This window comes from Pseudomassariella vexata (assembly GCF_002105095.1).
Source record: "Pseudomassariella vexata strain CBS 129021 chromosome Unknown BCR38scaffold_16, whole genome shotgun sequence".
NCBI lineage: Eukaryota > Fungi > Ascomycota > Sordariomycetes > Amphisphaeriales > Pseudomassariaceae > Pseudomassariella > Pseudomassariella vexata.
Window position 1 is genome coordinate 470,027 of NW_024467971.1, and position 269,950 is coordinate 739,976.

Below are 269,950 nucleotides of genomic sequence, written 5' to 3' on the forward strand. Positions count from 1 at the left end.
TATAGTGGAGTTGTTTATGGAGATCAACTTGGTTCTTGTTCTAAACCTGGTCATAGACATGCCGAAACCCAGTGTTATTCGATGTAGAGGTGTATTCGGACAAATACATTTGGCTCATCACTCTCAGCTCCACGACCATTATTTTTACACAGTCCCTTCCTGAAGGTATAGACAACGTTATTAATCCGCAATCTCTTTGGCACTCAATGGGAAGTCTCGCCAGATAAATCATTGTTAGTAGGATCTGGATGTCTTGGGAACTGGTTAGGGCCCACTGTTAACCAATGAAGTTTTGTTCATTGCCTAATTCTCTAAGCTACTACCGGGAGGCATTACATCTCTGATTTAGTGCGCTTTTTATGCGAGAAAGCTTCAAAATTGCTCAGGATCATATGTAGGAAAGGGTAGTTAAGGAGAAAAGAAGCATGTGTTTGGCCGAATGTAAGCTTCGACCCTCGCCGTTAATGATGTCAGCCAATCCGGTTCACTGAACACGACGTGGCTTAGACGTTAATGAGCATGATGTAGAGGTAGGCGCGTGTTATGCAATCTCGAGTGCATTTTGTTAAACTTGCGAGATTGTGCAGAGTAAAACACTACTTTAAGGATGTAAGGATTGGATTTGTGGTCCGGGCAGGAACTAAAATGAAGTCGATGATGCCATGACGCCATGACATCATAGGAACCTTTTCAAAGAAGTCAATGACGCGGGCTTCTTGAGCTCCTAAATTGAAGTGTGAGAGTATATAGAGAGCAGACCAAGCCTTCTCATATATTGAACAGCAATCAGTGCAAAAACATCAGTCGACGACTCTACTATAACCAATATACACGCAGGACCAAATCGTCACAGCATGTCAGGAACCACAGAGGAGAGTAGCCGGAGCAATAGCGCCTCCGAGGCTGGTAATGTCGACAGCATGGGTAACTCAACAGGAAGTAACAGCGTCAGTCCTAGAAACCCCCGATATATATATCCCTTGATTGTAAATAAATACTAAACTTCACATTCAGTTAATTGGTCCCAATTTTGACAGTTTGCACGAGCAAAAGCGATCTACAGACCCCGAATCTATTGCCAGGCGCGAAAGTCTTGCAGAGCAAAGACCTGGGGGTTTCTTTTCGAAGATATTCAAGAGGTATAATAATCATGAGAACTACGCATATGCCGTTGGTAACACTAACACTAATAGTGCTGTTGCACCTGCAAATCCTCAGCAGCCGAAGTAATTTTTGAAACACGGAAAGGATTATATTTCGAAGCGCATACTTGGTAGGAGGCTGCCGGACAACGCGAAGGAGCATGTCGATTGTTCCATGGTGGAGACAAAGCTCGCGCTGAATGTTGTCAGAAACGTTATATAACAAATGAAAATTTTAGAATTTCAGTTTGTCACAATTATTTTATATCGCACATAGATTCGTGACTCAAATTTGTGCGAAACAGTCTGCTACTAGACTCAAATACTTAACATATCATTACCATTAGGCCAATGACTTGGAGTGCGCTCCGAACACTTAGCAAACATGTAATTTTCAAAAGACTTAGGGGGACACGTTACTACCTAGTAGTCGTTAGACTACCACGTGGTAACATGAGATAATTGATGTAGTTAACAAGTCCCCAATCAACCACTTCTAGAATTTCGCCGTGGTGCGTATTAGTTCACCCTGTTGGAATAACATCTCAAATATGAGATCTGATATATTCGTTGTCTATAACATAGTAAGAATACTGACAGAAACAATGGTTCCAAATACGTATGCTATGTCTGCGCAGACCATGACTGGAGAATATAAGATATAGGCCGGATTTAGCGCATGTCTCGACCCTGCTAGACACTGACTATCGCCCGCGATGAGCAATCAATATCTTTCCTTCTTTCGAAGAAATCTGCAAGACGTTTTTCAGGTTAGGCCTCGAATTGTCCCACGTCTGTCGTTATTACTGGAAGAAAGAGGGTTGCAGAAAGCTGGGCGCGGCCCTGCTGGGGGTCTCTGCAGCTTCGCTTAAATATTCCCTAGACTCGTCGAGCTCTTTGCTTGGATTGTGGCTCTGTTACTCCCAGTCATGGCCTAGCCTCGCATATTCGAGCTCCCACCTCTATCACAACTATGATGACTATAGTAAGTCCAGTCTGGCGATTCTTTTAGTTATCAGCGATTGTTTCCGTCCTCATTAACTGACAAGTCGCCAAGAACTACGAGCTCACTACAATTCATGCAGACTTTGCAATCTCGTTCCAAGTGACTCACTCCGATATCGTTAGCCATAATAGACATAGTGACGTACAGACAAAATAGCTAATATTTGATACGTGCAGATATAGGGCAACCTTTTTATAGTAGGGGCCCGGGAACTAGGATGAGAGAGCTTGCGATTTGTTAGCGACCATGAAAATGTCTGTGATATACCATGCTATAGATACCAGAAATGAAAGCAACTATTTCCATCCGATTGAGGCAATGAAGAATACAAAGGGCACATCACCAATGATTCGTTTTGAAAAGCGGAAGATGTACATTCGCTATTAACAAAGACCTCGATCTAGGCGTAATGACTAAGTCCTGGTATTTCGGTACTTCTGTTCACTTCCGGGAAATGATATGTCCCAGACCCCCGGCAGAAAGATTGACTACAGTGAGAAGCAGCTTTCGTGAATTTCATATAGCGGCAAACGAGGCGCAGGTAATTGACTAGCCAGACTGCTTCTAATTTGCGGCATGATCAGCGACGTGTCGTCAACAACCACAGTGAATTTCCTGTCAGGCGTCCCTAATCAGTATAACGACGGTCTTTCCTCTTCATGCAAGAACGTCAACATCAAATAATCGACAAAATGACTAGCATGTTCTTCCTCATCGCAATACTCTTGTCGTTCCTCGCTAACGGGGCTACTTTTGAAGAGTCTGGTAAGAGCACCGCAGCCAGCACAAACTGCGCCGCCGAAGTTCCCGTCACCGGCATGGCCTGCTAGAAGCTAATGAACCCTGAAGACACCAAGTCGATCGTCTTCGTCAACACCAACCATTACTCGCCCACTGCACAGCTGAAAGGAGGTGTCCCTACCTCACCCCCTTTTACGATCTCGACGGACCCTCAGAATTGCGTTGGGACTCGCAGCGGATCACTCATCAAGTCAAGGATAGGTTGCCCACGGCTGATGGATGTCTCAATATTATAGGATGGGCCCACATGTACAACGGCAAATAGTACATACTGCGTGAGTTGCTGTTCTCACAGACATGAATGCCGCTTCTCAGCTCGGGATCTTGCAGCTTCGCTGTCAATGTCAAGTACAGAGCCAAGGCAGCGCGCAAGACCTATGTCGGCAAAAAGGATGCGTTAGATAAGATCAAGTCAGAATTTGGCCAGACACAGGGTTTGGATACAATATCTCAACCTCAAACTCCCATCTCCAAAACAAAATCCCGCACTTTCCCCACATAATCTACCCCTTAACAAGCTCTTTCCAATGATCCCCTCTTGTTTTAAACACCAAGTTGGGTCCCTCATGATCCGAAGCAAATATATCATACAACTGAAACTCGCCCGTCCGATGCCTCCCCTTCAGATCCCCCTCCTTACCCGCCCCCAACTCTCCCTCCGGCCCCGCCGCCCTCTCAAAATCGAAATACCACAATGTCTTCGCCACCGCAAGACTACTCTCCAAATACGCCATCGCCTTTCCTGCACACCCACGATAACCAATGGAAAAAGCCGCAAACGCATCATTTCTCCTCTTTTTCTCAGCCTCGTCCCCTTCTAGCCAGCGCTCAGGCCTGAAGATGTACGGCTCGGGGAAATACTCCGGATTGTGGTGCAGGGTGTAGATGTTAACGCCAAACTGGGTGCCCTGGGGAATGACATGGCCGTCTATTATGAAGGGCTTTTCCGGGCTGGGGTCTTCTTGGGAAAGCTCGCGCCAGAGTGTCCCGTTGACGGGCGGGGAGATGCGCAGTGATTCGTCGATGCAGGCGCGTAGGTACGTGCAGGCGGAAAGCTTGGGTCCGCCGTGGATTTCGGACCCGCTGGTGAAAGTGGTCCGGATTTCGGCGGTGAGCTTCCGGTAGACGGTGGGATTGCGGGAGAGGTAGAAGAAGAGGGCGCTGATGGCCGTCGCGGTTGTGTCGCCTCCTATTCCCCGTTGCAATGATTAGTGGCCAGTGCCTTTTGGGGTACAGTCTCAGGGGCAAAGGGACGCACCTGCTGGGAGGAAGAACAAAGCCTCCGACCAGACTTCAGCAGGGGGGATTTCGTCGGCGACCTGGGAGTACAAGTCGTGCCTCGCATCTTTACCCTCTGCCATACGAGTAGTGATGAACGTTTCAATCATGGCAAATGCTGCCTTACGGGGGGCATAATTCAACAGATGCAACGGATACGCAATCCACAATGACGCCAGTCGCGGGAACTGCATCATGACATTATTGTGGGCATTTGACGCCGCGATTCCATGCTGTAGCGGGCGGTAGGTCTCCTCGGTCTGGGTATTGAACGGGAACCCAAAGGCGAGCAGGCCGACGATGTCCGACCCGAGCCGCTTGCAGCGGGCTGATATATTGACGGGCTGGGAGGCTTGAGTGGAGGCCAGAATCCGTTCGAGGAAGGTATGGACTTGGCTGGCCATTGTGGGTTCGAAGTCACGCATGGAGCGCTCTGTTACGGCGCCGCCTATGAGCTTGCGCTTAACTCGGTGCACCCGTCTTTCAATGGCGCTGAAGACGTTGATGGTCCCGGTGAAGCCAAGCGTGACCAGATAGACGCGGGACTTGACCACTCTGTCATTGTCATAGATATCTGCTTCTGATGAGTATCCTGTGCGGTTTCAGAGGATTCGTTGAGTTACCATGTAGTGCCTTTGCCGAATTGAAGACGAGCCTGTTGGGGCCATACCGCACTACGCGGCCTGTGATTTGTTAGCTGCGATAACACATGAGAATCATTATGACGAGTGGGTCAAGTATTCCTTAGGTAGCCTACCATATTTCTGGTGGTTCTGCTGAGTGACCAAGTGGTTTCGTTTCGCCACAGCATAAAACCCGCCGTAGCCGTCTGTCAACTTAGCGATGAATGGCCCTGGGTAGTTTCTCAGAGGGTGGAGTAGGAGTCGGTAACTAAAGGCCACCAGCCACTTGCGATCGATACCGATGTCAACAATGTCGTGTCATTTAATCGGAGAAAAGATAAAAACTGCAGTTCCACTCACATAGAACGCAAACACAGCCGCCGTGTATTTCGCCGTCAGTGACACTGCATCCATAAGCGCCATTTCGGAAGGATCTGGTCTACCTAACTGAGGAGCGCACACACTCTAGTCAGTGTACAGAGAAAGAACCGGCGATGTGCGGTTTCCGGAAGAGCTTTGTTGTGTACGACCATCTCAGGCCGGGAAGCTCCTCTTTCCCTTGAGTTCAAGAATATTATAATCTGGGGAGCCAATCCGAACTACTTAGCGTGAACGGGGCCCGATTCCAATCCTCCTAATTTGATAGGGCATTGCATCTTGTTCCTTTCTTGCCAAGCTTGGCGTCAGACGATGCACCCCTGTAACCGACCACGTTCTGGCATGGTGCTGAGTTGACTGGTCACGGTGCAGTAGAGCAACGCCACAAGATTACTTGCCATAATGGGCTAATATACCAGGAGGGGAGCGGGGGACGCATAAATGAATGCCCTTACACCTCGCATTTTCGGCACCGGGGTCTTGCGTATCGGCAAAAGAGTAAAAATGATGTTGCCTTTCCTTCCTCACCGAGTACCTGCATAAGCGAAGGTGCAATCATCGCTGGGTTGAAGTCAACGACGTCTCATCAAACAATACTTAGACCTGCCATTGTGGACCCCCTGTTCCAGAGAAGGGTAATCATGATGATACCGAACCGAACTCCCAGGTCGATGGAACGGCAAACCTTCAGCTAACGCGTCGCGATTCTCACTCCGTATACACCAAAGTAAACGCCTTAGGGTGAATCAAAAGCAATTCCATCTACTCTGATACTAAAATGAACCTCGGAATATGTATTCCATTAGTTTGATACAATACAGGTAGGATCAACCGGCGACTAGAGAACAGTTTTCAAACCCCATTGAAACAAATTCCATCTTAACACTTTTGACTGTCATAAACACCACTTTGTAGAGTTTCAGAAATACTCATAGAGATTTACTTGTCGTGCCACGGATGCTGACGATGGAAATCATCATTCCCACCAACATCATCTACATGATCCTCCCTTGTGACAAACTGCGTGGTCCTCACAATAGTAGCCACAGGCCGATTTGGATACTCCCGTAGCCCCTCGGTAGACTCACTCGCCGAGCCAGACCTATCCAGCTTCGCCAGCGGCACGCCATCCTCATCGATCTTCTGGTACAGCGTGCCCGGTCCGGGTGACTTGGGCATGGATACTCTAGATGATGACTGGCCTGGATTGGTGTGTGACTTCTTAGAGGACGCGCCGCTGCCGATGCGCATGCTGGTCCATGAACGCAGTGCGGCTTTGAGCCGGGCGAGCGTGCCGGTTTCCACGAGAAGCTTTGGCGCGGTGGGCAGGCAGATGACCATGAACCCGCAGGTCATTTCGGCGAGGGCCCATAGAATCACCGAAGCGACTGAGTATATGGCGTCGTTGGCGGTGGAGTAGGAGACTGTGACGGCTAGGCGGAATGCGGCGGAAGTGCAGGCCCTTTTTACATATTAGCATGAGCAGCCTGGAATTCAAGAATTGTGACCGTCGTAACTTACAGCACACCCAACGAGAAAATAACCGAAACACCCAACCTCCTCTTTATCGGCATGTTCAGCCCCCAAATGACTCGCTGCGGCAAACAGAGAATAATAGCGTCGGAAGCGAGATGGATCGAAGCCGAAGAAATTTCCACCTTGGACTTGTCGAGGCACTTCCCCGGGATGGTGAAGTCCCATATCTTCTCGTAGGGGATGCAAGTAAAGCAAAGGGCTAAAACAGAGGCAACGAGGAGCATGAGCTGGACCACCACGACGGCATGGCATATCCACCAAAAGGCATTACGTGTACGCATGGGCACGAAAATGTGCACCCACTCTAGTAGGATGGCGGCTTTTAGCAAAGGGAGGGTGACCGAGTAGAAGACGCCGCCGATGTGGAGGATCTAGGTCTTGGTCAGTTGCTATCCTGTGAAGCTCCTTCACAATTTTTCTTGAGTTCGGGACTTCTTACATAGGAAATGCCAATCAAGTCCCCCAGGCGGATGTCCCACTGGTGGATGAAATAGCCAGACGTAGCCATGAGATCATAGCAACAGTAGATGAAACCTATGTAAGTGCCCTGGTGGTTGAGAGCATCGTCAGCACTTTGCCGCAACCCGTCGATGTTCATTGAGGTTGACGAACATATGCCACGAACACCATATCTTTGATGTTCAAGTCAGCATTACGTCGAATCCAACGTACGATCAAGGCGAGCATCCACATACAATCTTCAATCTCAGCCTTCCTCAGCCGAATGACCCGGGCATAAATACGGAGCAGCAAACTGAGAGTCGAAACCACCGTGCACAAGGCAATGACGACGTGAGCAAGGCCATCGTTGTTGGGCGGGTTATCGAAGTTGGAGACCACGCCCGGGGGTGGAGCGAGGGCGGGGCCGCTGAGGATGAGTTCCAATTGCTCTGGGGGCAGATAGGGGAGCTGATCCATTTTTGGGGCTAGAAGTCCGAATACAGTTTTGAATGCGTTCAAGCAAGACAAGAACGGGGCCTCGTTCTATTAAACAAAAGTAGTAGTCCCAGTGAGTAGATTATAGCCGTAGAGCAACTCCAGGGTCCAAAGCGTCTTAATTTTCTTCCAGAGAAAAGCCGCGAGATCGTTCGTTTGTTGGACAAGGTCGCGGAAGGCAGGTAGCGACTGGGAAAGGATCACGCATAGGCCCCCTGGCGCATTTGATCGCCAGCGTCGTAGGCCAAGTGGGCAGGGTAGCAATCCGTTGAAGAAACCACAAGGAGAAAAGAGAAAAAGGAGGTATCCCTTCACGGGTTCCAAAGGACCAGCCGTATCGCCTGCAGGTCCAGCGTTGCAGAACCATATTTGCAGCATCTGGAATTTGGGGTATGAACCATACCCTTGATAAACGAGCGAATCAGCCTGGAAGAAATGAGAGTCTTCAACGTGATCGACCATATGGAGACGTGAAGGTATCCACTGCCCACATGATGACGCATTATTAAGGACAGGACGAACTTCAGCCGCTTGCTACGCTGAGCGGCAGAACTTTGCACATGGCAAGAAAGTGGACCTTACCAAGAAAATGGGATGCACTCAAGCCGCAGTTGTAACGTAAGCGTTTCAGTCGGAGAGTTTGGGGTGGCGACGTGTCAGAAGTCTGGCATCCTCTGACCGGCCATATATAAGTGATGGGAGGGAGTATAGAAACCTGTGCATTGGTCATTCAGTAGATGATATGATAATACCCATCAGAACTTGTATCATGACATTTGCCAGAAGTTTCCTCAAATTATTCATTAATGAAGATAAGTGAAGACCCTTCAGGGACTTGTTGATTGCCATTAATGTCAGTAAGATGAACATCAAGGACTGCATCATCGTAGACTAGATGGACTACCAGCCACGGAGAGAAATGGCCAGTTGGTTCGATCGTTCGATATCATTTTATCCATTCTGGCTGAAATACGTGTGCTGCTACTGTACGTATCATAGGCTGGATGCAGCTGCTTGGATAGGCAATGCTTCCAATTGGTCAACTAAGAACATGGCCCAGAATCACATTTGATTCGCCTATAGACTTCTAAAGTCCCCGCTACACAACCGAGATTGGTGTTCTGAGGCGGGGTTTCGATGGTACGACGGCTCTATACCCCTGAAGCCCCCACCCCCTACACACCTTATAACAGCTGGTCCGGGAATAAAGGCAGTGAGGTGTCGTATTTTCCTTCGACATGTGCTTCTCTCAAACCCTGACCGAGTGCTGATCCTTGGCCTTCTTAGTCATTAGCTTAGTCCACTGCAGAGGACGGCTCAGGCGTTGCGTAAGTGCTCATAACTACGTTGAAATGCACACAGTCGACCGGTTTCCTACCTTTACCCTGGGACCAACTCCTATTTCTCGCAAATCTACAAGTGATTAAACCACTCCTGAGGACACAGCTAAGAGAGACGGCATCGAAACACGTTTGTACGAACTGAACATACTCGGGTCAATGTAACCTCAAAGTCCCCCCACAGCGGCTGAACTCGCCTGCATCTGCCTCTCAATCCGACTCGCCCTAGCGCTCTGTCTCCCCCTCGCATTCTCGATAACATGCTCAATAACCCTAACCGCACCCGCTAAATCCTTCTCTGACTTAGCCCCCGGCACATCATGTCCCAATCCATGCACGTACGTCTCCCTCCCCTCCCGCTCACACAACCCAACCAAGTGCTGCGACTTTATCGAATTCACGTCCCCCTCTCTTGACCACATGTGCGCCGTGGGGATTTTGATTATCTCCCCGTCCGTGTCCGCGTTGACCCACCGCAACTCCCCCTTCTGCAAATCGTCAGGGTCAAATGGCGGCGCGGCGCTGAAGAAGATGGCGCATTGGAAACTGGCGACGCTGTGCCGCGCGTCGGTGACTAATAGTAGAGCCGCCACAGCCCCTCCTTCGGAAAAGCCCATTAGGGCATCGAAGGGGCCTTCGCTGCGGATTAGGTCCAGTAGGTCGGCGTGCATGGAGCGGTGTTCTTGGATGGTGGAGCTGACGTAGCCGAAGTATTCGTCGGTTATAGCTTCAGCGCCTGGGTTTCGTGCATGCTTGTCAGTTAGATGTTTCTGTAAATGTTTTGAAGATGCCCGGATGCTGAATACGGACCGGCGTCGGGAGATGTCGGCAAGGTGCCGTTGGCGAAGAAGAACTCGTGGTCCCGACCGAGGACCTGGCGGATCTTCGCTGCATGACTTTTAGATGGGTTTGCAAGATGCCCTCAATCACGCGGATATACCCGTTTGTATCTCAAAGATCTTCGAGTTCTATATTAGCTCAATCCGCGTCTCGACGATGTGGTGTTGCTGGCCTACCTTTGCATTCGTCCCTCTGCCATGCAAACACAGGAACCTCATATTTGGCGACCCCGTTCCTCAACTAGAACTTCAGGTCCTTCGGAAATTTATGGCAGCGCCAAGGCAGTAGAAAAACTGGGTCCACGACGATATGATCTACCCGGTTGTCTTCTTCAGAATTTCGGCGACCATAGCTTTGGGACGAGAAGGGTCCGTTGTGTGGTTCGAGGCCCACCTATTTGAGTCCTTGTGTTGGCCTTAATGATCGTATTAAGGGACTAGACTTGATTAAAGCGTGTAATACTTCAGGTGACTATCGTGGAGACCTTCCTATCGCGTTATCTTTGCTCGGATCTTACTCTCGTGATTCAAGGTAAGGCACCGATGGATTGGTAACTATTCGCATAGTCTCCAGTGCTGTACATTCATTCATCACAATCCCGCTCTTCTGGGTCGATTGGTGATATCTTGAATTTGGGGACCAGCCTCGGATCGATGTTATGTCTGATTGGTCGTGTTGTTATGCGCGGCCTCGGTGGGTATTATTACTGTAAATAGCATTCCCATTCCCAGCCAACGGCAAGAGAGAATATTTGAAAACATCTGGGACTCTATCAAGCACAGTATATACTTGTATAAAAGAAGCCTAGGTCGTCTCTCTATGCAAGCAGCGACAGCCAAGCCAGCAGGTCGCTCGCTGTTGGGAAAAGTGCAACCCCACATTTAGTAGACACAGTGGGGATCTTTTGGATCCAACTGCGTCTTATATGCAGCATGTTGCATAGTTTGCTTACCCCTAATCCTGAACGGCAGGCCGATACTCGAAACCCCAGTCTATTGCTACTTTAATTGAGCCGGGAAGCATAAACCCGCCTTCACAGCGGTATTTGAGCAACGGGTGGATATTGGCCTGCGGCAATGCGAAGCTTAATTCCAACGTATTGTGAATGGTAGTGCTCGGCTCTTACGGCATCAGTATGGAAAACTCATTCCACTTCGTCTAAACCAAGGAAAAAGTGCGTGCTCCCCCAAGGTTTCATGACTGACGGAGGATCCGAATCCTCGAGCAACCTGCCTAAAAGTAGCCGGCATGTCACAAGCGGCGGTCCTATTTATGGCCGAATAGCGTGCCGAATCAGGACAAAGAAGCACCGCGCTGATCCGTCGCGTCCAGACGGAGAACGCTTTCCGTGCGACGGCAGCGAATTCCAACGTCCGAAGGATAGCTTGGTATTGGGCCCATAGGCCGTTTTTGGTGCACGAAGGTCTATCAATAGTCTAGATCCAGACAGGGCTGACCCTACGCATACTTGATCACATATTATCTGAGATGTGTACCCTGCGCGATGAATCAATGCATTGTGACGGCGGCATCGATTCGTTGCCGGCACTATATTTCGGTGTCATGGTAGAGCTGCAGTGACGCAATTTGGTGTTGATTCGTGGATAACCTCGTCTCCTGGTAAGATAAACCAACCGTGGTGTGACGATGCTGTTGATTCGTCAATTGGCACTTCTTTTTGTAGCGAGGCGTTTGTGATCAACAGAGTAAACCCTTGACGCAAGGGTGCTTACTGCGTTGGGTTGTTCTGTTAGCGTGTTTGCTTACACCGACGCCATGAGAGAGCTCCTTCCGATGACAACATTTACGTCTTGAATATTTGCCTCATATTAATACCAGTCTCCGTTTCCTTCGTAGTAGCTAATTTGTGGTTTGTTCATAGACTGAGAGTTCATCCAAAATACAGTCTCGACACTGAGGTGCTGAAAGCAAAAAGACGCATAAAAGCACATCAATTCTCTGTTCTAGCTAGGTCTAAGCAACAGCAATATACTAGAATACCTGTCATATAGGATACCGACCATGGACGATATTGCTGTCGTGGGTTTCTCCTTCAAGCTTCCTCAGGATGTCGAGGATGTCTCGAGTTTGTGGGAGACACTGGAAAACCGAAAGAACCTGATGACGAACTGGCCTGAATCACGTATCAAAAGTGAAGCGTTTCCACCAAACAGTCAGAATAAGGTTCGTTGTTTGACATACGCGCCAAGATTGTGTCCAAAATGACTAATATGGCCATAGCTCTACTGCCGTGGCGCACACTTCATCAATGACGACCCAGGCGCCTTCGATGCCCCCTTTTTCTCCATCACCGCTAAGGAGGCTGCGTCAATGGACCCCATGCAACGATGGACTCTCGAGACATCCTATCGTGCCTTTGAAAATGGTCAGATGGACCCAAATAACTCGAACGAGCAACTTAGAACTTTTCTGACCCTTCATCCATAGCTGGTATTCCCGTAGAGAGCCTTAAAGGTTCACGGACTGCAGTATTTGGCGCGTCCATGACGGATGATTACGCCAGAATGGTGTCACAGGATCCTGAGAACACACTACGTCAAGCTATTACGGGCACATTCGCTTCCATCTTACCAAACCGCGTGAGCTGGTTCTTCGATCTTCGTGGACCCAGTGTCCACGTTGACACTGCCTGCTCCAGCAGTTTGCTGGCCGTCGATTTAGCCTGTCAGTCTATTAGACACGATGAAGCCTCATCAGTGAGTCCATACATCCCTGAGGAAAATCTATATTCTTTCATCGTATCCCCTGAAATTCACTAATCAATACCCCAGGCCCTAGTCACTGGATCGAACTTGATTCTCGGACCCGCAGGCTTCTTCCTACTCTCCAATCTCAACTTCCTGTCTCCAGAAAGCAAATGCTATAGTTTCGATCACAGGGCCAACGGATATGCCAGAGGAGAGGGTATTATCGCCATGGTCCTCAAACCCATGTCGGCTGCTCTACGAGACGGCGACATGATTCGTGCTGTGATCCGTTCTACGGGGTCGAACCAGGACGGCCACACACCTGGGATGACGCAGCCCAGCCCTGAGGCGCAGGAAGAATTGATCAGACGTGTTTACGACAAGGCGAACTTACCATTCCACTTGACTCGTTATATTGAAGCTCATGGTCAGTTCAATTGTCAGGGGGTAAACCCAGGCTAGTTTCTTACAGACGAGCTTAGGAACGGGAACGCCGGTTGGTGATCCAATCGAGATGAAAGCCATTGGTAGAGTCTTCCGGCTTTATCGCTCGGCTGAGGCTCCACTCTATGTGTAAGTATTATTGAGGCAAAACTGTTGTGGTTCATGTGCTGACTGTATACCTCCCCCTATAGGGGGTCCGTCAAAGCCAATATTGGTCATCTTGAGGGATGTAGTGGTCTAGCTGGTGTCATCAAATCAATATGTAAGGTCTTTATTAGTTCTTACAAGCGCTAAAACTAGATGATTGTCCATGGGGATTAGATGTTAACAAAATGGTGTCGCAGTAATACTGGAGAAGGGCATCATCCCACCTAATGCCCTGTTCGAGAAAATCAACCCTGCTATTGATGTTGATTTCTATCATACGGAGGTACGTAAACCAGGCCGATGGCAATCAGATAGTCCAAAATAATAACCCCAAACTAGGTTCCGACTGAGAATATAGTCTGGCCAAATGAGGGCTTACGCCGAGTGTCGGTGAACTCGTTTGGATTTGGGGGCTCAAACACCCATATCATCCTGGACGACGCGTTCCATTATTTAGAAGATCGTGGAATCGCCGGAAACCATTGCACCATTCGTGTTGCTGATGATGCAACCAATGTGAAACTCATCTCAAATGGAATTGATCAGATCATGGGGACTATTAAGACTAACGGAACCCTTTTCGCGAATGGGACTTCCGGGGCCAATGGAAAACTGAACTTCAGTGGAACAGCAAGCGCAGATGATAATGCTCAGCTTGAGGCAAATTCCGATCTCAAAGAGGAGTGTTGTGGCAACGGAACTGCCAGCACCAGTGGAATAGCCAGCGACCAAGACGGAACCTCGTCTTCTACTTCAGGCACGAATGGTATTAACACTCCCACAACCGTCCCATCTATACACGAACCGCATCCTCACAGGCTCCTGGTCTTCAATGCCGCCGACTCCAAAGCCCTCAAGCGCACATTTCAGGGCTATGAGACATTCTTCAAAACGAAAATTGCAGACAACCCTGCCAAGCTCGACCAACTGGCTTTCACTCTAGCACAGAGACGCAGTCAGATGCTATGGCGAACGTTTTCGGTTGTGCCCAGCGGTGATAACGAAGATGCGGGAAAACTGGAAGCCCCTGGATCGATCCGGACTTCGACGGATACCGGCCTCGCGTTTGTCTTCACAGGACAAGGGGCCCAGTACGTGGGAATGGGCATGGAGCTTCTTCAGTACCCCGTGTTTGAGGCGACATTGCGATGTATAGATGAAGTGTATGCGAGTTTGGGATGCAAGTGGTCGATATTCGGTACGTAAGAAATGCTTACGATGCGCAGCGGAGTTTGCTTACAAGCTCGCAGACGAATTCAGCAATAGAGAAAACATTGACAAGCCCGAATACAGCCAGCCTCTATCTACGGCTGTTCAGATTGCTTTGGTAGAATTGCTGAAAACCTTTGGTGTCGTTCCCAAGGCCGTAGTCGGACACTCATCAGGGGAAATTGCAGCTGCGTGAGTATCATGAATCATAGCCCGTACACAGCGACTAAGAATTACCGTACTAAATCCCATGCAATAGTTACGCCATAGGCGCCTTATCCCTTCAATCAGCCTGCAAAGCCTCCTACTTCCGCGGCCAGCTTGCCGGCAAACTGCGAACTACGACTTCCTCCCCTAGAGCCATGGTATCAGTCAACCTTCCCGAGTCCCAAGTTTCTTCCTACCTGGAGAACATGAACTCGCCACAAATTATCGAGTCAATTACCATTGCATGCATCAATAGCCCTAAGAACTGCACCCTAGCCGGCTCAGAATCTTCCATCGATGCCGTCAAGTCCCAACTTGAGAAGGACGGTATATTCGCGCACAAGCTCAAAACGGGGGTGGCTTACCACTCGCCATCCATGGCGGCCATCGCGGATGAGTACCTATCACTCATGGGATCTTTGAAACCGCTCGAGAATGATGCACATAATTCCCTCAAGAAAGCAAGGAGCAAAGAACCATCATCAATCCCAATGGTCTCCTCCGTAACGGGCCAACGCATCCGTCTCGCCGATTTAGCTGTGGCTAGATATTGGGTAGACAACATGATGTGCCCCGTCCGCTTCTCCGCCGCTATAGAAACCCTCACTCAGCGTTCGTTGTGGCTCAAGATAGGAATGGTAAATATCACCGACCTTGTCGAGGTGGGACCGCACTGTACACTGAAGAGGCCGGTGCTAGATACGCTTGCTGCGGCGGGAACTTCATCTAATAATAACAAGAAATTGGCTCGGTATAGTTCGGTGCTGTACCGGCATAAACCGGCGGTGCAGACAGCGCTCGAGCTCGTGGGGACGTTGTATTGTCTTGGGCATGCTGTTTCGGTTACGGCGGCAAACCAGCATACAAGCGAGAAGGGGCCCATGCCATTCTTGGTGGATTGTCCGGAGTACCCGTTTGATCATTCAAACAAGTACTGGGCGGAATCGAGGCTGGGTAAGGATTTCAGACTTCGAGAGCCGGTGACTGGGGAGACGCTTGGTTGGAGTTTCAATGACTGGAATCCTCTGGAGCCGAGATGGAGGAATTTCTTGAGCGTTGAGACTACGCCCTGGGTGGGGGATCATGTTGTAAGTTCTCCTCAATATCACCCCCTTCCTTATTATCATCTACCAACACTACATGATGAATTATACTGATCAAGGTTGTTGCATAACAGGTCAGTGACACCGTCATCTATCCCGCAGCAGGCATGATCGTTATGGCCCTCGAAGCAGTCCAACAAATTTGCCCTCCAAGCCGCACTATCTCAGGTTTCTACGTAAAAGAAGCCGAGTTCATGAGCCCGATTGTTGTTAAAGAGGCCTGGGATGACAGGACCGAAACCATGCTGCATCTGCGACCCGTTCAGAACCCCTACGAAAAAGAAGCGACATGGTCCGATATCAAGATCTACGCACGGTCTGACGAGCGATGGACCGAGTGTTTCCGAGCCAGCGTCCAGCTTCAGTGTGAAGAGAGCACTCAAGTCGATAGGGGGCTGGAGGCAAAGTTGGAGGATGAGAATGTGCGTGAGAAGTATGCGTGAGCGGTGGAATCGTGCACGAGGCCTATTGATGCGCAGGTGTTTTATAAAGATTCCGCTGAGCATGGGATTAGATATGGTGATTGGTTCCGGCTTCTGGAGGATATTCGCTGGGATGGCAAGACGGATGCTATCTCCCGTGTTAGTGTCTCGATGGCGAAGCATCATACGTCCAGTATCGTTCACCCTGCTGTGTTGGATGCGGCTTTCCATGCGCTGAGGATTAGCACTACGAAGGGACTGTCGAACTGGTCTCCCACGAGCATCCCCGTTCGCTTACAGGATGCATGGTTCGCGCACTCGGGGTGGCTGCAGCTTTATACCTCTTCGGTCCGATATCTTGCCAACTCGAGCGGCGAGCCTGGCCAGGAGAGTACCGTAGGCACCATCTACGCCCTGGCTGACGACGGGTCGACGTTATGCACTATGAAAAAACTGACACTAGCGTCAGTTCCGAAGGAGGAAAAAGGGGAGATTGCCGCCAAAAAGCTGTTATACGGCATTGAATGGAAACCTCAACTACGTTTGCTCGATCCGGAACAGCTCCTGCTCGCGTGTGGTGCCAATACCTTCGTCAAGGACGAGAGGGACCTAATCATCCATCACCAGAAACTCGGTACATTACTTAATCTGGCTGTATTCCGGATACTGAAGCAACTATCCGAAGCAGACCGAGAGAAAGTCCCAGAGAACTTGCGAAGACAACTTGTCTGGATGGAACACCACGCCAAGCAACTCTCCGGCTCAGGGGCAGAAACCATCAACACCGAAATCACTGACACCGACCTTGAATCTCTCCTCCAACAAATCGAAACCCTCCACCCTCCCTGGAAACTCTTCACCGCTGTCGTGCGGCACTTACACCCCATCCTAACCGGCGTGATTGACCCCCTCGAAGTCATCTTCGACTCAAACCTCGCCTCGATATTCTACGTCGACATGTTCGATAGTATCTGCGATCTTCGGCTGCATAAATTTCTCGAACTCGCCTCGCATGAGAACCCTGCTCTGCGCATTCTCGAAGTAGGCGCTGGGACGGGCGGCATGACGTCGCACGTTTTGACCAGCCTGCAGAATCTCGAGAAGCAGGGCGGTGGACTGAGGTTCAAGGAGTACACGTACACCGACATCTCACTGACGTTCTTCGAGGAGGCGGGGGATAAGTGGGAGAAGCTGGGGTTAGGAGAGAGGATACGGTTCAAGACTTTGGATCTCGAACGCAGTCCCATAGATCAGGGGTTCGAAGAGGGCGGGTATGATCTAGTCATTGCGGGGAGTGTTTTGCATGCTACCGAGGACTTGATGGCTACGATTCGAAACGTGCGCAAAATGTTGAAATCTGGAGGTAAACTTGTCGTGCTCGAGGCAGTGGCGCCGGAGAACGTAGTTACCAATTTTGCGTTTGGGTTGGTGCCGGGTTGGTGGCGGTGCGTGGAGGAGTGGAGAGAGATGTCGCCGGCTGTTAAGGAGGGGAAGTGGGATGAGTGTTTGAGGGCTGGGGGGTTCTCGGGGAATGATGTGTGTTTCAGGGATTATGAGGATGACGGGTGTCATATCTTCAGTATCATGATAACGACCGCTGGTGAAGAGACCTTTGAGGCTGATTCGAGTTCAGGGGTTCTCTTGGTGGTGGACGATCTGTCGGATCTTCAAAACGAACTGGCGAAGTCGATTGCAACTCATCTTGCAGGAGCCGAGATCCTATCTCTGGACCAGTTCCGTGCGACAGATCTGACCTTAGGGACTATTGTGGTGTCGCTTCTAGAAACGGACAAGTCTTTCCTCGCCGGAATATCCGAACACAATTTCAAGGGCCTCCAAGATCTTATCAAGCGGACAGGTAAATTGCTGTGGGTCACGTCAGTCAGCATTGAGGATTCACAATATCCAAAATACAGCATCGTTCAAGGGTTGCTGCGATCCATGCGATCCGAGTCACTCGAAAAGCACATCGTCACACTTAGTATTGAATCCCAGTCAGAGACACCCGCGGAGTATGCGCACTACGTCATCAAAGCTTTTAAATCAGCTTTCGAGTCCTCATCCCAGGAACTCGAATATATCATCAGCAACGGCCAAATCAGTTCCGGGCGAGTCGTGGAAGATGTCACTCTGAACTCGACCTTACGCTCGCTTCTCCACCCGCAGTTAAGGAAAAAGCTCTGGCTTCCAGGTCCCCCACTAGCTCTCTCAGTCCACAGCCCAGGAATTCTAGACACTCTCGAATTCGTCGAAGACACCCAACACGACTCCGAGCTTGGCCCCCAAGAGGTGGAAATCGAGGCTAAAGCCTGGGCCCTCAGCTTCCGGGACGTTTTCGTCGCCCTGGGCCGCCTTGATGCAAACGAGCAGCTCGGCGCTGACTGCGCTGGCGTAGTCACCCGAGTCGGGCCCTCTTGCACGTCTGGCATTCAGCCCGGCGACAGGGTGTGCATGATTTCTCTGGGGTGCATGCGGACGTGCCCCCGCGCGCACGAAGCTATCGTGCTCAAGATCCCGGGTGCTCTGTCCCTTGAGGCGGCGGCTTCTATCATTGGACCGGGAATTACGGCTTATTACGCATTTATTGATGTTGCACGGCTGAAAAAGGGAGAGAAGATATTGATCCATTCGGCTGCCGGGAGTACAGGACAGATGGCGATGTGGATTGCCAAGCTAAGAGGGGCGGAGATATTTGCTACAGTTGGCTTCGACGAGAAGAAACAGTTTCTCGTTGATCAGTTCGGCATACCAGAGGACCACATCTTCTATAGTCGGAACACGTCGTTCGCTCAGGGGATCATGCGGGTTACCAAGGGATACGGTGTGGACGTTGTACTCAACTCACTGTCGGGCGACGGACTGCGAGCTTCGTGGGAGTGTGTGGCGCCATATGGGAGGTTCATCGAAATCGGCAAGGTGGATATCAAATCCAACTCGGCGTTACCCATGGCTAGCTTTGCCAAGAATGTTAGCTTTTCCGCTGTCGATTTGCATCATGTCTTGGAGTCGGATCGGGAGCTGACGGCTAGGCTGTTGAGGAATACTATGGCTCTACTTGCGGCAGGCGAGATAGAACATCCGAAGCCGTTGCATGTGTATCCTGCATCTCAACTTGAGCAGGCGTTTAGGTACGTGCAGAGTGGCAGGAATACGGGGCGTACAGTTATCGGTGTGGATCCTTCTGATGTGGTTCCGGTAAGCAACCCTTATCCTTTTGAAAACCCGAGGTTTTGATTCATGTAGCTAACATCTACTTAAGCAACGTCTGGTAGAACGGCGGACTTGGATGTTCGACCCAAATGCATCATACGTCGTCGCAGGAGGATTTGGCGGCTTGGGTCGAGCTATTCTGCGCTGGATGGCGGCCAGAGGAGCCAAACACCTCATCGTACCCTCCCGATCTGGTCCAGCATCCAATACAGCATCCGAAGTCGTCTCTGAGCTAACACTTCTCGGTATCAACATCACCACCCCAAAATGTGACGTATCATCGCTCGCCTCCCTCGTGAGCGTCCTCCAAGACTGCTCTTCCACCATGCCCCCTATCAAAGGCTGCATCAACGCCACCATGGACCTCCAAGACGCGATCTTCGACAGCATGACCCATGCGCAGTGGGAGCTAACCCTCAAGTCCAAAGTCCAGTCCTCGTGGAATCTGCACCATTCCCTGCCGCAGGATCTCGATTTCTTCATACTCCTCTCGTCCCTCAGCGGCGTATGTGGAACTATCGGCCAGTCCAACTACGCAGCCGGCTGCTCGTACCAAGATGCCCTAGCTCGGTATCGTGTTGCCAACGGTCAAAAGGCCGTCTCGTTCGACATCGGCTGGATGCGCAACATCGGCATCATCGCCGAGACGGAAGCATACCAGCGCAACCGCCGTAACGCAAATGACATGCAGCAGATTGATGACCAGGAATTGTTAGCGCTGCTAGATATATACTGCGATCCAAACAACCCCGAGCAACAGCAAAATGACAAAAAGACCCAACTCCTCATCGGCCTCCACCACCCCGCCAATTTCCTCCTCGAATCGCAATCCCCACCGGCCCTGTTCGACCGCCCCCTCTTCGCCTCCTTCTCTCACATCATCGCCCCCCACTCCACTTTCTCCCTTTCCAACTCCAACTCCAGCAATCCCGATCACTCAGCAGCCCTGCACTTCCGTCAATCCACCGACACCAACGAGCGGGCACAGATCGTGATACGCGCTTTGACCGCCAAGCTGGCGCGCACCATGTCCATTTCAATCGACGAGGTGGAGCTACGGAAGCCGCTGTCGAGTTATGGGGTGGACTCGCTCATGGCGGTTGAGCTGCGGAATTGGATTGGACGGGATTTCGGCGCGCAGGTTGCGGTTTTTGATATCATGGGCGGTGTACCGATTGCGGCGGTGGGAGACTTGGTTGTGGCGAAGAGTAGTTTTGTGGGGGGGAAGGGATGGGGGGTGGGAAATAGGGGGTTATATTGGAGGATTTGGGTAGCTGGCTGGGAAGTAATAAGGTTCAAGATTGAAGAAGATCAATATTGGAAATGTGATAGTCATCTGCCCTACTATGTCTCTAGTTACACATGTATTTCAAGGAATTATGAAGGGGCCAAACATATTCTCCTAAATAATGTTACTGGGATACTGACAAAGGACCTTGGAACAACAACGCCACGTAAATCGTAACTTTGTCGCATAAAATTATAATATTAGGCTTCTAGATCATAATCAAAGTCGCAAAGACCTGAAATAATATTCTGCCGCTCGATTGCCCTGTCAAATTTGCATAGCCCATCTACTCTCACGACAAGATCCGGCTCGATTTGAACAGCGCAAAGTCTACTTTTGCTGGATCTGCGCTGCGTAAATTCAGGTACAAACCAGCTCCTCTCTGAAATTTTAAGCCATCAAAATCCGACAAGATTCTTTACAAGGGTTGACTTCCGATCTGAGTGAGCCTCGGATAACGGTATGAGCTTCTGGGATCTGGCAAAGCTCATGTTCCCTTGCCTTGCCGAGCTAGAGAAACGCATAGATAACTGGCATTCCGGCTTTTCAATAATTTTCTCACGAATTAAAAATGCCTACTCATCGGAGAATCACCTCAATTACTACCTAGGACGTATTTCATAGTTCTTCGGCTCCTGGATGAAGTTCCTTAGGTCTCCGGATCTTTTCATCAGGTATACCCACGGCCTATCGCACATCATTTATTGCAGCAGTTTGCTTGATATCCCTGGATCGTTCCTTCTTTTCGTTAGCAAGCCTTTTCATTCCAGTCACGGACCTGTTTGTGTTACGGCAGAACTGAAGGGCCCGTTCTCAGGATAGTACTGACGGGTCTTTTAGCTTTGGTCTCGAGACCCTTAGGCCTGGAAAAGATCTACTCTTACCCACGATGGATGTTCTGGAGATATTTACAGTATGAGAATAATAATATCTGTCGGCTGGTGTAGTTGGTCACTTCGCTGGTAGATAAGTCCCGATTTGAGCCTCGCCCACTTGGGTTGGTGACGAGTCGCGGGTTCGAATCCCGCAGCTGACACACAAGGGGGTTTAGTCAACCCTTACGGCGCGCTGCCCACCTTGTTGACTTCGCCTACCTAGCGATAATAGGGAGATTGGTGCAGTTTAGGATTACGAGCATCCTAGCCAGTCGACCGTCAAGCACTACGTCGGCGGAATATAACTCGACAGCCGGTCCAGAATTCGAATCGTTAATCCGACCCCTTATCGGACCTCGCCTATCCGATAACGCTCGTCGGCGAACCCGTCCCCTCACGATAGAAGGCGCGCAGCACGCCCCCTCGCCGCGATTCTTGCGAGCGTCTAGACCACGTTACGGTCTATCCACTTGAGCGTATGGTTGAGATGTATACGCTCGACGAGAACCCCAATTAGCAGATACTACGACTTGTCGCGACAAAAAAATAGTCGAGCATCTTCTGCACATCAGCAGCATCCCACCCCTGAGGACGAATTTAAGTGCCACATTACCACGCTTATCGGTAGTTCAGGCAGGGGTTGTAGCACAGACTTAGGGAGGGACAGGAGGTTTAGTAGTCGTTTGGCTACAAGTTTACCTGTATAACCGCCCGACGCGGCTTAAGGGCCCGCTATATCATCTATAGCCCCTTAAGGGAGTACTTGTAGAGGTACCGAGGGTTAACACCTACGGCGTATTTAATATTATTATTTAATAATATCTATTACGAACTAAGGCTCCCCAAGAGGCAGTCCATTGCTTTTTTTCAGTTTTCCGTGCAGTTTGCGGTACACCACTACATAAAAGACTATGCGTGACACAGTGTTGATAATTTCCTGTTGTGGGAGAAGCTGTAAAGGGTGATGTACTTAGGTCTGATGAAGCTCTCCAGGCTTGCTAGCTATAAACGGGGAAGTAGGCAACCTCGGTTAGCCCTAATACCACAACATTTCCACATCTACATATATGCACCCAATAAATCCCAACGTACGGATAGGCGGACAAGATAAACCTCCTTACTAACTTTAGCACCACCACATAATAGGATTTATTGGCAGGGCCGATTGTGGTGAGCCTCAAGGTAAGTGTCCAAGTACAAGGATTAATGAGGCTGGAAGGCGCTAATGTAGCACTGCACTGCCGTACTAGATATCGGGCTGCCAGATGTGCTAATGGAGGAGTGTGGTCCAAAAGAGCATCAGGTCCTATTCCACACCCCACCAAGCTCGATTTTGGGCGAGCATGAGGAATAGCACTGGAGGCCTTTCGATGTGGCTTGGGGGTCCCATTTGGTATCCCCCCCAGTGGGGCAGGTACCTAAAATTTTACATCTTTAGGGGGGAGAGGGGGTACGGTAAGACCTCTTTCCTGTTCTCCTAGTTTCACGATCTGTAGTAGTCGGCTCCCAAAACCTCCAGTTCTGGACATCTCCATGCCAACTACCCGACATTTGTAAGCAATATTGAAAAAGCAGGGCTGATGCATATTGCTAATGTCGACAAGAACAAGACCAAGTCTCACCGCCATACGTGCGCCTATCGAGACTGTGTTGGACAAAGGGATATCTACGCTCTGAACATCTAAAGAGACATGTCACCAGGTTGGTATTTATACTATATATAAAATATTGATATGATAATAACATTATATAGCGTACATTTGCAACAAATGCACGTCTGCAAATATTGTCCCAAATCTTTCAATCGTAAGGATAACTGGCGACAACACCTTCGATTACACACGAGGCCAAACACGAGACTTAAGAGAGTAGCTTACAATCCAGAAGCTGTCAAGCAATACACAACGGAGACTGAGCGATTAATACATAGTCGTCGAGTTATTAGAAATGAAAGATAGAAAAGCGCAAACACGTGTTTGGGATCTGTTGTACAATGTCAGTAACAGCAGAGGGTTTGATTCTTTCGAACGTAAATGGAAAGATGTAGATATATACATTAATTTACTCTCGAAGGGGATGAAGACAAGAGGTCGGACCAGCTGATGTGTCCTGAAGTGCACATTCATGGGACTGCTCCTTAACAGGATCACATTATAAACCAGAAATAGTGGTTTCATGCCCTGTCCTGGGCACAGCATATCGATACAGCGGTTCTTTTCGTTTATGAAAAACCAAGAAAATGATGCTTTTTATTGTTTTGTTCATTAGAAATGTGAATTCAAGTGTGGGAAACCTGGTCCAACATGGTCTATTTCTGTCTTGGCCTCAATGGCACAGCAATCAAACTCGGTATCCGCCGCCAGAATATCATCGTGAAATTCCATCTCAATTAGGTTTGGTTATTTTAGTAGATCCCATCCTTGTTATTGTCCCCATCATGACTCTATACCTGTTTGTTTGGCACTACCTGGTTAAGCGCACGTCGTATTGGTTTGACGATGAACCGCTCGAAGTCGATTCACGACGTTGGGATAAGGTTCCGCAGGGGCAAAGATTATTGATGCAGCACTAGTGTTCTCGTAGGGGTCCCTGACCATTATAGGATTCTTCTGGGCAGCTCGGTAGCCGTGAAATCCGGACGGAAGGATGCACACCACGCCCCTTAACAGTTGATGACTTTGCCAATTCGAATCGTATATCTATCGTGGGTTGAACTGCGAAATTATGTGATTTTAAAGCTACGTTTCGTGGGGTTGAGGTTTGAAAGTCTCTACTTTCGTATCTGCGAGAAAATTCGCATAGATGACAGCTGCAGAGGCGGGGTCGCGCTAAAACAGGTATTATAACGACTATCGCGTCAACTCTGGAAGCTAGAGTCCACACACTTTACCTAGATGGTGACCAAATCATCTCTTTCTTTGCCCCTTTTTAACCAGCGAATCGATATAGCTTCAATATTGCCCATTGTATCTACTACCAGTCGGAATCCTGCTCGTAATTCTGTCATTGCCTGGCTATAAGATACAATCGATCAAGCCATGCCCCACGACGAAGGCCAAAGTCCTGGTATGAAACGTAATCACCAGTACCCGCTACAGGCCTTGCACAGCTATAATCAATAGGAATGCCGGGAGTCCGTCTATTTATAGGGATCTTGCCTCGAAGTGGACAAGCAACGCTAAGAACATGTGCTTCTCAAGAGTAGCTTCGATGCTGCATGTTGCCTACGTCGGTTAGGACTTCATACCTACAGAATATCATTTACTCCTTCAAATTAGCGTTCAGCTTCCTCGACGAATACATCTCTGCAAGGTTGTACCTCTTATCGACGAAAAGAGCTGCAAACAGATCGAATTCGCATGGTACGAACGGAAATTTGCCCAGTCGACCACATATGAGACCTCTAAGGAATTGGATACAAGAATGCCAAGAGTTTACGTGGACCGCGGGCAAGGGATCCGAGAATTGACCTAGAATCCATAAAAAGTTATAACATGTGGCAGAATATTGAGAGATAACTTGATTTAACACTATTCCGTTGGACAACAAGGGATCAAATTCGCCACAAAATTCACCCCTACGGCAAGAGCACGCCCAGCCTGGAAAACCCGAGCGATATCCAGTTTTTAACAGCTTAACCTGTGCCCGAACCCCCGTACGGCCTCGGTGAAATCCGCGACGGTATCACTTAGGTTATTGAGCATGCTAGCTAGCGCCTACCTAGGACGACCCAGAGACTCTTCTTCCAACATCTTGTCACGTCCTTAGTCGGCAGAGGCCTCGGAATAGAGGTAGGTCCGATCCGTTGCCCTTGCCCAGGCCAAAAATGTGAATGTGTTCGAACAGGCTCTAGGAGATTGGATAGGACAGCCATCTAGACGGGGCGGAAGAAAAGAAGCGAACGAGGGCGAAGGAACGATTTAAAAAAGTGGCTACAAGGCAAATGAAACTGGTTGTACGAGCCATTTCCGCCGGCAATGATTTCACGATGTACTTGTGGGACCCCGATGAGGGCACAGAACCCGTTTCTAGGCTCGCGGGAACCGTGATTGTCGTTCTGGGATCTGATCGTGGCAAGCGCAATTCGGAGGCTACTTTACGATAGTCGGGCCTTGCCGTTGTCGAATGAACCAATGGTATCGACATCCAAGGATATACTTAAGTTCTAGGCGCTTTTAGCATTATTTATTTAAGCTGGTTTGCGTGGCTAGGTCACCGACCTGCTGTCAGACCTTATAAATACCAAAAATACCTCATCCTATAGCGAGTGGGTCCCTCGTCTTTTGACGGTCAATTTGGTCCAACACCTGCCCTGCCTCGACTTGAGATTGAAGAAAGTCGAGCAGCTCGAAAGAGTCATCTGTCTCTCCTTCCAAAGCAGAGGAAGGGCCAAGACGATTATAAAATGGCCATTGGAAACAAGATGGAAAGAAGCCGGCGTATTCCCAATCAACAATAGCCTGAATTTTTAAAGTCAACGGGTCGACAACGACATTTTGCTGAGATAGATCGTTGTGGCAGAACACGTATTCATCCGAATTTGACGGTCGAAGAGCCCAAGCATCCTCATCCGTGCGTCGCATGACCCGGTACGGAGGGATCACAAGCCCTGTCGGGCCCCCGATTCGGTTGGACTTCAGGGTCTTGAGAGTGGTAAGATGGGTCTTGAGCTCTAAGCGCAGTTTTTTCTCGTCTTCCGAGAGATCTGACATGCTAGCCCCGTCGACATATTCCTCGATCAGGTAATAGGCTTCGTCATCCTCGAAATCGCAATATACAGTTGGGACTGGAATATTGGTGTGCTGACGGATAAATCTCAACGATTCCGCTTCGTTCCTAAGCCTCTCTTTATTCACCCGCGGGATGTGGAGACCGAGATGTCCAGTACGAAACTCCCGAGGCCGTAGAGTTCGCTTGATGAAGGTGCCGTGGCGGTGATAGTATTTTCGTTCATATGTTTTAGCAAAACATCCTTCCTCGCGCAGCTCCTGCGCCATGTCGATGAAGGGTGAGTCAGGTCGAAACTAAACGTAGCAGCAGTGACAGAGCTGCTGAAGTGATTGAGCCGAATCGGTGCCTGCGGCAAATCTTCGCAATTGAAACCACCGCGGTTGGGAGTTTATGAGCTTAGTTGGGACAAGTGAGTATCCTGGTCGATCTACCGCACTGGACTCATGTCACGAATGTCAAGTTCATGGAATTCGTGCCAAGTCAGCTGTGTGGTCAGATCTGTTGATTCGTGGATTGATTGATGATAAGTCTAGGTTTCTATGTAACGCGGTAACAGCGTTGGCTTTATTTCCACTTTTGTGGGGCCTAGGGCCACACTTAGATCCACACAAGCTCTCAGCGATACCGATAGAGGGAGGAGGGTTACACCGCCTGCAGGCTGGTTTCTGCAATTGTGTAGGGAGGACCTTGCTCCTGGACAGCCACCTAATCTACGGGATTTTTCATCAGATACACACATCATAGCCCGATTTTATAAGCCTGTTTGGAAGAGATGTCAACAAATGTCATGCAGATGTGCGCCTAGCTCAACCAAGAATGATCCCAATATCCCATGACGAACACTATCAAACGCGTCTCTGTCAGATGTCAGCCACGTCTCGTGTAAGGAGTGTATTAGTGCCTAATGGGGCGCCTTTCCACAACTAGGACACTCAGTCCGGGTGCTGGACACCTCAGTCCTGCAATGTTTACACTTTGAAATCGTGGAAGGCATGACGATTTTTAGACCGATGGGAAATGTAATGGTTTTGGACTGCCGGTCAGGAGTATAGAGAGGAGGGCAATGTTTTTGATGATCCACATTGGACATAGATAGGATAGCATGGTGCCTTTATAGATTCGATGCTACAAGACAACCATGGTCGGTTAGAAGCACACACACTTCGAATGTGACACAATTCACGGAGCATCTGTTGAGCAGCGAGGTACAGTGAAAATTTGCATTGTATGGGAGGGAACAGGTGATTGAACCGCTTCCACACCACCTACTCCCTGATGCAAACTCGGCTCCAGACTCCGCCCTGTCCCTGTAAGACCCTGTAAGACCAATGGTTATTAGCGTCTCGAGATACAATTATGTGTGGTATATGTCATACTTGATGCCGTGGTGTGAAGCTATGTGCAATAAAATTCAGTCCCGTCACTGGAGAGAATCTGAATTGTGTTCAGCATATAAAATGTGTTCGGCTGGGTTGCTGGTACGCTATGGTACTGAATTCGGTGGAGTGGTAGGGCCTAGAGCATATCGCCTTCCAAATCTAGCAATTATCTGCACGAGCGGTAGTTGTTCTTCGGGTGCCATGTTAAATATGGCGCGTCACTTGATGGCTGACAACTTGTTGACTACGGATGAAATTGCCAAAGAAGAGCATCCTCAATGAATAGCAGCTGAGATTTTATTGAAAACGCGCCAACCATAAACGCTCGTCTAACGTCTTGAAGCCTACCACATCCAAAGTATAGGTTACCATACTGCCTAGAGTTGTACATATCAACATTTCTTTTGATGTATATATGCCTTTAGATTCGCTCTTGGATGCCCCCGCACTAATTGAACTCATTGATAAGAGGGGTCTGTGCCTTCGTCTGAAACAAAGTAAAGTTAAAATGGTGAAGTTGAGAGGAGGCCTTGGCGAGTGAGGCAAGCAGCTTCTAGCCAAGGCAGGCAGAGGGCCGTTCAGCCAGAACAGCTAATCTTCAGTTTTAAACATCCCGGAAAGAAGGCGGTGTTGCAAGTGGAGGCCGAGGTCTATAGGAACAGGTCATATCAAAAACATCGTGCACGTAATATCGAAATGGTTTAAATATACAAGTATTGAGATTCACCATAATTGCAACGGCGTTCCTGCATGAGATTCTACGGGATCTTGCTTCTTCAAAACCGCTCTTGGACGATTATAGGACCTTTTACCTGTTAGAGCCAATCCGTTCTCATACTACGTATCTATCATCTTAGTGTCCTTTTGAGCTTTGCGAAGGACCTCTCTCATCCTCAAATACAGTCGCACATCGTCCTTCTTCCATCTCTCGCCACTCGGGAATGCCTCCTTTCTATGCCTGTTTTGCCCCTCGCTCCAGACGCGCCTTCTCGTATTTCTCTAATGGCAAGGTCCATGTCAATCAAGAAGGAGGGCCAGGAGGGGTTGGTCTCGTCCTCATTGATCATGATATTGTTAATTGAGATGTCCCTATGAAGGAGACCCGCCTGATGTAGAGATTGATGTCCTTTGATACTGCCCTCGAACGCGGCAAACAGAGCTGTCCGAGAGCGTGCTTCATAGATTGGAGTTCCGTAATCACGGAGAATAAGCCGTCGGTGAACCCGATTTTGTAAGGGATTGTAGCCTGCCTTGGTTGGGGATGCTGAACAACATCGTTTCGCAGGTGGCAAAGAAGCTCCAGTTTGACTAGATGACCTTTTGGTGCCACCGTACCCACTCCGACTTATCCGGGGAGTAGATACTGCGCTTTCGTTTGTCGGAAGTACGGATCTTTCTGGCCGATAGTTTGTTGCCTCGGTGATATTCAGTCCCCCCCGGATATTATCCCGAATGTTGTCAACTGCCCCCCGGACATAGACCGTCTCATGATGATAATATCGAGCCAAGTTGACCACATCTTTGTCTGTGGCCTCCTTCAAGAGCTCGCCTTCTTCGTCGCGCTCCGTGTACTGCCATGAATCCTTGATCACTAACGGAACTTCTGGATGACCATCACGATAAGCTTTCCAGCAAGTTGTAGCTCGGCCGGCGACACAAGGTGCCCGCTTCATAATTTTCTCAATCACTATCCGCTCTGTCTGCCCATTCCGTTGGATGTGGACATAACGCTGGCCAGCCTTTGTTATAATTGTAGGGTCAAATCCAAGCTCTTCCTCGGTCATCCACAGAAACCCAAGGATGGTGAATACAAACTGTGGTCCATCTTGGTTGATATCGAATTGTTCAGAGGCGATGCCCACGAGTCGGTCGAATTCCCATATCCTCATAAGAGATCCACAAAGAGTAAAGCCCAGGACAAAACGGCGGGTATCTTGAGCAGTGAGCACCTCTCGTGCATAGCGGCCCAGGTCAAGCCATGCTTTGGAGGCGATGTTGGCCGATGGATTGCTTTTCACCTCCCCGGGGACGAGGATCTGCCGCCAGTGGCAATGGGAGTCTTTTCTGGCCTGGGAATCATTTACGAATCCGATATTTAACTTGCGCTCTCCCGTGGAGCCCTGAATAGGCTTGTTTGGCTGTGCTAAAGGCCTTCGTTGGTTTGTCAGGGCAGAATTGTAGCTTTTTCCCAAACCTGCCAGCTTCTCACTTCTGCCAGCAAACCAACTCAAAACGTCATCCTGCTTTGCATCCTTAGGCCATCCTACCCAGCCTTCCTTGAACGGTGGATTATCTCCTTCCAAGCACTTCTCAAACACGGCTTTCGAGGCGACCTCCAGGCCAGGTACGCGCCCACAGAATTTCTCGCGGAATTGACGAAGGCCAGCATAGAGAGGACCAAGTTCCTGCTTATGGACTCTGTCCACATCTTGTCGGTATTCTGCCGAGTTTGCGGGGCTGCTTATATTATAAAGCCATGGCGTCTGTTGAAGGGAGGAGGCAGCCGGTCGGGGAGGAGGGGTGGATTCGGTAACGGCGATGTAGACTTGATCCCAGATCTCGCCGTCAGGGCATTTGGTGAGCGCTGCATTCAGTAGAGGTTAAACACGGTCGAAATCGAAGTGATTGGAATTGACGGCGGAATTGAGCCCAGTAAGATCGCTGAGAAGATTCTTGCCCCTGCCGGTGGAGGGCAGAAGTCGTGGGGTTCGAAGACCTTGCAGCGCCACGAGGAGATCTAGAGTCAAGTCTTGGAGGTCTGCGTGGGTCAGCGGAGTAGGCAGATAAAGCCGGAACAAATTACCATCATGGTCAAGTCGGTCAAGCGAGTCGGGCGAGCATGAAATGCCTCGGCTGCCACAGGTCGAGTTAAACGAAGCACGAAAGCTGTCTAGGCCTGTCCCAATAGGATTTTCCGTAATGACCTTTGAGTGATCTTGGTTTGTCATGGAGACAGGCTTCGTGTCGATACTTGTGATGCTCTTGGATTGGGAGCCATGACAGACCAGACCTGGACCAGGTGGCGAGTCGCGAGAAGCTGGGTAGCAGTTTGTTGTCTCCAGACTGTTTGCTCTCCAAGGTGCTTAGTTAGATTAAATGACTTAACGCATCGGCTACAATAGACGGCCCGCTTTAAATCTGCTGCCTGGCGGCCAAATCAACATTATGGAATTTCACATTTATATGACACCATTACGATACAGTGACCAAAGCATTTGACCATGATACTTTGCGAGACTGCAACCATTCTAACAGCGTACCACACAGTTGATGGGAGGATCGATCATGCGATGCAGTAGAGCTGCGTGCTCCCGGCCTGTTACCTAAGGTGAGAGCTACGGCGTGCGGGACGATTTCAACTGATATGCCCTATAAATTCAAAAGTTTACAATGTAACGACACTTGAGAGTTGTACGCGAACATACCTAGATAGGATAGGAGGGATTCGTGGATCTTGTGCGATCACAATCCCAGTCACATAGTGACATAGTGTCACGAGAAGGCAAAGTATAAGCACCTATATGTACTGTTGCCCGATTTTACGCACCCACATGTAAGCCTGGTGTAACGGGGTAAGGCCGGACATCAGGGAAATAGGTTACGGGGCTAAGAGAAAGTTTATTTTCTCTTCTGTAAGAGGCACAGAGGCAGAGTAGGACACGAGTTCTCCATCTTCACGCATCTTTTTTTCATCATCTTATTCAATCAACTTGACTTTTGTTTTCGATTCTAGTTAGCGAGATCTTCAATCATGCGGTTCTTTTCTATATGCATTTAGACACTACTTTCGAAACCCTATTATTCTGCCCTCATCCTAGCCTTGATAATGACAGAGGATTGTATCTTGCTCTGATCAGAGCAATCTAGTGCCAGCTAGAGCTTCAATTCGACTTCCAGAGCCAGACGTCTTGTTCTGAGAATCATTCCGACGAGAGTCTCAGGGGCACATCCGACCAACTCGCGCACCAGACGTATAAGAGCGAAGCTCTTATAACCAGTACCACGATCTTTGTCTGATAAGACCAACAGATGGGATCTTTTGGTACTGGAGCCGTCTGTTCAGTGTGTTAGGTGGTAGGTATATCCTACTGACCGCCTGACCCCGTTTCACTGGTCAGCGTAAAGAACCACCATAGATTCAACAGTGATCTGGTGAAATTCTGACCACTTCCATCATACTGCCTCATGTCGAGGCACATCGCACAGGCGCGGCTATTCATCGTTAGGAAAGGGAGACATGTATTTGATGAACGCTCACAATTATATCTTCGATTTATTAAACTTTGTCTTTGAGGTTTCGATAGTCCGTAGGATTCTTTGAATACGTTTTTGCGTGAACCCTGTAGCATTATGCTGACTGAGGTTCATGCCTAGGGTCCAAACATTTCTAGGCATCCGCTTTTCCCATTACGGAAATCCCAGTTCCGATGGGCCATCCGGTAGAACTGAGCAATAGGCGATATCGGGTCGTTTGGGGTTTGCGTGAAGACTATCTCTGGCATCTTTTCTCGGTGGTCTTTCGGAAGACTTCGCTGGACCTCGGCGATGAAAGAATCCAAAGTCTTTTGGAATGTAGCTTCGGCTGCACGCATGTATCACTCCTTCGGTTCCTATCTGATCATGTTGGAGCATGATATTGGCTACCAAATCGACTGGGGTTTCGTCAAGAATATTGCCACCAGAGGCTGAACCTGCTGCCGCTTGGAGAACAACTGCTCCGCCTGAAGCCGACAGCAGACGTGAGAAGAAATTATTGAGAGGGATGGATGCCTGAAACCCGTATAGCTCATGCGGCTGTTCAATGGCAGGACCTATGCTGGTGGGTCGAAGTATCAGAAGCGGCAAGGTCGGGAACCGGTCGTGTCATAGGCATTCCGCAAGATGCTTGGCGCGAGCATACGGCCAAGCGTATCCGGGCCACTTATTCTGACGCCCTCTGAAAATGTCTTCGAAGACCTGATCTGCATTGACGATCGGATACACTTCTTCCACAGGGCCATTTGGGAGGAACGAGCAGGCGTAAGCGCTCGAGACATAGATGAATTTGATCAGCCTTGTAAAGTTGATTGCCATCCTCGCTAGCTCCAAGGTAGGCAAGACATTGTCTTGAACAACTCTGCTCAGGTTTGCCTTTAGAAAGAGCTTAAAAATGCTGAGTGGTAGATCGAGATGTGTAAAGGAATGGTAATGGCAAAGGCGCCAGGATGTTCATGGGCGAGTGCCGTTCCCCGGACACAACAGTAGGTATGAGAGAAAATCACATATCTTATAAAGATTCACACGAATGATAATCTGGGCTGTCTGAGAGAATCAGCAATAATAGTCTACGCACCAACAAGCACCACCCTCGAGCCTCCATCCGGGCGTCAGGAAGAACTAAACGTAATTGTAACAGCCATCATCGAGCTTACTGCGAGAGTCACAGGCAAGGGTAGGATAAGGATGTTCAATTTACCATTCTATTCATTGTGCCCTAACCATCTCGGCCAGAGGCTGTGCCAAAACTCGAGGATCCTTTGGGCGTTGGTGTGGCCCCAAGTGCACGCGCTGGTTCTACTCCGGCAATGAACGGGGGCTCGGGCCGAAGGGGAGGAAAGCAAGGGTGCTATTTCCTAATCCCTGAATATTCCGAATCAAGGAAAGGGACATGTTTGTATATGTGGATACGTGGTTGGCTGTCGTGTGTAAGGCCATGCTCCCTGTCATTGGCCTAATTATAGGCCAACTCATTGGGAACTTTCCTCGACATCCTCTCCCAGCTGTCTAAGCGAGCATTCCGTCTTGGTTTATGTACATATCATTCCAGCGTGAGGCCGTTTAGGAGAAACCTGGAGAGGGCAGATGTTGCCAGCCGGGATTACATAAGAGCATATGTATCTGGAAACTCGTGCCGCTTATGCCACGATACGCCTCTTATGTGGGTGGGCTTCGGCAACGAGACGAAGGCGAATCATGTGTTAGTAGTATCAGTATTGGTTGGTTTATGCACCTGTGTAATTCGTAAAAATGGAGGTCAATTAATAACTGCAGATGCGAACGATAATGGTGGGGGTGGTTTTGAGAATTGAAGTGTCTACCTACTAAAATATCGCTTGACCTTAGGAGCTTAACAGATATCCTTATCAAGGGTCATCGCAGAAGAGACGAAATAAAGCGACCCGGCTGACCTCTTTAAGCTCACTGAACTTCGCAGATTTTTCTGCTGGCTTGCCTTCTTTTGACTCACAAGGCCAAAATTTCCCGAATAACCTTGGCATCTTCCCAACCAAGTCAAGCAGTGTGTCCTGATCCATTAGCTGCACCTTATGCCTGAGTGCGATTTCTTTATTACCAACGCTCGTCTCTAGATTTTTGTTGGACGTATTCTTCGACGGTAGCTTCGTAATCCCGGTTTCCGGTCATATTATCGAATCCAGCTGGTTCCAGCGGTGATATGTTCCTCATCCAGTCTCCTAGCCTCTGGCTCGGTATGATTCAAGTCGAGGTCTGCCGGACCTGGCTCACGGTATTCGTACTTCTAAAGGATAAATAACTATGTTAGTGTAGTCTAGCGTGTAGCTCGTGTCTAATGCCGACTTAATACTTCCTCGAATTAGCTATCGGAACGCCCTTCTAGAACGAACGACGTTTCCTTAATACCCGAGCCTTCCTCATTGCGGATTCTCTTGGCGGAGTTGGTTTCAGGTTGCATGTCATCAAGAAATTCCTGTAGTCTCTGATATGCTTCGCCGAGGTCTTCTTTTCTTCCAATCCTCGGGAGACGACTCTATGCTTTAAATTCTCTTCACTAAAGCACTGTCCGTCACTTGTTTCTGCTTCTGCTTCTGCTTCCACTGGAATAGGGAGGGACCTGACATTTAAATGGGTATATCTTAGCTTTTCGAGCATGATCATTTCGGACTGATGATGCTTGCAGACTTTGCCAGATCAAGAGGCTATTAACTGCCTCGTTTCCTAAGTACTCCTAGCGCTAACGGTATATTCCTTGCCTTATAACACAATGCAGAAGTTCTCGATTAAGAAGGATATTCCCCAGCACAGTAATACAGCACCCACGTCGTGTGAACTTTCACTGATCGACAGTATAGTTCAATGATTGAAAAGACCCTATATGACCGTACATTGCCGGCTGAAAATTGGCAGTTATATGAACAACGGTGAGTGTCTTACCAAGTCCCAATGCATCGTGTCATACTGATGTTCCTACAGAGACGAAGCACTTCATCTGCTACTACCTTGGTCATTATGCCTTCCTCCTATTAAAGACTCACTGGCCATGATAACTGCATACAAGGCACAAGTGTAACTGAAAAGTAGATACGTTGAAAGCAGGGTCGGCACGGTTGAAAGGCGTTATAGGTTTATGTGACGTCAGGCCAAAAAGAGACGGCGGAGGTCTAGGTGTCGTAGGCGCGCTATTTTCTGGATGTTTTTCTGTAGCAGTGTAAAAAGATTTGCTAGCGGTATCTGATCAAGGGGCGACATACGGCACTGAATCGTTGCTGGGTAGTCTCGGGCCCGTCTGCGTAAGTCGCTCGGTAGTCATCTCGTCGTCCGAGCCCATGGACACCGGATTTGTTATGGCCGGTGGCGACGACGTTTTTCTCTTGCGATTATTTCTCCCCTCCATTATCCAATACGGTGCCGCTGCCGCGACCAAGAGGACTTGCCCGTTACGCAATTTTTGGGATATGAAATCCAAGATTTGGGCTGTACTCCAGCGGTTTTCAGGATATCGCATAAACATCGCTTCCAGCAATGGCCAATATTGTTATTCAGCGTTCGCTATCAGATGAGGGTAAATGGTATCGGTCACCCATTCTTTCACATCGTCAAAACATGACGAGGTCAGTTCTTTTAGTCTTTCGTCCTTATAAGGACTGTACCAAGCGACGAAAGGTAATAAAAAGAAGATGTCGACTTTCGAACCGTATAACTACCTATCTATCATTTCGGGCGCATAGAAAAAAGGGGATCTGGAGACACCCTAGACCAGGTCTTCAATGAGTTTTACGTCACCAAAGTCGGTCCATTTATATGTCCATTTTTGAATCTCCTTTTGTTCTCCGCCTCTAACAGGCTCCATAAGGACGTTAGCCGGTTTCATATCCCGATATATAATATCCTAGTCGTGTAAATGTCTTAGACCACTGGAAAGTTAAATTAAGCTGGGATCCTAGGCGCGTAACCGTGTCTCCTTAGAGGACTGATTAGTCTTAATACGGGGGCGAAGATCGTATGGCGATTTCTCTGCCTGAGAAGGCTGGGTCTCTTTCACTCGGCCGCTAGCGGCGGGGGTTATTTCCTGGATCTGTCGGCATTCGACCTAATAACTAATTTCTGTACCGTATTTAAAGCCGATAATCTGGTGGCCTGCTTTTTAGGGCATTGCTTTCTCACCCCGGCGTTCGTAAGGGAGCGTTTTTCGCTATGCCATTATGAACACTTAAGCCTCGAAGGTTGCGTTTGCGATTCAGCCTGGCGAGCTTCTCAAAGCTCCCAGTTCAGCTACTACTTCAGCGCCATCAAACGCTCCTAAACCTCCACCTCTTTATCCCAGTACTCCTCGTAGGGTATATTCCACCGTATTCCATCAATATCAGTTTGAGTAAAACCGAGATCCGAGTCCAAGCCGATCGGTCGCTTACTAAATTTTGTCGAGGGAACCACAGCCTCGTGTAGATATTCACCTAGCTTCTTAAGTTTGAAGTCCATCTCCAGCTCCCAATACTTTGACGTTCTAATTGTGGACCATCGTTTCGCGTCCACGATCCTAACATCCTCGTCCTATATCTGTTCTTAAAAGCGTTGGCATTCTGCTAGAAAGAACTGAGCGGGCATCACGTAGTCCGGCCCTGGTTCTGGCGTCGTGCCATCCAACACCTCAGTCACACCATTAAAGATTTGACCGGTGTCATATGGCTCATAAAAAGATTGGTAGCCATTTGGAAACACGCCTTTGCCATAGCTTTTGGAAAGCTTGGGATCAGTCGTAGCTTGTAGGTCGTCTCAAGGGTGGAAGGAATTGGCGCGATTCGAGTCGCACGTCCTATTTTGCGGTGCGGTTGACTAAATTTGTATTATAGAGAGATATTATGTCTATAGAGAGCTTGGTAGTGGATGTGTGGGTGGCTTAATGGTCGGTTGTCCCGGCCTGTATTGGGTGAGTTGGTTGTTCAAGATGCAGAGGATTACGCCGAGACCAAATCTATTCTGGAAGGGACCCATAATCGTGTCCAAACATGCTCGGTTACAGGGTCAGGCACTAGCCTGCCACCAAATCACCCAACCCCGAGCGGATCCGCATACAGCAGCTAAGCAAGATTTCATCAGCTTCTAAAGCAAGTACCGGCCTGGGGCCATTTACAGATCATTGCACTATACTGCCAAATTAGCATAGGGTGTTGGGCTGTACGATAACTCGAATATTCTCAAATGTCGCGCGAGGATTGATTCCAACTACCTGTTCAGGTTGAACAGACCCTGACGCAGGGGAGCTTGTATAGCTACAGTGCTGTACGAACATGTATCGTTCCATCTCTCCTTAAGCCGCGATCGGTATTTAAACTGTAAAAGTGGACACTAGTTGTGCAAATCTCGAAAAGCTCATGGCTTGCATCCCTGGGAGAAGAGATGGCTCTCCGGGGCAGCACAACACGACCGCCAGCGACGCGCTATCGCCGAGGAGCCGGAGGGCCCCTCGATGCGAATGCCGAAACAGGGCAAGTACTCAGACCTAAACCGACCGGAGGCGTCTACCCTATGCCAGATCAGGACCGGAAAAATAGGACTATCAGCTTTCTTATTTAAGATAGGAGCCTTCGGTGTGTACTCGCCGCTACGCCGCTGTGGGGAGGCCCCCGAGACGGCAGAGCACGTAATCCTCTTTTGCGGCCTGCTGGAAGAATCGAGAGAGCGCCTGCGGGCCACTATCGCACCATGGCCGCTGCATACACGTAGAGACCTGGCAACGGCGACGGGGAAACCAGTAGTCAGCGGGACTATCACAAGGTGGCTACTCAGGACTGGCCGGATAGCGCTTAGGCCCGGATAATATCGATGTTCTCAGGGGGGCTTTGTTAGTAGGGTGAGAACTAACATAGTATTGTGGTGGACGTAACACGGTCGCTAATAGAGCGAACCTACGTAGCAGCGTATGTATTTAGTCCAGCCATTAGGGCACGGTTTGACATACGGGAGCACTTGTAGAGGTACCGGGGGCTTCGAGCCTACGGCGTATTTAATAATAATAATAATATTAAGATGCATTTGAAGGGTATGAGGGCTATAAGAACTCAGTGTACCTCAGCATGAGCAGCTTCAACTGATTTGATGTCCGACAAAAGGTCCGCCGCCGACTCGTACTTGCCCAGCCAGCATTTCCAGGCAATCTCTGCGCATACATGCATGTTGTCGGGAAATTGATGCGTTGTAAATCGGGCTTCAACTTTCTCACGCCATCCTTCTTCTCCATCTTGAATGTCGGGGAATACGTTATGGCCCATGATAATGAAGTAAATCGTGCACCCAAGTGCGAAGATATCTGTTTTGGTGTCTGCATCCTCAGGGTCGTACCGAGGGCGGTAATATCGAGTAGTCTCACGACTACAACCGTCAACTAATACCGTCCCGTCGTGCGCTAGTAGCATTCCTTGAAAGTATAAGTCACCCTTCACAGCACGCTCTAAATAGAGACCCATGGCTGAGGAGCCCTTGAGCTTGATGATGCGCTCGTGTTCTCCGACTGCTTCGAAGAGTTTCTTCTCCGCCTTGAGTCGACTCATATCATCATTTGGCGACAGTGGATATTTCAACACAGTGGAGTCGTCAACTTCTCCAATAAACGCACTGTTTCCTGAAGCAATAACTCTTTTCACCCCAGGAGGGCAATAACACCGGTAGATGACCACGTCCTCGTTATCTGACATGTTGAAAAAGGAAAAGAGGACATTGGACTTGGGTGCAACTTTGAAAACACGGTGGGGGGAAGGCAGTAATATCTATAGACACGGTTGGATGGTCCGTGCGGCTGGCGACCTAGGCACTCATTGAGAACATGCTAGGTTAGCTAGTTAGTGTGTACACAGCCACTGCCGGAAGCCACTGTGGCCCTAGGCCATAGGACATTAACCTTTGGCCTGATCAGGAGCACAGCAGATCCCTTCCAAGAAGAACACATTTTTTGACGAACAAGAGAGAGTTGAACCATCATTTATGCTGTATGCTGGATATTTCATACAGATTTAAACAGTCCCATGACAGTCCTATTTTCTTTTGATTGCTTTCAAACCGGTGTTGTATCCTGTAGAAATTCCTCGAACAAAACACAAAACTCCAAACTTTTGGATGTCGTTGACCGTGGCGGTGAACCTTTGACCTTCCGGGCTCTTGGGTAGATGAGAAGGACAAGAATGCGTCGGACTACGAATTGTACAAGGATTATCTCTGGGTGACTGTGAGACATAAACGGACCAGTACCAACTATAGCACGTCGACTGTAGAATTCAACAATTAGAGGCCTCGTCCTAGCTTTCGAGACAGCCCGATGTACAACTACCACTATCATCTATCAGAAACGAGAAGATTCGCTCCACGAAACGTACACAACACCGCAGTACCACACCATGAGGGAAGATAAGCGAGCCAACAATATGCATTCATTTGGTCGATCAACTGCTTCTAACCGCATCAAGCGGATGAAAGGAAACCAAGCACGCCAAACATCCCAACATCTCCAGAAATCAAGTTTGGATCGACAGGGTAATCACCAATCACCTTTCCCGTGTCACTTCCGAGGTTACTTTCTTCGATATTGCACACGCATGTCGATTTGCCATGTGCAGCAGCATCGTCATTGCATTCATCATGGGTTATTTTTCCACAGTACCTGCGCATTTTATATATCCAGTATGCAACCTTCCACATTCTTGTTCTTTCGCATCTTCACCAGACAATATTCGATATTAGTATCACGAAATAAAGTTCACATTCTTATACTCATCTATTAACATGGTTACATTGTAATAACTCCAAGATTACAGCTGCTGTTTGTCTCTATATAGCATGCCAACACCATGGCCTCGCCAAGAACGCTCCTGGGCCCCCTGACAACGACGTGGACCCCGCCGCCCGTGTGCTCGTACGCCATGGCGCTGGGCTGCGCGACATGCAGCACAGGGTGGCAGGGCCAGACGTGCAACGAGAAGAGCCTCGCGCACGACTATACTGACTGCTGGCCGCCACGCTCCAGCAAGTTTCCAGACCCGGGCGTCATGATGGGATGGGGGTTTTATTCGCCTGGGATCGCGTGTCCAGTTGGGTATACAACGGCGGCGATTGCGACGCAGGGTGGCAAGACGGGCTGGGGTTTGGAGTTTTCGATGACGGAGGGGGAGACGGCGGCGGCTTGTTGTCCTAGGTAAAAGCTGAGACTCTTCCCAGTCCAGCATCTGGCCTAGTATAAATACTGATATAATGCCAGTGGATTCTCCCCCTCCAGCATCGAAACGTTAAACACCTATGCTGCGACTTGCATAGTAGTCGCCACACAATCATCCTTCTCGACCGTCGTGTGCGATTCGGGTTCATTCACCGACTTCTCCGTTATTACGATCCCCAACAATGACCTATCGAGCTTCACCGTCTACGCGCCCCTGTTCCAGCTCAACTTCCAGGCATCAGATATTCCTGCGCCTTCTACCACGACGCCTAGCGAGGAACCCACGTCCACTTCACAGACTGTCCCGACCTCGACGACGGCGTCAGCAGCGTCATCAACTTCAGACCCCGTGGCCTCGCTGATCACTGTGACGGCATCAAGATCTTCCTCGGGCTCATCAGGGGCTGCGACAGCTTCTCCGAATACAGATGATGAAGGAGGACTCAGCACAAGCGCCAAAATTGGAATAGGGGTCAGCGTAGCCGTCGGCGCCATAATTGGCTTTGCAGTCTTCTTTCTCTGGGTGCGCTCTCGGCGGCGGAGCGCCGAGACCGAGCCCGCCGGCAAACTGTCCAAAAAGAAAAAGAAGCCGGACGTATCTGGAAGCGGTGGCGATGAAGAAGAACCCTCTATTCAGGAGCTCGACGGACATAAAGTTCATGAACTGGGCGCAGCGAGTCTATCGGTTGGGGCACTTAGACAGCCCGTGGCATTATTTGAGTTGGAGGGGACGACTCCGGTTAGTCCTATTACTCCTAACACACCGATGCGGGATAGGTGGCAAGATCAGTTTCCGATAGGGATGGGACCGGGAAGAACGAAATGAGATCACAACATGGATTTCGGTTATGCTATATGATGAGGGTTGATTTTAATTATAAGTATACCCGCTGCGTCTACAGCATTGACAGGAATGGAGTTAGGTAGGTTCCCCAGACCATGTTGTTAGCCAAATTTCTCGTCTTATACAAATCTTAGGCTGCAGGTTTCACAAAGGACCCGTATATTTATTGACCTCATTCGGATGTTCCGGGCCTGGAAAGGGGGTGTCAGATCCGACTGCCGAAAATTTCGCATATATCACGTATCACAGATCAAGTGAGGGAATATACTTGAGTCTCCGTGGCTTCGGCACAATCACAGATCATACTTCCACTCGGCCCTTGATAGCACGCATCAAATGAACTCCCACGGCAGTTCAACTCAAACAGTGCAGCCTGAGCCTACATCCATTGTCACCAGCTTTCTAGTTTACTATTCGATGCGTCGCCAACCATGCTCCAACATGCGTACTTTATGTTCGACTGCATAACGAAACAGGCTCGAATTTGCGAAAGATATTGTGAAATACGCGGAATGAATATGTCAGCGGATCATGAAGAAGCAACACGTCAGAAATAGCCTACGGCAAATGAGTTTCATGCGTGGAGCGGCACGGCTATGAGAAATAAGCCAAGCTCAGCTCTTGCAGATTCTGGTAGAGGGATAATAGAGTGGATTGTTCCCGGAGATAGCTGTTCACTTACCTGTTATAGATACTGGTTCTGACATGGAGCCGGACGTTCGCGTTGTCAGGATTCACAGATTTTAAGGAGAGGAGGAGCAGATAGAGGCCATGCGGACTTTAAGCATTCATTGCCTGAAAGCTAATAACACGAGATACGTGGGCTCAAATATTAATTAAATCCTAATAGAAACAAAAATTAGACACCCCTATTACCAGGTTGTCACATCATCAATGAAGCTGGCACTACTATACTATTACACCAAAATAACCATCGAAACGCACCGCGCACATCTGAAGTTAAGTGGACCCAGCCCTATCGCATCCCGTAGATCCATCTCATCCCTAACATCCGTGAGCCCCAAACTATGGATCTTACCAATGGCCCTAATGCAGGTACATCGGGAAAGAGGTTGAAGTGTGGCGCTCTTAGTCTCCCAACGGCGGTCACGCTACTGCAAAACATCAGCAACGGCTCCCCCCATCATCTCGAGCCATTGACTGACGCATGTCTATCAATCAAACGCGCTGTTTTAGCCTCTGCTGATCTATTATCCTGGACACTTATCCGTTTTTCACATGTGAAATGGATAGTGACGGCCGAGTTGGGTATATATCATTCCTTGCATGGCAAGAATTGTGTAGGTGATGCTGTTCTTTGCTACTTTGCTCAACGCATTGTGTTTCTTATCTCTCTTTTTCTCATTCGTCTCTTTGAACAGTCAGTCGCTCCTTCTTTTACCACTCATTCCTCTTTACCAACCAACTGAGCGCTAGCCGTTCCTGTCGTTATCTCCGTTTCATTCGTGCACATGTTCAGTGTTTCCATTTATCCCAAACCGAATTCCTGCGAACTCCGTGCCAGATGCTCGTCATCACCTTATTTCTCTGCGTTGCCTTCGCTCTGGCTTGCTCCCAAGATGCCACGAACACTCTCCTACCGACTCCTAACCCAGCCCCAACCCATGACGCCCCTATCCAGCAACCAAGCCTCACCGAACAGGAACCCCAAACCACCGGCGCCCCTATCCTCACGCCAACTCCTCTCGCAGGCCCAACCGCAACCATTGACAAGCCCACGCTCCTACCTCCCGCAAATTCGAGTAACGCCCCCACCTCGAACTTGAAGGTCGCCTCATCACAGGGACTCAGCCAGTTCACCCAGCTCGTAGTCTTCGGCGATAATCTCTCCGACAACGGCAATGGCTCCTCCGCTCACGGCGTTGCGGGCAATCCAAGTTTCATCTACGGCTTCAACACTTGGACCAATGGTCCCATCGCCGCGTCGTACCTCTCCACCCTTCTCAGCCTCCCCTTAAACCAAAATTTCGCCTTCGGCCACGCGGCGGGAGGTTCCAAGTTTGGCGTTACCGTAGACAACTCCTTCACTCAATCCGATGCGGAAGCCCCTGATGCAGCGGAACAGATCTTGAATTACACTACCTCGCCTGGGTTCAACAAGGAGAACGCAGAAAAGTCGCTGCATTTCTTTTGGTTCGGGAACAATGACGTCCTGCCGTGGCTGATGAATCCCCGACCACACATCTTCTTCGGCGCGGGCGCCGATGAGGGGAATCGCGTGTTCGCTACTGACCTCGCGACTCGGATTGCGGATAACGTCGGAAGTCTGCTTGATGCTGGAGCTAGAAAGGTAATCGTGCCTAACATCTACCCGCGGCACGTGGCGCCCGTGGTAGCTGCTTACTTTGGGCTAGATGCGGCGGCGGTAGAGCAGTATGGGGGTGTGATTCGGTCTGTGAACTCGCAGTTGAAGACACGTCTAGAAGCTTTTGGAGAGAGGGTTATTTATTATGATGCGTTTAGATTCATGATCAACATGCATGAACAGGCGAAAAATGGCGGGGTTGATGGGATTCATTTCATGACGCCGGGCGCAGACATCTGTGATGGAGCTTCGAAGCAGGCCGTGCCCGGGACGGATAACTGGGAACTTTGCCAGGTGCAGGGGAGGGCGGACGAGTTTTATTGGATGCAGTTTCTGGATCCGACTACGCATGTACATCGATTGGTTGCGGAGGATATGGCCAAGGTGGTTAGGGTGGCTTTGGGGTGACGCCAAGTTCTTTTCGTTCTGGCTTTGACTGGGTCCAGTATATCATGTAGGGATGGTGTTCTGATGTTACTTTAGCTTTCGGTTTATATGATTCTCCTGCCCCTTTCCTTCGGTTTCTCTCTTTTGGATACGGAGTGGTAAAATGCTATCTTGTTCAATCCGTAACTAATATTACCGCCCTTCCTTCCACACAATTACGACCTCTTCCCCCGAATCTCCCTCTGTATCGCCTCTCCAACATCCCAAATAACCTCTCTATCCCCCCCGCTCCATCCTCCTTTCACTAACTGGTAGCACAACCAAAACCTCGCCAACACCCCCCACTGCCGTAAACCCTCTCAAAATCGCCCTAAACTCCTCCTCCCTCACATCACTTACGGGCGCCATCCACCGTCTCATAGTCGCCATCTCCCCAAAAGCCGTTGTGCTTGTTTCCCCATCTCTGAGATTAAGTCTCATATCGGGGGCGCTGACTGTGATGTTATGTCGTCGGAACACGGCCCCCGAGATGGATGTAATGAGGGTAGATAGAGGGGCGGGGAAGGAGGCTGAGGTGTTGAGGTAGAGGGTATCGATGATCGTTATGTGTGGGAAGAGGCAGTTGGAGTAGGGGCGGTAATAGCGAGGAAGGTCTTCTGTTTGGGTAGGCTTCAAACAGTCAGTAATGGGCTGTTCTTGTGTTAACTCGATATCCCGGTCGGATGGATTTGGCCGTGGAGAAGAGGCCGTGCAGATATACGCCAGGATGCGCGCTGGACCGTCTGGGTCACGCAGCAACCTGTTGGGGTAGGAAGTGGTGGACTCCATGGTAAATTCTGCAGCGCCGCTTGGATGCCAGGGAATGCCTATGGAGAGAACAGGTCTTGTGAACATGAATAGTCTCCGATACTGATGGCCTCGATAGGCTATTTCGACAAGTCTGATGCTATTGTGTCAAGTCCATGAATAATGGGCCGGTGGCAGAATAGGATTGTCCATAGGAGAAATACGGTTAAAATACTTACATAGGTTTGGGCTGGCACGGAGAATGCGTGAGGCCGCTGACTGGCACATGTTGAACAATAGTTGGCAATACCCTACGTTCTTGATGAAAAGGCATATCTGACGAGACAAATGCTGCCTATGTGGCTGATTAACTACCACTCAAGTCATGTGTTCTACGTCAAAGCCGCTGCTACATCCGATGGGTCTGAGTGCACCACGCTTGTAGCCAAATCACCCAGTGCCGCAGAACTATTCAATTTTACTCACTCATACTTGGACGGACTTGTCAAGCAAACTCGTCATCACAGATAAACCCATCTGGTAATCAAGTCAAGTCTTTTTGATTCCCCGCCCCATCTCTCTCGCCATGCCTGACTAGAGTTGCTATGTAAATAATGACAGATACAAGACCTGTTCGCTGTCTTGCGTCTTAGTTCAGGTAAAATATCGTACATAGAGTCACTGCGCCTCTCTAATTCCGAGAGACACAACGTCCCAACATTACTAGAACCATCACCCTCCATCTTTACACGCCGGCTTGGGGATAAAGCAATACTGGTTATTTCCATGCGCAATTCGAGCATTGTATCGTCAAAAAGATGAAATGTTCGAGGCCTCGTCCGTTCCAAATCGCGATTCCTGACAATGTACAAACGCCTAGATATCCGGCCCAATGGTGGAATGATATCGAGTGTCGAGCCGGGTAACAGTAAATGAAAAAGAGTAAGCCAAATATAAAGTCCATATCCAGATTAACAATCCATCTCCATCAGCGCAGGCTGGAGGTCGTCTGAAGCGGGTCGAGCAGAGGTTAGATCCTTCACACTATGTCCTAGAGCATCGCTATTTCGCTAGTGCGTGATGAGATATAATGCACGTCATTGACGGCAATTTTAGTTGGGGTTAATGATGTTCCTGGAGAGTCCAGTCTTCATTGCAGCTTCGTCTGCAAGTTGCGACGCCGGGTTGGGGTGGAAACTCCGTCCACACCCACCACAGTCCTTTCAACCGCATGCACCCAAAGTGTTCGTCGCCTCATACTCCCTAGAAAGTCGGCAGCTGTAGCAAGGGCAGCGACGGTAGGCTCGTTCGTGTTTTCGCGGACGATGGCTGGCCCTCATAAACCGCATAATATGAGCGAGGTGCCTACTAAGCAGGGTTACCCTTTTGGCGCTTCTGCATCCTTGGCGTTGGCGGTTTCGTCTTGCCCATGTTGGCGACACCATTAACCTGCGCTCCACTCATACTCGCAGGCGTGGGTGCACTGCTGTCGTCCTCAGCCTTAACGCCAGACGGACGTCGGCGCTTGTTGCTTGCCGGGCTCGTGTTTGCGCTGGGCCCACTAGAACTTGTGCCCTGATGGCTTTGTTGCAGAGCCATCCCAGGAGCCTGCATGTGGGCTTGGGCCGGGCTGCCGATATGTGGTGAGCCTGGTAGCTGGAGGTGTGCAGCCGCCGGAGAGGTGCCCATTGGGAACTGCCCGAAGCTCGGTGTCCGCGGGTTAGCTGGGGCATTGCCTGCTTGCTGGCCATTCATCACGGGTTGCGGCCCAGAACCGTCAATGACGCTCGTCACGTACTGGTTTAGCGCGCCATACGCTGAAATCCCGGAGTTGTTTTGCTGGTTTACTTGCCAATAGTTGACAAGTGGCGCCATTGTGCTCATGACCTCGACAATCTCCAGGAACTGAAACACCTGTCCGGTAACACCCATGGAAGCCTTGATGGACGATTCAGGAAGGTCGTAATCCGGTGGCGCAGTATTGGGCGACTTCATCTGTTTAGTCTTGCCCTTCTTTTGCATCTCCGGCGACCCTTTCGGGTCTGGGAAATTTAGCTTGTGCCACTCCTTCACCCAGTTATGGAATGGTTTGGCTGCCTGGACGGCCATACCCCTTTCGATATACTCAGTGTGGTTCGTCGTGACAAACTCAAGCAGCTCGAGTCTTTGCTCATTGTCAAAGAGGGCCTTCAAGCGTCCCTCTTGCACCACATGAGAGCCAGGGTACCAATATACCATGCTGGATTTGTTGTTTTCAATGAAGTGGCCACTGGGTAGATGCTTGTCCATATTGTGGTCCGCGACCAGCTGCAACCGTTCGCACCCACTCAAGAATACGGAATGAAGAAATCTCGGCAACGCAGCGTACGGCATCTCGTACTGCTTGTCTGTCTGTTCGCCATTGCTATCTTTGATGAGCAAAGAGTAGCGGAATACTCCTACTGGGGCGAAGAACATTTGTACAAATTCCTGCCAGTATGGAAAGTCATCCCTCGTGTTATGTGCCTAAGATATTTTGTCAGATGCGTTCTGTCACTACTATGGGAAGTCCCCACAAACCGGGAAAGAACTCAGGTGAGCCTTGAACTGATCGAGTTTCAGTATGCATTGACCCTTGATATCCTCAGCATTCTGCTGCATTTGCCGTTGCTGTTGTTGCATTTGTTGGATGCTGTTCGCCATGTGCTGCTGCGATACTGCCTGCAAGAGCTGTGGATTCGGCTGTTGAGATTGGGCCTGCTGCGCATGCTGCTGCTGCTGGCCAGCCTGTCCTTGTCCTTGCTGTCCAGGTTGGACTGGCTGCGCGGGGTTTTGAGGCTGGTTTGGTGGTTGGTTGGGTTGAGTGCCAGCGGGCGTAGGCGCTCGTTGAGGAGCTTGTGTGGTCGGCTGGGCCTGTTGAGAGCCTTGTTGGGGTTGAGGCTGGGGTTGACCTGGTTGCGCCTGGTTTTGTTGTTGTTGTTGCTGTTGTTGCTGTTGCTGGGCCTGCTGCTGAGCCTGCTGCTGAGCCTGCTGCTGAGCCTGCTGTTGAGCCTGCTGCTGAGCCTGTTGCTGAGCCTGTTGCTGAGCCTGCTGCTGCTGTTGCGGTTGCTGCTGCTGTTGTTGCTGCTGAGCTTGTTGATTATGGGCTTGTGCTGCCTGGGCGTGCTGAGCCTGGGCTTGTGCCTGCTGCGCTTGCGCTTGCATAGACGCAGCCATATGGGCCTGTTGCGCATGTTGCATTTGTTGCATCTGCTGTGGCGTGAGTTGTGGATGCCCAGACTGGTTACCATGTTGGTTGTTCGCAGCCTGCTGTTGAGCCATGAGTTGCATGATCTGTTATGTCAGCCAGAAGAACGAGCCCTTTTCGGAAAACCGAGCTTACCTGAGCCTGCTGCGGCGTTATGGATTGCTGTCCTTGATGAGCAAGATGCCCCTGCTGGAGATGCTGGGGTAGACCGACTTGTCTCATCATTTGGGGGTTACTTCTCATAGCCGCGAACTGCGCTGCATTCATCCCACCCATACCCCCAGCGCCCATTGGCATACCATTTGGAACATACATGCCCTGCTGTGCCATCAGCGCCTGTCTCTGCTGATGCTGCTGCTGCTGCTGTTGCTGCTGGAGCTGTTGTTGTCGTATTTGCGCCATCATCGCGGGGTTGGCACTCACTACACGAAATTCAGTGTTAGCTTATCCAACGTCGTCATCCACCACCATCACCACCATCGACACTATTCGCCCGCTGGGCAACTCACTGGCCATCTGTTGTTGTGGTGTCATAGAAAATTGTTGGGGGTTGAGATGCTGCATCGCGTGCGCTTGAGGATTACCGCCCTGCATAGCCATAACGGCTGGATTGAATTGTCCTCCAGGTCCAGACACCATGTGGCCCATTTGGGGTGGCATGCCCGGCTGAGCTCCTGGCTGACTTGGATTGTGAGCCATACCCGGGGCCATTGGGTGCCCGGGATGGACGTGTTGTTGCATTCCTGGATGGAATTGCCCGGGTTGCATACTGCCCATCATCTCTGGTCGGTTCGTCGATTACCCACCCACGTGGATATCGACGCTCAATCGTTCGCGCTATCTCATACGTTGCTCAAATTATGGTGTCAAGGGCGGTGCTGGAGGGGATTGTCGCGGCGGCCCTGCACTCGCGAGTCGCAACAATTGGGTCTCGCGATGTCGTTCGACTCGAGCGGACGGCGTGATGCGCGGTTGTTATCGCAGATGTCCACAGAGTGACAATCGAGACAATCAGATGCATAAATTGCGTAACGTTAGGTCCATCGGTCAAGATGAACGAAGGAAGCTGTCGCAGTGCGCGCGACAAGTGGTATCGTGTCGTCTTTGGTAAAAAAATCGGGGTGGCAGTGCCTGTCGCGCGTGGTCGTGGTCGTGATATCGAGCGGCAGTCGTGAGCAAGCGGCGGCGATCGCAAAAGACGTGCGTGGGCGTGTTTACCGGATGGCGGGTAACAGGCTAAAAAAAAAGGGAAAGGTCCAGAAGTGGTCTCGGGCCCCAGAGTAATAATTGTCTCCGGGCGCCGTCAGAAAAAACAGTGGGCAAGGTGCAAGGTCCGATGCCAGCTGGTCCAGATGTTAGATGGGGACGATAGGAAGATCAATGCCGAGTCCAAATGTTGGACTCCCAAACTGGATGCTTCCGACCGACTGGCGCTGTGGTGGTAAGAGCGAGATTGGTTATGTTGACTATTCAGTCCTCTCTCGTGGGCCAAATTTAACCAGACGTCTGAAAATAATTTCTCTGCGTCGTTCAACTCAGTTGACCGTCCGTATTTCTCATAGATTGATGTGGGCGCGGGATGAGGGAGAATCAGAGCGCAAATCAGATAGACTTCTCAAGGTTGAGAGATGCCAGATGGTTTCGATGTTGCACAGTTGTCCAAATGCAGACAGAAAAGGGTAGAAGAAAATCCGAAAAGGACTAGAAAGCAGGGGGTGACGATGTTGCACCAAAGATGCGAATATGAGGCGTCGACAAGTCGCGGATCCTGGCAACAGATCCCCCAAATACTCCCGTGGACTGGACAATTTGATATGCCGTTGCACCAGAACGTCGGACTGCCCAAGAAGTTGCAGGGAAAAAACAATATAAATGTGGTTTTCTTGGGACGGGGGACGGGAAACCAGCCAACACACAGCTTGATTGACGTGTGGAGGAGGCGGGAGTTGGCGCAACTTGACTCCAGTTCTGCCAGCTGCAAATGCGGGAGAGTTGCGGAAGATTGGCAGGACCAGGTCTGGATTCGCAAGATCCTGGCCAAATGAATATTCGTGTGTCTAGACGCCTCTCTAATGCGGTAGTGCGATGGGAGCTCCTGCAAAGAACGAATGAATAACGTGGGAATGTCAATTCATATGCAGAATAGATTGGTCTAGTTCCAAGAACAAGAGATGGGTTCTATGTCCACCGGACTTCTGAAACGTTCAGATAAGTGGCTGCGTGACTCAAGAAATACCTCTTGAAAATGGGCTGTAAGGCACAGCTTTGTAGAACGGCAATATGCAAAATGCAAGTTCTGAGTACCCCGAGGGGAAAACCTCGCCAAGTTGAATTAAAAGAAAGGCAGATATTGGGAATTGACACGGTAGAAACCAGGTACGCAGCTAACAACCTGTACAGTATTGATATAGGCGCAAACAGTGTTCTCCCTTTCTCATAAAGTCTATTTTTGGTTCACCGAGGGATTCAATCATGAGACCAATGCCGGAAGAACCAAGGGCCGACCTCATCTGAAGCACCCCATTGTGGAGCCATCGGTTTAATCTACGCGCAAAGCCCCGGCTCCTCCAAGTCGGCAATACGAAGGGCCGCTTTCCTGATTTTTCTGAGAAAGCCTGCTCCACCTCAGAGGACCCACTATATTTTATTTTTGCCTACAAATTTGAAGCCTTAAAATTGGCCTCTCTACCTTCACTATCACTTTTTCACCACTGAACACCTTCACCCTCGGGCCGGAGAGCACAACTGCATCATGGCTTGCTTGACTAATGGCTATCATGCTTGCGAACACTAAACAGCTTCCAGCAGCCACCGTTGCCGAGGATCTATGACATATCTGGTAAGTTAGAAGCTCGTCGATTTCCTCTTATCCAGCACGCGCAAAATCTTTCCCCTTCACAGGATGACATCTTAACAACATTGTCTTCTTTTCCCAACGGAATCGACCATGAAGAAACTCCGTCTGTTCGGGTCGACCACTACGGTGGCGCCTGTTACTTGCCAGTATACCTTGTCTGATCTGCCATTATTTGCATCCTTTTCTCTTCTGAGATGGTGCACTGGGCAATGGGGAGAATTTGTACCTGGACCAGTTCTACATTATTTGGAACTGTTGTGCTAACCAAACTATCTCTATCAAGGCTCGAAAATCATTTTCTTCACGCACCCAAATGGATCACACTTTCGCCGTTATGCCCCGACGGCTTTGCTCAACTTCTCTTGCTACTGCACTAATCTCACAGCATATCCGACTTAGTTTGTTTTGGGACTACAGTGATATTTCATACAAGTTACTATTCTCCGTTCAAGGTTAGTCCAACTTTTTCTTTCTACAGCACAATGGCTGGTCGATATGATGAAACATTCCTACATTCGCAGTTTCCACTCGAGCTCCCGCCAAAAGAGCCTTTTACAGGGATGCAGATGAGGGTAGCAATACTTCCTTGGATGTCTGATTTAGACCGCTGCCATTGTCCACTTATTTGATGCTTGTTTCTACACAGGTGGCTAACAAGTGGGTTTCACAGGTTCATTTCTAGAAATACTAGAATTTACAGGTACAGGACACCTTTTGCATGTAGCGCCAACTTCTTTGCTTCGCTTCGAGTTCGTCTTGTTAAGCGGAGCTCTACAAATGATAGCATCAATATATGTGATCTCCTAAGTCCTCTTATCATCTGTGAACGCACATCCTCGGTAATCATCACATATAGTAGATCGCGAACTTCATTACAGCCTTGGTAGAATTGATCCTGTTGGATTCATTACCCATCTATAAACTTGATTTTCAGTACTACGCCATTTTCTGTGCGATACCATTCGCAGAAACAACATCATTCAATCTCAATCCATCGCGTCGCATTTTCATAGTCTACTCCATAGCGCCTATCCTGTCCTGTCCAATTTCTCGGGACATCCCATCAAATCATCTAATCATGCGCCCCCTACCCCACCCCCTGTGTTGTATCGTATGCCCCCCAGTCTCCTTACTCCCACAAGAAGTTCCTAGCACACTTGGATCGCAAAGGAGATAATGGATAAGGGTATCTAGCCTGGACTAACAAAACTCCGGCGTTTGTACTCAAAACAACCAGCTCTACTTTTCGCTTCCCTGTCCCTCTGGCTGCTCAGATCATCGTATTACTGAAGGGACTGGCAGTTTACCGTCCCTACCCAGCAGCCCCAACCCCCTCTCTCAAAACCGTATTGCCCATGCCAGCAATCCCAAGACCGGTCTGTCCGCTATCCTCCCTCCTAACACGCCCTCCCACAATTCCGCGTCGATTCCGGCCCGTGCGTCCTCGACCTAGCCAGTTCAACTTTAGGAGTCTGCCCAGCTCGCTCACCATCCTAGCCCCTTCGTCTGCCGATGAATTGCCAGTTGAGACAGTGCTGAGACTCCCACCCCCACCAGTACTAGACAAAGCCGAGGTTGACGGGTCGAGACCCGAGGATCCGACGGAGGCCAGGACAGACATGCATTGCAGCATGCGGCCGACCATGTCGGTGACTTGTTTGCTGTCCTCTACGTTCTGCTCACGGACGCTGCCTAGTATGTCCCTCCCACTGCTGAACCCTCCTTCCCGTGCGGTTTGAGGCGTAAATGGACGGAGTAGGCCGCTGGAGTGGTCCGAGGTGGCACTGCCGTACGACACGTTGCTAATTGCGCGGGAACGGCTGGGGTTCGAGCCTTCGTTGAGAAGCGTCGAGGACGAGGAATTGTAGGACGCGACGGAGGGGTCGAGGGACATGGCTGTGCCCGGGCGGTTGACAGAACTAGGGATGTTTGTTGCTGAGGTGTACGGATCACTGTCGCGCGGGCTGGTGCTGATGACGCCGTCGTTTATTGGGGGCGGGGAGGCCAGAGCTAGGGTTGCGAGACTACTGGGTAGATGCTCGAGGGACAGTCGGCTGAATATCGTCTTCAGCTTGTCGTACCGGGGGAGGATCATGGCATCGCGGTATGCAAGAAGTACGAGGCGGCGAATGTCGAGGATTGTGCCTGCTGGGGAAACTGTGGGTTCGAAGGAGTGGCCGTTGAGGTATGCGCCAGACGCTGGGGAGTTGGCCAAGACACCTCCCCAGAATTCGCGGGCTTGCTCGGGACTCAGTGTCCCATTGCCAGCGAACTCCAGGTCGAGTGGCAAAAACACGGCCTGCATGTAGGGCAAGATGCTTGTAAAAGTAAAAATCCACAACTCCACCAACGCTGGAATTAACCTGTCCTCGGGCGTTTTCCTCAGTGTATGATCCAGTGACGCAAAACCCGTACCGAGTAGCTCTCGTAGATCCTCGATTATGATGTGTGCCGACCGTCGCTGTACACAATACTGAATGTGCATGGCAACCACGCGGTTGAAGTCTTCGACGGGTAGCCGTAAATCTTCGCCCTCGAAAATGACGAGAAGCTTCGCCTTCAGGTACGGCCAGGCATCGTCTAGTGTCATGTTGTTCAACCCGTACTTCGTGCCATCGAGGGGTTCCCACGGGCCGAAGAAGGTTGGATTCGATGTGGTCTGCGTAAGCGAGTTTGGACCAGGCCATTCCGAGTTGTTGACGGTGAATACAGATTCGTTATCATGCGTCATGCCCAGCTTGTCCTCCTTGCGCTTTTCACGGAGCGCGCGCCCTCCATGTCGCAAGTCAAGCCCGGACACCGACTTCCCAAAGGCCGTGCTGTTGGGACCAGGACTGGGTGGTAGGTTGAAGTTGTAGAGACTCGAGGGTGCATATGGATCGACGGGGCGTGAATTACTTGCTGCGGAGGAAAGTGGGAGGTGGTAGTCGTCTTTGCTGCTGAGCTTATGTTTTTGCCGCGACAGGAAGTGATGCTTCTTCTCCTTTTCCTTGACTTCTTTCTCTGCGGGCGTATCGGTCGGTCGGATGGTCGCGGATGACGAGTTAGCCAGGCTGTACATAGACTGGTTATCAACCAGACTCGCGGTGCTGTAGTTCCCTCGTTGCAGTGATGCCAATGCTGAACCAATCTTCCCTGGACTTGGCAAGGGCTTCTCCTTGGTCTCTCCCTTTATGTCGATCTTCTTCGGCCGCGAGAACAGCTTCACTTTGGACTTCTCAGCCTTGGCGGGCTTCTCAGGAACGGAGAGGGAGGGCGGATATGGGCTCTGTTGTTCCTGGCTTGGCAAGCCAGGTGAGGATTGCGGTGATCTGGGAAACGCAACATTCGCTGCCGCTGCCGCTGCCGCTGCCGCTGAGTGGTTCCCCGACAACCCATTGTGGTATCCCTGGTACCCGAAACCGCCCTCTCGGGGGACACTCGCTTCGGTGAGACTGAGCATTGGTGGACTCAGTGCGGAATGACCTGGCCGAGAACCCGGACGAGATCCCAACCGCTTCGTGGGATCCTGACTTTCACTGCCGGGGAAGGGAACTGTCTGCGATCGGTGCCGGTTGTGTTGCTGATGATGCATTCCATGCATGGCAGCTTGGGCGGCTATCTGGCTGGCAGACAGACCAGAGGGACTTCGATCTCCCATGCTCAGCTGGGTGAGGTTCGAGGTACTAGTGCTCGGTAGGGTGGGCTCGAACAAGCCCTGGGTCTGCGAGTGTTTGCGCGAGTGGTGGCCGCCACCGGGGCGATTGGGCGGCACCGTCAAGGGCGAGGCGGTCCGTTCATTGTTCGATCGAGTTGGTCTGGAGAAGTTGAGGCTGCTACTGGACGTATTTGGGTGCGCGGTGAAGCTGCCACCGTATGGGGGGCTAACGAGGTTAACCGGGGTCCGTGGGCTACGAGTCTTGGACACAGATAGCTGCGATGTGTGGGTCGTGTCGTCGCTCGATGATGTGTCTATCCTACGGATCTGTGGTCGGCCTGTGTTCAAGCCTAGCGTGGGTGTTGGTGCGCGCTCGCGGTCTCGTCGATCTAATCTTTCTGCGAAGCCCGAGGCCGCAGCTGCCGCAGCCTGTGAGGAAATGCTGTTAGCGGCACTGCCCGGTAGGGGCGAGAAGCTGCCCGGCGCACGCTGCTGGGATCGTGCCGGCTGCATTGTCGTGAATTTGTGTCGGAAACATCAACCTGTTACGTCTGGGTCCCTGCCCAGTCGACAACATCAGCCGTGGAGTGCTTTTTGTGCTTGTGCTGAAACAAGGTTTGGAGGCGGCGCCAGGCACGCTGGTTGAAATCGATCGGAAATCGCCGTCGGGATATAAATACTGGGCACCTAGGTAGTGGCGAAGGCGAAGAAGAAGTCTGTCTGTAAGAGACGAAGAAGGTGGAAGCTGAAACTTGGAGGCAGAGGTACAAGGAATGCCAAGATGCGGCAACATCAAAGCAAGCTCCTGGTTGCCGCCTGGCTTGTTGAGGGGCTAGCGCTGATCTTGGTGGCTAACCCCCTTGACCCTGTGCCCCGCTGCAAGGATTTAAGACTGAGAGCAACAAATACTGGTGCACAGTTCCATCCACTGTAAACCTGCGACGGCAGCCTTCAACTGGTTTTCAACCAATCTGGGAAGGCCTGGTCTCAATCGAGATGAGACATGGATGACGATCAATGCTGTCAGTTTATTGTTCATTCTACCATCAATCGCAAACGCAATGCAGCGATATTGACGTGTCATTCGATAGCTGTCTGTATAATTATTTGTTTGGTAATTTGCATTCTGACCTCGTTCATACATCAGGATACCTGATCATATTTCACAACGTTATCAACTGGGTGGCTCTGTCCTGCGCCTCAACATAACCCGCCCCGAAAAAATCATCTCATGGGACGGCAGAAGCTAGATCTGTTTGCCAACCGTCTCTACTAAAAGATCGTCTTGACATTCCAGCTAACAGCCAGAACCCTCGCACCTACGAAGCAACTGGCCGCAATCCCATACGACAGCGCCGAAAACACAATAACGCTCTGCCAGCCCTGTTCCTCGGTACCCACCGCCCTCAGCGCACCTCCAATAGGTAGACTGGTCAGCGTGCCCACACTGGCCGTTACTAGCGCGGTCGAGTAGAACCGACCATAGTCCTTAGAATCGCACAGCTGGCCCAGACACACGGGGTACAAACACAAATTACTGCCGCTGACAAAGCCAAAGACCACGGCAAAGACGTACAGCAGCGGTTGGGAACTGCCTGCAGGGAGCCAGAGGCCGAGGATTGAGACCATGCAAAGGGTTATGGTCGAAATGATGACGTTGAACCGGCCGATCTTGTCTGCTACCAGACCGGGGAGGAATCGCCCGAAGAACGAGCCGGCATTAAGGGCGGCGAGGAGGGTATAGGACGAATTTTCGTCTTGGCCTTGATCGACAGCGTATGAGACGATGAAGGTCAATGGGATAAAGATGCCCCTATTCACACACACACACCATATTAGCACTGGCTTGTGCAGTTCTGGATCTTGTTCAAAACTCACCACTCCATAAACCAGATCCCAGCACAGCAAAGAGTGAATTTTAGGTCTTGGAACGCTGATAAATCTGGCAATACGGAAACGATCTTCTCGCTCGGCGGTAGACGCGACCTAATGAGCAGGTTGGCCGGGACTGCGAGTCCCAGCAGAATGAACCCGATAATTCGTGTAGTCCAAGCGAAGCCCACTTTGGGAATCAAGGCCTGGAACAGCAGCGGGAAGACGATGCCGCCGACCGAGCCGGCTGTGGCCGCCATCCCGGTAGCGAAGCCGCGGCGTCTTTTGAAGTAGTGCGCGATGGCGCCGTACGCGGGCACGTTGAGCAGCGCACCACCTATGCCGGCGAGGACGGCGTATGTGAGTATGATTTGGTAGTATCCTGTCATCGCGATCCATTAGTCTCGAAGTCCGTTTTCAGCACCTCCTCCCAGGCTATTGGCCCACCTTCACACAATCCAAGGAGGAACTGGCTCGCAACTGTGAGCACACTACCTACAGCTACCAGTGCTCTCGGTCCATATCGGTCAAACACAGGTCCCACCTGAACCCCAGCGAAGAACACAATAAACAGGTACAAGCCAAAGATCCAGCCAATGTCCGAGGGACTGTAACTGGCTAGCTGGCTGGCCGAAAAGTACGACTCGAAGACAGCAGCGCTGTTTATGAGCCCGTACACGGACAGCATGGCGCAGAAGCACCCGAAGACTACGAGCCAGGCTTGGAGCCCACCCTCGGGGAAGTCGGTCTCGGTCTCTTCCCTCGAGATGGCGGTATCGTCTCCGTCTGTCGGGTGAGGGCTCACATACTCGGGGTCGATATTGATATCGATATCCGCACCAACGCTGGCGTGGGCGGGACAATGCGAGGCATCTTGCTGGTTTCGGTGATGTTGGACCTGCTGCCCATCGTTGTGACGGAGACTGGGTGACTGCTTTGCGTTCAGGTTTGGTGGAAGAGCCGACGGGGAGTCCATGAGGTATGGAACTCCCATCGATCCGACAGTTTGATTTACGTGGCAGCTGTCACCTGCATTTCGGGGGCCGACGGTCATTACAGGTTGGGTCACGACCTTCACGCCCCTGACAAGAATCATGAAATCAAGATCAAATCAAATTTCGAGCTTTTTCCTCCCGTTGCTCTGTCTTTTATAGATTCTTTAGAACATATCGGAGGTACATTGTTCAGGTGTCTGACCCCTAAGTGGACAGTAACTTTGGTGTTACTTTTGGGAAAAGGGGTTCCTTTCGCCTTCTGAACTTTAAGTGACAATAGTCTTCTCTAGTGCCATATTATTTCTGAACGTAGGAACCAGGTGCCCTATCTGACACACCCCTTCAGCATTGTCCGCAGGTCCATGCTGACATACTGCCTTCCAGATCTCTAGGTCATTCTTCCTGTTCCAAACAATCCTATTATCAGTCAAGATGGAAGTCAACCTCTCCTCCCACAAGGTTATCTTCCATTCTGCTGAAGTCCTTAACTGTTAGTTCCCGCATCCGCCGCTGCTGAATTTTCATAGCCACATCGGTGAGGCCTATCTGTCAGACGAAGGCCTGCGGTAGTATAGGGGTGATCAGTCCCTCCAGCGTGCTCAGTTATTTCGGACCCTCCCTGAGCAGGCATCCCTGCCCAGGTCGTCACCTCCTGAGCTGGCTCATGAGTCTGCTCAGCGGCTTCATCGGTTGCTATCCTTGTGTCCTCGTCCTCATCACCCTGCTCGAACGCAAGTATTGAATCTTGGTCTTAAACTTCGTAAATACACTCGTCTTCAGCATGTCTAGCAGCTGTTGATTCATGTTGTTTGGCATCCCTGAGCCTAACTTGGTTAAGCAGTGCCTCCATTTCCTCTGTTGATATACCGAGGAGCTCATCCTTGAGTGTCTCTAGCGAACCACTAAAGGTCTCTTCCTCATTGAAGATAACATCTCGTGTGCTGATCACCTTATTCGTATGAGGATTCCAAATTCGGTAGATGTTTGTAGAGCTGTAGCCGACAAGGTATCCAATCCATGCCCTCGGGCTCAGCTTTTTCATGCGGTTTGACTTCCGAAGTGTATCTGTCGTAAGTGCGTAACACTTACAACCATATACTTTCAGATGTCGTTGGTCAGGCTTCTTTGCTGTGACTGTGGTCCTGTCCCTGTTGGCCACGTAGGTGTAGAAACGCTCATATGGTGACTTCCAATTGTACAAGTACTTAGGAGTCCTGTTGTACAGGTATACACTTGCCTGGTAAACTTCTTTCCAGAGGAAGCTTGGAAGTTTTGAGCTTGCTCTCATAGCTCGCGATTTCTCCTTGACCACACCCCCTAAGCGCTCGGCACCACCGTTCTGGGCTTGTGTATGTGGAGCAGAGGGCTTGACTTTGAGATATCATGCCTGGAGCCACCCCTTCACTTTGAAGGATTGTGTGATCTCGTTGTCGCACTCGATTGACTGTGGTTTGATGTCGAATTGTCGCTCGAGGATACCGAAAACATCATCCAGTGCTTCAATAATTGACTCTGCTGTCTTGTCTCTCATGTAATAGTCCCATGAGTATCCGGAGTATCTGTCGGTGAACAGACACAGTCTTGAGAAGCCCTCGTCGTCTTCTTCGAGATCGTGGAAATCCACCGCAATGCAGCTTCCTGGTTCTGTTTCCGGTTCCTTTGGAATCCGGGATACTTGTCGCTTAGTCTTGGCGGTGCCACAGCCATCACACTCAGTAGTCTTTGGGCCAAAGAGACCCTTGACCTTGACTCCTTCTGAATGGCTAACCACGTGCTTCAGTGCCTCTGGGCCTGGGTGGCCCATACGAAGATGCCAGCGTTCTGCTGTGGTCAGTTTTGGCTTACCTTTTGTAGCAGAAATGTTTGATTGCGACGTGTAAAGAAGGTTTGTGGGGTTATTTCCAGTGGCAAGTATTCTATTACGAATTGGTCAAACATCTCTGTGATCTGATACACCAGAGAATTGTCCTTCCGTCGTAATGAGTTGTTCGGATACTTGTTATCCCACCAGTACCCCTTGCGTCGAAGCAGTCGAAGAGATACGAGGTTACAGGCGAACCCTCTACACCAGGCCACATCATGATGCCTCAGTATATTTGGTCCTTGGTCGCCCTGTACCTCAATATCAACGTCTCCGTATCCTTCAATTTTCATTATGTCCTTGCCTGCGTAGATCACGTCTCTTGTGGCTGGCGTTCGGAAATTCTGGAACCTGCTGATCTCGTTGAAGACATGGAGAGTTGTTCCGGAATCAAGGATTGTCGAGTTCTTCAGGGGATAGGTGCTCCCTTTCCTTATCAGGAAGCTCGCTGGCACCTTGCCCACCTTGAGCTCGAACTGAGCTAGTCAACTGTTGACTGCTTCCTTCTTGATCTTCTCTATTTCCTCCTTCAGACCCTTTTCTGTCCTGATCCTGTGGGCAACAAGTCTTGCAACAGTCTTGTTTTCTTTGCCTTCTTCGTAGTAGGGGTTTTTTTCCTTGAACACGTACCAACATGATTGTAGTGGGTGCTCGCCTAGACACGCTTGGCACCAACTTGCCGATTTGTCCTCGACTGTTGTCGATTCTGCCCTTTTTCGTTTTGCTTTTCCTCCACTCCTTCTGCCATTGGTAGTCTTGCGAGGCACTGTAGGAGTGAGAGGAGTCTCTTCTGCTTCGTCACATGCGTCCTGGTTGAACGTCACAAACGAGCCTCTCACAGCACGTTTTGCTGGTAGCACGACGTTCTTCATGAGTGCAGCTCGTCGCATCTCTGCAGCAATGTCCCCGACGTCGAGTCTGTCTGCTACCATATCTGATTGGCGTGTCATGCTGAAGGTTGTCGTCCATGTAGGCCATATCCCGGACAGGGCCTTCAGAAGGTCTCTTCCCCAGGAGTCAGAGTTGATCGTCTCTCCAATCTTCTTCTTCTTTCCAGTGAGGACTACCTTTTCCCAGGTATCAATCCAGTCGTTCATGTCCTTTGGTGGGCTAGTTAACGGTTTGAGGCGACTCAAGTAGGCGTGAAGGCTATCCCGAATGCCTTTGTTGTTCCACTATGGCGCACCTCGCTCTTTTGAGGGTTTGTCTTTTTCACATCTTGTCTTTCGTCGTCTCGATAGATTCAAGATGAGATGAGAATCGAATGATGGAAAGAACAATGGATTCCAGGATTTTCTTTTTTCTTCTTCACCGCGTCATTCAAACATTTTCGGACCCCACTGCGAGAAGAGTACTGCGGCGCCACTTCCCCAGGAAAAGCGGCTCTGTTACCGGCCGTTAGTAGCGGGGATCGGAGCCTACCGAGAAAGCTCGGAGTTAAAGCAATTATTAACTCGTGTACTTGCTTTTCTTTTGCTTCTTTTTCTCCGATGCAGTTGTGGATTCATTTTTGAGAATAACTACGGATAGATGTAGGCTCGTTACTGAGACTCGCTAGATTCAGGGGAGGTTTATATGTACAACCGTGGCAGCAAACCATCGAAGAGCACCATCCCTGATGAGCCAACCAACTGCGGGCCCGTGTTGGTGAGCCAGGATGCGGTTCTAAAAGTTATCAAAACATCAAAGTGTTGTAAAACATGTTTGTCTTACGCACGAACAGTATTTTGGAGATGCGCCATAGGATTTTATCTCAAAAGAAGCGCCGAGAACTCGTTTCACTGCATTCCAGAGGACGCTCGCTAGCTGTGGAGCTGATCGTTCAGGGGCAAGGCATGCCAGCTGCGGGATGGGACTGCACAGCTGACATTTACAGCCACTATCAGCAGGGATCCATCCTCGCAGTGCTAAAGTCGTACAGGAACTCGAGGTTCGCCCTCAAGGTAATGCTAAGCTATAACAGCGCTTAAAAATGAGGACCCTTCAGGATACTACTATTCGAGGAGCTGCCATTGTATAAGTTGTTAATCTTCCATGCGTTTCGAAATGGCAAACAATTTTATCACTCTACAAATCCAATTAGCATTCGCCACAACATGGGGCGAGTGAATCCATCAAGAGGACTGCCGCCCGCGGCATTCCGCCGAGATGCACGCGCAAAGAGGGCGAAAGCCACTATCAACGAAGACATACCCGCCCTTCTCAAATCTCACGCTCGGGCACGAAAAGGCGTCGAAACGGCACAGTTGATTCCTGATCCGCCTATGTGGCGATCATCAGTCCCAGCAGCTGAAAATGCATCTACAAATGCCAGCAAGCCCCCCGATGACGCAGTCTCGGATTCGGGCTCGCATTCGTCCCAGACCCCCAACATTGCGCAACAGCATCAACACCCCCAAGTCACACTCCAAATGTGCGACACCCTACAAGCCGCCCACAGGCTCGTATCCCTCAACCGTGGCCTCCGGGGCAAGAAGTCCAAAGTAGCAGTCCTGAACCTCGCCTCCCCCCTCCGTCCCGGAGGCGGCTTCCTAACCGGAGCCACAGCGCAAGAAGAATCGCTCTGCATGCGCACGACTCTCTATCCCTCGCTACGGGAGTCATTCTACCGCCTTCCCGAAGTAGGGTGCGTGTACACGTCTGACGTACTCGTGTTCCGGGGCTGGGGAGATGGGTATCCCGACCTACCGCGTGAGGAGCGCTTCTTCATCGATGTAGTTACAGCGGGGATGATCAGGTTACCTGATGTTGAAGGCGGAGGGGACGCAGGGGACGAGAAGAGGTATGCGGAACCTAAGGATCGGGAGATGGCGGAAAGGAAGATGAGGGGGGTACTGAGGGTTTTGATGATGAAGGGGGTTAGGAGTGTGGTTTTAGGGGCGTGGGGTTGTGGTGCGTATGGAAATCCGGTAGGGGAGATTGCCAGGTTGTGGAGGAAGGTTTTGCTTGGTGGTACAGGTGGTGCTGGTGGGGGACGGGCACAGCAGGGTGGGGGAAGAAAGGAAAGAAGGCTGGGGGTTCCGTGAAGGATGAGTGTTGGGGGCCTATGAATGTTGTTTTTGCTATCAGTGATGCGAGTATGGCGAGGCATTTTGCGCGGGCATTTGGGCCGGAGCTTGTGGTGGATGATGCTGTGAAGGAGGATGAAGTGGACGACGAGGGAGATGAAGGATTGGGTGAGATTCGTGAGAAGATAACTGAGTTGGAGATCCAAGTCAATCAGACTAGAAACCTGGGTCTCAAGACAAGACTGGAGGCGGTTCTTGCAGACTTGAAGAGGAGTCGGGATATGGAGGGAGATATGGGTGATGGCGATGAAGCTTCAGACGAGGAAGTATAATCTTTGCCGTTTTCAATTAAACACAAAACTTATGCTTTTGGTGCAAGTCATGACTCCTCACTTGTCATTCCGTGGTGGTTCTTTTCTAATAATAACTGTATGGAGGTCGGACATCTATAAGCTTGTGTCCCCAAGCTAGAATTTTAAGTAGTATAACGCGCAAGCACATACGCGGTAGCTAGGTCTAAGCCGCTATCTGAAAGGTCGATGAGGTAGTTCAAACCACCTCTCTCAAGCCCACTCTTTGGACCAGTATACTGTACAGATTCAAATCCTTGCACATCATCCATGACTATACTATGCCCAGTCTTTTTAATTTGTTTTCGTTTTACTTCACCGTGTTCCCTTTCATGCAACTCTTAAAATAAACCTCCCCAACCAGAATCAAAGCGTCTCTATGTCGCATCCGTCCTCTCAAGCCATGGATTTCTCGCTCCAGCTTATCCTTCTCTGCCCTCTTCAGCTTGTGAACAATATTCTGCGCCTTCCGCTCAAGTGCTTCATTAATATGTCCAAATACATACAGAACAAATCGCCTCTTAACCAGCATCACCACATTCCCCTGCTGCATGAACCCAGGATCGAACCCCATAAGCCCATCATCGGTAAGGAAGACTTTTCGTCAGTTGACCATGAGCATGTTGGCATGCCAGTTGCTTTACGTTCTCACTTGCCTTCTTCCCGGGAACAGCCCACGGCATTTTCGGAAATTTGTCCTTGAGGACTTGGTAGGATTCCCGAATTGAGGCCAGGCGCTCCTGGAGTATTACTAGGATGGATGTAGTCTCCGTGCCATTGGGTCATCCCACCCTTGGCCTGTATAAGACAGGACTCGTTATCGACTCAACCTTAGAGACTGTAACATAATTCTGCTAGCAATTCGTGTTGTGTGGGGGAGGATATTGACCCTCACACAGCCCACATATGAGGACATTGGCTAGAGCTCGGAGACAGGTTTGGCCTGTATATCCGTACTCGAGCGGAAGTCACGCGAAAAGACAGAAAGGCATGCCAGTTTCCTTGATCAGCTGTGGCGTCTTGCGGCGCATGTTTTCAATTGGACTGAGTTTTGCTGCACAGAGGAAGATAATAGTCCCGTCGGACGAGATCTTAGGATTGGTTTTTGAGATTTGTGCATGCCGTGAAAACGGAGCAGCCGAGGAATAGAGGGTCTCGATGACTCGGGAGGCCCAGGGCACGGGGTTGGGAATCCAGGAGGGTAGATTAGTGAACGTTAGATCGGCTGATGCCTCCATGGTTGTGTTGGACTTGTCTTTGGGTCTTGGGAGCGGGTGATGACGGATAGGAGCTCCATATTCTTGGGCTAGGATGAAATTCAGGTTGCCAGGTTGATTAACAGGTCCTGCGTTGTACAAGGCTGGGCCACATCTGCATTAAATTTCGTACATAAGTTCCTGTAACATTAGACATTTGAGGGCTGACCGTAAATCCTTTTTGAGCAACCAGAGTCCCTACCGCTGAGGCAATGCAGGTGTTGGCCCTTGATTGGAGAAATCCGTCGATTGCCTGAGACTCGGGCTGAAGGAGGGGAGTCCAGCGAAGGCTAAGTCTTTAGGATCGGTACACTGAATACTCTGAACGCCGTTACCATAGTTGCTTCATCCACATACGGTTCCAATGCTTCCTTGATGTCCTTTTTGTCTGACTTGAAACCCTTCAGTCCCGAAGTTCCGCGAGACGCTTGAGTCGGCTAATGCCTCGAGGTAGAATGGTAGGGCAAGTACCAAGCCAGACTAGAACCGACTCTGCAGAATGGTATATGTTGCTGATCATCTGGACCTGAGCACTGTGTCCCACAGCATCGAACCAGTAAGCACCCGGGCGCATCTGTCTTAAATGAAGAAGAGCATCATAAAAGTTCGGGCAGACCTGCATCCTCTTCCCGTCGCAGAAAATCGTCCTTGAACTTTCCGGGCTTTTCTGCTGATCATAGGTCCGCTGTCGACGCTCATTCCCAGCTGGCTCTTGCAGATGTTCCACGAGTTCTTCGTACTCGTCTTCAGGACATCGCCCAGCGCGCCCGCCACTCTACCTGTCCCACTCGCGTCTTACCTCCATGAGTACGATAAGGCCGTATAAGTTGCATCTTGATCCAAGTCCGCCATTAGAACAGAATATTGGATCAGGTCGGTCGATCTGCTGGGCTCGATCTTGAGTAGGTGGATGTATGACGGACGGGGTAGCGTGGCAATTAGTGCCATAAAAAGATTGACACCTCAATACGGAGATCCTCGCTCAGGACGTCGAATAATACCAAATGTATGCACGTACCGCAACGAGCCCCTAGGGCTTGCGAAATATCGACCCCGCTTCTAAGCTTTACTTCTGCATGGCCGTTTCTACCTAGCAGGGGCAGAAGAATAGTCAAACTTATATCGGCATTAGGTGTATTATTTATAGGCATCCCGAGACCAGCTATGATCAGTACAGCGAAACTGCTCCGGCGATTCAAGTGCATCCCTTGCTGTGTACTGCAATAACGCCGTGCCGGTGCAAGTGCTATATCGTAACGTGCTCATATGTCATCAATTTCATTAATCCATAGTATATTGCAAAGTATCTATGGCACGTAAAGAGATATTAGCAAACATTGGAAGAGGTTACTTAACAGTTATGGAATACTTTCTCGACATATATACGAGTTAAGCGTGTCTTGTCGATTCCGAGTCGAATCCTCGCAATCTAATCACCAGACCACCGTTATATAAAAGTTGCAGGCATTGTTAGACACCGTAGTGACCACGCGTATCGCGACCTTACCTGTCTCTGTTTTGCGGGCTTCGATGATCTTGTTTCAACGATGGGAAAGCGTTTCCTCAAGTAAGTTGGAATCTGAGATACCGGTAAGGTTCTGTGAACAGGAGTTCCAGCTTCTGATACAGTGATCCAGGGCTGGTAATCTTTTGATAACAGCTTTGGCTCACAATTGGTAGCATGAAAGATATTTAAATTATGCAGAGATACGAAGATGAGCAATGCTATTTTTCTACTATTCTTTGAGACTTTTGCGGATCCATCTAGGTAAGATTACTTCCGCAAAGCCTAAACCCGTCGAGAAACGGCGGCCCCGTGGTTTTCAGTCCCGTTAACCAAGAACGACTATTTACCAACAAATCCCCAAAAGAGGCGATCACACTCTCGAATGCGACAGTTGTTCCATTTATGGACTGTCCGGCATTGGACACCTCCGTCCATTTATGTTCGCAGCCGCCCGCGCTACTCTGATGTTCAGATAAGCGGCTTGGCAATAGGCTGAACCCGGCATTGGAGGTGCGACTTGCAGTGCCCGGAAAGCTTGGCTTCGGGCGTTGTGCTTTGCTGGGCAGTTCATTAGCATGCGCTATACTCCTTTAAGAAGGACGACTTTGCGATGTTGTATAGCTACAATACTGGGCCCTTGGCACTTGCATGCCTGATGCAGAAGGCGGGAAGGATTGATATTCTAAAATGAGTATTCTTCGTGAAGTTCAAATAGCATTCCTGGCCTTGAGGTTTACAGAACTGATGTAGCGATCGACATCTGTGCATCCCGAACAAGTCATTCATGATGGTTCAAACTCTCAAGCTTGCCCTACTCGGCAGCGTTATACTCAATGCCTCGGTTGCATTAGGTGCAGTGGCTTCTTACAATGTCCCGACTCGCCAGGCTGAGGGCCTACGACTGATTAAGACGTCTGATGATGACGCGGGAACTTGGGTGACGGAAGAGGAGAAGTTTGAGAAGTTCATATCGCAACATGTCGGCTTCGTGGATATCACCGATACCATGGTAAGTTCATCCCGAACGACATTGGCTCTCTTCCTTCTTAACACTCAGCAGGCACTCGAGACCTTGCGTGTCGATAGACTCACCAGTGACGTAAAACGCCAAACGGTCCAGGCCTTCCCTAGCACTGCTTCCCATCAGACAGAAGCAAATGCTCTCATCGCCAAGTTGGTACAGAGCAACTTATCGACCTGGCTCAACGCAATGGCAAACATCTATAATCGCTACTACAGGGGCTCCTACGCGGCCACAAGCGCTACTTGGATGTATGACACGGTTGTCAGCGTCGCCTCGACCAACTCTAAGATCACAGTGAAGAAATTCACGCACTCGTACAACCAGCCCAGTGTCATTGCGGCCATTCCTGGCACCTCTGATGACGTTGTTATTGTGTCTGCTCACTATGACAGCATTGGCTCTACGACGTCGGGCAAGGCACCGGGTGCTGATGACAACGCTTCTGTGAGTGAACACGCCTTCGACATGGAAACCTGCATTTCCTAACCATTACACAACAGGGCATCGTCGTCATCCTCGAAGCCTTGCGCGTCCTTGCCGCAGCCAAATACGCACCCACCAACACGCTTGAGTTCCACTTCTACTCCGGTAAGCCCACTCATTTATCTCCCCCCCTGAACTCAACCGCTGACGTCTCCCAACACAGGCGAGGAAGGAGGCTGCCTCGGATCCCGCGATATCATGCAATCATACGCTAAAAACGGTGTCAACGTCCTCGCGGTCATGAACCAAGACATGACTGGCTACTCTCCCAACAACGTCATCGCTGTCTACACTGACTACGTCGACTCGAGCCTGACGGCCTTCATCCAGAAGCTGGTGCCCATTTACACCTCGCTGCCCCTGTCGACGGACAAGTGTGGTTATGGTTGCTCGGATCAGTATGTATTCTTCCCCTCAGACTACTTGCAACTCAGTGGGAGAGTTTAGCTGACTTCTGTACGTAGTGCATCGGCTCGCGATGCCGGGTTTCCAGCTGCGTATGTCTGTGATGAGAATATGAAGGACTCGAGCCCGTACATCCACTCTGCGTCGGATACGGTGTCGACTGTCAGTTTTCCTCATGTGTTGCAGCATGCCAAGGTAAGATACAGTTGCTCATGTACACTGGGTGGAACAGATGCACTAACAAGTTGCAGCTCACTGTTGGGTTCCTCGTGGAAGCTTCCTACTTCTAGACTGCCTAACCACTTCGCCGAATTAGCCACTCGCAATGAAATGCTGTGTCTTGTCGGATTGGACGTCATCTGATGATTTCACATTGGCAGTAGCGGCTTACTTGGCATATGCAATGATGTAAATACTTTCATTCCATCAATACCAAAGTTTGATTTCATTGCATACAATGTCGTTTCATATGAATGATTTCCTTCTGATTCTCTCTTCCTTGCGCCCATTTACATCATCGAGTGACATCACCCGCATGCCGACGCGTGATGACCTCAGGTACATAACCCAACATTTTGGAAAGGAGAGAGAGGTCCGAGAACAAAGTAACCCAACCCCTAATCATGTCATCATTCCGACTTCAGCGAAATTGGCTTCGGGACCCTGCATCCAAGGAAATGCCACGTGGAATTCGGTGCGGCAGGTGGGAGAGTCGGCCGCAAGGCATTGACCGCTCTGTGACAATATATCGAAGAAAAAAATGCGGTGTAATGTCGCCAAGGCCGAAATGACAGTTTCGCGCGGAAAAGGAAAAGGAGCGGTGAGCGGTGAAGGGTGAAGATGATGAAGTGTTTTTCCCAAAAGGCCAGCTCGTCACGGACCTGGTGTTGGTGGTTGCGAAAGATTAAAACAGTTGGCAAGGTTGGTGGTGCGTTGTCCAATGTGTTGTTGGTACGACTTGCGACTAGTCCGTGCCTCCAGGATGGCAAGTGGGTAGATCAGCATCAGACATGATCCCGAGTGTCATAGCATCCCAGGCTGCCATGTTCGTTCTGGAAAATTCTTTCCAGGGGTCGGGGAAGGTGGAAGCAAATAAGAACCAGACTTGCAGGGATAACTTTGACAGAGGCGTTGTTTTGGTAACGAATCATACGTCAGTAAGGGCGCGGAGTTGACGCAATGGGAACGGTGAGATGTGATGCAGGGACTTGTGCCAAGACAACGTTTTAAATGCAATGCATTTCACCGGTGAGGATAATTCGATATGTAGGATGGACTTTTCATTCTATTCGTAATAGCCCCTTAGCTGGAGACATTGTCTCGATGCTGGGAGTTGAACAACCTTTATGTTCTTCACGTTTGTTTCACAGGCCAGAAACCTCGTATTGGATAGCAAACAAAGCAGACTCGTTTAACGAACGGTCCTAGTGAGATACAATGTATTGCTCATCAACATACGTCGTCCAGGACAGAGTCATTTGTACATACATATCCTTTCCCCCTCGATATTGTCTTACCCACCCGATCCTCCATTGGTATGAAGTGCAGATACAATCAGGCCCCATTAGACCCAATCAGAAATCAACACACATTGTTCGGGTATTGAAACACGCCAACCCAACAGCATGGGCAAGGACACCGAACGAAAGGGATCGTAGAAGCCTAAGCCCGGCCCTCCACCGACGCCCAAGCCAGTCTCAGCATCCTGCAAAGGTGAGCCGGACTAGGATCCTGAGTCGGAGTTGTCCACGGTTCGTAAGAATCCCTTGTACCATCAGTGCTACTGAAGCAAAACGCCGACTATAGACCTAATCAAGAGTTCACTTGGGGAAGTAGACAAGATTGTGCAATTGAGACGGAATAGCACAGCGAATTGATCTGGAAAGTTGGAAGTCAAGTCAAACTACGTTTCTAATTTTATTAATCCAATAGGAACCAGATGCAGATTGCAGGAAACCCGCCAAGTGCATAGGATCCAAAAAGCTCTTCCCCTTTGAGAAGTTCGGCGATCTCGATCCCACCCTGGTTTGGCAACCCCTGTAAGTCGGTATATTCGGCCCCAATTAACCCCAGATATTCGGAACAAAGAAATAAAATAGTGACAGCGGATTGCCAGCCCAAATTAACAGGCCATGCCAAACATACATACAAACACGTGGTGTTTTATTGAGGCTCTGGGCCTCAGTCAAAAATCGTTGTGCAAAGATCATCCAGCCCACAGTGTGGTGATCTTCAAGGGGCCAGGGTAACGATAGCACGGACGAGCGATATGGCACAAACAAGACAAGAGGAAAAATTTATTTTTCGATTCTTCTTTTCTTCTTCCATTCTTCTCTTGTTCGAATGTTCCACACGTTCTAGAAGCCTCACATATTGTGACTATGTGACCCGAGTCAAACTGTTTTGAGTGTTCAGTTTTTCTGTTTTGTCCCGAGTATAGAAGAAGGTATGTCGCATCAACCCAACTTCGACTGTGCCAAATGACCAACAACAATGCCTAGTTTCTACCTGCCACCAAGTCTACAGCTTCATTAAATTTCATCGTCAACCAACCCCAAGGCCGGTGTGTCGGTTCCGACCTTGTATAGAAGCAGCTGCCCAAGAGAATCATTCTTCACCAGTTGCTGGTTTCGATCATTGAACACAACACCTCCGGTGAGATCTCGCCAGATGCGTCCAGTCTCCACCCACAGCTGCTGACAAGGCCCCCAAGAACATCGTCAGATCCATCAGACGAGAATGGCTCGCGGCTCATACGACACCACAGGGGCGCCCAAGCCCAAGCCCCCAAAGCCCAAATAATGGGATTCCCAATTTTTTCTTCCGGGCTCGGACTGGTTCATTGAGCACCCACGTCGCAAGCATGGACCACGTCGCGTGCATCACTAACGAGGGCAGTGCCCAACGTGTTCGGAAACGTTTCAACGCGACAACGGCGGTTGATTGACTTTTGCATGCGGCGCCAAACAGAGGTGTGTAGACGGATGTTAGAGTTGTTGGTTCTTCCTCTCACGAGGGCGGTTTGCTTGGATTTAGGTGTTCTGGAGGGTTTCGGGATTGACGGGTTTCGTCAGGATTATTAGTGGAACATGGGATAGATCGTCATCGATCGACTCGACTCTCTCGCGAGGGCAGTTAATGTAATCACATGTCAGAGCACATAAAGGGATCGGGGGAACATGGGAATAGACGGGCCGGTGTTCAGTGTCTATTCTAAATTTGCAGGACCACAAGTTCATGCTACCAGATAAAACTCCTCCCCAGAATGAAATAGCTATCACTTGCTGATGGTTTTAATTAAACTCAAAAAACTGAAAAGGCGCGACTGTGAACTTCGTTGCAGCCGAAACGATCACCTTTCGAAAAGTCGAGTCTTATACCCTCGTCACATCTCCCTAAGCAGCGCCAAAATCAAGTCCTCGTAATCCCCCTTCAAAAACGCCTTGATATCACTTTTCAAACTGACCTTATACTTTAGCTTATACGCCGCCTTCGCCCTCTCCAACCTGAGCGGCCTCGGAACCCCATCCCTGGGATCGACCTCGAGAGGCGCGTAAAACAGCCTCAGCACCCGATTGATCAACAAGCTATCCTTGCGAATCGTCTTGCGCAGCGGCTCGCCAAGTCTACTCGCATCAGCCCGCCCCTGGTCCTCGCCCACCTCCAGCATGTAAAGCAGCGCATCCTCCATATCACCCCTGAACTCTTTCTCGATAACATCGCGCAGTGATCGATGATACTTTCTCTGGTATGCGTAGGAGATATCTCGGATCTGGGCCGAATTGCTGCTCGTGAAGATCTGGGCAACCATGACGGCATTTGCCCCTATCACGCCTTCAGTCGCGCGGTGTAGCTCTGTCACCTTCAGGTCCGTATCGGGCGGGCTGGGCGGCACCGAGTCCTCAGCCTTCGTAGCGGAAAGCACCATGCTGTACAATCTGAACAGCGTGTCATCGACGTCGTCCTTGATTTCGGTGAGGAGGTCCCGCCCCTTGATGCGCTTGTACTCCGCAATAATGGCGGCGATGTCGGCATTAGACCGGCATAGCAGCACATTCATCAACGCATCCTCATCAGTGCCGGCGCGGTCAAGAGCCTTGGAGAGGAGATGCACGTCGGCGGCGAGGGGGCCGCGGACTAGAGCCATCAGTGCCGTCTCAAGGTCGCCCCGCGTCTCGCTTTCGATGTCTTTGACTAGGTCCCGCACGAAGCGCTCGTTGTAGTTGGCGATGAGCTGCTGCATCACCCACGGGTTGCTGTACTTGGGCTGCGTGAGGACTTTGACTAGGACTGCTTCGTCGCAGCCCATGCCTTTCATGGCTTTGCGGATGGCCACAGCGTCGGACTCTACGTTCACGGGGTATCCGTAAGTTTCTTTTTGTCTTACGTCATAGCCTAGTGATGCTGGGGTTGGCGGAGCGCCGTATCCAGGCATCGGTTGTTGATGCTGCTGCTGCCAGTTTGGGGGCTGCGATTCTTTGTTAGTGGCACCTTGTTTAGAAATAAGAGAAGTACTGACACGAGCTCCATATTGCTGGTACGGCGGCTGCCCTGGAGGTGGAGGCGAGCCTATCGACGGTTGTTGGCTATAAGCAGCCGTATGTTGTTGTTGCCAGTATGCAGGTCCACCTTGTTGAGGTGGTGGAGGAGCATGGAGTTGGCTCTGGTTCTGGTATGGAGTCTGTTGTCCCTGAGGTGGTGGGGAACCGTACAGGGCTTGACCAGGAGCCGGTAGCCCACTAGAATACTGGGGAACCTGTGCAGGAAGCTCAGCAAGTTGCTGCTGGTTCTGATATTGGCCCTGTGGTGGAGGCGGCCCTCCTGAATACTGGCTGTGATACTGGCCCTCGGACGTGCCAGAGTAGCCGTAAGGCTGTTGCTGGTATGGTGGCTGCCCTGGAGGTCCGGGCGAGCCTATCGACGGTTGTTGGCTATAAGCAGCCGTGTTGTGTTGCTGCCAGTATGCAGGCCCACCTTGTTGAGGTGGTGGATAACCCGGCTGCCCCGGAGGAGGGTGGGGTGATGAACCACTGGGGGGTCCATAAGATTGATACGGCGTCCCTCCACCTTGTTGTAGCGGCGGCTGGCCGTAATACTGCTGACCTGGCTGACTCATGTTTTCCACAATCAATGAATCAACAGTTTGAAAATCGGAATTAGTTGTAGTAAAGTGTAGAAAAGGGAAGATCTTAGATGATGAGGAGAGACAGAATCGGATTGCATCACGCGATTCCCAAGTTCTCGCGCCCGTTGAAATAAGAGTCTGACTCCTTCGAGGCCTCCCGGCCATAAGCGCCAAAAAATATCACCAATACTGTGCCGTTACATCGCGTATGAGCCAATAAGCGAAGTGTAGACATAATCCAACGCCAAGAGCCACTATCGGAGGGAAGTTTAGCCCAGATTATGGGGTCGGAGTGGATGCTCAGCCTCTGGCTTAGCGGGCGCTTGCATCCTAAAACCACGTTTTCTAACAAAGATTTCATTTGATTCGTTCACTGAATCTCTCATAATGACAGTCGCATCTAGATTAAATCCTACGGCCTATTTTTTACCGTCCAAGTGGAGCCTTTTGAAGTGTATCGAATGTGCAACTGTCCCCCTGATAAGAATAGAACGGCACAGAAATCCAACGAGGACAATGATACCAGAGTTGCAATCATACGTAGCGGCTTATTGGTACTTCCGGGACACAAACGGTTAAAGAAATGGCCTTGGTTAGAGTCAAATTCCAAGTATGATGGAATACTTGAATAACGTATATAAGTAGGCGTTCGAAGCTATCAAACCCTTGTAGTGTTCATTTCACGGGTATTTTACCCACTGACTTGTAATACGAACGCAAGACCTGAAGGAATGAATCCCGTCTTTCCTCCAATCTTACTCCTGAGAATGCTATTTCCTGCCTATTTGATGAAGGAGCAGGAAGTTTTTCAACTGCTACGGACTCCTTATTTTGGGGCAAAGCTGAAATAAACCCATCATACCTTGTCCAAAATTCAGCTTCAAAGCCAACCCCCAATATACACAGCTTGTGGGTTGTAAACATCATATGTGAACTGGGTACGGCAACCATAGAGCGGAACGTCCGTCATTTTTATTTATGCTACCCCTGCGACAACACATGTGCATGCTGACCAGTAACAGGTGATCATTTCATTAGTATTATCTAAAGCACGGAGCCCAGTAAAATTTACAGTGCAACCAGTCGAGGAGCTGCTGAACAAGTACTCCTAACCACCAGGCAGAAGCGATAGGTATCGGGTCTACAATGGAATTTCAAATTATAACAACGGCTAACGTAGTGTATGTCTCCTTCACTCTAGTACCTGCATCTTCATGTCGTGACACGATAAGCACGCTCTATTCTTCAATATTTATTTATCAAACAGGATTCATAAGCCCAAAGTTGTGAAAAAGGATGGCCATTGATCTTTGCTGATTAAAACCTTTGTTCTTTACATACGCTTGACCATGTTATCATGTGTCTGTATCGCTCCTGATATCGATGTCGCTATTAGATTCGGTTTGGAGATTGGTGGCAATTCAACGGTTGGGTGCGTTACAGTAACTAGCCGAGCGAGGGCACAAGGATGCAGTGATATTGCATATATGAGTTTATCATCAGTCAGGCTGCTATGTGGAGAGAAATTGTTGAAATACCAAAACTAAATAATGTTAAGGACACTGATGTGTTGATCAGAGGGTAATTTGCATCGCGCCCTGTAGTCGTCCCAACGGATTATATGGCTCCAAATACGCTTCTCATACACTAAGTTACTCTGAAGATTCACGAGCTTAAGCCCTAGTTCTCAAAACTTCCAATGATATATCCGGTTAACGTACCCCACAAGCAAGTTGGCCACTTTTTCTTGGCACCGTACGAACAACCTTTTAATTAACATCTTTACACATACCAAGATGGGATCGAATTGGAAAGAAAGCAACATGATTCTAGCGTGTCAGGCGCTTCAATCGAAACCCGAATTAAGCATCCGACGCCCTGCCCAACTCTACAATGTCCCTCGTACAACTCTAGCTAACCGAAAACGCGGACTACTATCTCGACGCGATACTCGACAATCTAGTCATAAGCTTACGGAATCAGAAGAGTTAGCGGTCATACAATATATACTTGACCTAGATTCGCGATCATTTCCTCCCCGGCTCCATGGTGTTGAAGCTATGGCTAACCGACTGCTCCGTGACCGTGGCGCTGGACGCGTCCGCGTCAACTGGGCCTCGAACTTCCTACGACGACAACCAGGCCTTCGGACGCGTTTTAATCGAAGAATCGACTACCAACGAGCCTATTGCGAAGATCCTGACGCGTATAGCGCGTGGTTTACGCTCGTACGAAATACAATTGCGAAATATGGTATCCAAGAGACGGATATCTATAACTTTGACGAGACAGGGTTCGCGATGGGCTTAATCATCCGAGATGGTAGTTACAAGTGCTGAACGACGCGGAAGGCCTCGTACAGTCCAACAAGGCAATCGAGAATGGGCTACAGTAATCCAGGGTATTAATTCGTCCGGCTGGGCTATCCCGCCGTATATTATTGTCGCGGGTCAAAACCACCTCTTATCCTGGTACGAGAATAGCCCATTCCCGTCCGATTGGGTAATCGCTGTAACCAAAAACGGTTGGACAACAAATGAGCGAGGCGTAGACTGGATTCAGCACTTTGATCGCTATACGAAGGATCGTACGAAGGGTGTTTATCGTCTTCTTATCCTCGACGGGCATGAGAGCCACCACTAGACTGACTTCGAGCTATATTGCAAAGAGCATACTATTATTACACTTAGTATGCCTGCTCATTCGTCACATAAGCTCCAGCCTCTCGATGTAGGCTGTTTTAGGGCTTTGAAAAGGTCTTACGGCAAAGAAATTGAAGACCTAATACGGGCGTATATAACCCATATCTCGAAGGAGGATTTCTTTTTGGCATTCTATAGGGCGTATCGTACGACTATAACTAAGTCGAATATCCAGGCAGGTTTCAGGGGGACAGGACTTATTCCGTGCGACCCGGAATATGTGATTTCACAGCTGGATATTAATGTTACACGCAAAGGTGGTCAAAGATTTGTGAGGTTGTAAAAGCACGACATTCTATCTAGTCCTATGGAGCATGAAGGTTGGACTTAGTCCCGAAGGGCTAAGTCACGTGGTAACCTTGGTGGTCTTGGCAAAGCCCACCAAGGTTGCCTAACAATTAAGCTACATACGCCTACACCTCCTGGGAGCTCGTCTGGCGCCCCCTTAATCTGGGAATCAAAGACTCCAAATAACCCAACCGAGGCGCAATCCCAGTCTGAATACGTTAAAAACAGAATCGTACAGCATCAGAATAGCTCCCCGACGACAATACTTACGGCTATTGACCAATTTTCACGTGGTGCGACGGCTGTTATACATCGGTTGTGACGACTGACACATGGACGATAAGCAGGGACATCCTGACATGGCCTGCCCTGATCTGGACGAGCGCGTTCCCCTTATAATAGGAGAACGGCCAGACATACTTGTAACCCTTTCCTTCTCTTTCTTCCCTAGTTTAGTATTCAACAATAGAGATGCACTGATATGCAACCTTGATTCGTACCTATGTGCCTCTGCCTCGTTACATCGGTTAGTTTTACTTGAGGATGAGGTTACTACACTTCGGAAGGTCAATCAAGAGCTAAGCCGTCGTCGAAGGACTAAAAATCGACAGCTACAAGATAGAGGATCTCTTAGTTTACGAGACGCTCAGGACTTACAGTCTCAACGGGATATTGAACAGCAGCTACAGGATGATATACGTGTAAGTCGTCGTCGTACGAGACCGGCCGAACCACGCCGACGGCGCTGTAGGATCTGCGGAGAGCCCGGACATAATGCTCGTACTTGTGAGAATGATAAAGATACGTACGAGGAAGAGGATTCCGGTTAGTTTGAATTATTATTTTTTAGTTTAGTTAAGTTATTGAAGTTGTTCATACGGTGCCAAGAAAAAGTGGCCAACTTGCTTGTGGGGTACGTTATGCGTTTCTTAGAGAGTTGATTAAGGACTGTGGTTAGAGTTAGACTTCACACTACTAAAGAGGCTAATCGAGTCGATCCCCGATAGATTACGCGATTTTCGTAGAGCAAAGGGTTCTTATACGCATTATAATTAGATTTACACTCGTCTCCTAGTAGATAGCATACATATTAATTAAGTTATGCCCATTTAGCGTCTTAATGAATATGTTAATGGGTATTCAAAATGGGGCTGGAGCCAGAAAAAATGTCACTGACTGTAGCAGCATACTTCGCAAGTTATTGGATAACCAGCACGTATAAGCTACATTTAATTATTTTGAAAATATATGTTTCAATTTTCATTTGCTCTTTTTTCCCTTGGAGGGTTTTCCGAACTCACAATTTCGATTTACGGAACTAACGTCTGGTCCTCCTCGCGGAATCTCGTTTACCTGCAAGCCGCGTCTACAACTCATCAAGCGCACGTAGTTTCTTCATCTTCTCGTCGCTTGTCATCATCCCCTCCGTGAAATTTCCCATCAGGTCCTGCGCATAGGTCGTTTTTACCATCCAAGGGATGACAAGACGGAAGAAGGCGCCAACAAAAGTAGTCCATAGCAGATCGGCGCCTTCTATGAACGTGGTGCGTCGCGATGCAGGGACGATGACAAATGCAACGAGCGATGCTAAGGGAGAAATAGAGAACATCATGCCAATCCAATAGAGAAACAGTCTGAACTGAGAGAATTATGTTAGCATCGAGGGTTTCCTGCAAATAGCCTACTTGTACGAGACAAGCACAGACTTACTGGCGCGAATATCGCAAATATGCTAGAGGGCGATTCCAGTTTCGACAGCCCGATTGCGATGTGGTAGACGGCGCCGTACCAGAGATGGGCAATGATGACATGGAGGATCCACTTTACGAACGTGTTCCACCAGCTAAGGGAAGATCGTCGCACTTTTCCTTGTGCGATCCATTTCTTGACCACTCTCTCTTCCCTGTCATCGATAACGTCAACTTCACTCCTCTCCCTCTCATTCACAATTTCAACCCCTTTTGGCCGGCTGGGGAACGAGCGCTCCAACCAGATATGCCAGTAGTACTGCAGTGGACACAGCAATGCTACCACGAGCATCTTTCGAGGGAGCCGTACCATGTAGAATGACGGCTCGTCCTTGGAAACTTCGAAAGCTGCACTGAATGTGCCATTGACGGAGGAAGTGCTATTTAACTGGGAGGTATCACTGGTGACGCTGGTGCCGTTGAAAGACGATGTCGACTTGGTCATGTTCTTGTCAACCAGTGCTAAGGTTTGGGTGAAATTCTTGAAAACCTCATCCTCCCACACACCATCGTACGCATGCTGGTGGATATGATGGGAGATGATCATGGTGAGGGCTGCCAAGATGGTAGTCTGGACTACGGCAGTCCGCATTGTCGAGTACGACATGGCTCTAGCCTACAAGGGTCGAGTGCAGATATAACAGAGGATCCCGGTTCACACGATGAGCGATATTTCCAGCTTTAAGGTGTATGCATGACAGTAGAAATGGGTGATTCGATCCTAGCGCATGTGATTGATAATTTATTGAATTTGGTTCACTTTGCAAAACGAAGACAAAAGTCGTGGATGTTGTTGTCTGCCTAACCGGAGGTTAAATGCCAGCACTGCCACGCAGGAATGATCTATCGCAATGGTTTGACTCAATGTGCCACACCATACGAGTAACCCGCCGAATCAAATCATTGCGACTGTCATGAGTAGATTGCGGTCGGTGGTAGGATTGGATGAGGAATGCCATGCAGCACTGCCATTTATGACCAATCAATTTGCGCCCCTTTATCGGGTGCTGATCATCATGTGTTTGTAGTATTCATAAGTTCAGCTTCGCATCTTGTGGCACTAGGTTATCGTCAGAGCACTTTGAGCCACTCAAGATCACCATCTTGCATCGTCTTTTGTCACAGTCAGGCTCAAGAAAATTTCAACATCGATGCAGTTGCGGTTTCATGTGTGAATAAGTACTTGGAGCTTGGAAGGAAATCGAATATTGTGATTTTCTGCAATACCTAACTATCCAGCATTTGCCATTGGAGAGCTCGGGAAAAACGGTGTCATCGCAATGACTTCTATGAGGATGCCAACTCGTCTTCAAATGAACCACGCACCACTACCGATGTCGACCCTCATCTAGTCTTGCTCACGATAGCCCATCAATGTGGGGGCTTGCGGCAATGGTTCTTGGGAGCTGACTTTGGTTACCAGGCCCCGCGAAAAGCATGTTGCGATTCTGAGATCTAGATTCTGAGTCGATCCGACTATTATCGCTGACCAAAGTATCACCCGGACTTAGCATGAGCCTGTGCAACGGAATGAATGATAAACCCTGATGTTCCTCTGTAGTCACGAAACAAGCTAGTCTGTCTCTCATCGCGGGTCGTCAACATCGTCTTTCCGGCCGCGGCGCCACGCACGATAGGGCCGCCAGATAGGAGAGAGCGGTACGGCTATCACGCTTATTCCACATTCGATAATAGACCACATAATTCTACAGCTGAATGAATACAATGCAAATCATGAAACTCTGTCGGCCTGTATACATTCAATGTATCGGCTGGCTTCTTAAGTCATGCTTAAAGCTTGCGTGGGCCCTGTTTATTCGCCATAGTCTTATGAATCCCGCTGATTATTGAACTTGTGCGGCAACCGAACCAACTTTCAAATCGAAGCACTATGCACAATCCGTCAGTCAAGATGCTTCGTATAATGTGCGTTGATACTGACGCAGAGCCGAGCCCCATAACAACGCTAGCCGGTAGTTTTGCTCAGAAATCCATAAACGTCCTTCATAGCATGTGCAGAGAAGATAGTGCCAATCTAGTCTTTCAAATGAAATACACTGTCGAGGTAGCTCTAACCGCGACAAGGGTATCTTCGAAGCGCATTTCGCTCTTCCAGAAAGCATCGTCTTCCTCCCACTTATCCTGGACAGGGGAACGCTGGCACCTGTTCGGGATCTCAACGACCCGGAAGCTGGCAGTGATGACGCCCGTGTTGACATAAATGACGATACGATATCGTTGCTTCGTACCGGCGGGCTCAATAACAGGATAAAAATTGAGTTCTTGACCAAGACCAGCACGGCTGAGTACAAGATATCGATATTAAACATGACCATGCGACATAGCACTTTGCACATACCATACTCCGAAAGTGTTTTATCCAAACCCGACGAATGTACCGTATGTATTGATGCTGGCAAAACCCAGGCAGATAATTTTGGGCTACGTGAGTATGGTCGTCGCAAGACGCTGGAGCTTCGGTGTTATGCTCACCAAACCGGCTTTTAATAGCACCTCATCCCAGCCGATCGTCCTAGCCCAGGCGCGGATAGAAGTCCACAATGACACCGCCAAGGTTGCAATGACGGGGTATACGATGCAGCAAATCAAGAGGGAGAGATGCCGATCTTCTGGTGCGAGGACGTCTTCCACGACTGTGATTCTTTCCTTTGTATTTTCCTGAAACGGCGAGAAAGGGGCGGTGAGACCATATACTGGGGATGGGCAAACAAAAATTGAGAGAATCTGAGTTCAATCGTCAGTAATGTAAGGAGTAAGGGTGGAAATGAATCAAATAGCTGCTACCCGATGTCGACGCAACTTGCAAGGGGCACTCTGCAGGTTTGCTATCTCGCAAACACGCATAACGTCGGTGCCATCGGTGGCGCTTTTTTGTAAACACTAAGTAGAACATATTTGACACAATGTCCATCCCCAAAAGAATATGCCAGTGGTTTATTGCGTATTAACTGTTCAACTGAACTTGAGGAGAGTAAGGAGGGCAGCCTGAAATTTGCAGCCACCACTGTTTAAGACCCCGTCATTCCGACTACACGGTAGAATAAAGCCAAAAAGGGGAGAAAGGCTGTCAAGTTCATGCAAGTCTCCGTAATGCGACCTTACTTCAATTTGTAACTGTTTTTCTCTGATGTAGTTATCTCGTAATTATCAAGCATGAACTTACATTCAAGTGGTGGACTAGTAGAAGCCAGTTCGTATTCCCAGAAAGCCGAGAGAGTGGGCGTAGTCATCACCACAAGGCCAGGATATCAAACATCAATCTGCCCTATCTTTCCAAAGTAATTGATATCCGCCACTTATGAACAGCAAAACACAATCCGGAAACCGTCTCCTCCCCCCAAAATCTAAGCATCATACTCCAGCGTAAGCGAAGTAGGAATAGGTGATTCCTTCGAACCGGAATCCAAATAATGCCTCATCTTAATCCCCGCAAGATCATGCTCCACAACTGTGAACCTACCCAGCTTCCCCTTCGCCCTACGCAAGTTCTTCAACTTAAACACCTCCCTCAATGTAGCAGCAAGCGAACACCCTACCAGTCTCGCTCCAAAACAGAAATGCAACCCATGGCCCAGAAGAGTGTAGTCTTTAATCGGACGATGAGGGTCCAACTTCTCTGGCTCGGAGAACGCGACGGGATCCATAGCTGCCTTCGAAGTAGCGATCAGAACCGTGCGTCCGGCTTTGATGTGCACCGGTCCCCTCACACCATCGACGACCGTCACGTCTTTGGAAGCGACGCGGGGCAATCCAGGTACAACGCCAGCATGCCGCATACCCTCATACACAAAACCTTGTAGTTCACGCTCCGAGGTGGCTTCATCCATTTGCGCCAACTCGACAATCCGATCCTTATACACCTCATACCCAGGACTAAGGAACAAATCAATCAGCAGGGAAGCCTGCTGCGTCAAGTTCCCCGCCACAGGGGCACCCATCCCGATACAATCCCCCACCAAGTCACCAATAGGCAGCTTGGTGTCGTTGAGGGCGTGGTATATACGATCCGCATGCGGGCCGACCTCGAATGAGCTCCCCTTGGCCAACCAGTCGACGACGCTCTCCTTGATGCCCCGCTGCGTCTTGAGGTGGGCTTCAAAGACGGGGCGGAGGGCATCGGCCGCTTTCATGGCGGACTCGCGAAGCTTCCATTCGGACTTGGGGGATATGTTGAAGCTTTGGTACATGAACATAACCAGATAGGCAGTAAACGTCTCAAAGATGGACACTAATCCCTTGGGGGTCTCTGGTGTTTTGAGCGGGATGGCGAAGCGGTCCGCTAGCCACAGGATAGGAGTGATGTTGGTCACGTCACGGACGATATCAATGGACTTCCTACTCTGGGAGAAAGAAAGCGAGTTTTTCTCAATGAGCTTCTTCACGTTTGAGCGGAAGAAATCAGTCACATTCTTCTCGAACCCGTCCTCGAAAAACACCTTATGCAGAATATTCGACCGTTCATCATGCCTCTTAGCGTCGTCCCAGCCAATCATGAAATCGTGGCCAGCGGTGCAGTTGCGAATCGCGGCCTGGTACATGACGCGGAAGTTGTCGCGGTCGGAAAAGACCTTCTTGCAGCCATCTTGCGTCTGGATGCTGATGATTTCCATGCCGCTGGCCGGGCGCTGTAGGTCGTACTTTGGAAGAATGCCATTGCCTTTGAGGATGCCTTTCACCGCTTCGGGTGTGTAGAAGGGGAAGAGGGCGTAGGTAGATGTGCCGGTAAATGCAGCGGGCAGGCCGTTGAATAGAAGTTTGGGTAGCACACCGCCGTACGACCCGGCTGCGGGTTCTTGGAGGAATGCCGCGCCCCAGTGCGTGAGGGTGTTGCTATTGAAGTCGTAGCTTAGGAATCGATCGCCCCGGACTAGTGCGACGGCGTCATCTAGGATGCCTCTTCCGGTTGTTTGGCCAGGGCAGACTCCGCTTCCCGGGATGGCGGGCTTAGTGCACTCAGCCATCAGGCCCGGGTATAGCTCCAGATTTTCAATGTGCCCGTAGAGGAGCTCCGCCGCCCGCGCCGTCTCCTTGTCTTCATTCCATTCCTCGAAGTTTCTGTATGGCTTCAGGTTCAGATATCGACGGAACCTGCTTCACAGTTAATTATCCGTTGAAATCGATCGCCAACGTACCAGTAAAATTGAGAACTTACTCGTTCAACGTGCACACATTGAACACGTTCCTAGCCTGCAGCTGACCCATGATATCCACCACCTTCAGACTAAGCGGCGTACCATGGGCACCAAACTCATGTGCAGGCTCCTCAATTGCATTCTTGATAAGCTCGGCAAGATCAGTATCCTTGAATCTCCCGTTAGCCTGTCTCTCAAACCCCCCAAACGTCCAATCTTTGGCCGGGGTAGCCTTCAGCTTGTGGCCATACACCATCATGACCTTTTCGAACATGTTAGGAGTCACATCCTCTAGAGACTTCAATTCAGGGTGCTGCTGTCGGATTATTTCTTCCATCCACTTGTCGTCGGCAGCACTCAGGGCGGCGTGCCAGTGGTAGAGGACGGCAAACTCGACCGAGACGACATTTCCGCTGCCACGCTCAACTCGCTGGCCAGACTGCTTGATCTCTTTGCCTAGGTTTAGAGACCATTCCGAGTTGGCACGCGGGGTGTTGAGGATGGAGGCTACATAGTCCTTTAGCACCACTGAGGCGAAGAAGCCGACGTTGATGTTGCGAGTGATTTGGAAGATGTCCTCATCTTGCCTGCAGTCTACATGTAAGCCATTAAATACTCGATCGTCGGATATGATAACACTACTTCCCATTTCTTCTTTTCGTCGTCCAACCTGTCCCATGGCTCATACTTGCCGTCCTCATTGATTGAGAACAAGCTCTCGGCAATGCTGTTGTGGTTCCGCGAAAACATGAGCAAGACAGCGACCACACCCGGTGGCATCATCATGATCCTCTCCGAAGCAATCGAGTCAGGGTAGATGGTGCCATTCTGATACGTACGCACACGCTTCTGCTCTTTCTCGGTGTTGCCGTACAGGGTGCTGAGATCGACATAGCTCGATGTTTCATTGATGAAGGGATCCGTCCTGGACGTCTGAAAGCACTCGTGGATGACGACAGTCGCGAACGAGAAGAACAGCCGGTTCAAGCCAGACGGATGCTCGCGGAAGGGGCCCCGACGCTTCAACAGAGCGTCGTAGACGGACTCGACATCCGGCAAGTTGGGACCCTTGGGTTTCATGGGCGGGACATTCCTCGCGTATGGAGCGCCGGCTTTGCCCATCTCAGGATGCCAGGGGTTATTCCCGCCACCGTCGTGGCGGCGGTACCTGGCGCTTGGCCCGGCCATAGTGGGAGCTGGGTGAGGTAAGTCCGACCAGAGCATGGAGATGAAGCCATCAGATATCTTTTCGCTGAGGCCGCTGTTGGGTGGGAGTCCCTGAAGCATGGAAACACCCTCTTCGAGCAGCTTGTCCTTGTCATTCATCGGCTCTCCAGACGCCAAGGTCGTGAGGGCATGAGCGACGGTGTGTCTCTCTTTGAAGTTGAGATGCGTCAAGTCGTGGATGATGCCCGTTTTCTCGTTGTTCATGGCTCCCACCGACGCCGCAGCCATATCGTTGGACCTTCCATCGGATGCCTTAGTGGGCTTCCTCTTGATCGTACCGATCAGGGTTTTCAGTTGGGACGGCATGGTTAGTTGAACATGTACGATTACAGGAAGAAGGGTGGTTTCAACGGAATAATTGATCTATTTTAGGCTTGATCGAGGGAAATTTAAGAATCCAAGGAAACTTCTCGTTGAGGGGGAGCTTCAATGCTGACGTACATTGGAGGACAGCATAAGTAGCACCGTGCAGCCAGCCAGCCACCAGATTATTCCTTTTCTTCGCCTTACATATAATGGATAGGTAATTTGTCATCGGGCGCAAGACACGAAAGTAGTGGTCGATGATGTTTCTCGGTCTCGGCAGGAAGACAGCTAAGTGTCACTAGTTGCATATGGCGCTGAAACCTGGCATATCGTTTCTCGGGATTAAAGCTCCACACCTTGCGACTATGTTCTATACTTAGTATCCTATTTGATGTATTTTATTGACTATATATCTGTGGACATATGACAACGAGGTATTCGTTGAAATATACTAGACTGTAACAATGCATTTGGCTGGTAAGATGATATCTGGTGCGTGGGTAGTAGTTTGGTAACCATTTTAATACTATAAATTATTTATTTCTATATGTTCTATCATAGTGCAGAGAGAAATATGCTCGATTGGTTGATACAAGCAGTCCACGTGATTGAGAATGGCCGCCTTGATCTACACTCGAACATTGAAGCTACGTTCCCGAACCACACCTGTTGTACACATATTAATCCAGACCTCATTGGAATATCCCGTAACACACTACGTGCCTTTTCGTCAACGGACAGTCCACTTCATGATAGTTGTAGCAATAGATATGCGTCCAACTGCTACGGCAGGAGATGACAGGCTGTATAACACCGTCTCACAGCCTGTTTCACAACCCGACGCCCGATGCAGAATGACGCCAACCACAAACGTTGGCGACCGAGTTTTTTGGGGGTGTAGCAAGCTAAGTATCGGACTATTGGCAAGCCATCAAAAAGCATAGAATCGAATTTGTCTCCTTTCAAGTATAAAGGAGTGAAGGTAGCCATAAGGTCCTCAAGAACAGAAAAGTATACCTCCTGGCTGGTATTTTAGAGCCGGTTAAGAAACAGCCGAACAGTGGCTGCTTACACCACAGCAAGTTAAGAAACTCTAAATCAGCCGTCGAGCACGAAAGAGCTAAAAAGAGCTAGAAAATGGCCGGGTGCAGTCCGACGCGAAGGGTGACGATCATCTCTGTGTAAGCGCATCGGGCCAATTCCCATCGTGATCGTTGTAAGACACGCATATACCCTCATTTCCTTTCTGCTGTTAATGTTAGCTTGTTACAGTCTAGTCTAACCTAACGAATTTTAGGGGAATCCCAATCCGAAAGCATTCTCCTCGTCCTGTATCTCTATTAGGTTCCATCATGGAAGGCACAGAAAAAATAAAGAGAAAGGGATTGTATCCGATTCAAACCCCAGGCTTCATTCCGTACCCGGAACCACCACCAGAGACCAAATCCGAAGAGCAAATTCGATTGCCAAGCTCCATTCGCGCTCTCAAAGACTCTCATCAGTCGGGCCATCATCCCCGAACGCTGGTAATTTGTCTCGACGGCACGGGTGACCAATTCGACAATGATAACAGCAACATCGTCAGTTTCGTTTCGTGCCTCAAGAAGCACTCCCCCGCCGAGCAAGTAACGTATTACCAGTCTGGCATCGGCACATATGACAAAGGTGGGTTGAAGAATGGCATCGGAGCAGCGATGGACATGGCGGTGGGGAGTGGTCTCGGTAAGGTTTCAAAGAGCAATGCTGCATGATTATTATACCTGACACAGAGTTGTAGGTATTCACATCAAAGATGCCTACCGGTTCTTAATGCAGAACTACCACGAGGGCGATAAAATTTGCCTGCTCGGCTTTTCCCGAGGCGCGTACACGGTCCGCTGTCTGGCCGGCATGTTGCACAAAGTCGGCCTACTTCCCGCCAGTAACGGTTCGCAAATCAACTTCGCCTACGACTTCTACAAAGACGATTCGAAGGAGGGTTGTCAACTGGCCTCCGATTTCAAAACAACTTTTTGCACCCACGTCAGCGTCTACTTCGTCGGCGTCTTTGACTGCGTCGCCAGCGTGGGTTTCATCCCCCGCAAGATGCCCCTGAGCAAGTCACCAACAAATTCCATCCGCCACTTCCGCCACGCCATGGCCCTCGATGAGCATCGCGCCAAGTTCAAGGTCTGTCATTGGCAGCAGCATGACCCAGACGATACGCCCGGCCTCCCCAAGCGTCGCGGCACCATTGACTTCACCCCCTTCGACCGGCTCAAGCGCAGCGGCATAGCAACACGCTTCAGAAGAAAACCAAATACTGCTGCCAACGCCAACGGCGTCGGGAAACCAAACTCTGTCGACTCGAATAGAGGCGAGGAGGACGAAGAGCATGACTCCGTCGAAATCAAATTCAAAGCCCGGCAGGAGGCCCTCCAGCGCCACCGCGAATTCCGCACAGACGCTCTCGAAGTCTGGTTCCGAGGCGCCCACGCTGACGTCGGCGGTGGCGCCGTCAAGAACGAAAGCCGGCACATGCTATCGCGCATCCCGCTCCGTTGGATGCTGCGCCAGTGTTTTAACTGTAACACGGGAATTTTATTCGATACCTGCCGGCTGGCTGACCATGGACTAGACGTGCACACACTGTGGCCGGTGTACCAACCGCGCGCGAAGCCTACTGTCGGCCCTCCGCCTGCACTGTTGGAGAAGTACGAGAAAAAGTCCCTAGCGCCGTTGAGGCAACGATCAACATTCTTGCCTATCGGGCCGGAGGAGTATGGGATTGAAGGGGCGCCGTCAGCGGAGGATTTGCAATATGTGCTCCCTTCGGAGTCGACTGAGGATCATTTCGACTGTATGGAAGAGCCGAGGGACCAGCTGGTTGATGCGAAGTCGTGGTGGATGTTGGAGATCTGGCCGGTGAAGATTCATGTTCTAGCTAGCGATGGAGAAGGATGGGAGAAGAGAGTAAGAATGAACTTGGGGCGGCATCGAGCTATTCGTGAGTTGCAGCCCAAGTTGCATTGGACGGTGCAGCATAGGATCAATGAAAGGACATACGACCTGAAGACAAGAGCTGTGAAGAACACTTCATGGCTGGAGGTTGTCTGAGGGGTGCTGCGTTAGGATAGTCAGATGTCTCGAATCGGAAGCCACGAAATTTAATTATAAGAATTTTAATAGTAGCCTCGCCCTTTGCCATCTCGACTGCGACATCTGGGAATTGTGGGATATCATGGCGGCGGTCTGCTCGAACCCGCCCAAAGCTCTCATCATATAGTTAGCGACGGAACTTCAATGATTTAGCCCTCTGATCCAACCAAAGGTATTTCTCTCAATTGTCCAGACCAACTGCTGCTCAGTTCCGTAGACTGCCTTGCAAACTGGTTTCCGCGATGACCAGCGGAGGCACTTACAGTCCCAAGTCGACTTGCATTCGTTAAAAAGAATACGGAAAGCCTATTAAAACTCTATATGTGAGGGTAGGTGGTCCAACCGAATGTTTACGTATTTTATGACCGTGTCGTGGCTTGTGCTGTCGGTTCCTGTCTCGGTCCTGACGACTAGCCCTGGCTGCGTAAGCCGACTCCATCATAGGCCCGCCGTGCCCGAAGACGAATGCCTCGTATTTAACTTCTCAGTTCGCAACCCTTCTAACTGGGCCGAGACTGCTTTAGCCGTGTTTAGAAAGTAATAACGTAGGTGACCTCCGTGATGGACGCTTTCTACACCAAAACAACATAAATCCACTTAGTTATATAGAACTCTACCAGTAGTCCATGTCCATGAATGTAATCCACAAATAAATATTTAGGTCTTCCGGTGCAGAATCCACAGACATCTTCAAGTCAGGTTAAGCCAGCCTATCAGACAATAACTCCGTATTATCTAGTGTAGCAGCTTTAATATGCCTATAGTCGAGTCTTTTCTACCAACATTTGTCTTCAACTCTGAATTTCTGCCTAGAAACCCACGCATCCACTGCTTACCAAGCGCGACACCCCCTTCCAATATTCCCAGTATTCCCATGCGATGCGTTAGAGCAAAACCGATTAACCCATGAGTAGAATCCATTTTCTGATCTCCTTTACTTGATTCGAAGAGAGTTTCTGCTTCTGCTGGTGCACCGTATGCCGTGACTCAACCCCTTTCAGGCGGATGCATAAGGTCAGCAGCTTTTGTAAGTTTCGCGCCGTATTCGATAGCATTTGGTACGTCCTGAACATCAAGCTCGGAATAAGTAGCCTTCGGCCTCTTTATAACCGGCGCCATGGTCTTCTGCAGTGGTTGTTGACGTTTAGGTAGGGGTAAGTAGATAATGCCATACGTATATTCTACTAACATGTTCACCTACAAATTTGGGTGTGGGCCAGTTAGCCTGTGATACGAAAAGGTAGGGGGACCCACTGGTTAGGTGAATCCCATTCAATTAGATACTATAACGTTGCGCACTGCTGCGTTATAGCATCCTCCCCCCTAGGTGCACGTATCATTGAACTATTGCATGTCTCACTCGATTTGGACTTTCATGTTATGACCAAATGGTTCGTTAGCTACCGAGGAATCGTAATATTTGATTCAAAACAAAGTTAGTAACCTGATTTCATCGCGTGGTCGTATTCGACGCCAATATAATGTCCGATAGGAGACTACATTTTCCTTAGATTTCGTTTATCATAAATTGCTGAATGTTTCTTCCAATAGTAACCTGAACTCACAACTAATAGACTAGAAATAATGCAGATGCATGTAAATATTACTGTAAAAGGATATTACTGTAAAAGGATATACAGCTATATTCAACACTTGAATTAACTAGGTTAGAGCTATTTCACTCCTCACTGCCACACCGACAATACATTTGTAAGTTCGGGCGAGAGAGCACTTTTCTGGAGGCCGAAAACGTCAGGCGCCGGCTCCTGTATTCTTCTGGCACCATAGCGAGGCGCTGAGATGGATGGTGGTTACTCTTACCTACTAAGTACTTCGCCCCATTCGATTAGGCATCGGCAGCAGGTCCGCCTGCCCCAAGCTCGCGGTTGGCAGCGTTGAGGAATCTGTTTCCTGCTTCTACACTACCCAGTTCAATATGGGCCCATGCATGCCCAGCTGTATGGCATGAAGGTCTAGGCCCTAGTCGTTATACTACTTGTATTACTCTATCGCCTTGGGAGGATCTGTGCCCCGAAGCCGAAGACGGCACCCACACGTGCTCATTCTCGACCGAGCCTGCAGGACACCACCCAGGTGTTTGTGAATATTTTTCTCTAGCGAAAACACTAGGACCGCATTTTCAAACGCCCACAATCTCTGATAGTGTTCCAGCACGCTGCACTTCGGGTGTATCTGCAAGCCGTCCGGTTTATTAAGACAGCCTGGGCTGACAGCACCAAGATTAACGTAGCTAGGATGCTACAAAAAGAGAAGGCGGAGGAATCCTCCCTTCTATCTTTCATTTGTACTTGTTTAGCTAATCGGTTAGCAAGATGAGTCTGCTAGGTTAGATACAGTTGAGTTGTAGTTGGGTACTGAGGCTTGAACCTAGCTGACTACTGCGGGGTTTGCCGCACTGCCCGTGTGCGCCTACAAGGCGGGGCATTTCGACGACGTTGCCTTACACAGGCTATCTGCCCGCTCGGGTCTTGTGATTTCAAATCTCTTCTAAACGTTGCTCTTAATTTTATCACCCATGTCACATACCTGGAGAATATCGTGATGATAGAACCGGGCCACGTTGATCACTTGTTGTCGGACCTTCAAGGCTACTCCGTCAAGACTGCTAAGTCAAAGGAGAAACGCAAAGCCGCAAACCGTACGAAGTATGGGTCAATATGACCTCTACCCATTGAACCACACAAGTCCTGGCTGTGGGGCAGGTATCAGTCATTTCTACCTATATAAGGCCCCTATGACCGCCCTTCACTTCTCTCAGGACTCTCCAGAGATCATGACACTTTCAATACAAGACCATTTGCCCAAAACCCAATACTTGTTTGGCCGTGACGTTATGGAGGAACTCACCTTCTTCCTCGCGCTCTGGATATTGCTACGAGTTCTTGATGATAAATAATATCTGTGGGACACCCTTACAACAGGCTTTCCGTCTCACCATCTAATCGAAGAACATGAACAATCGTCCGGGGATAACGCAGCAACAAAGCCTAGCCGGATTGCAACTGCATCAGAGCGGCTCTAGAAAGTCTTCATTCCAGAGACCGAAAACAATGGTACTAGAGCTGGCGAAACCCGTCTTCATATTGTTAATCATGATAGCTACTGCAGCGACGATTTCATTACCGAATGTTTCAACCAAAATTCAAAAGCCAAGGATCTAAGGCAAAGGGTTGCCAGGTCCGGCCGCATAACGAGGACACAACCTACTTTCGGAGGTCATTAGGACTTCCTTTCCCGCACTTATGATGAGCTGGCTTTTCAGAACCAAATTTCTAGAGCCGTTAACTGGCGTACAAGCAGGATTCTCCCTACTCTAAAGAGGCGGGATATGGTAATTAACCACGTTTGCGAACACGGTAAACTCTGGAGATGCGCTCGGCATTATTTTGTCTTACGCTACGTTGATTTGCTACAAGAGCGGCTTCCTGATTTTCGGACGAAAACACCTACTTCCGGCCGAGATCCAGTGGGCAGCTTCGATATAGACCGCTTTCTCTATGGAGAGCTCCGGGCTTGTGACGGAAACCCTCGCTGAGAAGGAAGCTTTCCCGCCGACATCATACGGTTTATAATCTTTTCTCCGGTGTCTCCCTTTACTGCAGCGGGCCTAATTCTATTCACGTTTTGCTGCAACATTACATCGAGCTGCATAGTTGCTGACTTTCATATCCTGTATCCCTTTGCGTTGGAGCGCAGTGGTTATGGGATAGGCTCATAGCTAAGCCGTGACGCATACAGAGATCGGAGATTTAACCTACACCTGCTTAAGCTTTGTGGTTAGTCTACTGTAAACCAACGGCCCTAAATGAGGTTGAGACTATTACAATATGCTGAAGTACAATTTCTGAAAGGTACGTCAAATTCTTCAAGTATTACAATACAGCCCTACCTCCAGAACATGTACCCGACTTCTCCAGTATCTCTACCACCGTTATGTGCCCATTTTTCCTGGCCATCGAGATAGGGGTTTCTCCATCAATATCCTCAACATTTGGGTCCGCTCCGGCACCCACCAGTATTTTTACTATGTCCTCGTTCCCGTAAGCAGATGGCCAGAATATTGGCGGCCTTCCCGATATGCTCCTCGAGTTAATGTCGATATCAGTTCTCTGTACCAGATGTTCCACAATATTTTTATGTCCCCGACTTGCAGCAACCCATAGAGGCGTCCTGCCTAAAGTATCATTTAGATCAGGACTGATTTCCTGAAATAAGTGTTTTGTGACGGTTTCCAAATTTCCGGATTGCGAGGCATTGTAGAAAATTGCGATGTTACACCACTCGTCCTTTCGTGCCGAGAGACCATTAAGTCGAGAGAGAAGGTCCAGAACTCCATACTGGCCACTGGTAGCTGCGGCATAGCATACATCATCGGTAAGCTTGCTGACTACATCTTCCCTGCGTTCTCTAATTAGCAGTGCCATGATCTCTTTCCCATTCCCTGCTGCCGCCTTGACCACGTCCTCTGTGATCTGGACCTGGTCTCCTCTCTTCTTGAGAAGCAGTGCCATAATCTCTTTCCCATTCCCTGCTGCCGCCTTGACCACGTCCTCTGTGATCTGGACCTGGTCTCCCCTCTTGTCGAGAAGCAGTGCCATGAACTTTTTCCCACTCCCATAATTCCCTGCCGCCGCCTTGACCACGTCCTCTGTGATATGGACTTGGTCTCCCCTCTTCTCGAGAAGCAGTGCCATGACCTCTTTCCCATTCCCCCTATTCCCTGCCGCCGCCTTGACCACGTCCTCTGTGATCTGGACCTGGTCTCCCCTCTTCTCGAGAAGCAGTGCCATGATCTCTTTCCCATTCCCTGCTGCTGCCTTGACTACGTCCTCTGTGATCTGGACCTGGTCTCCCCTCTTCTCGAGAAGCAGTGCCATGAACTTTTTCCCACTCCAATAATTCCCTGCCGCCGCCTTGACCACGTCCTCTGTGATCTGGACCTGGTCTCCCCTCTTCTCGAGAAGCAGTGCCATGACCTCTTTCCCATTCCCCCTATTCCCTGCCGCCGCCTTGACCACGTCCTCTGTGATCTGGACCTGGTCTCCCCTCTTCTCGAGAAGCAGTGCCATGAACTCTTTCCCATTCTCCATATTCCTTGCCGCCGCCTTGACCACGTCCTCTGTGATCTGGACCTGGTCTCCCCTCTTCTCGAGAAGCAGTGCCATGACCTCTTTCCCACTCCCATAATTCCCTGCCGCCGCCTTGACCACGTCCTCTGTGATCTGGACTTGGTCTCCCCTCTTCTCGAGAAGCAGTGCCATGACCACTTTCCCATTCTCCATATTCCTTGCCGCCGCCTTGACCACGTCCTCTGTGATCTGGACCTGGTCTCCCCTCTTCTCGAGAAGCAGTGCCATGGCCTCTTTCCCACTCCGATAATTCCCTGCCGCCGCCTTGACCACGTCCTCTGTGATCTGGACTTGGTCTCCCCTCTTCTCGAGAAGCAGTGCCATGACCTCTTTCCCATTCCCCCTATTCCCTGCCGCCGCCTTGACCACGTCCTCTGTGATCTGGACCTGGTCTCCCCTCTTCTCGAGAAGCAGTGCCATAACCTCTTTTCCATTCCCCCTATTCCCTGCCGCCGCCTTGACCACGTCCTCTGTGATCTGGACTTGGTCTCCCCTCTTCTCGAGAAGCAGTGCCATGACCTCTTTCCCACTCCAATAATTCCCTGCCGCCGCCTTGACCACGTCCTCTGTGATCTGGACCTGGTCTCCCCTCTTCTCGAGAAGCAGTGCCATGAACTCTTTCCCATTCTCCATATTCCTTGCCGCCGCCTTGACCACGTCCTCTGTGATCTGGACCTGGTCTCCCCTCTTCTCGAGAAGCAGTGCCATGACCTCTTTCCCACTCCGATAATTCCCTGCCGCCGCCTTGACCACGTCCTCTGTAATTTTCACTTCCTTTGAACCTAAGAGCTCTAAGAGTGCTTCATAGCATCCAAATGAAGCCGTAATAACGGTGCATTTTGTTAAAATCGAGCCTTTTAGTAGAGCCCCCTCACGAAGTTGGATCTGGATAACTTCAGCAAAGTCGAAGGCGCTTGCCACGAAAAGGCTGGGAGAATCCCCCGACTGACAGACTCCTAGCTTATCAATCAACTTCCGGTCATATGTATTCACGCCATCAATCCACGTAGTAACTTCACTATTCCATGTAGTAAACGGCAAACGTGGAGGTAAGTCTGATAAAAATGTTTCCAAAAGCATAGAGAGATGGCCGTGTCTCCTTTCCTCGGCGGCGTCGTGGCAATGTGGTGCCCAGTAAATGCTTGCATATTTATATAGACGGTTTGTTTCGTAATCCTTGGCGAGACCATTCTTCGATATATCTACCTCCTTGAAGGGCATCAGGGCCGTTAGGCAGCATTGTGCTGCTATACTATTGATTGCAGTACTGGCATATGCCTCTTTTGTTTCCAGAAATTCTCTGACAGACAAATGTGCAAACCGGAACTCGTCGAGAGTGGAGTCGAAGACTATAAGATTGCAGCATAAGTCCAACACGTTGTATTTGGTCAGAGCTGTCGACAGTTGACTGGGACTGGTTGAGACAGCTGCGAGGAATTCTTCAGAGCTCAGCCTCCTCCGAGAACAAAGAAGCCAAGATGGAGCGTTTACAGCATATTGACGATCAGCCTTAGCGTCGTACGCTTTAATCTTATCGGCGATCTCCTGATATAGTTCCTCTAATGTTGATGGCAGCCGACCAAGTCGCTCAAGGATCGCATCGTCGGACTTTAATTCGCAGAGAGCTTGCAACTGTAAACTAGCCCACCGGAACCTGTTGGTTGTTATTAGTATAATATAAGCCGTGGACTCTGATATACTTACATGCCATCAGCCCCGTCTGATACAACTCTGATAATCTTTTGGCTTAGCTCGTCCTTCCTACGACTTAATCGAAGAAGGTTTTGTTTTGCGACCAAAGATTTTGTTTCGAATTGGACGAAACGAGCGATATCGTTCGAGTTCAGGTGCGATGAGAGCTCTAAACCGGGGTAGTTCTGGAGCTTACATACGATATCTTGATCGTCTCGGCTGGAGACGAATATCTTGACGAGGGTGGAAGACTCGCGAAGAATGTGTTCGAGGCATTCCAGAAGCTTGTGTCTCGTATCTGCGCGACACTCATCCAAGGCGTCTATGATAATGGTCGCCGTTGGATAATTTTCAAGGAGCTGTAGTAGGAGTTTGGAACTATCCTGTATCTGTAGAGAACCAGCAGCGAACCCTTGATCCTCATGTGACTGATAGACTGCGATTTTCGGTTGTAAGATTGGTTTTCCAGGCCCAACAGACGACAGCTGCCGGACGATACTTGCGATAATCTTCTCGGGGTCTGAGCGACCAGGCTCGGCAGGGTTGCGCGAGCAGTAGAAAAAGGCTGGAGATAGCGCCTGCTGTTTCTGGAATGCCTCTCGAGCATCTTCAATGACCAGAGACCTAAGATTATTAGCTACGAAAGCTGTAAAGTTAATATAGACATACGTGAGCTTGCTCTTGCCTGAACCGAGAATGCCATGTAGCCATAGGATCGACGATGCACTTTCTTCTTTCCATTGCTTAAAAACGGGGTTCGAGAGGAGCCACTCTCCGGTTCCTTCGAGGAAGCTTTCCTGTTCCCGTTTATGGTGTTGCAGGTATTGTTCCTCTGAGATCCACTGTAGGATATCTTTTCTTCTTAGCCCTTGTATTATTTAGCTCGAATCTTATTGTGCTTGCAGCAGATCGTAAACGTACTATCGAGTTTATCCGTAATTTTCACCAGCCCGTCGCTCCAACGGTTTATCGGTATCTCGAGCTTTGCAAAGGCATCTTTTAATTGAGCTAGCCTCTTGAGTTGTTCTGGAGCAAAGAGTTAGGACCGGTAGGAGATGCGCCACATGGGCCACAGACCTTGTACGCTTGCTATCTGAAAGCAGCGCTCCACATCTGCCTGCGCATCGAGAATAGCCTTAAAAGCCGATTCAAATTTGGACGGTTCTCCCTGCAGGCTTTGTAGGATTTGCACTAACCTCAGATCAGCTTCTATACCTCAAATCACTCCGGTGTGCGAACCTGTCGTAGATTTTTGGAAATAGGCCTTTACTCGTGCTTGATAAGTCAGAATACTTGCATAGAGTTTGACGAGTGCCCGCTTTAGCTCTTCAGCTGCGTCTGACAGAGAGGGCATAAGCAGCTCTTCCATTAGCGCACAGCGACAAATTTGTTGGGCAATTGCTGGAATCGCCTCAAGAAGAAAGGCGTGTGTCTCGAAGTGGTCGACACAGATCTGTCCTCTATTAGCGAAACGAAAGACAAAGAAGGAAGCGTGGGGTACCTGGAGGACAAACCGCACGCCAGCCCAAGGAAGGGCCGCATGGGCAGGATCATACTGAACTATGGTGTCACCGACGGCTTTAAAGTGCTCGATCCATCGAGCAACCTTAGCGAGAACGTCTCTGGCAATAACTACTTCGCCGCTCTTTCTTTTGAACCGCCAGGCCATTCTCTCGCATCGCTGCTTTGCGTTGTTGGTGAGCTCGAGGGACCTGGCGACGATCTGGCGTCTATCTGGGCAGTCTACGTCGAGGCAGGCTTTGTCTTCTTCAGGGAGCTGTTTGACTGCAATTTTCCACAGATCTTCACTAATGTGGAAGCGTTAGAATGTTAGCCTCTGCGTTTTCCCCTCTGGAGAATGCCGAGCCTTACGTATTGGGCCGTAGAGACTCGACTGTGTCCATCGTACTGAATCTCGAAATCTGCTGGCACATATATCTACGTATCAATGAGATGCTGACATCGAATACATAGGGAATAGAGGAGTCGCAGGGGAAGACAATTGAATATGTGCCGAAGTCGCTTTGGTGAGTATTTAGCAACAAGAAATTCAAATATCGCGGGGATGCCTTGTATTTCAGAGCGGCGGGGCACGTCTGCACCCTTGTGTCGGCAGGTAGGCGGACGGATGGGCGTTTGGGACACCTTCCTGAGCTAAGTCCTACCCATGAAATACCCGATATGCCCGTCAGCCCAAGGCAGCTTCATAGGCAGTAGCGAGGCGCTTCATGCCATCTGCAATAGGTCGGCGCCACTTCTAAGCCTGCCAAACCAGCGAACCCATGAAATAATCAGGCCTCCGAGGTCGGAATGTATCCCAGGGAAATTATTCACTATTACTTTGGCACTACTAGAATTATTACCCATTAAGGTACAGACTAAGGAAGACGTATATAATTGAGTAGATATCTAGAATAATGCATCAAAGATGGTGTGATGATACGGCTTGTTGATGTTGAGGTGCCCCAAACGTCACTTCTTGTCCGGTATTTTGTTTGCACGCAAGCCTGTTGTGATCATCATGACAGTCAGATACACGGCCCAACCCACTACACTGGAGGTCATGAGCCTTGTCCCAGTATTCAAGCTGAACAGGCAGGTATTTCTCACGTCCCTGAGTTGCCTCGTAGCCAAATGTGATGTGTAGTCGCCCCAGGGATCCACGTGCGTTAAGGGTTCACGGTTATTGATCCTTGTAGTGAAACCTTGCCACTCCTCTCTCAGTGAATTTTCGAAGCCGTCCGAAGAAGCCCTCCGAAGGATACACATTATGGGGTGGGAAGAAGTGATACCACCACACGTTGGGCTCAGACAGCGTAGCTCATGAGAAGGGAGAAGGCCAAACGCCGAAGAATATAAACTGGCTACTTCCATCAGGACACTGTATCTGCAGGAGCGCCCCGCGCAGATTTGGAGCATACTTCCCGTATATTGATGTGACTGAGAGCTCATCCAGCTTAGGGATGCTCTGATTCGCGTCAAAATTGCTGGAGAGCCAGGGCCATACCACGGCCAGTTTCTGCGGCTCGGTTTTCAATCCTTCCAGGTCGATGCTCTCAATATGGAATAGAGAGCCTTCCCGGTGCATTTTCTTGAATGAAACTAGGAAGCTGTGTTCAGAAACGCTTCTAGCAAAGTCCTTCGGTTGAAACGGCAGGCTTCTTTCTGTTGACGGAAAATACATCTCACAAGGGGTCCTCTCGGTTCATTGTTTGGATAGCAATAGGGGCACCATCGGATAACGGTTCCTCCAGAACAGCCCCTTCTCAATTGATCCACCCAAAGAGAGGCAGAGTCGTATATCGTCGGGCAGATTCCCGGGGGTTCCCTCTTGGTTAGAGACAGCATCCAGCACGCCAAAGAACGGCTTGTACCATCCCCCACCACCCCACCGGTAACGTTAATTGAGCACAATACTGCAAAAACACTACATTTTTACTTACATAATTGCGTACATATTGAAGCTATTTATACCGTAGTTATACCATTATGTAGCTATTGTTATGGAGTTTAATAATATAGCCACCTCTTGACTGTACAACCACTTCGTGTGACTACAGCGGCCCGCAAATCATCGGCCGTAGCCTCTGATTCTGATGAATCAACCCCTTCATCCTCAACTTCCACAACTTTCCCATTATTGGCTGGTTCTTGACGGTTATTAGAGGGTATAGGCTCCCCTGCAGCTAGTGCTTCTGATACTTTTATAAAACGGCGATTCAGATTTGGCAGTGACTTGTGCTTTTTACCCCTTTTCAAGCGGTCTAGTTCCTCCTGTAATGCCGTAGCCTTAGTGCGTTCGGCTACCAACTCTGCCTCTAAGGCTTCAACCCCCTTGTCAACCTTCTGTAGCCTATAGCGGCTATGTGGGCTTGACTTGTTCGCAAATTTGCGGATTTGACGGCTCGTACGGGGTGTAGAATCACTGTCAAGTCCAGGGGCTTGTGGCGGCGGTGGAGTGCCCCTTTTATCAACATCTACCTGGATTTCTGGATGCCGTAGTGCCTTGGCCCTTGAAATTGGCCAATTTCCAGTAGTTATCCAGCCATATTTAATGACCTTATCGGTTATAGCCTTGCGTGCAGTACTATAACACCGGATAAAGTTGACTTTATCAACTGGCGCCGCATCCGTCATTCTATCCAATTTACTGACTTCTGCCCTATAGGCCGACTTCAATACGTTAAAGGGGCCATTTTCATTTGGCTGTAAGCCATGGGAAGTGTGTGCCGGTAAGTAACAACAGTATACATTATACATAAAGCACGTAGTCATCCACTCATCCTATATAGCCCAGTTAGTACAGTTATACTGCAATAACTAGAAGACTTACAGAGGCGTGGGATCCATGGCCATCTAGTATAATTAGCCTAGCATCAGAGGGGTCTGCTGGCTGCGTCTGAGGCAAGTATACGTCAATAAGCCACTGATGGCCTATATGGTTGTCTGTCCAGCCATTTGGTGACGTTAGATAGCGCCAGTGGGGACAGATCTCTCGGAATTGGTCAATGAACCACTGTTTTTGGAGCTCTTTGCCCTTAAACACTATACCTGGCTCTAGAAGGCGGCCATCGGCTGTAGTGGCTTCAATAGAGGTAGTCCAACTACGGCCCTGTGAGCTCTTAATTATAGCCTTCTGTTGGGCGTCAGAACTCCCCAATACGAGCCCGTCAAGGCCTATAGTATAGTAATTAGCATAAATAATTGCCTAAGAGACTAATAGATAGTTACCAAAGCTAGCCATTATGCCTCCATTATCGACATTCACTGTATTTTCTGGCTTAATCCAGCCGTATTCTCTCTCACGGATATCAAATTACCAATGTACGGCTTTTGGTGTAAATGAGTTGAATCTAGCTGTATCCTGCTTTCTACCCATCTTGGTACGAATTTCTGGATGTCTAGAGACAAGTTGAGCCAATTCTTCCGTAATTCGTTGGTATCGCCCTGTTGAGCCAGAAGTGTAGAAACGCAAGCGCGTACGTGATTGTGCGTAGGGGCATATCCCAAGGACTCTTGTCTGATAATCCAGTTGACTATACGGCTTTCTTGGGCTATATAAACCCGCTTGCTGGTCGGTATAGGGTTGTCTGGCCACCCTTTGCCTTTGATTCTGTCGGAAAGGGTCTGCTGTGGCACTCCATGCTTCTGGGCGGATTTGTACTGCGACAGGCCATTATCGGTAACATCTAGAATAGCCTCAGCTATCTGGTCCTCTGTCCAGCTACGGCGCGGCATTTTGGTGTACTGAAGCGTAGTACTTATAGAATAATAGTCAAAGGGGCATCGTGGCCTCAAAAGTAGTAGAATCAGAATTTTACGGCTGCCGGAACTCCGTAGTACCGATGTGGAGTATCGTGTAACCTTTCTAAAAATGCTAAATTGAAAACTCTATTCAATTCGCTATTTATTCGTGCAATCGGCTTGTAAATAGCTTCGATTTCTATTAAGATCCGTATAATTGAAGTTGAAGTAATTATAGTGTAGGTGCTGCTAATTTGGTTACCGGTGGGGTGGTGTTGCCGGTGGGGTGGTGGGGGATGGTAGCCCGTAATGATGCGTAGTCGGATAACGTAATCCACGGTCCAATTGCACACTTTGGCAGACCTTATACGACAATGTATAAGTTAATTCAACCACAACGCCTATCATCAATTGAGACTACTCAGAATCGTTATCTTCAGACGTCTCTACATCATTTCCACAAGTGCGCGCATTATGTCCGGGCTCGCCGCAGATTCTACAGCGCCGTACACGCGCAATTCGCCGCCTCGTACGACCACCAATTTGACGAAATTCGTCATGTAACTGCCCATCAACCTCTTGTTGAGACTGTAGGTCCTGTCCAGCTTGTATACGAAGTGACCCTCCACTCTGTAGCTGTTTTTTCTTCGCACGGCGACGTCGACTTAAGGTCTCATTTGCCTTTCGAAGTCATTCGACCTCGCCTTCTAAAAGTGCAAGCCGATGCATAACCTTCGTTGTACCTCGCGCAATCTGATCTATTCCAGCAAAAATTTACCTTGGTGAGCTATTTTGATGTCGTACAATCCTATTTTTCACATAATCTGTTTGTGATTGGGCTTCGGTTGGGTTGTTCGGAGTCTTTGATTCCCAAGGGACGGGGAGACCAGCCGAGCTACCCGGAGGTGTTGGCGTATGTAATTTCACATCGAGCTGTGATATGACATAATCTGCATCGTACGAAACTATTCCTACCCCACGGAAACCTCCTTGGATATTTTAAACCGTGAAAGTTGCGTTGTACGCGTTTAAAAACGCCGGTAAAAAGTCTTCTTTCGAGATATGACTTATATGTGCTCGCATGAGATCTTCGATTTCTTTTCCGTACGCTCTTTTTCACCCGCGAAAACAACCAACATCAAGAGGCTGGAGCTTATGCGATGAATGAGGAGGCATAAAAAGCGTGACGATATTGTTAGCTTTGCAATATACCTCGAAATCGGTCGAGTGATGGCTTTCGTGACCGTCGAGGATCAATAGGCGATGAGTACCTTTCGTACGAGACTTGGTGTGATGATCGAAGTGTTTTATCCAATCTTCGCCTCTCTCGTTCGTAGTCGAGCCATTTTTATTAACTGCGATAACCCAATCAGGCGGTAATGGGCTGTTTTCGTACCATGACGAGAGGTGGGTTTTGCCGGCGAAAATGATGTACGGAGGGAGGGCATAACCGGACGACCCAACGCCTTGAATAACTGTAACCCATTCCCGATTTCCTTGTTGGGCTGCTCTAGGCCTTCCGCGCCGATCAGAAGTCGTCACGACCATTTCGGACGAGATTTGGCCCATCACAAAACCGGTCTCGTCGAAGTTGTAGATGTGAAGGTCAACCCTCGCAAACTCACTACGACCAGGTGACTTACAGCTGGAACACCTGCCATGGCAGTGCCAGATGGGAAGCCAATCATAACCCCTGCAGGAGCCCCGCCAAGCGTGGACGACTTAGTCGCGCTCCCTCAAACCTAAGTTTGTGATCTTCTTTCCTTCGCTCCTTAGAGTAGAATCTTCGTCGATAGCACCTAATCGAGGTCTCTACCAATGCGATGCAACCCAGGTCGTGACAGCGTAGACAGAATTCTGCTCTGGTGGCACCATCCATAGACTCCAGTCCGAAAGTACATATATAAACCAATATATTCAGCTTGAATGGTTGACACTACGAGTGATGTCGCATCTTTTACCTTTATTGCTTCTATAGATACAAGTACGACTGGGAAGAACCAGTCAAATTAATGCTTCCAGCGTGCTTGCCCCATGTTTGGCGTTTAATAGGAGGATTTATTCACATATTGCATTTACCGAGTAGCGCTGAAGTCCTGTAAAACTAGCATAGACAGGATTCTGCTCCCACGGGATGTTGATAATAGGTGGCTGACGGAATGCGACCAAGAATGCACGGACCATAGTGACGAATATATATAAACGCCTCGCCTTGACCAGGGTCGGTTGCCTATATCACTAAGCTAACATAAGAAGAACCAGGTATAGAGCAGTTATCCTACGAGATATAGCGTGAAGGAGAGGGGAAAGCTGCGGTCGCAGCTTCCACCATTCAACGGCGATCTCAGGCGGCGTTGCTCTGCGATTTCCTGTGCTTGGTCACCTAGTGAGGTTACCTGGACAGACAATGGGCTAGAAGTTATGTCGGGGGCATCCTATAATGTACAGCCTCTGATAATCAGCTGCAACCGGCTAGCCTGGAATGAGCCCATAGTAACAGGCGAGGATAAGAGGTACACCTACGCAAGAACCGTGTCGATTTCCGCTGAAGTTAATATTGAGCCGCAGCGCCAGTTCGTAACAATCTTCGGGGTCAGGGCGCACAGCTAAGAACGCTGCGGTGAGCCTAGTTCCAGTCCCCATCCTATCTACTGGACGAGCCTTTCACTTCACGCGTTCAGCGTTTCACACCACTAACCTATGTCCTTTAGACCGAAATCATCATTCCATAAGATGGGGAACTGCCGTTGCCCAGAGCCTCAATATGCCACACCCGCGAGGCTGAGATACGGAAGGATAATTGGTCTTGGGTTGGGCAGCCTCGTGGATGCGTCGCAATGGATTTTTCCGCCTGCCACAATTCCCAGAAGCATTACGAAATGTTGACGACATGTCAAATATCCGTCGATCTCAAGGGAAGTGGCCACTCGATACTTTACTAACCGCAACATCGGTCAAGTTCCACGCCACAGATCAGAGGGACAAGGTATACGAACTTTTGGGCATCGCTGCGGAGACTCATGATCCTCTGAACAAACCCACGCCACTGCAACCTGACTATCACCTAAGCATAGAGCAAGTATATCTACGCACTGCATGACATTTGTTACAGACAAATCAATCACTTGCCATTCTCATTCGTACGAGATGTTCGTCGCTGTATACAAGTCAGTCACACCATACATACGACTTGACACATCTGCCTACATGGGTGCGACTGGAGGGACTTCAATTTATCTGACCGCGATATCATGAAGAGCCTATCTTGGTTAACCTATTCGCAAACATTGGAGCCAGTCACCCTAGGCTTTCCAAAACACTGTACAGCTTCAGCTGGGTGTCCGATGGCAATATGACCATCGGCTGACGAGAATGTACTCCGACTTGCCGGCATCAAATTCGACATGATCTCGCACAGTTTTCCGTTCAACAACCCCAGTCAGTCTAATAGAGATTTTATTGAGGGCTTTGCGTCTGTATCTTTGCATGTCCTCGAATGCGTGGTCCCCCTGCTTGGGAAAAGGGGCGTAATGATATGGGCTACGGAATATATTCGGACCACCACTGCGGAGCAGTATCATTCAAGTGGGCACAGTTGTGAGCAGCTACTCAAGGACGAAGCTGCATTTATTCTTGAGCTCCTGTCAAAATGTGATCCTTTACGCTCGACTTTCATTCTTGAAAGTGGTGAGCCGAATGCCATGAGTATATTGGAGGACCTTTCTACTGGGGGAAGCGCCATGAGCTATGCGGCTGCAGGCAGACCGGCTTACGAGGCTAATACTAGATATATCGGTTTCGCTCTTACATACTGTCGAGCCCGCCGCCTACGCCAACTCGTAGCGCATAGGGCCGTACGCTCTATCGGACTCCAGACACAAGAACTGTGCGATTCCATATCTAATTCAACTTCTCCTGTTACCGAGGTATGATACGTTGGTCCAGCACGCCGTCCTTCTATAGGTGTGGGAGGTAGTCGACCCCCTTCGCTAAGGATGGCCGGTCGAGCAGCTCTTCGGCAGCCCGGTACCCGGCCTTGAATGCGTCATCACCAAGGATGCGGGCTATAAGATAATTCAGGAGGCAGAACGTCTGACATGGTATAAAAGTGAAGCTAAGCTCAACCCTATAACGTACATAACGCGGTCAGGTAACAGAAAGCCGTGGCAAAATAGCAGGACAGGTAAAGGCCAAGGCATACTTGCCATGTTAAGTGCGATACATATTCTTCCTACGCTTATTATGAATAATCAGGATCATAGCGACGAGTTTAGTACACGACCCATCATCAGGGTCTCGGCCCAGCGCGACTCGAGCTTACGTGTGAGGTAAGCCTAACACTACGCCGGGTCTAAAGCCGCCGGTACCAACCATGAGCACGAAAGAAAAAAGGGGGTTCGCGTCGTAGGGTCGAGGGGATATCTAGCGATCGTATCCACAGCCTGCCAAGAAATAGCATGATACCTTCAAGCGTTACCTCTTGCTTGAGGAACAGCTGTTTAGTCGTAAGTTTAAATCATACGGCCATAGGTCCTGCTATCCACTACAAGGTATAGTTAGACGCCGAATTAATCCACACCTACCAGCGTACTAGGCGGGCTCGATGTACGGTAGATATTTCTGCGCAAAAGAAAGGGTCTATTGTCGGCGATTCTCAGGATTCTCTTTTCTCTTTCGTCATAGCACATTGTTCGGCCTCGACGACCAAGCAATTCCAAATCTCTGTTAGGATAATAGCAGAAGTAACGGCCCGCTTCCATTCGTGCTCGTCCGGCCCTAGGCACGCCTCCCACCTGCCTAAGTTCGTCACATAGTACTGCAGAAAGACTGCCACGTGTTTTCGCGGTTTCATCATCACCGCGGCACAGGCGGAGTCACAGGCCGTCTATGTCTATTCGTTACATCGTGCAGACGTTAGTCAAGAACCTGCAATGTGCGAGGTAAGCAATGGTTCGGTGCGTGAATCCGTTACGCCAAATCGATTCCAAATGCGCATAACGCGCTCCCTTTCAGTCTTATTCGAGACCGAAACCTCTCGCATATCACAAAAAGGCAACGAAGCGAATCCTTCGAGATCCTCAAGGGCATCAGCCGAGGACCTTACTTGGGCAAGCGGCCTCTTCCCGGCATATCATTCTTTTTAACGCTAGTGGAAGAACGATTGGAAGACGAAAAGAGTGGCTAGATGGAGTTTAAAGAAGAAAAGGAAAAATAGAGAGAGGAAAACGAAAGAGAACGAGAGAGAAAGAATGAGAGGAAAACGAGAGAGGGTGGCGGCCATTTTGCCGAGATCGAGAAGCATTCTATGCTTTAGGCCGATAGGGACCTAAGTCGCTCTATGACCAATCGAGCCATAGTTAAAGAAAGGATGCTACAGGGCTGAAACGGTCTTGTTTTCAGAATACAGAAAACGTCAAATGGCCGATGTGGAAGCGTTTCTGTCGAGAGAAACGGAGAGGAGGTTTGGTGAATTGAAGCGGCCGCGGCGCCAGCCTTAATCAGTCAGCCGGTTCACGCGGGGGAAGCGTTCCTGGAGATTCCACGCCCTAGTAAACCATTGGGGGTTTTCAAAGTCATTTCCTGGTGGATGGCGCAATTTTCGAGGGTCATACAACTCAATGACTTCGTGGCCGAGCTGAGCATCGATATCGTCATAGCCAGGGCCACAGGTTACATCGTCCAGATACGCTATAGACCATAGAGGCCTTATACCAGGCGTACATTGAGTTTATAGCTTCCGCTAGCACTGCTGAGCCCGATTTATCGATGCAAGTGGTATCAACCCAGAGACACCTGCCCAGCCGTGAGATAAAATGGCGTAAGCTGATGGGTCGACGATATATTCCTTCAACTCGTAGGTTTCAGTGGATAAGTTGCCTGGTGGGAAACGTGGGGTGTGGAAGTAGATACCACGATCCCAGCCACAGTTTCTAAAAATACAGGTCAAATTGGGGATGGAGGATCTCGCAAAACTTGGGATTTCATGATAAGCGACATCTGAGTGGGGGATGCACAAATATATCTCAAGTATCCCATTGGTCGGTCACATCTGGCCGCAAGTCCAACGACAGGAAACTGGGCTGGTAGAATCTTCCGTGTAACGTAGAACATGCATAGTATGCGGGCTGTACCACGTTCGTTTCAGTGGGCACCCTTGGGCCTCCAATCAGCAGCGTGTCGAATGCTGTTAACCACTGACATGCGGTGCTCATGGCTGGGTCGTTGATGCTCCTTGGCGTTGGTGAGAAGTTCCTGGATGGAGGGCTACCTTCTAGATAACGTCTCGTTGTTGTGCATTGTTCAAATTGTTCTCCTGAACAGTTCTCAACGACTATAATTTCATATAACCTTTGCTGTGAAAGTGTAGGAAGTTGTGGCCTCAGGTGTGGAGGGCTACAAGGCAGGCAGGCACCGTTGTAGTATTTAGGGACCCCTCAGGGCGAAGTTGGGATGGGTCCCTCAGGCACCTTCATAGTACCAATACAGCCCATGGTACGTGGATTCCGATAGAAAGCATATAATAAAACGTTATTGGTGGTTGTGAAAACTGCTTCCAATGTTCCAGCGGACAACCCCGCATAATGACTGCATTGCAAATACCCCACCATCCGCCAAGTTTCACCAACTTCAGACTTTCGTATCCAAACCAATCTTTCTTGCGCTCCTCACATCTTCTACTTACGCCTGGACCAAAGCACCGGGAGCCTAACCCTTCGCAAATCCCCCTTCCCCGTGAACTACGACCAAACATGTCCCAACCAACCCTAACAGTGACCTACTCCTCCCCGACCAACGCCCCCTTCTCCCACACCACACCCCTCTCAGCAATCGCAACTGCGGACAAAACCACCCACCTCAACTCCCTCCGCGCTGCCATAACCGACCTCCAAACCAGAATCAACACCGAGCTAACGCAGCGCATGGACGAAGACAAGATTGCCGCGGAACAATTGAAGGAGGGGCAAGTGGAGGAGGCGCAGCATAAGGTGAAGAGGGCTAAGAGCGAGAAAGTGGATGAGGATGCTGAGGAGGAAAATTATGGAGAGGAGGTTGTGGAGGAGGACTGAAGGGGTGTACTAGGGATTGGAATTGGGATTGATGTGATGAGGCAACAGACGGATGGCTGATTTGGTCGGGTGGAATATGACGACTCGACACGACGTTACATTGCCTGTACGAGATATCGGCGAGCCACGATACGCGGAAGACGCAGAAGAACAATTAGGCTGTGGACGAAACCTCCGGGGGAGAGTACAGCAGCGCCATACACATACGCGCCGACATCCCGAATACCTTCGCGTTCACTTCTTCGCAGTTTCTCGATACCCACCTCCACAACCCAACGACCAAAAACACCTTCGCAGTACCTGCATAGTTACGATGCAACCGGTGAGACACTCGACGACGACCATATGTACAGTTTGAACGAGCCCCATCGAGTCAGACGGCAGCAACACATGAAGTTTGAGCGCGATTGGACTGGGAACGGGACACTGAGGGATACAGTATCCTGAGAGGTAAAACCGTGAACGATCCGGGGCAGAATGCAGATGCGCGCCGTGGTCTTGGGGGGGGATCTAGAGTTGAGACTAGAGTATGCAGCGATTGCAGTAACGGTCATCCCTTCACGGATGGAATTCAAGGACTAGACTAAGGGTACTACTCCATGATGGGATGCCAACAAATGCGCAATCCAAAAGCGAAGCTAGCTACTTGTATTCATTTTGCGACGCACCGGAATTGCCCAACGTCTGCCCAACTTCCCTCACGTTTTACATCAACAAACACTGAATCATGCATGACCTGCAAACCTCCCTAAGCACACCAACTGGCCATGCATTACTATGTCATGTGTCTGCAGCAACTCCCTTCCCTAGCCGCTACTGTATATACTCCTTCTCATCCACTTTTCCAACTCCTTACGAACTCCTCCCCCAAGCCCCAGCGACTCTCCCTCTCGTCCCCGACACACTCCTCCCCAACCCCGCCCCCTTCCCACTTCGTCCTAAACAAGCATAATGCACCACCCCGTTGTTCGGCAGTACAGCCACGACGCTATTCCCGAGCCTCTTGTGGCAAACGCTGCACACCCGCTCCTCTTCAATGACGACGCGTCGGTTCCTGCCGGCCTGGCCGCCGGGCAGTCCGTCCCCAAGAAGCAAGGACGCCTGTGTGTTGACGAGCATAGTCTTGCGTAGTCCCTCTAAGATACGGGTCTCTGCCAGTTTCGAGTTGGCGGCCCGTATACGGCCGCGAAAGTACGACTCCAGGTTATCAACAGGTAGCGAATCGGGGATGAGGGACAGGGTTGAGGTGGCTGGAAGGCGTGAGCCGTGTTTCGAAAGGAGATCTAGGGCTGGCTCTTGGTTGGGCTCGTAAGGATGCGGCGGGGTCAAGTACAAGGAGAGGAGAGTGTGGTATATCGAAGGTGTGGCCTCCGGGTCATCTTGGTCAGTAGCTTGGCTCAGGGGTTGAGCATAAGACGATGGTGGCCGGGTCCTTTGGTGTAGTGTATTCGGCGAAGATGGCGCAGTGATGGATGTCTCTGATTGCAACTTATGGACGCGGTTGCAGTATCTGAAAATGTTAGTTGCTGACGAAGGGTGCAGAAGGCCGGTTCGGAGAAAATGACTTACTCTTCGGCTTTGGCGTAGTCTTTCATTTTGAACACGTATATCGCCAGCGCTTGGTTGTGTTGCTCCATGTTGCTAAGCACCACTGCTTGTGCCTCGTAGAATGCAGGATCTGTGTGGTCTTATTAGCCTTCCGCACCTCACATTATGTCATATCCGACATGGGACAGGTTTTTGGACCGGCCCAAAGCAAACATCAACTCCGAGCGAACTTACCTTCCCTGGGAATGAGCTCAAAAGCCCGACCAAGGCTGTACTGCTTGCTCTCCCTCAAGAAGTTGACCAATCGCCCCATCCACTTCATCCAATCATCGGTCCTCTTGTCACCAGCGGCTTGATGGTCGCCATCCTTCTCAGATTCTGTGTCCTTCAATTTCGTAACGAGCAATTCAACCAATCGATTGTGGAAATCTGGCGTTGCGTCTTCGAGTTCATCGATGATGTAGTCCAGGTAACGCATTTCGAGTACACCGTCTACGAGGTCCTCATCAATATGGGCCAAGTATCTAACGACCTGCTCCCGGGGTAGCGTCTCGGCATTCTCGGTATCGGCAATGAAGACCCCCATGCCCATATCCGGATTGCGATGAAGAACCCAGTCGGCGAATTCAAAAATCAGGTCGATCAGGTCTGGCGGAAGGGATTGTAGGTATATGATGGTGCGCTGAGGGCCGCGGAGCTGCTCGGGGATTTCTGATACCGGAATGTCAACGTCTAGATCCGTTGCCTCGTCGTGGTCCTTCCCATTATACACATGGTCGCCGTTGTCTTTCTCCTCGTCCCTCTCATCCGTTTGTGCCAGGATCTTAGGCTTCCACCATTTACGCTTCCTTTTCTTTTCGCCCCCCTCCTCGTCTCTGTCGTCTTCATCCGCAGTACCGAACTTCCTCAAGAGAGTCAGTGCCTCACGATGCAATTTCTTACCGTAGAAGAAATCGACCAGCTCATTAAATCTCCTACTCTCCAAAAGTCTCTCATTGACAACCTTCGGGTCGCAGAAGTTGGGGATTCGGAAGAGGGAACCAGCTAGCTTCGGCTGGCTGAACATGTACGCGCGGAACAGCGTGGTGTCAACCAAGGTAAACGTTGCCCGCAGTTCATCCTCGAGATGCTTATCCGAATCGACCTGACTTGTCAAAAGGGAGGTGAAGGGGTCGTCCGGTGCTGAAGAAGGTTGTGAGGTTGAGGAAGACTGCCGTTTCAGTTGTCCTGTCGCTGGATCTATGACGCGCTGTAAACGAGCACGAGTACCAGCCAGGTACGAGTTCAAGGCGCGGACCGCTGTCATGAGGTCTTTTCCCTCGAGTAATCCGTCTTCAGTCGATGCAGGAGGTTTGGGAGCAATGACACTGGCAGCATCGCAATCATCTTTTTCTTTGTCCGCTTTCTTGGACGAAGAAATGGATGCTGTGTCCGAGTCTGCTTTGCGGGTGTAACCACCAGCCATGGGCCAATACCTGGAGAACCCGCCTGCTTTTTGAGGCGAGGCAGCTTCGACCATATCGCTTTTGGCACTTGAAATTTTCTCCCCGTTGGTCTTGCCCTCTTCCTCGTGCTGTGGCGGTTCCGGCTCCGGCTCCTGTGGTTCTTGCTCGGGCGTCCCTTCCCTGGATTCGGCTTTCTTGCCTTCGTTCGACAGCTCGCCGGCGATCATTGGCGGGTATAACCTGAGTACACGTTCAGGTGGCGCATGCACCTCGTCTTCATTGAACAGGTCCAAGCTATCGAAATATTTCTTGGCCTTGAATAGCTCCTCGGCCTTCAACATCTTGACCTCGCGCATTGTGCCCGTCTTGTCATTCAGCAGTGCATCCTCAAGCATTCCAAGGACGCTGATGGCTTCATCGTACAGCCTTTGCGCGATCAGCTCGGCCACTTGCGTATCGTAGTCGGTGGCATCCATCTTCCACACCACTCTCTCGCTGCTGATGTGAAAGCCTTTCGCAGCGTGGACAAGACTGAGTGTCGGTGGGGCGAAATGCAATTGTGCAGCACCGGCCAGGTTGAGCGTCTGTAGAAGTGATAAAGTCTCGGGATTGCGCACCTCTAGCGACCCCTTGGCCGGCGGCTGAAGAGCCAGTATGTAGGGATAGTTGTATCCAATACCCTCGGGCGCACTCTGCCATGGAATCTGGCGCTTCTCCAACGGCTTGCCCTCGATATCGATGAACAGGGAGTTGATGTCCTTGGCGAGGAGCATCTCACCCTCGGCCAGCTTTACAGCCAACGGTTTCGGCATGTAGCCACCAAGTCCCATATAACCCATGCTTGCAGCACCAAATCTGCTCCCCTGTCCACCTGTTGCCGCTGCGCCCGTTCCGTTGATTTCAGTGATTGAACGAGTCTCGACGTCAACCAGGACGTAGCCCGCATTCATACCGCAAACGATCTTGGTTGCGCTTGCCCACGTCACACACCGCACCGCTTCGGGCAGCATGATCTCGCCCACATCGTCGCCCAGCTCGCTCGCATGCCAGCTCCATAGCAGCAGCCTCCGTTTGACCGCCACGGCCAGCCGGCTGATGATCTCTGGTATGCCTGTGGCTGCGTCCTTGACGATGTTGCTCGTGACGGCGAAACAGCTCGCATTCTTGGTGCGCGATAGTGTCTCGATCGGTTCGTAGGTATGCAAGTCATGTAGCGAGACATGGTATGCGGACAAGGAAACCAGCGTGTTCGCTTCTTTGATTATGGCTAGTTGCTCGATAGCCCGCGTAGAGAACTTTTCGACTTCGCGAAGGAGGTCGCTTGGATTGGTTGACGGTGGGGCCGCCTTGGTGGTTGGGCTGGATGATGCATTTGGCGGGCTTGCAGGAACATCGTTGCCGCGGCCGTTACCGCTACTGCCACCGTTGGGCCGCTTCGAGTCGGGAGAGGCAACGCTGTTGACGCGGTAAATGCGCAGGGAGCCGGTGTTCAGGCCGACGAGGAGGCGGTCGCCATGGGCGAGGATGGTCTCGATTTTGGACTTGTCGCGCTGCTTGAGCTCGATGATCGGCCGAGCTGTGAAGGCAGAGAGCATGGCGCTTGCCAGCTCGGAGAATTCTCCGATCCTCTAGCTGGGTGGAGATATCATTAGACGTGCGGTCGGATTTGCTAAAACATGAGGGTGGACTGCGTCAATGCCCAAGTACTGAAGTCCTATGGTTGTTTGTGCTTTGGTGGTAGTGGCATTCGAGGTTGTTGAGTCGGAATTGGAGGTGTCATTTGACCTACAATTGCAGCGGTCCGGTTTGGAGCTTGGGCGGCAACGCACACCTCCGCGATGATGGCATACCTCGATAGTCTACGATCTGATTGGTCGCTTCCCAACGGCACACTCCCATACTTTGACCCTTGCGCATCGCAGGCTCCAAGCTCGTGTCAATCAGTACGTTAGGCAATTCTAAGCAATTTGTTTCGGCGCTTGCTTCTTCATGGGAAACGCTGCTCTTTCTAGTAGCATGGTATTGTTCGTAAACAAAGTCCATCCCTGTAGCCTACCCTGACCTTTGCATTTAATATAGGCGACTTGCAGCTTTCAGCTGCCTCCAGGCAACTACGAATCTTCCACTGTGATGATGTCGTCTATTTAGGCGTGGATCAGCAAAATAGGCGAGGTATGCTGGCTGTAGTTGAAGTTGAAGACGGATACTGTTGGGGTTAGGGTCCAGCCTCCTTCAACTCACTTCACATATTATCACAAAGTAGCATAGAAAAGCTCCAGACTAGTATACTTTTCATCTCCACACGGGTAAGTTTTCGTTGTATAGCTGAGCATGCCTTGCGAACTCACATACAACTTGCAGGTTTAAGCTGAATCGTCATGCCAACAGCTAGCTCGGGGCGCTTTTGAGTCGTTCGGCATATGACGCCAATGCTTGATATGTATGATATTTCGCTCATCGATTCCTGAACTTGACCATGTGTTCATGCTGTCTACCAGTCATCTTTGCTCTGAATCATTGCAGACATTGATATAGCCCAGTGTCTTGCTTCAACTTTCAGGTACCTTTGCTCTGTAGTTCTCGCAGAGCTAGTGACACGAAATGTAAGAAACCAATGAAAGTGTTCCATCAACCTCACAAAGTTTATTTTTACTGCCCTAAAATGTATTTTGCTAATAGGCACAAGTGTTCGTTCTCTGTTCTCTAAGCATTCTATACAATAATTTCTCTTGCGTTCTCGTGCGTTTGTGTCGTCCGACACGCTTATTCCAACTTGTCGATTTTCCCTCCACACCAGATTTCCGCAACGAAGCAGAAATTCCACATTTGAGATTACCATTGTGCGCATGGCGTCTTTAAATCCATTGCCAATGAAGCCAAAGATGGAGACCCAACTCGCCACATGTTGTGTAGTAAGCCTGCTGGGTCTCATCGTCATCGCGCTTCGACTTCTGGTCCGAAGGCTTACAATGGTTGGCCTGGGCTGGGACGATGGCCTCATATTTGTTGCGTCTTTTCTGGAAAATGGGTTACTTGTCATGCTCGGTTTCTGTAACTAATCTTCTGGCTTGACAGACCAATTATTCTGCCCAAAGATGTACTAGTAGTAACAGCACCACTGCAGTTTCCATTGGGAACCAGGGTGCTATGTGAATAACCAGGCATCAAATTCACCAGCGCTACTATAGTTGAGTCCCTATCTGGTTCTGCCTCCGCATCTTCAGTATCCGTAACATACAACGAGCAACCGTGATGGCCATGGTTTTGGTTGGTGCGTGGTCGTTTGGATCTTACTCTGGGCCTTCCCCATGTCCCCGGCCTTTTCAGCTTACTTGGATCCCACACTTCTAGGCTACTGCGCCAATCGGAAGAACATGTATCACTCCGTGTGGCTCTACAACATCTCTACTGGCGTCCTCACTCTTCTGTTGCCAATGCCAATCGGTTGGGGGCAGAACATGAGTTTCGGGAAAAGGAATGCTGTTACTATTTACATTTCGTCTGGATTATGATTAGTACCATCCCCCACCACCCTTTTGCTAACCCCTACCTTTCGTTCAGGTAAAATTGCCCGTCTCACACAAATCTAGGAATCTAAAACTTTATAACGAGGATTGAAACGGGGTCAGGCGGTCGGTAGGATGTACCCACTACCTAACACACTGGCAAAGCGGCTCCAGTACCAACAGATCCCATCTGTTGGTCTGATCAGACGAAAATCATGGCGATGGACGCTAGAGCGAAGCTCCTACTGTAACGGGGTAAGGCCGGACATCAGGGAAATAGGTTACGGGGCTAGGAGAAAGTTTATTTTCTCTTCTTTAAGAGGCACAGAGGCAGAGTAAGACACGAGTCCCCCATCTTCACACATCATCATCCTCATCTTTATCTATATCTTTACCTTCACCTTTCAGTCAGTTATTTAGTTATTTTAGTTATTCAGCTTATCTTTACGTTCGAGATCCTATTATCACGATACGAGTCTCAGAGGCACATCCAACCAACTCGCGCACCAGACGTGTAAGAGCTTCACTCTTATAACCAGTACCACGATCTTCGTCTGATAAGACCACCAGATGGGATCTGTTGGTACTGGAGCCGTCTGTTCAGTGTGTTAGGTGGTAGGTATATCCTACTGACCGCCTGAACCCGTTTCACTACAAGCCTTGGGCGCGAGTTGGTCGGATGTGCCCTCTTGTATTCAGCGAAGGGGCGATCCTCAGAATAGGACTCTTGACTCCGGGAGTTGAAGCACAGCTGCCAGTGGCGTTGAATTGCTTTAATCAGAGCAAAACACAATTCCTTGTAGTTGTCAAGGCTAAAGTGGAAGAGATGGATGGATTCTTGAAAACTATGCCTGAACGTGTAAGTGAATTATGAACCGAAGCTTTGAATTGGACACCCTACAAAAGAGCACGGTAACTGTTGACTGTGTAAGAAAGGAGGTAATAAAAGAGATGATTAAAGGGAGTGTTGGGAAGAAACTGCAGCCACAAGCCCCCTGAAGAAAGCAAAAGATCCTCCCCGCTCCGTCACCTATTTTCCTGGCGTCCGGCCTTACCCCACTACAGAATGTGTATGATGTCAAGGGTTTCTACATATTTTAGCTTATGTGAAGATATTTTACTAAGCAATTAGTGGTGATACTTAACTAAGTTATGTTAGAACCCGTAGTTTTTGGCCGGCAAGAACCTAGCATTGAAAAACCTAAACCTACTTAAAAGAACAAAACGCCATACTTTACAGGACTTGAACTACAACGAATATACTCAATAAAGAAAACGATATTAGTAATTCTAAGTTAATGCTATAATTATTAACTGTCGAGTCCTTTGATAATATTTATCTAGCTTGGATAAATGTTCCATGGAAGTTGTCACGGCCCTGGAGGTGGCTTACCGGATGATGGATTTGCCGACCCTTTGGGCAGGACCTTTTGACTTTCTCTCCTCACGGTACAACACAGTACGATAGTTGACCCCATACCCAAGCCATGACAGAAGTCTTATAATAAATATGCATTTAGTTTATACTATTACAACTCTTTGGTTACGAGGTTATAGGTTTTTCAAAAAGTAGAACTATAACGTGAATGTACACCGAGCTGGCCATGACACCGAGCTGGCCATGACACCGAGCTGGCCACTTTGATGCGCCAACGCGACCGGCCAACTTAATGTTTGATTTTCTCAACAACCAATTATGGCAAAGTCATACAACGAAGCAGACTTAATGCTAGCCCTTCAAGCTCTCATAAATGACCAAAAACTTAGTCTCCGACAAGCGGCAAAAACGTACCAAGTCCCCCGAAGCACCCTCCAAACGCGTCAAAACGGCGGCTCGCCCTCGTACGGGCCGAGTGCGCTGAGCTTCGAGAGGCAAATAAGATGCTAAGCCGGCGCCGGAGGACTAAAAAATGCAATTACGGGAAGGAGAATCACTTATTTTCCAAGAAGGACAGGACCTACCGGACTCTAGGGAGTTAGCGACGCAGATACAGCAAGAAGAGCGCCGAAATGGTGGTCGCGCAAAGCGTGTTGAAACGCGCCCGAGGCGCTGTGGTATTTGCAACGGGACTGGGCATAATGCGCGAACTTGTAAGATCGCATTGCCATCTTCTGGAGAGGAAGATTCAGAGTAGTTTCAATTGATTTACGGCGTTGTGGTTTTACTATCGTAAAATTTCTATGCGAGGTTATGTAAGGGTGGCCAGCTCGGTGTACATTCACGTTAAATGTAAAAAAAAAAAAAAAAAAAAAAAAAACGTTTGGTAGCTTATAGCGAAGCTTACCGATTTGTGTGAGGTTTGTAAGATTTACCTGAGCGGAAGGGTGTCCTATGATCATTGTACGGAGCCTACGATGAAAAACTACCACTTACAGGAGTTAGGGTCGGTGACGCGGCTATGTTCCGTTCCGGTATAGTCATTGATAGCGTCGAGTACTACGGCGATCTCAATTATATGGGCCGGGTTGCCCAGTGCTGGGTTGTCATTGAGCCGAATCTTGCCGTTATTTGCATCAGCCTACCACTTTTACATCGTCTCTGTTTGAAATTCAGACGCGAATGCACGACGAGACAGCACGGATGTCAATAGATTCGGCTACAGACTCTTGGCAAGAAACCCTCCGAGATCTGGTGTTTGTGTACCACTAAAAACGACACATTCGATCTTGACGCGTTCCCAAGCGAAGCCAGCAATGCTCGTAGGCCCACGCCGGCTTCTTCCTACTAGGCGATGGATCATCGGCCGATAGATGCAAAGAAGGCTTGAAGGCAAGCTCGCAGGCCCCACTCATCCCGAGTACTGTCTCTAAGTCTTTCGTTTTCTGGAAACTCTAGTGGAAGTCGAGTTTGAGTGTACACTTATCAATGGCAGCATTCGACCAAATTGGCCGAATCAACTGACATTAAGCCGTTCCTTACGCTATCCGAAGCCAATGCAAAAGCACGATTTGAAAGGATCGAACCCCTTGTCGGGACGCGAATGCAACTTGCGACGAGTCATGTCCCAGTCTAGCCAGATACCTTATCTTTATGGTCATCTTTATGGGAACCGGCGTCCGATACGGCAAACCGCGTGAGGCTTTTTCTAACTTTCCGTGCCGAGACGGGGTACTAGCTGTCATAACGCGGAGCTGTGGATACACTCCTTATTAGATCCAAGATATGGGGAAATTAGTACGACGTACTTGATAGTATATTTTCGGTCGCATCGGTATGGTACGCGGTGTCTTGGTTCTCTGTTCTCTGCCTCTTTCTCGTCGACCTCTCAGCCTCAATCTCCAAGATCCCCAAGATGAGGACCACCATCAGATCACTCGCGACGCTGTCGCTCCTCGTGGGATCTAATGCTGCACCCACAGAGTCCTCCCAAGGCGCGCTCAAGCACTGGCCCCCAGCCGCCGCCAAGTCCCTAAACAAGATGATCGCCCGCAACGCCAACCAGAGCAATTTTGCCGTCTTCGACGCCGACAACACAAGCTGGCGCTACGATATCGAGGAATCATCTTTGCCGTACCTCGAAAACAAGGGCATCATCACACGGGACACTCTGGACCCGTCCCTGAAATTAATCGAGTTCAAAGACACGACCGACTACACCGAGTCGCTGTACAGCTACTACAATCGTCTCTGTGCCCTCGATTCTATGATCTGCTACCCTTGGGCCGCGCAAGTCTACTCGGGCCTCACTATTCGCGAGCTCAAGGGCCACATCGATGACCTCATGGTGCTTAACAGCACTATCCCGGTGACGTACTGGGACGGCGAAGAGCTCGTGGACGAGGAGATCAACCCACCTCGTATCTTCACGGGCCAGGTAGAGCTGTTCAACGAGCTGATGCGCAACGGCATCGCCGTTTACGTCATCAGCGCGTCGCAGGAGGAGGTCGTGCGGATGGTCATGTCCGACCCCAAGTACGGGTACAACGTCCCGGCCGAGAATGTCATCGGCGTGGCGACCATGCTGAAGAACAGCACCTCGGGCGAGCTGACCAACGCGCGCATGCAGATCGAAGCTGGTACGTATGACGAGGCCGCCAATTTGGACTTGGTCATTGGGCCCTACCTGTGGACGCCGGCGACGTGGTATGCGGGGAAGTGGGCGGCGGTGTTGACTTATATCGATATGTGGAAGAAGCCGATTTTGGCGGCAGGGGACACACCGGGGAGTGATACGTATATGCATTTTAATGTCGATATTGAGAAGGGGGGAGCGCATCTATGGATCAACCGGTCGGCGGACAAGTATGAGGAGTTGCAGGGTTTGATTCAGGAGAGTGTCGAGGGACAGGAGCAGAACGGGCTTCCGGTCACGGCGGATAAGAATTGGATTGTTGTGTTGCCCACGGACATCCAGTAGGGGCTGTACTCGTCGGGTCATTCTTCTGATGAGGAGAGATCCCTACGAACAATTTAATTGTAATTGTAATTACCATGCTGTGAAATTATGTGCTTTGCGACTATAGATGATTCACCAGCCGTCATGACCACCGGTATGGTACAAATGTCGAGTGGTGTCGAATGTGTATACACGTACCCCGTTTCCATGCACCGTCCTAAACATATCGAAGTGCCGCAGCGGTCGCAAGACCCATGATACCCTCAAAACCTGCCAGTCGCTGCAAAGGTGGTCCCGCATGCCAGAAAGCAACAACCGCCACTGCACGGCCGACTATGTTGAGGTAGAACACCTCCTTGTTCAATTTCAAGGCGACATGAGTTAACACCAGGCCCAGACCGACAGATGACACACTGTCAGAGTTGTTTTCAGCTTGCCATTACAAGCGTGAAGGACGGATTAATGCTGTATGAATTGGACTAACCCGAGGATGTTGAGTGCTGCAGGGGGCGTGCCTGCCAGCTGCGGTGTCCCAGTGACAGTGTGGGGGAATACAAGTGTAAGGACTCCGCTCAAGAGGACGAATGCGCTTGGTGCTAGCAGAACGGTTTTCGCTATGGTAGAGGCCATGGATAACTTATTCGAAGTGTAACGATTGTTTGGACCGTCAACAGGGTTGAGTATGATCGGAAGATTACACACAAAGGGTTACTGATGAAATATTCCACTTATAAATGAGGATATGTTGAACTGTGTTGTGAAGCCGAATGATATTGTACCGTTGCAATACGATGACATGCTAATAAAATCGATCTCACGCATATGTAAGTTGATGTCGTAAGGTGAAAGTGTCACCTGATTACTAAAGAAATCTCACGTAAGAGGGACCTAGACAAGTTCTAGACTAAACAAGGCTGAAACTATTGTACTCATATCTTCTAGTTAACCTCTATTAACATAAACCGTTACTAGACGTTTAAAATCCTCTTAAGTGTCTTACATGCAATTGGAGGGTATACTTCCGAGCAAGCTCTAAATAGCTAGCTTCTGGGTATTTTTAGAAAGATAGCGTTTATCTCTAGGATTAGTCTTGAATTTCCCTCTCCTCTGATTCACTATATTGGTTATCTAGACACGCTTTACTCGCTAAAATCCTCTGCAAGTAACGCGTGCATTTATCTATATATAGCTCTAGTAACTATAGCTACACGTGCTTTAGAATTACATCCTCTAGCTAGTGAACAATTTTCGCTTAATTCAGTGCCGAATTCACGCAATCTGCCCTCAATTTAACGGAGCGGTACGCAAGTGTTGCTATGGTGGAGTTCATTAATAGGTTGATATATCAAGGATGATGTCACTTTTTGTAGATGAGCCTCTATCAATAGCATGTATTTCTGTACCCCAATATCAGAGTCATTGCAAGCTATAACAAAGCATATAGTTGAATGTATCTCTCTTAAGTCCCCAAATATAAAGGAGTGCGCCGGTTGGAGGGCGCATGGGCTACGTGTCAGCGGTGGGTAGTGAGGCACGGGATGGAGTTCGCCCTTGACAAGAGTGAGCTAATGCACTTTACTAGGGCCCGAGAGCCCTTGCCGCAAAGTATTCGCCTTGGGGACGCCACACTGTCGCCGGTAGTCTCAGCGAGGTTCCTAGGAGTCTGGTTCGACCGCAAACTGACGTGGCATGCCCATGTTGAGCGTGTTAAAACAAAAATGGCAACTCAAAAGCTAGCCCTGACAAAGCTAGTCAATATGTCGTGGGGCTGCGATCTTATACGGGCGAGGCTGTTATATACGGTGGTTATCCGTAGCGCGATCGCCTTCGGGGCGACTGCGTGGCATACTATAAGTGAGGAACCGGCAGGGCCAGCTAAGAGCCTGATGGGGATACAGAACGAGTGCCTCCGGGTAGTCTGTGGCGCTGATACGTGACCCCATGAGGGGTTGCCCTATAGCTAGAGATAAGATAGATAAGAGCTATAAAAGAGCTCTGCCAGGCCAGAATAGCTGACCTGGCCATCCTTTTCCAATACAACAATTCACGACCCATATGCACTCGACGCCGGTTCGCCACCTGGAAGCAGAAGCAGCAATCCCGCCACTAGACCTCTATCTTAGTGCCCGGGCTGCTAAGTTTGAAGAACGGCTACGGCTTAGCGGGAAGAGAAATCTGCTTCCCAGCGCGAGCGCTAAAGCGTCACATATACTCCGGCAGGATAGGCCGGCGAAGAGGAAGCAGGCGTCGCAGCTACTCCGACCGGCAGGGTACACTATGGAGAAGGAGGCCCGGGGCTCCGAGTGGATGAGTGAGGAAAAGGAGGTCCCGGCTGCCCTCCTCGGCCACTGGAGGAAGAGATGGCTCACCGGAGCAGAGCATCACGATCGCCAGCGACGCGCTATCGCTGAGGAACCGGAGGGCCCTTCGATGCAGATACCGAAAGGGGGCAGGTATTTCGGCCTGAACCGACTGGAGGCGTCTACGCTGTGCCAGATCAGGACGGAAAAAATAGGACTAGCAGCCTTCTTATTCAAGACAGGGGCTTTTGGCGTGTACTCGCCGCTATGCCGCTGTGGCGACGCCCCTGAGACGGCAGAGCACGTAATCCTCTTTTGCGGGCTGTTGGAAGGACCGAGGGAACGATTACGGGCTGCTATCGCACCACGGCCACTATACTCTCGCAGAGACCTCGCAACGGCAACAGGAGAACCAGTAGTTAGTGGGACTATTGTAAGGTGGCTGCTAGGGACGGGTCGGACAGCTTCAAGGCCCAGATAGCATTGATATTCTCAGGGGGGACTTTGTTGGTAGGTTGAGAACCAACGTAGTATGGTAGTGAACGCAACGCAGTCGCCAATAGGGCGAACCGACGACGCAGCGTATGTATTTAGTCCAGCCATTAGGGCACGGTTTGACATACGGGAGTACTGGTAGAGGTACCGGGGGCTTCGAGCCTACGGCGTATTTAATAATAATAAAGGAGTGAAGGTAGCCATAAGGGCCTTAAGTACAGAAAAGTAAGTCGGTTGCTGATACGCCAGAGGGTTCGCTCCTCAAATTCTATCAGTTGGCTGTTGCCAATGTTGTGGTGCTCAGAGTTCATCCATAATCAGTCAACTGGCTGTAGTAAATCAATTGGAAAAGACAGTCGTTGGAGGTCGAATGCTGGTGCAGCCAGACACCCAAGCCGCAGTAGTTATCATGTGTATCAGCTGTATCCCAAACCCCAGTAGCTGTCATAAGGATCAAACTTCAAATCCGTCTCATTCCGGCAGCCCGGCTTGTAATGGTCGATTTTCTTCCCGTACGGCCACATAGCCACGAAGCAAATCATACCAACCGGGCACCCCCGACACTTCCTCCAGCGACTCCAATCCAGATACCTCATCAGTTTGCTGATTGTTTGTTGACTTTTTTCAATGGCAGCCTGAAGTGCCTTCTCGTCGGGTGCTTGGGAGAGAGCTATTTGGATGTCATGTCGGGTGGTGAAAAGGGACTCGCATATGTATCGAAGAACCTTCTTGATTGCGGTATATATCACCTCGTCCTCTGGCGTGAAACCCGCCCTGAGACCTTCGACTGGCTGTAAGTAATGTTCCGAGCATCTTCCACGTGCTTCGTGGTCTCTCCTGATCTCATCGTCGTTTTTCATGTTCACATCATCTGGCTCGCTGGGGAAATCCCAGTATGTGTCCGTCACTCTGAATAACTCATGGACAAATTGACTAGGGTAGATAGACGGAAGCGTCATCATATCCAGTCGGTCAGCGTACCGGGTAATGATGGCGTCGACGATAGTCTGCCACTCGATTGAAGATCTTTTCCCTCGCAAAGAAACCTCACGCACGCGGTAGTAGATTTGCCTTCGTTCCTCGAAAGTACTCGATATAAGCCGCGGCAACTCCTGGGCATTGGGATCGGGATTCGTGATATTGACCGGGTAAAAGTACGCTGACACCATCCTTGAAAAATCAAGCCGAACCATACCCCCAGTAAACCCGTCATACCGCTGTCCCACCGCGCGCGCCCATATGAAGAGACTACTGCCAGAATGAATCTCATCATCATGCACCACTTTCATAAAGGGGCGCCTCACCATGCCTATGAGCTCCAGACCATAAATAAAATTGCAGTAAATGACTTCAAATCCGATTTCCATGCGGATGAGTCCATCATACCCCCATTCCGTGACGTGGTCGCAGAGTTCTCTGGCTCGTTCCAGTTCCCGGAGGGCTCCCTTGTCGGTATTGTTCAGCAACCTCAAGATGAGGTCTTGCGTGTCCAATGTTCCCATGTAGGACTTGCCGGCGCTCATACCGTCCACATAGAGTAGGTTGAGGTCGCGGGTGGCTTGGTATGTGTGCAAGTAGCCTCTGATAGGATGACTTGGAGGTTGCAGGTGGACATTTTCATGTTGGGAGTGTATTGATTTCTGTTCATCTCTATCTTCAAAGAGGTGCTGGTCATCTTTTAATGGCGGGAAGGACCAGGCAAAGGCTTCTGAATGCTCGATGTCAAACGCAAGCCACTCCGGGCCAGGCGGTGTTTGACTACTGGGCCCGCCATGATAAAATAGGCTCCCTTTTGGAATTGTGGCGGGAATCATGGAAATGCCGTTGTGGTGTAGTGATGAGCCCCATTGCCGCATGGCCGAGTGGATCGAGTTAAATATGCTGAAGGCATTCTGTCGAGCGCTTTCCTGAGACGGGCTGGTCGCGATCGGTTCATTTGCCGATGTCGATAAGCCCCAGCAGAGAACAAGAAGCAGGAGTAGCTGTGGTAATATCATCTTGGGTTACTTGAGAAGAATTTGAAGCGACAAAAACAAGACGAGATGCGCATGAGTGCGCCGTGTTTGCTGGGTGGGTGGCACTGCAGGTCATGAGATATTCTCATGATTTGTTCCGACTACATGAGCGTATCATGTTGCATGTAAGCACAGGAGATCAGCATTGCTAACAGTTGTCGTATTTCACAGCGTACTGATTGCTACAGACTGGGCTGCAGTTGGTTATACTTACTTACATTTCCCAAATGTCAAACTTGTTTGATTCTTTGCATAGCCCATCGCAACCAACCTATTATGTTCGGCATATCTAAAGATCAGGCTCACTCTTGTGAATAATATACTCGGCAAATAACATGAGTAAATAAGGCCGAAGAGAATACATTAACTGTTGTCAGCAATATTTGGTATCTAGTACTGCACTCGCTTGGAGATTTACAGGTGTCCGAAATACGCCTAAAATAGCGCTAGAGGCGGGGTAAACTCCACTCATATATATAGTTCCAGACAAACTGTATAGAGAATTAAACCTCCCTTCCTACCTGAAATTCTACAACTATTAAAGTATATCAGGATAACCGAGTATTAGGCCAATTTAATATTGACATTAGTGGGACTATTGTAAGGTGGCTGCTAGGGACGGGTCGGACAGCTTCAAGGCCCAGATAGCATCGATCTTCTCAGGGGGGACTTTGTTGGTAGGTTGAGAACCAACGTAGTATGGTAGTGAACGCAACGCAGTCGCCAATAGGGCGAACCGACGACGCAGCGTATGTATTTAGTCCAGCCATTAGGGCACGGTTTGACATACGGGAGTACTAGTAGAGGTACCGGGGGCTTCGAGCCTACGGCGTATTTAATAATAATAATAATAATAATATTGACGTGCCTGTCGGTGGTACTTTTCAATTTTTGTAGCAGATACCTACAACCTCTCCAACAACTCCTCGATGGCCCTATTCGTCTCCGCGCTCCTCTCCATGTGAACCCAATGTCCCGCATCAACCGTAGTGACCTTAAGATGCGGCACCCAAGCAGACAACATCCGCATCTGCATAACCGCGGCCGAAGCCGGCTCCTTTGACGCAACAAAGACAACCTGATGCGGAATCCGAAAATCCTCAAACCCCTTCTCATCCGGCACCGAGAGATTTTCCGTCAACATCTTGTAGTAGTTTGACGGCCCCAAGTATCCGTTTTTCCTGCCAAACGTCTCGAGGTGCCTCCTCTGCAGTTCGGGGGTGAACCATGCTGCGACCTCTTGGCCCTGACCTGCCTCCACAAATTTCTTCATCCCGCCTATGGGATGAAAATGGAGATCCCACATCTTGGGGTCGGCAGCGAACACGATATCCATGAATGACTCAGCATGGACCTCCATCATGTGTTGAGCATTTGGATCGCGGACGATATAGGTCATGTACCCAAAACGCTCTATTCCAGTAGCCATTTTCGTCGTCTGGTTAACTATATCAAGGTCAAACCGCGTGCTAGGCTTGGGTGGTCCTACACCCAGAAACGCAGACGCGTAGAATCGGTCCGAGTGATAGAGGATTAAGCGTGAGAGGATTGTGGCGCCCCAATCGTGGCCGATGCCAACTACTTTTGGCAGGTGGACATGATCCAGCAGCTCAATGAGATCTTGGCTCATCGGCTTGAGCCGGTACGCTTTAGGGTCTGCTGGGTTGCTTGATCCTCCGTACCCTAGGGTATCTGGAACCAGGAGACCATAGCCTTGAGACTCGAAATATCTGATTTGGTATATCCAATCATCGATGTGAGAGGGCCAGCCGTGGATGAGGAAGATGGTTAGCTTATGGTCTTGACTTGGGATGTGAATGAATGAGTAGGCGTAGCCACGCGATGTAGTGAACTTCTTCCGTGGTGGTAAGGACATGACCATTTTCTTTGGCTATAGAAAACACACAAGAAGTAACGTTCTTCGTCTTTATTGAGTATGAAATATCCATGTGCTGCGTGCAGTAGTTGTGATTATTAATGCCTGTAAGTCTCCGAGCCTAGTGTCAAAAGTGTCCGGCCATAAGCTGAGATAATTGAACCATAATGACGCCATAGATCACGTTCAAAGAGACACTCTAGATCCTCCGACATAAGAACAATAATTTCCGAGTCTTCTGGACCGCCCGACTTACTAAAGGCCCCAGGAAAGGCTAAGTTAACCTGTCATATCTAACGAACCAGTGCTGCGGTCTGTCTACTAGAATACATATTTCAAAGTATAGACTGGCTCGGAGATCCAGATCATCTACGTCATATGATTGTTTGTGGTTTCCTTGTATCCCAACAAGCCAATAGCTAGGTCTGTACAAACCATTTCACAATGTGTTTAAATATTTTGATACGCTCGAGGCTGGCTGGTACCACCGCCCGAAATCCATGACGATCCTCGAGGCCGTCGGCGGCATTCTCAATATTTTTTTGTACGCGCTGCCTGCGCTGGGCGGTTCGTGTGCCGATCAGAGTTAGAGCTTACCGACGCGTCGCGAGAATAGAATTAGTTGTATCTTCTATACCATCTATCTGGGGAGGAAACCCTCTTAAATCTAGGCCAAGTGTATGCTGAACAATAGCTCTTTCATCTATCTCGGCGACTAGTGAGCTATTCGGCTAGGTTTCGGTACGTGGGGCACGACCGTAGATTCTATCGCGGAGGGGGGACTTAGGTATACCGTGTAGCGAAGCTACACGTCGTTAGCTCATTTTCTTTTAGTCGATCGGATAGCTTCGATAACGAGGTTGATTTTAGCTTCTTTTTAAGGAAAGAAGTTTTGGGAGTCTGAAGGTTGGAAAAGTTGAAAAAGTGCACGACTCGGTGTTAATCCACGATTATAAAATCAAGCAAAAAGATTTATAAAGTAGTAACTTAACTGTTTTAATACTGATAGCTGTATTTATAGTCCAGGGGTGGCTTAGCACACATTCGTAAAGCAAACAAACAAACCAGATAGGAAGTTCAATATGTATTTGCATAACTGACAATACAACTCCAAATTAATCCATAGACCGGATTTTTTTTGTTTGCTTGATGTTAGGCTCTATCATTGAGATAGGTCAAGGATGCATTTGCAGCCGATTGGCCGATTTTGAGTGCGAATCCGTTGGAGGATGTGAGGGTATTTGGAACTCTGGAGAAGTATCGCCTAACTGATATCAAGGACGGGCGTGTTCACGAGAGTTGGTGGAGCAAGTCGCCCAAGGACGTGGAAGAGCCATCGAGATTGATCGTATAGCTTCGTCTTGGTATGTATGTAGCCAACCACTCCAACCGTCAGAGGGGTGGGATGCTCGTAATATCATGTATTAAGACATATATCTAGAATGTCGACCCATGAGAGGCTTTTAAAATACCAATCAAGTCTCCCGAGTCCTGTCATCTGCGTCATAAAATAGGTCGACCCTGACCAAACTTTCACCTGAAAGAGGGGTATGCGTCCGACGCCGTAGAAATGCAGTCAAGTCAGATGCGCTCTCTTCTATCTTCCCTCTCTTTCCCTTCGTCCTCCCAGAGTCTCGACTGGGTGAAGATGTTGCGTCAGCACGCAAACTTGCTTATGTAGCTACCCCATCCAAGTCGCGCTCTGTGGTTGAGTTTGATGGTGGTGGTGGTGGTGGTGGTGGGGTATCATTGTCAACCGCAATACCAAAAGTCCGGAGTCGGATCTGACCCGCGCCCTACGGTCGGTTGAATCCTTGCTTCGCCTATAATTTATTGTTAGCAAGTCATGTTTTCTCCCGGTAGCAACAGGCTTTTCACCTTCATCTGCTCAATTCTCGCCTTGAGCTGACTAGTCACCTCTGCCGCGCGTTTCCAGCTTTCAACACCATTGCCATTTGCCCCAACCGCAGAACTGACACCAGATCCAGATGCACCAAAGCCGCCAGCTTCATCGATCGGTGTGCTTCGGAAGCCCCGAGCAGGACTTGCTCGCCCACTCGACCCACCGCCGCCAAATCGCAGTTCGGGGCTCATCATCTTGTTCCTCGGGTAGGTTGGAGGAATATCTCCATTTTCCTTCTCCTCAGACATCGTGCTGGTGAAGCTCATTCTGTTGCCTCTAGCGCCAGCGTGATTAACACCGTCGCGATAGATGCCCATATCATCATGTGTTGGACTCCCGACCCCTGGACTGGCGACGCCACCACTAGCATTGAGCGCCTCGGCCTTACCAAGGGCTCGCTTTAGCCGGTCAAGTTCGCGGCGGAGTCGTTCATTCGTCTGTTCGGCAGCTTCTGCGTCACTCCTCGCCCTGACCAACTGTGTCTCCTTAGCCTTGATGCTGAGGACATCCCTTGTATGATCTTCAATGAGTTGTGCGTTCTGGTTCTTCAGTTCCTGGATCTCGGACATCATCTTGCTCTTTTCGTGTCGTACTTCTTCGGCTTGTTTCAGCAGGCGGTAATTCGTCGCGCGAAGCTCTTCAATTTCTCCACGCTCTGCAGCCGTGAGACCACTCGATGGGGTTGGTGACGTAGGTACGGGGGCTTCAACAGGCGCTGCGGCTGGCTTCGCTAAGGAACGTGCCGCAAGCCCACCTCGCCCAACGCCAACTCGAGGCTTGGGAGGTGGAGATGGCTCAAACGGCTCGTCCTCGTCTTCAATGGGGGCTGGCGGAGGCGCGGCAGCTGCAGGAGCTCTGCGTGGCGATGATAATCCGGAAGGCGCACCGATGCGTCGCTGCGGAGCCTTCAGTCCTGATAGGCCAGACGTCTTCGGCATGCCGAGTTTGGTGCTAGCTGGGGCAGCTTTTGATGACAACTGGGGCGCAAGGGGAGCTTCTGTGGGTGCCGCTGCCGCTGGTGCCTTCTTGGCACCTGCCGGTGCCTTCTTAACCATCTTCTTCGGACCACCTGGGGGACCACGAGCTGCTGGAGCAGGTGGTGGCTTGGGCTTGTCTTTTGCCTTCACTTCGGCTGTCTCAAAGTACTCCTTGATCTTGGTCTTGCGTATCTCATCGAGACCCTCGAGATGTGGGTTCATCGCACGCTCTCCAATAATCTTCATGATCGTTCCGAGAACCTCAGCACCACCAGACCGCAAACCCTCACTTCCCTCAGCAAGGAGTTTCTTCGCAGATTCGACCAGAGTGGCGATTTCCTGCTTGCTTGGGACATCCCGCGTAGTCCGAAGACAACGAACGAGAAACTTCATTGTACCCTCCTTGACTTGAGGGTTCTTGTGGCCAAGAAATGCGATGATATCTTCAAGGCAGTCGGTGAGACTTGTCGCCAGGAAGACTTGGTCTAATGCTGCACCAAGGGCGTCCGAAACCGATGCCTTCTTCTCTTTCAGTCGCTCCATGATGGGTGCCTGGACAATCGATCGATATTTCCCGAAACCTTTGCGTAGACCTTTGGCGAGAACCTCGATACACTGTGCTGCTTGTGTGACAACCGTAATGTTGGCGTCCTTCATGCATTTGGCTAATCCGCGGTTTATTTCGTCAAAGTGGCCATCCTTAATCCTCGGTATGTTCAAAATGGCGAACAAAGCCTCGAGTGCTTCTTTACGCTCCTTCCATTTTGAAGATGCCAGGTTCTCGTGGAAATTCGCCGGAACCTTGGACAGGACATCCTGCGGCTCAGCAAGGTCGAAAGCGTCCACTTCAGCCGGCTCCTCAGCGTCGTCGCCATCATCATACTCTTCGGCCCCTGCACCAGCCGCTGGAGCACGAGCCATGGCAGCTTGTTGTGACCGTAGTAGTCTCTCTTGTTTCGCTGGACCTTCGGCCTTGATCTTCTCGAACTGCGCCTCCAAATCGGTTTGCTGAGTCGGCTTAAGATCTCCCCAGAACATGGGTTTCATAGCCTCTCGTAACCAGCGGTATAACTCAACCGCCAAGTTGGTGGCCTCGGCTCGCACATTCTTGTCGGCATGACCAAAGGCTTTCGGGAGAGTCTTGAGGACTGGCTTGGGGTCACAAATCTTGCAGCCATAATTGTGAAATATGCTAGTGAGAGCAGCCAGCGCTGCAGCAATAACTTTCGGCTGCTTATTTGAGAGAGCGGGAAGGATATCTTCCATGACCGGGGCGGCTTGGTCGATCTCAACCAGGAGTAACAGTGCTTCAATTGATGAGGCTTTTGTACCTGGCCTCGTCGAGGTAAGACCCTTCTCGCAGATTGGTGTAACTGTGTGCCCACGAGACCGTGTGCAGTTTTCCTTCCCGCCAAATTTTAGAAATGCGCAGTAGGCAGCAATGCCATCTGTTTGAGCAGCAACATTGGAATCTGCTACGGCACCTTTCCAAAGGCTAGGCTCTTGGTTGAATGGACGAAATGCGGGATCATACTCGTCCGGTGTGACCTCGAACTGCTTTGCTGCCTCTTCATATGCAGCCTTGCGGACCTTCCACACCTTATGCACCCATCTGTCCGTCAACGGAAGAGAGCTGTAGTCGGGCTCTCCTTCCGCCATGTCGCTGGTGGGGGTACCTGGTATGTGCAACGGCGACGCGGTTGATCCGAGAGACGGGAACGAGGTGAGAGCAGTTACGTCGACCGGTGGGGCTGCTGGGGGCGACGGGGCTCTGGAAGAGGCTTTGGAGGACGGCGGGGGTGATACCGGCTCGTGGTTTGGTAGGGGTGTAGACTTGGCGTGGTTCTTGCTCTTGAAGAAGCGATGCGACTCTTTGGTCGAGGGTGATACTGTATCAGCAACTTTCTTGATCAGCTTTTGCAACGAAGGTTTTCTCAAATGGTCGAGAGGCCGCATATTGTCACAATATTCACGGAAATGCTGGAAAACATAGAGAAGGGCATAGGCTTGACTGTGAAGTGCGGACGTGACGACGAAGGTGGCAGCAGTATAGTGTAGATGTAGCACAAGCTTGAACTGAGGCAGCTAGATCACCAGTCTCGACCTATGCTGAAGCTGCTGCTGAAGATGTAATGCGATCCTTTGCCGAGATCACAATCATGAATCATGACCTCCATCGTTCAAACGGCTGGGGTGTCGGGGGACCGTAAGAAATCGACTTTGAGACGTACGTTTTGTTCACCAAAGAAATCCGGGCCGGGCGAATTGGATTTTGTCGCAGACAGCGTTCTGGCTGTTCGGAATGTTGATTTTGCGGCAAGATGCGAGAGGGTATAGCAGGTGCTGTAGCGGGTTGCGACTGTTGTTTGCAGGATTAAGATTGGTGTTGTAAAAGTCGGCAGGCGCGAAGTGGAAGCTGGCGATGATGTCGATTTGTTATGCGCCCTACAGGGACGGGGAAGGTGTGGGTGATAATCACCACATGCAGGGGTCGTGTCGGGCAACCATCAATCTTGGGCTGTGGTGGGTCACTCTTTCCTCGCGGGGTCAAGCTCATGCGCATTTCTTGATACTAGGTCGAGAGAAAAGATGAAAACTAAAGCCGTGGTTAATGATGAGAGTGTGTACATTATTCTGGATTTAGTAAATTCTCCACGACGCGTTTACGCTGTACAATCTTTTAAATTGCTTCTAGTCGCCAACTTTGCTGAACTTTTCCTGTTATACCAGACATGCAAGCCGAGACGCACATGCGGTCTGTGTTGACACGGGATGCAGTTCGACAGGGGTTGGCAGCCACACCATGACTGATTTCTCTAGAAACTGCTTCAAATGTACACTCTTGGTGTTTATTCTTGTGTTGCGGGCTGATATAGGCCGAAAATCGATGCTACTGACTCAACCCCATCCTAATAGACAATTGCGCTGGACTATGTGACGGTGCATGACCAACATTGGATGAGCAAAGGTATCGAAGCAACAATATTTTGATCCTGACAATAGCCCTGGATCCCTATGCCTTTAACGTCTGAAGTGTGGCTAAGCCGGCATCCCTAGTGTGGCTGACACCAACCGTCAATGCAACTTTGACTCGGATTTGATTCTCTGACCGCATTCAAATTGACATCGAGAACATGGAGAGGCCAATAGCTTGAAACATGATTCTTCTGTCTGATGCTTCACACTGAACTACGCACCACAAATGCGAATTCTGGTCAGCTTTCCTAGGGATATGATGATTCTAAGTGTCGAACCATCCGACTTCTGGTGAATGACCTCCTTTATCTGCCTCGTCCTCTGCTGTGAATTTTGTTCCAAACACCGCCCTTCACCCCGCGGAACACATTAACGGAACGTCCCGCTTCGCTACCCAACAACAACTGACTCCGTCGTCAGATCACTACAAGCTTACAAACGCTTGGATCGAGCCCATTTCCCAATACGAGCCGCAGCATTCAACCACCGTCCACCCTCATCTCACACTTGAGCCGATTGCTGCCCAACGAACTACGCAGTGCGGCGTTACCAGCTGCTCGTTTCGCTCCTTCTGGTTGAACACACCTTGCTGGGCTCAATAGAGCCTTGAGCACAGAAATCGGAACCTGGCCAAAATGACGACCCCAATTTTGACCTCGCGGCAAGCCGAGGAACTGCACAAAGCCATTATCGCATATCTCTCCTCAAATAATCTGCCGTCAGCAGCCGAAGCGCTGCGGCAAGAGCTAGAGCTGGGCGACACCTTCGACGCCACCACGTCCAAGAAATATGAAGGTCTCCTCGAGAAGAAGTGGACCAGTGTGGTGCGCCTGCAAAAGAAGGTACGTTCACACGCTCTCATCTGGCTGACGGGTTTGCTGACACGTTTCTCGCGCGGCAGATAATGGATCTCGAGTCAAGAAATGCTACTTTACAGTCCGAAATCGACAACGCAACTCCTACATCCCTTTCCCGCCGAAACCAAGACCCCACCAGCTGGCTACCCAGGTCGCCGCCGAGGCACACATTGCAATCCCATCGAGAACCCATCACCTGCGTCGCTTTCCACCCTGTCTTCTCATCACTAGCCTCGGGGTCTGAGGACTACACAATCAAAATCTGGGACTGGGAGCTAGGCGAGTTGGAAAGAACCATCAAGGGTCACACGAAGGCAGTGCTGGATGTCGACTTTGGAGGGCCGAGAGGCGGAACACTCCTAGCATCGTGCTCGAGCGATTTAACCATCAAATTATGGGACCCCTCTGACGAGTACAAGAACATCAGAACTCTACCGGGTCACGATCACAGCGTCAGCGCCGTACGCTTCATACCATCCGGCGCAGCAGGCGCACCGAGCTCTAGCAACCTTCTAGTATCTGCTTCGCGGGACAAGACACTACGCATATGGGATGTGTCGACAGGCTACTGCGTCAAGACCCTCCGGGGCCACGCGGACTGGGTCAGAGATGTGTGTCCGTCGGTGGACGGCCGATACCTACTTTCGACTGGAAACGATCAAACTGCCAGGTTATGGGATGTGTCCCTCTCGAACCCGGAGAGCAAGCTCACTCTTGTCGGACACGAGCATGTTGTCGAATGTTGTACTCTGGCCCCGGGGTCAGCATATAAACACCTGGCACCGCTTGCTGGGTTGAAAAAGCCACCACTTGCGTCTAGCAGTGCCGAATTTATGGCGACAGGCTCAAGAGATAAATCTATACGACTCTGGGACGCACGAGGGAACTGCATCAAGACACTCGTCGGCCACGACAACTGGGTGCGCGCTTTACTCTTCCACCCCGGCGGAAAATATCTACTGAGTGTTTCGGATGACAAGACGCTGCGATGTTGGGACTTGAGCCAGGAGGGAAAGTGCGTCAAGACACTGTCGGATGTTCACGGGCATTTCATATCCTGCCTCAGATGGGCTCCTGGTATCGTTCGAGAACCCGTCGCAAATGGAAACGGCGAGTCCAATGGCGCGTCGAAGAATGGTAGTTCCAAAGCTGCTGCCACACCTGAGGTACAGATACGGTGCGTTATTGCGACCGGCAGTGTCGACTTGGCCGTTCGCATCTTCGCCAATTGAAAATCCTGCGAAATGCAGCTTTACAGACACCCCGCCGGGATGATAGGGCCACCAGTGATGCCAGCGTCGCACACGGCAATCACGACGTCTGAGGCGCATGCGTATTGGCCAAGGTCAATAGCAATCGCATGCAATCCCACTGGCATTGTCTCGACATAACTTGCCCAAATGACAAGCGCCGAGGGGCCAATTATGTCCAAAGATTCAGCGCCGTCTGTTGGAACGATCAAGTTGGGAAAGGACTTGGGAATTGCCACATTTCGCGACGTGGGGATGGCAATCCACGTCAGCGCTATATTCCAAGACTTGCAACTACGAAATGGAGCCTCGAATGTCATCAGATGGGCTGGCGGCATGGATTGGCGGAGTAAATATGAAAGAGAGAATAGATACCCGTCCATTGATCAATTATAAGCATTTGTGCCATTTTACCTGTTTCGGTATTTCAATTCTGCCTTAATGTACTGGTCAAGTGTTATAACGGGACCAGCCTGGCTTTTGAGGGCTCCTAGCCGTCTTGATTATAGGAGCTCTACTGATGACACATAATTTATATGGGCAGTATAGGCAAGTGAACTGTATCGGTGATGATGATGATGGGACCACTGCCAGGGGTTTATTGCCAAGGAATAGCCATCTACGGGCTTTTGACCAAAACGCTGCAACCAGCACGCAGCTGGTGTGCCTGGGGTACGCAACAGTTTCCGGTTCTGTACTTCGATGAGACGAGACCAATATAAACATTCCATCATTGCTGCAATGATAAACACCAGGGCTGTAGAAAGAAACGCCATGAATAGAGTGTTGCCCTATGACCTGTTCCAATGCACAAATGTAGGAGTAAACTCTCAAGCAAACATTGCGTGTATGGGATTTGAAGACTCCTTGTGCTCGCTCTACGAGAACATGTTAGACAGCCTCTTTATCAAACTTTTCAAGAGCGACAAGATCTGCCCACAGACGCTGATGAACATCTTGAAGCCACTTACTTGAATAATGCTTGCCAGGGCTCTGGGATTCGCGCATGCGTTTCAAGTGGGTGTGAAGCTCCCGTTTATCTTCTTTAGAAAGTATAGCTCATCTCAACTCTGACGATCACGCCCTCGCCTAATATAGGATGTGTATACGTCTTAGCTTACCATTCGTCAAGCCTAATTGACTCAAAGGTAGATGCGCCATTGACCATGAGCTTTCCATCGCTGTGTTAGTCGTTAGGATAGCAGAAAATGCTCAGCTTGCGGATGAACGAGAGGACGTGGAGCGTCACCTCTTCAATCTTCTTGCTGACCTGAATAGTCAAGTGTTCCTTGTTTATGTCATGTGTCATTTTATCGATAAAGACCTACAGCTTATCTAGAGTAGCCATGATGACCGACGCTTTAGCTTAAGAAGAAAAGTCAGCGAGGTAAAGGAGGAAGACTAAGGGAATTTAATACGGAAGATGCGAGATCATAATCTGCCACAGCTTCCACCGGGGCGTCTGGCATTCCCCCTCTAGTCCATGCAAACTCTCGGGATGGACCACGGCGATGATGACCTGGTGTTTCGCCTTGCGATCTGCTTCGATGATGCAGTCACTACATTACTTCATGCGTATGGATGAGCTGGAATTTGAGAGATAGCTTGAGGTTTCCTCCGACATTGAAGACATCTTTGTGGGGATTGAACCATGTCTCAAACACTAATGAAATATTGGGTAATTTCAAAGTAGATCAAAGAGACTAAGCGACAGCAAGGAAGGGGAAATGGAATTGCTTGAGATGTGTGCCCAAAGAACAAAAGGGACGTCGCCTTATATACACATGCCACACACTAGCTTCCAGTACTTGGTAGGTAGCGAACCAGCTGAGTCGGAAAGAGTATGCAACTACCATTGGCGGTCCCAACTCCTGCATGCAACTCGAGAGAAACAGCCGATCCTCATCCCGAAGTGAGCAGAGATCGTTGATATGCGACACGAATACAGGAGGTTTGACTGTAAGGAAGTTACAGCCTGACCACACTTAGCCGCAGACCTGATCTGTGAGATCATAGGGATAGCTTTCCGTGTTTCGACTGGATGCTACAGCTTCAGGCGCAACAAAACTTATCAACGTGCGAAAACTCTCAAGATCATTCAGAGGTAACACTTCAGAAGCCATGAGTTGATCGTATGATGCACGCAGAAGGAAACCATTAATACTATATTCCTATACTACATCCATGTAACTATAATGCTTGTATTAAATGCTACAAATGTGCAATATACCTTAACCTCAACCAATGCCTCTTCTATCGACGGCATGCTGTAGTAGTTGTGTGGGGTGATGTGTCCACAGCGAGCATCGGAAGACGAAATGTCGGATTGTTTCCCTGGCTTCGCCACAGGGGCATTGATCTGAATCTTTGACTCCAAATATGTGTTGGTAGCTGTTTAGGTGTGTCATACCAGGTCATAACTGTGCAGGGACGTTGGTTTCTGCTCGTCTCAAGTCGTCGTAGGGTTTTCGGGTGTTTCCCAGGTAGGGTAATGTCGATGTCTTTGAGTATATCCTATATCTGGAGGAATTTGCCTCCTCATGACCATGGATGCCTCAGTCCAGTTGAGGATGGTTTATGTGGTTTGGTATGACTTCTCGTCTGGTTACCGTCCTGGCCGAGATAGCTTGGGCCCTTATTTTCTGAAGCCGGTTGATGGCACGCAGTGGTCTTAGCCCACAGGCGTTGACCCACACATTACATCGTCCATTCTTGGCGCAACCGCTGCTACGAACAGCTGTCGAGCGGTAGCTGGAGATATTATTTCAGGCGCCTTAGTGCCATAGTTGCTTAGAGGCCTCTGGTGGCTGCCCTGGAGATGTGCTCTTTAAACCGGAGTTGCGTATCTATGACAACCCTAAGATCTTTGCCTTGTCTGTTGGTGTTACGTCTATACCTCTTATCGTGAACGGATTGTTATCGATGTTTCGTGGGTTCGTCGAGAACTGGTTAATTGCGGTCTTATCCCCTTCAAAAGTAGCCCGCTCCTTCTCTCCCATTCCACCGCACGACAAATTAGGGTTTCGACCCCTTATCGATTTGAGGCTGTGAGACTGCAGTCACTATTACCCAGACCGTGTAATTATCCACGACTTATTAATATGTTCTTGGAGGGGTATTAGTGTATACTTCGACGACCTTTACTTCCGTGCCTTAGAATAGTTAGTAAGCAGGAGCCAACATTTCGACTAAATTCGATATCCTTGCTGCGATCCACCGCTTCGAGTACATTGGTAAGGATAGAAAGAAGGGGGATTAGTCGCTAGGCCTTAGCCTTGGTGTAGTGATGCGTGTGCATATGGGGGGTAAAGTGTTTGTAAATTGGTATGCATGTCCTGTCTAAGCTATAGCGGGACTACTATACTCAACAGTGTAAGAACCCTTACGCTCCCCTCTACATCTGATACATCTCGACCGCAGTCGCTTTCAAACTTCGTTATCCAATTCAGCTATAACAATTACAACCTCCTGCCGGGGCTCCCCGTACCGGCTCCCATAGGGCTTTACAAAACAGTCTACAAAGACAAGGTTTTCATAACGGACAGTTCCGACACTGCCAGTCCTGGTACTGTCCTCCTACAATCCAATTTTGTTCTGAATGGACAGGAGGATCCCCATTTTACTTTCTTTTGTTAACTTCGGCGCCGATTGCACCTGGTGGAGCTTGACGCTTGGCTCGTGTATATGCTTTCAAGTAAGCCCCATCACGAATGATTGGATCCTCGACGACAACCGGTTCTACGTAAGTATCACAGCTACGCGCGGGGGTTTTCCAAATCGCTGTTCTTCGTGGCGCTGTTGTTGGAGCTTCTTTGGGGTGTTGGATATCTGGCTGTGTAGATCGACTTTAAAATCAATAACAAGTTGGTGCGCTACAACCATCCCTGCTCTGGCACGGCTCATAATGTGTCTCATCTCGTGGAAGCAATGAACAGGGGCCTCGGAAGCACGCCTTCTACATGTTCAGATAAGGATATCCGGAACCAGTTCGATAAGTGTCCACCGGTAGGGTTGGAGGCCCGACATTGTGAGGAAGGATGTAAGCCATATTGGCTTGGAGTCGGTCCCCGCGGGGTTACATCGCAGCAGGAATTTGCACCTGGTTCCGGAAAGGATTTATGGGTTCACAGCCATTATATTCATTGTTATAATGGCATACAACTATTTAAATAGATATGTTTTCATAGTTAAATCAACAACGGAAAAATACCCCCATCGGCTACGTGAGTATTTTTGGGTTTATCGTGATTTTTCAACTGTTCTTTGCATCACGGTCTCCCCCTGGTAACAATCGTCTCGCTCGTCACCACAATCCTCGTCGCCGACCCACTATCCCCTGTTCTGAATTCGCCGGAGTTGTCGGTAGAGTGACGTCCCATAGCCGCGACACAGATATCCCGTTGTCCTCGATGTGCTCCCATCCTGCCTAATTCCAATTCGTTCAACTCATCAAGGAACTCGTTCATCTCTGTGAATCCAGATAGATATATGGGGTGTTGGGGGCTGCTCCCGCGCCAGGCAGGCATCTTCATCTCGTTTCCTTTTCTTTCCAGTCGGGGCCCTGGTTTAATTTTTCCGTCTTCGCCAGAAACCTTCCAAACATCTTATCCGAGACTGGTTTAAGTAGCGGACTGCTCGAAACGATGATAGCTACGCCGCACTCAACCGCACTATAGGTGGTCACATTGACGGCAGTGTATGCGGTATCTGTAAACTCTACCTGAAGAACTTCGTAGAGGCGTACTGCTCCGAAAATCATGGTGCTGCAAGAGTTAAATACATGAATCCCCTGGATCTGGGGTCAAGACAAAACTCACAGGATACCAGCCCCGAACATACACCCAATGAGGACCTTGTATCGTCGATGAACATGTATTTTCCATATCATGGGAATCGGGAGAAGGAGCATGCTGAACTCGTTGATCACATCAATGATGCCAACTGACGAAAATGCCGCCACTTGGTCGCCGCATCTACCACCCGGTGTTGCTGGATCCCAGTTCATCTGTATCGGCTGGCAAATCAGGATACCGATGAGCATTGTCAGGATCATCCAGGCGATCGAAAATCCCATAACAATGACGCCTGCAATTTGAAACCGGCGAACGAAAAAGATACGCATGAACATTCTGATGATGCTGATCTTCACCAAGCCCATTGACGCTGCGTAAAGGAGTTGACACGCGTATGTAGCCTGGAACACCGAGTTAGATTGTCTGGGGTTTATTCGCAAAATAAAAGGAAAAATCACCCACTTTGGAAAGACGAACTACATGCCAGGGTTGGAGTTCATACATGTGATGCCCCATACCACCAACGAGGACCATCACAAAGTTATTGGCAACCAGGCCATAGAATATGATGACAGCGGCAAGATTCAACCCATCTTCCAACATGAAGGGCCTTCCTATTTCCTTGCGACTCCAGTATCGCATATACGTCCATAGCGCAGTGAGGAACAAGAGAACTATGCCGGATCCTATGATGCGCCATCCTTCGGTTGAGGGAGGCACGAGACCAGAGTTGAAGATTTCGACCGGGTTTTCGGTCTCGTTGGTGAAAATGGCCAGTCTAGGCTCTAGAGACATCTCGGCCGCCATGGCATGGGGAAAACCGGCAGGTGTGGGACTTGCAGTTGGCAATGTCGACCAAATAAGACACTGGCGACGGACGAACAGGCCAAAAGAAGAATAAATGGCGGAGTTGATCAAATGCATCAACCAATGTGTCATCCATTGGGGGCGTCAGCTAATTTGAACGTCAACATCTTCAAGCGACGTCCCCGATAGGATCCATGAATGCGTCGTTGATGCACACGTTGGAGTCTTACATGTTGGAAAGCGACCAATTGAAATTAGAGATAGCGTCACAGTTGGTTTTCGGCGAATACGGCGAGTAAGAAGATTATGTCACTTGCATTCATTTAGCAGAGTGTACTACTCCAAGCTGACAGTCCTTGTCTCACAAACAGGCTTGTGATTTGGAGAATGCTTCATCTTGGGTAGCGCCAAATGCATGCTACCCTACTTCAAAATGCTTCTTCGCATGGAGTTGACCGAGAGTTTCTACTTCCAACCCAGGGCTTCGTCAAACATGATGTTGAGTCATTCTACCTTGGGGCAAAATCGACCCTCTCTTCTCGCTTGCGATTCTACTGCCAACCGCGCTGGACACTGTTGGCTGAAAGATTCATCCCTATTATCATCCTCTACTTCATAGCGACAACTTACAAGACATGGGCTGAGAATGGGATGAATCATATCATTCAATAACATAATGACCTCAAAGGGGCTGTCCGGTCGATATCAGCGGCACGTGATGAACTTGGTGAATGTTCAACATATGCGTTCCCCGGCGGTTTCGCCATATCCCACCTCTCCCCTCTCCCCCAATCCCCCAGTAACCGTTGATAATAGGATGGATGTGCATGTGCTTATTACCTGGGTATATATTACGTGCAGAGTACTTATGTAGGCAATGTCTCTACTGAATCCTACCCATACCTGTCAAAAATTAATAACGCAGACCCTATCCAGAAATACAATACCCTTCTAAGCAAAATAGGGCGACACCTTTAAAAATTCGAGGCAAGAATCAGCGATAAGGTACTGAAGCGATCTCGAGATGTTATGAGAATGTGGTTTTTGGAAGCTAAGGCTTTCCTCAAGTAGTATTGAAACGAACTATAGTCACTACGAAGGGCAACAAACCACAATATACACTACCCTCACTCTCCTCATGTCAAATTCTACAGACATCATAATTGTTCTGCGACAGATAAGCGACCTTGCAGCGTTGGTTGAGCTCTTCAAAGCCACCTATCAGGCCAGCAACTACCCGGTTGATGGGCCACCAGGTCATGACGACATAGACCGGTGGCTCCCGGTGTATTTAGGAGGTGATGCGCTGGTAGAAATACTCGCCCTGGTACCTTGCCGTGCTGAGGACTCTGAAGCTGGGGCGAACAATGGCGCCAGTAGGGAGAAATCCATGAAGCAACCACAGACGTCAGCCTCGCCTCCTGGTCGAAGGAAAGTCCTGGGACACGTCAGTCTGAGGCGTGTTTCCGAGAACTCAATCACCAGCAAAATGTGGCGTGATGCTGGTTTCAGTCATGACGGCGACTTATGGGAGGTTTGCCGACTTGCAGTTGATCCGGATTTTCAGGAAAAGGGGATAGGCCGTCGATTATTGGAGGCTACTGAGATAGAGGCGCAGAAATCTGGAGCGAAGTTGGTACTGGGAGTCCTGGAAAAGGACACGGTTGCTATTCGGATGTACGAAAGGAAGGGTTGGAAGGTGTTTGGGAAGGACAAGTTGGTCAGACAAGATGGAAAATACCATACTGAGTACTTTTATATTCATGAATCGGACAACCGAGGTTTAATTATTAGCTAGTATGTTATTAAACTCTAGTTGAGTCCAGCCTCGTTCTTTTCGGAGTCACCACTTAACTCAGCTATTCAATATCGAGCTTCACCAAACATAGATGCTGTCAGAGTGCTGGATGCGCGGCACCGGTTGAGCACCTGTGGGGCACCGGTATAGGGACGTGCGAGTCATGGCCTAATATGGAAGTCTTGGTGCACTGAAGAATCGGAAGAACTAGTGCTCTACGGCTCCAACCCCGCGCTCTAGCTATCTATGCAAGGGAAGGTATCTGGGAAGAAGATAGGAAGATTAGAGATCAATGAACCACTTTGAGCAGCCCTACCTGAGACCGCTAGTGACCGCCGGTGACCACCCGGTGCTAAGCAGGATGGACGCCCATTGCTCCCCATCACTCTGTACTATTGCCTTCGGCCTATCCGTACCCTGACAGATACCATCGTTAAGCCGCATGCAGTAATGGAGCTACAAAGAGCTGAGGCCTTTATGTTACTAGTGTGGCAAGTTGTGGCCTGAGGTGTGGAGGGGTACGAGGCAGGCAGGCACGCGTTGCAGTATTTAGAGATCCCTCGAGGCCAACTTGGAATTGCTCCTTCACACACCTTCATAGTATCAATACAGCCCCTGGTACTTGGATTCCGATAGAAAAAATACATAACCATGAACCTCGAGCACCTACGGATTGATCTAATAGATCGAGAGGTCTCCTTTAACCCCCCAGGAACTATTAAAGAGCATGACTCCAGGAATCCTAGGATCCCCCACTCCTACGACTGTGGAAGCTAGCATGGAATTCTTAAGGTAGCAAGTTACTCCATACGTCTTCTAGATGTTACGTGGGTTAAGTAGATGAGGAAATGCGCATTATAAATAGGGTATGGCCTGCGTTGCGCCTGTAATTAGGCTGTTTCTAGAATTACTAAAGCAGGGGCGTTGCTAAGGCCAATTAGTACGGTTAGTCTATCTAGCAGTTAGCGATGATTCTATTAGTCTATCTCTTTATACTAGTAGCGTATTCCTATTGTCACGACCTGGGTTGCATCGCATTGTTAGAGACCTCGATTAGGTGCTATCGATGAAGATTCTACTCTAAGGAGCGAAGGAAAGAAGATGACAACTTAGGTTTGAGGGAGCGCGACTAAGTCGTCCACGCTTGGCGGGGCTCCTACAGGGATTATGATTGGCTTCACATCTGGCACTGCCATGACAGGTGTTCCAGCTGTAAGTCACCTGGCTGTAGTGAGTCTGCGAGGGTTGACCTTCACACCTATTAGGACGTTTCCCTGTAAAAGTCCATGCGCTTGTAGTTTCTTACCGCTATAAATATATATAGGTGTGCCACAGCCTGAGTGGTAACCGACGTATGCAAGGAATCTGACCCAGCCAGTAGTGTCTAACCTGGCCACGATTGATTGATTGATTGATTGAAATTTAACGTCTCATCACGTGAGACGTGCCGGGCGCAGTGCCGGCATGGTCTATGCTAGTCGAATCTATGTTACAGGGGACTGTCTTCATCTAACATTCCTGTTCAGTGCGATGGGCAGAAACCTGGCCACGAGGATCCACAGGGGATGAAAATAATGTACGAAGAGATATTAAAGGTCATGTGATTAGATCATTAGAACCAGTAGTGATCCAGATAATCTAGTAGATCAGTAAAGGAACGAATAGCTATATGAAGGACAGATTCCCAGGCTTTTATAGTAGATGGTTCTTACTTCAGTAATTAATCTAAGCATCTGTATAACCTATAGGTGAGGCCTATCAAGCCTTAACTATTATATATTTATTAAACCATTCTTCAATTAGTTTCAACACGCACTGATTACTATTAATCAAGACCCCACCAGCATTGCTTACCTTACTAGCACAAACCCTACAGCACCCTTCGGTGATTCAGAAGCTAGACCATAGGGGTGTCGTCACAGTGGAGCAGAGTTGCTAACAATTGTGCCTTAACTGTCGTCACCTTCTTGGACACTAGCCTTATCTATATTGTATTCGTTCTTCGGCTAGATACGGTACTCATGGCGGACTAAGTCGCGAACCTTCTGGGAATTGGTCGTGCGTACCCTCGATGTCCTAACACGGTGCACAGTTTTAGCGTGGACTTGAGGGTTATGCGACAGAGAGCCCCAAATCCGTGAAGAGCCGACTGGCGTGTAGTCTCCTTAAACCTTGAGGACTTCGGTAGCGAATTCGGCAACATACTTCTTGGAAGGGGCGCGCCCACGAAATTATTTATGCAGGATCCAAGTGACGATAGTCTCTTCTTGTTCGGGTAACAGCTTCTGCGGGTAGTTGGCTTCGGCGCAGTGTGATAGGGCGTTGTTAAGTCGCCTGGACAGAGTGGATGGCTGTATGTCGTATCGGCTGGCCGCCACCGCCATGGACTAGCGATCAACATCGTCTGGTTCAAACTCCGGCTCAAGTATGACTATGTGGTTGTTGAAAAATTGGAGATTGAAGTTAAGAGCGTTACTGTGTTAATGATACAATTTCACTTGCCAAAGGGGATCAATGGCCAATGCCGTTACACGTTCAGCAGCAGACTGTGCAACTTCTTCTTTGTTTCCTTCCACGGCAATGTAGCAAGTGGCGCGTAGTAGAGGTTTCTTTCATCTTGTTAGATGGGTGATCACGTGAGCACTGAGTGGTCTCAATTGGAGTCTTGTGTTCGCAGTTGGAACATGCGGGTAAAGGCGTCGCAGTCTTCGCCCAAACCCCGCCAGTCGGAACAATATCGGCCTGCGAAAATCCGTAGGCACACATCGTCACTTTGCTGGGTCATCAGCATAATAACGTCACAGTGCTGCTGCAAGAGGAGGTATTTGCTGGCATCTGCATGTGGTGTCCACGCAGTGCTGCCGCACAAGATGCCCCCGTACTTTGTCCGTTCTCAGATGTAATCGAGAAAAAACTTCAAGACCAACCAGCAGGCCATGGCGGTATTGGAACTTTTGACAGTGTGTAGTCATGTCAACTCCACCTGCTATCGAATTTCCTCCTAATTCAAAGCTACGATTCCAGTTGTTAGTGTCTCTTTTCCTCCGTAGCCCTAAGATAGGCGCTCCGAGAATAAGAATGAGCTTGGCCAATCTGGGAGTAGCACGAGCTTGTCTTACGCTTACTTGACCCCATGCAAAGTGGGCAGCGGACCAACCCAGTGCCTTATCCAGATTTGATCTGGGTCTCTTTGGGGGCCCTTCCCTTTCACTGTCCACTGGCTGGCCGCTGCTGCCCAAGCCCAAGCAGCCCCAAGTAAAGTAAAACCACGCGGTGACGCTTGCACCATCAATTCTATTGGGTTCGAGTGCGGCAATCGCTGGGCGCCTGGGTTCGCCGAGTTGCAACTGTCTTTTCGCAACCCACGTCGGGCTGACATACTGTCTGACTGTCTGCTATTCTTCATCCTGGAAAGTCCAAGTCTATCTTCGGCTTCATCCAACATATACACCACCATTGTTTCACCGTTCACTGCATTTTAGACGACAAAAAAGAGATACCCACTGCGGCGCCGGGCCCAGTCACTGCGACCGACTGAATCGCGACCGCATTTGCATATTTTGGCTGGTGTTGGAATAGCCACAGGGCTCCAAAGGCCCGATAAACAGTCATTTTAGGAAAATAAGGCCTTTCTGGCCTCACAGAACAACCCACGAACCAGGCAGGCCATCGTCCTCGCGTCGCCCTCTGGCTCGCTTTCCAAGGCACCGCCGATCGTCCGCAGCCTTCTGGACCCTGATAAGCGACAACTTAGGCTGATTACGACAGGACGACGCATTTCGTATGCTGACCCGCAAAACCCAGACCTTTACAACAACCCCACACATTGCCGGCGCAGTCACATAGTCGGTCACCAGCTGGGCACGCCGCCTAGCATACGCCGCCGTCATGTTCTGGAGATTTGGCGGTTACGCCAACATCTCCACCATCGATACCATCCTCGATAAAGAAGGCTTCCAACTCGAAGATCTCCTCGACGAGAGCGACCTGATCCAGGAACTGAAGCAACACAATACGAAGCTCATCGAGTTCATGCGACGAGAGGACATTCTGCAGAAGCTCTTGGAATACGTTGTCGCACCCAAGCTCGAGCCCGTGGAGAACCCCGACGAGAAGGAGGAGGAAGAGAAGAAGGGCAAGTCCCGCCTATCCTTCAGCCGACCCCGTGCCTCGTCGCGGGCTACAAACGATGGCGAAAATGAAGAAGACGAGGGCGAAAAGAAGAGAAACCGGTATGCGTACGTGGCGGCCGAGGTGCTGTCTTCCGACAACTGGTCCATCTATGAGGCTCTAATGGAGAACACGGCGCTGCTGCGTAAATTCTGGAATTTCCTCAAGCTTCCTGCGCCTCTCGATCCCCTTCAAGCGAGTTACTTCACCAAAGTCAACGAATCCCTGTTCGACAAAAAGACCGAGGACATGGTCGAGCTGCTGAAGTCTCTCGACGGCGCGGTACCTGACATGCTCAGACACGTTGACTGTCCCATGATCATGGATCTGCTGCTAAAGATTATCAGCCTCGAGCGAACTGATAGTGGTCAGGGCGTAGTCGAGGTAATTGACGACACTTCCTCAGATTTCATGACCAATGACCAGACAACTAACAAACCCATTTATGTGGTGCAGTGGCTCTACACGAAAGACGTTATGCCAACTTTGCTCTCTTTCCTCGGGCCTGAGCACAGCTGGGCTACGCAAACATCGGCCGGCGACTTTATGAAAGCTATCATCACCGTATCTGCCAATGCCTCCCAGAACGAGCAGGCCTGTATTGGCCCCAACGAGCTTACGCGGCAATTGGTCTCGACAACATGCGTCGAACAGCTGATACAATACATGCTCGGTGGTGGGAACCCTTTAACAGTAGGTGTAGGTATCATTATTGAAGTCATCCGCAAGAACAATTCCGACTACGACCCAGAGGTTGGCCCAGATAACAATGCAGCACCGTCGAGTCGGGATCCCATCTACCTCGGTACCCTCCTTCGTTTATTCGCCGAACACATCCCCGATTTTATGACCCTGATCATGAAGATGCCCGCCCAGGGGCAGCGTCTGGACTCGACATTCGGAGACAAGATAGAGCCTTTGGGCTTCGACCGGTTCAAGACGTGCGAGCTCATGGCAGAGCTTCTGCACTGTAGCAACATGGCGTTGTTGAACGAGATTGGATCAGAACAACTCATTGCTGTCCGAGACGAGGAACGTCGGAGGATGCGAGCCGAAGGTCGACTGACTGTCAGTCGGGGCGAAGAGGCACAATCGTCTGAGGATCTCGTAATGCGCGGCCGGCATTCGTCACCGGATGATGGTCGTCGATTAGAGGTTACTAATGCTTCCGACGATGACGGCTTCGAAGAGGTGACACCCGCTGGCGAGATGACTGAGGATACTTCTCATGAATTTGTCAAGGCAGAGGAGGAGATCCATGCCGGTCCTTCTGCATCATTTCTTGATAAGGACGATGACGACTTTGTAGACGAGCCGCTGAGCTCCCCTAGACTTAACGTCCAGGAGGGCAAAGTCAACGAGCAACAGTTCGAAGAGCCGGATCTAGCCCCGGCGCCCCTGTCTCCGAGGAAACCACCCGCGCTCCTCAGCGTAGCGCCTTCGAGCGGTGATGCGATTGTGGAGTCGGCGGATAACCAGGCGGCAACCGCACTTGACAACATCATGTCTGAATCGGAAACGTCTAAGACACAGGAATGGGGCCAGCCCATCGATCGAGGTTCCCAGGCAGATGCTCAGACGGCGTCCGAATACCGAGACACCGAGCCCAAGTCTGAGCCAATAGAAGTGGATACAGACACGAAGGCTCCGGCGCCGGCTACCGAGCAAGCGTCCGCGACGGTCTCCGGCGAACAGTTGCCGGCTACCGCGGATCAGGCCATGCCTGATGTATCCGAGACGGGTGAAGTTTCCATCATCGTTGGACACCAGGCCGATGCTCAACCGGCTGGCGATAGTCATCTTAAACCTGTGGTAGGAGATTTTCTCAAAATGCAGTTTGTGGAGCACAAGGTCGTCCCGACAATACTGGTAAGCCATGTACATGCTTTGGGCGACCGTACGTATGCTGACCTTAGCCCAAGTCGTTCTTTTTCAAGTATCCCTGGAACAACTTCCTTCATAACGTGGTCTACGATATCGTGCAACAGGTGTTTAATGGACCCATGGACCGCGGATACAACTCCACTTTGGCCATCTCGTTGTTTGAGGCTGCTGACGTTACCAATTCCATCATCAATGGCCAACTTGCTAGTGAAAAGTCACAGGCAGAGACCAAGACTCGCATGGGCTACATGGGGCACTTGACCTTAATCGCCGAGGAGGTGGTTAAGTTCACTGAGCGTAACCCACCCGATCTCCTGTCCGAGCTGGTGGTGGAGCGAGTAATGAGCCAGGACTGGATTAACTATGTCGAAGGAGCACTGGCGGAGACACGAGAGAGGGATAATGCCATCCTGGGCGGTGTTAGACCCGAGGTCGCTATGAGCAACCGAGCGGCGCTGGCCGGTAATGGCTTGGGAAGCATGGGACTGTCTAGTCTCGGCTTGTCGCAGGGAGGATCGAACGCTCTTGCAGAAGCCGGACTCAACGGCAGTGGAAGCTTGGAAGACAACGGCAGTGGCAGTAGTTTGGGGCCTTTTAGTATAAGCCACGGTATACTGTCCGGCGGCTCAGGCTTTAATTCGAGTGACGAGGAAGACGATGAATCCGAGGATAATGAAGAAGACGTCAATAACGAGGTTAGTGATTCCCTTATCCCTGACGACAGTCAGACACCACTTTCACCAAGCACACCGAGGAATGTATCCCGCGCCGCGGCGGCTACTAGGGCACTCAGCTCCGTCTTGGGGGGGAACGACGAAATCGAGTAGAACCACCGGGACCGACACTGGGGGATGCGAACAGCCGCTACCGGCATCTGTCGATTGTGTGGTGTACGAAAGCTGGTCCCAGGACGTTGAATCCACCCTAGGTGAGCTCTGGCCAGATGCATGGCCAAAGCTCGTCTATGTTGGTTTCACACCATCAATTTCCGTGGATGTTCTGCCAACCTGTCGACTGGAGAGGCCAGGCAACCAGGTTGTGGTCACGATTTGTCAGGAATTCATTCACGCATATTTATTCAAATTATGGACACCCAAACCAACACTTGTCACCGGTCTTTCAACCATCAGAGATATACAATCAGCGATAGGGTAGTAGCAGCCGAGGATTAAGTATCCATAGTTGCCGCTAGTTCACTCGTTGCATCGATATATCCTGAAGTTGTGACCACACTCCTGGGAATGGCTTGTCCCCTAGAAAGCCACGATGGCTCGAAAAACCTTGGTTCCTCCTGGACGGACGGACTGGATACTTCCTCCCACGTGCTCAAATCACTATTTCAAACTCTCTGTTATATAGTCCCTGCTTCATGGCAGGAAAACGGGATTGCGAGCTAATATTGTCCTAGTTTCGTGCGTACACCGACCCCTTAAACGTGTCTTCGACATCTATGAGCCCGCCTTCCATTCCACCTCCCCCACCTCCCCCTCCTCCGTTGAACACCCCTCCTTCCCGTGCACGCTTGCAGTTGGCTGCTCGACTTGCAATGCATCAGAAGGGTACTGCGACGACCCAGTCGCAGTCCACTGAGATCGAGAATGGCGATGACGATAACGATGACGACGATAGCGCCAGGCTCACTAAGGAACCGGACAGCATGTTGAAAGATCCTTTCGCAGACGATGCCGAAGACGACGACAGCGATGACGGTCTTGGCGATGAGGGCGGAAACGCTGGTTCGTGGAACGCCCACAGCCGAGGGAGCTGGTGGCGAAACACACTGTCACGGAAAGGCAAGGAAAAGTTTGGTGACGGACGAGATGACGATTCCGACTCGGACAAAGACGATCATGCATTGGAGGACGAGGAATTCGGCGACTTTGCCATGCCCGAGGTAGACAAGGAAGGTAGTGGTGATGCCGCTGCTGCTACAAGTGCGAACACCGTAGTCGTCAAACCGCTACCTCTCCACCCGCCTAGCCAGAGTCAGAAGAGCTCTGCGTTCACGAGCCTGTGGCCTTTTAGCAGCCAAGGCTTCGGGTCCAAGGATAAGGATAAAGACAAGGAGAGGGAGAAGTCCAAAACGGATGACAGTGCTCCGGCTGCTGCGGTTAGCAGCACCGCTAGCGAAAGGGCCGCGTCGGAAGAGCCGGATGAGATCACGAGCGAGGACGGTTCAAAGATCAAGAGTACCCACGAAGCTGCACGCCGAACTAGTATTGAGGATCCTGATGAGGAGGAAGTTGTTGTCTAGGGGACGAGGCACGTGAACACAAAAACGTATCACGACAAGAACTAGCGCAATGACGACGGCGTCGGCGTCGGCGTCGGCGTCGAGGGAGGCCTTGATGGGGCCTTTCACGTTCCTGCCCTCAAGATACCCACCCTGATACCCGAGAATGGCGTGACGGATGTTGCAACTGATGCTGCGGATAGACCGAGATATGTATGATGTTTGAAAGGTTTATGAAGTCCAATGTGATGAGAGCACGTATGAAGGGTGGTATATCGCGATGAGAGGAAGCACTTAGCGGTGAATGAGAGAGTGAGTAGGGAAGAGAGTAGAGACAGTACTTGCCGCAATACCGCGGACCGGCCAGACAGACTCTCGGTGCTCTTTGTATCATATATGTATGTTTGTGTGCTCTTTGTATTGCGTTGATATCTTGCGCTTCGCTAGTACCGGGTGCGCTTCATTCTTGCGAGGTTCAGTTGGGCTAGGAGGGTTTGTATGTAGCTCGTGTGTGTACCTTGAAACGAGAGGTCTCATTCGAGTTGACTGATTAGTTTACCAGTGCGATGTGGGCGTGAATTTGTAATTTGTGGTTCTAATGTGTGCGGCGAAATGAATGATGCGATTCGATTGTATTGTAATTGGACTTGTGGATGTGGCTATATTTGATTCCTTCAGGGGCCCATGGCTAATCTACGTCGCAGATGGACACACCGAGTCTAGATATGATCCCCCCTTCAAGGTGGGGCGGTAACGGATACTACGTGAGGTAGAAGATTATCTATCCTCTGCTCCAGTGTCGACTTTTACTGAGTGGAAGCTGTGGTACTGCATACATTTCCAAGAGCTTATGGCACAGCCTTGACTCTCGGGGGAACTGGATTTGTACTCCGTCATTAGCCGTTTGAGCATCTGCTGATGATCCTGGAGAGTACTCAACGCGCCGTTCCTGTAGACGGTAACGGTACGGGATAGGCGGCGCTAGCAGGTTCACCGACCGCCCTTGCGGCATATTGTTTTCAGACTGCTGAGATATCCTTTCAAAAATGCAACCGGGAGGGAGATGGTATCCATCGGGTCTCTGTCGTGTCGTATAATCTTATGGGAGACTACGGCCTGGACCATTTGTTATCTGAATTGGTACACCCGTGCTGGACGACATCGCTGTGCGTTCATCGTCCGAGCATACTCACGTCCACCGAATCCATTACATCAAAATCAAATGGGTAGATGCCTCGTTAATTTACTCAGCCATGCTGTATGTACAACGAGCAATATCGAGAATCTTTCTGCGGATGAAGCTGATTTGTAAGTCGCTAGCCACTACTTGCCTCTGCGACCTGACTTTACTCAGCGCCACGGCAAAACGGATCGCGTCACAACCGACTATTCTCGCCCAACGAGCTCTGTAAGTCTAAAACTATGCTGACATTTAGGTCTCGTTCTATTGAACTCGGCGTGGGTCTATACCCTCGTCTCTATCCAATTTTCCACTTCATCGGGAGTCCACTCGCCGGCATCTATCAAGGTTTACCAGAATTTATGCTTCGCCAACTACCGTGACAAGATTAAGGTCATGGTCAAGGTCGAGCCCACATTTGTGAACGGTACCACCCCCTTGGACCCGAAGCTTCCGTGGACCCGGAGCTTCCGTGGAACATGGGGACGGATACTTCAGACGGTCGCGGAGTGGAAATACGCGTACAAGCATTATTCAGTTATTGAGTCATGTTTAACTTTTACATATTAAGCACCTTTCTTCGTGGTTTATATGTTCCCCAGTTTCAAGTCAAATGCCAAACTCTAATACTGTAGCGTCGCATCGTCATCCCAAGAAATACTGAACGACAACGTCCAGGACCTGGCGCAGGGTCCCGGAGGTAAGCATCCAAGGTTCCAGTTGAGACATGGGATTTGAGAATAGCATATAAGGGCCGGCATTCATCTTACCTTGCGCAAGAAATCAATTGCCGGTACATGGAGATGGCATTGCCCACGCTGGACTTCTCTATCCGGACGAGGTGGGCGATACAGCCTTTTTCCGTGATTGGCGTTTGCTGCCTTGGCACATTTCATACGGGGACTGCATGGACGGGATATCCCAACTGGAGCCATTTACGTACGCTTGGCTCAGTAAGGAATCGTTCACATGACATGCGGCAGTTTGGTAATTAGGTGTTCCGCGGAGCGGGTCTAGAGGCGATTATTGCCCTCATTTACTGCTAGCTATCAAAACGTCATGGAGAGGCGTATCTGGGGCGCTGGACTATGTCGCCTCGATATGCCATGCGTGCGGTACGATGTGAGATGTCCGTCCGCCCTCGAGCTGGGCAGATACCGCACAATATTATGCCATGGTGTTCTTTTCCATCGTGTACATGAATACAAGCGATAGGGCCTTGGGTCACATATGTCACAGAGTCACCAATCCATATTCTGCCGTGATGCCTCGTCGCGACCATGTTTTCCTACTCACTTTGATATAGTGCGGCGTGGCAGTAAGATGGCGCGGTCAGGTTTGCAGCCGCTCTGCATTAGTCCAAATCCAATTAACGTTGTGATTACTATGAAATCATTACTATGAAATAATGGTGACTTTCAAGGTTAACTTGAGCAGGAATGTCAAGCCCCAGTGGTGTTGCAACAGGAATGACTGCGGTTGCCGCCGCAATGATGCGCGTGCGGCAGTGCGGCACGGCGCTGCGTCCCATTCTATTGGGTGGGAGTTGAACTGCGCCGGCGGCCATAGGCAAGTTAGTGGGCCGTGGGACTGAGGAGGACGTTGGCGTTGATGACGATTTCTGAAATTGGGGTCGCAACTAGGGTCTTCAATCGGAAGCGGGCTCGGTCGTTTCTGACTTGGTCATGGATCCAACAAGATGGAAACACTTCATTGCACCTCCTGTTGGCGTGAAAGCGAGTGCGGCGCATAATTGCTGACTGGGCGAGCTGTCAAATGCCCCGCGAGGGTAGTCGCCGTATCGAAGTTGACAGATTGCAACTCCCATATCGTGGACAGTTGCGTGCGATCCTGTTGCTGCTGTGTGCTGCTGTCTGCTGCGGGTGACGTCGACCTGACATGGTGTGGTATCGGCGAAGGACTACGCGCCGTGTGGGTGTATGCATCGCGTCATCCAGTGGGATGCGACGGAGATTTTGACTCAGGCGACCAAGATCAAGCCCGAGGCTTGCATGAGTTCAGCATAGAGTTTGGCCTAGGAAGAGCTTCGGAACCCTCCCGCCCCACGTGGTTCCAACGCACGTCTGGGGCTTACGGTCCAGCCTGTTGGGACGGCGCTCGGGAAAGCCAGTGGTTTACCAGTCTCAGATCCGCATAAGCGCCGGACAGGTCGTTGGGGGCGGTTCATTGCACTTAGGAGGGCACTTTGACAAGTGAACCCTTGGCCGTCAAATTACCCCGAGATACGATCTCGTGGTTGAAGGCTTAATTCTGGTGACAGCAGAAGAGGAATCGCAACACCTCTCGGGACGTTAGCGATCCGAATCACACCACACCACTTGAGGTGCAGCAAGGCAGCCGTGTCGAACTCCACCATAACCATCTAAAACTATTGTCAGTGGAAATTCCCCGCCACGGCAGCCGTAGGATGTCTCGGATGGACCTTTGTGGCCCCGTTTACGACGCAGGGTGATGGCAAAAAACCCTCAAGTTGCCAGCGCCATGGCTTGCGCAAATGATGTGTGACCCGGCGGCGTGACGGTGCAACTTGTGTATGAATGCAACATTGGGGCCGTTCGGTGCTGAGGTCACATCGGGAGGTATGGAAATAGACAGGATGGCTGGCAGGCATCTACAATATGTCACCCGCTCACTTGTGAATCCACTTGGGGGCAGCAAGGTCGGTGACGCCAAGATGCATGGCTTGCCATCTGCAATGGCCACATATTAACAACTGTCAATGCTTGTTTCTTGACCAGAGCCCACCAGAGCTTCCCGAATATCGCGTTGATCATCTTGTGGTCAGCGCTTTCTCTAACCGCCGCGGCAAGTGCTTCGAGTGAAGTTCGTTTCTTCCCGTTGAGTTTAGACTGTTCAGCGGGAATCGCTCCTAGCGCTTGTATCCAGCGCAGTGGAGCCGTGACTTGGCTGGGGTCTAGCCGTTGCAACGGGTTTTCAAGGCTGATAGGAGCTCTGTGGCTGCGCCACTGTAGAATATGGAGCTAACAACCGGCCATAAGCTTTGGAGCTCCAGGTGTCCAGATGTACCGATTGATTGCCAGGACTGAGTGTAGTCGAGTATCAAGCATATATACCGAGAGAGCCAGAAGGCGTGTCGTACGTGCCTATCTCGATCTACGTAGACGTAGATGACGTCGAGTTCCTTCGAGCTTCAGTGCCGTGCACAACTGGGTATCGAGCTTCCGAGATGGTAGCCGAAGATAGTGAGGACATTGTAACGACTTCTCCAGACCTGGCTATTTGAAATGCTGGCTGGGCTTTCTGGCTCTAGCAGTAGTGAATAGCAAGGTCTCCCATGTCAAAGCGCACCTCTTGTCATGTGCAACATCGAGTAGACGGGAGGGTTCAAGTGACTATTGGAAATGAATGTGCTGGGGGCTTTGGAATGACGTCGGGTTACACAAACACCTGTCCTTGACAATACTGCCCGCGCCGCTGTGAATGAAGATCGGCGATAGACGCGATAGCTGTGGGAGAATCCTTCAGAGCTTGGCGCAACCAAACTGATAGTTGTATCCCTGGTATATGACGGAGATGTTGCAGCCAGCAGAGTCGTCGATACTCAACGTGCAGTCGATCCGTCGGCCAGACTGCAGTTTATTTGCTCTCTTTGGACGTCGTGTTGACCATGGATAATGGTGGAGTGGTCGGTGATCGGTGTTGGCGATCGGTGTTGGCGATCGGTGTCGGTGGTCGGAACGGCATGTGCAAGCGAGGGTGCGAGGTCACACATGCTCAGGCGTTTGCAAAAAGCGCAGACTGACAAGCGCGATGACATGCAAATAACGACATTGGATGGACAAGCGAATATGTCTGGGCTTCCCGTTCTTGCTATGAAATGAAGGTATTGACTGTATGTGGGGAGTCCCCCACTGCGGCTTCCGCAGCGCCACCGCCGCCCGCGAATCTAGCCCACACCGAGTTTAGTGGCATTCCTACACATTCCTATTTTAGTTTGGAAAAGCACACGGACTTACACCCGAGAAGCACCCAGGACACCCACCAGTGAGGCTGCTTATGGCCGCAGCCAGCCCCCATCGGCTTATGCGCGATTATGGGTAGCAAACAATGAATTCCATTTCAGTTCAAGTTCAGTGTTTCCTAAGGAGGCAACTGTTGACCCCCCTCCCCCCCAAACACCCCCCTGTCGACCTGATGGGCTGCCGCGTATGTTGGGCCTTCGCTGTCCACTCCACAACCGCGAGAGCAACACGTATCCTTGAGTACAGCTCGACTTATCAGGACGGGTCGCCAAGCTGACTCGCAAAGTCATTCGCACCACCCTGGATCCTCCAGCGACAATCTCTCCAACCTCATTAGGCTTTCTTTGCTGACTGGCTCGTTATGTTTCAGAGAGGTGCCCTGGTTGCTACCATTGGCTGTACCCGCATTTGCGTCTTCTTAGTCAGGCTGCATCGACATCCGGTGTGCGTGCTGCGCCCAGGAACCATGGACCCAGAGACAAGACCCGGCCCACCAGGGTCCCGTCTGTTATTAGTTGCCGTGGCATGAATGACCTGTGTACGGATCGGCCTGCAGACAAGCCTCATTCATATTCATGATTCCCTCCTTTCCCCTGGTCATTCTATTCCTCTTCCTTTCTCTCCCAACTCTTTCCCCGCCTGTGACTCCGCAGTCGGTTGACGACTTGAAGCTCTCTGGCGAACAGTTATTTTCGAGGCCTTCGAATTGCATTTCAATCGGTGGCGTCTCGTTTGCTCTCTTCAGTGAGATGCAACAAGCCAAGATACTAATTCGTCCCATCGTTGCTGACCCCCCGCAGCCATCTCACCATCCTCATGTTTTAAGGACACTAGATTCTCACCTAATTTTATTTCGCGTTAGGACCATGGCGAACTTCCTATCTCTCGCGCCTATTGACACCTCGCTGGACATGTTCAACGAAGAACCGGAAAAGCAGACGGCGCCGTCCATGCCGAAGATCGACGTGAGGCGAAACCCTCTACCGCGCATTACCACCAGTTTTTCAGCATCGGGGGCAAGAATTACTCAAAAGGAACTACTGAGAAGATCTGCAGCGGCGGCAGTGGCAGAGGTGGCCGATGCCCTCGGTATATCCCCGAGCGAACTGCCCGAGTCGATGTACAGTCAAGCCAGTCCCCAGATCAACCACCAACAGGTCCGTAGGACGAGCTCCGTCTACCTTTCACCGGTCGACAGTATTTGGGGTTTTCCTCCCACGGACCGCACGACGGAGCAAATCTTGAGGTCTGCATTAGCGGATGTACTTGGTCTGGACGTCCACACCATCGCCCGCGACGCGTCCTTCTCGGATTTGGGAGGAAATGCGCAAGCGGCGAAAGCTGTACGCAACGACTGCAGGCAGAAAGGTCTGTTCATCAGGACTCGAGACATACTTACTTGCAAGACGATAGCCGAGTTGGAGACTCGCGCTATTCCGTTAAGCCCGAACCCCTCACAACCAACCAGCAGCCACTCAGTACCGCCTTTGATAGTGAGCCCGCTCCAGCTCACCTCGCCCGTCAGCAAGTTCAACACGGCCATGTCGATTTCTTCACCACAAGCTCAGCTTTCCGCAGGGTCCAAGTCTCCGCCGGGAGCGCGAGGCCAGCCACAACTACAGCCAAAGTCGTCGAAGCGGCATCACAATCAGGTCGAACAAGTGCTATCCTTGAACGGCGATGTATCCAAGGCTGTCGTATTAAAGCCAAAGGCTGGCCTGTTTGAGGGCCAGTCCGTGGCCTTCATCACTTTGTCCAGCTGCGTTATCGAGGGACCGAGCAAGTGTGAAATAAAGCCCCTGAGTGCCTATTACACCAGCAGGCTGCCGACGATTCGAAAAGCCGTGGAGGCCAAAGTCGCACCCACCATAGTCCCTAAAGTTTGGATTGTGTTGGAACGGATACCACTCGACGACGCTGGGAAGATCGACCGCAGGAAGCTTCAAACATGGATACAAAACGCGAACGAAGCCATGTGTCAGCAAATCATGTCCATCGACTCCCAAGAGATTCTGGCCACACCCATGACCGATGTCGAGGAACGACTGCAGAAGGTCGTGGGCAAGGTTTTGAACGTCCAACCCCAAACAATCGCCATGAATTTGCCTTTCGCGGAACTCGGGGGTAACTCGACGGCGGCAATGCAAGTGGTAGTGAGGTGCAAGTCGCAAGGCATTTCACTCAAGGCGGAAGATGTTCTTCAGGCCATGTCATTGACGCAACTGGCCTCTCTTGCCATTTCGAGCGAAGTGCTGGCCCGGAACTCCATCGACAGCACGACCGAGGAGTTCGAACTCACCCCGATGCAGCGCTTCTACTTTCACACCCCGATGGGTAGCAGGATAAGTCAAAGGGCCTCGCGGGATGGATCGTGCCGTTTCAATCAAAGCATGCTGCTGCGCTTCAAGAAGTCGATCGGCATGGAAGATATCCGCGCGGCTATTGAAACGGTTGTCGGGCATCACGCCATGCTTAGGGCGCGGTTTAGGCCCAGCAGAGGCTCGTGGTCACAGTATACCCTGTCCGAGGTTTCTTCGTCATACCACTTTGGTCATCACTCAGTCCGAACCGACGCCTCAGTGGAAGCAGTCATCAAGCAGGCGCAAGCGAGCATCGACATCGAGAACGGTCCCGTGTTTGCGGCCCATCATTTTCACACCAACGATGGTCACCAGTTGCTTTACCTCGTCGCTCACCATCTCGTGGTAGATTTCAAGTCTTGGAGTGTGATCGTGGACGATCTGGACCAGCTTCTCCTCGAAGGCAGTTTGGCATCGGGTCGAGCCGTGTCTTTCCGTGAATGGACTGCACACCAACGACGCAGGGTCAACAACACGAACTCTCCGATACAGTTTCCCTTCCAGATCAATGGAGCCGACTGTGGCTATTGGGGCGTGAATCAGCAGACCAACAACTACGCCAACACCGTTACAGCTGGTTTTACGCTCGGCACCGACATAACCTCGCTTCTTTCCAGGAGCAACGAGACGCTTCGTACAGACTCTTCGGACATATTCCTCGCAGCGTTACTTCTCTCCTTCAGTCAAACTTTCCGGGATCGACCGACGCCTGCCATTTGGAATCAAGAACACGAAAGGACTGTTTGGGACGCAGAGGTGGATATCTCGGAGACGGTCGGATGGTTCACTTCTCTGTGTCCTCTGGCGGTGGACATATCCCCCTCTGACGACTTGTTTAAAGTCCTTCGTAACGTCAAGGATGCGCGACGCACGGTGGCGGACAGAGGTGTCTCGTACTTCGCCTCGAACTTGATGGACGCTGAATCTGCCGATTCTTTCACTTCTTCGCAATCGCCCCTGGAGATCATCTTCACATATGTAGGGCCCACGCAAAGCCATGACCGTCAAGAGAGCCTCTTGGAGCAGATTCCCGTTCCCAACAGCCGGTCTCTGGCTTCTCCCACATCGGATATTGGACCCAACGTGGGTCGCATTGCACTTTTTGAGGTATCAGCTGCGATTGATCACGGCGAAGCCAAGTTCAGGTTTGTTTACCACAGGCTATCAAGACACCATGACCTCATTGATGCTTGGATCCACACCTACGAGGTTTTTCTTCAAGACGGAATCAAGCACTTGCGTTCTCAGCATCCCGAGCTTTCTATGTCGGACATCCCCCTCATGGATATGACCTACGACGGCCTCTCCAAATTGAACCGGGAAATCCTACCAACCCTCGGCATCGATGCCACCAACATCGAAACTGTGTACCCGGCCACTGCGAATCAGCAACACATTTTGATCAATGAGTCTTTGATTCCTGGTAGTTCTGGTGTCCAGACCATCTACGCGCTTAGCAGCCTCGGCAACTATATTGACATTAAGCAGTTATGCGCCGCGTGGCAGCAGGTTACTACCAAGCACCCGGTCCTCAGAACACTGTTCGTTGAAAGCAGTTCCAAGAACGGTTTGTTTGATCAGCTTATTCTGCGACACCATTCTCCAAATATGCTCTTCATCGAGAGCCGAACTCGCGACAACGCTCTATACGACCTGGAGAAGCTCCCTCCTTTGACCTCAACCAAGCGCAGCCCTGCACACAGGTTGGTCGTATGCCAAGCACCAGGCAAAACATTCCTCAAGTTGGAAATGAGCCAGGCCCTCTGCGACGGTTCCAGTCTTGCCATCCTATTCACTGAGCTGAACCAAGCCTACTTCAACCGCACGACGTTAGGAACATCGGGAATCTCGTACCTGGAATACCTCAAGTGTTTGAAAACGACACCTTGCAGCATCGAGTTCTGGCGGGAGCGCCTGGCCGGCGTCCAGCCGTGCCACTTCCCAAACCTGCTCTCGCAGGAACAGCAAGTCGATGGTAGGGAGTTCGAGACCACGTCCGTCGAATTGGGTCTTTCCTGCCGATCCGTTGATCAGTTCTCGCAGCAATATCAAGTCGACGTGACTGCAGTGTTGAGCGTGGCTTGGGGTCTCGTCCTACGATTTTATGTTGGCTCCGATTCAGTTTGTTTCGGGTACCGCACCTCCGGCAGAGATCTTCCGGTGGAGGGCCTCTCCGATGCTGTGGGATGTTTTTCCACCGTCTTGATCGGCCACCTTGCGGTTCACTCGTCCCAGTCCATCGCTCAGATGCTCATGGACGCCGAGGAGAACCACCGCGAGGCCCTACACCATCAACACGTGCCAGTGAGTAGCATCGAGCACGTTCTGAAAAGAAAGGGCGATCGCCTCTTCAATTCCTGCCTGTCTTTCGGCTATGAGAATATTGATGAGACCTCTCCGGCTAGCATGAAGTTCCGACACGTCAAATTGATGCAGGCTTCGGAGTATGATTTCAACGTCGACGTCAACTTCAGGCGTGGCAATCTGGCTTTGGACATCGGACACCGCATTGTCACGCCGGTCCAGGCGGAGAACGTTGCCCATGCCTTCGAGAGAGCCGTTCGGACGGTCCTTGACAACCCCGGCGGCACGGTCCGAGAGGTTGACCTGTTCAACGACCACGACCACCGGCAGATCGTTGCGTGGAACAGCGAGCCCAAGATGGATACCACCAACGAAAACGTACACCGTCTGATTGGTCTGCGAGCCTGCGACTATCCCGGTATCCAAGCCGTCTGCGCCTGGGACGGCGACTTCACCTATGGGGAGCTAGATGAGTTGTCTATCAAAATGGCGAGCTATCTTGTGGCTTGGGGCGTGCAACCCGGAACACCCGTGCCGGTCATTGTCGACAAGAGTCGATGGGCGGTGGTGGCTATGTTGGCTGTCTTGAAGTAAGCTACCTGCCATTTGATGTCGTGGCCTTTGCCTTGCTGACTGCCATAGTATTGGTGCCATTCTCATCCCCGTCGACGTAGCACTCACGTCCATGTTTTCATGGATTATCAAGAATGTCGGGGCCCAGACCGTCTTGGCCTCAGAAAGTGTCCGAGAGCATTTGCCGGGTCGAGACAACCAAGTTATCTACCTCGACGAGGAAACACTCTCGTCTATAACTGCCCTTCCCACGGTGATACTTGACCCCCACCCAACCAGTTCTTACGACGCGGCGTGCATTTTGTTTAATACGGCGTCTGCGATGAACCACAAAGGCATCGCCTACAGCCACGGTGCTCTCGCCACCGCATGTATCGGCCAAGCTTCCGCACTCCGCATCAACCCGTCGAGTCGTGTCATGCAGTTATCATCCTACAGCGTTGACATTGCCCTGACCGAGATATTTACAACCTTGGTCAACGGCGGATGTGTTTGTGTGCCCTCGGCCGTAGAGCGGGTGGAGGGCTTCACTCCCGCTGCTCAGCGCATGAATGTGAACTGGACCTACTTGACTCCGACCCTGTCTCGCAAGCTACAGCCGGAGAACCTGCCTAACCTGTCCATCGTCTGCTTCAGGACACGCCAACTGGAAGCCGATACCTACGGACCATGGGTGGGCAAAGCCAAGATTTTGCTCGCCTATGGCTCTGCCGAGGCGTGCCCACTGGGGTTGTCTGCCTCCGAGGTCACAGCCTCGGCGGCGGTGAGGTGCATTGGCAAGCCATTCTGCGGGAACTACTGGATTGTCAATCCCGATGACTGCAATCGACTAATGCCGGTCGGTGCCGTCGGAGAACTGGTCATCGGCGGTCCTACCCTGGCAAATGGCTACGACCTCACGGGCGGCGAAAACAAGACGTATTTTACTAGAAGGACATCCCGCGCGAATCTGGGAGACGTGAAACCAGGCAGACTTCTGAAGACTGGTCACTTTGTCCGTTATACAGAAGATGGTCAAATCGAGCTGGTTTCTAGCCGAGGTGAAAATACGGAAATCACCGCCAAGGTCGAGCCACGACTTCGGAGATGTCTCGGTCGAGGTGTGGATGTGGTGGTTGACACAATTGCTTTCAAATATCAAGACAGCGACTCGACTTCCATACTGGTTGCCTTCGTTGAGCTTGGCGACAGTCTTTACCCTGGTGAGCCCGACCTGAACCACTTGAGTGCCGTCACCAAGGAACGATTGTTTCTTGCCAAAAAGATGGCAGAGATGGCTTTGCGGGACGTCGTGCCAAACCACTTGATCCCTTCGACCTTCATCCCGGTCAAGCAGATGCCATTGACACCTTCGCTGAAGGTTGATCGCCGCGCTTTGCAGAAGATGATCATGGGTCTTTCAAAATCCCAGCTCCTCGGGTTGTCTAGTGTACCCAACCCTCACGAAGTGCAAGCCGCCAGCCTCAACCCGCTTCCCCTGACCAAATTGGAGCAGCGTGTACGGGCCATTTGGGCTAGAGTACTCGATGTTCAGGAGTCTTCCATCACTTCCAATGACGGCTTTGTTGGTCTCGGGGGCGACAGTGACCTCGCTCACGACCTCGTCATCACTTGCCGGCAGCAGGATTTGGATGTGTCCATTATTGATGTTCTTCGCAACTTTTCCTTGACTGAGCTGTGCAAAGTGATTAGCGTTGCAGATGTGCCCGTCCCGGAGGTCGAATCGAACATGCGGAAGCAGCGAAGCCCCTCCAACGTCTTTGTCGGAAATGCCGTTCTGCCACAGGTCGGCCTTGAACGAGAAGAAATCGAGGACTTCGCCGAAGCCTCTTCTCTCCAAACTGCATTCATTGAGTCGGGCATGCTCAGGACCAAGGGCGACATCAGCTACTTGGTGATCAACATGACCGGTCCGTTCGGCTGGGACAAGCTTGAGAACGCCGCGTTTCAGCTTACCAAGGCACATCCCATGCTACGCACCGCTTTTATTACACACAACCAACAGTTGTTCCAGACGGTACTCCGCTCCTACAAACCCGAGTTCCAGCGCTATCAATGCCCCAGCTGGCGCCTGAGTAACCTGGCCACGAAAATCATCAAGAGAGACCAGTCGGCGCCAATCAATTTCCGCCAACCAGTGACTAAATTCTTCTACTTGGATGCTGGCAAGAGCTCTATTTTGGTAATGCGACTGTCTCGAGCGCAGTATAATGAGGCTTCCCTGCCAGCCATCATGAATGACCTGTCCAGATGCTGCGACCACGGAGACATGGTGACTCAACGTCCAGGCTTCTGCGACGTGGTGCGAGCTGCGCAACATGCTTCGCACAATGGTGCTATCGACTACTGGCGCACTCTCCTTGAGGAGGCTCGGATGACGCAGGTGGTTTCGCAGCCCACTCCACTGGTGGCCAGCTCCGATTCCAAGACGATCCACCGGCAGATTCCCACGGGCTCCATTCAGCATCTAGGCATTCCGTTTGAGACCATTCTCAAGGGTGCCTGGTCGGTTGTGCTCTCTAACCTCTCAGGTTCAGATGACGTCGTCTTCGGTCAGTTGGTCGAGGGCAAGCATCTGAGTCTTCCAGGTGGGCACGCTGTGGCTGACGTTGTTGGGCCTACTGGCAACATCATCCCGGTGCGCACCCGACTTCCCGATGTGCCGATCACACCCTACGAGTACTTCCGTTGCGTGCAGAGCCAGCATGTGGCCAGCGTTCCGCACGAGAACATGGAGTTTTCCGATATTATTTCCAAGTGCACCAGTTGGCCGTCGTGGACGAACTTCAGCACCGTCGTCCAGCACCAGAACTCTGCTGAACGTATTAACCTCGGCCACTTCCTCCTCGGTGGTGCGACGTGCAAGCTCAACTATATAGAGTCGAACCATCAGAACTCGGACATGTTTGTACGTTCCGTCACTGCTGGCGCCGCCCATGTCGACATCAGCCTTACCTTCTCCGAGAAGCGCATGCACCCCATTTTTGCCGACGAGGTGCTCAAGATGCTGTGCTCCACCATCACGCTTCTCACATCGGCCTTCATCATGGAGCCGCTCATGCTCAAGGGTCTAAACGACGATCGCGCCATCTCGCGCATCCCGCTCCCAAGCTACAACCAGGACAAGAAACTCGAGACACCCGTTCAGTCAGTGACTCCAGACCATGCGAGCGCCATCCACGCCGTCATCTCCTCGGGCTGGGATGCCATCCTCAGCACAAGCAGCCTGCACGTCTCCGATGTACGGAGCGTGCCCTTCTACGACATTTGGGGATCTCTTATCCCCGCCGCCGAACTGGCCCGTTTCTACAACGAGAATATGTCCCGTCTTGACGTCCCTGGGCTTGAACAGGCCACTTTCACCTTGGAGGACATCCTCGAACATCCGACCATGATGAAGCAGTTCGAGATGATAATCGCCCAACAGCAGGGCGTCTCGTCCTCGTCGTCATCGTCGCAACACCCTCACCTTTCGACGCGCTTGGCCAGCGTCCAGCGCCGGTCTACTTCGTGGGGAAAGAACATCAGGAGGTTGACGGTCATCCCTACTCCGCACTCGGTGTCCTGTCCTCACCCCGCTCCTTCTTCGGCACCCACTCGGAAAACGACTTCAGCTTTGCTGGCTCCTCCACCTTTGTCTGCAGGTCGAGTTCTTTCTAGTGCCGGTGGCACTCCCGCCGGTAGACACAAACACCACAACAGCAGCAGCGGCGGCAGCTCGGTCGAGTCCATGACGAGTGGGAGTAGCCAGAGTGATGTGGACGAGCTGAGGGACGAGGTCAAGGCCGAGATTAGTCCGTTGACGCCTGTGACCCCGTTCACGAGGAAAAAGCCAAGCGTTGGGTTGGATGCGAGTGCGCATGCGTTAAAGAAGAAGGGAAGTGGTTTGTTGGGGAGGATGGGGATGCACTCTATTGGGGCATAGATGAGAAAGGGGAAGCATTTTCTGGGAAGAGCCAGAACTATTGGACAGTTGTTTTTATCATCGGCGAACGCGGGAATCCGATGGGATGGTGCCGGGATTCAAACGTGACGGATTTTTTTTTGTTGCTACTGTTCAGTACAAGTTGGTTTTGGGTGGTTGTCTTGCGTGGCGCTTAGGAGTTCCAAAAGTGAGTCTATTGGCCCTTGCTGCTGTGGACACTTACCCGTCAATCGTTGTTAGACTCTATTTAGCATTTGAGATACCCGTCTTTTGTTGACTCGGAAATTGGAAGTATTCAAACTAAGCCACTTGGTTTTTGCGTGAACTTGCCGTTAGTGCGATGAGGATTGTAGATGATGAGAGTCTGAAAGCCAACCACTTTTAAGAGTCCAGTTCGTGGTGGCATCACAACGACCTGGCCAGTATTTAAATAATCTCTAGTCTCGTAAATATCAATGTAGACTGACGTCTGTTTCCCACACCCCCGCGTTCACACCCCACGGTAATGCTCTTCCTCCAATGTTCTTCTCCATGTGAACCCCTCATCCCCCACCCTGATCGTCACCATCTTCTCCATCACCCAACCTTAAGGCACTCAGTCTCTTCTCTCGGAATTCATTGTCGTCCTAGTGCTGAGTAAGTAGGACATAGCCGGCCGGCTGTCATGGGTCACGACTGACTACCCCTACCAGATAGCAGTGTCATGTCCGTACTTATCCGAGCTGGAAGCGGATATTCTTGGTCTATAACCGGCCACAGGATATCGTTTTCCTCAAAAACGGTATAAAAGTGGGTTAACAAGGTACTAAGACCACTGCACTCGCTATCGCACGGTCAAGTATTATTCTTGGTCAATTCACTAACCTACTGGAAGGCCCATTGCCTCGAAGTCGACTGACCGTGAAAGATATCCATATCCGGCAGTACGCTGCGTCACTCGAACGATACCGACTCGCCAGTCATGGAGACAAAAGAGGAAGAAAAACCCGCATTGCAGAGCGTTGAGCACTCGAGTGGAGGCATTGAAGATGCCGATGCGGCGTTGCATCAACAATTCGCAGAGGCAGACTCAGCATGGCACCAAGCCATGAGCAAGAAACTACTCAGGAAGGTGGATGGACATCTGCTTCCGCTGCTTGTCCTGATGTACCTGTTGAACTTTCTGGACCGCAAGTATGTTCATCTCGTAATCGAGCATTTAACGTCAGCGCACTGGGGGTATAGTGCAAACAACTGACACCAGCCACTGCAGCAACCTATCCCAAGCTCGAATAGGCACCCTAGAAAAAGATCTCGGCATGACGGGGACGGACTTCAACCTCGCGACCAGTATACTCTTCGTCGGATACTTGCTCATGCAACTGCCCTCAAATCTGATCCTTACTCGAGTCCGGCCGTCGATATATCTCGGGGGCGCTATGATGATATGGTTAGCACGCGTCCTTCCCTTACATTTCAACGGAACTGCTTTCAACTCGTTGGGTGAAGGCTGGCTAATCAAGAACAAAGGGGTGCTATCTCCGCTGCCCAAGCCGGCACCCAGTCCTTCGGCGGCCTAATCGCCTGCCGCTTTATGCTCGGGTTTGCCGAGGCGCCGTTTTTCCCGGGGGGCGTGTTTTTGATGAGTTCCTGGTACACGCGTCAGGAGCTGGCCCATCGAATCGCTTGGTTCTATGCCGGGTCGTCGTTGGCCAATGCGTTTGGGGGTCTGCTTGGGGCTGGAGTGTTGGGAGGTTTGAGTGGTGCTAGGGGGATTGCTGGATGGTATGTCCTGTCTCTCATTTGCCGCCCGGGTTTTGATACTACCTTGGAGAACAGATGAAATGGGCTAACTGGTGATACAGGAGATGGCTTTTCATTATCGAAGGTAGGCCCCCCTATTCAAACAGGGTAGTAACCCCTCAGTCTCAGCAATACTAACCTGCGACCCCAGGCACCCTAACGATAGCCTCCTCCCTCCTCTCCCTCTTCATCCTCCCCAACTATCCCTCTACAACCACCTGGCTCACCCCCCACGAACGCCTCTACGCCTCCTGGCGTCTCACAGCCGACACAGGCGGCGAACCCGACCGCGCCGACTCCTCAACCCTCAAACACGGCGTCCTCCTCGCCCTCAAAGACCCGAGACTCTATCTCTTCACGGTCCTCCAGCACGCCTCCCTCCTCTCTCAAACCTTCCAGTTCTTCTTCCCTACCATCGTCCAAACCCTCGGCTACGCCACCGTGCCCACCCTACTCATCACCGCGCCCGTCTGGGTAGTTACGTTCCTCGTGTCCCTGATCGTGACATATATCAGCGGTAGGACGGGGGAAAGGAGCCTGCATGTCATTGGCTTGATGACGGTTTCCGTCATCGGGAATGTGATAGCTGCCTGCACGCTCAACACAGGGGCTAGGCTCTTCGCCATGTTCCTCATGCCCATGGGCGCTGTGCCCGCGTACCAGATTATATTGGCCTGGGTGGCGAATAGCTTTCCCCGCCCGATGGTGAAACGAAGCGTGTGTGTTAGTTTCGCGAATATGATTGGGAACTGTGCGAATATATATGGGCCGTACATGTACCCGGCGACGGACGGGCCCAGGTATTTGGCGGGAGGGGTGGGGACGGCGGCTGCGGCGGTGTTGGTTATGGGGTTGGCGGGGTTGGCGAGGTTGGTCTTGGCGAGGGAGAATAGAAGGTTGGAGGCTAGGGAGAGAGCGACGGGGGATGAGGGGCACGCGGTGGGGAATGATGAGAAGGCCGTGGGGTTTAGGTACGTGTTGTAGTCTGGACCGACCTTATTAGTTGTGGACGGCGTGTAGAAAGCTTGCGCGCCAGCTATTTAGGTGGAAGCCGGTAAAGCCCAATGAAAAGGGAGGCCTCGAAATCCCGAAATGTCATGAAAGACCATATCGCACTGCCCATCTGCATCTCGCTGAACCGGTTCCTATGCCGCACTTCCAACCCATCACCATAGCGAGCTGGGGTCTCGGGTATCAATTATATTATATGTAGTATTAGTGTTTATGCTCTATCCCATTTTATGCCTCAAGCGCGGCACATTCTCCCATCAGCAGCCACCGTCCAAGCATCACTACCCACCCCCTTCAACGCATAAAACACGCCGTTGGGATCCCACGTTTGCTTAATCGTCAACAGCTTGTCATAGTTGTCGCCGAAGAAGGTCTCCTGCCAATTAGGCTGGTTGAAGTCCGCCTCGTTAAAGTACGCGCCGCTGCCGGGCGTAACGGCCTCGATCTGCGGCACGAACTCATTGGTCATCTGCACCTGCGCGGCAACCATGTCCTCCCAGGGCGCCGTGGAGTCCCAGGCGGTAGTGAGCTGCATGTGCACGCCCGCATCGCGCCACGCCGGGTTCACGGCGTTGGACACGTCGAACTTGGCCGATGCGTTGAGGCCGTCGCCGACGGCAAGCACGCCGTTCTCCGTCAGGTTGCGCAGGACGGCTTGGAACGCGTCGTTGTTGTTCTCGAGGACGTCACGGGGGATCAGGCGGCTGCCGAATTGGTATTCCTCCACCGCGACGTGGCCGTAAGGAAGAGGGCCCATGTACGTGTCGTAGTGGTCGCGGTAGGGGAGCGAGGTGTAGCTGGCCGAGTATGGGATGGACAAGTTGCCGAGGACGGCGAGGAAGGGTGCCAGGACGGTGTCCTTGATGTGGTCTCCGGTGCTGTTGTAGATGGTGATGGGGTTGACGACTAGGACGGCGCTGCTGACGTAGTAGACCACCATGGCGCCCTGGTCGATCATGGCCGGGAGCAGGGCGTGGAACTGTGCAACGGCCTCAAAGAAGTTATCCTGCGTCGTGTAGACGGCCGCGAGCTGGAGGGATGCTCCGCCGACGGTCGCATCGGGGTGCGTCCGGACCGTCATTGAGGTGACGACTCCGTACGTGCCACCACCGCCACCACTGAGAGCCCAGTACAGGTCACTGTTCTCGGTTCTGGAAGCCGTGACTACGTCCCCTGCAGCAGTAACTACCTCAAACTCAAGAGTCTGATCGGCTGCCATGCCAAAGGTCGTGGTGAGGGCGGAGTGGCCACCACCTTGGGTGTAGCCACCAGCCATGCCGACGGTAGGGCATTCACCGGTGACAATGACAACACCCTCGGCAGCGGCCGCCTCAAGGGCCTCGTAGCCCTCCACGCCGGCGCCGACTTTGACGGCTGAGCCGGAATAGTAGCTATCAGAATAGTCAAGGAACTCGACACTCTTTAGATGGTGAGTCCAGATGGCCAGGGCTCCTGCACCAGTAGAACGACCGAGGAAGCTGGAGACGAATCTTAGCGAGAGCACCGCAGCGTGGTCGGCGTGAAACTTACTCGTGACCCGTGTTACGGACGAGAACCCGAATGTTGTTCGTCTGGGCAAAGGCAAGAGCCGCAATCACATCCTCGTTACTCGTCACGTTGACAGCATAACTGACATAGTTGCCCAGCAAGCAAGGAGTTGACCGGTCGGTAAAGGGATCACAGCTCTGGTTGGCGAAGAAAGCTTGCATCACCGAGGACGAGGACGGGATGCTGCCAAAGGTTAGCCAGCCGCATATGCCGGGTTGGAGCCGTATGACTCGCGAACTTACTGCGTCTCAGGTGAAGTCCAATCCGCTTGGAGGGCCGCACAAGCCTCTGCGTCATACGTCGGGTCGTGGCAGGGCGAGCCTACCGGGACGGTGGCCACGAGTCTTCCGCTGACGGTGGTGTTGAGACCGTCCCAAATCGAAGCCGATGGCCAGCACGAGTCGCCGGGTAAGCAGTAGCAGTCGCTGGCCGCGTCTCGCGGCGGATAGACCGGGACCAGCGCAGTTGTTGCTGCGGCATGGAGGACAGCCACCAAGGCAGTGGGGATTGTCAAGGACCTCATGGTGGATTTGGGCGTGTCGACTCAAAACAAGAACTCAGCATTAAGCAATTAAAGTTGCGCGCCGTTGGAAAGCAAGACAGCGAGTGGCCAAGAAAGGAGCCAACTACTAAGCCGCCCCTCCGTCTATTATACAGTCGCATTAGATGTGTCGGATTAAGGTATCTGTGAGGCGTAAGGCAAGCAGCCCCCTTCGCATGATGGGATGAAATGAGCGCGCCATTTCCCAGATTGGATTCCCAGCTTGACGGGAGGACGCGACAGCCGCACTGCCACCCGGGATCCACTTGAACAGGCGAGAATAGACGATAATGGGCGAAGCACCCGAGCGAGGTCGCATTTGCTGCAGAAGGCCCTGGGGGTTCTAAAATTTAAACGTGGGATCGCTGATTTCAGCCTTGTCTTCCGCTCGTCTCCAGCTCTAGTTATCGGCCGAGTAGGGCAGAATAGGAGCTGCGCGCCGTGGGCCTCAGGGCGTCGTCGTCCGTCGGCGTCAGCAACATAAATGGCCGACGAACAAGCCTTGGCCTGGCTAACCGATACGGCCTAGCATCGTAGGAGGACCTCGGAGGTGTTGTACCAGTCGTCGATTAGAGCTTGAGAGTCGGTCTCTTTCCGAGACACTCGCCACCAAGGTTTACTATGGCGGGGCAAGTCGAGTAGAAGCTTAACTCGTACTACGTAGTATTTCCCTCATTGCGGAGCTGGATGCACGCAATCTGGCAACCTTTGGTCGACCATAACGAAGGCGTCTGACTCGTTGCGTTCCATAAAGGTGTTGTTAATCTCGACGTCCAGAATGCGACTTCGCCCAATGTCAGGGAAAAGATGCCGGCAATAGTCATTGGTTCGACTGCCGGAGGCCATCGGCCGATAGCGTCGACGCTGGGGAATGGCAATGCATGAACGGATTTCCTGCGCCTCTCAAGTGCGTCGAACTACTGTTTCGCCGCATCGCGAAGGCCAGATGGTGGTGGGGGCACGGTAATGCGTTCCCTATTGCGTCTTGGATCATACCTCTCCCTTAAAAACCCTGGAAACACTATAGTGTTACATCGCCATCTGGGCAGATAAGCCAGATGTCGTACTCGGATAGCATTTCTAAGGGCTCTCAAGAGACGAGACCCGTCGCTCAGGCTGGCAGCTGGCGGGCAGGCAGCAGGAGGAACTGGAAAGCCACGATGCACAGTCGATGCTCTACATTCGCACTGACGACAACGCGGCCTTTCGACTCGACTTAGCCGAGGAAGACCAGACCGTTTCAAATAGCTAACCCTGCCAATCGGCAGACTGCGAGGTGCGACGAATACGTCTAGAAGGGCGGGAAGGGCCCCTGGAGATTCTTATCAAACACCGTACGATGGCTGGCTTGGCTGGCAGATAGGTAGGCAGGTACAGGCATCAATCATCAACCGACACCTCCGGGATTTGATGCGGCTCTACTCAGGCTTCCAAACATAGCGATCAGCGAGCCGGCTTGGCTGATCGGTTGCCTCCATGCGGACCACGATCGGGAGCATCGGAGTATCTTTCCCTCCTCGCCGCCAACTTCCGTTTTCGGTAACACCTCCCTCCATGTTCAACCGCACGTGCTTGCGTCTTGGGGAAGTACAAATCAAATCAAATAGTCCATTCTTAACTTTTCACCTCACGTGGCGAAGATGCACGCCCAGGCGCCTCACGCGGTCACAGAATTGCACCTGTCGGCACTTCGTCGGAAGCGCTGTTCCTTACCGGTACGTAACAGTAACACACACACGCCCGAGCGACGAGGGCCTGGAGATGAGACGAGTGCTTCCGTTCTTCGGATGCCGTGGTTGATCAACCACCGGTCTCTTATCTGTCCCAGCTATCAGGATCGAGTGGGTACATCATTTACTGGGTGACGACGAGTAGCTACCTACCTGCCCGGATCAACTCCAACGCCACGTGCGCGATGGTGTGCGCGGAAGGCACAAAACGACTCCGTTGGCCTCGGCCCACGAGTCTCTATCTCAAACCGACAAGAGGCCACAGTGCAGCCTGCACGCTACCGTCTGGGCCTCATAAATTCGAACCTAATGACAACATTGGCAGGTAAACGGCGTGCCATGCATCGCCCATGCCACTACTACGGTATCAGGCCAAAGTTTTCGCCCCCTTGACAAGTACCAGTGGACCACTGTCAAGGTAACGCTATACTGATTCTTGCCTAGCCTACTCATGGTAACGAAAAAATACTTCCACCTCTGATTCCAACTTGCTGTTAACGCGTCCTAATTATCGCGTATTCAGCAACTACAATGGGGACTAAACACCTTACAGAAGCGGATCGCCAACGAATTCGAACCCCTATATTTCGACGGTGGTAAATCGAAAGCCGAAATTCACACTACTACAACGTTTTCTCGTAATCATATTCAGACAGCTATGAAGGTCCCTTCAAGCCAGGTAGCGAAGAGTTGGCGCGTGCCTAGGTGGGGCACGGTACAAACACGCAATAGAAAACTTACCCATGATACCATAGTAATACGTCCTTCGCAGTCGTGACCCCGTCCAGACCTGCCATGTACCTGGCCATGGAAAACGGGTTCGCTCGGAGGTTCCAAGTAGGTGGGCCGGCAAGTCGGCCGGATCGATGATTAAATTTTAACAGCTGACCAGTTCAGCAGGGTCATGCCAAGTTTGCCAACTAAAAAGTATTATACTGCAAGGAACGGCGCCGACTCGGACCAGCAGACGGCCCAGGTGCCTCGATCAGGAACGTCTGAAGCAGGATTCCCTCAAGAGCCAATTGGCACTACAGCCCATCCGTGATGAGATGATGAGAAAATCACGCATAGCATCTGGGTTCGGACAGTCTGCAGTCGTGGTGTCCAATTTCAGTCAGCCCAGGCAGCGCAAGTCCGAGGACTGCAGGCTGCTTTCATCAAGCTATTTCCCCTAGCGTCGATATCCGGCGGAGCAGAAGCGGAGGAGATGCCTTTCATACTTCGCAAGCCCACTAATTCCCGAGGCCTATGGCTTCCAATTTAGCAGATGCCCACATATCTCAGCCCGGTTTCAAGTTCATATCGAAGTTGATAATCATCAGGGTTCGCGTCTGGAGCAAAGAGCCAAAACATCGCAATGCGCGGCGCAACGATGGAAACTTGCAGTTTGCTTACGTTCTCTGTTTGTTTCCTTCCTTCCTGCCAGACGACACCACGGGCTCTGGTCCCCGTCGAGCAGAGAGATGGCATACGGCGCTGTTATCCAGCCCTCAGCCACCATCGCTTTCATCATCTAATAATATGGAGACGAACCAGCCACCGATGTGTCGCCTGAGATCTGCCGAACGCCCAGGCTACTAGACTCATTTGCCCGAGGATTCTCGCGGTCCTGTTACTTTAACTCTTTGCACCTGCATTAGTGCGTCATCAGCTGCTTTCTGCATGACCGTTGCTGATTGGACCTGCTAGCGTTGGGAACAGGGTATAAAGCACTATTAGGGACCAATTAGGCACTGGTGTCCGAGATATACTCGGCCGCCATCGACACCAACTTCTAATTTTTTTAGTTTTTTTCCATGATACTCCACGTGTAGCGTGGCAGTTTTCTTTATGGGTACCACACTGGCACCGCACGGACACACCCTTTCGGCAAGTCGGTATGCGTTTTAGCTCCCCCCCGTATCTTGATACCTTTTGCCATGGCATGCCATGGCAGAACCGCGGTCTATAACAGCAGGATTTCACATGTCCAGGTGGGGCGCACTAAAACATCAATGTATCATACTCCATCCTGAACAAGGGACCCCCGATGTAATATTCCGGCGAATGCATGGGTCTCATGTGTGTAGGGTGGTGCGGGTTGGGCGGAAAGTCGCCTGCTGAAGAATATTATCAAGTATCCCCGTCCCATCTCACTAGCAGGGGCCTGGCAGGCAAATACCCGTTTAGATTATCTTTTCCATCTGTACGGTACCTTTGTGTATCTCTCTCTCTCTGCGTACCACTTGTGATGCAACAAAAACAGCAGGCCTGACTCAGCTGCTGCGCAGTTGTTGGACGGCTTCGGAAACAAGGCAGGCTGGTCAGAAAATACTACAATTATACATCTAACCAAGAGGCTGCTTGCTTCGTTTCTCTATTCTCGACACAACTTCAACAACGTCGAGGAGCTGGACAGGATGTGGTCCCCATTGATCGCCGTCCTCTTGTCGTGCCTGGCATTTATGCCTGTCACTTGGGCACAAAGCTCGAGTTCATCTGATGCCGCCGCATTTTTGGCGGCGCTGCCATCTTGTGCTGTAAGTCATGTCGATCCCTTGCCTTTCGTGGCGATGCTGCTGACGATCTATAGTTGCCATGTCTCGTCACTGCCATCGGAAATTCGAACTGCTCAGCAACCGACACTGCGTGTCAGTGTGCCGATACGCAGTTGAATGAGGAGGTCGCCCTCTGCGTCGGTGCCAGCTGTACGCTCAAGGAGTCATTGAGTAAGTCGACTCCCCCCTCCCCCTACACTTGACTATCCTAGGCACGCCCTAATCACCTTCAAGCCACGAAAAACCTCACTGAGACCAACTGCCACGCGCCGATCCGCGACAAAAGTCGAGACTACAGCATCACGGCTGTAACGCTGGGCTCCGTCGCTGGTCTCTTCCTCATCCTGCGCGTGGTCCACAAGTTCTTTGTGCTCAAGTCCGCACTCGGCATGGACGACTGGTTCGTCATCGTCGTCATCATCTCGGGTATCCCGTCCACGGTGATGAGCGTCCATGGGCTTGCCGCCAACGGGCTCGGCAAGGATATCTGGACGGTGCCCTTCGACCAAATCACCAAGTTCGTCATGTACTTCTACATCATGGAGATTCTGTATTTCGCCCAGGTCGCTATTTTGAAGTTGTCCATTTTGTTCTTTTATTTGCGCATCTTCCCCGCACAGGGGATCCGGAGGCTGCTCTGGGGCACGGTCGCGTTAAATTCCGTCTTCGGGCTTGCGTTCGTCTTCGTCGCGATATTTCAGTGCAGTCCGATTCAGTTTTATTGGGAGAGGTGGGATCTGGAGCATGAGGGGACCTGCTACAGCATCAATGCTATGGCTTGGGCCAATGCCGGCATGTCGATCATGATCGATATTTGGATGCTGGCCCTTCCCATCTGGCAGATTAAGTCGCTGAAGCTGAACTGGAAGAAGAAGGTCGGCGTTGGTATGATGTTCTCGGTTGGCACGTTGTAAGTTTCACCCAGCCCACCCCTGGTCTAGACGACATGGGTGGCATCCTCTCAGAGCTCCTCTTGTTAACGCGAACCGCCAGCGTCACCGTCGTCAGTATCCTCCGCCTCCAATCCCTCGTCCACTTCGCCAACTCGCTAAATCCCACCTGGGACCAACTGGACATAGCCAACTGGTCCACCGTCGAAATCAACGTCGGCATCATCTGCGCCTGCATGCCTTCTCTCCGCCTCATCCTCGTCAAACTTTTCCCTCGAGTCATGGGCACGACCCACGACCGCACGGCGAGATCGCAGTACTACTACGGGCAGAACTCCAAGGTGCGCAGGAGGAGTCGGTCATTCGGGCAGATGCGCATCGCGTCTAGGGTGAGCTCGGATGGAGTCGGGAAAGTCCAGACCCCGGGGATTGTATATTCAAAGAGTTACGCGGTAGAGTATGGGGATAATGATGAGGCGAGCTTGGTGCCGATGAAAGATTTGGATTTGGAGGCTAAGGGGGGGCCTACGGTTAGGGCTACTTCGGATGATATTGTTCAGGGGAAGGCTTGGGCGGATAGATAATGCTTCTGTAGAGAGAAGCTGAACGATTTACTATGTTTGTACATGAAGGTTTTTGGTGATATATTTGCCAGCTCACAGTTATAACCCGCCTAGGGCATTAGTACGGCTGGATAGTTCGACGCAATAGTCCATCTGCGCCCCGGATAAGGCTCGTTGGACAGCTTTTCCCCTCGTCTATTGAGCTCTTCTTGCTGGCGGTGCTGCTCGTGTGCGAGTGCTTTCCATTGCCTTTGTCCGTACCCGTGAAGGGACCTTTATCAGCCATGGTGATTGACTGCGGCATTGGGTGGCAGGGAGTGCTTCTAGTGGTGTAGCTGGCTGGGGGCCGCTTCTCAAAGACCGGGATGAAGGCTGATGGGGTTCTTGGGGTTGGTGATGCGCTGCCTGCTCTGCAACCCAGGATGGCTTCCCGTGCGTATTTATAGTTTATTCCACGATGAAGCCCCTCGGTCAACTGCTTTCAGAGCATACTTAACAGTATCAGAGGACGTTGTCGACCTAGTGCAGTAACATGCTGATGCGAGTGCATATGGGGTGTGAATTGTTGTATTGGGAAAGGATGGCCAGGTCAGCTATTCTGGCCTGGCAGAGCTCTTTTATGGCTCTTTTCTGTCTTATCTATAGCTATAGGGTAACCCCCCATGGGGTCACGTATCACATGCTTTTCTCTGAAACGTACGCATCCTGCATCGTATTGTTGCTGCCTCGGTGGAAGACGCCCTGTAGAAAGCTTTTACACGCATTTTACTAGTACATTACCGTAGAGGCTAGGAGTACCCTTTTCAAGCACATATAACGATGTATATTTATATATAGCGTGGATCCGGCTTAAATCTCAAGAGCGTTATAAAATATTTTAAATGTAATCTGTCGATTATCCAAATCCTAAACGCTTTGTCAATATAGTTTTTTCTACTTTACCTGCACGCCTTAGCTAGGTAATGTGTGTGCTTAACTATCTTATTGATAAATAAATAACAGTATTATTAACTCGCGATTACTTGGTAGCACAGCATTTTAGCACGCTATCAAACTAGGATTCTGGAAGTGAGAACCTGCAATTTCATCAACCATGGGCCCCCTTGTCTGTGTTGTAGATTTTTGAATCAACAACACTACTTGCATTACATACACAGGGGAAAGTGCCCTCGCGATTGTGTTCTTTCCATATAGTGTTAGAGAAGCAATAGAGGGAGGGCTAACTATTGCGAATCTAATCACTATACTAGAATTTGGTCGCCAGTTCAATTTCTGTTGTAGCATCTCGTGGATTTTGTTGCTGGTACCGCGGTGCCTCAAAAGGAGAAGAGCGAGCAGCTCATCGCGTGTCGACACCTGATAGGTCGATGTTCGCATACCGCTGTATGTGTCTGATTCTTGCTACCTGAGTTGCGCTTGCTAGGATATTATCTAACGAAAAAGATACGTCCAAGTGCATGTCGCTAAAATTTCGCCAGCTCATCATGGCAACTTTTGAGTATAAACTACAATACTAAATAGATATATCAGAATAAGCTTGCAATCCAATACGTTTTTTAATAGTGAGTACTTTTGGTTATTAAATCGCCAGCAACCAGCTTTCAATGCCTCGACTGTTTTCACCACTAACCGACCCTATAAGAAAGCAATGAATAAAACAAGAGTACCGGAAGTGAGCATGCATAATCTCACTATCCCGAAGATCTGCAAAAACCTCGCCAAGCTTGGTATACTCCCTTTGCGTACTGCACTTGAATTATTGGGGCTTCGCAACTCGAATCCAACCCCACCTTCTGATCCTCGCTACCATGAATTATGTACGTGACACATCAGGTGACAAGCTGGAATCGGTGCATCCCGTCGCCCCCTGTGTTGGTTGCGACATGTTGGCCCGGCTTGACGTCTGACATCGATCTGCGTAGGGATGGTTGGGAAGCAACCAACAGGTGTAAGTCGACCAATCACATAAGGTCTGCACTTGACCAATTAGATCCCCTGCAACAAAGAATCGCGCAAGGCGTTGTCCGGCTCGGGAACTTCCGCTTTCAATAAGCCATAAACTCTGAACAACGCTGATAACGTCAATATTTCCAGTCCGTTTGCCACGGCGCTTTCCAACTGCTTGTCTTCTTTCACACACACCATCACCAATTCGACCCGAGTACCAACTCCGCAACCTCTTGAACTCAACTCCCTCCTCTGTTCGCATTTTATATTACCGGGACTCGATCACTCGCCATGTCGTCCCGTCTCGGCCTCCGCCACCTCGCCCGCCGCTCGTTCCTCTCCCGCACATCCGCGCGCCTCTCTTCGACAACCCCTTTCTCATCCTTTCCAGCACCACCCCGTCTCCCCGCCGACCAACAAGCCGAATTTGAGCGCCTGCAACGAAGCGCCAATACGCAAGAACCCATTACCGCATCAATGAGCGACAGTCCAGACGTCAATTTCGTCGAAGCGTTAGGAGATGTCGCATCACGAGACGCCAGTGGAAACACGCAGGCAGCAACCCTAGGAGACGTAACCAACCTCCCGCTGCGCAAAGGCGCACCGCCCGAGTTCGAAGGCGACACGAACCCCAAGACGGGGGAAGTAGGAGGACCTAAGAATGAGCCGCTACGGTGGGGCAGTGGGGGGGACTGGAGTTACAACGGGAGGGTTACTGATTTTTAAGCGCCCTGAGCAGGGAAAACAAAACCAAAAAGGCAGAGGCTTCATGGGAGTCCTAGACGGGGTGGAGGGGGGTACTACGTAGGCCACACAATGATGAGTTGGCAATTGTTGCTGGGAAGCGCCATGCCGCCGACTTCGGCCAAGCGCTTGGACGTGCGCATCAATATTGAAGAGCTGGATTGCTTGAATGGCCCGAGTCGAACCCACCGGGCCACCGGGGTGCACATCTTTCGACCGCTTTTACATTATCAGTTCGAGCCTGCGAGAAACAACGCGACGGGAGGGGTGGTGGTTGGCTTCGGAACAACGTTCCGGGGTATTGCGAGCTTCGGCCGGGTTCTTGTCGTCTAGCCAGCTACTCACAGCTGGTTGCATACAGACATTCATGCTGCTTACCAAGGGATGCCGAAGTGGCAGCTTATGAGCTGGGGAAACACTGATCATGTAGCATCGTGCGGGATGATGAGTCGGTCTTCTGAGAGCCGGCAACGGCGAATGTATCATACCTATAAATATACTCACCCAAGACCCAATATTGGAATCTGAACATAACTTCAAAGAAAACACAGATAATAGCAAGTGGACAAGCCACCAGACATAGTGCTTCAAGTGTGGGGTTCAAATAAATCATCGAGTTCACCTGTGACAAAACACAAAAACCCCCAATTATATGACTTAGTTAAACTTCATTGGTAAGTTTGCTGCTCCAACTCCGCGCTATGCTAAGTGAACTATATGGAATGCTGCAGTTATTCGTTTCCATTCACCCATGTGAATAGCCCGGTGCAACCCGGGTTCAGCCCGGATTCCTTGGTATCTCTTTCAAAGAACGCAGCAGCCAGCCAGGATCAAGTAAAGCAAGACAATGACAACGCTAATCCGCTTGCAATACATCGGTACAACCTTCCCGAGTCAAAAGACGCGTGGAGGATAGGAAATATCGCTCGGAGAAATCCTCCATCAAGGATATTCCATCGTGTTTGAAATGTTTGTTACACAGCCTTCGTGTGAACAAGGTCTGAAGTCGGATCGACACTTCTGCTCGCATTATCGGCATTAGTTGCGGCGGGGTCATCGGCGGCATCGATTGCAGACGGCATAGAGTCGAAAAATGTTGCCTTTGTTGCTCCTGACTGCTCCTCGGCCTGGTATATCCCATGCTCGCATGGCGAGTATCTCGTCAATCCCAGCGTCCTGTATATTATCCCTGGCATAGGTCGAAATCCTGGTTCCAAATACTAGTTTCGTATACGCGTTGCTGGATCCAGCATCCTCGTCCATCCTGATATCACCGTATTCGTCGTGCGCGCATTTTTCCTTCCCACAACAGTAGCAGGCCGAGCCGACACTAAATAACAACCCGACACCTTGCGCCTAAGAGGAGCCGGCACGTCCATTGGCGGTCACGCCCGCCGTTGTCTTCGTCGTCGTCATATCTACACCATTTACCCTGACCCCTCCAACGCGACTGTCTTTCACACGATTACCCCCATTAGTTGCGGGCCGGTTCTCCTTGTTGACATCTTCCCCGTTGTCGCTGCGCTTGGCTGTACCGTTTTCTGATGTCTTCAGGCCGTTTCTGACGCCCTTCCCGTTTTCACTTGATGCGCCGTTGACTACGGCCTTGAAGTCAATGAACTTGCTTCGCTGCAACGCGCTGTTGTTTCTGTTGATGCGGTCCCTGCGTCCCTTGCCCCTCAACCTATTTTGGGGCGCAGCACCGTCAATAACAAACCGTACCTCCAGTACCTTGAAACTAAGCCCGTCATGTGGCCGCTTGGGCGGTGGACCGCCCCATTCCCGGCTCGTGAGGCCGAAGCGGGTTGAACTGCCGTATTTCTCGAGCGCGGGGAGAATAAGCACCATGACTTGCATGTCTCTACCCGGTGGGATGTGGACAGGGCCCGTAGGCGGTGGCTCGGTCAAGACGTATCGTGATGTCTGCGACTCGGTAGAGGCGCTAGAATTCTTAGACGACTTCGGTGGTGGAAACTCCAGGTCGAGCAGACTTGCGAACGTCTCATCTTGCCACTCACCACGGATCCACCCACCGTGGATACATGCCGAGATGACATCTGAGTCGTCCGTGTATACGTCGGTTCCCCAAAGGGCCTGGCGTTTGATCATCTCCCGACGTGGGCCAGGCTCGAGATGTCTGCGATCTACCTTGACCATCAGGGTTGAGTTCTCGTTATTCTTGATGATTTCCATGGGCAACGGCGTGGGGGTGGAGGCATAACCGATCCCGGACGTATCTTGGATTTGAGTTGGTTTCAGAATCGGATTATACACAAAGTCACCAAGGTGCTTGCGTTCCTTGTGAGCAATGCTGTCGAGCACAGCCTGCGAATTCACCAACTTCTTTGGTTTGGGGATCGCGGGTGGGCTGGGAAGATGTGCTTTCGGAGCCGGTGTCGGTCGAGGTATTTGGTGGTTGTGGGTGGTAAGCGGCATGGTGGGCGACAAATTCGGCGTTCCCGACTTGATGGCCTTGAGCGCATGCAGTGGGGATGCAGTTCTTTCTGGGGCGTGATGGTGATGGTGGTGACTACAAGTTCCCTTCTCAGCACGATGCTGTTTGCCTGTCTTTGGGTCAGCTGGGGATACATACTGCATGTGATGATGGTGATGGTGACCGTGAGTTTTGGGCCTCTTAGTCCCTCTTCCCACCGGTGTGAGCCTGCCAGTACTATCATCATCACCTTTGGCATCCTCATCCTTGGCTTTTCGGTTGCGCTTCCTTGTAGGCTTGGCGGCCGGCTCAACGGTCACCTCTGGCGGTGGAGGCTCAATATCGTCGCGACGAGCAAGCCCCGCATTCGTGAAGGGGTGGCCCCCGGTAGGCACCGGACTCGAGACTCTGATGGTGCCGCTGCCTATGCCAGAGTAAATGCGTCCGAACTCCCTCTTGATCTCAGGCCCAGCCGGCGGTCCTGGTACCTGCGCCTGCGGTCCTTGCACGGGCTGTGGCAGAGGTGAGATGCGTCCCTTACGATTGATCTCCCCAACAGCCAGAAGCCCACCGCTTTGCTGACGAGCTAGACTGGGAGCGACGTGTCCATCTTCCGCGGGTCTATGGCGTCCACCCTCAAAGGGAGTCGTGCCAGGTCCACCATTGTATGCGAGAGACGGAGGAGGAGGCCCCTCCTCGCTAGGACGGGCTCCATGATGAGAATGTGCCTGCTGCTGATGTTGCGGGAGCCCGAACCTGTGCCTCTCGGGGGAATCGTAGGGCGGTCCTGGTTGGCTGGTGGGAATGATATGCGGAGCGGGGCCTTGTTGCGGGTATCGTTCCATGGGTGGCTGTGTGTGAGCAGGATAACCGGCGTACGCTGGTCCTGTCGTCGTAGGTCCGGGCCCAGGCGCAGGACCGGGATACTCGCCGGGCCGCTGCTGCTGCCCCGGATACGACTGGTCATACGGGATTCTCTGAGGCTGCTCAAACCCAGGCCGTTGCTGCCACGATCCTTGATCTCGGGGGTCGGCTCTGGCGTATTGTGGTGGCAGTGCACCCGGTGGACCATGTGGGCCATACTCGACAGGACGCTGGCTGTGTGGTCGTGATGGATCACTAGTGGTCCGTTCTCTCCTGTCCCTCTCGCGCAGTTCCATGTCTCTTTCTCTGTCCATCCGCTCCCGCTCTGCTCGCTCGCGTTCCATGCGACTTTGTTCAGACTGGAAGTGGCGTTGCTGTTGATCTTCGAATCGAGCCCTCTCCAGTCTTTCCCTCTCCCGCCATTCAGCCTCTCTGTCGAACTGTTCTCTTATCTCACGTTCGCGATCTATCATTCGCCGCTGCTCATCGTACGCCATTGCCCGTGGTGGCCGCTCGGGGTTGAACTCCGCTGGTCCCTGTCCTTGCCCCGGCCGCATTTCCTCCCGACGCCCGTAGATGGGCTCGCCTGGCGGTGGTCCTCGTCCCAGCTCGACCGGTCGTCCAGACATGCCTGAATATGCTCGAGGTTGGCTTGATGGCCGCGGCGGCATGCTACCGGTGGACATGCGACTAGGCTGGTCTCTCCTGTCCTCGCCTGTGGTCATGGGAGGGGCGCGCTGCGGGTAAGCCTGAGGTGTCCCATATCTCGAGACTTCAGGGGTTCCGTACATAACCTGAGGGGGAGATCCAGCTGCGCTACCTCTCTGATCTCTGGGATCGTATTGTCTTGTGTGCTCGGGTGGTGTCTGCGGTCTTCTGCCGTATGCATTGTACTCAGCCGACGCGTTCTGCATCCGGGGAGACGGCATGGGGCCTGCGAAGGCTGGCCCCGGTCCGGACCCAGCCGAAGATGTGGCGGGAGGCGGGAACGAGGGATGACCTGCATGACCTGGCGTTGGCTCTCTAGGTGCTGGCGGACCTGACAGCATGGCTGACAGCGACATGCTCCCACCTGTGCTGCCTGTCCTTTGTATTGAGCTGAGCGCAGGCAGCTCTCGACCTGAAGGAAACGTACCCGACGGTCCCATTCCGGGAGGAGGGGCTCTTGGGGCGGGAGAGAAGCCATATTGGCCCATCTGATGGCCCGGGGGTAGATGGGGCTGTTGAGGCGGTGGAGATGGGGGTGCCATGTTGCGACTCAGAGAACCACCGATCGACGAAGAACTCTGATGTCGGACATGAGTCTGTGCAGGATGCGGGATATGCGACGTCGGTTCGGGAGCATACGGTGGTCTCGACTGGTGTTGGTGGAAGTAGGGGTTGCCGTCGGAAGGGCGTCGTTGGTGCTCGGCGTATGGAACACCCGCCGCAGGACTCGCCGAGGATGGATGGGACTGCGGATGCGATGCAGGCGGGTACGGCGCCGGGGTTGTCGTCGAGCTCGAGGTCGGCGGAAACGGTGAGCGTCCGTAGGTTGGTGATGCTACGTTTCTCGAAAAGGGCACGCCCAGTGGCGGCTGCTGTCTGGGATCCATAGCGCGCCGACGTTTTAGCTCGGATTAACTTTGGGAAAATTGCAAAGTGTCCCGGCGAGGATCACAAAGTTGGCTGAGCCCAACGTCTCTGGGGAAGAGTTGACAAGCTCAACAACGGTCGCCAGTCATGAATTCGAGCAAAAAGCACGATCGCGCGTGTGTGTGTGGCGGTTGAGAGCGCAGAGTTGGCAGGTCTTGGGCAAAAGGTTTGAGACTGGGGACGGATAATTCGGCATAGCGCAGAACAACTCATCAAGACCCAGAGAAACACTTGACCGACAGGCACAGCTCGTGCCTTGCAAGACGTCCGTGCAACTCGACGGGGCGGGAGCTTGTTCTGCTTGTGGCCGCTTGTTGCAGTGTTGCATCCTGCTGCGTGACCGCCAACAAGGGTCTGGCATGTAGCGTCTTGGACAACAGCCGGGGCCGTGTGGGCAGACCAGGGGTGCCCTGCAGCTATCGAGGATCAAGCGGAGTAGCCAAAATAGAATAGGGATGGCCGACAGCTGCTATTCGTCCATGCAGCCGTGAACCCTGCTGGGCTGTTGGCGGCTTTGGGGCCGTGGCATGCTCATTGATGACAGCTCGACTCCGATGTTGCTTGGGTCCTGGTTGTTGGGAGCTGGAGCTTGCTTGTGAAAGCACGCACTTTAAAATGGCAAGCACCTGCACAAGTGTAAAAGTGATTGATGGAAGAAACAATGCGACGAGTGGTACGAAGTACTTCGCACAGCAGTTGGGTAACGAGACTAGTCGAGTCAAGAGTGACAATGCCCAAATGAATTCCCAAAATGAGAAACATGAGAAAGATGAACGAGCTGCAGTAACCTTGGACGCGAGCATCGGTCGGGATGATGAGATGAAAACAGAATGACGAATGGCAGGCGTGCGCATGAAGTATCTGACCCCATTCTCGTCAGAGATCCCACTAAAAAAGTCAAGCAAGCACCAAAACACCCTGGGAGGGTAACATGCGCGGGCTTGCATTGTGTTTGTGTTGCCGTTTTCTATGTCGTCCGCAACTTAAGGATACCTAACGTGCTGGAGCATCGTTGTCTGCAAGTGCATCGCATCTCCAAGTCGTTTGTCTGCCGTGGTCGTTGTCATGCATTGGTCCAACAAAACAACGTTGATTCGCAGTGGAGTGCGGGGCGCATCACCATGCTAGATGTATTTGAGGGCGGGTGCAAAGGCGACCAAACCAAGTGCGACTCTCGGCAGCCCGAGTCAAGTCCATTCATGAGCACCTGCCCTCGACCTCGACTCCCACCAACAATAATATGACGAGTTGGTCCAAAGGCCTTCCATCACATATTTTAGAGTTTGAACTTCGGGCCTGATCATGAATCAGATGTTCGGATGGTCTAAAGCCATGCCGTCGCAAGAAGGGTGCGCTTGGGATTTTTGGTGCCAGGAACCAGCATCCAATTCGTCTTCTGTGTCAAACAAAGATGCGCCTTCCATTGAGGATGTCTTACGCCACATCGACATTCCCCACCACAGGAAGTCCTTTAAAACAGGGCCCGTGCTTCCCAAGCATGCGTTTGCATTCCGTCTCTTGCGAAAGGTCATCACTTCGCGATTCTTGTCATCGTCGCCTGCTCCTGAGTCGTCAAGCTTTCGGAACCTCAACCAAGGATCAAATTCCTTCTGCTTCGCACTACTTCGCAGCTATCAGAGATGTTCGTCCCATCATCTGCCGTCCAGCACCATGCATTTTGAGGGTGATACCATCGCTTTTAGGCGGCGTTGACTGCGACCGTGACGCAGTGCTTGCAGTGCTCCTCAAAATTTTTCTCCAAAAACAAAGAAACTCCACATCTGAATTTTGACTTGTTACCCAACCATTAATGGATCCTGGCAGGGGTTCGGAGCGAACAGCTTGCATGCATTCCCTGTCATTCTGCCACCTTGCTTCTAACCCCCTGTACCAAGCAATCAATTACGGGCGAGCTTCGAATGCGCATCTCCAACATCATGGCTGACCATGGAGAAACCTCCATCAATAAAGGCATTCACTGATCTTCTCATTGGCTTTTCCATGCGACCATCACTTTCATGCATATGACATTCTAGTTACGTCTATCGATGGGCGATCCAAGACCATTTCGTCGTTATCGGCTTCGCCTGTCCAGCTTGCTCTGCATGCAATATATTATGCAGCTGCCTCAAACGATTTCTTTCTGACCGCCTTTCGACGGAGGATCCCTGTCCATTATGTGTGTCATGCTCTGGTTATGCGGTCATCGATCATCGCTGCACCCGCACATACATAAGAATGTATGCATGAGCTGTTCGTCCATTTGGTCCACTGATATACGCCAGTTTCCTCTTCTCGCAAACTGTTTCTAGTCCACGTCGCTGACTACCTGTGGTGCATCTCGACAGCAGTTCGTCGCGCTGTCAGATTGACTTTGTGTGCATTTAGGATCAGACAATCTCCGGACCGGGTAAACCCCCGCTATGGCTGAGGGGTACGCAATGCCCAACTCAACTCAACCCTCATGACTTTGATTACCGAACGAACGCACTCATTTGCACCGATGATCTCGTCTAGTTGTGGTTGCTTCTAGATCATGAGCATAAGGTGGGATTCGATGCGAGGTCTGATGATACATCCTCCAAGTGTTCCAGGGTGGAATGTGCATTATTGCATCGTCTGTTTGACTCAGGTGGCCGCATACACGTACTCACATCATCCACAACAATCGTGCTGATCGGCTACCAAATAGGATGCGGGTTTAGCTGGAGCGTTGTAATAGGCTTAACCGTGAATATAAGGTCGCAGTCTAACAGCTATCGTCAAGTATGGAACCAGCCAGCATATGAAAATCGCTAATTTTGCCACCAGCTTTCAGCTCGGGGAGTTACACGTGAATCCAGGCCATGCCATGGCGAGATGAAAAGGGCCTAGGGAGTTCGGGTTGCAAAAACCGAAGTACGCCGGCTTGGATCAAGATTATTCTAGCTACGGGGATAAAGTCAGGATCTACGACAAACCCTTAAATACTGTCGATCTAGAGTACTTGTGTAGAGGCAGTTAGTACTTTCGTCTTCTTCATGAATTTTCGCATGAATAACATCTATCAATCAGGCCAAAAGCTGGCATTCCAGTGCTGGTTCAGGACTCTTCAACTCCCAATAGAGAAGATTGCGCCTTTTGATACGGCCGTGTGTATCCTGGTCGATCTGACCTCACAGGACTCAAGTCACGAATATCAGGATTGATTTCGTGCCAAGTCAGTTGTGTGGTTCAGATCTCTTTTGATGGTGTTCTTTCTAGAAAGCTCAGCTATTTCCGAAGCTACGAAATGTTGATTAAGAGCAACGATGTAGCCAATCAGATCCTCTGATTTGGATCCACAGCCGTATGTCTGTGGAAGCATAGGTAGAACGTAGCAGGGCCCGTACATACAAAGGGTGCTCAAAGACCCTGAAGCCGTCATATCGAATTTATAACTACCCCGTACCTATAAGAAGCCTGTATTTCCCTGTTGGCAAATCATATTAGCCGCGATATGAAGTTAAGTAACCAATACCGAAGACATAAGGGAGCTAGCAAAAGGCCCTAGGTCTCATGTATCAAACCGAGACAACATTACAGGTGTCTGGCAAGCTGCAAGACATAAAACGTGTACCGTAACGTATCATGTGGAACTCATGAATGATAAACCAGTATGCTTTGTGGTACCACGGGGATTTTGCACGTTCCAGGCGTTGCCTATGAAATATTATTTTTGTCTTTCGACACACATGTCGTTCTGTACTTGGAATATACTTGAGGGTCAGGCGTAGTCTAACCCGAGTCTTTTAACTTATTCGCCATAGTCCGCTTGCTTTATTTTGGTCTCTCGTTGTTATATAGTAGAAGCAGGAGATCCAGCAACCCATCTTTCGAATTGGGAAACAAAAGATTAATCTCGCCCCTTTTCATTATTCAAGCGAAGCACAATGATCCACGTGCTTGGCCAAAACATGCCTTGAATCACGAATGATCATATAATTACGAGATCTGACCATCTTTACCATCGGGTTACTCTGTTTTTGTCGCTCTTGTCACGAGAATGACCTAATGGGACTCATCTGGACTCTACTCTACAGCATCTACGCTTGACCATCACCCAATCAAATCTGACACGCCTCGCTTCTACGATCATGTAAATGATGAGGAGGTATAAGCCCAAATACTGAACGTAGCATGATACATGTCAGCGTTTGTTTCCCATAATGTGGGATAGCGAAATATGATTTACAGGGCAGCGTGTGTCCACACAAAGTCCATGGCCGCAAAAGGTTTGGCCGCAACAGGCTCAGCCGGGGGAAAAGCCATTATGTCTGTAACAAGACTTAAATTTGTTGTAAGAAGGCCCCCTTCACAAGAATGAGGCGGAACACCTTCCGCATAGGGAGTTACAGGAGTTGCTAAGTGAGGTACAGAAGTAGTGGAGGGGGGCTTTGGGGACAGTGGTAGAGCATTTCATGTAAATAAATGATGAACGCCTTGCGGCTATACGTTGGTATAAGGAGTACGATAATTATTCTAGGCGAGAACAAGGGTCAGAACCCTTACTATACTAACCTAGTGAGTCAAGGTTAGCGTGGATTAACACTATTACTCTTATAATTCTCCAGAGTTTAGTTAAACTACTCTGGACGCTAACTGCCTACCAAGGGGCTACCAACGACGAAGAACTACCTACTACTAGGCACTGTTAACAACCCCCCCCCCCCCCCCCCCGTCTACCCCTTACTACTCGTTGTTAGAGTTCTCGATAAGGACCTCGAAGTGCTATAGAATGTGTAAGGGTCAAGGGTAATGTCGATGCAATTAGCCTAGCCTACTCTACGAGTACTATCCATCTATGAAGAGAAAAACATTAGATACATTCAGTGTGGTGAACCCTTCTCCCTTTTATCCTTCTGTCCTCCCGTCTCGTCGTTTCAGGATTCGAGAAGTGAAGCTTATTCGGAGATTTCTGTGGGTCTTTCTGGCCGAAGGCGTCGCAGAGGCCACATACCGGTCATAGACCGTGACAGAACTAGTGTTCTGCTGCTCCGATAAGCGGGCTCTACTACTCCAAATACGGGCTCTGGTTATCTATGTAAGGGAGGTATCTTAGAGGGAGGTAGGAAGAAGGTTAGAGATCAATGAACTACTCCAGGCATCCCTACCTGAGACTACTAGTGACCGCTAGTGACCACCCGGTGATGACTAATAGGGACGCCTAATACTCCCCTTCACTTTATGTTATTACCTTCGGCTATGCCGTACCCTGACAATTTCTTAGAAACGTCATCGCCGAACTATATTGACGACGGGCAGTGAAACCACCCGCAGGTTCAAGGTGTAAGATGACGGCAACGGACAACAAGATCCTCAACAAGACCTTACTATCCGGGAGGTGGAAAGAAATAACAAGATCAAGAGCTCTTCTAGCTCTGATCAGAACAACAAGTACCTCAACAGGTACGAACAACTAGAGCCTCAGCAGGCTAGGGAATAAAAGGAGCCTCAACAGGTGAAAGGTGGGAACAATGGCCTCAGCAGGCACAATCAGATCTATAGGGGCAACAAAAGTACCTCAACAGGTACGTCAGACATTGAATGCCTGTCCAAGTAAAGAGAAATTGATTCAGATTACTGTGGAAAAGGCCGCTTGAATTCCTATCTTTTTCTCAAGAGAGTGACTATGTATATAAGGTCTTAAATACCCTTCAAGAACGCGCTTACATAACTCGTCTGAAACCGGAAAAAACGAAAACGAGCACCCAAAAACCCTAACCCCACGTCAATATAAGTAGCGACTGTTAACTAGCTATAAGGAACTAAATATTATTTTATCCGGTGTCTAATTCCTTATAGCTATCTGTGCGGGGTAAGGCCGGACGCCAGGGAAAATAGGTGACGGAATGGGGAGGATCTTTTGCTTTGATGAAGGAGGCTTGTGGCTGCAACTTTCTTTTCGAGGACGGACCCTTTTTAATGACTTCTTCATCTTTTCGATTCGACAAGCAATAGTCAGCCATCATCGCACTCTTTTCAATGCATGCAATTCAGAAGCTTCAGTTCATGATTCACTTACACGTTCAGGGGATAGCTTCTAAGAATCCATCAATCCTTTCCATTTTAGCCTTGAAAACTATGAGACATTGTGTCTTGCTCTGATCAGAGCAACCCAGTACTAGAGACAGCTTCAATTCGACTCCTAGGAGCCAGACGTCCTATTCTGAGAATTATCCCGACACGAGAGTCTCAGAGGCACATCCGACCAACTTGCGCACAAGACTTATAATGTAACGGGGTAAGGCCGGACATCAGGGAAATAGGTTACGGGGCTAGGAGAAAGTTTATTTTATCTTCTTTAAGAGGCACAGAGGCAGAGTAGGACACGAGTTCCCCATCTTCACGCATCATCATCCTCATCTTCATATCATCATCTCCTTCTTATCTATATCTTCACCTTCGCTTTTCAGTCAGTTATTTAGTTATTTTAGTTATTCAGCTTATCTTTACGTTCGAGATCCTATTATCACGATACGAGTATCAGAGGCACATCCGACCAACTCGCGCACCAGACGTATAAGAGCTTCACTCTTATAAGCAGTACCACGATCTTCGTCTGATAAGACCACCAGATGGGATCTGTTGGTACTGGAGCCGTCTGTTTAGTGTGTTAGGTGGTAGGTATATCCTACTGACCGCCTGACTCCGTTTCAATAAGAGCTTCGCTCTTACGGCCAGCACCATGATCTCCGTCTGATCAGACCAACAGATGTGATCTGTTGGTACTGGAGCCGTCTGTTCAGTGTGTTAGATGGTAGGTATATCCTACTGACCGCCTGACCCCGTTTCACTACTTGTAACGAAACCTCTAATAGTCTAGCTGCGTAAACCACTAAAGAGTCTGTAAGGGTTTGTGCTAGTAAGTAAGTCCTGCTGCGGAGTCCTTTAGCAATAATATCGGGGTCTGACGTATGGAGTATAGGGCTCTGGGTAACTGAAGTATTCAAGTAGGGTAACTGGGAATAGAGTCGTCAAGGCAGTTTGCCTCACCAATGGGTTAGATTGATGCTTAGATTGATCACTGAAGTAGAGACTGTCTATCTGTGAAATACCTGGGAGTCCTGTCCCTTATATACCCATTTCTCCTTCACTGATCCCCACTTGGATATGTTCTCTGCCAACATATCCTGTTGGTTGATTGATTGATTGATTGAAATTTAACGTCTCATCACGTGAGACGTGCCGGGCGCAGTGCCGGCATGGTCAATGCTAGTCGAATCTATGTTACAGGGGGCTGTCTTCATCTAACATTCCTGTTCAGTGCGATGGGCAGATCTCAGTAAAGAAATTGGTCTCCTCCGCCCATTGGCAAAACAACGAGCTCCCTTGGCCGTGCCTAGGAGGGAATCTATACTATTCTTGGCCATATGCGCTTTTAGATGACCGGGCGTGGCCTTGCGGCCGCGCTTGCAAAAGTAGAAGTGGACTGGTGTCTTTGTCTTTCCACACCCGCAGTTGAGCAGTGCTTCGCGATGCTGGAGTCTCTCGTGGTAGGTCACGAAATCCCCGTGGTACGACCTCGCTGCGAGTAATCTGCCTAGGTGTTGCCGGGGCAGGCCAAGTTCGGGGGGTCGCGGGTGGATAGCGATCCCTAGATCTCGATACTGTTGAGGGCAGGTAGTGGCCCATCGATCGTTGAAACTCTTCCAAGTGTAGGATCTCGCGATTCTCTTTATATGTGCGAATGAGGCCGGGTGTTGTGTCTTGGGTGGTTGCTCACAGGCCGCTTTGGCCTGGACATCTGCCTCTTCGTTTCCGGGGATGCCTACGTGTCCTGGGCACCACCAGATATACACTTGTCCCGGGGATGTCCAGGGTTTTCGCTCTCTCTGTGACCAGGTTTTGGACAGCTCTTGGAAGGCGGTGAACTTTGCTTGACTGCTTCCGGGACTTGGACAGATGAGCCTACCCGCAACCGCGAGATTATCGAGGCAGATGTGGACGTTATCTGCCATGCTGTTGGACGGAAGCTTTACAGCCTCCTGAAGCCCCCGTAGTGCTGCGTGGGCTTCCGCATCGTATACCTCTATCTGAGAGCCCAGTAGTTCGGACCCGCAGAGTAGTCTTTTACCGGCCTGATAACCAGCCCAGCCTGCTCCAGCTAAAGTCCTGTCGCTATGGGTAGCCAGCAAGCCGTCTGTATAGATTATTATATCGCGCTTTGAAAACTCGTTTATCCTTTGTAGAAACGAGCGGGCAGCCTCCTCCTTTGACTGTCCTGGGATATAACCGATCTTGGCGAGGGTGATGGACCATTCACCAGCCTGCTCCCAGGGCGGTATTTGCAGAGGATCTATATATTCTGCAGTATCTGGGGTTAGGCTCGCCATACGCCTTAACCTCGAATCGGGGCCCGTAGGATGTCTGAGCCTCCTTGCGTAAGGGATGGCGGCTATCCAGTTTGTGTAATCTAACAGAAGCCGCATAGGGTTTTGCGTCGAGTGCGATTTCAGCTGGCGGTAGTGCCGCTTCCCGTTGCAGGATCGGTATTGGCGTGGTCCTATATACAGGAAGCATGGCTCTCATTGCGGTATTCTGCGTTCGATCCATTTGGTCAGCTAGGGATTGGACCCGGTTTGAGATAATGCGTCCATTCTTGTTCCGTCTGGCAGACGGCCACCATGCTTCCGAGGCGTAGAATTGCACGGGGAGCACGCACGCGATTACAGCTTGACGGAGTAGCCGTGTTGGGGCTCCTCTGATTGTGTTTCCTAACGACCGGAGTCCGTTAGCAACCTGTAGAGCTTTAGCTGAGACGAATTTGACATGGGCCTTAAAGCTAAGCTTTCTATCGAAGTAGACGCCTAACCACCAGAGTGCAGCACCGATTTTGATGGGTTGAACAGTGTGGATCGTTCCATTCTGTGATCCCACTTGGATATGTTGGTTGTCCAACATATCCAACATATCCACCCCTGTAGGTCACGTGACTCATCGGTCCTTTCCTTCCTCCGGTGTGGGGTCCCGTGATCCTAGCGTCTGTATCCACCTGGCCTGCCGACGGGCCTGTAATGTTGGTTCAGGGCCAACGGTTCGTAATGTCACGACCTGGGTTGCATCGCATTGGTAGAGACCTCGATTAGGTGCTATCGACGAAGATTCTACTCTAAGGAGCCAAGGAAAGAAGATCACAAACTTAGGTTTGAGGGAGCGCGACTAAGTCGTCCACGCTTGGCGGGGCTCCTACAAGGGTTATGATTGGCTTCCCATCTGGCACTGCCATGGCAGGTGTTCCAGCTGTAAGTCACCTGGTTGTAGTGAGTCTGCGAGGGTTGACCTTCACAAAACCTATCTTAGATACTAAGGACTACAGCGCCTCCTTCCTCTTCACGTCTACGGTCCGTAATAAATGCTACGTCGTCCCCTCCTTTCGCGACGGTATGTGCAGATATCTGTTACACGATAGTCCTGTAATTGCGACCGCCGCCGACCGAGTACTATTACCTCGAGTAATCTGTGAAGGTCAACCCTCGCAGACTCACTACAACCAGGTGACTTACAGCTGGAGCACCTGCCATGGCAGTGCTAGATGGGAAGCCAATCATAACCCTTGTAGGAGCCCCGCCAAGCGTGGACGACTTAGTCGCGCTCCCTCAAACCTAAGTTTGTGATCTTCTTTCCTTGGCTCCTTAGAGTAGAATCTTCGTCGATAGCACCTAATCGAGGTCTCTACCAATGCGATGCAACCCAGGTCGTGACATTACGAACCGTTGGCCCTGAACCAACATTACAGGCCCGTCGGCAGGCCAGGTGGATACAGACGCTAGGATCACGGGACCCCACACCGGAGGAAGGAAAGGACCGATGAGTCACGTGACCTACAGGGGTGGATATGTTGGATATGTTGGACAACCAACATATCCAAGTGGGATCACAGAATGGAACGATCCACACTGTTCAACCCATCAAAATCGGTGCTGCACTCTGGTGGTTAGGCGTCTACTTCGATAGAAAGCTTAGCTTTAAGGCCCATGTCAAATTCGTCTCAGCTAAAGCTCTACAGGTTGCTAACGGACTCCGGTCGTTAGGAAACACAATCAGAGGAGCCCCAACACGGCTACTCCGTCAAGCTGTAATCGCGTGCGTGCTCCCCGTGCAATTCTACGCCTCGGAAGCATGGTGGCCGTCTGCCAGACGGAACAAGAATGGACGCATTATCTCAAACCGGGTCCAATCCCTAGCTGACCAAATGGATCGAACGCAGAATACCGCAATGAGAGCCATGCTTCCTGTATATAGGACCACGCCAATACCGATCCTGCAACGGGAAGCGGCACTACCGCCAGCTGAAATCGCACTCGACGCAAAACCCTATGCGGCTTCTGTTAGATTACACAAACTGGATAGCCGCCATCCCTTACGCAAGGAGGCTCAGACATCCTACGGGCCCCGATTCGAGGTTAAGGCGTATGGCGAGCCTAACCCCAGATACTGCAGAATATATAGATCCTCTGCAAATACCGCCCTGGGAGCAGGCTGGTGAATGGTCCATCACCCTCGCCAAGATCGGTTATATCCCAGGACAGTCAAAGGAGGAGGCTGCCCGCTCGTTTCTACAAAGGATAAACGAGTTTTCAAAGCGCGATATAATAATCTATACAGACGGCTTGCTGGCTACCCATAGCGACAGGACTTTAGCTGGAGCAGGCTGGGCTGGTTATCAGGCCGGTAAAAGACTACTCTGCGGGTCCGAACTACTGGGCTCTCAGATAGAGGTATACGATGCGGAAGCCCACGCAGCACTACGGGGGCTTCAGGAGGCTGTAAAGCTTCCGTCCAACAGCATGGCAGATAACGTCCACATCTGCCTCGATAATCTCGCGGTTGCGGGTAGGCTCATCTGTCCAAGTCCCGGAAGCAGTCAAGCAAAGTTCACCGCCTTCCAAGAGCTGTCCAAAACCTGGTCACAGAGAGAGCGAAAACCCTGGACATCCCCGGGACAAGTGTATATCTGGTGGTGCCCAGGACACGTAGGCATCCCCGGAAACGAAGAGGCAGATGTCCAGGCCAAAGCGGCCTGTGAGCAACCACCCAAGACACAACACCCGGCCTCATTCGCACATATAAAGAGAATCGCGAGATCCTACACTTGGAAGAGTTTCAACGATCGATGGGCCACTACCTGCCCTCAACAGTATCGAGATCTAGGGATCGCTATCCACCCGCGACCCCCCGAACTTGGCCTGCCCCGGCAACACCTAGGCAGATTACTCGCAGCGAGGTCGTACCACGGGGATTTCGTGACCTACCACGAGAGACTCCAGCATCGCGAAGCACTGCTCAACTGCGGGTGTGGAAAGACAAAGACACCAGTCCACTTCTACTTTTGCAAGCGCGGCCGCAAGGCCACGCCCGGTCATCTAAAAGCGCATATGGCCAAGAATAGTATAGATTCCCTCCTAGGCACGGCCAAGGGAGCTCGTTGTTTTGCCAATGGGCGGAGGAGACCAATTTCTTTACTGAGATCTGCCCATCGCACTGAACAGGAATGTTAGATGAAGACAGCCCCCTGTAACATAGATTCGACTAGCATTGACCATGCCGGCACTGCGCCCGGCACGTCTCACGTGATGAGACGTTAAATTTCAATCAATCAATCAATCAACCAACAGGATATGTTGGCAGAGAACATATCCAAGTGGGGATCAGTGAAGGAGAAATGGGTATATAAGGGACAGGACTCCCAGGTATTTCACAGATAGACAGTCTCTACTTCAGTGATCAATCTAAGCATCAATCTAACTGTCAGGTTACGGCCTGGACCGAAGGCGATAGTACAGAGTGAAGGGGAGAAATAGGCGTGTCCCCCTGGTGGTCACCTGGTGGTCACTGGTGGTCACTTGGTGATGGCAGGTAGGGGTGTCCACAGTAGTTCATTGATCTCTGCCCTCTCTATCTTCCTCCGTCTCGACTCCTTACTTATAGCCAGCCGAGGTTCTCTCTTGGATTCTGGATGTTTGCTTCCGTATGTCTGTGTTCCTCCGACTTCGGCCAATATCTTGGATAGCGGCTCCTTATCTGCAACCAAGCGATTCCTTATCCGCTGCAAACGGCTTCAACAGCTCTCATTCGCCACAAGCAGCTCTCTAGCCGCCACAAACGGCCTCCCGGCTCCTCATTCGCCACAAACGGCTTCCTTCCTGGTGGAAGCCGGCCCGCCTCGGATGACACTTGTGGCTCTGACACTAACCCATTGATGAGGCAAACCGCCTTGACGACTCTATTCCCAGTTACCCTTCTTGAATACTTCAGTTACCCAGAGTCCTATACTCCATACGTCAGACCCCGATATTATTGCTAAAGGATTCCGCAGCAGGACTTACTTACTAGCACAAACCCTTACAGACTCTTTAGTGGTTTACGCAGCTAGACTATTAGAGGTTTCGTTACAGCAGGCCGGTATCAGCTAACAAACTGTGTCGGGAGGGTTTCGCTCCCGATCCAGTAGAACTCCGGATTCACCCTAGTTAAAAAGGAGATGTCGGACACTCCTACCTAAGTTAGATTCCTGAGTCGGCTGGTGTAGTTGGTCACTTCGCTGGTAGATAAGTCCCGATTTGAGCCTCACCCACTTGGGTCGGTGACGAGTCGCGGGTTCGAATCCCGCAGCTGACACACAAGGGGGTTTAGTCAACCCTTACGGTGCGCTGCCCACCTTGTTGACTTCGCCTACCTAGCGATAATAGGGAGATTGGTGCAGTTTAGGATTACGAGAATCCTAGCCAGTCGACCGTCAAGCACTACGTCGGCGGAATATAACTCGACAGCCGGTCCAGAATTCGAATCGTTAATCCGACCCCCTTATCGGACCCCCTCTCGCCGCGATTCTTGCGAGCGTCTAGACCACGTTACGGTCTATCCACTTGAGCGTATGGTTGAGATGTATACGCTAGACGAGAACCCCAATTAGCAGATACTACGACTTGTTGCGACAAAAAATAGTCGAGCATCTTCTGCACATCAGCAGCATCCCACCCCTGAGGACGAATTTAAGTGCCACATTACCACACTTATCGGTAGTTCAGGCAGGGGTTGTAGCACAGACTTAGGGAGGGACAGGAGGTTTAGTAGTCGTTTGGCTACAAGTTTACCTGTATAACTGCCCGACGCGGCTTAAGGGCCCGCTATATCATCTATAGCCCCTTAAGGGAGTATTTGTAGAGGTACCGAGGGTTAACACCTACGGCGTATTTAATATTTTTTTTTTAGATTCCTGAAGAATTAGTCTTGCAATATTGATACGTGACCCCATGGGGGGTTACCCTGTAGCTATAGATAAGATAGATAAGAGCTATAAAAGAGCTCTGCTAGGCCAGAATAGCTGACCTGGCCATCCTTTCCCAATACAACAATTCACACCCTATATGCACTCGTATCAAATATACATACCCATATTACCAGCGAACTATCAGCCGCTCTTTACACTACCTAACTATTATTCTTAAGACCTATGGTATCCCCGCTACATATTATTAATTAAGACCCTCCTAACGTGAATGTACATCGAGCTGGCCATGACACCGAGCTGGCCACTTTGATGCGCCAACGCGACCGGCCAACTTAATGTTTGATTTTCTCAACAACCAATTATGGCAAAGTCATACAACGAAGCAGACTTAATGCTAGCCCTTCAAGCTCTCAAAAATGACCAAAAACTTAGTCTCCGACAAGCGGCAAAAACGTACCAAGTCCCCCGAAGCACCCTCCAAACGCGTAAAAACGGCGGCTCGCCCTCGTACGGGCCGAGTGCGCTGAGCTTCGAGAGGCAAATAAGATGCTAAGCCGGCGCCGGAGGACTAAAAAAATGCAATTACGGGAAGGAGAATCACTTATTTTCCAAGAAGGACTGGACCTATGGGACTCTAGGGAGTTGACGACGCAGATACAGCAAGAAGAGCGCCGAAATGGTGGTCGCGCAAAGCGTGTTGAAACGCGCCCGAGGCGCTGTGGTATTTGCAACGGGACTGGGCATAATGCGCGAACTTGTAAGATCGCATTGCCATCTTCTGGAGAGGAAGATTCAGAGTAGTTTCAATTGATTTACGGCGTTGTGGTTTTACTATCGTAAAATTTCTATGCGAGGTTATGTAAGGGTGGCCAGCTCGGTGTACATTCACGTTAGTACTTACTTACTAGTATAAATCCTTGTAAGCGGTTATAATGGTAATAAGACAAGGATTAATGGCAACGAGACCGGAAATAGAGGAACCGGGGCATTCAGAGAGATAGCAGGCTGCAGACCTTCGGTTAAGAGGGTGTGTGAGAAGTTATAGCCTTAGGTGTGGAGGGGTACGAGGCAGGTAGCCACTCGTTGCAGTATTTAGGGATCCCTCGGGTCTAGCTTAGGATTAGTCCCTCACGCACCTTCATAGTACTAATACAGCCCCGAGTACTTAGATTCCGATAGATATTATCATATTCATTGGTAAGGGTTAGTGAAAGACCGACCTCGAGGTTCTGGTTCAAAATCAAGGTATTAATAGAAAATTCAAGATACGAGCGACAGCAAGCTTCGTAAGAAAAAAACCATTCGTCGGTTTCGTCCTTGTGGAGATCGAGATCAAATAAGTATAGCTACGTGAGGAAACAGGGGAGGTGCTTCGGGGGTTTCGCGATTTTCATTCTAGTGCAAAGTCCCCCAATTCTCACTACCTTCCAATTTCAGCACGCAAGATACACGAGCAAGTGGCCTGCACTAAATCTTGGGGACTGATTATGCGATGCAAGTTGAGGTATCTGACCCGAGAAGCTGGACGTGATATCATTTGTGAAGATCTCCCGTGGCGAGGAAGCCACTGTCGACGCACCCCATGTGGATCCGTCTTGGCGTTAGTTGGTTAATCTATATTCCTTTCGGCTAAATGGAGCCGAGCTTGACGTTGTACGTGAGTAACGGCAGGGCCCTAGAGAGTCCTACAAGATGAGGGGGGTTCCAATTGCAGCCCTGGGATGTCAACGTGTCCTCGCCCCTTCCAAAATTGTTGCCCCTTCGTCTTTTGCTTGATGTCAAAACGGGCTGAATCACGAGGCCCACAGGGTCTCGATGCTAGCTCGTGCGGCTGTATGTGAACATAAATGTTTCTGAAACTATCGCTGTCTTCTGCCTTTCCGAGCCTTTGCTTTCTTTTTAACAACATTCATGAGCCCTTGGGCCTGCTCGTCCGATGCGATGGGAGCAAGAACGTGCCCAACGTTGCGAGTCAGCAAACAAGGAGGCGAGCCTCCGCTTCTCCATGAAGATGTCCCGCTATCTGTGGAAGAATGACTTCCATCTAGAAGCATGCCATGGGTTGTTAGGAGTAATGATGCAAAGGCTTATCAACGTCCAATCAAGCCGTCGTACTTATACGAACCTTCCACAGTAGTATTTTGCCGACAATTCTTGCAAGCTTCCAGGCGTCGAACTAGTTGATGCACCAGTCAGCATGCTTGACAATCTCGACCTGGGTGCTGATGCGACGCTACATGCAGCAGCCAGGATCGTTGGGTCGCCTGAGCTAGAGACTTCAACCAGGGCCTCCCCCGGTCTCATCTGGCCCGCACCTTCACGATACTGCAGTACACAAGCGTCGCGCTAAGTACAGTAGGTTGTGTCACAATGGAAGCAGGTTAGAATGGAAGACCGCGGTCCATACTTATCGCTATCAACCCCGTACATGGCTCCTTCCTGTTCCAGTGCGCTCCCCGAGGTGGCGCCGTGCCCTGTTCTTTTGCATTCGATAAGACGTGGGGGCAGCGGCCCGAAACCTGCCCTATTGGCTCTACCTAACCACGCATAGTACTGCTGCTACGTATATAAGCCGGCCTGCGCAGTGCCTTGGCACGGCCTTGGTTCCACCATCCGCAACGGCTATCGAAGTCTTGGAGTCTTGGTCTTGTCAATCTTGCATCTTGGACACATTACGATGGTGTTCGGCTTCCGCAAGCGGGCACAGGGCCCTGTCGAAATGACAACCGAGGCCAGCCCACCGCGCACGGAGTCGGAGGGAACCCCGATCAAGTCCGAGACGGCCCACGCGACGGGCGCTGACGGCGACGTTGTGACCGTCGACACCGGTGTGGACCAACTGAAGAAGTTTCAGAAGACGCATCAGTGGGATTTCAATTTGGACTACGACCAGATTGACACTGTCAACACGGTCATCAACAATGATGATAGCGAGAAGGCGGCCAATTTCGAGCACACGTTGCTCGAGGAAGACTCGCCCTACTTTGAGGTCCGCTCCTCTGTTCGCAACTATGATGAGTGAGTTCTCGACGTTAGGGTTAGTGTCATATATGTTTCCAGGTGCTGACGTGCGACTCCAGGCGAATGCCTGCCAACACCATCCGAGCTTGGTTCATCGGCATGGTGGCCACCACCATCGTCTCGGCTGTCAACCTGCTGTTCTCCCTCCGCAACCCGTCCATCAACATTGCCGTTTATGTCATTCAACTTCTGGCATATCCCGTTGGGTGCTTTTTCGCCCGGGTAAGTTCGTATCTCTTCGACAATTGCACGTGCAGTGGTTAACAAGTCTAGACCCTTCCCAACCATCAGTTCAACACCTTTGGCCTCAAATGGAACCTCAACCCGGGACCGTTCAACATCAAGGAGCACGCAGTCATTGTCATGATGGCCAACGTGTCACTCCAAGGCGGTGTCGCGTACGCCACCGACGTTCTCTTGGCCCAGGAAATCATGTACAAGCAAAAGTTTGGCTGGGGATTCCAGATGCTTCTTGTCATCACTACCCAATGCTTGGGTTTCGGCATGGCTGGAATCGTGCGGCGCTTCTTGATTTGGCCGGCTGCTATGATCTGGCCCCAAACGTTGGCTAACACGGCACTGATGTATGCTCTGCATGACCACAAACCCTCGGATCCTAGAGATACCAACGGCTGGTCCATCGGAAGATACCGATACTTCCTCTTCGTCTTGTTGGGTAGCTTCACCTGGTATTGGTTTCCCGGTTGGATTGCGACTGGTCTCAGCTATTTTGACTGGATTGTCTGGATCGCACCCACTAATGTCATCGTCAACCAGATATTCGGCAACCAGACGGGCTTTGGTCTCATCCCCATCACCTTCGACTGGACGCTTATGACTGCTTTTGTTGGCAGCCCGCTTCCCTACCCATTGTTCTCCATTGTCAACACCCTTATCGGAGTCGTCATCTTCTTCTTGATTGGCGGACTGGGGGTCAAATACACCGGAGCTTGGTCATCGGACTACCTCCCGATCGCCAGCACTGGCTCTTTCGACAACACGGGTAAGGCGTACAATGTGTCGCGCATCGTGACACCGGAGTTGACTCTCGATGTCGCGGGATACAAGGCTTACTCTCCGTTGTTCTTGGCAACTTTCTTTACACTTTGCTATGGTGTTTCGTTCGGTTCGTTGTCTGCGATCGTCGTCCATACCATTATATTCCACGGCAAGGAGATCGTTGAGCGTGCGAGGCTGGCACGAAACCAGGATGCCGATGTCCACTTGAAGATGATGAAGAAGTATGAGGATACACCTAACTGGTGGTACTACTCTCTGTTCATTGTTCTCTTTGCCCTCTCTCTGGTCACAGTTCTCCACTGGGACACCCACCTCACATGTGAGTACAAGATTCCCGTAATGGCTTGGATTGAACTGACAGCACCTCTAGGGTGGGCCATGATTGTTGCAATGCTGTTGGCAATTGTGTTCCTTATACCGATCGGAATGATACAAGGAATTACAAACACCCAGTATGTCCCCCATCTTCCATAAACATTAGTGTCTGGCGACTAACTTGTTGCACTAGGATTGGCCTGAACGTTTTGACCGAATTCATCGTCGGTTATATGCTGCCCGGGAAACCTCTAGCCATGATGCTTTTCAAGACCTATGTAAGGACAGGCAGCACATAATTGAGTATGGTAGTTTCAAACGCTAAACTAGTTCCAGGGCTACATTACGATGTCTCAAGCTCTGTACTTCTTGCAAGACATGAAGCTTGGCCACTATCTTAAAGTACCTGTAAGTTATACACTTCTCCGATTCATTTGTTGCCAAAGCGATCTAACTATCGAATCAGCCTCGGGTCACCTTCTTTGCGCAGGTTGCCGCATGCTTGTGGGCATCCATTGTCCAAATCGCCGTTTATAACTGGGCCATGGGCAACATTGAGGATATCTGCGATCCGGAGCAACCTGACGGTTACACGTGTCCGGGCGCAACCGTTTTCTTCACCGCATCTGGTTTGTCACCGCCATGCCGGAATTGCTTTGAGGAGCTGATACTGACATGACTTATAGTCATATGGGGTCTTATAGGCCCAGCACGCATTTTCGGCGCTGGTGCCATGTACTCTGCATTGCAGTGGTTCTGGCTCTTCGGCGCTGTGTTGCCTATTATCACGTATTTCGCAGCCAAGAGATGGCCTAGCAGCCCCATCCGATACTTGCACTGGCCTATCATCTTTGGTGGAACCGGATTGATTCCTCCGGCCACCACTTATATTTACTTATGCTGTAAGTTTACTCTACCCTAAACTTCCATTAATTACCACGCGCAATTCGTACTAATCCCACTCTTTAGGGGCGTCCATTGGAATCTTCTTCAATGGCTTCATTAAGCGAAGATTCAAGGGATGGTGGGGCAAGTACAACTACGTCACCTCGGCCGGCCTTGACACCGGTCTTTATTTGTCGACCATAATCATCTTCTTCGCCCTCGTCCTGCCGCAGAAGGTCAACCCCCCTCAGTGGTTTATGAACCCGCCCGCCGACGGTAACCCCAACATTACCAACGCCTTCAACAACCTTGATTCAAACGGCGCTGCTATCAAGTTGACCGTTGCCGACGGAGAGACTTTCGGACCCCCCCCTGGCTCGTGGTAAACCTGTGACGAGAGAATCTCGTGTTGGGAATTAATGTTGTGGGAGGGAATATGGTTTAGCACATGTTTGATACCATATTTCTCTCGTAAGTACAGAAGGAGACGGCGGCAACGTGAAACATTCTTTTACCAGACTGTTGAGATGTGACTAGCTCTATTCTTACGACGCCAGCAGCTTGATTAACTAGTCCAAGTGCGATCTGACATTGCTTCTGCTCTCATATCTCCATTGAAGTTCTAACTAGGATTTATTGGCTGTGGATACTACTTCCCTGCTGCTTTAAGACATGTAACGGTTTCTAGTTTGGATTTGCCTTCAATGAGCAAGGTTTCTGAATACGTAAAACCTGTTAGACGAGTGAGAAACGTGGATAAATGAGATTTGTAAATAAGAAAGGCCTATAATGACAGTAAATTGAATCTTCTCATACAAATAAGGCTAAATAATTTAAATCCATTAATACTTATTAGTGAAACGTGGTCAAGCGGTCAGTAGGATATACCCACCACCTAACACAATGAAAAGACGGCTCCAGTACTGTTAGGCAACCTTGGTGGGCTTTGCCAAGACCACCAAGGTTACCACGTGACTTAGCCCTTCGGGACTAAGTCCAACCTTCGTGCTCCATAGGACTAGATAGAATGTCATGCTTTTACAACCTCACAAATCTTTGACCACCTCTGCGTGTAACAAGTACCAACAGATTCCATCTGTTGGTCTGATCAGGACAAGACAAGGCCTTCCATAGTCGTTAAGGCTAAGATGAAGGTAAAATAATGGATTCTCGAAAGCTGTGTCTGAATGCATAACCTTACTATCCGGGAGGTGGAAACAATAACAAAATCGCGAGCCTTCTTGCTCCGATCAGATTAACAAGAGTACCTCAGCCGTTCTTACTAACTTCGTAGTATCTAGTATATGCCTGTAATAGGTATTAAGGCTTAGCCGCTGCAACATAACCATTCTACCGGTAGATGAAAATAAACGATAACATTTAGCTAATATAGCCTGCATTGTAAGGAAATCCAGTGCTATTAACGAAAGACGTAGGTACTTTAACCAGCAGTTATGCAAGTAGCTAGTTGTCAGGGTGCGGCGAGGCCGAAGGCAATAGTATAGAGTGAAGGGGGGTAATAGGTGTCCCTCCTCCTTATCACCGGGTGGTCACTCGTGGCCACTAGTAGCCTCAGGTAGGGGTACCCAGAGTAGTCCATTGGTGTTTAACCTTCTTCCTATATTACTCCAAGATACCTCCCTTACATAGAAAATCAGAGCCCGTATATCGGAGCAGCAGAGCACTAGTTCCTCCGGTTCCTCAGTATACCAAGACTTCCATATTAGGTCACGACTTGCAGGTCCCTACACCGGTGCCCCGCCGGCGCCCGACAGGTGTCTTGCAGTCGGCACTCTGACACTAATAGGGTTACGTGTATCCGTACCTATCTTATAGTTACTAGCACCCTAAGTAGTGTACACAAGGGAGGACCAAGCCCCTAGGCTAATAAACTCAAAGATCCTGAATGTCAGTTGATCATTGACATATGGTCCGGCTAACTACTATATACAGTACTCTATAGCTAAATCATCGCCAAGTAATGTGACAGCTGTGAAATTGGGGCTTCTTAGTAGGTAGCCAAGTAGGTAAGATATCTAATTTAGCGTAGTATTTATAGTTTTAGCCGTACCAATCCAAATAGGCCGGTTAACCTAAGTCTCTTCAACCTATAGATAACCGTATCCTAGATTAGTAGCTTACACGCTTAGATGGTTAATTGCTGCTATTTACAGGGCTTCCGAGTTTTATTCGGCATGTAAATAGTGCACGTCTTGCGAGGGATTCTAGAAATAGAAGCCGATGCAGCTTTCGTATATATGATTGAGCCGCAAGGAGCAGTGCTATGTAAGCAATGATCCTGCTGATTGTTCAATGACCAGCTATTTAGAATATTTAATGTGGCATTGAGCGTCACAGATATGTCCTAGACCGAAGCGGTATAGTTGCCAGTTTAGATAATGGGTCAGACCCTTCCTCACAGAGAGAAAGAGAGCACCTTACAGAACCTCTCGACGCCAACCTACGTAGCACAACGCGTGGAGCAGGCATAATGCTCAATAGGACATCTATTCAGAATTGACAAAAGAGGGCCGATTCCCGCAAATACCTTGGCGCACCTTACTCAAGAAATTTAGTGCCTGAAGATACGCAACCGGACAAGGTTGTAATCCTCCTTCGCGGCCGGCTTTCACGATCTAATTTCTAACCTCAGATTGCTAAAATTCCCCTCGTAGCATATTCATAGGCTAAAAAAACAAAGATGCTGTATTTTTGGGTGGGTATGGGTTTTATTGGTCCTTTCATATGCTGTCCGACGGTACCTTCCCAGCTGTAGAGGAGCTTAGTCGCGCAGGAACAGTAGCTCAACTAATACCGTATAATCCATGGTTGCGCGGCCGAAAAAGCAACCCTCAGACGTAGAAGCTCTATGGAACTGAATATTTTTAATCATGAGTTTCACAGGGCTATAGCAAGATGATTCGGAAATTTCAAGATATAAGAAGCATGTGCCAGTCGTCTATTTCGCAGATCTCAAGTTCAACATCGCTCACCACTACTCCATCCAATTTCAAGAATACTACTTTATCAGCACCGCTCATCACTACTAATCACCTGTATTTTCAATTTCTACAACAGCATCTCGCGTAATCTCTATATTTACACTAGAAAATGGTCCAAGTCACCGCCTCGTTCTTCTCTCTCCTCGCTCTGGTCGTCGTCACCAGCGCCGAACCTGTGGCTCCCCGACAAGAAGTCAGTTGCCTCGATAACCTTGACAGTGACTCCAACGCGAACGTAAGTTACAGGCATACATGCACAAGAGCCCATTGAATAGCAACCTAGCTGATTCCAAAACTACAGCTCGCTGATGCCACAGACTGCGTAAACGAGCTCGCCGCCCTGGGTGACCAAGTTTGCGAGGCCAGTGTCTCGGGAACGGCCTTCTGCAACCGGGCCGGCGTGCAGATTACGGGGATCAGTATCGCGGGTGGGAATACGCCCAGGGGGACTTCTTCGACGTGGTAATTATTTTCTCTTTTTCTCTTTCTGTCTCCCTTACTCCCTTATTTCTTCCTTGTTGTATCGTATTGGTTAATCATCGGCTAATACTTGCTTATTTGAAGTAATGACGTTGCGCGCGGCGCCGGGCGGGTTTTGGACCTGTGCTCTAGGGGCGACGGGACGGTCAAGGGACAGACACCTGCCTTTGGGAACGGGGACTTGATCGTTGATGTCCGTAGGGTTTAAGATGGTTCGTGACATTGCGTGCCGGTCCGGTGGAGGAGAAAGATTGACGGGAAGAGACATAGACAGGTAGAGACGGGGGGTTACTATGTGACTTTGTAGGCGTTATAAAATTTGCATCTGTTGTGTTTTTCTGTTTAATCACGCTCATCACAAACCTCTCTTCGTATAGCGATGCTTATAATTTTACAAGGGTATGGATTGGAGTTTGAAATAACAACCATACCTAGCTAAACTTGGAACAGCCTGCCCGTGAAGGTATTGTTCAACACCTCAACATCAATATTCGCCAAATTCATACGTAGATACCTTCCTTTACGTGCACGTCCCAAGCATTAGTAATATATGCCTATTCCTCAACCCCTACCAATTCTAGCTCCCCCTGTGGGTATTTTTTGGCAGGATCCTATACTATGAAAAAGTTCGAGACCGAATTTCACCGCTGATGGGTATTTGCCCTCCCACCCGAAAGTATACCGGTGCTTTCCACCGCCTTAGGAAACATGGCAACGTAGATCTCTCCTTGTACCTGTCTTCCCACTGATGCTGAGTATGGATATCTCAAGACACCTCATCTCAGCTAATGAACCCAGCTATAATTTTCAGCTGCATGCAGTTTTGACCCGTCAAGATGGACTTCGTACTCTCCACCCCTTCCACTATTGCGCTTCTTGACCCCTGACCATCTGATGAGCCTTCTGGGTCCTGGTATAGTTTCAGGATAAACAGCGCGTGTTCGTCTTCGGAGGTCGTGGCCACATTGTATGCCACTGTCCGAGCATCCTCCTCCTCCTCCTCCTTCCCAGCCTTCTCTATAACATCTTTCCAGTGCGCCACTGCCTTGGGCACCGTGTCAGGCTTATATTTGAGCTCTGCAAGGACAGCATGCAGACCAGTAGTGTCGGGAATATTGGTGTGGCAGAAGCCCAAGCCGTCGATGAGCTCTAGTTGGTACATTGTCGGTATGCCCGTCACGATATCGTTTACCATGTTCCATGCGTAGAACTCTTTCATAGCAGGGGTTCCCCTGTAGTGGACAATTGCGGCTGCATCCTCATATCTTGTATGAACAATTAGCGAATCAATCAAAAGAAGCCAAGCAACGAATGGCAACAAACACAGTATAAGTGTAAAGAGTTATGCCATCCTCTTCCTCGCGAGGTACGAGGAGTCCCGATCTAACCATACCCCCTGTCCCCTCCTGGCGGACGCGCCACGTTGTTTCTCTCAGTTTTGCCACCAACTGCTCGGCAATATTCTCCTGTCAGTCATTTTCTCAGGGTTGGGCAGGCCAGGAGTTGACATTACTTGCCTCGTCGCGGAGAGCGGGGCTCCGTAGACGCAGGTGCGTAACTATCATGAGTTGACCCATGTCATTCAAGTTGCGATCATGCGGCAGTCCAATCAAAGTATGGAAAAGCTGCGGGTGTGACGATGCGGGTTGGGAAGCCAGACAGCTGGGAACGAATCCGACGACACCGCGGAGCCAAGGTTCAGAGAGAATTAATTCTATGTTAGGATGACCTGGCCGATTAGGCGGAAATTTCCCCAAACGGCGCAGGCGCGCATGCGCCTCTCGTCGGGTCACCCCTTCGATGCGATCCGCCCAATGCTCAAAAGAGTGGATCACTTGTCCGTTTCGATGGAAGAAGGGATTACTAGACCCGCTATTCTGTCTGCTCTTATTAGTTTGTCGGATAGACCTGAGACAGGTGGATGTCTGTGGCCAAGTCTAAGCGCTAGGGTATACGCAGTATATCTCCATAAACACCCTGACGAGATGAGATGAAATTACTATAGGAAAGTGAGATACTATTATACCGTGCCTATATCCGACGCGCCTAAATCTAGTGCAGTTGGGCTTCTATACTCATCTCCAAAGCTTATTCGACATTTGCTACCATAAACAGATCGTTATAATACGACGGAAGACACTCTTTCGCATCCCGCAGACTTCAAATCCTTACATTCATTAAATCATCGATCAAAAGTCTCTGCATGAAAGAGCATAGAGACTAGAACAACTCCTGGGAGACACCCATCAGGGCGTATATTGCAACCTCATTGCCGTGTAACCCATTCCGAAGACTGAGTGCGGGAGGAATTCATGCTTTCAGCCATTGACTCTCATGTTCAAGTTAGATGGCATGAGAACTAGATCCACCATTGAATCGTGAGCACGAGATACCCAATCCGGAGCCAAATCATTGACTCTACCGATCGCAGCGCAATTGTCATGGACTTCCGAGAGACTGCTACCAGGCTTGATGGATTTCACAGCCGAAGACCCGAAGCTGACGGCTCCCACTCGGATGGCTTTCTGCCACACGCTATGTACCTGGGAGCGAAGTGGGAGTTGGTGAACGTATAAGTCGGCAATTTCAGCAAGGTTTGCATGTACACAAAAATCGTAGCGTAGAACTGGTTCCTCAAACCCAAGGTTTTGCCCTATGTTCGATCAGACCCCTAGTCTCGTCATCCGATAGACGAGATGCCTCGATAAGACCCCATATCAATGTTAGGAGGCCATCTTGGTAAATCTCTGCTGCCGCTCTCCGGCCGATTGCAACTTCGGGTCTTCGGGCCAGGGCGAGCATAGCCACGGGTCATTCTTGATCTCGACGTTGACATCTGCAGAACTCGTGAATTTCAAGTCGGAATCTTTGTTTGGTTTGTTTGGTGGGTTTGCCGGATAAGATAGTGGGGCATTAATCTGCCGTCCCAGCGAAAGCCTGACTTCCTTTGGCTACTGCGATTCACATTTCCCCGAGCGCCAATGCTTCCGCCCTCTTTGTCTGCTCCCGCCGTCTAACTTGGAAAGGGCTGTCCAACTTAGTGTCGAAGTTGCTATCCGTGCTCTTGGTCTCGGCAACGTCAGCATCCTGAAACTCGATCCATCCTCTAGGGTGCTGAGAAATGAACGCGTTCGATAGCACCATGCGCGCATTATTGAAGCATCGTTTGAAAATTTCAAGTGTGGCTAGTACTTCCACCGTGAAACATGGGTAACATTGGATAGATCTGAGGCGGCTGTTTGTTCAATGTTAAGCAAGGAAAATAGACCCCAACAGTTCAGAGGATTTTGTAGGTTGCCAAGCTCGCGCACGGCGGTGGTTGAGGCTAAGGCCTGAAAAGGAGATTGCAGCTGTTTCTCACAGCTGTTTCCTCTCTTATCTAACGGATAAATCGGCGGACGCAGTCAACTCGCCAAGCACGTAGTTGAGTTTTATTAATTCTATTTCAGGACCCTATTTCGGGATAACAAATGCGAATACTGATCTGGATTCTAAGTAACTAACCCATCTGCGGCCACCCCACCCAACGGCCCACGCCGTGATGCGACGCAACCCTATGCATCTCCATGGCTATTTCCTATATAACCGCACAACGACGCGTCTAATTAATAAAAAAACTCAGCTCGCAACTCTTCTACTTCAGCCCTACCTGCTACTATAGACATCTTAGCTAAAATACGCATACGTGACGCTATAATCGACGTACTTGAGAGTAGGTTACAGCGTGTTATGGGGCTACGCCCCCATAGGTCGATATGGGTCTTGAGGGCCTAAATCCTCAATATAAATGCCGCAACCTAAGCTACAGGCCTTGCTTGCTTCTGCTCTGCATTAATACAATAACCTGCACTTGAGCCCTTGCACTGAGAATCTACATTGCATTGGACCCCTCACACAGCGCTATTTGTCTCAAACTAACTACATACCGCGTAGTACCCTACGCTACCGCCTCGCCAGTAATCTTACTAGAGTGTTACGAACCGTTGGTTCTCACCAAACCTAACAGGCCCGATGGCAGGCTAGGTGAAAGGAACGCAACAGTCGGAAGGAGAAACAATAATATGGAAGACAGGTACCACCAAAGTTCCCAAAGTCACGTGACTAGTCATGCAGGCTTGGCAACGATCCAAGGGATCAGTTAAGTAGATAATGGATATATAAGGGACGAGGTCCCCAAGCATTTCATAGCTGGATTGTCTCTACTTCACTGATCAATCTAAGCATCAATCTAACCTATTAGTAAGGCAAACTGCCTTAACGACTGTATTCTAAACTACCCTTAGTTACTTAGTTACCGAGGCACATTCTCTATACGTACCTTCGTGTAAGGTGACAGCAAGCCTAGACTATCACGTCACATAGACCAAAAGATCTAGTAATTCTGTCACTTAGTTACAGAATTGGGGCTTAACCCTGCTTATAGCTCTGTATTCCCTTACACTTCGTTATTGATTGAGACCCTGACAGCAGGACTTACTTGCTAGCACAAACCCTTACACACTTTAGTAGCTTACACAGCTAGACTATAGAGGTTTCGTTACATAAGGCTTCGGCGCTACTATAATTCCGGAAGATTAGTAAAATACTTAGTAATATTATCGCTAACTTCTCCGCCGTAGAGTACTTAAATAAAGTCCTATCTACTAAGTTAGAGAAGGTGAAGCCTAAAAGGCGCCGTATGTCATAGGGCTAGACCCATTGTGGGGAAATGCAACCCTTAGGCTACATTTAATCTAGCAGCTCCAGTTGTAGTTACGGCCGCCCTACAGCACCCTTAGAAGAATTTGTCTTTCCTCTCTACCGCAGTAATTTGACACACTCGTTACAAACACCGAGAACCTACCTTGTTAGTAACTATCACACTGTAGAGTACTCTTAGACCCTAATGATGCGTGCACCTAGGGGGGAGGATGCTATAATTCAGCAGTGCGTAACGTTATAGTATCTAATTGAATGGGATTCACCTAACCAGTGGGTCCCCCTACCTTTTCGTATCACTAATGAGGATTTTATTAATATACTAGCGATTCCAGTAAAGAAGGTCCATATAGAAGCCGCTAGCGAGACACTCTTTTTCCTGCCCAGAACACCAACATCACTGCAAATCGTATAATACTCCGTGGGCGAAAAACGCTTTGAAATATCGTGCGAAACCTCGATTGGCGAGAGCACATACTTCATCATCTATTTCTCAGGCCGCTGGAATGATGACGACAAAGATGGCTCCTACTTCATCGACACAGAGCCAGACATGTTCAAGCACATCCTCAAATATCTCCGCACCGGCCAACTCCACCTCCTCTTCAACTTTGCCGCCCAGAAACTTGACTACGAGACATACGCTGCGCTTCTGGGCCAGGCCGAGTAGTTCGGCATCACGAAGCTGGAGGGATGGATTTGAACAGGAGTGCTACCGCACCGCTGTGAATATCAAATACTCGAATTATCTGATCACGGGTGACGACAACCTGGATGCGGCAATCTCGGGTCATTTTAACACGATGTAGGGAAACGCAAGGCTGGGATTCTAGTATCGCTGGGATATGAAAAAAAGTTTCCTCTGTCCTAGAGCTATTCCAGCTCGCTATGGATGGCCGAATAACTGCGATACGAATGCCACAAGCCCATAGTGGCGAGAGATATGCCTTGAAGGACAAGTCGGGTTTGAAGGTCTTGTTATGCCGAAATGAGATGATTTTTGATCCGAAGGCTTGTTTGGGTGATGTAGTTGAGGAGCCTAGAAGTCTACCCTAATGAGGTCTGAGGCGACTGAAATAACAGGGTTGGATGCGAGAAGAGCTTCGCGGCCATTTGCTGGAGAATGGGTTTCTCACTTCCGTCCGTTTAGGGCACTGGAGGATTTTAGTTAGTCGCATCTTAATATAATAGAAACACTAGGGCCAGCACGTGTCAGGATAAAGGCGAGTAGGCCGTGCCAAAACTTTGCCCGAAGCTAGCTTGATTATTTCACCTAGTTTTAGCTGCTATCTTTATCACGAAGTTGGAATTCTCACATACTCTCGTGTTACATCCTCATCGTTTGCTAACATAGGGTATCCAAGGGAACATTGCCAGCTTCCATTTCCGCTGTAGGGAGATTAATCGTACTGTGCCAGACACCACCGGTGATCACCTAGATGGACTTAAGAAAGATGCTTTTTACTTGGATAAAAGGTGAACCTTTCGTTATACCAAGGCACTGGAAAACTCAAAAAGAGAAGAGGCGTGCCCAAACAGCCTTGATCGTTCAAAATCGAGCCCTAACCATGATTTAGGATGTGGCCTGGGTCTTCCCGCGCAACATCGACAATCTGGCTCGTAATCCGAGATCCCTGATTTTAACAGCAGATAACTAGGAAGTAGTAAAAGTACTTTACTCAAGGGACTAATATGCGGAGGCAGTCATGCCCCCACGTTTGAAGATTGACAACCGGCAGGTGACTGGCAGCTCGCTTGACAAGAGCGCAAAAAAGCAACTCAGTAGACGACCGAAGGATACATCCGTTGACTACAAGTGGTATCCAAGATTGCCAGAACCCGAACGTCAATGCGTTGATGAAGTAACCGAACTCCTCAAGCGGTTGTAAGCGAGGAACAGCACCGGCAGCGCATGTCGGACTCTCAGAAGCCAGAGGTCGACAACGAGGAGAAATCACGCAGGAGGGGTCGACTAGATATCATCTTTATGTCCGAGGTCGATGTCCATCTGTGCATGGACCGTTGACACGGAAGGCCACCTCGTCAACATGGTGGACAAGCGTGATCCAAATAACTCAAATCCATGGTGACACATGGTAAAACCACCGTCCTTGTGGTCAATAAACAGGACACTGCGCGTAGATTTGGCAACATTGTGGAAGAGGGTTTGGTCTTGCCAGAGACGGCGTCATTTGAGTGCATCGCCGCATCTCCACCTCGTCCTAGCAGCGTTCTCCGGTCGACGTCCAAATATAAAGGAGGGAGGACGAATCCGTAGTCGATCTCAAGCAAGCCAACATGGAGATAAACGAATTCTTCCAGTCGCAACTCTGCTAGGCCAGACTGTGGTTGCCGCCTTGCTGGAGGTCCTGAGGTCTCATGAGGAATGGTTCAACCCATAAATTGCAAGATACTTGCGCCACAGAGCTCCATTTTGCGCATTTTGCGCATTTATACTAGATACGCACGGATAAGCTTGCCAAGCGGCCGACTCCAGCGCAACATCCGATTGCTGCGGACACACGATGGTCTGCTCCGCTTTCATATGGCGATGATGTATTATAGTGTACAGAGACGAGAATCGGCCTCAAAAACAGCCGATTTCGAGATGCTCGTGTACCCGTGTCGTTTATGCGGTGTAAGCACTAATTTCCTGGTTATTTCTCACGTTCAGGAACCACCTCGCCGCCCGCCGGGTCGGCCGTTTTCTCGGGGTCATTTATTCTCTTTCTCTCCACTCCCCCCGGGGGTTTCCCCGCCATTGTGGGGAGTTAACATTGGGTGAACCCCACATGGAGTACCAGTCACGCGGCGCCTTCATTTTTCTCTTCTTTTCCGCGTGGACCAGGGCGAATGGTTCGGCTTGGCGGCGTCGAGGTGGTATTGATGCTGGGAAGAGGTACATGAAAAACTGGAGAATGATGGAAGAGGAGTCCAGGCACCACGTGGGCAGCTCTGGCTGCCAACACGGTCGGAAAAGGGGATCCGTGACCGCGACGGTGAAGTGATGGTCGTATAAATACCCGACGGTTCTGGCTCCCAATGGCGGTCCGCTGCTGCACCATGCTCGACCGGCACGGCAGTATCGTGGATTGGCCCCTTTAGCAAGTTTTATTTCGCTCGTCAGTCATGTATCGTGCGCTCGTACTTGGTGCCGGTTTGGCCCAAGGAGCCGTCGGCGCCGCCACGGGTTGCTTCCAGATGCTCCCTCGCGCTCAAAACAGCAGCCTGGCACCTTCCAAAGACCGCTGGCCTGGTGGTCTGCATCTGGCTGTGGACTACTACCCGTCGCAATGGCCAGAGTTCATGTGGGAGCCTGATGTAGCTCGGATGCGCGATGCCAACATCTCGTACGTCCGGGTCAGCGAGTTCGACTGGGCTGTCTTGGAACCAACAGAAGGCAACTATAACTTCACTCTTCTTGACAAGACGCTCGAGTTGTTCGAAAAGTATGGCCTCAAGGCCATCGTTGGAACCCCCACTGCTGGGCCGCCCAACTGGCTGACGGAAAAGTATGATGTCGACTTCGTCGACCGTACCAATGCCACATTGCAGTTTGGTTCGCGTCGGCACTACAGCTTCTCGTCGTTCGACTACCGCGTTAAGAGCCAGAAGATCACGCAGAAGATGGCTGAGCGGTACGGCACCAGTTCCACCGTGGTTGGCTGGCAATTGGACAACGAGTTCGGATGCCATGACACGGTGCGCAGCTACGACCACAATGCTATCACGCGGTTCCGCACCTGGCTGAAGGAGAAGTACGGCACCATTGAGGCCATGAACGACGCTCAAGGTCGCGTCTTTTGGTCTCAGGGATATGAGAACTTCGAGGCGGTACAGCCGCCCTTCTTGGAGGTGTACACCAATAACTACGCTCACACTCTGGACTGGTACACCTTCAGCTCCGATATGGTTATCGACTTTGCCAAGGAGCAAGCCTCCATCCTTAAGCAGTACGCCCCTACTCACGCTGTCACGACCAACCTCATGATGTCCTACACCGACTTTGACCACTACAAGTTTGCTCGCGAGGTGGGCATCGACTTCGCCACATTCGACGAGTACCCTCTCGCAGCCCCCAGCCAGTTCTCCTGGCTCTCCGACACAGAGCTGGCCGACTACCTCCGCACCGGCCTGCCTGACTACCAAGCCCTGCACCACGCTCTCTACCGCGGCATCGCCGGCGCCGCCTACAACGCTACCGCGGGCCCCTTCGGTGTCATGGAGATGGAGCCCGGCGTGCTGAATTGGAACAACTACCGTGTGTCCCCCATCGAGGGCATGGTCCGCCTCTGGACACACGAGACCTTTGCCGAATCAGGTGATCTGGTCAACTACTTCCGCTGGCGCCAAGTGCCCTACGCGCAGGAACAGACCCTATCCGGTCTTTTCCTGTCCGATAACACGGAAGACGGTGGCTTCGTCGAGCAGCAAGTTATGGCCAACGAGGACCTGCCCAAGCTGCGCGAAGCCGGCAGTGGTGATGCTCTTGAGCCTCAGCGCGACGTTGCTCTCGTCTTTGACTACGCTTCCCACTGGGTCTGGGCCATTGAGCCCTACAGCGGGAGCTGGGACGTCAAGCAAGCGGGTTACACGAGCCCGACGCTTAAGTACTTCGACCTCGTGTATACCTTCTACTCGTCTCTCCGCCGCTTGGGTCTATCCGTCGATGTCATCGGCCCCGACCAGCCCCTCGACGGCTACAAAATGGTCGTCGTCCCCAGTCTGCCCATCATCCCGGACACCTTCGACTCCGCTCTATCCTCGTACACCGGCCCCGTCGTCGTAGGACCGCATACCGGCTCCAAGACCCCCGACTTCGCTGCCGCACCGGGCTTGAACCCCTCCGCTGGCGCTCTGCGCGAGAAACTGCCTATGCGCGTTACTCGCGTCGAGACCCCGCCCGAATACGCCCTCAGCGCCGTGTCCTACAACGGGACCACGTACAACATCTCCGCCTGGGAGGAAACCATCGTCTGCTCCCGAGATAATGCGACCAGCACCGCATCCATTACTTCAGGCTCACGGCACCGCAAGGGAAAGCCTGCGGCGTGCACCAAGGATGGCGCGCATTATCTTGCTTTTAGCCCACCGGCCGATTTGCTCGTTGCGTATTTGGGTGATGTGGCTGCGGGGGCGGGGATAAAGGATTTGGCGGGACGCACGCCGGGGGTGCAGAACGATTTGGGCGCGACGATGAGGTTGGCGAAACGGGGGGATTTGCTGTGGGCCTTTAATTATGGGGTTGAAGAAGCGGCGGCGCCGGAGGTGGAGGGCGAGTTGTTGATCGGGGAGGCGGGGGATGTGCCAGCTGCCGGGGTGGTTGTGTGGAAGGTTTAGATCTGAAGGGAGGTGGGACGATGGGACGATGAGACGATGTAATGATTCGACATGGGATGATGGAGTATTATAAATATTAACTAGCGAGATTATAGTCGTGTAATAATTATAGATCCCTTCATACTAAGCTTTAATATTGCTGCTCGCATTCCCATCTGACAGACCTGTCGGCTCTACGCCTGAAATTCTTAAATATATATTGTGTCTCGGAGTGTTTGAAGCCCCGCGCCTAGTAAGGTCACCAATACTTCGAATAGAAGATTCTTTACTAGACGAAATTATCTCCTCGTCAAATAATACATTCCCTTGATTCGAAAGCCGTTCGGCGACGTTATGCGCATCTCCAAATTCGACTTGAAGCGATAAATTTCAGCATTGTGGGAGAAGACGAATCTCCAACTATGAACACAGCCCCTTGCTTATTGACGCCACGTGCACCCCTCGATTGGCTCGGGACCTTTCCAACCTCCACCCGGAAGACTGGTCCCTGACTTTGTAGTGGAGAACTGTACAGCAACGCTTCAATCACTTACCTTGTTTCTCATCACGCTCAACCGGGTGCTCTCCTAGTCGAAATTCATAAGCACTCTCACAAGATCCATTCCATCCAGAGACGCTATTAAATGTCATGCTCCTCACCAGCACTCTTGCCCTGCTCACCTTCTTCTTCCTCGCGCTGCTAACCTTCATTCCAACCTCGATGATGTTCTCGCTCCCCTCCCTGGCGCTCGCCATCTTCTCGGCTGCCACCTACGCATCCGCGCAATCTGACATCCCCCTTTCCAACTCATTGCAAAAGATCCTCTCCCAGTCCGACAAGGGCATGTACACCTACCCCACCTCCCTAACCCAGGGCATCATCCCCAAGCCCTTCCACAGCCATAACGACTACTGGCGTCCCGTCCCCTTTTATTCCGCTCTATCGCACGGCGCTATCAGCATCGAGGCTGACGTATGGCTGTATAATGATACCTTGCACGTCGGACACGAGGAAAGCGCGTTGACGGCAAACCGTACGTTGAAGAGTCTGTACATCGATCCTCTATTGTCGGTCCTACGCGCGCAGAACCCGGATAGCGAATTTATTACCGATGGGAAGCCGACCAGGAATGGGGTGTTTGATACCAATAGCGGGCAGACGACGTTCCTGTTCATCGACGTCAAGACCGAGGGTGCCGAGACATTTTCCTATGTCATCAAAGCGCTGCAACCGTTGCGCGACGCGGGGTATTTGACCGTTTTCAACGGATCGACCGTCATTCCTGGACCGGTTACTGTTATCGGGACGGGGAACACGCCGCTGAACCAAATCCAGGGTGTAGCACCTAGGGATTACTTTTTTGATGCGCAGTTATCGACGCTGAGGACGGCGCAGAAGAATATTACCGCGGAGGTCAGTCCCATTGCGAGTACGGACTTCTCGGGCAAGATTGGGGAGGTCAAGGGAGGGGCTTTAAGTGAGGAGCAGTTAGAGGTTTTGAGGGGGCAGATCGAGGAGGCGCATGCGAAGGGGATTATGGTTAGGTATTGGGATTTGCCTGGGTGGCCGGTAAGGACAAGGGATGTGGTGTGGAGGACATTGTGGGACGAGGGGGTTGATCTGTTAAATGTGGATGATTTGGAAGCTGTGGCTAATTTTTGAGATGAGTTGCTGGAAATAATCGGGTGTTTGAAGGTCTACAGGGGGTGGTTCATAGTTTCCAGTACTAAGGGTTCTTAATCGTAATAAGATATATACGGAGACCTGAAGTGCGTTTTGCTGTGGCCTGAGAGAATCAACTGGCACCCGCAACTAGATGATGATATGGAAAATGAAGGAGTTGGAATCCGAGATGTGAGCTCCAAGTTGATAGTCCATCGTGCTCTCAGAATTATTCGCCCTTCTCCGCTCCGACTATGTGGGTCGGAGCCCAGACCAGGCTTCATTCATGCATTAAAGACGCTCCCGGACCCTAATAAAGACTTTATGGACATACTAGCGATTCGAGTAGAGAAGGCACGTTTATAAGCCGCCGGCGACATACCCCTATAGGAACACTCGGATTCTAAGGGCTCAGAATTAATAGAATTAGACTCTACCGAGTTTGGTGAAGTAGACGATTATATTATTATTATTAAATACGCCGTAGGCTCGAAGCCCCCGGTACCTCTGCTAGTACTCCCGTATGTCAAACCGTGCCCTAATGGCTGGACTAAATACATACGCTGCGTCGTCGGTTCGCCCTATTGGCGACTGCGTTGCGTTCACTACCATACTACGTTGGTTCTCAACCTACCAACAAAGTCCCCCCTGAGAAGATCGATGCTATCTGGGCCTTGAAGCTGTCCGACCCGTCCCTAGCAGCCACCTTACAATAGTCCCACTAACTACTGGTTCTCCTGTTGCCGTTGCGAGGTCTCTGCGAGAGTATAGTGGCCGTGGTGCGATAGCGGCCCGTAATCGTTCCCTCGGTCCTTCCAACAGCCCGCAAAAGAGGATTACGTGCTCTGCCGTCTCAGGGGCGTCGCCACAGCGGCATAGCAACAAGTACACGCCAAAAGCCCCTGTCTTAAATAAGAAGGCTACTAGTCCTATTTTTTCCGTCCTAATCTGGCACAGCGTAGACGCCTCCAGTCGGTTCAGGCCAAAATACCTGCCCCCTTTCGGTATCTGCATCGAAGGGCCCTCCGGTTCCTCAGCGATAGCGCGTCGCTGGCGATCGTGATGCTCTGCTCCGGTGAGCCATCTCTTCCTCCAGTGGCCGAGGAGGGCAGCCGGGACCTCCTTTTCCTCACTCATCCACTCGGAGCCCCGGGCCTCCTTCTCCATAGTGTACCCTGCCGGTCGGAGTAGCTGCGACGCCTGCTTCCTCTTCGCCGGCCTATCCTGCCGGAGTATATGTGACGCTTTAGCGCTCGCGCTGCGAAGCAGATTTCTCTTCCCGCTAAGCCGTAGCCGTTCTTCAAACTTAGCAGCCCGGGCACTAAGATAGAGGTCTAGTGGCGGGATTGCTGCTTCTGCTTCCAGGTGGCGAACCGGCGTCGCTTTGTGGGCGCCACAGACTACCCGGAGGCACTCGTTCTGTATCCCCATCAGGCTCTTAGCTGGCCCTGCCGGTTCCTCACTTATAGTATGCCACGCAGTCGCCCCAAAGGCGATCGCGCTACGGATAACCACCGTATATAACAGCCTCGCCCGTATAAGATCGCAGCCCCACGACATATTGACTAGCTTTGTCAGGGCTAGCTTTTGAGTTGCCATTTTTGTTTTAACACGCTCAACATGGGCGTGCCATGTCAGTTTGCGGTCGAACCAGACTCCTAGGAACCTCGCTGAGACTACCGGCGACACTGTGGCGTCCCCAAGGCGAATACTTTGCGGCAAGGGCTCTCGGGCCCTAGTAAAGTGCATTAGCTCACTCTTGTCAGGAGCGAACTCCATCCCGTGCCTCACTGCCCACCGCTGACACGTAGCCCATGCGCTCTCCAACCGGCGGCAGGTCGTGTCTGGATCGGTGCCGACGCTTAGCAGGTTCGTGTCGTCCGCGAACCCGACTACTAAAAGTAGTGGGTGCTGCTCCGCTAGCTCCTCGTACAGCGTTGAAATGTATAATATAAACAGTATCGGGGATAGCGGTGACCCCTGGGGGACGCCAGCTCGTAGGGGGATTGGCTCTGACTCCTTGCCATCGAACCGGAGGCGTACCGTCCTATCCTCCACGAAGCTGCGTACCCACTCCTGAACCCACTCCGGATAGCCTTTCCGGGCTAATATGGAAATCAGCCGTCTATAATTGACCGTGTCGAATGCCCCCTTGATGTCTAGCTGTAGCAGCGAGGCGATTGCCCCGCGTCTCCACGCCGTATAGACCACGTCCTCAACTATACGTATTGCCAGTTCGGTGGACCTCCCAGCGCGGTTACCCATTTGGCCGTTTGGTAGTAGGCCGGCCGCCTCAGCTACTTTGGTGATACGCTGGCTCATCGCCGTCTCTATTACCTTCCCTACCGTGCTAAGCAGGGCAATGGGGCGCCAGCCGCCAGGGGTCTGCTTCTGAGCTGTCGTTTTATTAGGCTTAGGGATAACAACCACCCTCGCTGAGCGGAAGCGCTCCGGGTAGTACCCCAGCCTAAAGCTAGCTGTTGCCAGATCCGCTAGGATCTCCCATAGGGGTTCACCGCAGGCCTTTAGCAGGCCAGTGGGGATCAGGTCGTCGCCGGGAGCCTTCCGAGCAGCCGTTCCTTTGATGATAGACTCGATATCCATTGTGGTCACCTCCCTAGGGACGTTCAGCTCTGGTCTCGTCTGTAAAGACGATTATAAAAAATAAATAATATTAAATACGCCGTAGGTGTTAACCCTCGGTACCTCTACAAGTACTCCCTTAAGGGGCTATAGATGATATAGCGGGCCCTTAAGCCGCGTCGGGCGGTTATACAGGTAAACTTGTAGCCAAATGACTACTAAACCTCCTGTCCCTCCCTAAGTCTGTGCTACAACCCCTGCCTGAACTACCGATAAGTGTGGTAATGTGGCACTTAAATTCGTCCTCAGGGGTGGGATGCTGCTGATGTGCAGAAGATGCTCGACTATTTTTTTGTCGCGACAAGTCGTAGTATCTGCTAATTGGGGTTCTCGTCGAGCGTATACATCTCAACCATACGCTCAAGTGGATAGACCGTAACGTGGTCAGACGCTCGCAAGAATCGCGGCGAGAGGGCGTGCTGCGCGCCTTCTATCGTGAGGGGACGGGTTCGCCGACGAGCGTTATCGGAAAGGCGAGGTCCGATAAGGGGTCGGATTAACGATTCGAATTCTGGACCGGCTGTCGAGTTATATTCCGCCGACGTAGTGCTTGACGGTCGACTGGCTAGGATGCTCGTAATCCTAAACTGCACCAATCTCCCTATTATCGCTAGGTAGGCGAAGTCAACAAGGTGGGCAGCGCGCCGTAAGGGTTGACTAAACCCCCTTGTGTGTCAGCTGCGGGATTCGAACCCGCGACTCGTCACCGACCCAAGTGGGCGAGGCTCAAATCGGGACTTATCTACCAGCGAAGTGACCAACTACACCAGCCGACGGATGGCGGAGTTGGATTTGACGTTGACAGTTCGGCTTGGGCCCAATTTTGGAAGCGACAATTCAAAGTTGCCCCGCTTCCCATAGGATCCCGAGACCCATCAACCCACTAAGGCGATAGACAGGGCAGACCTCTCGAAATTCCCATGAACGATGATGAGCTGACTTCAATCTCTAGCATCAACCTCCATTGGGATGCTGCACATCGCACCAGGTCCCGTACACGCCGATATATTGGTTGCGCGCCAAATGGAAACAAACAGTCCCAGTCGATCGATTCATTTGGGGTGCCTATCCCTGGCAACGATATAATGAAGACAGGTACGTACTGCAACTAGAAGTACTGATCAGCCTTTCTAATCCAGGGCAGGCCCAAGGTGACATTCCGTCTTCCCCTCACCGTCAGCACTGCATCTCTGTTTCTGCAGCACCCTTCACTGATATGCGCGGCTGTACGAAGTAGAACTCTGATCGTGGCCGGAAAGGTAGACGATTATATAATAGTGCGCTATACTTAATATAGTAGAAGTCGATTAAGTATGTGTTTAGCAGTTATAGAGTAATGTTATGTTAAAGTATCGTGAAGGTGGCGATTTTAGGGTAGGCCGTGGAGTAGGATGGCCGCAGATAGGTGGGTTGACTTACTCTATGGGAAAGAGATCACGATGCTGCATCGCCGAAATCTATCCTAGGCGACAGCTGGGCCAGATATATCCTGAACCAAATCGAAGGAGAGGACGTCGGCAAGCCCGATAGCCTCCTAACTCCGTTTGTAGCTCTGCGCATGCAGTCTCTTGTTGCCTGGACCACGACTTTGCTCAACAAACACGCCTAAACGGGTGCTACCGTCATCTCCCTAGCATGTGGACTGCACAGCCGGTGTCTGCGACTGAAATGGCGGCCTGCTGTCCGATGGATCGATGTCGACCTCCCTGATGCTGCTGAACTGCATCAAAAGCTGCTCCCGGCACCAGATGGCGACTATAAGCTGATCGCGGCGTCCGCCACCGACGATGCTTAGCTGAAGTACATGCCGGCCGACAGACCGACCTTTGAGAACCTCTCGATGTATCTCGCGCAGGATGAGGGAGAGGATCTGCTGGAACGCTTCTCGGCTCATTTCCCATCGGGCGAGGTCGCGTTCAATACCGCGAGACCCGTTGTAATCACTTGTTAAGCTATATTCTGTGATCTGACACGGGGGGATTCGACGCTAAAGTGGGCAGCCAGCGATCCGAAGGGGATCGAGGCTCGCTACCCGCGTTGAAGGCTGCGGGGTGCAAGGTATTATTCACGTCTAGATAGCCTGGCTGAGTCGCATATTTCAGTACGTATCGTCCTTACGCTCCTGGACTATATATCGGGAGTATGGGGTACTAGCTAGCATCTGCTATACGCGTTTCAACGGAGATATCCCCCCGGGGGAGTTCCTACATATAGTATTAGGTAGGATAAATATTGTATTTAGTTAAAGGGAATTTCTAGTCAGATGTTTATTAAGGCTTTAATAATAGTAAATAGGGGCTTGAACGCTATATAGTTAATACCTAGTGTACTTCTAGGTAGTATTAATGGTACTTGAGAATAGCAGTATGGATAATTACGATATAAGTAACGTAGTCCACAAGCGAACGGGTCACACACGCCCATAGCAAAAATAGAACTAAACTTCCTAACTTTACCACGCAACTAATTCTCGATGGATTCTGCTCAAAAAAATCTCAATTACTCCTTGCAACTCAGGCTATCAGAAATGACTCAACACTTCGTATCCGACGTGCTGCAACAATCTACAAAGTCTCGAATACTACTCTCCAGGCGCGTCTTCAAAAACGTCAATCACGTCGCAATATCGAAGCCAACGGTCGGAATTTAACAAAACTAGAAGAAAATACGATTATTCAAAGGATAATTGAGTTAGATTCGCAAGCATTTCCTCCCCGGCTAAGTGCTGTTGAAGATATGGCAAACCGACTGCTACGCGACCGCGACGCGTTACGCGTCGGCAAGAACTGGGCCTCCAACTTCGTTAAGCGACAACCACAGCTCAAGACGGTATTCAGCCGTAAATACGACTATTCTCGGGCCTTATGCGAAGATCTAGAGCTTATTCAAGGCTGGTTTGACCTTGTGCGCAATACAATTGCGAAATATGGGATCACCGATGCCGACATCTACAATTTCGACGAGACCGGCTTTATGATAGTCAGATTACCGCATCGATGGTTGTTACGAGCTCTGAAAGGAAAGGCAAGCCTAAGCTAGCCCAGCCTGGCAATCGGGAATGGGCTACGGTGATCCAGGGCGTCAATTTACGATGCTATCGATCAGTTTTCGAAAGGAGCGCAGAGTATTATGCATAAGATGGCTTTACTCCAAGCTGAGGTCGCCGAACTTCGAGAGGCAAATGCTCTAATTAGCAAGCGGCGCAGGGCCAAAAAACACGAGTACGGCTTGGAAGATCACTGAATTCACAAGACGTACAAGATCTTCAAGATCAAAAGGACGTTGCGCAGCAAGTATAGCAGGAAATGCGTGGAAATAGCGCTGGATCAAATCGTGGCCAGCCACGGCAACGGCGCTGTGGCGTATGCGGGAAGACCGGGCATAATGCGCGAACCTGTCAGGTAGAGATAGAATCATCTGGGCAAGAGTATTCTGAGTAGTTTTAATTGATTTACGGCGTTGTGGTTGCGAAATCGTGTTGAATTCCATGTTTTGCTAGTTGGCGTGACCCGTTCGGTTGGGTGACCCGTTCGCTTGTGGACTACGTTATGTCAATACCAAGTTCGATGTCATCACGTCAAACAGTAACATATCCGATATTAGCTAAATGTACAGCGTCAAGTACGACTGCACACAGCCGGTCAAGTAAATCAAGTATCACTTTGATGCTGTAAAGCAGTCTTGGACCCTTGACACCGAAATTCCTATACTGCGGCCGCTGTCCAAGTCGAAGATGACACCTCTTTGCTACCAACAAGCTAGAAATCGACCTAATTCGGCAAGGCGCTTCTGCAAAGCAAAACCATCTCAAGTTCGTCAATCCATCTAGCACCGTGTTCTTGACAGCTTTCATTGAAAGGCGCTGTTAAGTGGCACACATACGTGATTATGACACAAAGTTGACGCTAAATGAATATTCTGTACGTGTACGGAATTCTTCGAGATAGCTAGCCCTGTTGGCCTGGGGGGATCAGGGGTGGTCCGCGCGTAGCCACCACCGCTTGCTTCCAGCCCACCGCACTAGCCTAGCTGAACCACAAGACACTACAACCATGTCTCTGTATGCCCCAACAGAACCACTAGCGTACGTCGGAAAATAGCGACTCGTATTCGTTTCCGGATCGGGTAGGACGATGGTAATCTCCCCCAACCGTGTGGCACATGGCCCGAGGGTGATGGCACGCGCGTGTGGTGAGGTCGGAACAGAGTTGAGGTGAAGCGAAACCCCCATGTTCGAGATAGAGCTCGGACTTTCCATCCTATAATGACAAGTTCAAAAGACATCTGATCTCTTGGTAAGAATGGAGTTCCCCACGGTCTCGGAAGCTAGTAATGTGGATAACTTCCTCGGCACTTTAATTTGGCACCTTCGTTCGTTTCTTCCTTACACCTCCAGCCCCTCCGATAGGTAGTCGGTGATAAAACCACTACTGGCTTCGACCCAGGATTAGTGTCGCAACGCCGTACTGATCAGATAAGAGCTCTATGTTGAGCTATCCCACGTGGTGCATGAGCAAGTGGCAAATATAGTAAGCAGATCTCCTACTATAGTATCCGCGGCCACTTCCCTCATGTGCTGCCATGACTCGGGCCCTGCCTCAAAGTTATCGACTCAAAGTCATCACGATTACCTTGAACTCAAAGTCTGATCGCCTGGATCGAAACATCTTTGGCAACGCGGCAACAAGGTGTGGTAGCCGCACGAGCCCCAAACTGGATACTACTGAATCTACTCGAGAATGGAGGTACTAACGCTTTTCTTACGACCTGCTTCTAATACGTTTTTAATTTCTTCGTCTAATTTTTATTTTATCTTGGATGTCGCTCTCTTGCGTCCGCCTCCGCCTCCATTAGGAATCGTGTAGGCGAACGGCATGATATGGATACTGCTCGACTGGTGGACGGATTCGCATCGGCTGAAACGTCGCTTTCGACAAGGACGAGCGAACGTCAAGGGGGCTTCCTAATCCCTCCTTGGTATAGGAGCGAGCAACCCGACGCGAATACTAATAAGCTCGTGTGCCTTATATACGGATTCACGTTGGCACTGGCCGGGTTCTCGGCGGCCAAGGCGTCGAAACAGTCGTGGCGGTCGTACCAACGGAATAAGTTCTGGAATGCGTATATCATTATGATCTGGGCCGAGTGGTTCAGCAGTGTCGGAATTTCCATTACATCTTTTCTATTTCTTCAGGGGATCGTTCCGCCAAGGTGAGCACTTGAGTGTCTTATGTGGAAAAGAAGCTCATCGGGATTGGCAACCAGCTTTTGGACCTTCTTCATTATCCGTAAGTCCATTTTACTGAGCGACACGAATTTCCACTTGAATGACACGTGGTAGTGATCTTCTGGCTAGTGCAGATGCACTGCATCCTGCAAATCATCGCCAACCGCCTTTCCGTCCTCATCCTTCACCCACAAGAGTCGCGGAGACTCAAGCTCGCCGTCTTCAGCATTGTGACATTCATTACCGTCACCGTCAGCTGCACTTGGATGCCCGCGAGACTGCAAATTTCCGAATCCATCATACGTGTCAATAACATATGGGACCGAGCGAGCAAGGGGATTTTCGTCGCTGTCGATGCCGCTTTGAATATTGCCTTTCTCATCATTGTGTACCGGAGTCTAATTGCTGCTGGACTGAAACAATACTGGATCTTGTTCAGGTTCAATTCGTGCATGGTCTTGGTCTCGATCCTTCTCGACGCAAGTGCATGATACGCATCACAAGTGACCTGGAACTGACACATTTCACAGATCACCCTCATCGGCGCCATGTCATTACCTAGTTCCGTGGTGTCAGTACCACCCCTCTACCTCAGCTCCTTCAACTGCTGTACTAACCACAAAACAGTTATTTCCAATTCAACCCCTTAGTATTCCTTACGAAACTCTACATCGAACTTAATTTAGCCGAACTCATTGCCCGCGTCGTCCACTCCTCAAACGTGATGATTGGGGTTCCACGAGCCACCGGACCAAAGAGGAGACGAGACATTGATAACGCCACCATGATCTACTCGAACCACCACCACCGACACCACCAGATAATGTCGCGTTGCGAGGAACATGAAGGAGAGACTGCGGCCCAGATGAGAGGACGAAAACCATTTGGGCAGCCGGATGACGGTATACTCAGGACAGTCGAGTTCCAGGTCTTGATAGAGGACAGGACGGCTGCTATGATTGGCGAGACGGATGATGCGCTCAGGTATGCATTTGACTTTGATGGGGAGGTTGCTAGATTCAGGTAATAGATCTGCGCCATCTATTTCTAGCTAGCATCGACACAGCTATTTACGATGCAAGAAGCGAAACGGACGTTCAAGTAAACACGTTGGTATATTCTCGCGTATACAAACCTCCCTTCTGCTACTAATCGTCTTAGATGTCGGCGTAATTGGGATTCTAGCACCACTCATCTCTAGCCCGGGAACTCAGAGTGCAACGTAAACGTGCTCCATGTTGATCAGCCAACTAAATTAGGCTTCTCGTACGACATCCTAACCAACGGCACCATAGTGTCAGATAACACAGATGAGGACTTCATTATCATGCCACGAGATTTCACAGACGGTGTAGTGGAAACGAACCTGACATACGACGTGGGCACACTCGCGAGCCAGAACGTGTCGCACACCGCCAACATAATTAACTACTGCTGCGGCGCATGTGTTCTGGTATTTGCGCAGATTTGGTTCTTGAAGTTTCAGCGACATAGGCCGAAGGATAACCGGATAATCTATGGGCTGAGAGCTACTGATGTCATTATGGCCCTGCCTCACTTTTTTACTTTCAGATTCAAAATAAGAAGATCACCAACGGCAGTTCTGAGGAGAACGGCAAAGTATTTTTATCTTGATGCGCTGGAAATTGTGGGTGCACTTTGGGCCTTGTGATGCCGGGGCTCATATACAATTTCCCAACAACAATGTGCGTACCTCCTTGAAGAGTAATATAACAATGACAACTGACAGCAATAGCACGGAGAGTCACGGTATCGAGCTATCCGAGTCACAAAGTTAAGAAGAGCTGCGATCCAACTAGACCCGCCCCTAAGGCTGCAAAGACCAAACAATCGCCTACCAGGAGGCACTGAAAGATTACCCCCTTTCCCATAATTTCAGCAAAAAGAAATTGATCCACATACTACGGCATCATCGAAGAACCTTGTCACATGAAATCCATCAACATCTAGGGAACCCAGAGCGACCGCAGCTGATTCGACATCGCCGATCCGCACTTTGAGCGTATCCCAGACCACCACAACTCAGCTACCTAACAGAGTCTTCCGTCCTCTCTGCCCTCGGCGTTACCGTTAACCGTTGTGTCCGATCTCTTCGTGGTCACTTTGGACATCCTCCGCACAGGATTTATTGACACTTGGTTTATCTGCTGGATAGTGGCGTCAAATTATTGTCAAGTTACGGAGACCGCGATTACGCTTGTTAATGGATTGGTGGCGAGACGGCGAGTTTGGCCGTGCCGTACAGTCGCTCAAAGGAACTTGTGGGTGCGGCACACTCGCCGTTAATGACTTTCAAGGGGTTTACTGGCATGACGAGGCAGTTGGCAACTACAACTTTTCACGCATCTTTCAGTCGGGGCATACGGTACTGCGTATCAGCCCAAGGCTCCTTGTGCTATTTTCACAAGGGCCATGTGAGAGTACGATATTGCGACAGGGTTCAAAGGGTAACGGATGACTTGGTTACGGAGGGTCCCGGGGGTGCGTGGCATGTTGAATAAGAGCCGCCGAAGATGCCGAAGGAGAGGTGTCATGTGCTGCCGGCGGATTCGTGTCGCCCGCATGTACGGGAGGGTTAGAGAGGGAAATGGCACTGCCCGGGATTGGCATATCTTCCTCTAGTCATGGCGACACTAATTGCCGTGGCGTCCGTGGCATGGTGGCCACTATTTGATTCCAGCGAGCCAAACTCCAAGCCAGATATTGTTATTTCCGACCGAGTCCTGAAGAGAAGATCAAACTTTTGCCGCCGATGCTGAAGAAGCTCGTTCCCAAGTGCGAGCGCTGTCCCGAGAACGCAATTCGTTCTACACGTTATGGAGTATATGACAGGCCATGAAGAACAGCAACACTCTTGGTCTCTGAAAGATGGCTTCCGTTTCCGTCGACGTGTGAACCGACTGTTGTGCCGTTTTATATGAGGGTTGATCAATCGTATGCGATTGGTACACTAATCACGAAAAAGTCTCCGGACACCCCATACCCTAATTTAGCAATCAAATAATAATAACATCAGCCTATTAATTTCAACTAGCGATTACAATCCTAATTTATAGTAGATTTTCGAGCTTTTGTTATAGAAATAAGCAGTGATCGCGGCGCGAATTGCGAATTCAGGCTAGAAGCTAGAGCTGCTATTATAGCCGCTAGGGCAAGTGGTATAAGTCGGAAGGAGGTAGTAGACGCGTTCGGCACGTTAAGGCCTGATACGAAAAGGTAGGGGGACCCACTGGTTAGGTGAATCCCATTCAATTAGATACCATAACGTTGCGCACTGCTACATTATAACATCCTCCCCCCTAGGTGCACGCATCAAGGCGCCTGATGCGAGTGCATATGGGGTGTGAATTGTTGTATTGGGAAAGGATGGCCAGGTCAGCTATTCTGGCCTGGCAGAGCTCTTTTATAGCTCTTATCTATCTTATCTCTAGCTATAGGGCAACCCCCCATGGGGTCACGTATCAGCGCCAAACTATCACTAATATCGCCGGACGCGCCAAAATAACGAAAACTACAGCTACGATAAAGCGGACAGGTACTCCTAGAAAGTTAAGCGCTAGAGATAAGATATATCTAGTTATTTTATACCGCCGGGATCCTAGAATAACGTATACGGAGCTTAAACGCAAGGTAGGTGTATCGGTATACCTAGATCCTATTAAGTTAGTTTTACACTAGTACTACCTGAAGAAATAGCGTGCGGTAAAGCGAATTATCTTAATAGCCGAAGATGCGAAGGAGCGCCTTAAATTCTGCCGCTAGTACCGTATATCGGCCTAGGTCTAGCAGCTTATACGGACACTCTTCTCGGACGAGTGTACGGTCTAGTGTAAGGGAATACAGAGCTATAAGCAGGGTTAAGCCTCAATTCTGTCACTAAGTGACAGAATTACTAGATCTTTTGGTCTATGTGACGTGATAGTCTAGGCTTGCTGTCACCTTACATCTAGAATTCGCCAGACTCTCTAGGCTAATAGGTCTTCCGCTATACGAACGAGAGATACAGAGAGGATTTCGTGAACCTATAGAGCTATAGGCGGCCACGTATTTCGATTATGGTATAGGGAATAATCTAGTTAAGGGACGATGAAGGGGGGGCATCGAAGTTAGTCTTCTGCGACGGCGTGCCACGGTCTATGACCGGTATGTGGCCTCTGCGACGCCTTCGGCCAGAAAGACCCACAGAAGATTCTCAACAGCACTTGGACTCACAGAAATCTCCGAATAGCTTCACTTCTCGAAGATCCCTGAAATGACGAGACGGGAGGACAGAAGGATAAAAGGGAGAAGGGTTCACCACACTGAATGTATCTAATGTTTTTCTCTTCATAGATGGATGGTACTCGTAGAGTAGGCTAGGCTAATTGCATCGACATTACCCTTGACCCTTACACGGCGATCCGGACTCTCCGCGTTACGGAGGATCCTCACAGTGTTATTACGATGTCCTATAGCAAAGGCTACTTCTATTCTACGAGCTAGAAGATTCCTTTATGTAGGATAACGCGAAAATATATATATTAAGATATACGTAGAGGTAGCTAGAGGATCACGGTATCTAGACGATCAAGTAGCCCGCTTATAGCCCCGATTTGAACCCTATTAAGTATATATAGAAAGCTTTAAAGGATCAATGGCTAGACATGGGTGGATGGTGCGATCCACTGAGTGATATCTGAGGATTAAACATCTGAGAGTGCAACTGAGGCCAAATAGACACCAGGTAGTTTATCAACACTACAATCCCAAGTTCTTTAAGTCGTTTGTTGATCCCTGCCAACTTTCAGCTGATTCTCATGTGCTCACACTTGCCAATCGCTCGAACCAATGGGCATAGTGTTTCCCCCACCAACGAACATAGTTATCCTCCCAATTAGGTGGTTGTAGGACTTGTAAGGGTTATGTAATCTATGTATGACCAGACAGATTGATGCAAGGCGTTACGGGAATGCCAATGATAAGCAAGATCAAGGCTGGGATACGAAACACCCTATGCATTATCGCAGTTTGTTTCCAGGAGCAGCTAATCTGGTCGATCCAGTCTCCCCCTTACAGTCCCTTACACATACGTTGTTAATGATGGTCTCCAGAATTTCCAGATACCACTGTAGTTGATATATGACCAAGACAGCGGCTATTTGAAGCACGTTATTGGCTGGTTCAGCAAAGAGCCAATTCTGGAAGTAAAACCCCGCTTTCCACAACTGAAGGCAAAAACCGTGATGAATACAGAATCCTTGGGAAATGTTTTCTGCACGTTGTCTTTTTGTGTGATTGCGGCCGTTAACATGTCGGGGGAAAACAACGTCAAGTCAGCCTATGACGGTAATGCAAGCGAGGCTCCAGTATCGCGTGGCTGGTCACAACAGCCGAGACTTGCACCCAATGCACCAGATCAAGAGCCGCAATGGTCTTCAGACGCCTCAGGGTTGACAGGCCAGGACCACGTCCAAGGTCAAGACGACCATGGAAAAGGCACTTCAGCACCCCAAAGCGAAGTTGCGCCGCAGTTATCGCAGCAAGCCGCTTTGCACTTCGCGCAGTATCCGGCCGAGCAGTTTGTCTCAGAGTTCGCATTCAACCCCTGCGTCCAGCGACAGGAAACTCAACCGCCGCTGCCACTGCCATCTCAGCTGTTAGGGAACCAGCCTATTGGCCTAGCACAAAACCCTGATAACCCGATTCCTTACGACCCCCAAGCAGCACAATGGAGTGTACAGGAGTTGAATCCGTTTGTGCGGCAATTCCAAGACCCGGAGTTGGATCGCGAGTCGTCAGGAGTGTCTGTTTTCGAACCCAATTCCGTCCTCGGGGAATCAGGGCGATTCTATCACGGGTACAAGGAAGGGAGTTATTTGCTACCGAACGACCCCGCCGAGCAAGATCGCCTGGACTTCCAGCACGGTATGATGACTCTGCTGTGGGATGGGCGACTGGTTTTATCACCGCTGCCACGGGCGCCTAAGCTCGTCCTCGACGTCGCCACGGGAACAGGCATCTGGGCTTTGGAGTGCGCCCGTGCGAATCCCACGTCTTTCGTCATTGGCACGGATCTGAGCAAGATCCAACCAGATCCCGATGTCCCGAACTGTTTGTTCGAACAGGATGACTGTGAAGAGGACTGGCATTGGACTCACAAGTTTGACTATATCCACATTAGGATGGTCGTTACGGCTATCCGCAACCCCCAGAGACTCATAAAACAAGCTTACAAGTTTTTGAACCCGGGAGGATGGATCGAGATGCAAGATGCGAGCATGGAGTTACTAGGGGATGACGGCGACGAAAGGGTGCAAACTTCACTTCTAAACAAATGGTTCGAGCTCAGCGCCAAAGGGGCTGCGATGAATGGGTTCGATCTACACAAGGCAAGGCATTACAAGGACTGGCTTACCGACGCAGGATGTAAGTAATATACCGCACAAGATAACGCCAACGCGACCACCCAGAGCTGACAATGAGCTCAAAAGTTTCTGTTGTCCAAGAAGAAAAGTTCAAAGTGCCATGCGGCCCGTGGCCCGAGGATGAAAAGGCGCGACAAGTTGGAAAATGGATGCAAGCCAACTACCTGCTTGGGCTCCGAGGAGTGAGCTACAACCTGCTTCGAAGTGCCGGGATGCCACCAGACGAGATAGAAGGCTTCATCGCCGCCACGAAGGAAGAAGTCAAACATGGCAATATTCGGGGATATACCCCTTGGTCAGTCTCCCGATAGTTTCTCGAATTGAAAGTGGTGCTAATTTGCCAGCAGGTATGCTGTCTATGGAAGAAAACCGTTTGACGGGGAGGCAAAGACGGACGAGGCCTGATTTGAACGAGGTTGTCATGTGATGTAATGTTTCTTACAGAATCGTACAGGGAACAGAGCTTTATAAGACGAGAAAGACTTTTACGTAAATATATTGAACGTGGAACATAGTACCATAGATATGAAAGAGCATTCCGATAACTACCTATTTGCCACTGTTTTCGTCCGTGAACTCCGGGCATGTAAGTCTGCAATTCATACATGGCTTGGCCAGGTAACCAATCGAAACCCGAGTTGATTCCGAGCAAAGGTTTTCGGCTTGTGCGTTCCCGACGTTCTCTCCATAGCACGTGAGGATGAAATCTATTGTAAAACTTGCAGTCTTTTGAATTTTGACATTTTTCTTAGACCCATCCAATTTAGCCCCATATACAACCTTGTTGGTGAGAGGGTGGAGGTCAGCAAGTGTGGCCAGCCAGTGGCCAATCTCGTCGCACAGCCAGCCTGTTCAAGTTCTATTTAGATCCAGATGGATAGGGTTGGGTTGTATTTCTGTGTCAGGCCGGACTTTTCCACTGGCATCGTCCACGTGTTAGCCCTTGGCATGGCCACGGTTTCAGATATCTTCCATATAAAACAGAAAGAGAAGAGAAGGCTGAATAACTGGAAACATGATTGAGGGGTTGATAGAGAGAGATTCTTAAATAGACAAAGTAGGACCAGATATCGGCAGCATGAATCCCGTCAGCAATGTGGTACTGCGTGTTGTGGTTACATAACATGACCAACACTCTGGATAATTAGGCGACAGCAGGTGGAAAGGAAGGCATGCGACCCACTCTGATGGTCGCCTTATCACGAAGTTTGTGTCCAGTTCTGTCCTATATAAACCGTACAGCCAGATATAAAGATCGCAGGACTTTTTGATTGGTAGAAACAGGTGAGCGCGATCCGTTGCCCATCGACTACAGTCTATTCCCATCCTAAACTAATTGATTACGCTTCCTACCGCTTCTCCCATCCATTCTGGTCAATACAGCCTCGCATGCCCTAGCACGAATTGAACGTAGGGAGACCATCGAGTTGTTTGGTGTTGCCACAATGTCCTGAAGACTTCTCAATAGTCGAACATCATGATGAACCCTTCTATACCAGTCAACTTGCCAGTATGTAAGCTTCCGGGTCGGCGGCGCTAGTGAATTGTTAAAGGTACACAATTTAGAGCATGGCATACTGAATACGGATGCCGGTGACCTTCTGGTGGAGTTCTAGGTTACCAAAGGCAGGTAATGCGAGTGCATATGGGGTGTGAATGGTTGTATTGGGAAAGGTTGGTCAGGTCAGTTATTCTGGCCTGGCAGAGCTCCTTTATAGCTCTTGTCTATCTCGTCCATAGTTATAGGGTAACCCCCCTTGAGGTCACGTATCAGCAGGCTATGAAACACCAGGCTATTAGCAAAATCAGAGTCACCGACAATTAAGGCAGTTCTTACTCGAGTAGGATACAAGACTCGAAAAAGTTCCAAAATCGACATCTTAATATCAACTGGCACGAAAGAGGTGGTTGTCATGTTACGATACATTTTCCCGAACGAAGGCTTGTGATCCTTATCTAGCGTCATTACGAAGAATCGGGCGCTATTACGGTACATCACCAGCTGACGAAGACCAGTATCCTCATGGCTTTAAACTAGTACTCCTCGCAGGGGCATCTATGGTCGCCGTTTTCCTGATTGCACTGGACCAGGTGGGCACTCTACGCACTTATGCTGATACCATAAAGAATAACTCTGACATAAAAGGTGTCTAGACCATTATGGGCACAGCAATTCGCTTGGCGATGGTGCTTTTATATTAACCTGCCGATTGGAGGGGTCGTGGCTGCGGCGCCTCCGAAGGTTTCTTGGAAGCAGAAGCTGTTGCAATTGGACCCAGTTGGTGTCGCTCTGGCCGTGGGAGGCATCACCTGATTCATCCTCGCCCTCCAGTATGGAGGAAGCAACCACCCCTGGAACAGCAGCTTGGTCATCGGTCTTCTCGTCGGCTTTATACTCATCTTTATTGCCCTAACCGTGTGGGAGATCTGGCTGGGCGATTATGCTATGATGCTGCCGAGACTGTACAAGCAGCGCTCACCCTCCATCACGGCCCCTTACCAGTTCTTCTTCATGGGGAGCTACATTGTTCTCCTTTACTACCTTCTCATCTACTTCCAGACTATTCTCGGCGCGAGTCCTATCCAGTCCGGTGTTGACAACCTCCCTCTCATGTTCGCCCTTGCCGGCGGAGGTGTCGTTATGAAAACGGGTTGCGCACAGCAGGTTATGTTCGTCGGATCAATGCTTGGTACCGTTACAATTGGCCTAATCTACACTCTCGATATTGGCTCCTCGACTGGGAAGTGGGCTGGCTATCAAGTTTTCGTCGGCGCCACTCCGTCATTTGTCATGATGCATAGCTTGACTGTTGCCCAAGCCAACGTTGGCCCCGAAGACCTCTCTACCGTCACAGCCAACCTTTTGTGTACGTGCCCATCTCCTCTTGCCTCTGAGCAGTTCTCATTGCAGCTAACAAAAACGTTTTATAGCCTTTCAGACAGTTGGAGGTGCATTTAGCATTTCGTCGGGACAAGCAGCCTTCATTAACCGACTTCTTGCCACTCTGCCGAAGACGGCCCCTGACGTGAATCCAGCCCTGGTGCTTGCGACAGGCGCCTCCGAGCTGCATAATGTCTTCCCGCCGGACGTGCTTCCTGGAGTCCTCGAGGCGTACATGATCGGTATCAAGGCCGCCTTTTCAGTTGTAGTTGCCTTCGCTGGTACGGCGTTCTTGTTGACCTTTGCCATTCCCATGAAGAAACTTCCGAGTCATGCAACAGGCGAAGCTCCCATTGCGATGGGTTAGTGCATATTTAAGACGTGGGATAGACAGATAGCACCTTGTAACTCGATTGGATTGATGGGAGATGACGCAGGCACGGGGAGGAAGAAGAATAGCGATGGAAGAATTTACTTGGAGAGTAGGGTACGCCAGTTAGTTAGTCATATACACAGCTACAGTGACGCTAGGTCAAGCATCTCACTTTTGAATTTGAGGGATTGCGAATACCTCCGAGCCCTGAACAACCTTGTTATACAGAGAGTGATGGAGAAAATCCATCCTTATTTTGGTGCGTCGAACCGGGAATCGCGAGACTTTGAGAACTTTGGCTGCTTGTTGTTCATTAGCTCAGTTGTGTGAGTCTCGTCATTATTCGTATATATGCTGTACGCTGTGGCCCAGTTAAGAAGGCAGTGTGTTTTCTATATTTGAGGCTAAGCGTTATGTCCTTGAAGGAAAGATCAAACCACTGAGAAGAATTTCATTAGCATAGATCACATTTCCACGTTATCATCACCACCGCTCTCCTCAGCCACAAAAGCTATATCACCATCACAACGGACACTAACTCAGCTGGACGAGTTTCAGTACCACAGACTGACTCTTCTACTTGGCTTCCTGTCAACAGATCAATCAATCATTCCTTTATCCGTCAGTAACGTGACATGCGTGAAAGCGGGAGTAAGTATCAGAATCGCGCGTTCCGACTCAATGTGAGTAGCCGTTGCACGTTGCTCGTAGCGCTTGTTCTCAATCCAATTTTGGCGTTGTTTTTTGGTGCTTGACGACGTATACTTCGGCAGGGGACTATTTCCAGGAACATTATCATCGCTGCCCTTAACCTCTCAGTATGACCAAGCTCAGGAACCGTTTCCTCGAGCGGTATGTGCTGGTTGCCTACATACACCAGGACATGCAGAATATTTTACGTCGCCCTATTCTGTTTCTCTGAGTTCAAAAGGCTTATAGATAGAATGCATTACACTCACTACATGGTAGTAGTACTCAAGCCGAAATCGCCCGTGGCACATCTGGTGGAGGAAGTTGTCGCTTCTAGGCGGAAGTTTTCGGCAAGTCCAATAGTATTAGACAAATATGAGATCCTGAAACCTCAATCCGAGTGTCTTAAGCTTGGCAAGCTGCGTCCAGCGCTGTCAAGCACTCTCACCGTTATTGCTCAAGGTTGAACTACACTTGGCGTCTGAGATTGCTTATTGGTTTTAGTGTTAACGGCAGCAAGGGGACTCCGCAGTGATAGTTGCATTCTTTCTTCCCGTCGGAACCTCCTGTAATCCTCCATATCTGTATCTTGATTGATTCTGCCTTCAAAGCTTGAACAGAGGCAGATGGTCGGCGATACTGATGCTTTGCCGCTTCACCCTAGTAGATCCGCGTTATGGAGCCGGCTGGAAGCTTATTTTAGGCTTCGACTAGGGTTCCACGGGTACCTGGTGCCTGTAGATCTGTCAGGCCCCACTTCTGCGTTCGGACGAGTTCGCCCCAGCAGAGGGACTGTCAACAAGGATCTGGCGCTATCTCCAGCCAGGTGCGAGGTGCCCAGTGCCAGATTCGGCGTGGTGGCGACTTGACATCGAGGAGGCGAACCCAGCCCCGCACCCTATGAATGACACGCTATCTGATCGTAGTACTTCGCTCCTACGCTCACGAAAGCTGGCTGGGTATTGGACAATAACAATCAATTCCAGGCGAACGATTCCCACCCCTACCCACCATCCTGCCAGAACTATCCTTCACGAATAACGAACATGGCCATTCAAGCTCCTACGGACGAGCTCAAGAAACTCATTGTTAGCTTGATTTTCCCCCGGTATTTGCAATCAACTAATTTCAATTGCTTGAACAGTCAAGGAAGCTGGCACCAATGGTCGCGCCACCACAAATGACGGCAATGCCGAGGCACATGCAGGACATGAAGAATCCGACTGTAATGCCGACGAGGCTGTTGAACCAGGCACTGGAGAGGGAGCAGCCCAAAAGAAGAAGAACAAGAAGCGAAAGCCTAATAAGAAGCAGAAGGCCCCCGCCGTCCAGACCAACCCTCCTAGCATGTTGATGTCGCAACTGTTCCCCAACAATACCTAATATAAACTTCGTTATACTACCCCTAACCGTATAATTAAATCCTATCCAAGATACCTGATATATATACGACTTACAGAACGAATATAGATATACGTATCTGTTCTTTAATCTTTGTAAATGTAGCCCGGATGCTATTATCCCTAGGGTTATCAGGAGAGCCTCCCCATAACGAACAAAAGTTATAATACTTTCTTTTTTCGTATATAGATAGCTTGGTATAACATAGTAGTCCTATACCTCTTCAGCTTAAATGCGGGATGTGGTATTGCCGCTATCAAGAATGCCGAACTCTCGAACTATTTCCTGTCTTGTATTGACTTTACATATGCTGTGCATATTTAGGAACTGATCTCGTGACGTGGGTTAAACCCCATGTGCGGAATTAGCTCGGGTAGAGTATGGTTCGTATTCTAGAACGAGCTATAAGGATCACGCCGGAGATTATTGTCTTCATCTTTACTAACCTTGTTAAGCCAGTAGGATAGTCTTTAGCGGTCTGACGAGTGGTTGTTTTTCCTATGCATATACTCTGCATAGATTCGATATTAGCATCTGAATCTGAAACTTCTTCTTCTAGGTTATCCTAGTTGGATATTCATGTCAATGATTTCGTCGAAAACCCCCGGTGGTACTGTATTAGATCGTCGTCATGTTTGTCCGTTTCTGTTGCTAAGGAAAAGAACAACGTGAAAATGTGCTTAAATCTCAAGGATTACATGTTACGGACTAGTACAAGTGGAGCATATGCACCGCATCTAAAACATTTAGTTACAAGGCTATGGGAAGTTATCTGGTTTATTTGCACGTAGATTTAGTAACTTGTTACTCGCTCCCTGTTACTGATAAGCTAGAGTTATATTCTGCTATCGGTATAAGATCTGTATTTGGCGATATATTATGTGACGAAACCTCCATAGTCTAGCTGTGTAAACCACAAGAGAGTCTGTAAGGGTTTGTGCTTGTAAGTAAGTCCTGCTGCGGAGTCTCTTAGGAATATAACGGATAGTGGACGTATAAAGTATTGTGCTTAGGCAACTGAAGTATTCAAGTAGGTAACTGGGAATAGAGTCGTTAAGGCAGTTTGCCTCACTAATCGGTTAGATTAATGCTTAGATTCATTACTGAAGTAGAGACCGTCTATCTAGGAAATGCCTAGGGATTCTGTCCCTTATATATCCATCTATTCTTCACTGATCTCCACTGGATCACTTCCAGTGTAGTGGGCTTCTGGTGATCCTATAGGTGGCTCACTCTGGCTCACTGATCCTGGGTGAGCCGTCATGCGACCTGCGGGGTCTTGGTCTAGGAACATAGTGCCTCCTTATCCGTAGCGGCTCCATTGTGTGGCCTGCCATCGGGCCTGTTAGGTTGGTTAGGCTCGTTAGAACCAACGGTTCGTAACATATTAGCTGTTACGACTTAGCGTCGAGACAGCACAATCGGCTTATAATATTAGAGCTATTGCATTGTCATAGGTAGGACCGCGAAGATGGATTTTGTACCGATTATAGCACTAAAAAGTAAAAGATGAAATGAAGTAGCTACTAGCCGACCTAGGTGCATTTGTCGGTACATAGACAGAGTATATAACAGGGTTGACCTTTCGCATGGCCTCCAGGATGCCTCTTACTAGCGGATGGGTCCCGTTCGGAATGCAGCTTCGACTCAAGCCTAGCGGTCCTACAGGGGCTTTGTCGTCTGCCTCTTCCGCTCGTCAAGTCCAAACCTAACTATCCGTCACCCCCTTCAGCCGGTCCAGTAGCCACAACACCTCGATGTCCATCATTTCCGCCTTGACCTCAATCTAGCGACATCGTAATGATGACAAAGATGCTCTTTCTGTCGGCCGTTCTTTGATGCATGCAACGCTTGAAAGTTGGCAAATTGCTCCACTCGCGCGTTGTCGTAGGCGTCGACTCATACCCCGCGCTGCTCCCCCCAGCTGCCGAAGAGCCCGGACTCGGTTCCGCACATGCGCTTGGCGTGGATGCTCACATCGGTGTCCTGCACTTCTCCAGCGTGTCATAGGTCGTTTCATGGCCGTCATGCCGGTAAAGTAGGTCGTCGTCAGTGATGGATGCGCAACAAACACAAGGATGGGCAGCGGTTCCATGCAGTATGTGCAACAGTTATAAGTTCCAATTAGGTGTCTGTCTATTATGGAGTGTTCTCCTTCATTTCTCTCAGCCGTCCGTCTGCCGGCGACCTGCATGAGGCTTTCATGGCCCAGGTCACGTGAGCCTTCAATAGTAGGTGGGGAATTCAACTTACTTCCTATTCTAGATACGCGCATTCTCAGATGCAAGAGAGAGAACCGCTAGATTACTAGTTGGGTCGGTGACGACGAGCGAATCCCTGGTGTTGTATGCTTTGGTAGATACGTTTGGTTGAATGCCGTTTCCTTGCCTTAGATGTTGCGCTCCATTTAGTCTTGATGTCAGTATGAAGAGATTCCCTTTGAATTGTCTATGCTTTTGTCTGTTCCCTTGGTGCGGGCAACACCTAAAACGTATGGGACCATATTGCCTGATGTTCTGTGGAGAAAAGCCCACCGACACTGTGACGTGGAGCAGGAAGTTGATGAAAGATGTTCAGCTCTGTTAAGCGGACCAATCATCGCGCAAGCCGTTTTCCCGAGCCGGCGATGCTTAAACTATTACTCCGATAAATGGCGATAATCCCTGCCACTCCCCGATGACGCTACGGGTAACAGCAGCTTAGAGTGAGTGTTGGCCCGACAGCTCGAGCCGAGTCATAAACAGCAAGCCGTTTTTCTTGGAGTCGATTCGCCTTCACTAAAAATCGTCACACATCAATTATTTGATCTCTTAGATTTTAGTCTCGCAGATACTTGCTTTCCAAGCCGAAGCATCCCCCGCAAACCATGATGCTGTCAACTCTGCGCTTCGCGACTCGTAGTGCGCCTGCCGTGCGCCGAGCTTCGGCGGCCTTCAGCTTCGCAGCTGTGCGTGCTGGCTCGACTTGGGCCACTGTCCCTCAGGGACCACCTGTGAGTTCAATTGGTAGCGGTTTTTGGCGATTTTTTTGAACTGACAGATCTGCAGGACGTAAGTTATGCATTGCTCCTCTCTCTATTAGTTGCGTTTGTTGACATGTAGCTTTTGTCATGGCTCAGGCCATCTTGGGTAAGTGTTGCATTGACCACCGTGGAGTCGCTTCAAGCTCACAATGGGAAACAGGTATCACCGAAGCCTTCAAGGCCGACTCCTTCGACAAGAAGATCAACCTGGGTATGTCGGACTGCTCTTGCAACCCACCCCCCATGCCAATGTCATTGTCCTGCTGACTCTTCCTCTTCAGGTGTCGGTGCCTACCGAGATGACAAGGGCAAGCCTTATGTTCTTCCTTCCGTCCGAACTGCCGAGGATAAGGTTATCTCGAGCCGAATGAACAAGGAGTATGCAGGAATTACCGGTCTGCCCGACTTCACCAAGGCTGCTGCTGTCCTCGCGTACGGCAAGAACTCGTCGGCTCTCGACCGCCTTGCCATCACCCAGTCCATCTCGGGCACGGGCGCCCTGCGCATTGGCGCTGCCTTCCTCGAGCGATTCTACCCCGGTGCCAAGAAGATCTACATCCCGACCCCGTCATGGGCGAACCACGGTGCCGTCTTCAAGGATGCCGGTCTTGAGGTGGAAAAGTACAGCTACTATGACAAGAAGACCATCGGTCTCGACTTCCAGGGCATGATAGCCGACATCAAGGCCGCCCCCAAGGGCAGCATCTTCCTCTTCCACGCCTGTGCCCACAACCCCACCGGTGTCGACCCGACTCCCGAACAGTGGAAGGAGATCAGCGCCGTCGTCAAGGATGCTGGCCACTATGCCTTCTTCGACATGGCCTACCAGGGTTTCGCGTCGGGTGACACGGACAAGGACGCTTTCGCTGTGCGCCACTTTGTCGAGCAGGGCCACAATATCTGCCTCGCCCAGTCCTTCGCCAAGAACATGGGTTTGTACGGTGAGCGCGTCGGAGCCTTCAGCATCGTCGCGGCCTCCGCCGAGGAGAAGAAGCGCATCGACTCGCAGATCAAGATTCTCGTCCGCCCCTTGTACTCGAACCCGCCCATCCACGGCGCCCGCATCGCGGCCGAGATCCTGAACGACCCGGCCCTGTACAACCAGTGGCTGGCGGAGGTCAAGGAGATGGCGGACCGCATTATCACCATGCGTGCCCTCCTCAAGGAGAAGCTCGAGAAGCTCGGCAGCAAGCACGACTGGAGTCACATTACTAACCAGATCGGCATGTTCGCCTACACCGGCCTCGACGCTAAGCAGATGGATGCTCTGGCCCAGGAGCACAGCGTCTACGCTACCAAGGACGGCCGTATCAGCGTGGCTGGTATCACGAGCGATAATGTTGGACGTCTGGCTGAGGCCATCTACAAGGTCAAGGGCTAAACTACCCGAGTCCGCGACTGGCTAGTAGGACGAACAATCGGACGTGACATGACACGATGAAGTGACGAGGACACAAGCAAAAGTTCTGGGGCGTTTTACGTGTGCGATACGATACGAATACATATCTGGCATTTGGCTCTGCTCTCTAGTAAGGGCCTCGTTTGGCAAACCCGAGGTTCCGATGTTGGGGTTTGTATTTGCTTGGATGCTAGACCTGGAAACATCTCCTATAGACGGTAGATAAGATAGCAATGCATCTGTGACACCTTCCTGATTGACCGACCCGAGATATAGTGCTACTCCAAATTATGAGAAACATCCCATGGAAGCGTATGTCTGTGCTTGCAATGTGGGTTCAGCTCGATTGCATATATGCCAGAGATGCTGCATTGTTTCGTCTCCGTATGATCGGATGCAAGTCTAGGTCTTGTACATCGTTCAGAGCTATGGCGATCGGTAGTTAATAGCCAAAAATCATCAACACATCGCCTAAATATCGTGACCGAGTAGCCTTTTCCACCACATGCTCGCTCAAACCAGTCCAAATCCAAATTTCGACCCTCATGCACTAACTCCGATCCAACCTCTCCAAATCTTTCTGAATCTCTTCCAACCTCTCCTCCATCTCCTTCCACACCCGTCCCATTTCCCTCATCATCCTCTCCTTGGCCTCATCATTCCCCTTGCCACCACCTATCATCTGCCGCCCCCTCACTCTTTCCCTCCCTTCATCCTTCCCAGCATCAGCACCCTCAACAAAAACCCCATAATCCCTCAGCTCCGTCTCCTTAATCCGAATACTATCCACCAACCTCATTTTCGCATCCCGCAAATGCCTCCGGTAATTCGTCAGCGCCACCTTGGCTTCGGGCGGGTACACAGTTCCCCTCGTCTGCCACAGCAGTAACTGCAGCGCCTCGCTCCATAGCTGTGCCGCCAACGCGCCCTGCGAGGCTTGCAGTTCGGAGGAGTAGGCCGAGGGGCCGTGTTTAGCTTCCAATGCCCTCAACAAAATGACAAGGGCATCGGTATGGTGGTTTAAATGGGAGACCAACGACGAGGTGGCGGAGAGCCGGGCTTGCGAGAGCGTCGCGCTTTGGGTGGCTAGAGTTGCGAGGAGGGACTGCGTCGTGGGGTGGATTTGCGGGATGGAGCGGTGGATGAATGACGGGTTTGTACTGGGGTGGAGGATGCGGGCTAGGGTGCTGGCTTGGGTTATCAGGTGCGAGGAGACGAGAGGGGTTAGTTGGGGGAGGAGATGGATTATTTCCGAGAAGGGGGGAGTGGAGAGAAGAGCCTCGAGGTCTGGTCTCAACAACGTGGATGCTCTTGAGAGGAAGGGCGGGAGGAGGACTAGAAGGTCAAGAAGCTCTGGTGGGAGTTGGGTTGCTTCTTGGGGTTTGGTCAAGCGCGAGAGCTGGGATTTGGTCCTGCGGTGCTGAGCTGATGGTTTAGGGGCTTGGGATGAGGGTGGGCTGGTGGTTGAGAGGGCTTGTTGGAGGAGGTGCTGTTTTGTTGCCTCTAGACGGTGATATTTGAGTTCCTCGACCAGAGTTAGCTTATTTTTCTCACACAATAGACGATAGATATGACTTACCTCCTGTACAGCATCCCGCTTCTTGGCCCCAGCATCGTTTTTGGTTGATCCATCTGGGTTAAGGATATTGGCTGTGAGAGACTTGTAGAGCTCGGCAAAGTCGGGGTTGTTAATAAAAACTGCATCATCGACCGGTGGAAGCATCTTAACTAGTCTTGTGTGAATTCTGTAAAATGTTGGTATTTGGTTAATGCTGTTGATAATTAAGACGGACATATGAATGAGAAGACGCGAGGGTGTCGCGGTGTCACCTGATTGGTTGCAACGGGTAAACACCGGTTTTTCACTCCCGTCCCGAAATTCTTCAACCCGCAGGTCCATAGCTCAGCTTCGGTAATCTTGATATCGTATTGTGACATTTCGCAGCTCTTCACGACTAATAAAGCCGCCCAAAGCCACCGGTTTCAATGAAAGTCTCATAACTAGAGAATAAACCCAATCATAACCAACGATGCCTCCACTCAGGCCTCTGGCGTCCACCCCACGCCTCCTCGCCAGACCAACCCTTACTCTACCAATCCGAACGTTCACCACCAGTACCCCCCAACAAAGACAAACCCCAACCCATCTAACCGTCCCCTTTGACCAAGTCCCCGACTATCCTTACGGCCCCTTCCGGTGGTACAAGCAACGCAACGTGGGTCTCTACGGCCACGCCAAAATCCGCTTCGGCAACACCGTCTCGAAACCGCACAATATCAAGCGACCGACCCAATGGCGACCGAACCGACACACGAAGCGTCTCTGGAGTCCCGCGCTTGGCATGTTCATCCGGACGCGCCTGACGACGCAAGTCCTCAAGACGGTGGACAAGCTGGGGGGTATCGACGAGTATCTTATGGGGACGAAGCAGAGGCGCATTAAGGAACTTGGACCGGCGGGGTGGCGGTTGAGGTGGAAAGTTATGCAGAGTCCGTTTATACAGGAGAAGTGGGCCAGGGAACGGGAGGCGCTGGGGTTGCCGCCGAAGGAGACGCAGATGGTCGCCGGGTTGGGAGGAGAAGGGGAGCCAACGGTGGCAGAAATGAACGTCGTGGATGGGATGCTGCAGAGGGGGGAGGAGTTTGTGCTTGGTGAGGAGGATGTGCTGGATCGCGAGGCAGTCGGCGAAGGCGCAGTGCTGGAAGAGGCGGCTTCGTACCATGAGGCGTTGGCTGGGGAGATGGCGAAAAACGTGACGGCTAGCCATGAGGTCCGCCAGGCTATCAACGAAATACGGGAGAGGCGTGCAAGGAAACAGAAGACGGTATAGATAAAAGAAAAGACCGAGGTAACGCATTGCTGTACGATATCCATGTACAAGTACAAAAGAGGAAAGAAATACATCGAGACGCTAGTCTAAATGCCATGTTATCATATATTAAGCGCTCTATGCTACATTTTTCTTTCTCGGAACTCCAGGCGTGCATCATGGGTGGTATTTCCCAGTATCCCTCATCCCTCGATTGCTCCATCAAAAAGTCATCCAATCCCAGACAACCTTCCAGGAATTAGACCCATTATGGTTTTCTTCCACTAGAATCGTAAATCCCACCCGATCTTCGGCCCCAACTTGGGCAACTCATCAGCAACACTCTGCACGTCCTTATCGCCACGACCGCTTAGACAAATGACGATATCCTCGCCCTTCTTCATCGTCTTAGCCAGCTCAATGGCTCCGTAAATTCCGTGCGCCGACTCCAGCGCAGGAATGATACCCTCGAGCTCGCTCATCAGCTTGAAGCCAATGAAAGCCTCAGCATCCGTGGCCGCAACGAACTTGGCGCGCTCGCTGTCCTTCCATGACGACAACTCCGGTCCCACCCCGGGGTAATCGAGACCAGCCGAGACGGAGTGCGTATCCTGAATTTGTCCGTGCTCGTTCTGCAGGACGTAAGTACGCACACCGTGCAAAACGCCCTTAGTGCCGCCCGTAAGCGTCGCCGAGTGCCTCATCGTCTCAACGCCGTCTCCTCCAGCCTCAACACCGAGTAGCTTTACGCTAGGGTCGTTAGAGAAGGGCCAAAACATGCCCACGGCATTGCTGCCACCACCCACACAGGCGACGACGGCGTCGGGCAGCTTGCCCCGTGCGGCCTGCATCTGTTCCTTGGTCTCGCGGCCAATGACGGATTGGAAGGTGCGCACGATAGTCGGGAAGGGGTGCGGGCCGATGGCAGACCCGATGATATAGTGCGTGTCTTCGAGCCGGACGACCCAGGAGCGCATAGCTTCATTGACAGCGTCGCGGAGGGTGCGGCATCCGGCCTCGACGGCGATAACCTTAGCGCCAAGGAGGCGCATCCGGAAGACGTTGAGGGCTTGGCGGCGGACGTCCTCCTGTGGTGCATATTAGAAAATAACAGGTCAGGGGGTAACGAGGTAGAAAGAAAGGAGTGAAACTCACAGCACCCATGAAAACGGTACACTCCATGCCAAACTTAGCGCATACAGTTGCGGTCGCAACACCGTGCTGCCCAGCACCAGTCTCAGCAATTATCTTGGTCTTACCAAGTCGTCTGGCCAGCAGAATCTGTCCCAGTGCGTTATTGATTTTGTGCGAACCAGTGTGGTTCAGATCCTCGCGCTTCAACCAGATATTCGCACCACCAGCATACTCCGTCAGACGCTCAGCAATGTGCAGATGTCCTGGTCGACCCATCCATTCGTAATAACTACGATACTCCTCCCAAAACTTAGGATCGTCAATAATAGCGTGGAAGCCATTCTCGAGCTCTTGTAAGCAGTCCATCAGGGATTCAGGCACGTACTGACCACCAAACTCGCCAAATCGCTCCGGAATCTTGCCGTGCATCGCCGCGAGTTGGGCCACTAAGGCCGCGTCTTCCTCATCCTCGTGTCCTGTAACAACAGCGTTGACGGTGACATCCTCCCCATCCGGCTCCTTCGCTCCGTTAATAGCCTCCACAACGCCCACCTCCCGCGTGAGCTCACCTTGCGCAGGGCTGGTCCGCCCACACACGTACGCGCAGTAGTCCTCGACCGCCTTGCTGAGCTCCATTTTGGCCTCCAGTGCCTTTTGCAGCGTTGTCACGATTTGCGAGCCGATGACGACTCCATCCGCAACACTAGCTACGCTCTGGAAGTGTTCCCGCGTGCTGACACCGAATCCCACAGCTGCGGGCTTGTCACCGCTGTACTTCTTGACTCGCTCCACCAATTTCGGCAGGTTCGCGTTCAGAGTTCCTTGCGCACCGGTCACACCTTGTCTCGACACCACGTAGATGAAGCTATCCGCCAGTTGGCATAGCAACTTCATTCTAGAATCACTCGTGGCGGGTGCGATTAGGGGCACGTAGCTCAGACGGCCCTTGTTGCACAGCTTTCGGAATGAGACGGCCTCCTCGGGTGGCAAGTCGCAAACGATAAAGCCGTTGACACCGGCCTCCTTGCAGTCCTTCAACAAGGCGTCCTCGCCGTATGAGAGAAGGGGATTGTAGTAGCCCATCAGCAGTACGGGGGTCTTGAGGCCTTTCGATCGTGCCTCTCGCACCATTGACAGCGTCGAGGCGATAGTGACGCCATTCTTGAGGGCTATCGTGTTGGACGTTTGAATTGTCGGACCGTCGGCGATAGGGTCTGTGAAGGGTACACCGAGCTCGATAATGTCTATGAAAATCGTACGAGTGTTAGTCAATTGTTCACTGTGGACCGAGCTTGAGTTAGGTCAAGGGAGCGATAGGACGAACCTGCACCGCCTTTGGCCATACCCAGCATCACGCGTGGGGTGTCCGCGGGCAAAGGGTAACCAGCTGTGACGTAAGTAACCAATGCCGACTAAATTTCCCATCAGTTGTGCTCATAAATCAAGTCATCGTGAGAAATATTGGCGATGATGCCACCAACACCCCGCCATCGATAAGAACCAACATACCCGGTTCTCGGCCTTGCACCGATGGAAAGTCTGCTTGAGGGCGTCCATGATGTCCAATAGTGGTTCTGTCGAGTCAATTGGCAAATATGAAGCTGAGAAGTACCGTCAGATACAGGAGTTAAATTGGTTCTTATGGATATTCTTTTCTGACTCACCTCGACGCTGTTGAAGTTGCAGCTTTTCATTAGTCCCGATTCGGTCCACGGAGTAGTTTCGAAGAATACCCCGCGGTCGCTAATGGGAAGGTTCGGGCAAATTTTAGCTGCACCACATTCTGCAGGGGCGACTCGGAGCTCTGGCTGGTGTGTGCTTCTCTTAGCCCCGCGATAATGGCTCCCGCTATCGGGTGGTGCGGGCAACGGTCCTGAAATGCAGATGAGGCTTGAACATTGGAATGCTAGCTATGCTGGCTTTTCATTGGACCTTTGGTAGATTCATCCCTTGCATCGAACCAGCATTAATCAACGTTAGCTTATGACAATTTAAAAATAAACCTGGACGATGCTATGTATATCGGAGCGAATCTGGCGAATGCGACTCAATGACTCATCAATTTGCTGGACACTCATGAGCGAGACATCCACTCGATGTCTTTTCCTCGATATTCCAATTGCATGTCGCAACTTGGAGACTAGAAGATGTCGAGCTCCGATCAAGCATTGTGCCATAGACAACAATACTTTACCACCCACCGTTCAAGCCACTTTACACTGATAAGCTGTCCCTCTAGTTAGGCTGCTGGAAGTCAACATTCTGTGGGTTACATAATTATACACCTATGCCCAGTCACATTACATCAGCAATAGATATATCAGAAACTGAAACTGGCCCGCCAGTAATTCCACGGCTGTCAGGCTACGCTACGGTGGATTTCGAGTTTGTTTCGTTCAGAGTGGAACACTATGATCTATAATAGAACCCCTTTTGCCTAACCAGTGATGGTTTATGAATCATATAGGTCAGTCCGAATTGGTGTAGTGGCTAACATTACACGCTCTCATTATTCAACTGAATGACAAGTGCCGTGTAGCCCGGGGTTCGATTCCCCGATTCGGAGTAATCTTTTGCGAAATTTGGCATGAGATCCTTCTTATATGTAGCTAATTGTATTGCTACTGGCTGAAAGGTTCTTTTTGGAATTTTAGATATCGGACACGGGGTGCCAGCCGAGCAAAAGAGAATAAATTAAATGTGTAAACACCGCCCGGCACACCTTTTGGATTTTCCACGAAGCAAAAGAATTGCTCAGTATGAGGCTTGAACTCATGGCCTTCGCATTACATAATATGTCCCAAAGAAGAGGTATTAGTACGACGCTCTAACCAACTGAGCTAACCGAGCTGTGACTCCCATCGTTATCGATAGATCGGATCACATGTGAGCAAAGCAAATGGAATAGGAATTTATATTGAAAAACATGCAGCTAGCTGTCTAGCTAAATTTAGTGTTTGCGTTGGTGGAGATACAAGAATAAGCTAGAGCGGGTAAATGCTTACACATCATATATGCGCTGCCAGAGACTCCTAGCATGGCATTGCATATGGCTGACTATATGTTTACATATCTTAAAGTGTGTTCTGTCGTGTTCTGTATTAGGGCCTTCGCTACCCTTGGGTGTATATATCTGGAAGATGACCAGAAAACTGCAGGCTGCGGCTTAATTATAGAGCAATTCTGCACCACGCCGCAATTGACCAAGAATTGTGCCAACTTATGTTTAAGTAGGGGGCATCCCCAACTCAGCCATCTGCAAAAGTTTCGCAGGAATTGCACCATTCTGGATTTGCTTGCTGTGCGGTAGTGCCATAGATTTCGACATAGATTACTCTCTGCGGTTCGCACCATAATAAGCAGACTATGCAATTAGCCCACCTGATCTCCGTGAGCCGTGTTCTAGTGCCGTCTCAGCCGCTACTGGGGAGGGAATGGAGGCATGCGACTATCAATCCCCCGAGGGTGTTAGGCAAACCCCTCGAAACAATGAGCAGCTCAGGAAGTTGAATAAGAGTGACTACGACCCGGACGTAACACGGCTTTCATATGAGTGCAACCCATTCGTGGACCCAATTATTGCCCTTGCTCACGCTTTCTTCCTTTGAGCGCAAGGTTTCGACGACGTCCCCGTCGAGGCTAATTACTCCAGTCCTCTTACGATTGAAACTTTCAAAGGTACACTCGAGATTAGAGAGAAAGCTAGCTAAGCCGTCTAGAGTTGGATATTACCCATCTTAAGTACCAATCCCTGTCATGTAGAATCGGAAAGTCTGAATGAATCTGCTAATACTTTATGTAGGTCCCGACCTAGAAGAGTTAGACTTCTTGGACAATTGCGTAAGCGAGGTTTAGCCCGCAAGCTTAATATCTCGAGTACGACAATGGCTTCAGATGTGCCCCAGTGGTAAAAGAGGCGAGCAAGTAGCTCAATCGCGAGCATTTCCACGTCGTCTGTTCCATATCGAATGGGTCGACGATTTTTTCGCAGCTCGTCTTCAGAAGACTGGCCCCCTACCAAAAGATAATCGATATTTCACTTTAGTCATTGCTGGGGTTGGACGCCGTTTCTCACATTGACCCCATACAACTATGATGCTTTCCAACAGCGCATCCCCTTGAATAAAGCTGGCTTCAGCCATTCCTTTCGGGACGCCCTTCAAGTCACTCTCGATCTGGACTACAATTACATCTGAATCGAATCTCTATTCATTGTGCAAGATGCAACGGACGCCGCCGATTAGCCTTCAGAGTGACCGCTTCTTGGCTACATCTATCTCAGTCAGAAGGCATCTGATAGTTTCCTGCGGATGCTTCCCACTTCATCATATTGGCATATGGAACAACAGTACGGCTACTCGAATCTTTCGAGTCCCGTAGCCTTCCAAGAATGTCTAGTTTTCACAACAGGGCGAGTGTGGATGATGTAAAGAATATGCTTTCTGACATTGAAGGCTAGCACGACTAAGTTGCTGGTCCATACTCTACGGCCTTTCCTCAAGGAGTCTGCACAGTATCTGTCTTAGCTTTTAGAGGCTATTGCAGTACATTCGTCTTCGCCGGATTCTATAGGTCGAATCTACCTCTATATTCATGGTCCATTGACCATACTCTGTAGTCGGGCACATGAAAATGGTGATGTAGATCCTGATAGACGCTAATATAGAGGTTGAATCCAAACAGGCAGCACGACGCTGTTTGAAGGTGTGAGTGCCGATATCTGCCTAAGTAAGAGCAGCAGTCTCAACCAGCGGGGGCTCCCGCTATACCGCGAATACGGCGCCTTGGAAACTTCCCAAATCCAATATCTGATAAGTGGGATGAAACACTCTTTCTGCTCCAGAACTGCATAGTGAACTGTCTCAGTCATTTTCTCCACGGTACTAGCATTAAACGTATCCACGTAGATGAACTGATAATGCAGAAGATGAGGGGGACATGGGTGTATACACGCACATAAGATCCTTTCAGCTTAGCGAGTTCCGCCGCTCTCATGAACTTGCTGGAACGGAGTGCTCATGGGTCAAGGAGGAGCAGGAGGTGATTGAATACCATTACCATGCGCCAATAGAAGAAGTCAAGATCTTTAAGCGGGCAATGCTTACCTTTCCCTACCTTTCCCTACCTTTTTGTAGACAAATGCATATTTCGAAATTTACCCCTAGCGATGGCGTAAAACGCAGAGGGATTGAAAAAGATCCATCCGTCTTCACACAGTGATGTCATTGCGAATAATAAGGCTGCATGTTCTAACATAGAAGTAAATAATTTTTCACTTCATTCTGCAAAATGCATGTGCGTATCAAGTTGATACAATAATATAGAGTACAGTTAGTAAATCGCCGTAGTTCCTGACCCAACAATAAAGCCGTTTAGTGTGGTAGCAAGTAGAATAGACACTTGGATTCCCCCAAAAGAAGACAGAGTTTTCACTGAAATGCACACTGGTAGAAGCCCATTGTGACTTGCTCCGGGCTTGGTGCCAGAAGATGAGGGCTCGTCGGGAAAGGTAGATCGTTGGGCCGTCATGATCAACGCCTCTGATGTATCAGTATCCCTGCTCAGATGTAATCAGGCCTCCCAAATAGGCAGCTAAGAGGCATATCATTCTGTACATAATGCACTCATGGCCAGCTTGGCTCCTTTGGCCCTTTTCCCGACAGAGACCACTTCAATTCGGTGCAGCACTATTTGCACACAATAAGTCCGATGGCCTTCCGTAGGCTCCAGCTCCCCCGGTATCAAAAAGGGTGGACGCTCGGCCTACATGTTGCCTGTTTGTAACTTGATACTTCGGACCTTGCATAGTTGTACCCAATTACACCAATGGCATGGTTGTCTTGGCGAAACATCAAGATGTGGTAGTCTCCATTGAACAAGTATGTATCTGCATTTCAACCTGCTTGACTGACTCCACTGCGATGCGTAGTGCTGAGGGGCCACGATTCCACCAAGCTTGGCACGCCAGCCCTGCATGGGACAGCCTGGTTGAAAATTTCCAACTGGGTGAAAATGATGTCGATGTGGCGGATCCAGCCCGATTGGCTGCCACAACTTGCGCCATGTCGCGACTAACGCAGCTGTCACCCGAACTTATGCGCCTGGTCTGGTTGTATGCTCAGCCAACGTTGTTGGTTCGCTATTCAGCCGTTCTGAACCTGGCCCGCGAGATATCTGAAGGCTCGCAGCCGTCTTTCCTCTTCGCTCCCGTGCCGGCAAGCGCCGTCGAGACGTAGCATCGTGGCTCTCTTCCGCCGCTTAGAAAAGGGTGGGAAGAAGAAGAAATACACGAGCGCCCCTGTCCGTATATCATTTGTTTCACCGTTGACTCTCGAGGCACCCGCAGGATTGAGAGCATGACGAAACCACTGCCTCATCCCAAGAATCGGAGTTCTGATACGGAACTCTTCTTCGTGAACCATGAGCAAACCAACATCCTCACGGCACAATGGTTCTCTCAGCTTAAATATGATGTGTATGGGGAAGCGAACACGTCATCATCACAACTGCAACGGTCACCTGTTTTCCTTCCCCGCGTGGAACACCCCTCAACCGCCAGACCTGGCCGATGAGCGCATGAGAACAATCGTCACCCTCCGACGTGTATCAACCAGGGCGCTATACCACACTGTCAACCTACATTTAGCCACCGGCCTCACGTTCGTCCACTCAAGTGAAGGAATATTGTTGCAGAAAAGGTGTGAATTCATGTAGAAGAGTGCAGATTGAAGATGACTTGTATTCTCTCTTGAAAGGAAGTCCTCACATGCTCCTATTTATAGGTAAGCGAGAATTATAGCCCTAGAATAGACTTTCCTGTCTTGTTGGTAGCGATACCTTCGGTATCATGACCAGTGAAAGCTTATAGCTTTAGATTACGTAGTTTCCTTCTCATGCAACAAATATACGGCATCCACGGCCACACACGTGCACTTCGCCTTGTGCCTCTGCCTTACCAGCGTTCCAACAGCTGCCAGCTCGGCGTCAGAAGGCTGTCGAATGGATTTACGTGACCCAACCCAAAGAGGACCACTTCGGGGCTATTGGCCTCCAATCAATAGTGGCCGCGCCCCAATAATTTCCCAGCATTATTCTACGCACAAGGCTGAACGGCGAAACCGTCGGGGGGACTAACCATCCGGACCGTATCCGGACCTGCTTCCTCTAGACAGGCATAACACCGCCTACGACGCTCATCTACCGCACCCATGAGCTGGAGGCAATATTCCTTCTGGGCACATACTCAGCAGTGCCTAACCCAACCGCGAGGCCGGCCCCCTTCTTCCGCCTCCCCCGCGCTGCGAGCACGACCGCCCTCCTCTTCGATCCGTGCTTCTCTTCGGCCTCGCTCCAAAAAGTTAGCCGCATTCGCATTTTCCGCCAGTACCACAGCCGATTTTGTCGGGCATTACTATTCGAGTATACAAACGACGCACAGTATACGCTGGGACAATGTCGTCTGCACGTCGATGCCGAGATATGTACGGGGCCCGAGTATCTCTGTTTCCAGCATGCGAGGTACTCGCCCCTTGTACGAGGGTGGTGCGAAAGGCGTCTTTTCCCAGTGAACGCCAAACGGAGCAAAATATCGGCATGAGGAGGAGGGGGTTGCGGTTGGGCTTGCCACATCGTGGGAAAGACATGGTGCGAGGCTGAATTTTGGGTTTCGTCGGATGAGACTTTTATGCAGGTCATAGGCGGGTGATAGAGTGGCCAATATATACAATTACTGCGGTACAAGCTACTTTAATGCTTCACTGAAGCCGTGGAATATAGGGTCTAATATATCTGGAAACGAATAAATCAAACTGTACACTTTGTTTTTGCACCTGTATCAGCAGTTTTACACTTGCATCTCTTCGAGAGGTAGTATCTACTTCAGATACAAAGTCTTGTTAACACTATTGGGTTTTAACTCTATTCAAGGGTTGTAGCCAGCCCTGTGACTTTTCTGACACATCTTTAACTCTTGCTGTGTTTGCCCCACGGGAGATTATTTGTACTAGGATAGTACTTCGTGCTTTGCTTGACAACTGTTACTGCTTGGATCAAGGAATCCCATCGAATATCACCATTATCTAACGTCCACAACGCAGGGTTTGGTTTGATTCAGAAGTAATATATTGCATTTATGTATTCCTCAAGTCCTTGCACCGTGATTTCGTTCAGTCTGATCAAAGAAAGATTTTACACTGGATTGAAAATTTCCAATCCCGCACCCTCACCACCAACACAATGCGTTCCTGCTGCCAATGGCTGAGGTGCGGTCCACTTTCCGCCCGTACAGGTCGAGAACTGGGTATCGAGGCAGAATATATTTCCTTCCGTGGGGCACGAGTCTTGAGGCAGGGCCGTGCCATTTGAATCGGCAGAGGTCGAAGCGAAGACGGTACTCAATTCAACGGCTGATGACTGTGCGGATGGAGTCGAAGGAGTCGCCACAGAGGTCACCAAAGTGCTTGAACCCAACACGGTAACAGTAGCAGTCTTTTCCACAGCCGTCGTAGACGAAATGACCAACACGGTAGCGGAGCCTCCAGCGTTCTGCTCATTGCCGTCACAAGGAGCCATGACAAGGTTCTCAGTCCCCTCGGGATGTTCAACCGAATCCCCAGGATGAGGAAAAGAGATGGCCTTGTTCTGCTTTTGGATATCTGCGACCGAGCACCCATCACTCACTTCTCCCATGTTCGTCATAAACAGCCCGGGAAAACCAGCCCGCTTTGAGACGTGATCTATCCGCTCCTTGGACTCACGGCTCTCCGCCTTCTTGCCGGCTGTGGCAACAATAGGCGCACAGTTCATGTAGAATTCGGCCGGATCCCCACCAATACGAGCCACCCAAGTCCAAGCAAACGTCCACTCTCCAGGGGTAATGCCATCCGGGATCGTGAAGTCATACTTGTCAGGCGTCTCGCCATCATTGAGGTTGCCGCCCTCGTTGGCTTTGGGACAGCCGCCTTCGATGGAGTGGATCACCTTCCAGACGGACGATTTGGTGGGCTCAAACCCTTCGGTCACTGAAAATTGACAGCTGCCGCCACCGTGGACTGCTTTTCCCGTGAAGGAGGCGGTTTGGGTCTCCCCAATGGCCATTTCGGTTGGGGAGCCGTCGATTTCGAGTTTGGTGACTCCCGGTGGGATCTTGCAGGGGAAGTCGGCGCCATCTTCGGTGATTGGGTTCGCGGGGCCATAGGCAGCAAACTTGAAAGGACGGGGGCTCTCGAGGATGACGTGGCTGCTGGCGATGCTGAAGAGGGTCGTTGCGGCGATGGTGAATGTTGGAAAATGCATGTTGATTAAAATTTCTTCGCTTATAGTTGGGTGCACTGAGCTGAGTGTAGTTTGTGTGTTGGATGTTTGCAAAGTCGTTTCTGCATTTACGTTGAATATATTCAACGGTGTGGCAATTGAGAGGGTTAAGCAGTCCTTATTAAATCCGCTTATCATCCGTGAGGCATGGGCCGAAACGCACAACTCCCCAGTACGATACGTCGACCTCGACCCTTGTGGAAAGCAGGCAAAGAATAAATAAGGGGTACAAGAGAATCAAGGGAATATAAATGGACATGTACATGTTGTTCAATAAGCAGTATCTTCCACAAAGGGGCTGGAATTAAGCATAGTAACGTGAGCATGTGAAACAAGTACCACAAAGAGCTTGTTATGTTGCTATTGATACAGAATCAGAACAAGCAGTGCAATTTTCCATGACTACTTAGCAAGTCGTAGGTCCATATGTCACCTGTCAAAGCTGACATTCAAAAAGTCGATCTATAAAACCCTAATGGAATCTTTCCTTATATGTGCGTATGTATCACTCACAAAGCAACTAACATACGAGTAGTTCTTGATGCTAGGTGTTCGTCTTTTTACCAAAGTACATTTCTCATTTGCAACTAATTCTCAGAAGTACAGATTTTAAAGGTATCATTGAGATACATAATGGCTGGCTCATAACTTAGCAATACGGCTATATAAGGGGTTTCACACCAAGAACCGATGTATGCCATTGTCTGAGGTTCATGTCCATTCCCTACTACTTGCTGGGGGCTCTTGGTTAAACTCAAGAACCAAAAGGGCGCACCTATAACGCTCGTTGCGGTCAACAGTGAATATCTCCTTACAATTCCATGCCGGCTTGATCATTGCAGGTATCATTGCTTGTCACCTTATCCAGAATAAGAGATTGAAAAGGAGTTGTAGATTCCCAGATGGTAGAAGGAATAAAACACAAGGAATTAAAGAAAACTATGGCTCTACCCTAGCCAGATGCAGATCTTAGTGAGTAATGAATAAACTTATCTAATGTTGGTACCTTTCACCTCGAGAAACGCACATAGCGATACTTGTTGTAGTGCAACGGCTAGTGCAACGGCCGCGGGGACGGCTCTATCATCCGACGTAGATACGGAAGTTGTGCAACGAGGGCGGAGTCAGACCACCCCTTCCGGGACAGGAATTTTCACTTGGCAGCTTCCGACTGGTGGTGACACTGGGTTCGGCCACTAGCGGCCGTGTGGGATAAGGAAGTTCAGTTATTGCTGCCCAACAGTGTTTCAGGCTCATTTCACGACGCTGATGCCGGTAGGCTTTCCATCAATCTCATGCTTCTGAGCATGAATCAAGCCTGTTATCCCGGGCAAAGGTGGGAACATCAGGCTACTTGTGACCATATCTGTGCCTTGATAGAATAGGACAGGGTAGCCTTTGTGTTGATGAGCGAGTACCAGCAGATAGGGGAATCAAAGAAGTCCGACTTTAGTCAAGTTTTCATAGGACTACAGTTGACTTGCAGAATATAATGTCACGGACTTTTCAAAAAGTTACATACAATTTACCCTTAATATTAGGAGGGGGGATGCGGAAGTCGTTCCTATAGGGCTCAAGCTTCTCCTCATCCACTGGCCAAGTACAGACAAAACTAGCTCCTCTGTTGTGTGACCATCTGGCCACATCATATAAAGATCAAATGCGACCAGCGAAGGTTCTAGCCCACATGTGTATCATAGATTTAGGGGTTGATTGCTTTCACCACGAGGTGTTTGGTGTCCAACTTGCGTGGTAGACGTATCATACGATAGCATGCTGCCAAAATAATACATGACCACACGTGGACAAATCATCGGTTTCATGAACATCCAGATCAGCACAACGCTGCATTTAAAATTCCGAATCGCATAATGACTTCCTCGTTGGTTAACGGATATCGGAGGCAATGCGAGTTACCAAGGTCACCTCTGACTACTTCACGCGATCTCGCGGCTTCCTGCTTATATAACGCGTTATTTCATCAATATCCTAATTGGGTGATCGTATAGAAGTGCAGCAAGAAGAGATAGAATACTAGGGCCTCACTTGGAAAGGAGACATGGTGGATCCGATGCGGTATTCCCGCCTCTCAGGGCCTTGACTGGGCATTTGCGAAACACTAATTACCAAGCCGACCTGCATCCGACAGTCGATCAATTTTCCTAATCTATTTAGACATGTGGCTTCATGTTAATGAAGAAGACATCCGAGAACTTGCTGAGTGTGATTCTACTCATCATGATGCGCACTGCACCTCAAGCTGTCTCTAGTATCTGTCTTATCACTTGCGCATGTCTTTGAACGAGCCTGTGTAGGGTATAACCGGAAAGGTATACATCGCAAAGACACTGCGACGATTGTTGCCTGTTATGGAACCCTTGCCAGATCTGAGAAAGACATTTCTTCTGTACGAGGTTGAACACATCCTTTTAGGACAGTTCCTTGCGTATTCGCACTCCTGCAGCGGGTATTGGTATCCGCGTGCCGATATATCAGATAGTGGTCACCCGGCTTCCGGGGATACACGAACACCAACGTCCCAATCGGATCGCTAATGGATACCTAACCTTTCAACAGACTCCAGTATAGTCGCCATGATAAAAGGCTCCCCAATACCACTCCTAAACCCGACTGGCTAACATGGCCTGACAACCAATTTGACAGACCCCTGAAACCTTGGTCGCTGTTACCTACATCCCACATACACTGCTACGTAATTCGTTAATCTGCGAACCACAACATGTAAGCCAATCCATTGTTCCATCGTGAACCATAGCACCCAGGCCACGTCACATTTCAATGACGCTACATCAGCCACATTGCGGGAGCGGCGCACGGAACTGCCCAACGAAGTCTAGGTTTGGGAGTCCATCCTGTCATACTCGCGTGCATATGCGTGGCGCTCCCCTTCCGGAGTCGAGTGGTCACACAAATTCAGGAACATGTAATTAATCCACGTTCAGAGATTTCGCATGTGTCGACAACAGAATCCAGTAACCCGTCATCGGAGCAATGCTCTCTTTCTACGAACAGTAATAGCCAACGCCTCACCGAAACTTGAAGCAATGCAATTAACCCGATATGAGACCAAATCAAGCGGTCTGTCGTCCGGCTGCCGGTTGCGTACGTTGCCACTATAATGATTGTTATGCATACCGGGAATAACATATCACTTCCGATCCCGCCGTGGCTTGCTGCACTAACGGGTAGATGTGCAAGTCCCCTAAATGGCACCGGTAGCCCGGAAACTGGGGACAACCGCGACATGGGGAGTATGGTCTCAGTATTGTCCCATGGTATTAAACACCATTAGCTCATGTGTGACAAGTAACCAGAGAACGATACACCAAACCTGACTGGGTCATTAATTTCTGCAGATCCTTTCGGGAGAGGTTGGTCTATAGCTTCTTCAAACACTAAACGGAAAGATCACATACATCTGTTCCGGCCACTGCAGGAGCGCGAGATCCGAAGCCACGAGGGGTATAAAACAGGAAAGACACTCAAGTGCTAGGGAAAAGGCACAATCAATCATTTTCTCTCCTACAACCCGGACAAAGCAGCACAACACGTAAAAGAACTGTCAACGAGACTACTTTATCTCTCCACAACACTCCCTGACACTGTCGAAAAGCATGTCTCATGGCGTAAGTAAGATTCTATCCGCCCATGAAGCACACCAACTTACATTCACACTGCCTGATAGGATAGTAATCATCACGTCAGACGCCAACGGAGGGCCGCAGGACAACAACGTCGAGTTCACAACGGCCACTATTCGTCTACCCACGCTGGGACGAGCGATGCAAACGAGGCTCGTAGGCGTCATCATGCTCCTCAGACAAGCCAACTGGGTATCGCAGGAGATCGCCAGTCAGCAAATGCAACGGCCATGGCTGTAGATCCCGCATGTCTACCTCAGACCTTCTCCAGCCTGCATATCTCAACCAGCAGCATGCAAGGACAACAAGCCAGCTACCCAGGAATCACGACACAGTATCAGTATACCGCAGCGAATCAGAACTTCGAACAACCTTCTGTGGTTGCTGCTCATGCGTATAATCGAGTTTCTACAGATGCTGAAGAATATGCTGCGAATGGAGACTCGCTTGCATCAGTCAACTACAACTGGCAGGAAACCGAATACCCTAGATATGATGAGCAAAACCAAGGATACGGGGATCAAGTACACCACCCTATCAGTGTGTGGGCCAACACTCCGAGAGAGAACGAAGCGTGGACACCGGAGGGAGTCTGGCAAGTACCGCAAGTCATGGTGCAGGCAGCTACTCGAAGACAGGTCAATGACGGCGGTGACGCGTGGAGCGACACTAGTACGAATGGTGACATCACACCGAATGGACACTGTATATGAAAATAATACGGACATGGAGTTCTGGTAAGGATTCTAGAAACTGGTTTGTGTGCAGACTGCGGAAAGACAGGACTCACAAGAGGATACGGAGTAACGAGCATCAATTCACTCGTCCACTTCTATAACCTGTCCATGCTCAGGGGTTGACATTACCATGGCTCCGAGGATACGCATTGAACTGGAAAAATAAACAAATGAACCGACCTAGATTGTGCTCAAGAAATTTGAACGTACACCAGCATCAATAAAGGTGATTCCGACAGTCCAAAACTTATTATTAGAGAGTAACAAGCGCTTGCAATGGCTCCCTAACAACCTCATCCGGCGTCTTCCTTGGCAACTCTAACCTCTCATTCATCATCTCCCCCTCCATCTGCAGATGGCTCCCAATTCTCCCCGTCACAAACCCCGTTTCGATGAGCGTATACATTTCCCCCTAATTCCCATCCGTCACCTCCCAGAGCTTCTCCTCGATGTAATTCTGACTATGAATTCTCACCACTCGATACTCCACCCTCTGGATCCTCTCAATAGCACCCAACAACTCCTTCTGCGAAACCGCGAAGTCACTCAGATATAAATTCCGATTCCTCGTCTCTTCGTGTCTCAACAACGCCCTCACCCACCCTAACGCGGTGTTTTTCTGTCGTGCACAAGAATTTGCCCACCCGTCATCCCACAACACGGACCTTCGGGAAGTAACATGCATACCGAGGAATGAGTGCGTCATGCTCCATTTCAACCACATCCGCAACACACGCTCGTTCACTCGATCATGCCTTCCTCTGCCTTAGACTGCAGATAAGCCTGCACGCAACCCCTGTTACGGAACACTGTGTTCAGCGCCTGCGCGTCGGGCCGGGCGTTGTTGAGGTCATACTCGCTAGGGACGTAGCGACTTACGCTCACGGCGATGAGAGCGTCTACTATACGGAATTGGACAGATACTGAGAAGGAGGTCATGCGGTTGACGATTACATCTTGACTCTTAAAGGCGAGGATGAGAGCTTCGGTGGGGTAGGTGTCTGGCACAGTGATGATTTTGAGGTGGGACGGGGCAGCCTGGAATCGGAAGAGGTGCGTTGGAGGAGGGTAAGGTTAAAGGTAGACTGTTTCCAGGGTGGAGAGCACGCCGCCGCCGATAGAGTCTGTGGCGCCGATGAGAAGGATGTACTTGAAAGATGACATATTTTTAATGGATTTAGCTGTCGGGTTGTTGCATAATTTTCTGCAATATCGTTTTGCTCGATAGATGAGATGCTTCTTTAGCCAAGGTGTGGACAACGTTGATACAGTACACCCAAGCTCGGGAGGAGAGGGACGGAGCCGTCTCTAAATAGCTGTTCTGTTCAGTGAGAGACTGTCGCTCTATTCCAACCATCGATTGTCTCAACAGGCAAATATTAGAACCATAATCAACTGGAAGAAATGATTATTCAGTGCTAAAGTGGCCACACAAGTATGGCACAACAGCAATCCCGACGTTTGAATTGAATGGGTACTAATATCTTGACGAGCCGAAAAGATTGTTTACGGAACCGGCGCCGAGCAGCACACTGTAGTCGCACTACATCTGCAACGGTCATAGTCTGTTGCTTACTTGAAATTGAAGTCGGACAGATGACATTTTACTTTGAACTCTAGTCTCGACATTGCGGACGGTTATATCAGAGATAAAATGCAGTATCATTCAAACAATGACTGTGTAACTCTGATCATGGTTATCCGTGGTCATCTCAACCTAGCGTCTTCCAGTCTCCGTGTCATTTGACTGGAGCCTGCCAAACTTTGCCATCATGGAATGTTCTCAAAATGTCGATTTGATACCTACCTGATGACTGGCAACGGACTTCTCTTTAGCACACTCGTCCTTCACTCTGTACTTGGAATACCCGTGACAGTAATGTAGGAATACAATCGGTCACTTACGACGTCCTTTCTCGGGGCAATTTGAATATCCTCCAAGAGCTCGCTGGTTTTGCTGGCGAAGGTAGCCTCCCCCTTGTATTGGAATATGCAGCTCCTTGGGGGAGGAGGGAGATGCGGGTATTAGGTAGATCATCCTGGAGCCAATTGCACTCGATTAATAGGCAGTAACTCAGCGACGAGGACCTTACGAAGTCCAACCAACGTAATATAGCAGAAAAAAAACGCTAGTTGCAACAGTGACTTAAGATGCCTCTCCGTACGTGAAACCGGCTTTTGTCGTACTGACCTTATGGCCCAGAATCTTGCTCGACCAGGATGAAAGGCTTATTCCAGCAACATCGGACTCGTGGTCCACTGGCCGGAATCATTTATCACTATAAGTGGTTTATGAGAATATGGCTGATACCACCATTTTAATAGTTAGCAGGCCGTCTCCTAGTACCGTAGACACCTTAAAACGCTTTTCATGTCGGGGAATTTGGTGTAGAAAACGTCAGAGTATTGTATGGGAACATCTCTGCATAACTCCAGAGTACCCCGCCGCAGCTAATTTTCCCGCTACTAACTTACGTCTATAAATCTGTAAAGAAGAACCAAATTAAACTCTGATATATGGTTTCATAGGTTCGGTACATCCTATTCTAGGACCATAAGTATGATATTCGGGAGGCCCTAGATAGCAGAAACTCAAGATACTTACTATATTTCTAGAAATATCAGAAACCCTTGAAGTAGGCCGAACGTACAAGGCGAGTTTCTAATACACATTAAGTACATACAGTGATTACCTGACTAGTCGGGTACAGAAAGCTTCAACCCCACGATTATTTCTATCCTGGTGCTAATCTTACCGTTCAACCCGAACGTCTGATTGACCCACGAGGATGTTTGTCCATCTTGGCTCCGCCTAACTCTGGTTCAAAAGACTGATCCTTAAGTATTTCTCACGGTCAAGTCAGTCCCCTGGTAGAAAGTTTTGACAAAGCTACATAGAGCCCTTCATCTCATAATTATGCCAGTATTTTCCTAATCACTGCGCAGCCCGCAGATTCAAGCCCTCGTTGTTAGCCGGGAGTTCCACCTGTGGTTGCACCCAAAACTCCGACCTACGCACCCAGATCCGGCCAGCTCTGCCACAGGAGGCAGTCCAGCAGCTTCTTTGTCATACTTTTTCTATAATTCAAATATGTTACTTTTGTCTTGTCCATTCGTCGCCCATGGTGCTCTGTGGCGTCGACCGTATATCCACAAGAAAATTCCAGCAAGGCCCGGGGCTATGACACCAAAACTGATCCCCACCCCAAGGCCGACCTTTGTACTGAGGCTCAGTCCAGAGGAGCTGACGCTGGTCTGCACTGGTGATGTGGTGGGCGGAAGCTGGGTTGAGGTTGCCGCGCCGACTCTGATACTTGTCTTGGAGGGCTCGGATGTGGTCACAACCGAGCCCTGTCCTGATGATGTCGACATAGCTCCTGATGTTGGGACTGGAGTTTCTGTAATAGACGGGGATGAATCGCTTGTAGTCAATATGGATTTAGCAGAGGAAATAATCGAAGCTGTTGCCTTAGTGGCCCACTCCAAAAATTCGTCCACCGAGACAGCAAGCGCATCCCCAGTGCCAGCACAGTTGGTTTGCAGTGTGCTCCAAACCGATCTAAGGTCTTCTGGACTCTTCTTCGCTATACAATGTGCCGAGTTGTAAACGAAATCGCCTTCATTGACTCATAAACACGAGTTCAGCTCGTGCCCCGCGTCGCTGGTGCAGCCACTGTTAGCGGCAGCCTTGTAGAGACAACTCTGCGAGCCGCTGGGATAAGCGTCGAAGCTGGGTTCTAGCGCCATAACTGGTACGATAAGGAGGATCCAAGACACTAGTAAAGCCATGAATACAGTGCAATTTGTAAATTGCAAGGGTAAACACTACGTAGCTTCCGTCCAACAGCATGGCAGATAACGTCCACATCTGCCTCGATAATCTCGCGGTTGCGGGTAGGCTCATCTGTCCAAGTCCCGGAAGCAGTCAAGCAAAGTTCACCGCCTTCCAAGAGCTGTCCAAAACCTGGTCACAGAGAGAGCGAAAACCCTGGACATCCCCGGGACAAGTGTATATCTGGTGGTGCCCAGGACACGTAGGCATCCCCGGAAACGAAGAGGCAGATGTCCAGGCCAAAGCGGCCTGTGAGCAACCACCCAAGACACAACACCCGGCCTCATTCGCACATATAAAGAGAATCGCGAGATCCTACACTTGGAAGAGTTTCAACGATCGATGGGCCACTACCTGCCCTCAACAGTATCGAGATCTAGGGATCGCTATCCACCCGCGACCCCCCGAACTTGGCCTGCCCCGGCAACACCTAGGCAGATTACTCGCAGCGAGGTCGCACCACGGGGATTCCGTGACCTACCACGAGAGACTCCAGCGTTGCGACGCACTGCTCAACTGCGGGTGTGGAAAGACAAAGACACCAGTCCACTTCTACTTTTGCAAGCGCGGCCGCAAGGCCACGCCCGGTCATCTAAAAGCGCATATGGCCAAGAATAGTATAGATTCCCTCCTAGGCACAGCCAAGGGAGCTCGTTTGTTTTGCCAATGGGCGGAGGAGACCAATTTCTTTACTGAGATCTGCCCATCGCACTGAACAGGAATGTTAGATGAAGACAGTCCCCTGTAACATAGATTCGACTAGCATAGACCATGCCGGCACTGCGCCCGGCACGTCTCACGTGATGAGACGTTAAACTTTCAATCAATCAATCAATCAATCAACCAAGAAGGATAAGAAGGAATGGATATGTTGGATATGTTGGTTGTCCAACATATCCAAGTGGGGATCAGTGAAGGAGAGATGGGTATATAAGGGACAGGACTCCCAGGCATTTCATAGATAGACAGTCTCTGTCACGACCTGGGTTGCATCGCATTGGTAGAAACCTCGATTAGGTGCTATCGACGAAGATTCTACTCTAAGGAGCGAAGGAAAGAAGATCACAAACTTAGGTTTGAGGGAGCGCGACTAAGTCGTCCACGCTTGGCGGGGCTCCTGCAGGGGTTATGATTGGCTTCCCATCTGGCACTGCCATGGCAGGTGTTCCAGCTGTAAGTCACCTGGTTGTAGTGAGTCTGCGAGGGTTGACCTTCACAGTCTCTACTTCAGTGATCAATCTAAGCATCAATCTAGCCCATTGGTGAGGCAAACTGCCTTGACGACTCTATTCCCAGTTACCCTACTTGAATACTTCAGTTACCCAGAGCCCTATACTCCATACGTCAAACCCCGATATTATTGCTTGAGGACTCCGCAGCAGGGCTTACTTACTAGCACAAACCCTTACAGACTCTTTAGTGGTTTACGCAGCTAGACTATTAGAGGTTTCGTTACATCCTAGAACAAGACCATTTGATGCTCTACCTTCTAGAATACCTGTCTTATCCATATTATATCGATTCGAGGCCTTAATAGCTTTAATCTCAGGGATAGCGAGGTATCTGAACTATTGCCTAATCACTGTAACGGATGCAGTACAATGTAACGAGCCTGTTGTACTACCCTGATATATCTATCATACTATGCAGAGGGAAGGAGGAAGGAGGAAGGGAAGGAATGGCGGTGAGGTAGGGTAGCGCTGATTGTATGCTCTTAGGTAGTGGGGCGTTTGATCTGTGCTCCCCAGAGCCAGATTCCTGCGCACAGGCCAAGCCTGTCACAATCACATTAGCTGAGGCTCTATTAATACGCTGGGAATCGATAGCTCTGCTTCTCTGGACCTTGACTGAAGGGTTCCTCTTGATAAAAGCCTGGACCCAGTTCTTTCCAAGTGGTTCGGTGTCTCCGTGAATCTGTAGGATACGCTCGGCGAAGTCTTTGAGCTGTTGATAGGTTGGTGGGAGGCCTAGGGCAGCCTGGATTCGAACCTATTCAGCCAGATAGGATTCCTGGGCTGGAGAGAGCCTCTGGTAGTCAGAAAAGGCTATATCTCTTGACTGGGCTCCCTGAATCCGTCGTGAAAGAGTAGACCTTGGGACACCATGCTCATATGCTGCTTTTCGGAGGCTTTGACCGGTAGCTATTGCTTGAAGAGCTCGATAAATATCATCTTCGGTATATTGACTCATATTAGTGTATAGAAGACGTACGTAAAATTTCGTAACGATTGAATCGATATTGGTAAAGAAAAAAGAGGTTGAAGTTAGAGGCTAGCGGTGTTGATAAGGTATTTTTGGGTGTCCCACATGTGAGGGTGTCCTGGATGTGGGTGTGGAACGTTATAGTATAAAACACGACCAAATGGCTGGAAAATCCCAGTCCCTTGCTCTGTTACCATTTGTACCATTTCTATTCCCGTGACTTCCTCGATTCTGGTTTCTGTCACAACTCACAGCGGCCTCATTGGCCCTTTTTACTTATGGGCGAACCTCGATGGCAGCCCGTATAGCTTCTGGAGATTGGTTACTGACTGGGACACCCGAAGTGTCTGCCCATTGGTTATGGGACGTGCCATTGGTACCATTACCCTAAGTTTGACTGCCTTGATCATTGCTCGACATGGTCATTGGATGAAGCAGGATGTACCCAGACTGACCAGTTAATCAGGTGTTTCCGAGCCTGAGGTGGATGCAGGTGTGATTGAACGAATTCGACAATACATGAGCCAACTTGTCAGGAGCTCAGGATAAGAAATTTTCTAGGATGGAGAGATACGGCTCACAATCCATAATGACGAGTATGTAGATGAGCAAGCTCATAGAGAAACAAAGAAATGGTTAAACGAGAGTTCAACGGTCATTATGTTGGTGTTGTTGGTGTTGGTGTTGGACCAGAGGCATCTCCCAACACCATCAACCTAACTATCCCGAGAATATGTATCCAGAATTTACGAGAAGTTGATTTGCTGTCATATATCACGGTCCTGCTTGCGTACAGAAGTCCCCTTGTTCTTCAGTTGACATATTTTATCTCAATCAACAAGCATCACCGGAAGCAGCTTGGATGCATTGGAAGCTCATCGGCCACTCAAGTATCATAGATACAGCCTGGATTATTCGCATTGGTCGAGCGCCTGCTAGAAGGTCGGCTAGCCAATACTTAACAAGCATGGCCGGAAGCAGCTTAGGTAGTGGTTGCACACTTGTGGTCATGATTGAAACTTGAAAACCCTGGCGAACTCCAAGTAGTCAATATCATACGTGCTGGTCATCTTTCAACTTTTTGATTTTCCAATACTTATCAGTGTAGGGTTCTGTGAGGAGAGTTCCAGCCAGAAAATAAGCTAGCGCTCGCATACTTACTTTACTTCACGGCATGTGGGGCTCACAGTGTGTGAAACAAGCTGGCTGGATTGCAAAGACAGCTGAGGCTAAATGGTTTGTTGGACGGGACAAGAATCTATCCCCATTGACGGCGAGAAATTGAAGGCCAAGGTCGAGCACAATCAGGCGGCTCGGTAGGACGCCGTTGGGACTCGGAGAACAAAAGCGAGCAAGCCGTCCCTAAGTGTAGGACGTACGCTGTCCCTCAGATCATGGAAGAGGTTGTTCCTCGATCAGACACTCCACTTTCCCAGGCTGTCACTTTCCGAGCGAAATGACACACCATAGCACTAACCTAGTGAAATACCCGTACAAGCATGTAGCATCGAGCTTTACGTAAAGGGGGAGGGGGGAGGGGGAGGGGTGAAATTGAAAGCTGCTTTCGTGCGCTTTCGGCGGAGATGGTTCTCGCCCAAACGATCAGCATTGGGGGCTGTAGTTACCGTGACCCCACCTCTCGGGATATTAGATGCAGAGATGCAACTCTGTAGGGCATGATATACACCAGAGGCTCGTGACAGCTCATATGGGTAGACTTCATATATAGACACCCTCGCAAACGTTCAGAATTTGAGGCAGAAGGCTTTCTGGAAATCTCTTGTGACTTTGTGCTACTTTCTCCGAGCCACTGGAAAGTTGGAAATGGCCCACGTGCGCTGAAACATCGTTGAGAAGAATCGAAACAATTGACTTGAGTTTGGTAGCACACAGTGCCATTGTGGCTGCGATGGATACTAGCCACAGCTGTTCAGAAGCTTGGCCATTCAGGCTTCAGCAAAAGGCAAAAGTGTCACAAGTCTCCTTCCGTGAGCCCAAGTCGACTGACGCTAATTATGTCGATTACTTCTTCCAATCCCCATATACTGCATGCTTAGGATCTTACCTCGGACGTCTGCAGTGGGCACACGTTTTCACCATAGCACCGTCGAACTTTCCCGCGAATCCCTCCTCTTTCCGCGACACATTTCCTGCGCACCAAGCTTCCCACCACAACCACCAAACCCCCACGAGCTTGAAGGATAGAGGGGGGAGTTCAGCTGCTGCCATTCCTGAGGAGGCCTACGAACTCGTCGACTACAGCAACATCAAACAGTGTGCTGAGAAAGACGCCAGAGAGATCCGAAGACGAGAGAAACGCGACGAAAAGAGGCGCCGGCTTGACGAACGCGACGAAATGAAGTTCTCGCACAGCATCCAATTCAATGCTGTTCCGGACTGGAGCAGCCACTACATCGCTTACAGCAACCTTAAAAAGCTTATCTACACGTTGGAGAAGACAGTACACCAGCCAGGCACCTCAGATGTCGAGACGCGACCACTGCTTCGAGGCGAAGACCCCGACGCCATCTTCAGCCGTGCCCTCGACGTCGAGCTCGAGAAGATCACCTCCTTCTACCAGATCAAGGAGAAGGAACTGCTAGACGAGGTGGAAGGCCTGCTTCGTGACGTGGGATCGTTTGACGAGCGCGGAGACAACGGTTTCGACGCCCAGCCAAGGTCCAATATCCAGCCCACCTCTGATAACCTGAGACGGATTACCAGCAGCCGGAGTGCCACTAGCGCCCGATCGACCGAAGACGGCATCGAGGACAGCGACAGTGGCGATGACGACGAGACAGCCGCCCTGACGAAGAAGCGCCGGCCAAGTCTCCTCGGCCCTGGAAGGCGGAAGACAACTGGTAACGCCTTGCTGGGCTCCTCCGACATGGCTGCTTCGACCGAGTTCACCAAATCCCTACGAAGAGGCAGCACCGTGGGCTACGAAGACTTTGCCGACATTGGCCAGATGTTTTCGTCCGGAATCATGATCAAGAAGCGTATCATCAGCCTCTATGTGCAGCTTTGCGAGCTCAAGTCGTATGTGCAATTGAACAAGACTGGCTTCCGAAAGGTCCTGAAGAAGTTCGACAAAATCATCGACAGGGAACTACGAACCAAATACATGTCCGCCGCTGTTGAACCGGCGTATCCCTTCCGCCCTGACACCATGGACAGCATCGAGGACCACATCTCCAAGATGGAACTAGCGTATGCTGAGATTGTCACCCAGGGTGATCAGGAAATGGCCAAGAAAGACTTACGATCGCATCTGCGAGAACACGTTGTTTGGGAAAGGAACACGGTTTGGCGAGACTTGATTGGTCTCGAGCGGCGTGCCGAAGCCGCAAGCCTCGCAAGGGGTTTGCTAGGGACAACGAATGACGGCATGAAGACGAGGTTGCAAGGTAACGATATTCCTCCACCTCCCATGAAGGAGTTCTTCACGCCCATTGGACGCTTTACCTGTCCAACCTGGGTGCTGGGCAAGCCAATGGTCACGTTACTTGTCATCGTCGTCATCTTCGTCGTTCTGCTGATTGTCCCTGTTATGGAAGCCCCTGAACAGCAAAATTGCCTAGCCGAACTTGTCTTTGTCAGTTTGCTCTGGGCGACAGAGGTAGGCTTACCAATTTTTCCTGAACCCAACTTACAAGTATCTAAATGTGGTCCAGGCAATTCCCCTTTTCGTGACTTCACTTCTGATCCCATTCCTCTCGGTCCTCCTCAATGTTGTGCGATCCGATTCCCCACCTCATGAGCGACTGGGTTCAAAAGCGGCCACGGCTTACGTCTTTGCTTCCATGTGGACACCCGTCATCATGCTGCTGCTCGGCGGGTTCACCATTGCCGCTGCTCTGTCCAAATCCAGCATCGACAAGCGCGTTGCCACGTTTGTCCTTAGCAAGGCAGGAACCCGCCCGCGAACAGTCTTGATTGCCAACATGCTTGTGGCGGCGTTTGCCAGTATGCTCGTTAGCAATGTGGCCGCGCCAGTACTGTGCTTTTCCATCATCGAGGTAAGTATTCTCACACTTGAGCAACAGCACGTGCTGCGCTAACATACCACAGCCAATGTTGCGGAACCTTCCCTCTGACTCCAACATGTCCAAGGCCGTCATAATGGGCATTGCCCTGGCCTCTAACATCGGTGGAATGCTGTCGCCTATCGCCTCGCCCCAGAATGTCGTCGCCGTGGGCATCATGGAGCCGGCACCGACTTGGCTTCAGTGGTTCTTTATCGTGATCCCGGTCGGCCTCGTGTCCATCGTGCTGATTTGGCTCTTGCTACTCACCACTTTCCAACCCGGTAAGGGGACCACCATTGTCCCCATCCGCGCCGTCAAAGAGCCCTTCACAGCGGGGCAATGGTTCGTCTCGATTATCTGTCTTACCACTATTGGTCTTTGGTGCGCGTCCCACCAGCTGGAGTCCACTTTTGGCGACATGGGTGTCATTGCCATCCTTCCCATGGTCATCTTTTTCGGCACCGGCATCTTGACTAAGGAGGATTTCAATAACTTTCCATGGACCATTATTATCCTTGCTGCCGGCGGACTGTCGCTTGGCAAATCGGTCAATTCATCGGGCCTCCTGCACACCGTTGCCGAGGGCATCTCCAGAGAGGTCAACGGAATGGACTTGTACAGCGTGCTGCTGATCTTCAGTTCCTTGACACTGATGATTGCAACCTTTATAAGCCACACGGTCGCGGCGCTCATCATCCTGCCACTAGTGAGCGACATTGGCAAGTCGATGGAAGAGCCGCACCCGAACCTGTTGATCATGGGTGCGACGTTGATGTGTTCAGCTGCGATGGCCTTGCCGACTTCTGGCTTCCCGAACATGAGTAAGTGACCGTTCTTCGAAATCAATTGACGCTATACTGACAGTTTTTATCCAGCCGCCATTATGAAGGAAGATGCCACGGGCCAGCGCTATCTCCAAGTGAAGCATTTCATCAGTCGAGGTGTACCCAGTAGTTTGATCACGCTGGCGGTTGTGGTCACTCTGGGCTATGGCGCCATGCGGATTATTGGCTTATAGATGAGTATATACAACAAGGAAATTTATGTACACTCGAGCCCAGTTTATAGATTTGTTTTCATGATATTGATTGGGTGGCTGTCTAGATTTGAGTCATATAGGTTGGAATAGCGGTTACGGCTGCGTTTTGTTGAGGCTGCGTTCCATAGCCATCTAGAATGAGATAGTAACAGGGAAGCAGTCCTCCGCATGTGGCGTTAGTAGTTTCTATATCACATGCCATGTCACCGAAGTGTTGTATCATCTTGTGTATGATCCGGCAACTGCGAGCTTAGTTGAACTGTAAGTGGAGGCCCGAAACATCAAATGGATCATCACTGTGGAAGTGACGGCCCGAGGGGTCATGGAGAGGTATACTTGAGGTACTTTCGGGCTTGGGCGGCTTGGCCACCTCCCCTCCGGCCCCCAACTACCTGTATTTCCCCCTTTCACCTTCGTATGTAGCCAGAATGCCAGTACCTGCGCAATCCTAAAGCTATTGACTACTTACAACTAATCTAGTTTCGCTTCTGAATCTCTTTTGGGATGCGGGGCGGACTTTCCGAAACGGTGACCGCACCCATGCGGTGTAATCGAGGTTGACGCTTTCCTGGCATACGCAAATCCGGCCCATTCACCTGCCTCTAACCTAAGACCATAGTTTCTAAGTATTCAGAAACCACCGACAGATATCAAGCACTTCCAATAGGGCAAAGAAGAAGCATGGCAGATTGTCCTGATGCTGCCGAGCGCGAGGAACAAAGCCGAAGCCTGGTCCCAGCCCCTTCCTGGTTCAGCCTTTTCTTCACGAAAGGCATTAATATCAACATCCACTTTCATGAATTTCCATCCATTCTTTTCTTAGCCACCGATGTCATCATCCTTACCCCCAGCGGCAGCACCTCTCTTCCCGCGCTCCCTGCGCACTCCTCATCCCCATAATCCACAAATTCATTCGTCCATCTTGCAAGGTACTTGTGAAAGCTCCTCGCATTGACAAACCGCATGACCTCGTCCTTGGCCTCTTGGCCTGTCTTCTCGTCCTCCTCCAGCATCTTCAGCAGTGCGTTCCGAACACGCGGAAGAACCATATCGTTGACGAACCCGCAGACACCGACGGCTTTGCACAGTTCCGTGCCGGAGAGGGAGGTAGAATCCGTATTCGACACAAGGAGGATATCGCCAACTCCTTCGTTCCATTCTGCGGGAATGGTGCCCCAAGTAGGAGATGACGGGTCGAGATCCAGCATTAGAGAGGCGGCGTAGTGATTCTTCTCATCCTTGGTGTCGTTGTCGCCGTGCTTTCGAATCCGCAGCGGAATTCCCAAAAGGCTCGAAACAAGGGATGCCGCTCCCCCACCGTTACGAATCGGGTGCTCCGCCACGATACTCACAGGGCACACAGCGTGTCCTTCCTGCAACAATCCCTTCGTGCCATGGACGCGGACAGCGGCAATGCTCTCTTCCACCGATATCAATCTCCGCCGGGGCGCTTCCAAGATACGCGGTTCTTCGCCCTGGATCCGTAAATACGCTTTCAGCGAGGTGAGGGAGGGGGCGAGGGATGATCCGGCCCAGGAAAAGTCAGTGTCGTGGATAGAGTCGATCGCGTGGCGCAGGTCTGAGAGAGTGATGTCAACTGCGGAGCCGTTCGGGTCGTAGGCGGCAAGGAGCGAGGGGCCCGGGTACCATCTCAGGGGACGGTGCGGGCCGGAGGGGTGGGATTGAAAAGTTGTTAGAAAGCTTTGGCATTTCTTGGTGCGAGAGGTGGTTGTGTTCTTGCTCTTGCCATCACTTTGGCCACTACTGCGGTGGGATTCGAATAGCCTCTTCGGGGACAAGGCGGACATGGATAACAAAGAAGAGTTGCAGTGAAAGACAACCAGTGTTCGTTGCAACGGCTTCGCCAACCGCGCATTCCAGATGAAGAACTTGGTTCCGGAAACCTCCTTCCCGTCCAGCTCGAGCAGTTTGTTGAGCTTGGAGTTCCAGTTCTGCACAATCGAGGCATAGTTGCCGTCTGTCCACCGCGTCGGGATTGAGGTCCGCGGCGCCCAGACTAGGGCTGGTTTGTCTTGCTCGGGCGAGAAGAGGATGGCGAGTTGGTATTTTGCTGAGGGACGGGGCAACTGCTTGGGGAAGGCGCTGCAGAGGAGTTTGTGCGAGGGCCAGTCCGACAGTTGGCAGGCACGAGAGCAGTACGAGGTTGACTTGCAGCGCGCGCAGAGGTTGGCTGTTGGGTTGAGGCAGATTAGACAGCTTGAGGGGAACGTCATTTTGCGGGTTGGAAAGGGCTTGTGATGTGTGATTACTAATGACGGGCGGTCAGTACGTTGAAGTTGCAGATGAAGTAAAGACGGGTATAGGAACCAACTTGAAGATCTCTTCAGCCGTGAATGTCGACACCTCAAGTGTGACTGTGCCCTGGCTAGAGGAAGGGATGAAGAAGATGTTTAGAGATGTTCGACATCAGCTGTTCAAGTTGATATAACGTGCGAGGAAGACTGGAAGAACAGAATGCGTTGGTGCAGAAATTTGGGACTTATCAGAATGTCGTAATTGGAGGCTGACTTGATGAAGCATCCATCGCCTTCCGGAATCTAAATAGGCAACCGCGACAACATCACAGTTCATGCAAAGATAGGTGGGATGCTTTGGGCATGAAAGCGGCAGAATATGGGGATTTCTAAGCAATCACCAAGGACAAAGGTAATTGCGAGGTTGTCTTAGAAATAACAGATGAGTTAGTATGCCCCGAAACAATGCCGAGAGACACGCTTGTGATATATCACGACGATGAAGAGATGTGATCCAAGTTAGACATATTCTCCCTGATCAACCCAGTTGGCAACTCAAGCTGTCACGTAGGGCACAACCAATCACAAAGGTTAGAGGATCATTTCACACATGGCAAGTCAAGATACCCAGATATTTCACTAGAGTACACTTACATTATCCAGTAGTATCAACTAGTTATTCACCCCCCACAGGTTACGAGGTAGATCTGAATCGCATCATGGGCGAAGCTAGGCGAGTTACTATTATTCAAGGAATGTCCTATCTTCCTTTTCTCCTGGCCAACTGGTGCAAAAGGGAAGGTGACGTGGCCAACAACCCAAACTGGACAACAGGCTGGGATAGTAGTGCAAATCAAATCAAAATTCCAGCATAAAAATATAGAAGAATAAAACGAGGAGCCCTCCATCAGCATTTGATCAATATTTGAGGTTGCGGTACGACTACAATTAAGCCTCTGGGACTAGAAATAGTAACTGCCTTAGTCACACCCCGAGACCGAGCCAAATGTACGAATCGGGTCAAGATCCTTGTTGCCCAAATTTCAGACAGGAAATGCGCTTTATGACGGCTTGAACAAAGCTACAATTTGGGACGTGCCACCCTAAAAGAAGGATTGAACTTTTGTGTGTCTCTCTAACAAGGTTTTTTCAGGGTTTGGTGGTCTTTGCAATCCCTCAAACTCCAAAGTGAGACCCTTGAGCTAGCATCACTGTGGCTGTGGACATGACTAACTCCCTCCCCTGTCCTTAACCGCTGCCCACATCCTCACCAGCACCTTCACCAAAATTTGCTTCCAGGATATGCTACCAACATCCCGACAGTCAATCTCTGATCATCAGACCAGCCCAGTCTTCTCTCTCAGTCTGCTGATATCTATTTGACTATGTTCATGACTGCATACTAGATCAGGCGATCAGGCGCCTTGAGATGATTCTCATCTAGGTGGCTAGTCCCGTTCATACAGATGGGACATACTCTAGTTCTTGGTTGCTCTATTCAAGTGACGTAGTGCTTGAGGTTAGACGAAATACTCGGCCAAAGCAAAACAAAGAACTAAGGAGCCCTGTGTATCTTGCCGCGTATCATGACCACACTTATTAGTGGTTTATTATTCTGCTGACGCTATTACTCGTCAAATCCCGAATGCGCTTTATCAAAAAAAAATATTAAATACGCCGTAGGTGTTAACCCTCGGTACCTCTACAAGTACTCCCTTAAGGGGCTATAGATGATATAGCGGGCCCTTAAGCCGCGTCGGGCGGTTATACAGGTA

The 269,950-nt window shown here is 50.4% G+C and overlaps 65 protein-coding genes and 5 non-coding genes across 70 annotated transcripts; 34 read left to right on the forward strand and 36 right to left on the reverse strand.

The window, feature by feature from the left end:
- Positions 1-854: 854 nt before the first annotated feature.
- Positions 855-1,230, forward strand: BCR38DRAFT_489426 (uncharacterized protein; the record flags this gene model as incomplete). The annotated part of the gene is made up of 3 exons (XM_040864394.1): positions 855-947; positions 1,015-1,139; positions 1,194-1,230. The coding sequence occupies 3 exons, from the start codon at positions 855-857 to the stop codon at positions 1,228-1,230; spliced, it is 255 nt and encodes an 84-aa protein (XP_040711425.1).
- Positions 1,231-3,343: 2,113 nt separating this feature from the next.
- BCR38DRAFT_400250 (cytochrome P450) lies at positions 3,344-5,423 on the reverse strand. The gene is made up of 5 exons (XM_040857733.1): positions 5,211-5,423; positions 4,985-5,135; positions 4,851-4,910; positions 4,208-4,801; positions 3,344-4,138 (listed from the first exon to the last, which is right to left on the reverse strand). Exons 1-5 carry the CDS (start codon positions 5,271-5,273, stop codon positions 3,453-3,455), a joined length of 1,554 nt encoding a protein of 517 aa, XP_040711426.1. The 5' UTR covers positions 5,274-5,423; the 3' UTR covers positions 3,344-3,452.
- Positions 5,424-5,968: 545 nt separating this feature from the next.
- BCR38DRAFT_73957 (uncharacterized protein) lies at positions 5,969-7,445 on the reverse strand. The gene is made up of 3 exons (XM_040865598.1): positions 7,204-7,445; positions 6,750-7,135; positions 5,969-6,690 (listed from the first exon to the last, which is right to left on the reverse strand). Exons 1-3 carry the CDS (start codon positions 7,360-7,362, stop codon positions 6,168-6,170), a joined length of 1,068 nt encoding a protein of 355 aa, XP_040711427.1. The 5' UTR covers positions 7,363-7,445; the 3' UTR covers positions 5,969-6,167.
- A 1,751-nt stretch (positions 7,446-9,196) lies between these two features.
- On the reverse strand, positions 9,197-10,317 carry BCR38DRAFT_73965 (serine hydrolase FSH). Its single transcript, XM_040865599.1, has 4 exons — positions 10,057-10,317; positions 9,981-9,999; positions 9,851-9,928; positions 9,197-9,776 (listed from the first exon to the last, which is right to left on the reverse strand). The coding sequence occupies exons 1-4, from the start codon at positions 10,096-10,098 to the stop codon at positions 9,208-9,210; spliced, it is 708 nt and encodes a 235-aa protein (XP_040711428.1). The 5' UTR covers positions 10,099-10,317; the 3' UTR covers positions 9,197-9,207.
- A 1,582-nt stretch (positions 10,318-11,899) lies between these two features.
- Positions 11,900-20,795, forward strand: BCR38DRAFT_400259 (fatty acid synthase S-acetyltransferase; the record flags this gene model as incomplete). The annotated part of the gene is given in 14 exon segments (XM_040857734.1): positions 11,900-12,064; positions 12,122-12,266; positions 12,329-12,597; positions 12,673-13,015; positions 13,071-13,161; positions 13,224-13,294; positions 13,377-13,462; positions 13,519-13,801; positions 13,913-14,377; positions 14,430-14,580; positions 14,648-15,683; positions 15,773-16,124; positions 16,143-19,315; positions 19,380-20,795. 14 exon segments carry the CDS (start codon positions 11,903-11,905, stop codon positions 20,793-20,795), a joined length of 8,043 nt encoding a protein of 2,680 aa, XP_040711429.1.
- Positions 20,796-21,551: 756 nt separating this feature from the next.
- BCR38DRAFT_t319 lies at positions 21,552-21,654 on the forward strand. The gene has a single exon. It is a non-coding gene; the product is annotated as a tRNA-Thr (tRNA).
- A 1,254-nt stretch (positions 21,655-22,908) lies between these two features.
- Positions 22,909-23,468, forward strand: BCR38DRAFT_447524 (uncharacterized protein). The gene is made up of 3 exons (XM_040861157.1): positions 22,909-23,046; positions 23,098-23,194; positions 23,247-23,468. The coding sequence occupies exon 3, from the start codon at positions 23,263-23,265 to the stop codon at positions 23,449-23,451; it is 189 nt and encodes a 62-aa protein (XP_040711430.1). The 5' UTR covers positions 22,909-23,046; positions 23,098-23,194; positions 23,247-23,262; the 3' UTR covers positions 23,452-23,468.
- A 2,061-nt stretch (positions 23,469-25,529) lies between these two features.
- Positions 25,530-26,832, reverse strand: BCR38DRAFT_74002 (kinase-like domain-containing protein). Its single transcript, XM_040865600.1, has 2 exons — positions 25,714-26,832; positions 25,530-25,658 (listed from the first exon to the last, which is right to left on the reverse strand). Exon 1 carries the CDS (start codon positions 26,488-26,490, stop codon positions 25,747-25,749), a length of 744 nt encoding a protein of 247 aa, XP_040711431.1. The 5' UTR covers positions 26,491-26,832; the 3' UTR covers positions 25,530-25,658; positions 25,714-25,746.
- Positions 26,833-28,496: 1,664 nt separating this feature from the next.
- On the reverse strand, positions 28,497-30,661 carry BCR38DRAFT_527535 (uncharacterized protein; the record flags this gene model as incomplete). Its single annotated transcript, XM_040865398.1, has 3 exons — positions 30,407-30,661; positions 30,212-30,361; positions 28,497-30,187 (listed from the first exon to the last, which is right to left on the reverse strand). The coding sequence occupies exons 1-3, from the start codon at positions 30,549-30,551 to the stop codon at positions 28,497-28,499; spliced, it is 1,986 nt and encodes a 661-aa protein (XP_040711432.1). The 5' UTR covers positions 30,552-30,661.
- A 1,349-nt stretch (positions 30,662-32,010) lies between these two features.
- Positions 32,011-32,676, reverse strand: BCR38DRAFT_413368 (uncharacterized protein; the record flags this gene model as incomplete). The annotated part of the gene is made up of 2 exons (XM_040858826.1): positions 32,011-32,419; positions 32,504-32,676. The coding sequence occupies 2 exons, from the start codon at positions 32,674-32,676 to the stop codon at positions 32,011-32,013; spliced, it is 582 nt and encodes a 193-aa protein (XP_040711433.1).
- Positions 32,677-34,006: 1,330 nt separating this feature from the next.
- Positions 34,007-35,350, reverse strand: BCR38DRAFT_413369 (uncharacterized protein; the record flags this gene model as incomplete). The annotated part of the gene is made up of 5 exons (XM_040858827.1): positions 34,007-34,120; positions 34,243-34,453; positions 34,774-34,806; positions 34,875-35,018; positions 35,091-35,350. 5 exons carry the CDS (start codon positions 35,348-35,350, stop codon positions 34,007-34,009), a joined length of 762 nt encoding a protein of 253 aa, XP_040711434.1.
- Positions 35,351-37,868: 2,518 nt separating this feature from the next.
- On the reverse strand, positions 37,869-38,559 carry BCR38DRAFT_447532 (uncharacterized protein). The gene has a single exon (XM_040861158.1). The coding sequence runs from the start codon at positions 38,529-38,531 to the stop codon at positions 37,899-37,901; it is 633 nt and encodes a 210-aa protein (XP_040711435.1). The 5' UTR covers positions 38,532-38,559; the 3' UTR covers positions 37,869-37,898.
- Positions 38,560-39,677: 1,118 nt separating this feature from the next.
- BCR38DRAFT_413371 (uncharacterized protein) lies at positions 39,678-40,868 on the forward strand (the record flags this gene model as incomplete). Its single annotated transcript, XM_040858828.1, has 2 exons — positions 39,678-40,021; positions 40,085-40,868. The coding sequence occupies 2 exons, from the start codon at positions 39,678-39,680 to the stop codon at positions 40,866-40,868; spliced, it is 1,128 nt and encodes a 375-aa protein (XP_040711436.1).
- A 1,265-nt stretch (positions 40,869-42,133) lies between these two features.
- On the forward strand, positions 42,134-43,766 carry BCR38DRAFT_447535 (uncharacterized protein). Its single transcript, XM_040861159.1, has one exon. The coding sequence runs from the start codon at positions 42,412-42,414 to the stop codon at positions 43,618-43,620; it is 1,209 nt and encodes a 402-aa protein (XP_040711437.1). The 5' UTR covers positions 42,134-42,411; the 3' UTR covers positions 43,621-43,766.
- A 109-nt stretch (positions 43,767-43,875) lies between these two features.
- On the reverse strand, positions 43,876-44,427 carry BCR38DRAFT_489435 (uncharacterized protein; the record flags this gene model as incomplete). Its single annotated transcript, XM_040864395.1, has 1 exon — positions 43,876-44,427. The coding sequence occupies one exon, from the start codon at positions 44,425-44,427 to the stop codon at positions 43,876-43,878; it is 552 nt and encodes a 183-aa protein (XP_040711438.1).
- A 1,284-nt stretch (positions 44,428-45,711) lies between these two features.
- BCR38DRAFT_74049 (LIM-domain binding protein-domain-containing protein) lies at positions 45,712-48,815 on the reverse strand. Its single transcript, XM_040865601.1, has 4 exons — positions 48,121-48,815; positions 47,747-48,033; positions 46,945-47,697; positions 45,712-46,890 (listed from the first exon to the last, which is right to left on the reverse strand). The coding sequence occupies exons 1-4, from the start codon at positions 48,389-48,391 to the stop codon at positions 45,754-45,756; spliced, it is 2,448 nt and encodes an 815-aa protein (XP_040711439.1). The 5' UTR covers positions 48,392-48,815; the 3' UTR covers positions 45,712-45,753.
- Positions 48,816-51,564: 2,749 nt separating this feature from the next.
- Positions 51,565-54,862, reverse strand: BCR38DRAFT_447543 (HbrB-like-domain-containing protein). The gene has a single exon (XM_040861160.1). The coding sequence runs from the start codon at positions 54,616-54,618 to the stop codon at positions 51,781-51,783; it is 2,838 nt and encodes a 945-aa protein (XP_040711440.1). The 5' UTR covers positions 54,619-54,862; the 3' UTR covers positions 51,565-51,780.
- A 515-nt stretch (positions 54,863-55,377) lies between these two features.
- BCR38DRAFT_353167 (riboflavin transporter MCH5) lies at positions 55,378-56,953 on the reverse strand (the record flags this gene model as incomplete). Its single annotated transcript, XM_040856757.1, has 3 exons — positions 55,378-55,918; positions 55,984-56,359; positions 56,425-56,953. 3 exons carry the CDS (start codon positions 56,951-56,953, stop codon positions 55,378-55,380), a joined length of 1,446 nt encoding a protein of 481 aa, XP_040711441.1.
- A 3,651-nt stretch (positions 56,954-60,604) lies between these two features.
- BCR38DRAFT_468724 (uncharacterized protein) lies at positions 60,605-63,114 on the forward strand (the record flags this gene model as incomplete). Its single annotated transcript, XM_040862787.1, has 3 exons — positions 60,605-61,800; positions 61,836-62,114; positions 63,050-63,114. The coding sequence occupies exons 1-3, from the start codon at positions 60,930-60,932 to the stop codon at positions 63,112-63,114; spliced, it is 1,215 nt and encodes a 404-aa protein (XP_040711442.1). The 5' UTR covers positions 60,605-60,929.
- A 45-nt stretch (positions 63,115-63,159) lies between these two features.
- On the reverse strand, positions 63,160-64,280 carry BCR38DRAFT_413377 (uncharacterized protein; the record flags this gene model as incomplete). The annotated part of the gene is made up of 5 exons (XM_040858829.1): positions 63,160-63,562; positions 63,650-63,768; positions 63,805-63,927; positions 64,064-64,191; positions 64,247-64,280. 5 exons carry the CDS (start codon positions 64,278-64,280, stop codon positions 63,160-63,162), a joined length of 807 nt encoding a protein of 268 aa, XP_040711443.1.
- A 1,292-nt stretch (positions 64,281-65,572) lies between these two features.
- Positions 65,573-67,156, forward strand: BCR38DRAFT_500358 (uncharacterized protein; the record flags this gene model as incomplete). Its single annotated transcript, XM_040864814.1, has 6 exons — positions 65,573-65,963; positions 66,015-66,422; positions 66,479-66,566; positions 66,625-66,859; positions 66,926-67,061; positions 67,118-67,156. Exons 1-6 carry the CDS (start codon positions 65,739-65,741, stop codon positions 67,154-67,156), a joined length of 1,131 nt encoding a protein of 376 aa, XP_040711444.1. The 5' UTR covers positions 65,573-65,738.
- Positions 67,157-67,281: 125 nt separating this feature from the next.
- BCR38DRAFT_447553 (uncharacterized protein) lies at positions 67,282-67,927 on the forward strand. The gene has a single exon (XM_040861161.1). It carries the CDS (start codon positions 67,324-67,326, stop codon positions 67,594-67,596), a length of 273 nt encoding a protein of 90 aa, XP_040711445.1. The 5' UTR covers positions 67,282-67,323; the 3' UTR covers positions 67,597-67,927.
- A 2,120-nt stretch (positions 67,928-70,047) lies between these two features.
- On the reverse strand, positions 70,048-71,582 carry BCR38DRAFT_377222 (uncharacterized protein). Its single transcript, XM_040857362.1, has 2 exons — positions 71,386-71,582; positions 70,048-71,334 (listed from the first exon to the last, which is right to left on the reverse strand). Exon 2 carries the CDS (start codon positions 71,299-71,301, stop codon positions 70,252-70,254), a length of 1,050 nt encoding a protein of 349 aa, XP_040711446.1. The 5' UTR covers positions 71,302-71,334; positions 71,386-71,582; the 3' UTR covers positions 70,048-70,251.
- A 4,533-nt stretch (positions 71,583-76,115) lies between these two features.
- On the reverse strand, positions 76,116-77,530 carry BCR38DRAFT_477839 (uncharacterized protein). Its single transcript, XM_040863085.1, has 2 exons — positions 76,692-77,530; positions 76,116-76,620 (listed from the first exon to the last, which is right to left on the reverse strand). The coding sequence occupies exons 1-2, from the start codon at positions 77,334-77,336 to the stop codon at positions 76,348-76,350; spliced, it is 918 nt and encodes a 305-aa protein (XP_040711447.1). The 5' UTR covers positions 77,337-77,530; the 3' UTR covers positions 76,116-76,347.
- Positions 77,531-80,042: 2,512 nt separating this feature from the next.
- BCR38DRAFT_468726 (heme peroxidase) lies at positions 80,043-83,415 on the reverse strand (the record flags this gene model as incomplete). The annotated part of the gene is made up of 3 exons (XM_040862788.1): positions 80,043-81,838; positions 81,903-82,469; positions 82,520-83,415. The coding sequence occupies 3 exons, from the start codon at positions 83,413-83,415 to the stop codon at positions 80,095-80,097; spliced, it is 3,207 nt and encodes a 1,068-aa protein (XP_040711448.1). The 3' UTR covers positions 80,043-80,094.
- Positions 83,416-84,767: 1,352 nt separating this feature from the next.
- BCR38DRAFT_400290 (uncharacterized protein) lies at positions 84,768-86,511 on the forward strand (the record flags this gene model as incomplete). Its single annotated transcript, XM_040857735.1, has 3 exons — positions 84,768-85,137; positions 85,193-85,755; positions 85,837-86,511. The coding sequence occupies 3 exons, from the start codon at positions 84,768-84,770 to the stop codon at positions 86,509-86,511; spliced, it is 1,608 nt and encodes a 535-aa protein (XP_040711449.1).
- Positions 86,512-90,446: 3,935 nt separating this feature from the next.
- On the reverse strand, positions 90,447-95,299 carry BCR38DRAFT_489446 (uncharacterized protein; the record flags this gene model as incomplete). Its single annotated transcript, XM_040864396.1, has 8 exons — positions 90,447-93,357; positions 93,408-94,019; positions 94,065-94,263; positions 94,317-94,421; positions 94,473-94,586; positions 94,635-94,848; positions 94,897-95,203; positions 95,268-95,299. 8 exons carry the CDS (start codon positions 95,297-95,299, stop codon positions 90,447-90,449), a joined length of 4,494 nt encoding a protein of 1,497 aa, XP_040711450.1.
- A 10,089-nt stretch (positions 95,300-105,388) lies between these two features.
- Positions 105,389-105,706, forward strand: BCR38DRAFT_489448 (uncharacterized protein; the record flags this gene model as incomplete). The annotated part of the gene is made up of 1 exon (XM_040864397.1): positions 105,389-105,706. One exon carries the CDS (start codon positions 105,389-105,391, stop codon positions 105,704-105,706), a length of 318 nt encoding a protein of 105 aa, XP_040711451.1.
- Positions 105,707-106,558: 852 nt separating this feature from the next.
- BCR38DRAFT_489449 (uncharacterized protein) lies at positions 106,559-110,294 on the reverse strand (the record flags this gene model as incomplete). Its single annotated transcript, XM_040864398.1, has 3 exons — positions 106,559-107,216; positions 107,276-107,384; positions 107,489-110,294. 3 exons carry the CDS (start codon positions 110,292-110,294, stop codon positions 106,559-106,561), a joined length of 3,573 nt encoding a protein of 1,190 aa, XP_040711452.1.
- A 5,204-nt stretch (positions 110,295-115,498) lies between these two features.
- Positions 115,499-116,563, forward strand: BCR38DRAFT_352945 (uncharacterized protein; the record flags this gene model as incomplete). Its single annotated transcript, XM_040856739.1, has 1 exon — positions 115,499-116,563. One exon carries the CDS (start codon positions 115,499-115,501, stop codon positions 116,561-116,563), a length of 1,065 nt encoding a protein of 354 aa, XP_040711453.1.
- A 71-nt stretch (positions 116,564-116,634) lies between these two features.
- BCR38DRAFT_447583 (uncharacterized protein) lies at positions 116,635-117,373 on the reverse strand. Its single transcript, XM_040861162.1, has 2 exons — positions 117,027-117,373; positions 116,635-116,955 (listed from the first exon to the last, which is right to left on the reverse strand). Exons 1-2 carry the CDS (start codon positions 117,170-117,172, stop codon positions 116,760-116,762), a joined length of 342 nt encoding a protein of 113 aa, XP_040711454.1. The 5' UTR covers positions 117,173-117,373; the 3' UTR covers positions 116,635-116,759.
- A 2,096-nt stretch (positions 117,374-119,469) lies between these two features.
- BCR38DRAFT_447590 (uncharacterized protein) lies at positions 119,470-121,512 on the reverse strand. The gene has a single exon (XM_040861163.1). The coding sequence runs from the start codon at positions 121,332-121,334 to the stop codon at positions 119,754-119,756; it is 1,581 nt and encodes a 526-aa protein (XP_040711455.1). The 5' UTR covers positions 121,335-121,512; the 3' UTR covers positions 119,470-119,753.
- Positions 121,513-122,186: 674 nt separating this feature from the next.
- BCR38DRAFT_447591 (Alpha/Beta hydrolase protein) lies at positions 122,187-123,319 on the reverse strand. Its single transcript, XM_040861164.1, has one exon. It carries the CDS (start codon positions 123,232-123,234, stop codon positions 122,257-122,259), a length of 978 nt encoding a protein of 325 aa, XP_040711456.1. The 5' UTR covers positions 123,235-123,319; the 3' UTR covers positions 122,187-122,256.
- A 1,705-nt stretch (positions 123,320-125,024) lies between these two features.
- BCR38DRAFT_353119 (armadillo-type protein) lies at positions 125,025-127,767 on the reverse strand (the record flags this gene model as incomplete). Its single annotated transcript, XM_040856753.1, has 2 exons — positions 125,025-125,051; positions 125,107-127,767. The coding sequence occupies 2 exons, from the start codon at positions 127,765-127,767 to the stop codon at positions 125,025-125,027; spliced, it is 2,688 nt and encodes an 895-aa protein (XP_040711457.1).
- Positions 127,768-129,719: 1,952 nt separating this feature from the next.
- Positions 129,720-131,173, forward strand: BCR38DRAFT_352811 (WD domain-containing protein; the record flags this gene model as incomplete). The annotated part of the gene is made up of 2 exons (XM_040856732.1): positions 129,720-129,926; positions 129,986-131,173. 2 exons carry the CDS (start codon positions 129,720-129,722, stop codon positions 131,171-131,173), a joined length of 1,395 nt encoding a protein of 464 aa, XP_040711458.1.
- A 4,477-nt stretch (positions 131,174-135,650) lies between these two features.
- On the reverse strand, positions 135,651-136,779 carry BCR38DRAFT_400322 (uncharacterized protein; the record flags this gene model as incomplete). Its single annotated transcript, XM_040857736.1, has 3 exons — positions 135,651-135,954; positions 136,009-136,385; positions 136,447-136,779. 3 exons carry the CDS (start codon positions 136,777-136,779, stop codon positions 135,720-135,722), a joined length of 945 nt encoding a protein of 314 aa, XP_040711459.1. The 3' UTR covers positions 135,651-135,719.
- A 1,150-nt stretch (positions 136,780-137,929) lies between these two features.
- Positions 137,930-138,589, forward strand: BCR38DRAFT_489458 (acyl-CoA N-acyltransferase; the record flags this gene model as incomplete). Its single annotated transcript, XM_040864399.1, has 1 exon — positions 137,930-138,589. One exon carries the CDS (start codon positions 137,930-137,932, stop codon positions 138,587-138,589), a length of 660 nt encoding a protein of 219 aa, XP_040711460.1.
- A 3,888-nt stretch (positions 138,590-142,477) lies between these two features.
- Positions 142,478-145,470, forward strand: BCR38DRAFT_353045 (SIT4 phosphatase-associated protein-domain-containing protein; the record flags this gene model as incomplete). The annotated part of the gene is made up of 3 exons (XM_040856748.1): positions 142,478-143,143; positions 143,216-144,628; positions 144,682-145,470. The coding sequence occupies 3 exons, from the start codon at positions 142,478-142,480 to the stop codon at positions 145,468-145,470; spliced, it is 2,868 nt and encodes a 955-aa protein (XP_040711461.1).
- Positions 145,471-145,909: 439 nt separating this feature from the next.
- BCR38DRAFT_489460 (uncharacterized protein) lies at positions 145,910-146,897 on the forward strand (the record flags this gene model as incomplete). The annotated part of the gene is made up of 2 exons (XM_040864400.1): positions 145,910-145,993; positions 146,052-146,897. The coding sequence occupies 2 exons, from the start codon at positions 145,910-145,912 to the stop codon at positions 146,895-146,897; spliced, it is 930 nt and encodes a 309-aa protein (XP_040711462.1).
- Positions 146,898-153,178: 6,281 nt separating this feature from the next.
- On the forward strand, positions 153,179-161,222 carry BCR38DRAFT_352744 (non-ribosomal peptide synthetase; the record flags this gene model as incomplete). The annotated part of the gene is made up of 3 exons (XM_040856727.1): positions 153,179-157,314; positions 157,367-160,735; positions 161,015-161,222. The coding sequence occupies 3 exons, from the start codon at positions 153,179-153,181 to the stop codon at positions 161,220-161,222; spliced, it is 7,713 nt and encodes a 2,570-aa protein (XP_040711463.1).
- Positions 161,223-162,183: 961 nt separating this feature from the next.
- Positions 162,184-164,170, forward strand: BCR38DRAFT_500432 (putative MFS transporter; the record flags this gene model as incomplete). The annotated part of the gene is made up of 5 exons (XM_040864815.1): positions 162,184-162,395; positions 162,475-162,651; positions 162,732-162,986; positions 163,067-163,089; positions 163,156-164,170. 5 exons carry the CDS (start codon positions 162,184-162,186, stop codon positions 163,986-163,988), a joined length of 1,500 nt encoding a protein of 499 aa, XP_040711464.1. The 3' UTR covers positions 163,989-164,170.
- A 3-nt stretch (positions 164,171-164,173) lies between these two features.
- BCR38DRAFT_74374 (FAD/FMN-containing dehydrogenase) lies at positions 164,174-166,423 on the reverse strand. The gene is made up of 3 exons (XM_040865602.1): positions 165,806-166,423; positions 165,546-165,746; positions 164,174-165,493 (listed from the first exon to the last, which is right to left on the reverse strand). Exons 1-3 carry the CDS (start codon positions 166,084-166,086, stop codon positions 164,251-164,253), a joined length of 1,725 nt encoding a protein of 574 aa, XP_040711465.1. The 5' UTR covers positions 166,087-166,423; the 3' UTR covers positions 164,174-164,250.
- Positions 166,424-170,278: 3,855 nt separating this feature from the next.
- BCR38DRAFT_352949 (CFEM domain-containing protein) lies at positions 170,279-171,845 on the forward strand (the record flags this gene model as incomplete). Its single annotated transcript, XM_040856740.1, has 4 exons — positions 170,279-170,353; positions 170,407-170,542; positions 170,606-171,281; positions 171,365-171,845. 4 exons carry the CDS (start codon positions 170,279-170,281, stop codon positions 171,843-171,845), a joined length of 1,368 nt encoding a protein of 455 aa, XP_040711466.1.
- A 1,925-nt stretch (positions 171,846-173,770) lies between these two features.
- BCR38DRAFT_74408 (uncharacterized protein) lies at positions 173,771-174,617 on the forward strand. The gene has a single exon (XM_040865603.1). The coding sequence runs from the start codon at positions 174,063-174,065 to the stop codon at positions 174,495-174,497; it is 435 nt and encodes a 144-aa protein (XP_040711467.1). The 5' UTR covers positions 173,771-174,062; the 3' UTR covers positions 174,498-174,617.
- Positions 174,618-175,763: 1,146 nt separating this feature from the next.
- On the reverse strand, positions 175,764-179,639 carry BCR38DRAFT_74417 (histone deacetylation protein Rxt3-domain-containing protein). The gene is made up of 2 exons (XM_040865604.1): positions 177,134-179,639; positions 175,764-177,079 (listed from the first exon to the last, which is right to left on the reverse strand). Exons 1-2 carry the CDS (start codon positions 179,406-179,408, stop codon positions 175,872-175,874), a joined length of 3,483 nt encoding a protein of 1,160 aa, XP_040711468.1. The 5' UTR covers positions 179,409-179,639; the 3' UTR covers positions 175,764-175,871.
- A 12,345-nt stretch (positions 179,640-191,984) lies between these two features.
- BCR38DRAFT_t320 lies at positions 191,985-192,087 on the forward strand. Its single transcript has one exon. It is a non-coding gene; the product is annotated as a tRNA-Thr (tRNA).
- A 3,110-nt stretch (positions 192,088-195,197) lies between these two features.
- On the forward strand, positions 195,198-198,764 carry BCR38DRAFT_447624 (OPT oligopeptide transporter protein-domain-containing protein). Its single transcript, XM_040861165.1, has 9 exons — positions 195,198-195,718; positions 195,781-195,943; positions 195,995-197,060; positions 197,112-197,193; positions 197,250-197,334; positions 197,393-197,464; positions 197,523-197,685; positions 197,743-197,958; positions 198,026-198,764. The coding sequence occupies exons 1-9, from the start codon at positions 195,378-195,380 to the stop codon at positions 198,325-198,327; spliced, it is 2,490 nt and encodes an 829-aa protein (XP_040711469.1). The 5' UTR covers positions 195,198-195,377; the 3' UTR covers positions 198,328-198,764.
- A 2,288-nt stretch (positions 198,765-201,052) lies between these two features.
- BCR38DRAFT_352921 (uncharacterized protein) lies at positions 201,053-201,631 on the forward strand (the record flags this gene model as incomplete). The annotated part of the gene is made up of 3 exons (XM_040856738.1): positions 201,053-201,178; positions 201,245-201,405; positions 201,508-201,631. The coding sequence occupies 3 exons, from the start codon at positions 201,053-201,055 to the stop codon at positions 201,629-201,631; spliced, it is 411 nt and encodes a 136-aa protein (XP_040711470.1).
- Positions 201,632-201,878: 247 nt separating this feature from the next.
- BCR38DRAFT_500449 (uncharacterized protein) lies at positions 201,879-203,135 on the reverse strand (the record flags this gene model as incomplete). The annotated part of the gene is made up of 3 exons (XM_040864816.1): positions 201,879-202,688; positions 202,747-202,871; positions 202,941-203,135. Coding segments are annotated over 3 exons (804 nt in total), but the record flags the coding sequence as incomplete, so codon positions are not given.
- Positions 203,136-208,835: 5,700 nt separating this feature from the next.
- Positions 208,836-211,578, forward strand: BCR38DRAFT_447629 (beta-galactosidase-domain-containing protein). The gene has a single exon (XM_040861166.1). The coding sequence runs from the start codon at positions 209,251-209,253 to the stop codon at positions 211,459-211,461; it is 2,211 nt and encodes a 736-aa protein (XP_040711472.1). The 5' UTR covers positions 208,836-209,250; the 3' UTR covers positions 211,462-211,578.
- Positions 211,579-212,161: 583 nt separating this feature from the next.
- Positions 212,162-213,103, forward strand: BCR38DRAFT_460870 (PLC-like phosphodiesterase; the record flags this gene model as incomplete). Its single annotated transcript, XM_040862465.1, has 1 exon — positions 212,162-213,103. The coding sequence occupies one exon, from the start codon at positions 212,162-212,164 to the stop codon at positions 213,101-213,103; it is 942 nt and encodes a 313-aa protein (XP_040711473.1).
- Positions 213,104-216,418: 3,315 nt separating this feature from the next.
- BCR38DRAFT_t324 lies at positions 216,419-216,521 on the reverse strand. The gene has a single exon. It is a non-coding gene; the product is annotated as a tRNA-Thr (tRNA).
- A 3,990-nt stretch (positions 216,522-220,511) lies between these two features.
- Positions 220,512-222,176, forward strand: BCR38DRAFT_74566 (uncharacterized protein). Its single transcript, XM_040865605.1, has 6 exons — positions 220,512-220,957; positions 221,012-221,034; positions 221,088-221,452; positions 221,504-221,544; positions 221,601-222,082; positions 222,135-222,176. Exons 1-5 carry the CDS (start codon positions 220,626-220,628, stop codon positions 221,998-222,000), a joined length of 1,161 nt encoding a protein of 386 aa, XP_040711474.1. The 5' UTR covers positions 220,512-220,625; the 3' UTR covers positions 222,001-222,082; positions 222,135-222,176.
- Positions 222,177-226,215: 4,039 nt separating this feature from the next.
- BCR38DRAFT_447648 (S-adenosyl-L-methionine-dependent methyltransferase) lies at positions 226,216-227,943 on the forward strand (the record flags this gene model as incomplete). The annotated part of the gene is made up of 3 exons (XM_040861167.1): positions 226,216-227,399; positions 227,465-227,693; positions 227,746-227,943. Coding segments are annotated over 3 exons (1,471 nt in total), but the record flags the coding sequence as incomplete, so codon positions are not given.
- Positions 227,944-229,847: 1,904 nt separating this feature from the next.
- On the forward strand, positions 229,848-232,890 carry BCR38DRAFT_527572 (uncharacterized protein; the record flags this gene model as incomplete). Its single annotated transcript, XM_040865399.1, has 3 exons — positions 229,848-230,265; positions 230,330-230,641; positions 232,487-232,890. 3 exons carry the CDS (start codon positions 229,848-229,850, stop codon positions 232,723-232,725), a joined length of 969 nt encoding a protein of 322 aa, XP_040711476.1. The 3' UTR covers positions 232,726-232,890.
- Positions 232,891-234,184: 1,294 nt separating this feature from the next.
- BCR38DRAFT_447652 (uncharacterized protein) lies at positions 234,185-235,451 on the reverse strand. The gene is made up of 2 exons (XM_040861168.1): positions 234,997-235,451; positions 234,185-234,897 (listed from the first exon to the last, which is right to left on the reverse strand). The coding sequence occupies exons 1-2, from the start codon at positions 235,016-235,018 to the stop codon at positions 234,530-234,532; spliced, it is 390 nt and encodes a 129-aa protein (XP_040711477.1). The 5' UTR covers positions 235,019-235,451; the 3' UTR covers positions 234,185-234,529.
- BCR38DRAFT_447654 (pyridoxal phosphate-dependent transferase) lies at positions 235,452-237,434 on the forward strand. The gene is made up of 4 exons (XM_040861169.1): positions 235,452-235,735; positions 235,791-235,871; positions 235,926-235,976; positions 236,047-237,434. The coding sequence occupies exons 2-4, from the start codon at positions 235,853-235,855 to the stop codon at positions 237,144-237,146; spliced, it is 1,170 nt and encodes a 389-aa protein (XP_040711478.1). The 5' UTR covers positions 235,452-235,735; positions 235,791-235,852; the 3' UTR covers positions 237,147-237,434.
- Positions 237,435-237,714: 280 nt separating this feature from the next.
- On the reverse strand, positions 237,715-238,887 carry BCR38DRAFT_489480 (uncharacterized protein; the record flags this gene model as incomplete). The annotated part of the gene is made up of 2 exons (XM_040864401.1): positions 237,715-238,689; positions 238,744-238,887. The coding sequence occupies 2 exons, from the start codon at positions 238,885-238,887 to the stop codon at positions 237,715-237,717; spliced, it is 1,119 nt and encodes a 372-aa protein (XP_040711479.1).
- A 207-nt stretch (positions 238,888-239,094) lies between these two features.
- On the forward strand, positions 239,095-240,105 carry BCR38DRAFT_447658 (uncharacterized protein). The gene has a single exon (XM_040861170.1). The coding sequence runs from the start codon at positions 239,195-239,197 to the stop codon at positions 239,993-239,995; it is 801 nt and encodes a 266-aa protein (XP_040711480.1). The 5' UTR covers positions 239,095-239,194; the 3' UTR covers positions 239,996-240,105.
- Positions 240,106-242,936, reverse strand: BCR38DRAFT_447659 (tryptophan synthase beta subunit-like PLP-dependent enzyme). The gene is made up of 5 exons (XM_040861171.1): positions 242,773-242,936; positions 242,618-242,709; positions 242,433-242,520; positions 241,130-242,352; positions 240,106-241,062 (listed from the first exon to the last, which is right to left on the reverse strand). Exons 2-5 carry the CDS (start codon positions 242,663-242,665, stop codon positions 240,259-240,261), a joined length of 2,163 nt encoding a protein of 720 aa, XP_040711481.1. The 5' UTR covers positions 242,666-242,709; positions 242,773-242,936; the 3' UTR covers positions 240,106-240,258.
- Positions 242,937-243,580: 644 nt separating this feature from the next.
- BCR38DRAFT_t321 lies at positions 243,581-243,674 on the forward strand. The gene has a single exon. It is a non-coding gene; the product is annotated as a tRNA-Glu (tRNA).
- Positions 243,675-243,859: 185 nt separating this feature from the next.
- On the reverse strand, positions 243,860-243,958 carry BCR38DRAFT_t323. The gene has a single exon. It is a non-coding gene; the product is annotated as a tRNA-Ile (tRNA).
- A 4,025-nt stretch (positions 243,959-247,983) lies between these two features.
- Positions 247,984-248,737, reverse strand: BCR38DRAFT_413414 (uncharacterized protein; the record flags this gene model as incomplete). Its single annotated transcript, XM_040858830.1, has 3 exons — positions 247,984-248,100; positions 248,244-248,292; positions 248,352-248,737. 3 exons carry the CDS (start codon positions 248,735-248,737, stop codon positions 247,984-247,986), a joined length of 552 nt encoding a protein of 183 aa, XP_040711482.1.
- Positions 248,738-249,679: 942 nt separating this feature from the next.
- Positions 249,680-250,387, reverse strand: BCR38DRAFT_327089 (uncharacterized protein; the record flags this gene model as incomplete). The annotated part of the gene is made up of 1 exon (XM_040854821.1): positions 249,680-250,387. A coding segment is annotated over one exon (708 nt), but the record flags the coding sequence as incomplete, so codon positions are not given.
- A 3,369-nt stretch (positions 250,388-253,756) lies between these two features.
- BCR38DRAFT_477869 (uncharacterized protein) lies at positions 253,757-254,808 on the forward strand. Its single transcript, XM_040863086.1, has 2 exons — positions 253,757-254,067; positions 254,127-254,808. Exons 1-2 carry the CDS (start codon positions 254,056-254,058, stop codon positions 254,793-254,795), a joined length of 681 nt encoding a protein of 226 aa, XP_040711484.1. The 5' UTR covers positions 253,757-254,055; the 3' UTR covers positions 254,796-254,808.
- A 264-nt stretch (positions 254,809-255,072) lies between these two features.
- BCR38DRAFT_460878 (uncharacterized protein) lies at positions 255,073-255,983 on the reverse strand (the record flags this gene model as incomplete). The annotated part of the gene is made up of 4 exons (XM_040862466.1): positions 255,073-255,231; positions 255,295-255,526; positions 255,565-255,857; positions 255,906-255,983. The coding sequence occupies 4 exons, from the start codon at positions 255,981-255,983 to the stop codon at positions 255,073-255,075; spliced, it is 762 nt and encodes a 253-aa protein (XP_040711485.1).
- Positions 255,984-257,910: 1,927 nt separating this feature from the next.
- Positions 257,911-258,426, forward strand: BCR38DRAFT_500488 (uncharacterized protein; the record flags this gene model as incomplete). Its single annotated transcript, XM_040864817.1, has 1 exon — positions 257,911-258,426. The coding sequence occupies one exon, from the start codon at positions 257,911-257,913 to the stop codon at positions 258,424-258,426; it is 516 nt and encodes a 171-aa protein (XP_040711486.1).
- Positions 258,427-259,785: 1,359 nt separating this feature from the next.
- On the reverse strand, positions 259,786-260,889 carry BCR38DRAFT_74733 (uncharacterized protein). Its single transcript, XM_040865606.1, has 2 exons — positions 260,645-260,889; positions 259,786-259,869 (listed from the first exon to the last, which is right to left on the reverse strand). Exons 1-2 carry the CDS (start codon positions 260,839-260,841, stop codon positions 259,830-259,832), a joined length of 237 nt encoding a protein of 78 aa, XP_040711487.1. The 5' UTR covers positions 260,842-260,889; the 3' UTR covers positions 259,786-259,829.
- A 1,675-nt stretch (positions 260,890-262,564) lies between these two features.
- BCR38DRAFT_447667 (SPX domain-containing protein) lies at positions 262,565-266,129 on the forward strand. Its single transcript, XM_040861172.1, has 4 exons — positions 262,565-264,472; positions 264,528-264,872; positions 264,925-265,702; positions 265,757-266,129. The coding sequence occupies exons 1-4, from the start codon at positions 262,763-262,765 to the stop codon at positions 265,897-265,899; spliced, it is 2,976 nt and encodes a 991-aa protein (XP_040711488.1). The 5' UTR covers positions 262,565-262,762; the 3' UTR covers positions 265,900-266,129.
- Positions 266,130-266,714: 585 nt separating this feature from the next.
- BCR38DRAFT_500497 (uncharacterized protein) lies at positions 266,715-268,154 on the reverse strand (the record flags this gene model as incomplete). Its single annotated transcript, XM_040864818.1, has 1 exon — positions 266,715-268,154. The coding sequence occupies one exon, from the start codon at positions 268,152-268,154 to the stop codon at positions 266,715-266,717; it is 1,440 nt and encodes a 479-aa protein (XP_040711489.1).
- Between the last annotated feature and the right edge of the window lie 1,796 nt (positions 268,155-269,950).

Excerpts from the sequence above, each read along its gene's own strand:
- BCR38DRAFT_400250 (XM_040857733.1), bottom strand. The coding sequence starts at position 5,273 with ATGGCGCTTATGGATGCAGTGTCACTGACGGCGAAATACACGGCGGCT. Across the intron at positions 4,911-4,984 it reads GCAGAACCACCAGAAATATG|GCCGCGTAGTGCGGTATGGC; the intron begins GTAGGCTACCTA and ends AACAAATCACAG. Across the intron at positions 4,802-4,850 it reads TTCGGCAAAGGCACTACATG|ATATCTATGACAATGACAGA; the intron begins GTAACTCAACGA and ends CATCAGAAGCAG.
- BCR38DRAFT_73957 (XM_040865598.1), bottom strand. The coding sequence starts at position 7,362 with ATGAACATCGACGGGTTGCGGCAAAGTGCTGACGATGCTCTCAACCAC. Across the intron at positions 7,136-7,203 it reads ACTTGATTGGCATTTCCTAT|ATCCTCCACATCGGCGGCGT; the intron begins GTAAGAAGTCCC and ends ACCAAGACCTAG. Across the intron at positions 6,691-6,749 it reads ATTTTCTCGTTGGGTGTGCT|GGCCTGCACTTCCGCCGCAT; the intron begins GTAAGTTACGAC and ends ATATGTAAAAAG.
- BCR38DRAFT_73965 (XM_040865599.1), bottom strand. The coding sequence starts at position 10,098 with ATGAGGTTCCTGTGTTTGCATGGCAGAGGGACGAATGCAAAG. Across the intron at positions 9,777-9,850 it reads GCCGACATCTCCCGACGCCG|GCGCTGAAGCTATAACCGAC; the intron begins GTCCGTATTCAG and ends CACGAAACCCAG.
- BCR38DRAFT_447524 (XM_040861157.1), top strand. The coding sequence starts at position 23,263 with ATGCACGTCTGCAAATATTGTCCCAAATCTTTCAATCGTAAGGATAAC.
- BCR38DRAFT_74002 (XM_040865600.1), bottom strand. The coding sequence starts at position 26,490 with ATGGCGCAGGAGCTGCGCGAGGAAGGATGTTTTGCTAAAACATATGAA.
- BCR38DRAFT_447532 (XM_040861158.1), bottom strand. The coding sequence starts at position 38,531 with ATGTCAGATAACGAGGACGTGGTCATCTACCGGTGTTATTGCCCTCCT.
- BCR38DRAFT_447535 (XM_040861159.1), top strand. The coding sequence starts at position 42,412 with ATGCTCGTCATCACCTTATTTCTCTGCGTTGCCTTCGCTCTGGCTTGC.
- BCR38DRAFT_74049 (XM_040865601.1), bottom strand. The coding sequence starts at position 48,391 with ATGATGGGCAGTATGCAACCCGGGCAATTCCATCCAGGAATGCAACAA. Across the intron at positions 48,034-48,120 it reads ACCACAACAACAGATGGCCA|TGAGTGCCAACCCCGCGATG; the intron begins GTGAGTTGCCCA and ends AATTTCGTGTAG. Across the intron at positions 47,698-47,746 it reads TAACGCCGCAGCAGGCTCAG|ATCATGCAACTCATGGCTCA; the intron begins GTAAGCTCGGTT and ends CTGACATAACAG.
- BCR38DRAFT_447543 (XM_040861160.1), bottom strand. The coding sequence starts at position 54,618 with ATGCAGCCGGCACGATCCCAGCAGCGTGCGCCGGGCAGCTTCTCGCCC.
- BCR38DRAFT_447553 (XM_040861161.1), top strand. The coding sequence starts at position 67,324 with ATGTCGTTTCATATGAATGATTTCCTTCTGATTCTCTCTTCCTTGCGC.
- BCR38DRAFT_377222 (XM_040857362.1), bottom strand. The coding sequence starts at position 71,301 with ATGCCTGGATACGGCGCTCCGCCAACCCCAGCATCACTAGGCTATGAC.
- BCR38DRAFT_477839 (XM_040863085.1), bottom strand. The coding sequence starts at position 77,336 with ATGTCGTACTCGACAATGCGGACTGCCGTAGTCCAGACTACCATCTTG. Across the intron at positions 76,621-76,691 it reads TATTTGCGATATTCGCGCCA|TTCAGACTGTTTCTCTATTG; the intron begins GTAAGTCTGTGC and ends TAATTCTCTCAG.
- BCR38DRAFT_447583 (XM_040861162.1), bottom strand. The coding sequence starts at position 117,172 with ATGGCCTCTACCATAGCGAAAACCGTTCTGCTAGCACCAAGCGCATTC. Across the intron at positions 116,956-117,026 it reads GCAGCACTCAACATCCTCGG|TGTGTCATCTGTCGGTCTGG; the intron begins GTTAGTCCAATT and ends CAACTCTGACAG.
- BCR38DRAFT_447590 (XM_040861163.1), bottom strand. The coding sequence starts at position 121,334 with ATGATATTACCACAGCTACTCCTGCTTCTTGTTCTCTGCTGGGGCTTA.
- BCR38DRAFT_447591 (XM_040861164.1), bottom strand. The coding sequence starts at position 123,234 with ATGGTCATGTCCTTACCACCACGGAAGAAGTTCACTACATCGCGTGGC.
- BCR38DRAFT_74374 (XM_040865602.1), bottom strand. The coding sequence starts at position 166,086 with ATGAGGTCCTTGACAATCCCCACTGCCTTGGTGGCTGTCCTCCATGCC. Across the intron at positions 165,747-165,805 it reads TGGACTTCACCTGAGACGCA|CATCCCGTCCTCGTCCTCGG; the intron begins GTAAGTTCGCGA and ends AACCTTTGGCAG. Across the intron at positions 165,494-165,545 it reads GTCCGTAACACGGGTCACGA|CTTCCTCGGTCGTTCTACTG; the intron begins GTAAGTTTCACG and ends ATTCGTCTCCAG.
- BCR38DRAFT_74408 (XM_040865603.1), top strand. The coding sequence starts at position 174,063 with ATGTCGTCCCGTCTCGGCCTCCGCCACCTCGCCCGCCGCTCGTTCCTC.
- BCR38DRAFT_74417 (XM_040865604.1), bottom strand. The coding sequence starts at position 179,408 with ATGGATCCCAGACAGCAGCCGCCACTGGGCGTGCCCTTTTCGAGAAAC. Across the intron at positions 177,080-177,133 it reads TAAGAGGCCCAAAACTCACG|GCAAACAGCATCGTGCTGAG; the intron begins GTCACCATCACC and ends ACCCAAAGACAG.
- BCR38DRAFT_447624 (XM_040861165.1), top strand. The coding sequence starts at position 195,378 with ATGGTGTTCGGCTTCCGCAAGCGGGCACAGGGCCCTGTCGAAATGACA. Across the intron at positions 197,335-197,392 it reads TGATGCTTTTCAAGACCTAT|GGCTACATTACGATGTCTCA; the intron begins GTAAGGACAGGC and ends AACTAGTTCCAG. Across the intron at positions 197,686-197,742 it reads CGTTTTCTTCACCGCATCTG|TCATATGGGGTCTTATAGGC; the intron begins GTTTGTCACCGC and ends CATGACTTATAG.
- BCR38DRAFT_447629 (XM_040861166.1), top strand. The coding sequence starts at position 209,251 with ATGTATCGTGCGCTCGTACTTGGTGCCGGTTTGGCCCAAGGAGCCGTC.
- BCR38DRAFT_74566 (XM_040865605.1), top strand. The coding sequence starts at position 220,626 with ATGGATACTGCTCGACTGGTGGACGGATTCGCATCGGCTGAAACGTCG. Across the intron at positions 221,035-221,087 it reads TTGGACCTTCTTCATTATCC|TGATCTTCTGGCTAGTGCAG; the intron begins GTAAGTCCATTT and ends GACACGTGGTAG. Across the intron at positions 221,453-221,503 it reads TGGTCTCGATCCTTCTCGAC|ATCACCCTCATCGGCGCCAT; the intron begins GCAAGTGCATGA and ends CACATTTCACAG.
- BCR38DRAFT_447652 (XM_040861168.1), bottom strand. The coding sequence starts at position 235,018 with ATGCGCGTATCTAGAATAGGAA. Across the intron at positions 234,898-234,996 it reads GCGCGTATCTAGAATAGGAA|GAGAACACTCCATAATAGAC; the intron begins GTAAGTTGAATT and ends AGAGAAATGAAG.
- BCR38DRAFT_447654 (XM_040861169.1), top strand. Across the intron at positions 235,977-236,046 it reads CGACAAGAAGATCAACCTGG|GTGTCGGTGCCTACCGAGAT; the intron begins GTATGTCGGACT and ends CTTCCTCTTCAG.
- BCR38DRAFT_447658 (XM_040861170.1), top strand. The coding sequence starts at position 239,195 with ATGCCTCCACTCAGGCCTCTGGCGTCCACCCCACGCCTCCTCGCCAGA.
- BCR38DRAFT_447659 (XM_040861171.1), bottom strand. The coding sequence starts at position 242,665 with ATGGACGCCCTCAAGCAGACTTTCCATCGGTGCAAGGCCGAGAACCGG. Across the intron at positions 242,521-242,617 it reads GGTGCAAGGCCGAGAACCGG|TCGGCATTGGTTACTTACGT; the intron begins GTATGTTGGTTC and ends TGGGAAATTTAG. Across the intron at positions 242,353-242,432 it reads TATGGCCAAAGGCGGTGCAG|ACATTATCGAGCTCGGTGTA; the intron begins GTTCGTCCTATC and ends CGATTTTCATAG.
- BCR38DRAFT_74733 (XM_040865606.1), bottom strand. The coding sequence starts at position 260,841 with ATGAGTCAATATACCGAAGATGATATTTATCGAGCTCTTCAAGCAATA. Across the intron at positions 259,870-260,644 it reads CAGGAATCCTATCTGGCTGA|TGTGAAGGTCAACCCTCGCA; the intron begins ATAGGTTCGAAT and ends TGAAGTAGAGAC.
- BCR38DRAFT_447667 (XM_040861172.1), top strand. The coding sequence starts at position 262,763 with ATGGATACTAGCCACAGCTGTTCAGAAGCTTGGCCATTCAGGCTTCAG. Across the intron at positions 264,873-264,924 it reads TGTGCTTTTCCATCATCGAG|CCAATGTTGCGGAACCTTCC; the intron begins GTAAGTATTCTC and ends AACATACCACAG. Across the intron at positions 265,703-265,756 it reads TTCTGGCTTCCCGAACATGA|CCGCCATTATGAAGGAAGAT; the intron begins GTAAGTGACCGT and ends GTTTTTATCCAG.